At 33.7% G+C, this 276,426-nt stretch overlaps 7 protein-coding genes and 1 long non-coding RNA gene across 20 annotated transcripts; 6 read left to right on the forward strand and 2 right to left on the reverse strand.

The window, feature by feature from the left end:
* The first annotated feature begins 617 nt into the window (after nt 1-617).
* On the forward strand, nt 618-225,797 carry LOC126763101 (potassium voltage-gated channel protein Shab). Of its 11 annotated transcripts, XM_050480319.1 has the most exons (14): nt 618-1,121; nt 16,177-16,510; nt 96,614-96,631; nt 128,940-129,445; nt 130,931-132,407; nt 153,529-154,372; nt 158,671-158,757; nt 184,232-184,380; nt 184,782-185,279; nt 202,993-203,106; nt 217,918-219,148; nt 219,220-219,413; nt 219,486-219,756; nt 222,851-225,797. In XM_050480319.1, the coding sequence occupies exons 5-14, from the start codon at nt 130,941-130,943 to the stop codon at nt 223,033-223,035; spliced, it is 5,040 nt and encodes a 1,679-aa protein (XP_050336276.1). In that variant the 5' UTR covers nt 618-1,121; nt 16,177-16,510; nt 96,614-96,631; nt 128,940-129,445; nt 130,931-130,940; the 3' UTR covers nt 223,036-225,797. The 11 variants fall into 11 exon arrangements, with proteins under 11 accessions (XP_050336276.1, XP_050336268.1, XP_050336267.1 ...); XM_050480311.1 differs by lacking the exon at nt 158,671-158,757 and having other exon boundaries at nt 618-1,241; nt 184,157-184,380; nt 219,474-219,756; XM_050480310.1 differs by lacking the exon at nt 158,671-158,757 and having other exon boundaries at nt 184,157-184,380; nt 219,474-219,756.
* Nucleotides 193,869-195,349, reverse strand: LOC126763102 (uncharacterized). The gene is made up of 3 exons (XM_050480323.1): nt 195,245-195,349; nt 194,962-195,165; nt 193,869-194,893 (listed from the first exon to the last, which is right to left on the reverse strand). The coding sequence occupies exons 1-3, from the start codon at nt 195,270-195,272 to the stop codon at nt 193,953-193,955; spliced, it is 1,173 nt and encodes a 390-aa protein (XP_050336280.1). The 5' UTR covers nt 195,273-195,349; the 3' UTR covers nt 193,869-193,952.
* A 12,265-nt stretch (nt 225,798-238,062) lies between the features above and the next one.
* LOC126762415 (odorant receptor 63a-like) lies at nt 238,063-242,699 on the forward strand. 3 transcript variants are annotated; one of them, XM_050479133.1, is made up of 12 exons: nt 238,072-238,129; nt 239,489-239,629; nt 239,765-240,504; nt 240,582-240,678; nt 240,742-240,877; nt 240,932-241,123; nt 241,266-241,370; nt 241,706-241,871; nt 241,942-242,047; nt 242,159-242,260; nt 242,329-242,484; nt 242,552-242,699. In XM_050479133.1, the coding sequence occupies exons 3-12, from the start codon at nt 240,377-240,379 to the stop codon at nt 242,606-242,608; spliced, it is 1,245 nt and encodes a 414-aa protein (XP_050335090.1). In that variant the 5' UTR covers nt 238,072-238,129; nt 239,489-239,629; nt 239,765-240,376; the 3' UTR covers nt 242,609-242,699. The 3 variants fall into 3 exon arrangements, with proteins under 3 accessions (XP_050335088.1, XP_050335090.1, XP_050335089.1); XM_050479131.1 differs by lacking the exon at nt 239,765-240,504 and having other exon boundaries at nt 238,063-238,123; XM_050479132.1 differs by lacking the exons at nt 238,072-238,129; nt 239,489-239,629 and having other exon boundaries at nt 239,649-240,504.
* A 1,765-nt stretch (nt 242,700-244,464) lies between these two features.
* LOC126761471 (odorant receptor 63a-like) lies at nt 244,465-249,870 on the forward strand. The gene is made up of 10 exons (XM_050477651.1): nt 244,465-244,813; nt 244,885-244,981; nt 245,061-245,199; nt 245,256-245,447; nt 246,140-246,244; nt 248,902-249,067; nt 249,133-249,238; nt 249,422-249,523; nt 249,586-249,741; nt 249,803-249,870. Exons 1-10 carry the CDS (start codon nt 244,686-244,688, stop codon nt 249,857-249,859), a joined length of 1,248 nt encoding a protein of 415 aa, XP_050333608.1. The 5' UTR covers nt 244,465-244,685; the 3' UTR covers nt 249,860-249,870.
* A 2,738-nt stretch (nt 249,871-252,608) lies between these two features.
* LOC126761815 (odorant receptor 63a-like) lies at nt 252,609-255,978 on the forward strand. Its single transcript, XM_050478222.1, has 10 exons — nt 252,609-252,733; nt 252,825-252,921; nt 253,018-253,156; nt 253,214-253,405; nt 254,828-254,932; nt 254,989-255,154; nt 255,223-255,328; nt 255,538-255,639; nt 255,706-255,861; nt 255,922-255,978. The coding sequence occupies exons 1-10, from the start codon at nt 252,609-252,611 to the stop codon at nt 255,976-255,978; spliced, it is 1,245 nt and encodes a 414-aa protein (XP_050334179.1).
* Nucleotides 255,979-257,988: 2,010 nt separating this feature from the next.
* Nucleotides 257,989-262,046, forward strand: LOC126761816 (odorant receptor 63a-like). The gene is made up of 10 exons (XM_050478223.1): nt 257,989-258,113; nt 258,204-258,300; nt 258,396-258,534; nt 258,592-258,783; nt 260,863-260,967; nt 261,024-261,189; nt 261,258-261,363; nt 261,583-261,684; nt 261,751-261,906; nt 261,990-262,046. Exons 1-10 carry the CDS (start codon nt 257,989-257,991, stop codon nt 262,044-262,046), a joined length of 1,245 nt encoding a protein of 414 aa, XP_050334180.1.
* A 4,220-nt stretch (nt 262,047-266,266) lies between these two features.
* On the reverse strand, nt 266,267-268,447 carry LOC126762069 (uncharacterized). The gene is made up of 6 exons (XM_050478554.1): nt 268,284-268,447; nt 267,432-268,213; nt 267,127-267,365; nt 266,841-267,055; nt 266,511-266,773; nt 266,267-266,450 (listed from the first exon to the last, which is right to left on the reverse strand). Exons 1-6 carry the CDS (start codon nt 268,367-268,369, stop codon nt 266,395-266,397), a joined length of 1,641 nt encoding a protein of 546 aa, XP_050334511.1. The 5' UTR covers nt 268,370-268,447; the 3' UTR covers nt 266,267-266,394.
* Nucleotides 268,448-268,623: 176 nt separating this feature from the next.
* Nucleotides 268,624-269,156, forward strand: LOC126763117 (uncharacterized). Its single transcript, XR_007667561.1, has 3 exons — nt 268,624-268,773; nt 268,825-268,842; nt 268,959-269,156. It is a non-coding gene; the product is annotated as an uncharacterized LOC126763117 (long non-coding RNA).
* The last annotated feature ends 7,270 nt before the right edge of the window (nt 269,157-276,426 follow it).

Genomic DNA, 276,426 nt, shown 5'->3' on the forward strand with positions numbered 1-276,426 from the left:
CAGCAGGAAAAGCAGCGAAAAGGAGGATGGAAAATGAAAACAATCGGAAATTATGCGCTCCGCTTTCCCAACGCGCTATCACAACAAAAATTACGGCAAAAAGCAAAAGAAATGCACAAATTAAATAATAAACTCAAGAGCAAAACGAAATGAACAAAAATAAGCGAAAAACCGAAAAGGGAAAAATTATTACAAACACAACAAACAAACCAGCAAATGACTGTGACAATGAAAAAGCCGAAAAATGGCAAAGCTTGCAGAGAGACAAAGCGAAAATGATGGAGAGTCGCAAAACTTGAGGCAATTTAATGAGAGCGGCTACAAAATAGAGAACAGTAGTGACGAGAAGAGTGACGCAGAGAGTGCGAGCCACGCGTATGAACAGTATATATGCGAGCGGAAACAAACGCCGAGTATACAGTTATAAATGCGAGCTAAGCTAAACGCCGAGCGATTTTCCACGCAGCAAAAACTTGAGCATAGCACGCGCGAAGGTTAGTGCGAGAGCAATTCGTACAGGAAAAGTGTGCTTACACATTCGTCATTAGTTCGTCTATTGGACTCGGCGCGACGCTGCCGATGTGTGTGCTTGGAAAACTTGTGACGACCGTGCGCTGCCAAACGTTTAGTGGAGTAACGGCCACAGCTGCAAACGGACGTCGGTAGAGCTCAGCTGCGTACGAAAGTATTGGGGTGCTCCCACAATCAAGGGAAGGCAAGCAAAAAAATATTGAAAAAATACATATATATGAAAAAAAATTATAGATTCTTATTTTTTGTGTTGCGACAAGTAAATAAGCAGGAAAAGCAGTGGTGTTGCCTTGAAAAATGAAAATTGGCTGAAAAGCGCAATGCAAAAAATTGAAAAAGAAGCATTTTAGCTCGTTGAAATTTAAAGAAAAGTGCGTGCGTGTGTGTTGCACAGTGGAAAAAGTCTCTAATATATGTATATACTAAGGGCAGTGAAAATAATTTCGTGAAAAATATACATATATACTACTCTGTGAAAATACTTATACATATTGCAAGGAGTGGAGCAAAGTAATAACAACGTTTTCAAGTAAAATTTATCTAAACGCTTTTTGCCGAAGAAATTGCGTGCAAGTGTCTATGCTGAAAAGGTAAAAATAAGTCAACAACTCAACTAAAGGCAAGCAAAGTGTAAAGGCCTACTTAACGATTGGCAGTGGCAACGAAAAAAAGCTGCTGTCTGACAAAAGCAAAGGGCGACATTAGCAAATGTAATATATATACAAGTATGTGTGTGAGTGTGTGTGTGAAAATGTAACACATTTTTATTTTTCATCCTTTAGACAGACAATTTCCTATATGTTGTTAATTAAAGGGTTTTTGCCAACGTATTTAATGATTGTGTTTTAGTTAGTAAAATACACAAAAATATCAAAAACATATGTGCCAAGTTAAAATGCATGAAAAGTGCCATTTCCGTTATGATTGCGTACCAAAAAAAATATGAATTATATTTTTTCAATAAAATCACATATATTTTATTCAAAATAAATTTGCTTGCTTAACTTTTCAATACCAAAATAAAGCCAGCAGACCTCATACAAACTACCTTAGTAGCGACACTCAATAAAAAAATCCATTAAACTCCTTTAAACTCCTCATTTTATCCCCTCAACATATGCAACGCTGAAAATTTCTATACAAAACCAAAACTTGTCTGTCTGTATGTGCCTTAGTCGTGTTGGAAAATAAAGCGAATGCTTGAAAAGCGAACGCGCGATCAATCAATAAAAGCAAATTAATAATTTCCAACCCTTCGAGACACAAAACCAAAAACCAAAAACGCCAACAAACAGCAACAACAATAGCATTTGAGCATTTGACAAATACTACACGCAATGGAAAGGGCACAAGAAATGCCAGCGACAAATAACTTTAACGAAAGAGTAGCTAGTAAAACAGGAGCAGCAGATATCTAATAAAATTTGCCGAGTGCGAGTATTTGGTAAACGCAGAAAAACAAAACAAAAAAAAAACTTGAATGAATTGCTGCTCCTTTGGGAGCGCAACGCACATAAATAAATAAAATGTCGTAAAAGAAAAAGCGAGAATGAGCAAACATGTAACAGAAAAAGGATACAAACTAACTGTAATATATACAATTAGTTTTACGAGTGCTTTGGTAGACAACTTATTGTTTTGTTGTAAAATATACAAGTTTTCTTACTTGCTTCAGAGTAAATTTCTCATTTAATTCCAAATAGAACTGAAGAAAGTGTTGCCAATTAATTTGAAAATGTTTTTTAGAGCATACAAAATTTCCCGTATATAAATGCATAAGAGATATTAAAAATATTTTAAATATATTAAATGTATTTCTCCAAGTAACTCATACGCTACGTCATACCCCAAGCATAGCATGAGTTACTCATACGTCCCTACCAACATTTGCATATATTGGAGTTTGGAAATGTTTGTTTGAAAATGTTTTACGTTTTAAATACTACTTGCAGTACTCACATATCTTTTCCGAGAATATTAATTCTTAAAGTTTTTTTTTCATAAAAAAACGTAAATAAATAAATTGTGAGAAGTTCGGTGTGAACCCTCGGAAATAAAAATGGTTTCGTTAAAAGAACTTGATTATAATCTTTATAAATATTTAAAATATTTATTATTTTTGGTATGAACTTTGATAAGAAAATGGCGTGAGTTGGTATTTTAGTTTTTGTTGGTATATTCTGTACATTTCATTATGAAAATATCAGTATTTGAAGTGGGTTCCGTAATGCTTGTTAGTAGAACGAAGCAAATGCGACAAGTAATAAACAAAATTTCGTTTCAGACTCCAAGACACTACTAGGTTTTAATATTTTATTAAACCAACGAACATCATAATGTATTTGAAACTAAAATTTTAACGCTTTTAAACCCAAAAAGTTTTATGCTGAAGAGGTTATATCGATATTTTATGTAGAAAAAACATGTTTTTTGTATACTTTTTTTTGGAAAGGTATTTTATTTGAAAATAAATCTAAACAAATTTAACAGAACTTAAGGTACTTTGAAAACTTTTAATTTTAATCCAGTAGGAGATCACCAAGAAGTTCTCCAAAAATTATAGAAGGATGAATTAAAATTCGTATTTCTGACAAAATGGCAACTTCCCATAAAAAATATTTTTTTTTGTGTGAAAAAACTTAAACTTCAGAGGCTAATACCAAAATTATTATATCATTACCTGAATAATATATTTAAGGGGCTATACCAGTGTGACACTTTCAAAAAAAAATTACGTTTTTTTTTTGCTTTTTCAATAGCTTGTAATTCCAAAAATATATAAACACATCTAAATGAAACTTTGAACGCGTTTTTCTTGAAACGACAAACTACTCATTCGGCCGGAATCATGTCAGCAGTTGGGAAACTTAAAAAAAATTCACGAAAATCGCCTAATTTTTCATAGGTTACACTGGTTTAAGATGATCAGTCCACCCGTTTTCAACGTTTTAAATGCTTTTAAAATTTTGGCAGCCAATTTCAATATGTTGAACAGTTCTTATATATACGGTCACGACACCGAAACCATTTGCCTGATCGACGTAGAGTTCTCAGAGAAAATTTTCATATATTCAATGTAAATGTAAAACAATCGCATTTGTGAAATTCACAAGATATGGTATCAAGAATCAAATAGTTTTTTATTAACGTACTATTCATTAACGTACTGTCAATCTCAATATTAACTAATTTTATCTGTCGTGTAATTGAAGAATGGGCACTTCTTACGAAAACATAAACAACATTCTAGAGAGTGTCTTCTTGAAATAAAGAGTTCATATTTCTAGGCTTGGTATATATTTTGTTTAGAAGCTTCTTTAAGCTATATATTGTACAGAGCGAACCATAAGCATTTAAAAAGGGTTTTTGTTATATGGGCCACTATAGACATAATTTTCATGTATTTTTGATATTTTGTAAGGCTTTTTAAGGGGGTATTCTGGTCTAAAAGCATGAATTTCAGGTAATTTTTAAAGTGTCGTAAAAAAAAGGCAATTAATATTTTTACTATCTATTTTTTTATTAGTTATTTGTTAATTTTAGAAAAGTACAGAAAAAAATGAAAAGCTAAAAAAAGTAAAAAATTTCAAAAATTATGAGCTGGCGAGCATACTCATGATTTCAACCCTCCTAGTTATCTGAAACCAAAAAAAAAATATTATTAATCTTGAATAATATCGCAATGGCCGGAACCACGGAAAACTGGGAAAAACAATTTTTCACAAAATGGCGACTGCCTGAAAAAAAGTTTTTTTTGGATCACTTTTTCTGACTATTTCGAATTTTTTAAAAACAATAAAAATAAAAATTTGGGGATGGGGCTAGTTCCAACCATAGACAAGCCTTTAAAGAAGACTCTATAAAAATTTCAAGTAAATCGGTCTAGTAGAACCTGAGAAATCGTGAGTATCGTTCCGAAAAAGTCAGTTTTGAGAAAAACGCGTTCAAAGTTTCGCGTAAAGTCTTTTGTTCGATTAGTTCCGGCCTAACCAGTTTGGTTGCCGGGTCAGAAAAATGCCTATATCTCCGAAAATAATTTGAATTTTGAAAAATCCTCTTGTACACATATTCTTGATTAGTTAAACTTTGAAAATATTAAAGAAGCGATTTTTTTAAATTTCTAGACCCGAATACCCCCTTAACTGATAAATTCAAAAAAGTTTTCCAGATAGAAGAAGATAAAAGCCGCTTTCAAAGGGTTGCTTAAAGTCGAAAGAGATCGAGTACAACTTAGATGAATTTTTGTATAATAGTTGACATTTTCCCCCTTTTCATCATTTAAGCGTTTTTTTATCATTTAAGTAATAGTCCGTTAAGTTAGATATAGTTGGGAAATTTTCGTAAGGCTACTAATCCCACTTGGGGACCTGGAGACGCTTGTTCGGTGTGATGCTCAGAATTCCAAAGTACTCCAGCCAATTCGCGGGATCGTAAAAAGTATGGCAACCAAAATATTTCAACGTTATCCTGGCGAAATCTAGAAAATGGAGGAGAAAGTGTGTAGATGATTCCACCTGATCTTTCTCCCTGCAGCTTTGACAAGTTGCGTCCTCCTGAAACTTTTAGCCACACCACGTGTGTGCCAATGGGAGAGTACCTTGGTAGGACACCTACCATTACGGTCATATGAACCTAGCTAAAAACTAGTAGTTCGATAAACCTTTATGTTCCACTTTGTGTCAGAAGGATTTAGCAACAACGCAAGAGTTATTTGTTGACCAAAACTTTCTGAGCTCGTCCGAGATGCTTAAGAAAGAAGTTAAGGAGGTTTAATACGTCACAGCAAGTTGAGAGTTGAAGTGAAAGAAAACTTTAAATTGTATGAAAATAAATTTAAGAACAGTAAGACAGTTTTATATTTCAATGAAAAATCGTATGATGAAAAGTGTCATTAATATATTTTGAGCAAATAAATATTTTACACGAAAAACTAAGCTACTTTCCTACAACACCAATAAAACACAGCTGCCGCCTGCGCTGACACCTTCCCAGGGACCTTTTAGTTTCAATTTTCTGCCACTTTGTTAATTAGCTACGCACACATATGCATCACTCAACATCAACTATTTACATCACCTTAGTATTTAATAATTTATTTGATAAATTAAGATACGCCTCAGCATACGCGCTCATCTTTGAACGCATCTCATCTCCATTTACCCACTACTTGCCTACCTGAGTTTTGTCTAAGGTCAGCATACCCAGAGTGTGGCATGTCATGTCGTATTAGTGAGGGTGATGTCGTGGGTGTGGGAGGGGTTCAAGAGCTACTCATTTGTTTGATGGCATTTTGAACTTGATAATGAGACTTGTCATTGTAGAGGAATTATGCTGGATGGGCAGCATAATTGTGTTTACGTTAAAGGCATTGCTTTTATTTTTCAAGTCCATGTGTAAATAAATTTGTGTGTATGTGTGCGTGTCGAAATTTTACGACTTCTAAACATGATGCCATGGTTGTGATGCCATCACTTTTCTAATTCGAAATTTTTGGCAACAGCACAAAATAACAACACGCAGCGAGATTTAGTTGAATATACAATACATATATTAGGGTGGGTCAAAATTTCCCGGGAAATTTTTTTTTTAACAAAGAAATATTTAATAACTTAATTTAAAAAAAACTTTAATTTACCTGAATATATATGTACATATGTATGTATATTAGGGTGGGTCTAAATCTTTTAGAAAATAATTTTTTATTAAAAAATTAAATATTTAATAACTTAATAAAAAAAACTTCGAAATATTTTTTTACGCCATACAATTTTTAATTTTTTTTTGGGAAAATTTGATATAAAAAATTTTGAAATTTTCCTTTTTTAATTTTAATATTTTAAATATTCGACTTCAGAGTTTTGCTCTTAATTGAAATTTTTTTGCAATAACCTCAATAAATCAAATATTTTTTATATTTGATTTTGCATATTAGTGTAAATATTCAAATTTAAATTAAATTACAAAATATTAAGCTCAAATTCAGGGTTGCAAATAAAGCTTTAACAATTTATTTGAATTATTTTTTTTTATAATCCTGAAAATCGTTATTAAAAATAGTTTTCAATGACGTATAACGGTTTGGACGAAAAAATATTCACAAATACGGAAATAAAAATTTAAAAAAATTTTAGCGCCTCAAATGGGATTAAAAAATTATTTTTAATTTCAATTAGAAATATGTAAATTTTTCCTCATGCTAACCCATTCATTACAGCTTTTAGCTTGAAAAAAAATGTTTGTTATTCCCATTTTAAAAATAATTTTTTTTCGAAAATTTAAAATTTTAATTTTTTTCAAAATTTTCAAATTTTTTTTCAAAAATTTCAATTTTTTTTTGTTTCAAAAATTTCAAATTTTTATTTATGTTTCAAAAATTTTAAATTTTTGGGAAATTTTTTTTTGAAATTTCAAATTTTAATTTTTTTTTCAAAAATTTTTAAAAATATTTAATATATTATTTTTTATCTTGATAATTTCAAACTCTTGTGTTTTTAAAATTTTTTCAAAAATTTAATATTTCATTTATTTTTTTTACAATTTCAAACTTCAATTTTTTTTCAAAAATTTCAAATTTTAATTTTTTTTCAAAAATTTCAAATTTTTATCGAAATAAATATACAGATCATCCGAATTTTGGTATTAAAATTTTAAAATCTAATCGTTAATCCAAAAATTTTTAAACAAAAAATTTACGACCTTGTTCAAATTCGAATAATTAAAATTCCTTATATTAAATAAAAAAATTTTAAACTTTTACTTCAAGCCTTCCAAAAATTCCATATCATCCCACCCTCACACTCTCGCACACTTCTCTTTGTGCTCCCAACGTTCGCGACGCGTCAGCGGCAATTCCAATAAATTTTGATTTTCCTTCGTTTCACTCGTTAATGGCTTTTCCTCTATTTTCCTATTCGACAAGCACACGCACCCATACTATCACATCCCACACCACACGAGCTCGTTGCCGTCCGGCTGTTTGTTCAGGCCACCTATTAATAAAGTAAACTTGAGCTTCTTTGTGTGCATAAATATTTTTGTACGGGAAATTGCAGAAAATGTCAAATTTTATTGCAACAAACAATTCGACTTTTGTATTTATGTATTTACATTATGTACGTACATACATACGTATGTAAGTAGGAAGTTTATACTATATATCCATCGCTTGTTGTTAGGCCGCTCAGTCGTTCGGCCGATCGTGGGTGACGTTGTTTATGCGAGCGGCGTAGCGTCTGTGACCAAATGACTTTTGCTATACTTTCCGTTATAAAATAGCCTTGATGTGTAAAAATTTATTTTAATTCGACAAAGTGAGGCAGAAACTGAGTCGTAAAAATGGTATTATCTTCTACAAATGGTTATTTTTATGGTTTGTTTTTCTGTTTTTAGAAGCGCAAGCATGTAGACTATTCTAAATTTAGTAAAAAGTAAAAGACGCTCTTTTATATTTTTTAAATTAATTTTTTTTTTGTTTAATAAGCAAGCAGAAAGATTGCTCATTGGTCATTGGGTGTACTTATGAAGAAATGGCGTCAGCAGTTTTAATTTAAATACTTCATTAACAGATTTTATTGTTTTTAAGTGTCCATTTTAATGTTTTTACAATATCAGTGTTCAACTAATTCAAAATTTTTATGGTTACAATATCAACTCTATGAGTTTAACTCTAAATGCATTTTCCCAAAAATAAATGTTTCAATTTTGCTTGATCTGTACGTAGTATTACCTATAATTATGCGAGATAAATTTAGAGTTATATGTTTTTCTTCTTTACTGGCATAGGGAGCCTAATCGCGAGTGCGACGACTGTTTGTTTGATATTTCGTCATGCCCTCGTTCACTACCAGGCCCACTTGCTTCGCTTCTTTGTCCAACCTGGATAAAGCAGAACTAACGGCGTATTTATTGAGGCCAATGATATCAATACATCAGCGTACGCCAGCAGCTGCACACTCCTATAGAAGGTTGTACCTGCTCTATTCAGTTCTGGAGCTCGAATTATTTTCTCCAGCAGTACAAGTAGATTGAAGTAATCGCACAATTTGGAGTTGACTTGTCTGAAACATTTGGTATCGAACGGCTCGGAGAGGTCCTTCCTGATTCTGACGGAGCTTTTGGTATTATTCTTGTTTTGTATTGTATTAGTTTTGTGGAAAATCAAAAGGGAGGTATCTCATCGGAGGTTGTAGTCACCTTTTCATTGGTGGTGTTTTTTTAGGTGGCGGATCTCAAAACCAGCGCACAACCCTAGGAAGGGATGATTCGGCTCCTCACTTTATCTTGCTTTCAGATTAATGTTTTTTGGCTACCCAGAGGATACTTGGTCTAAGACCGAAAGTCGCGAGCTGGTTGAGCCATATTTAAAATAATCATTTCTGACGACTCCCAAGTGAATGGCGCTCAGACAACTTCCCTCACTTGCGTGAGTTTATACACATGGCTTTATACACATATTAGATCTTCTATTAATGCAAAAACAACAGCAGGCTTTTCTTTAAACTCAAGTAATTTCTCTATAAATTGAGGAGGGAACCATTTTTTATGAACGTTTCGTGAGAGACCTGATGTATAGCGATGCTTAAAAAAAGGAAACAAATACAGTTAGTTAAAGTACTTTCTTAGATACAATCATTAATATCTTTTGAGATATAATCAATAAAAACTCTAAAAAATACGAATGAGGCATTTCAGAATAAGCTAATCATTTTATAATTTTTTTTTTGGCATTTACTGTTCCAATTGACTACAGAATAAGGACTAAAAACTAACAAATATTATTTTTGTTGCCATGAAAGGAAAACAGCGACAGTTTTGATAATTCTTGCCTGATTATAAATACATAATTTGCTAAAAAAACACACTAATTGTTTTTTTTTTATTTTTATTTAAGGTGAAGTACAATCGATACAATTAAGTTTCGAATATTACATTATTCAAATGATCTCCACGACTTATTCTGCAGAAACGAATTCGATAAACCCAATTTTCGAGTACTTTTTCCACTTAATCAAGTCGTCATGAATAGGACAATCAATATTGACTGCTAAAGCTTGAAGATTGTCTGCTTTATTTTAAAAACCAATGATTTCAAATAGGTCTACAAGGTGGCAACTCCCTTCTTGTTGGAACAAGATGTTGTTAAGATCAACCTTTACCCATTGCGGCCATGAAAAGTTGGGTTACAGCTTCATTTCGAAAGAAGTACGGACCGATGATTCCACCTAAAACCACACCAAACTGTCAGTTGAGGTGAATGGAATGGTTATTCAGAAAATGTGTGGATTTTCTTTGCACCAGAATCGACAATTTTCTTTATTTGCCGCTTCACTCAGATGAGAGTAATTTACATTGGAGAAGATGATTTTCCTAAAAAAATCGTTATCGTTATCAAGTTGTTCCAATGCAAAATTAGATTCAGTTTTTGAGTGAAATCAATTTTATACGGATGCAAGCCCAAATCCTTTCTCAAATTCTGCCATGTGGTGGTTTGAGACCAATACATCTTTTGTCAAGTTGTGGCTTGAAACAGTTCTAATTCTTGAGTATGGCTTGGAATCGATAAATTGCGGTCGCCAGCAGCATTTGCCTGAACGGCAGCACTATTTTTTTTACTTTGAGTAATTCTTAGTCTTATTGGCACTTGAACAAGATTTTAAGGAAATGTATGCTCCAAATTTTCAACAATTTAGACGTATTGCCAGTACAAAGTTGCAATTGGAGAACGATTATTTGATAACAAATTTAATAAATAATAAATATTGTTCTTGTGAATATCTTACAATGATGAAATTGTAAACGTTATTGAATGCCATGAAAAAAATTACGGATCGAACATATTAGAAAGGCCGAAACGGCACTTAGAAATCATATCATCCCTATTAGAAAACACGGTATTTGTAAGTTGGATGGTATGTTAGAAGGTAATATGGTGCATGAATGGACACTTTCAAATATATTTCGATGAATAGGAATATAATAGTTTATGAATATTTTTTTTAAGCATGATATATGTATATTCTAGTACTTAAGAACTCTCTTTTCACTTCTCAAAATGTCATGGCGCGAACTGACTTGATTGAAATTGACATTTTGCTTCATTGCAATTATTAAAACAATTTGTTCACTTAATTGAAGTACAAAAACGATTTAATTTTCGTGCAAAAACTTCGACACACACAAACAAAAACCTAAAACGCAACCAAATAAGCAGTTAATGAATGTCGAATGCTTTAAAAGGGAATGCGAACTATTCGTGCGCGGAGTAACGCGCTCAAAGGAAGCAGCTCAACAGCAAAAGTGGCTGGAAATACGCTAAGTTGTCTGTGAAAAAAGCACAAAGTTTTACTACTTTAAGTAGCGACGTGCGTGCAACTCGAAAAAACCAAAAAAAAAAAAACAATAACAACAAAATAGCTATAAAGGACTTGCCCGGTTGAGGTGCACACATACACAAACAACACGGAGTTCTTTCAAGCTAACACGAGCAGCTAAGCGAAATGGTTGGAAAACGACGAAAATTTCACACTTCAAAGAGAAAGAAAGCTATGAAGAGCACGAAGAGCGTTAAAAGAGTGACGTTATTAACCGCTTACGCTACGTGGTAAGACGGAATTTTGTTGTATCCTGGTTGAGGAATTTTATCAGTTAACTGCGCTGCATAACATAACGGTATGTTTATTAATTTATGGGCGCTCTCTGTGCTCGCGCTCACGCTCACGCTCTCAATCTCTACTGCGCTCTTCACCAGCGCGTTCGGTGCGCTCGGTCATTGCCTCGTTTGCGCTCGGTTGGAGCTTTGCTTGGAAGCTATGTTTTTGGCTAAAAGAATGGTCAGTTCGCAGGAACACGTCAGTGCGTCGGGTATTGTTTGTCAGTGAAGTTTGAGACAGCGCGGTGGCCAAGTGAAACGTTGTCTTTGCTACACAAATAATTGAAAATATCTATACATACATACATATTTTGTGTATTTTGTTGCTGTGCTGAAGGGCATGTGAAAAGTGATATTTAACAGCAAGTGAAAACTTCAAAGCGTCAAAATTTATATTTTCGAGTTTGAGTTTTCTTCGCTGTTACTGCTTAACAGTTAGCCATGCAAGTGTAAAATCCTTCAAACTAACCTCAACCTATAAAACTCGTTTTCTTTTTCACATTGTTTCTTGTTGTTGCTGGTTTGTCTTGCGCCACAACGCTGTGCTGCGCAGTTGAGCTGTTTACACGAACTCCGCGTGGGGGAGTACGTACACATAACTTTCCAGGATTAACTCCAGGACACACTGCTGTGTCTGTATGTATATTATATATGTGTATGTATGTGTGCATATAGATATTTTGAATGAATCTGGAATTGTTGCTGCTGACCTTCCTCGCAGTTCACCACTCGCCAACAGCTTCCTAGCTTCCATTGCGATACAGTCTGTTTTGTGTTAACGCAGAAAGTTGGGTCTTCACTACACTACCAACAAAAAATACACAGTTTTCACATACGCACACACATATACACATACGCACAAAGCTAATCGCCTATATCACGTTTTCTTTGGAAGCAGCGCTAACGAAACTTAGGCGTGTTCCAAATAGGCTGCCCTCACCGAGGCACGAGTTGTCTGCGCTGAAGTATTTGACAAGACAAGGGCAACACATTCACACATGCATACAAACATATACATACCAACACATTAATACACAAATTCATATTCTCATATATATATGTAAACCTATATCTGTAGTCACTCACACATCGATTAATATAATTTCTTATTGTAAAAGCAAGGAAAAAGACACGAACTTGTGTATTGTAAGCGCTCAAAATTTACATAATGTAAATGTCTGGTTGAATGACAGCATTAAGTTGGGCAGGAGGTCGCCGCAATCGTGCGGTTTCGTTTTCTGTTTACAATATCTTGTAGCTGAAATAATCACGTACATACATATGTACATGTGGCTACTTTCATTGTCAAGTTTAGCAAGCGTCTCTGGAAGTGTGTGTATTTTGAAGTGAGAGACAGCGTTTCCATGTTTTGTTTTGAAAAAACTTGATTGCAAAACGTTGTTTGGAAAATGGAAAAACGTTAAATGAAATAATTATTAATGGCGTCCCACCACCTGTGAATGAATATACATATATGTATTTCTTCATATCGTGAATTTTGTAATGCTTTTACACCTACATAGGCGGCCTAAGAAAAGCCTTAAAAAGTTTGTGTTGAGAGACTGCGAGAATATTGTCAAGATTTTAAGCAAGTGTGGTTAAAATAAAAATTTTGAAAATACTGACAAATAAATTCAAATACATATATGTACCATATATACCATATATCAGTGGAGACAGTATATTATATAATATTAATAATTTACGATTTTAGAAAAAGTTTAGTCACAAAAATACGGAAGTAGTAGTCTCCTCCACTCGGTAGAACGGCAATGGATTTGAATTCAATTTGAAAAAATTTGAAAAAATATTGATAGTTTCGATAGCAAATTACATCCTTATGTATATATTTACAATAAAACACCAACTTCGGCCGAAAGCTAATAATACTTTAACAGGTGATAGCTATATCTCATAGTAGTTCGATCTGAACAATAATATGCATATATTGCGGCTTTATCTTTATTAAGAATCTGTGTCAAATTTCGTGAAGATATCTCGTCAAATGAAAATTGTGACGAAAACGTACCCGGAAACTGTAAATAAAACGCAAAATATTTTATTATTCATTAATATCTATTTTGTGGCCTTCAAAGATGTAACACACATATGTCAACGATTTTTTCAGTCTTCGAAACACTATTCATAAGCACTTCTTGAGATGGCTTTTAGCTACTTCAGTGAATTTTGTCTCTTCGATTAACTGAAATCGGGTTCCACGGCAATTTCAGTTTAAGGAACAAAAAAACTTACACGTAGCCAAGTCTCGGTGTTTGATCGATGGTTTTCATTGCGTTTTTGACTTTAAATTTGGTCCCTTCCGTATCTCGATGCAATGGTGCATTATCATCGTGTAAAATCCATGAATTGTTCTTCCACATTTCCGAACATTTTCGACGGAAGTTCTCACACAAACGCGTAACTACGGCCAAATAGAACTCTTTATTGATCGTCTGTCCCTCCTGAAAAAAATCGTATTGTACCAAACTACGAATACCGAAAATAACAATGAGCATCGCCTTAATTTTTGTACGGCCTTGACATGGGTTTGACTCCTTTTTTCCCTCCATTGTGGTAATTGCTGTTTGAATTTACATGAAAACAACTGTCAAACTTATAAGCCCGTATCTTATCGTCAGTTTTAATGCTCTTCATAAATGCGGAATCGGAATTCGCACGATCAAGCGTGTCCAAAGAGACCAGTTTATGATACTCTAGTTGAGAAAAATCTGCTTTATCGGGACGAGTTGAGAAAAAACGCGTTTTATATTCAAAATAATCTCCAAAATCATTCGAACGGACCCAAAGAACATTTCCTTGCCATCTCTCTAACATTTACCTAACGATTTTCAAGCACCATATCGTCCCTTTCTTAAATTTTCATCAGTTGAAGAGGTCGAAGGTCGTTGAGAACGGAACATGTTTTCAACGATCTCTCGAGCGTCTTTGAAGGCTTTATACTACCACGCCTAGGCTTGTGTTTTTGATAAAACCGAATCACCGTAAGCCTTTTCCAACATTCGCAACGATTCCGCAGCCGAAATTTAGTTGAAAATACAAAATTTGAGAAAAGTTCTTTGTTCGATATTTTTATCCATGCTTTATCATTTGCTTGGAGATTATACTGTTGCCTTTTGCAACAAGCCATTCCGAGTTTTGTGAAGATATTTCCTCATATAAAAAATTTTTCCTTAGAAGAACTTGAACTTTCGAACGGTCTGTTTGTATGACAGCTATAAACGTTAACGATCCAATATCGACAAATCCGACAACTAAACAGCTTTTTGCTGAGAAAATGATGTGTGCAAAATTTCAACTTGGAGAGTCTTCAATCATCCACTTATTTGATTGCTAAGTTTAAACTCTGTTGGCTATTCAAAAAATTACAAGTGAAGACAACAATATGATTTTCCAATCGAATACAATACAATATAGCATAATATAGCCTTTGAACAATTTGTCAAGAGCAGACCAATTTCTTTTTTACTCAAACTCATTTGGCACTCTGCTAAATTTATACCAATTGTTTGTTCTACGCGGCGCACTCCAAGTTTCAAGTAGCATTCTGTTGATAAAATATAGAGTTCTAGTTATCAGATGAAGAAAATTCCAAATATATTTCATTCATAATCAATTAGAAAGTATTTAAATGTGTGAATTTGTTCTTTTAAGATTTTCAAAATCTCAAATAACTTAAGGAAGTTTAAGAACTTTTATCATCGTAAGGTGTTAGATTATATTCATATTCGTAAGGGTTCCAATAAAGGAGGATTCATGGGTATTTCCCAACTTTTTGTAATGCGATTGTGTTATTTACTAGGGAATAGACTTATTGTTTTAATGAGACGAAAAATTTATAATAAATATATATTTGTGTATATGTAATTCTCTCAAGTGCCATCATGATATTTCCACACTTTTAAAAGCGGTGTTACACTTCGAGACGTTTACCATTAAAAATGAGTACATTTGAGGTACCCTACTGCAATATCAGGCATCAAGTTGGTTATTATGTTGCGATAACGGTCGCCATTGACGGTTACGACACAAAACCGTTGTTTTTTCTGAATAAAATGGCAGCTATTGAATCTATTTAGATTGCTCTTAGTCCTAAATGTGCCAATTTTGCTTGCTTACATACCCACTAACCCTGAAAAGAGCCTCATAGCTGAACAAAATTTGGCTCGAAAACGTCTGATCTTCTTAGAACTTTTCAAGAGCCCATACAGCAAAGCGATGTCGCTTCGGAAGTACGATTATGTTGAGCGAAGCGTGATTTTGGTAATAAAGTTGAACGATTTGTAAAAATTACATGACAACTTGACACGACTCACGTGTGTTCTGTCAAAAAAAGGGCTATTGAAAAAAGTACCTCTACTTGGATCACCGCTTTAGAGTAAATTGTTGAATTAAGTATTATTCCACTTATAAGTGCATACTTATGTAATGTTCTCTCTTAATTTCCCATGCCTTGTAAGTAGTCTTTGAAATTTTAAGCACTCATTCTCTCCTCAATACATTCACTTTCTTTTGGGCAGCCACTGTCGCATTGGAAATTTCTAATTTATATGCAAAACCGTTTGCCAAGTTTATTTCTGGAAATCATTATCTTGCGAATTCTTCTTACATCCTTTTGTCTTTAGCTCAACGCTATTGACTTTTATATAATATTTGTATAGCGTGTTGTACTATGTAAATTTCATCCTTTATCACCTCCAGAGCGAACCGTCGAAAGTAGATATTTAAGGCGAACACCCACACACATACACACATACACACTTCATTTCCGTCCATTCCGTTCGGTGGTTGTTGTGGCTGGCAATTGCGCCAATAATTATTATAATTTCCTCTCGTTTTTTACGCTTTTTACTTTTATTTCCTCTTTCGGTTGGGATTAAAACTTTGCAAGTGTGATTAAATTTCAAGCGTTCGCTGCATTTTTAATCGTATTAATTTATGCATATTTATGCTTTACTATTTTCCTTGTTTCGTTACAGCGATGGCGAAATAAATGTGCCGGAAATGTGGCTATGCAAATGCGAATAAGTGCGTTTTAATGTAGAAATTTTTACATAATTGAAGTGGTTGGCGTTCAGCTAATTTGCTGATTTAAATTAAAAGAGAAGAAGTGAAGAATAGTCTTAGAAAGTGTTAAGGATTAATAAAGAAAATATATATACACATATATAAAGAAATATATTCACAAATATCCTGCTTTTTCAACTACGCTATTAACCTGCTAATTCGAAACAAAAAAAATTGAAGCTTTCCGTGACGAAATACTCATTAAACAAGCTGATTTCATGTACAAGTATAATTAAGAGGCGAAAGGTGAGTAAAATTCATTTTCAAAGAAATGTGATTATAATAATTAAATCAATTTTATTAATTATACTTAAAATTTATATTTAAATTTATAATTAATTTTGAAGGATAAACAAGTTTAACAGTTTTTGTCGCATGATAAAATGGAAATTGTTTTGAAAAAGTTATTTTGTAAATTATGTCAGGTGGCAACTCCAGAAAAATTAGTTTTGAAGAAAAATCCTGCTCAACATTTCTATTATAAAATTTCATAAATTTATATTTTATTCCTAATTTTATATAATTCTTTAATAATGTGTAAATTTTCTTCGCTACCTCTCTCTTATTCCCAAGATTTATGGTAGTTCAATTAGTACAGCCATCTGCGGTCTGGGCGTCTTGCGGCTCCCTTTTCATCAACCAAGCAGATGCAGCACAGAAGTAGAATTTTTGTAAGCAGTAGAAATTTGTCCAAACAGCACGAAAAGTCGATACGAGTATGTATAACTCGTATTAATAGAAATCATAAGCTCACTCGAACGACCCAAAAGCTTTTCGAACTTCATCTTCTCTTAGAGTTCCACAAGATTTTTTCTGTATAAACAAAGGCTGCTCTGAATGTCATGTTCTGATCTCGATTTTTCGCTATTATGTATACTAGACCTTCTAGAGAAAGTTTTGCATATCAAGCATAGCTTGGCTGATGCTTCAGCGATGTCAAGAGCCGAAAATTGGTTATACTGAGAAGTTCAAAATATTTTCAGTGATTTAACTGGGTAATAGGGTAGGTTAAGTAGTTAGCGTAAGTAATGTTATGTTAAGTAATGCGCTTGATTTTCGCACTAAGGATCACTAGGAATTCTACCTGGACAGCTATGAACGCTGCTGTTCTTTGTGATGCCCAAAACTCTTAGATATGGGTGAAAACCAAAACCCACAAATCAAAAAATAAGAATAAGAAATTTGTGACAGTCTCAGAACAAATTTCTTAGGTAAGTAGGTAGGAGGGCAGCCCTATCGGGCTCAATTAGCACTTGATGTGCCATTTTGATACACTATTCGTAGAACCTCCTGTATCTGCTATTACGTTTCACCTTCTCTCTCAAACCATTTTGAGGTTTCGATGAAACTACTTATGTCCGATATGCTTTTGGTGGAAATCCATTCAAGGTTTGGTGCTTGGTGGATTCCGAGTGTTTTGTGTCGGATCTGTGCTAGAGCTGGGCATTCGCAGAGAAAGTGAAAGATTGTTTCCTTCTTACCTGCTACTCCGCAGCCTCGGCAGATGACAGACCCATTTTGGACGCATGTTCCCCAAATGGCCAGTGCCCTGTTGTGGTAGCTACTACTCTGTAGATGTTTTTTCTTGACCTATTTAATAAATCGTTGGTTCTTTTCCTGTCAAATGTTGGCCATAATTGTTTAGTTATGATGCATTTTGTAATGTTTTTCCACCTGTTGTTTGCAATTTGTTGAAATTGTCTATTGATCTCTCCTTTGATCGATCCTGGCGGGCTTGGTATTAGCTCCGCCTCGGATTCAAATTTCTTAAGTAAGCTAATATAATTTCCAGCTAATTCGAAATATTTGTTGAAGGTATGCCTATGGCCATGTTTTAATCTCTTTCTGACGAAAGCTGCCTGTGTGCTATTGTGCTTAAATGTTTTGGTTCCGAATTCATCCATACAACTTTGCCATTTAGTGTCCGATGAGATTTTCAGCTTGCGGCGAGATGAAGCAAGCTATTCAAGGGTTCTCTATCATTTCAGAAAAGCCAGCAAAACTTCACATTTGTACAACTACTGGTCGTTAACTAATACTTTTCGAGCTCTTACGAAGTTCATAGATCCAGCAGTAGAACGATAAATGACAATGGATAGAGTTGAGACAAGAGTGCTCTCTCTCTAGCAAGAACATAGACTTTAGAGTTTCTGGCGGTTCAGTTGCGAGCAAACCCCATAACAGTTGTAGGATCATTCTATTAGATCTGAAGTTCATTTGAGAGAGAGTTTTGGCACTACTTTTTATATGAAACTGGGGGATCTGGCCACGTGTTGCTGTGGTATACATTTTGTACTATTATTTATATAATAAACTATTCAAAGGCGAAAACGTTTTTGTCGCTATAAGAATCGAAGGCGTTGTACTTGAGGTTTAATTTTGAACAAGTTCATACAAATAAATTTTATTGGAAAAACAACGAATTTAAGGCTGCTCTCCCAATGTCTGCTTACCAGCGTTTCTGTCCAGTTAATAGAGTTGTCCGCTTAATAGATTGCACTCAATAAACACTAACTATGAATGGTTAATGGAGATGTCCGCTTAATAGAGCGTCCATTTAAGAGAGCTTTCAGTGTATTCCTTATTTATGAATTGTTTCAACTATCCTATCTTCTAAGTTGATTCGAACTGAACACAGTGTGCTAAATTTTACTAAAATCGGTTCAGTAGTTTAGAAGTCCATCGCGGACAAACAACGTGAAACGTACTTTTTATATACAAAGATAATGGAAATTAAAATGCGTCTCTGAGAATTCTGTCAGTTCATGATCAAAGTAACAAAATTTTGATAACAATTAAGGTCACTCTAGACAGAAGCATGGTGAAGAAAATCAAAATCTGTTGGAACGAGCTAACTGGGTGCAAAACTGCAAAAGTCATGTGCAAAACAGTAGATCGGAAGTACAAAAAATTCCTATTGGCACTCGTTATAAGAGACTGTAGGAACATGGAATTTATTTGTTCTTATACAAATTGTGTGGTTGTTAGCTTTGCGCTGATTGTAAGCAGTAAGGTCATTCTCACAGCCAGACACACTTTTTAGGAGATTGTCCTGGAGATCCGCTAGGAACAAGAAAACCAACATTTTTGAAAATAAATAACCTATTTTTGAAGTAAATTATATTTTTTAAATTTGATACATGATTTTAATTTATTTATTAAACAAAATACGAAAAGATAAGTTGTCCTTGCTCCGCTTGTTTTTAATGCAGACTTGGCGAAAATTTAAGTACAAGAGGCAAAATAATAAAAAATAGCCCATCATAAAGGCTTAAGTACAAGAAAGAGGATACCCTCAGTATTACGGTACTTTTGAATGCTCAACAAAAGCAAAGAGACATAAAACTATTTGCTTCGTTACATAGACGTATGCAAGTGTAGGGAAGCATATCACGAAAACACAATAAAACTTTCTCCATTTGGCGACTAAGTACGAGCATATATTATTTACTTTCATTTTCGCTCGCTGGCCCACTTGCTGCCGACGATGAGGTTGTTTCACAAATACTATATGTGCCTGTGGGTGTGTGTTTATAAGTGCTTGCGCTGCCTAGTCCCGTATTAATAGCAGATAATATTTGGTGTACAAGCATATTTACTTTGGTTTCTGTATTCATTTTCTGTTTACGTGGTTTGTTTGTTGGCATTGTTGTCGATTTGTGTCAGCGTTGCTGTGGCAGCCGATGCTCATTTATTAGTGTTATTGGGTTGTTTCGAACCCAACCAAGCAGCCACCTACACCGATTACAATGCGCTCCAATTGCCGCCACAATGATAGAGCGGCACCGCACACACACACACACACACAAAACACACTCGAACGACATGTCGTGGACGAGCTTGTCAAAGGATGTCATTATCTATTTTGTATTGTAGTACCCTGGCTCCACTTATCCGCTATTCTCATGCAGCCGCTTGTCAGTGCTTATCCCTTTCATAATTCTCTTTTATTTTTGTACTTTCGTATAGCTTTATTATGCCAATTGTTATTATGTTTTTCATGTGTTCACAATGAAAGCGTGAAAAAAGGCGCAAACAAAAGTTGTTCCATTGATTGAACTCAGATACTCAGATATACCTACATACATATGTGTTGATGAGAGTGTGTGTGTTCATATTTCATACATTCAAATTTAAGTTGTATGTAATTTGACCCTTTGCCGGTTTTGGGATTTCAGGATTATACAACAAGAATATCATCTTTGTGATATATTGTAACGTTGTGTAAAAAGTGGAACTGGGTGGCATCTCTTAACTTTATTTGGAATATTTGACACTGGTACTTTCATCCTTTGAGTATTAAGATAACACAAACAATTACATTTTCCTGGCATGTAAGCACTTTATAATGCTTCAGAGTCTCACTTTAAGCTGGAGAGATGATGGAGTGAAAGTGAAGTGTTTTCCACACAGCAATAAATATTCAAAACATAGATAACATCTTGACTGTCTCGAATAAAATTTTTAACGAGTTTTCTGTTGAAAACATAAAATTTCAATAAAAATTTCGAGGTTCCCTACATTTTTAAAGAAAGAAACACAGAAACTTCAAGTTTAAGGGAGAATTATATCATTCGAAAGAACGTTCGTTGGCATTTTATTGTTTGAAAATTACCTCGTTCAAATGTTGACTTTGCTACGTTTCAAATAGTCCATCCGTTGAGTTTAATTTTCGATTTTAACTGTTAACTGGCGAATGACGCGCGTGATGTTTTGCTCCAAGGCCTGTATCGAAGCGGGATTGTCTGAAGTTATCTGCGCTCCGAAGTGTTTCCTCAATAACTCCATCGATTGATGCGTTGTGTGGGAAGTTGCGCCGTCTTGTTGAAACCAAATGTCGCCGAGGTCACGTACTTCAAATCCAGGCATCCAATAGTCGGTTATCATGGCGCGATAACGATCGTCATTGAGGGTTACGTTTTAATGGGCATCATGTTTGAAGAGATATAGCCTATAATTCTATCGGCCCACAAACTACACCGAGCTGTTGTTTTTTGAGGATAAAATGGCGGCTCTTGAATTTCTTCATGTTGCTTTACATCCCAAATGCGACAATTTTGGTTGTTTACATACCCATCAAGAAACCCAAAAATTGGCCTCATCACTGAACAAAGTTTGGCTCGAAATCGACGCATCTTCTTGGAACATTTTAAGTGCGTACAGAGCGAAGCGGTATTGCTTGAGAAGGTCAAGCGGCTTCAGTTCTGGCACAACTGTATTTTGTACGCTTTCAATTTAAGATCTCGACATAAAACGTCCTATGTCGTTCCATACGTCTATCCGAGTTGCTGCGAACAACTCCGAATCGACTCTCCACGATCTTCGTGTACATTCTCAGTTTCGGTTGCTACGTGCTGGACGTGGTTATTCGGTTGAAAGTTGAATGATTTGTAAACGTTGTTCAAGTGTAAGTGATGAAATACCAAACAATACTTAACAAAAATAACATGAGTGCTTTGCAAAGCTCACGCGTGATCTGCCAAAAAATAGATATTGAGAAAGTACCTCCGCTTGGATCAGCCGTTATGTGTTTAAAATGATCAACTTCGTTTCAGCACAGTCCATATCTGCTCTGAAAACTATCTTTCAATACAAAAATTTAGTAAAAGGTTAGAACTAGAACCACCGGAGTGTAGGTACTTATTTCAATTTATTCTCTAATAAATAGAATCGGTGGAGCTTCAGTTGGTTGTACTTGAACTACGTGACTCTCCAACACACGCAGCGGTGAATGTACGACGCAGTTAGCACTTAAATCTGAACGCTCCATGGATCCACTCTATATTTACCATAACATAAGTATTAAGAAAAAAGTTAAATCATTTATCAATGTTTAAAAGTTATTGCAAATACCGAACAATTACGTCTTTTATATGTTGTAACAAAAAACTCTTATAAAAGGCATTCAAAAATAAATTTTAAATTGCATACCAGTCCTTTCATGCGTTCTACAACACGTTAAGTAATATGTTCAGACCTTATATCCAAAGCTAGGCTGTAAATAATAGGCATATGTTGATAAGAATTATTCAGTATTTACACAAATATTATCTTTTCATAGAAATATTAACGGACAAATATTGAACTGCTATAAATTTACAACAACTTAAGCTGCATTAAACAAATTGTCAGTGAGTTGATGTGAGTTATTGACATATTGACTTTGTGACGAAATGATAAGAATAATTTGTAAAAAGATAAACGTCCATGAACCATATTTGTTTGTTGTTTTCAACGAACTATAAATTCGTTTAACTTCGATTGTTGATTATTTTCTTCTGTTATTTGAAAAAAAAAAGTAGTTTAACTTTGTATTAAGACCAAAAATTCATAGAATTTTAGTTTTTTTAATGCTAGAAGGATCAGATAGCACTCTCTGACAAATGACAATATTAAGAATTTTTTAGAACTTTGACATATGGCAATGAACTTTATTTATCGACTTAGTCTGAAAATGCCTAGCATGTAATCCATACCAATCCAAAGCAAATGTTTTAAGATGCATGCATAGTTTAATACTTCAGCAAACGCAAGATCCAGAATTCATCTGAATTTCCTAGTAAAGTTCAATTTAATGAGTTATTCCTCTTCTTCATTGGCGTAAACATCGCTTACGGGGCTATAGCCGAGTTTACAACAACGCGCCCTTTGTTTTTACTTTTCGCTATTTGGCGCCAATGGGAGATTTCAAGTGTAGCCAGCTCCTTCTCCACCTGGTCTTTCGAACGGATTGGAGGTCTTTCCCTCCTCTGCTTCCTCCGGCAAGTCCTGCGTTGAATACACTTAGACCAGCGTGAGTGTTTTAATTCCTGAACTAATGACTGCGTAAAGGTCCATAAATCTTTCAGCAAAACCTTTCTATCAAAACTTGTAACGCCGCCTCATCATGATGTTGTCATCGTCCATTGCCATGCATCATATAGCAGAACGGGGATGATGAGTGACTTGTGGTCTTTGTTCGTCGAGAGAGGACTTCTTAACTATCTACGCAGTCCCAAGTAGCATCTGTTGGAAATAGTTATTCTGCATTGGATTTCGAGACTGACGTAGTTGTTGGCGTTAATACTGGTTCCAAGATAGATGAAAATATCTACAACCTCGAAGTTATGGCTGTAACATGAGAGCCAAGTCACGAGTACGACGAGTTTGATGACTAGAGATATTTCGTCTTATCCTCGTTCACTACCAGATTGATTTGCTTCGCAATTTCGCAATTTGAATGAACTCAGATTTTTAAATATCTAAATAGATGAATTATATTGTATTTATATAGGTATTTCTGTATGAAGAAGTGAGGTCTCCACAGGCATTGTTCAAAAGTAAAATTTCTCTGGATGGCTTCATCGAAGTAGCAGCACTTTACTGTAGTTGGAATATTATTATTTTAGCTGCGAAGAAATCATGCTGAAGTCCTGTCGAGTTGACAGTCCTTGGCTAGGTAAAACTCCACTACCATGCCTTTAACGTAGACCCGACTGTGGTGGTAATGGAAACACGAAACCTGCATGGTAGTAGCAAAACATTTCACTCTACCTATACCACATATTATAGACTCACCCACTCTACTACTCTGCACCACAAAGTATATATGTATGTATATAAAACTAATCACGAGATTTACAACAAATACAAGGCGCTTTGTAAATAATTATAATGAATTAGAACAATTAGACTAATTAACCTGAAAAGCTTAGCACAAATATACAATCATGAAGATAATAACAAAGCGCTTTGGGCTCACAAAACAACACCAAAAGTTCTGATTTCTCTTTCCTAATGTAACTCAAAGAACAAAATCGATTTTCTTAATGGAACTTGCTTGTTATTGTTATTGTTTTATTAAATCTTCATTTGTGTGCGATCATAGATTGCCTTCGCTTGGCTTACTGATTTAACATTCGCAGCTAATCCAACGAGACCGAAGCTAATGGGAACGCTCGAGCGGCGCAGAGTGATGCCAAAGCGATTGCTAAGACAGTAACGGTACCGCCGACATTGTTGACGCCAACGACTACTTCAACGGCACAACTTCTTCGTACTTACACACACACACAACATATACATACATGTATTAGTTTGGTTCTAAGTCGAAATAGCAGAAGACACAGTGACAACTAAATAATACTCGCCACAGTTGCAGGATCAATAGTTGGCAACGCGCCGAATGCATTTACGCTGCCAGCGCACACATTAGCATCCTCATCAACACACACACACACACACAAATGTACGAATATTTACGAGCTTTACGTGTGTGTGTGTGTGTGTGGATATGTAAGCACATTAGCGAGCATTGAAGCTTTGAGTAAACTCACTGCTGGCAAGCAAACAACAAATTGCCTAGCAAATGAGGGTAAATATCAACAACAAAACGACAAACAGACAAACAGTACCCGAAATATATCAACGAGATAACAGTAAACATTCACACTCTTTGTCTCGCATACAAAACTCGGTAATTTTAGTGAGTAATATCAAAGTGTTCATTTGCTTTGTCTCGCTGCTATCTGCAAAGTGTGTTGAATGAAGTACACTTTCCTTCATTGGCGCTCCCGCCACCCTTACCGTTTGACCTTTTTGTTTTTTTGGAACGTGAAAGTTATAAAAGTTACAATATGAACTGCTTCGTAATTTATTTAGCTATCAAAAGCTACGAGCAATTATGTTTTTGCTTCTGTTGTCACAGTTTTGCAATATACAGTTGCGGCCATTGAAAAGTGGACGGTGGAAAGAGTATTGCAAATACTAACGGGATATATGAATTCGTGGTTAAATATGTGGTTGTTTTCGATTTCGAGTAAAAAACCCGTAAATTTTGAGTTTTAGGATTTTTATATCGCAGCGCCACCTACCGCCAAAATCGGTTTTTCCTGTGTTGGTGAAAAATATACTATAGCAAAATAAGAAAAGACGTTTAGTTCGGCTACAACGAAAATATATACCCTTTAAATATGCATTTTTAGTGTATAAAGGGGTATAAAATTAACTTTATCTTAGGTTTGATAGTTCAGTTTTGAATGGCAGCTATATACAGTAGTTGTCCGATTAGAAAACTATGTTCGAAGCTTGTAGTATTGCTTTGGACAATTTTCTATGCAAAATTTCTTGAAGACGTCTTGCTTTTGATTGAACGGCTTGTATGATCCTATAAGTACAGTTCTTCAAAATTTTTGGCGATGAAGCTTCATCAAAGACCAGTGTTTATCGATGGATCGAGATCGCAGATCGCTCCAAGACGATTTTCGTAAAGGCCGTTCCAAATCAGTTGTTGTTTCGGAAACCATTGATGCTGTGCTGTTCGTCTGCCATGATAAGTTCGAAATAATGATAAAGCCACGTCCGATTATAAACTCAGTAGGTTAGACCAGTATAGCCAGATCAGTTCGCAATTGTTGCTTTCAATTCGAAACACTCTGAGAAAACGCATCATATATTCAAATGAATTTTTAGGCTAAAGCAAATTTCTTTGTATTTACTTCAAAGGGTCCAACAGACTCTTTAAGTATATTGAAAACTCAAAGATCAAGCTCACTGTCAACAACAGTTTATTGCTAAGAGTACTTTTTAGTTTTACCCTCAATTCGTTTAGAATTAAAAATTCGAAATTTCGAACAATAAATCTCTCCAAAATAAAATTTTGAAAAGTTTCGAAAAATCTATAGTTCTTCAGAATTTTTTGTTAATATCAGTTTTTTGAAATTCGAAATTTCGAACAATAAATTTTTTCCAAGCTAAAATTTCGAAATGTTTCGTAAAATCTGTAGTTCAACAGAATTTCTTGTTAATATCAGTTTTTTGGAATTAAAATTTCGAAATTTCGAACAATAAATTTCTTCCAAATTAAAATTTCGAAAATTTTTTGCAATTCATCAGAATTTCTTATCAATATCAGTTTTTAGGAATTAAAAATTCGAAATTTCGAAACATAAATTTCTTCCAAATTAAAAATTCGAAAAATTTCCCAAAATCTGTAGCTCATCTGAATTTATTGTTAATATCCGTTTTTGGAATTAAAAATTCGAAATTTCGAATAATAAATTTCTAGCAAATTAAAATTCCGAAAAATCGGTAGTTCATCATTTTAATGTGTTTATTATTTGCAAAATATATTGAACCAAATTTTATTCAAATAAATATATTTTAAAAAAATATATACCAATGTTTTTATGACACGAACTATTCTCACCTGTCCCTATTACAATGACCGCCGACTGCATTTATTTGTGCAAGTTTTTCAGCGGAGCTAAGTTCTTTTTCAAAGGATTGCCAGATTCACAGAGGTTTTGGTAGTACAGCACTCTCCGTTCTCCTTTCCATTGACCACACTTCTGAGTACTTTGTTGGCGGATTTTGGACAAAGAAGTAAGGAAAAAGCAAAAAAGTTAAAGACATGAGCATTCACCATACCACACATAGTACACACACACGGCTTACTTACCAACATATATATTTGTCATTATGTAGTCTCATTTTGGCAATTGCTATGCTACGTCGCTGAGTATTTTTTGGCGCTCTTTGGCCTTTCGCTTGTCGTGTGGGTGGAGAAACACGTGCAGATTGGAATCACGATATTGTCGTCACGCTCAAATAAGTTCTTGCATGAAAGAAAGAAATTAACTTGTGATAGTGAACCAAATTTTTAATGGAGTTATTTAAGTTGTTTTGGTGTCTGTTTGACCTCACCTTGGGTTACTTTCAACTTTTCGGTTTATTGAGATTTTGTGACAAATTTAAGAAACCTACTTTTGCTGTGGTTTACTTATACAGTTTCTGTAAGCCAAAAGGAAAGGTTTTAAAATATTTCTTATAAGGTTCAAAATATGAAAAATTTTGGCACTACCTTACATATCACAGAACAAGGCAACCCCTCAGAAGCCAAGTTTTATTGTAGGCTGAAATCAGAACTGTTGGTCATATGTTTTAGTTAGTCCGAAGTTTGGCATGGTGCTTTTACCGTTATGTAACCTACTGTTTAAGACTTAGTTGGCCCCAGCCAACTTTGATGAAAGGGGTATAGCTATACCAAGAAAGATGGTTGGTGCCTCGCCCATGGTCCAAATAATACACTGACTCCTATACAGCTTTTTTGTATCATCTCAGGTGTGAAATCTAATGCTTCTAACTTATTTAGTTACCGAGTTAGCGCATCATTTGCAGCTTTCAAGATAACGGTATAAGAGGACTGGTCATCATTGTACGAGGTCATCACTGTACGAAGCTCTACTACACAGACTTTTTCTCAGCCGAGAAACACATGTACCAAGTTTTATTAAGATATGTCAATTTTTATTGAAGTTAAGAAAGATGGATAGGCAGTAACTCGGATTTCCAACCACCCTGCCGTTCTGATCATTTGTACATCTCTATCTATATTTATATCTATATCTATATCTATATCTATATCTATCTCTCTATCTATATCTATATCTATATCTATATTCATATCTATATCTATATATTCTAAATATACATCAATATATAAACGGGTCAATTGAAAAGTCCTCGGCCTACCATAGTAAAACCCATTTTTTGTCAAAATTCGTTTTTCTTTTATTCGACATAGTTTCCCACAAGGTTGATACACTGATTATAGCAACCCTCCAACTTTTTGATTCCATTTTTATACTCTCGCAACAAAGTTGCTAGGAGAGTATTATAGTTTTGTTCACATAACGGTTGTTTGTAAGTCCTAAAACTAAAAGAGTCAGATATAGGGTTATATATACCAAAGTGATCAGGGCGACGAGTAGAGTCGAAATCCGGATGTCTGTCTGTCCGTCCGTCTGTCCGTCCGTCCGTCCGTCTGTCCGTCCGTCCGTGCAAGCTGTAACTTGAGTAAAAATTGAGATATCATGATAAAACTTGGTACACGTATTTCTTGACTCAAAAAGAAGGTTAAGTTCGAAGATGGGCAAAATCGGCTCACTGCCATGCCCACAAAATGGCGAAAACCGAAAACCTATAAAGTGTCATAACAATTTTTTTTTTTTTTTTTTTTGATTATACGTTGTTTTGCAGTGTAGGTGCTGATTTGCTTCTTTGCTTGGCCTGGCGTACACATTAGAATTAAAAATTTAAATCAGTGTTACTTTTTTTTTAATTTCCGGTCTTTAAGCTTTCTTCCATTGAAGTAAATGTAACACTTAAAAGATAGTTGGTTCTGAACTACTTCAAAAATAACCTCGAAAAAGCCAGTAGCTTCGCTCGAGTTTGTTCTTTTTCTTTTTCTTGTTTTTGTTTGTTTTTTTGAAGTAGTGTATTGTATACACATATCCATGGTATACAGAAGAATTTTCATGCAAATTGCCCAGTAAGAATTGCTTTCGCCTAGCAATTATGGGAAGCAACAAAAAAGGACAAACAAAACGGCACTTAACCAATTTATTCATGTCTGTTTAGTGTTGCGGTTCGGCTAAGTAAATATTCATCATTCATTACCGCGTTGTTGTAGTTATTGCTGTTGTTGTCCGCTCTTTGCTGCTGTCAGTCCCAAAGTGCACAACTCGAACTACAGCAAAAACAACAATGTCGACATTGACCACAACAGCGGATGCCAACACATTCATCTTCGAAAGGATATCCAGGGGCGTAACCACGCACAGCACCACACATAGTCATAAACACACACATACACACATACATACAAAGGAGTTAAGGCGGCTTATTTCGGTTTGCATTTGCTAATTTAGTGCGACGTGTAAAGTAGCTCATCATCGGTTGGTACATCTCTTAAAATTGATGACAACCGCAAAACTTTCCAGATTAATGATCTAATTTTCGTGGTAAATTATGCCGTTAGCCGAATCGTTATGCGCTGCAGTTCGTATTAATGATGTGCGCGCATTTCTGCGTTTATCATGCAGAGGTGCTAAGCTAATGGCGTGAGAATTGAGGAAGCGACTGAATTGCGCATGTGACAAAGATAATGATAAGCAATGATAATGATGTACAATTTGATTGTGTACTTTGTAACACGCATACTAAGTGTTTATAAACAGTTAGCAGCAAGAATCAGCTAATGCTAACTAGACGTATGGATATGTTCGAATTTAGATTTGGTATAAAATAGTTGGTAATTCGTGTTGAGCTTCAGTAAGCTTCACCCGCATGTCTTAGCCTCACGATAAACTTTTCCTTTTTCTTTTCACGAGTTCTGGCAAGGGTTTCGCCTATGCTAATAAAGGAATACAATAATATTACAGTTATCTCTCATCTCTTGTTCTGCCGATACTCTCAACAAAGCCGTTGCTCTAGCGAATAGTTCCGAGATCTGCTACCGACATAATGTGTTGTAAGGCAACTCTCAATAGACTATTGTTTCAGACTTCCAAAGAACTGCTGCAATCTCAAAGCAATACTCACTGGAATGAAGGTCTAATATCAACTTCTAATCTCATGTTTTGGTGCCTGACAAATTGCAAGAACTTGCAAACTGATGACCTTGCAAAGAAGGTCGGACTTGACTCAGTATCATTTTTCAGCTTTTTGCGGTTTACTATTGGATGTCTAACTCTCACAAGTGCATTTAGGAAAGTTTGTCTTTCCTTAGCTGTATGGGTTTCAACTCATCATTCGCCTTTTAGGCGATGAGACTAAAAGTTTTGCCAGATACCAAATGTAGAAATTGTTTGAAAGAACTCGAAGTGAAATTTTCGCCGCGCTTCTTTCTTGATTGTTCTGTTGAGCGACAAAGGTTAAAACATCTGGGATCTCCAACATAAACCTCCAAGTGAATTAGCTGTATTTAAAATAATTCACTTTAGCAGATTTTGTATCGACTCTAGGCCATTAGTATATATATGTATCTAACAGACTGGTCCATACTTATTAAAGAATGAACCCCATCTCAGTGAGAGGAGTTAGTATCCAACCCAAAAAGTGATATCAAAACTTCATCCCACAAATCTACATAAAATTTTTAAAATACATTTTACCGACGTATGACCTGATGTGTATTAACTCTTCGCCTTTACCAGAAAATTTAATTAATCAGCAGCTACATATCCATGTCACACCACAGAATAATAACAAAAGCAAACCTTTTTGTTCTTTGGCTGATAAATTCTCCATGAAATACTTTTGTCGACTTAATTGAACAAATATTTGCCGTTTGCTTGTTGTTAATTACTTTCTCGTATAGCGATTAACTTGATAGATGAACTAATTACTTGTTGGTGTGAAAACTTAATGAAGTGCGATTATTTGCTATGCTGTGATTTAAGCGATATTTGTTATGTATGTCCGCATACAAAGCGATGAATGTTTCCTTGAATTTTATGAACTCGCAATTTAAGCCATATTGTTGAGAAGTCAGTTAAAAGGAAATTGCGCCGCGACCTTAGGTCTATTATGCCCTCTCCTAAATCACAAAGACGCATCTAGCCCCAGAATATTGATAAATTCCTAGTCAGACGATGTGATCCTTATTTGAAAGCATTGATCCCAGGGCCTTTATCCCACGTCTGCAGATTGCTATGCAGTGAATTAGCAGGTCTTATGGAGTTTCAGGCTGCCTATCGCGGAACCGCCAATTTACCCGGGAAGCTAGGCCCATGTTATGTACGTGCTTCTTCAGCTTGCAGTGGCCAATGTAGAATGCGACAAGTAGCCTAAGTTTGTCCATAGGGAGGGTTATTACATATTTAAGCCTGCTGAGGTTATAACCCCCCATTAGCAACAAGGTATGGCACATTCCTTGGAGTTGTTGCCAATACCTCTCTCTGCCTGCTCCTTCTTTCTTGCGGAACAGTCTCTTTATGTTATGAGAACCCACCGCGATGAAGTGTTCAGATCCTACCGTTTTAGTGGATGCTGCGGAGCGTTCGAACTCATCATCCAGTTCATTCACGGCTGTGCCTTTGTGACCGGGCATCCAGACGAAGTGAACTTGGTTACGTTCCGCCAGAGATTTGATCTCATAGGTAAAAACTTCTTTAAGATTTAAGGTCCTGCGACTCTTGCACCAATTCCCTGCGAAATTTTTGAGCCGTCTGAGCAATTTTCAAGTAAGTTGTTATTAATCTCCTACAAAATGCTCGTATTAAAGAGATATTTGCATTAGCAAGTTAGAAAAAAACTTTTTTTTGTAGATTTTATTGAGGAGGCATTTTATTTAGGATATAAATAATAAAATTTGGGCACTTAGAGAATTTCGTGTACTGTACTAGTCAAAATTTTCAATAAAAAGTCGTTTTTTTTGTGAAAAAAACTACATTTCAGAGTGGCTTAAATTATTTTTAAAACTTTTATTTCTTTGATCATGAACTGAAAACTATGTCTGATTTAACCGCGTGAAAATTTCAAGTCCATCAATCTAGACGTTTCGGAATAATTTTCATCACTGACTAAAAAAACAGGTTTCGAAGCCGATTACACAAAATTTTACAAATACTAAACTGATATCTCCGGAACTTTTGCAAGATAAACTTCAAATTTTCGGAAAATATTTGAAAATATATTTGCATCCGATTTTACGAAACAAAATCGAATTTTCTAAACGTTTAAGCGGATACAATCCTTTCACTGAGAAGTTTTAGAGTAATTGACTTTTTGTTGCATTATCTGAGAGCATACACTGTAATAAACATTCTGTCAAATTTTGAAATCGAAATTCTAATTATTATGTTCGTTACAGAGTTTCTTGTAGAAAGGGAATGGAATGGGAAACGGAGCATTTTTGTACACCAAAATCATATTCCAGACGGTATTTGCGCAAAAAATTTGGTTCATCAATAACCACCATAGATCAAAATGGTCCACATAACGTATGAGTAACATGATGTACTACAGTAACTGGGTCAAAAGGGTCTACATGACGTATGATTAACATGATGTACTACTTCATTTAATATTTCAATGGAACTGCAACTGGAAACTGTTTTTAATAAATTTCCTAACTGTCTTTTAACTAAGTTAATTAAACTTAGAACAACCTTCTCGAGCTAACATAGCACCAAATCTGAAATCTGTGATATTAAGCAACTTACTCGTGTGTGCAAACAAAGCAAATGTAATTACGAGAAATGCAACGCGGCAAGCAAGCAAGCGCCGACTTGCACAGACAACACGCTCCTGCAGCTGTAAATGCAAAGTGCAATCAACAGCATCAGCCTAGTTTTGCTGCGAAATTTGAAAACAAAGAAATTTACAGCTCATAATGGCATATGAAGTGACACAAGGTAAACACTTAACAATGCCAAAGCGTAAACTTAAGCCATTCATGCGAGCGACTGCATAACTGTAGCTGCAACTGTAACCGTTTGTAAGCGAATGCATGTGCAACAAATGACAGCCGTTGGTTGTGGTTGCTGCCATAATTAGAACAGCATACATACATTAACCGACGCAGCGAGGCCTACTAGCAGCATAAATGCACTACAATGTCAGAACAACTTGTTGTTTTGTTTTTGTTGGGTGGCAATAAATAGTCTCATGAGAGATAAGCCGCCAAGTGCATGTGTGTTGTACACAAAGATAGCAGCATGTGTGGAATTTTGTATGTAGACAACACACACCGTGCTGGAAATTGAACTAGTTGCTAATTACCAAGGAAGTAGTACGAAGCCGATACTCAAGTATTTAAGCGAATATATACGTTCAAGCTTGTGTGTTTTTTCTACAAACGAGAGATTTTGGAATAAAGTAATTTTTCTGCAAAATTGTATAAATAATTTTTTTGGAACGGGTGGCAACCCCAAATTTTTGTTTATATTAAGTATTCATTTTTTGCTTAAATATTTAATACCCATATTGACATTTCTTTTAATTTTTTTTTGTCAATTCTCTTTTAAATAATATACAACAGGTGGCAACTCTTATACAAAAATATTTAGTACTTTTTTTTTGTTAACTGCAGTGCATTTTTTCAATTTATCAATTTTTTTTATTAAAACTTTTTTAACGGGTGGCAACGCTAATCAAACATTTTTTACTGTAAACTGAAACATCTTCGTTCATATTGAAAATTTTTTGACCTAACTAATAAAACTCATACGGGTGGCAACACTATTGAGAAAATAATTTTCTTCTTAGTTATTTGTAATATTTTCCGTTTGTGGCAACCCCAAATTTTTGTTTTTAATAAGTCTTCCTTTTTTGCTTGAACATTTGATACCCATATTGTAATGTATTTGTTTAGTTCGTATTTTTTTTAATAATAAATATGCAACAGGTGGCAACGCTCATATATATTTTTATAGTGTAAACTCCAACCGCTTCAGTAAAATGCTCATTTTTCAGTGTTCCTTTATATTGAAAATATTTTGACTTAACTAAAATTTTCATACAGGTGGCAACACTATTGAAACAATAATTTCCTTGTTAGTTACTTGTAATCTCCACAATTTGTAGAGTTTTTTTATATTCTTTCACTAATTTCTTAGCCTTAACATTTTTAAACAGGTGGCAACACTTTTGAAAAATATTGCAGTTGTTACCTTGTTAAATCTCCTCAATTTGCACTGTTTTCCGTATTTTGCTGCTATTAAAGATTTTCATTACAGGTGGCAACCCCATAGTAAAATATTTTCTACTGTAAATTTTTTAAACAACCTTGGTCTTAATGAAACTAAGTATTTTTTCCTCTATTTGCATTGCTTTCTTTCTTTTGTTTTTGCTATTAATCTTGAAGAATTTTCAAACAGATGGCAACCCCATATTAAAATATTTTTCAATGTAAGTTTTTAAACAATCTCTGTTTTAATAAAACTAAATATTTTTCATATTTTTGTTAATCTAAAATTTTAAAAAGGTGGCATCTCTCTGTTTATATTTTTCAAACCAACGGAGTATTGCATGTGACATCCTGTATATTTTTCCAGGTTGTCATACATTACATACACGTACACATATGTACATATGTATGTATGTGTACATTGGATGCATAAATATTTTCCATGCGCCCACTGCTTGTTGCTCAGCATTTAAGCCTTTCCTATGTGGTGTGTTTTCTTTTCATTATTGCAATTCATATTACTTTTCCGTTGTTTTTTGCTTTTGTTTTTGTTCCATTTTTATTTTTTAATCTCACGCTCGTTTTCACTTTTACATGTTTTCACACTCTTACCATCACCAGTAACGGCACTCGAGTGACTATGTGGGTTTTCCGCATTACATAACGGAATGTTAAGGAATGTTGTCACTTGTTCTTGTTCACAGTTGTTGCGTGCCCTTGCCGCAGGGCCTATCATGCGCGCGGGCTGTCACTTGTGTTGACGGCGAAGCGACAAGAAAATTGCTAAAGTGCGAATTAAGAATTTAATCAACAAAAGAATGGAATATAAGTTGCATTAGACAAATGTGTTTGTAACGTTTTAAATTAGTTTCCGAATGTACGAAGAAGAAATGTGAAAAAAATGATGGTCTATTAAAAATTTAAATTTTTTTAACTTTTTCAAAATTCCGGGTTTTCAAATGAAGTCACACCACTTCCTTAACAAATAACTATAGTTAATAAATACGGCAATTATAAATATTTAGCCGAGAAAAGAAAAACGAAAATTTTGGAAAAGTGATGTTATATCCCTCAGCGTAGTCTCATTTTATCGCAATACAAGTCAGCTGAAAATTACATTTTCTGAAGATAAACTTCTTTGTCTTCAGTGGTTCGAATGGTTCCAATAATTCGGCATAGTAGAGTACCAAGTCCATTTTTTTCTTGGATGTTGATAACAACTTGTGAATCCTAGGCTCTTTTCGGCTGATAGGACTGTGTCCATTGCTTTCATAGTGCCATGGTATCGACCTAATAATTCGGCATAGTAGATCAGTGTAAACGTTTTTTCCTTTGATGTTGCTCACATTATGTGTGGTCAAGACTCTTTCCGGTTGATACAACAGTCTTCGCTTCTTTGGGAGTAAGGAGTCTCTGATGTATACCAATTTTTTGTTTTTTTCTTTGACAAGCCATGCTGTAGTGTGGCATCCTCTGCCAAGACAGCTTGCCAAATATTTCATGCAGGGTATTTTAAGTTGCCTCAGTTATTTTTCACACATTCAATCGGCGTTCTGATAATACATGATCGTCAGTTTTTGTCACATTACCCTCTATGGTAGCAGATGAAAAACGTTAAATCAACTTTTGATCAAATCAATCAAAGGAGATTCATCGTCTGCAGCATAAGAGCTCTTTGATCAAAGAAGTGCAGTCTTTCTGACTCTTATATTTGACTTCTTACAAATTTAGTTTTATAAGCTGATATATAGCGGAAGAGAGAGTATTGTTATCAGCCATTCGGTCCACACAACAAATGCATTAAAAGGCAGATATACATAAGTTCTCTCCTTTGAAAGAGGATAAACTTTTTCTCTGTGATATAGTACTTGGGACACAATATGGATTGTTTTCGGAAACATATAAGCTCGAATGCTTTATTACGAAAATTCATCATCTATAAAGAATGTATTTCACGCGCTTCGCTCAACTTATGGTCAACATAATCGGTCTACTGAGAGTACTATTCGAAAAATCATCACCTATCTTGAGTCCCAGAATTCATTATTGAATAACATTCGACCGCATAGAGCTAGTCCATCACGCAGTGAAGAAAATATAGCAGCCATAACTGGGAGTATACACGAAGACTATAGAGAACCAATTCCTCCTCATTCGCAGCAACTCGGGCTGACGTATGGAATGACTTGGTGCTTTTTACGCCGAGAGAGAGAAATTGAAATCGTTTAAAATACAGCTTGTGCAAGAACTGAACACGCTCGACCTTCCCAAGCGACATTGCTTGCCTGCATGGGCTCTTGAAAAGTTGCAAAAAGATCCGACGTTGTCAAGCCAAATTTTGTTCAGCGATGAGGCCCATTTCTGGCTCAATGAATTATGTAACAAGCAAACTTGCCGCATTTGGGACGAAGAGCAACCTGAATAATCCAGAAAAAACAACGGTTTGTGGATATGTAAAGTCTAAGGTCTATGCAGACAAACCCGCTTCGATTCAGGTCTTGGAACAAAACATCATGCGTGTCATTCCCCAGTTAAAAGTCGAAATGCTAGAACAAGTCATCGAAAATTGGACTCAACGGATGGACCATCTGATACGTAGCAGTAGCCAACATTTAAAGGGGACAATCTTCAAAAATTAAATGCTAAAGATTGTTTTTCGAATAATAATAAACATTTCCATTAAATTTAAAGTTTCTGTGTTTTTTCTTTAAAAAGTAGGAAACCTCGAAATGGATCACCCTTTACATAGTTCTTATATATCTTTCCTTTAAAGATGATCATTAGTTAGCAACAGTTTTTCTCGCTGATATACTTGTAGTACTTGGGACCCAATATGAATTGTTCTCCAGAACATATAAGCTCTGATACTTTGCCCATGATTTTATTATATCCTGAACGTGGCCATGGCCGTCAGGCTGTCCATCTCTTTGTATATATGCGAACTAGTCCCTCAGTTTTGAGATATCAATCTGAAATTTCGAACACGTACTTTTCTCCCCAAAAAGGTGCTCATTTGTTGGAACCGGTGATATCGGCTCACTATAGCATATAGCTGTCATTAAAATTGAACACTCGGAATCAAGTTATTAAAGGAACCTTTTGTATTTGTGAATAGTATTTGTTATAGTTCCGGTGTGACCGAAGTTAATGTTTCCCATGCCTTAAGACCTTCTATCAAAATGAACTAATGTCTGTTAAATAAATTTCAAGATTCTTATCTAGACAATAAATTCCCACTGATTTCGAAAAAATATATTAATAAAAAAACTTTCCAACAGCGTTGAGAAAGGCAAGCGTATTGCTGATAAAAATTACCAAACGCACCCATAACTGCAATTATGTACATAACTAGAGTAGGAAGGCACCCAATGGTGTAGAAAAAAGTTAATAGAAGTAATATTTTACCAACTGCCGGAAATGAAGAAAAATGGAGTGGCAGCGAAGTGACACACACCATAACATAACAATGGCGGCATAACAGCGCTACAGCGACGCCAAGTGACAGTGAAAGCGTTATTACCGTTACGTGTACAATTAATTATTCGTCGAGCAAGCGAACACAGCGAACAGCAGTGCAAACGGAAAGCGAAAGGAAGGACTGTGCATATGGTCAGTCGGTCATGAGCGATAACCACCAGCAGCAGCAACAGCGCAGAGGATATCGTGTGCAAGCATAAGCGCTGAAATAAAACAGCCGAGGGATTGCGAAGGCAATAATGAAACGCACATAAATTTATACGCTCCTTAAGTTTGTCTTACTGCGCTTCTTCTTCTACTCTGCATTTGGTATTCTGCTAGCAGGGAGACTAATGGCGGCAAGGCCCTGTTACAAATGCAAGAAATCTCATATACATACCATATAGAATTTAACGTACTATATATATATGTGTGTATGGGTGAATGGGTATGTGTGTGTAGCTGTGCATTCATTAAACATTTGCACAGCTGGTGACTCAGCGGTGGTCGAACATGAACTGACCGAGACCACTTTCTCTATATTTTCTATTTGTTGAATATACATATACATTTTTATCTGTATGTACACATGCCTATACTATATAAGTATGTATATTTTTATATAAACTTCTATGTTATTTTCCAACTGCACTTGACCGTGTGTGCGCCACACGTACCTGAGTAATTATATGAATGAGTTGAACGCTGCGACAATAGTTTACATTTAGTTATTATCATTGTTAGGCATAAACTGTGTGCACCACTTTGGGAATTACTTCATTACAAAATGTTCTTTATTGTTGTTGCGATTACATATGTGCATTCAATTATTGTATTATTTCAAAGTGCTACAAGGGTCAAAAGTATGTTACCATATATTTAGTTCCGGTATTCTAAACGGAAGTTGCTACTTACTGTCCTTTTTGGAATATAATACGGGACTTAAGTACATAGAATCGGCAGAAAAGATCCCAATACTAAAGCTATCGAACTATCACTACATCAGACTATTTTTTGCTGAATTTTATTCCTGAAATCGGTCGACTCTGATACAGCATTATTTCCTAAGTAGAAACTTAAAAGTGCTCAATCTTAGCGGATGAATGCCGATCGGACATTGTCCAGTGAGAACTCCAACAACCATTGAAAAATTAACCATGCTGATAGCAAAACCCTCTTTATATCTCTTCATATTTACCCTGGGCTAACGGTAGTTAAGCAAAGCTTGCTGAGCTGATCTGAGACCCAGCAGACCACTATTAAACCATAAAAGCCAACGGAGCTCCTAATCGTTCCAATTCCGCAGTTATTGAGACTGAAATACCTGTCCATCATCAGACTTACAGTTTCCTACGGCCAAGCACCCAAATAAGTCTAATTATAAAATAAATCGGTGCTAAATTTAAGAAGTCTAGACATTTCTTCGCTACTCTTCAGCGCAGAGTCAGCGAACTCAAGGCAACTACTACTTTTATGGCTGCCACTTTCGCTTGGTAGACGCTGCAGTGGTCAGGAAGCCTAAAACTGTAGCCGATGGAAAGCTCCCGACAGTGTCCTCCAACAACAACTCGACCCGCACGCTTTGATTCATCGGCAAAAAAAGCTCATCGCCTCTTTCGTCCAGCGAGTCCTTCCCTCTCATAACGCCCTCGAAGGTACGTGAGCCTGGGCTAGGATCCGCGACCTGTTAATCCAAGTATTTTAGAATTTAATCAAAGTGTGCGAGGATTTCATAGTGCCCAGGTTGCAAGTCTTGGACACTCATCAACTTAGACTAAGTTTCAAAGAATAAAAACAAGAAAATGGCACATCCATCCATCAAAATTAGACTAGTATTTCTTGGTAAATCATACCTAGTGGAATGTACATATTTTTTAATGGTTGCATTAGACCAACATGATGTCTTGAGATCACTAATCTAAAGTACCTTCTATATAAAAACGTAACTGTCAATAGAGAAAAGAAGAGGAGCAAAAAACAGACCAAAAGAGGTTTGTTCTCTTATATTAAGGAAATGACAAGTACGAAAAAAGCTCTAACTGCATGAATTACATACTAAACTTGGTGAGTACTTAAGCCGAGAAACGACTTTTGATGTACATATTGTTTAGCAAACGCTCGATATTCTTTTTGAACAGATCTTTTAGTGTAGCTCTGGAAACGACACTCTTTAATTTAAAATAAGATTTGTAAAGGGATGGTGAGAACCAACCATTGCACCATTCAGCAGATTTTCGGGACAAATTGGCGGAAGAAAATTTGAAACACTGATATTTTTCCCTGCCGTAAGAAATCGGTTATTCGTAGGCAAGAGGTCGACGAGAAAAGACGAATCAACCATACTGCTGCGTGTTCGTATTCGTACCACTTTGATGCTACATTCGTATACAAAAGTTTCGGTTAGAAATGTGAGTTGGGCATTAAGATAGCCATAGTAACTTTATCAGCAATTTCTAGTAGCTATATTGGGTAACTAACCAGTGACTTAACCGATAGGTACTGATATTTCAAATACTAAAAATATGAATTGGATGCACACAGTAACTTTACTATAAATTTCTGGTACCAATACTGGGTAACTAACCGGTCACTTTACCGATAGGTAGCTTATTGGTAGTTAATTTTCAAATAGTAACTGTCAAATCTCATCCAAACTTTACAAAAGTGTCTAATTTGATCAGAATATAATTATCGAAATCTAGATAATAAGCTTATTATCTATTCGCTTTAATTAGATATTTGTACAATGGCAACTACTTCCATTTTGTTGCCGTTTATGACAGTGTGTTGCATTTCGACAGCAACTTTTCTTATTGTTCTCATAGTTTTCCAGCTGTCGACTCATCAACGTTATTGGAAAGCAATCTTTCCTTTAAAAAAAGTGTATAAAATTAAGCCGCAAAATCGGATGAGTAATCAAAATAAATAAATTCCGAGTATTATTTTAATCATTCGTTGAGTTTCTTCACTCAATCTGGCACTTATCAACATTCTTCTTCCTTCTGCTTTGAAATTTCCGTTGGTTTCTCGCCCGAACTATTTGCTCAATACTTATTTTTCGAATCATTCCCTAGCTATTATTGAATGAAAATATGAAACATAATTTAAAAATTCATAAACAAAAGCTAAATTTTTTTTCTCTGAATTTTCTTTACCAACTCATCAACATTTTGAGTTTATTATTCTTTTTCTGGCCGACTATTCGCTGCCAATGAAAAATAAACATATTTTTTAGACAGCGTGAAAATGTGTTCTTCGCAATACAGATTTATCCAATCAATTAGTAATAAGAAAACAAGAACTTAGACTATTTATAATAAGATTTCGAAATGACTTCAAGGTCAGAAACGTCATATTTCAAAGCTTTTAAGCCTACAGCGTAGCATTTTTCCGCATATTTTAATAGGCGCTTGACAGCGATTTCCGATTGAATCAGAAACACAAATTTTAACTTGATCCTCATATGCACCAACAGTACTGTTACAATCCAAAAAATTTTATTGTGCTTTTTTGTAATATTTCATGACATCTTAATATTTTTTCAGTGAAATTTTGACTGATGATTGGCTGTAAAACCAAACAATATTCAAAATTATTCAAACTTAAAATGTTAATTACATCAAAATAATAACATCTTTAAATATTTGTATCTGAAAACGAGTGTTCTTCTAAAATTCAAAAATCATTTTGAAACAATAAATATTATTGATTGATGAGCAGCTGCTAAGCAATAAATTCATCAAGAAATGTTGGCATGTAAGTGCATATGTATGTGCTTAATTTTTATTGCTCTATATTCGAAGCGGAAATATCATGGAGCGAATACTTGAAATCAGTCAGAACGTGCGATGTTTTCAATGAGTTTCGATCAATCTTCAAATTATCGGAATATGTTTCATGTACGCTTTCAATAATACAGCATTTTCGCGATGATTTGTACTTCGAAAATTAGACAACATTCTTGTTAATTAACCGAAAAGTGGTTTTGTTCACCTAACGCTTGTTTTTTATCAGGGGCTAGATCATTATTTGCAGAATAACTTTGCAGAATAACTCTTACCAAGAGGTGCTACTTCGGACTGAGTGAGCAGTTGAGAAGTAAAGTCACCTCTCGATGAACAAAGACCAAATTCTATAAGTCCCTTATCATCCCCGTCCTGCTATATGGTGCAGAGGCATGGACGATGACAACATCTAATAAAACTACCAAAACTGTAATCAATGAAATTATTCTACGTAACCGGAATGGACCTGGATTGTTTTCGGCCAAGAACTGTCAACTACAGATTTCTGCCGCTACAACAACAACAAGTTGCAAGCAATTCCGAATTGGAGTGGGGCCTGTTCTTCTGCAAAAATGTTTTTCTCCCAAAAATTCAAAAAATTTGTAGGAGCTATATTTCAGGACTTACCCACATTCTTATTTTATATCAAAAAAGGACCAAAAACGAACTACAGCCACACCTGCTTCATATTAGTTTGTAAAATATCTCCCTTCCGCCTTTTTTGCTCCTTATTCAATGCTTTTCTTTTAGAAGTCCGCCTCGTAGAAGCCCCCTCTCGTTATTTGCGAAGAACTCGGACACTTTTCACAAGCCTCTTTTGAGTTCAACTTTATACCAACAAGGGCGTTCGCCATGTACAGGAACAGGTGGTAATCACTTGGCGCTATGTCCGGGCTATATGGTGGATGCGATAAAACCTCCCATCCGAGTTCCCGTAGCTTCTGACGAGCCATTGACGAAGTGTGTGGTCTAGCGTTGTCCTGGTGGAACACTACACCCTTCCTGTGGGGAAATTCTGAACGTTTGTGATTGATCGCCTGCTTCAAGCGGTCCAGTTCTTCGCAGTAGATGGTAGAATAAAGCGTCTGGCCATATAGGAGCAGCTCATAGTGGATGATTTCCTTCCAGTCCCACCAAATACACAGCAAAACCTTCCTGGTCGTCAATCCTGACTTGGCGACTGTTTGGGACGATTCACCGGCCTTCGACCAGAACATTTTTCGCTTGAAATTGTCGTATGTGATCCAATTTTCGTCGCCAGTCACCACCCGCTTCAAAAAGAGGCCTACAGCCCAGATGTGGCACTCCGGACTTTTGTTTTGTTTCCTTGCCTGAAAAGGCCCATGAAAGGCAAGCATTTTGAGACGATAGCGGGCATCCAAACAGCATGCATCTCGGCTATCAAGGCTATTCTGGAGAATGCCTTCCGTGACGCTGGCAGCGCAGCATGGACACAGGAGACTATTTTTAAAGTTTTTAAAGAATAGTAACGATTGGTCCACTATTTTTTTTTTAAAGCGACTCAGACCTATTTCTTTCTGGGCAAACCCTGTACATACATATATGGTACACCGTATCATTGAAAATACTGAGAATCAACTGTTTATTATTATGATTGAAGATTAATTTTCATGGCTATTTGTTTCTCTAATCACTTTTAAGACAATATTAATATTAAGTATATTAAATATACATATATAATATTAAATATTATACTTTTTCTATAAAATCCAACGCACTCTTCACCCATCTTCACCACATCTGCATAAATAACGCACGATTGATTCTTAAGGCACAGCGAGAAACAAGGGAAGAGAGTACCTTGCAAATTACCTCATCACTCCGAGGAAGTGGCATAAAATGATGCTGTGCACACAGCCACACAGCGCAAGCAAATTGTCCACTCCACTCAGAAAGTAGAGCTGCAATAGAAATTAGCACCCCGGGCTACTATCACCCACCTCCCATCAATGTCCGGGGGGCAGCACATCCGTTTATTGATTTTCTAGCCTGCTTTCCTTCTAGTGAAAGTACTTAAGTCTGGCTGTGTGTGGGTGCTGCAATTGTGTATATGTATATACCCACGCCAGGATATGCGCATTCACATCATTACATCCTTTGAGGCATTACTGTGTGCGTGCGTGCGTGTGCGTGTGAGTGTGTGTGTGTGTGAGTTAAGTTGATGGCGTTGATAACCGGTCGACGAAGGTTGTTGAAGAGCAGCTGGTAATTGCACTTTGATGTGAAGCGTTAGTGTTGCCATCTCATTAATTGCGTAAAAAGTATGTAATGTGTCTATGTGTGTGTGTGCGTGTGGGCCACTTTGTGTGTGTGTTTGCACTCTAAATGGCAATTGATTGGAAACTTTTTCACGCTGTCAACATTTCTCCTCTCACGCGATTCTATAAAAAGCGAAATTAGACTTGATTACGCACCACCACAACCGCAAGTACTAAAATAGCTGACACACACACACACGCGCGCACACTATTATATATATATTTTCTATATAATAGTAACACAAATCGGAGAGACGGGGCAGCACTTTGTCATGCACTTTAATTAATGTCTTAATTAAGTTCGGAGTGATGGCGTGGAAAATCTTTTCAAATCGGGCATTGCCAACTCAATCACGAGCTGACTTGCGAATGCCAATCAATTGGCAACATGCAACAGCACAGTAATGCTCTGGTTGACAATGGTGATTGGCGCGGGGTCGTATTGTCAGACGAAAGTTGCGAGTTTTAATTAAAAACACGCAACGTGTCCTAATCGCTGGAATAGAAATTCACAACTCATGTTGTTTTTGTGTCTGTGTGTCGCATGTATGTTCATATATACAAAAAACTTTGGCGTAAGAGATGTACTCATGTGCATCCTCGTGTAAATCCGTGGCTATATTCTAACTTAGGTATTCTAAAAGTGATAAGGTTGAGCTATACTTGCGGTTTACCTACTAAATCCTAAAGGAGCTTAACTTAAATAAATTTCTAGCTTTCTAAGATTATTTGGCTACTCTAATGTGTTGTCTGGGAGGTTAAACCAATCTTATTAATGTTTTGAGAGCCACAGAATCACTTTCAAATAATTTCGAGGAGTGCTGTCGAGCTGAAAAGCCTGTCTGGAATAAAAGCTCTGGTCCGTTCCGGACACGTGGATGTTTAAACTTTAAACACAAAGCATGCTAGCATCACAAAAATATTCTCGCTGAATTTCAATACCAGACCCAACGGATTGACCAATATGCTCGCATAAAAATCAACTAAATATATGCACTGTGGTCCACATATTTGGTGCCTTAGACCTTGAAAACTTATAGTGTGACTTCGGCAATATTTGGAGAAAATGAAATACTTTAAAGAAAAAGTTTTATTCTCATAACTTCACTGATGTGCGATTTTTATACTGTAAAGTAAAAAAATCAGATGGAATGAGAGAGTTTGTTATATGTATGAAAAGAATCATTGGGTTTCGTAGTGTGTAATATGTAGTTATGTTTACTTATGAGGCTTCCTAATTTTTTAAAGAAAAAGCACGGAACTTGGTTTACCCGTTATTTATTCACTGAATTTTCGCACATTTAGTAGTTTTTAATATAACCGTTATTTTGTGAGCCGGTGTGGTTATTATCTGATTTTCGCAGTGTCTGGAGAAATGCTATAAAACCTCTTCTCATTAAATTTGGTTGATTTAGCCTAGACGGTGTGGAAGACATGTACTAATGGCAACTGGGTCACGCCTACTTTTCAACAAGAAAAAATACTATTTGTACATTATTCCTATAATACAATGTATACTAATTATTAATTATACAATATTTTTTTCTATATTTTACAGGTATGTAATTTTATAATCCATTTATTTGCATTGCTCGCGGTATACAGGTATGTCAAAATAAAATAATCGGTATATATCGATATAGATAAAACCAAAAAAATAGATATTTTTTTTATAAACCTGTATCAAAAATAAAAAAAAACTTATTTATATAGATTAATTTAAAAAAAACGATATATGTATATCGATACATTTTTAAATAAATTAATATCGAAAATAAATAATCGATTAATATCGATTTACTTAAAAAAGATTAGATAAAATTAAGCGCACATCGAAAACAAAATAATCGGTGTATATCGATATATTAAAAAAGAAATTAAAAACAATATTAAATTTCATTTTCAAAGAAAATATTTTTGGTCTTAGTGAATGATACTCGTATGCTACTTAATTTGAAATATTCTATCATAACATTTTTGATTTCTACTCATTTAAGAAAACCATTTAACCAAATTTGTAGTCGATTTGTATCGAGAAAATCATTTCTAAATCATACCATAAACTGTAATCGATATATTCATTATCAAAATGGCTACTTCAATTGTTGGCGATAATTTAACTGAAGAGTCGTGATTTACAATGGAACACATTTATTGGGCGTTTTAAAATAAGTTCGAGTTTGGGGACAAAAAGAGCATATTGAATAATTTTAGCTTTTAACTTTAGACTTTTTAACACTTTAAAGAGCATTGTATGTGCTTTTCTAATAGAAAGGGATAAAATAACCACCAAAGAGAAAATTACTAGAATAAAACAAGTAAGGAATACTATACATTATTATCCGTCATTTACATATTTTTCAAATACCGTATTTGTGTAAAGTTTTATTCCGTTATCATCATTGGTTCCTAATGTATGTATTATACAGAGAAGGCATCAGAAGGAATTCAAAATCTCATTATATTGGACGAAGGCGTGGTTAAAAAACCGATTTCACCCATATTTCGTACATGTCATCAGGGTGTTAAGAAAATATTATATACCGAATTTATTGAAATCGGTCTAGTAGTTCCCGAGATATGGTTTTTGGTCCATAAGTGGGCGGCGCCACGCCCATTTTCAATTTTTAAAAAATGCCTGGGTGCAGCTTCCTTCTGCCATTTCTTCCGTAAAACGTAGTGTTTGTGACGTTTTTTGTTAGTCGGTTAACGAAAACTTTTAGTGATTTTCAACATATACCTTAAAATGGAAGGTGGGCGTGGTTATTATCTCATTCTTCCATTTTTGAAAATATTTGGGAATGCCTGAAGAAAACGACTCTGTAGAGTTTGGTTGACATAGCTATAGTAGTTTCTGAGATATGTACAAAAAACTTAGTAGGGGGCGGGGCCACGCCCACTTTTCCAAAAAAATTGCGTCCAAATATGCCCCTCCCTAATGCGATCCTTTGTGCCAAATTTCACTTTAATATCCTTATTTATGGCTTAGTTATGACACTTTATAGCTTTTCGGTTTCCGCCATTTTGTATGGCAAGGCCGATTTCGCCCATCTTCGAATAACCTTTTATGGAGCCAAGGAATACGTGTACCAAGTTTCATCATGATATCTCAATTTTTACTCAAGTTACAGCTTGCACGGACGGACGGACGGACAGACGGACGGACGGACAAACAGACATCCGGATTTCGACTCTACTCGTCGCCCTGATCACTTTGGTATACATAACCCTATATTTGACTCTTTTAGTTTTAGGACTTACAAACAACCGTTATGTGAACAAAAATAACCACCAAAGAGAAATTGTTACGAGAATAAAAATATTCAAAGATATGGTCTCCAGGTTTTTCAATTTTTTCTTTTTTTTTTCTTGAAAAAATGGAAAGAAAAATCCACCATAGAATTGAGCAAAAGAAATAACCTTTTAATATTTCCTCAATTCCCCAAAACAGAGATAGAACAATAAATTATGTTGATAATCTCGTTTACAGCATCTTTCTCATCATAATGATGTGAGGAAGGAGAGAATTTCGATCCATAAAATTATCTAATAAAAACTTCAAATAATTTATAAATTATAGGATATGCAATAGTTTCCATAACAATCTATTGACTTTCTATTCCTTTAATAATAATTTTGTTTTGGAAGAAGAAGAGGTATCTACTTATATAACGATCCTTTTTTACATTTCACTATAGGTCTCACCTTCATACGAAAGCTAGAAGATCAATTTAAATAAATAAATAAAAAACTAAGTAAAAATGTATTTTTAAATACAGACATATCTAATAGAAAATAAAATTTATTTTGTAATTTCACAGTTTTTTCATCAAGAATCAATTTATATTTTTCCCTAACATTGCTTAATGTTATTTTAAATATTCTAAACTAAATTAAAAGGTGAAAAGAAAATAAGTAAACAAAGGCATTATTACACACACCTTTCAGCATGCCAGTTGCTACCGCTATTTTTTAAACAAAAAAGTCATAAAATTTTCCAAAATAATAAAAAGTATTGTATAAACAATGGAAAGGCACAGGTGTCTAACAATTTGACCCAATGACTCCCGGAGAGGCTTGGCAAGTTATTTGTTTGTAAACTAATTGCTAAGAGATAAACAATGTTATGATGCTCATTTCCTATTTTTTGTGCGATTTGTATCTGAAGTGTTTATGACAGCAGACCGCCCACGCACTGCGCTCGCTTTGTTGTACCCACACGCATAGTATTTATGTACAAATATTTGTATACGAGTACATCATATATAAACTATATTGTGTGAAATCAGCACATCTAACGGCATTTGTAGCGTGATGGACGTACAAGCACTCGTTTGTGTGTTTGAGTTTGCTTTGTTTGTGTGCGTGGTCATCACAGATTTATTTGTATGCTTTTGTTGTTGTTTGAGTTTTTAATAAAAGGTTGTTCATCATTTATTGGACAACAATGCCACTACGCCCAATGGCAATAAGCAAATAGCAAACACATGTGCCTGTGTGTGTGTGTGTGCATGCATTCTCTGCGCTGAAATATGTTTGAAGTAAAAAATCATGATTTACAGCACACAAATTGCAACAAACACATACAAACATGTGTATGCAAATATCCACCTTGTGTCGCATGTGAGGGAAATTGTTACGTTGTATGAGCGCTGCAAAGTTCCCTAATGGAAATGGAATGGAAGGAAACTCCCTGCCTGCATAACAATACGAACATATCTATGCGTTTATCAGTTTTATGGTAGAATCGTGAAGAAAAAAGCATAATTATTTTGCTACAAATTACAAGAAATATTTCCTCTTCTAAAAATACAAAACTGTTTCATACAAAAATTATGAAATTACGAAAAAGTTTCTTAAAATATCCAAATAATTATTTTTTAAATAAGTGGCAACATACAAAGTAATTTTTATATGCATTTATTTTTCGAAAATTAAACATTCCTTACATATCTTGAACTCTTTAATTTAAGTAAAATATTTATAAATTCAATAAGGGTGGCAACCCCAACTCTCAATGTTTAATAAAATCAAGCACAAAAAATAAAACGTTTCTGTTTTTGTAATTTTCTATGTATTTTTTTTTTAAACAATTTAAAAACAATGTGGTAACCCATAAAATTTTTTAGCAAAGCTTGTTAAAATGGTGTTAGCTAAATAATTTTCAAATATGTAATGGTTTTGTTTTCTAACACTTTACAACAAAAAAAAAACCAAGTGGTAAGCCCAAAAAAAAAATTTTAAAAACCTTGTTAACGTGCCGTTAACTAAATATTTTTTCAGTATCAAAAAATTTACAAGTGGCAACCCCATAAAATATTTTTTTAATAAAGCTTGGTAAAGAGCCTTTATCCAAATAACATACCTGTAATACTTTTCAAACAATTTTCAAGTGAAACAATGTGGCCACCGCATAAAATATTCTTTTAGCAAAGCTTAATAAATAAAGCGCCTTTAGAAAAAATTTTAAATTTGTTTTATTTTCAAACCAAAAAAATATTTTTAACAAAGCTTGTTAAAGTGCCGTTAGCTAATTAATTTTTCAATAATTTTTATTCTCAAACAATTTACAACAAAAAACAAGTGGCAACCCCATAGAATATTTTTTTAACGAAGCTTGTTAAAGCGTAGTTATAAAAATTATTTTTAAACAATTTACAACTAAAACCAAGTGGCAAGCCCTAAAAATATTTTTTGAATAAAGTTTCGTTAAATAGGTATCTTACAATTAATTCTTTATTTTCAAGCAATTGACAAGTAAACAATGTGGCAACCACAGAAACATTTTCTTAACAAAGCTTATTAAAAAATTGTTCAAATAATATATTTTTATTTTCAAGCAATTTACAACTAAAACCAAGTGGCAACACCAAAAAATATTTTTTTTGGTTAAGTGTCATAAGTGGCAAACCACATTAAATAATATATTTAAAAAAGCTTGGGAAAGTTTTTATTTCAAATAATTTTTTATTCTCTAATAATTTACAACAAAAACAATGTGGCAAACCCCTAAACTTTTTTTTTTTAAAAAAGGTTTTTAAAAAATTGTTAAACCAGTTTTTAAATTTCAAAACATTTACCAGTACAACCAAGTGGCCAACCCATTTTTTAACAAAGCTCGTAACAGTGTCGTTATATAAATTATTTTCAAATAATTTATTTTTATTTTCAAGCAATTTACAACTAAAACCAATTGGCAACTCCATAAAATATTTTTTTTTGTTAAGTGTCATAAGTGGCAAGCCACATTAAGTAATATATTTAAAAAAGCTTGGGAAAGTTTTTATTTCAAATATTTTTTTATTCTCTAATTATTTACATTTAATTTATTTCAAAACATTTACCAGTAAAACCAAGTGGCAACCCATTTTTTAACAAAGCTCGTAACAGTGTCGTTATATATATTATTTCAAATAATTTATTTTTATTTTCAAGCAATTTACAACTAAAACCAAGTGGCAACCCTATAAAATATTTTTTTGTTAAGTTTCGTAGTGACGTTTGATACCAATTTTACACTTTTGTGAAATTTAGATGTATTTAATTGACAAGATCTTATATTTAATGCATGTGGCAACCTACTTTAATACTCTAAAAATTTTCTCTGATTTTAAAACTGTCAAATGTAGCTTTTAATAAAAATTTGCTATACATTTTATATTTTTCAGGATTTTAAATATTTAATAGTATATACTTAAATAGACTATAAAATTATAATGCCTGTCTCCAGGCACATTATTTGTATTATAATTCTTCCGATACACTTCGATCACTTCCGTAACATTGGTTCAGTAACTCCCAATTCTTGATGAACTAAATATTAACTAAAAATATTTTCCACCTCCTTTAAAATAAATTATTATTATTTAACATTTTCCAACAGGCACAAACTGCATTTGGATGTGTTTGGTAGATAATGTACATACATACATACATTCATATAAGTATCTGTAGTTGTAAATCTGCGGGCATGCAGGCGTACAAAAACCCATTGCATATTTACAATATCACTAAAACAAACTGTCGCAACCATTTACACACACATTTGCACACCGACACTGCACAAACAATTGCTTTTATGTTCTACAAATTACGAATTCGCCCGCTGCGCTTTTACAATTTTCCTCGACGATTTTTTCCCAATGTCCACTTTCTAAGGACTTTTTTCCGTTGGAGCCAACATCCTTTTTCGCCCCTCCTGCACAAATTGTGTTGACGTTGCGTTTATGGCGCGGCCAGGAAATGCATTTTCCATCAGCTCGACATAACTCAAAGCGGATAGCTCGGCGTTTAGCTTTTGTGCTTCTCTCTTTTCCATTTCTCTCAGAGTGCTGTTTTGTTAAAAAAATTCAATGTCCTTTTTCTGCAATGTTACTAAATTGAATACGTCTCTTTTTGCTCGCTTTTTCATGCAATTTAACGACGGCGTATGCCTTGCATTTAACATTTTATTTCAGGTTTTTTTTCTCATTTAGCATTCGCTCGGTTGTCACGTATTGCGCCATTTTATAGCATCCTTTATATCAGAATTGCAGCATTTTCGTGTTTCGCTTACTTTTACTGACAAAAATTTGTATAAATCTCGCGCTTTTGTTTATGATGGAGCTTTTGCTGTGCTGCACAATGTTCCTAATTTCCACGAAATTTTTAACTGTTAGTGACAGAGATTATTTTATATCTAAATAAAAATGTTAGAGATTAATCCGCAGCTTTCCAAACAAATTAGGAACATGACAACAAAACAAAACTTTCTCTTCAAATCTTTCTATTTTAAAATAAGCCTAGATTTGTGTAAGGATCCAAAAAAGGAAAAATAAATTTAAAAAATTCAAACTTCAACAGAGAAAATATTTTTATTAAGCACTGATCTGAAGAAAAAAATCGATTTGTGACAATAATAATACAATTAAACCCATATTAAAAAATAAAATAATCGCTTTATATCGATATATTTAACAACAAAAAAAATTAATATAAAATAAGTTTTATATCGATATACTTTAAAACCCGTGTAAAAAAATAAATAATCGATATATATCGATAAATTTTAAAATGAACCTATATCGCAAATAAAATAATCGGTGTATATCACCATTAATTGATTATTGACAATAAAATAATTGCTTTATATCGATATATTTATTAACAAAATAAAATCGAATATAAAATAAGTGTTATATCGATAAATTTTCAGTCCAAGATATATACATACATATATCGATAAGTTTTTAAAAAATAAGTTTCGAATATAAAATAGGTGTTATATCGATATATTTTAAAATTCATATAAAAAATAAAATAATCGATAAATGTATATCGATATATTTTTAAATAAAGCAATTACGAAAATTAAAAACTGGATTTATATCGATATTAGTAGAATTAAGCTTAGATAAAATATATGATAATCGCTTTATAACGGTATATTTTATAATATGGGAAAATCAAATATAAAATATCGATATTTAAAACCACATATAAAAAATAAAATTATTGTTATATATCGATATTTTTAATAAATAAACCAATATAGAAAATAAAATAATCGATTTATATCGATATAGTTAAAAATAAAATTCACATTGAAAATAAAATAATCGGTGTATTGAAAAAGAAACTAAAAAAAATATAAAATCTCATTTTCAAATAAAGTATTTTTGATTTAAATAAAAGCTATGCTGCCTGATTACAAATATTCTAAAACTTTTGATTTTTACTCATTTAAGAAAACCATTTAACCAATTTTTTAGTCGATTTCTATCGAAAAGTCTCGATTCTTCTAAATCATCCGATAAACCGTGGCTTGATATAATCAATATGAAAATGGCATTTGGACAATAATTTATACTGAACAACACGTACTAGTGCAATTAACCCATATAATTAGGTATTTGTCGCTTCAAAATGAGCTCGGATTTGCATTACAAATAGCGGCAAAAAATTTTAAAAGACTTTAGCCTTATGCCTTTGTTTGTGCTTTCCTAATGGAAAGGAATAAAACAACAAAACATCAGACAATTATAAAATAAAAATATTCAATAGCTATGGTCTCCATTCTTTTTTTCCATATACGTAAAATGCAGAATCGTCATAGAGATGAGAAAAAATTAACCTTTAAATTTCCTTTTGTTCCCATAAATATTTCCTCACTTTTCCAGCACAAAAAAATAACAATAAATTATGTTCTCATTTACGGAATCTATCTTGTGACATTCTATTTTTATGCTGGCTTATCATAATAATGCAAAGAAGGAGCCAATTTCAACCTATAAAATTATCTGATAAAAACATTAAATACTTAATGCATTACAAGTATAAGAAATGAAATATATTCCATGATAATCTATTGATTTTTTTATTTTGGAAGAAGAATGCCAATTGTCAAGACATATTAAAAAAGTGTTGTTAATAAACTTCCCGATAGAGTCAAATTTTTATTTCTAACATAATGACACTATTAAAACAGTTTTCTGCCTAAATTTTTGATTTATTCATAAATATTTCTAACTACTTGTATTATTAATCTATTACACTATGCAATACTGGCCTGGGTAGACCAACAACTTTTTTCCAAAATTATATAAATGAAAAGAATATAATTTTTTAAAAAAATTTGTCCAAAATTCATCTAGATCGAGAAATTGTTTCAAAAGGAAAAATGTAATTTTTTCAAAAATTGTTTTCAAGATTCTTGAAAGAAGTGTAAAAGAGTAATGTAGATAAACTCCATATTTTTGCTTTTTTAGGAATTTATCTGCCATAAAAAATATATTTTTTTCAATGACCTCAATTTCAAAATTCAAAGACAAATATTATAAATTTGAAAAACGAGAAAATTTCTCATTTATTTGGCACTCAATTTATGAAAAAAACATTGGTTTGGTCTAATACCCAGGAACAAAAGTCGAGCTTGACGTACAGTATTATTTTACAATACTAACTCAGCTTCCACTAAATACAGGAAATATTTATCTTTTTAAACATTTCTTAAGTGAATAGAAGAGAAAAGCCTCTGATAATTTACTTTAGGAGTTTTTACTCGACATTACAGCGAATTGAACAGGGAAAAACAATTTCTTTAATATTCCACCAATTGAGGAAAGTTAGAGTGTACTTAAAGTCTTAACCATTTTTCGACTTTTTTTTTAATCCCAGATGTTAGAGTTTCAGCGCAAATCCTATTCATCCATAGTGAAGACATTTACACCAAAACTCCACAACATTATTAGCAATTGTTACAATTTTCATATTTTTTACAATTTTCATATTTTTGTTTTTTTTTTTTAATGAAATAACAACTTTTTTCATTTAGCCGCAACAACAACATCTGTTGATGACGCTACTTATCAGGTGGTTTTTCTCGACGGCATTGCTGCAGCTAAATTTAGATGTTGCACATGCTGTGACTCTTGCTGCTTACATTGCGGTTGTAACAAAGACATGCACAAATACGTATCCACTCACACTTACATACATATATGCTACATGTACATTTGTAGTTGTTTTTATTTAATTTTTTGTGCGTTTTTCAACATGCGCTATTCGCAATGCTCCCATTACATTCTCAACTAGTTGTTATTGTTGCCTTATTCAACAGCTGTGCGGCAATGTTGTTTTTGCGTTAATTTTACCAAATTTATAAATAGCTCCGCATACGCCATCGTTTCTTGCTTTTTAGCTTTTTTTGTGTTTTTGTTTACAAAATTTTTTGTTGTCTTTTCTGCCTTGAAGTTTGCTATAAACGTGCTTGAGACTACAAAAAAGTTGCAAGGAGTAAAACACTGTAACAAAAGTTGTGTGTGTGTGCACATAGTGTACGTTTTAGAGCAAAAACTTTAGTAACAATTAGGAAGAGGAGCACGGATTTTGCAGTAAAATAAAAAACACATTTTATATGCAGTCTGCATCATTTCTGGGCTGTCGATCTGAATAGCTCACGTCGCTTTTGATCCGATCGTAAAAAATCAATTTAGTATGTTGTTGTTTAGTGTGTTCGCATATATTTAGGTTCACATAACTATAAATTCTGTGTGCGATCACGTCTTAAAAAAACCAAAAATAAAATCTTACTCACTGCTACAATTAGAAAGCTTCACAATAAATGTTCAACCAAATTCCTTCAATCTTCGTGGTTGTGAACAATATGTAAGCTGCCACAAGAAGCTTTGGTAAATTTCTTTGGAATAAGACACATTGGAATTCATTTGACAGCATTAAGGGTGTTCTCATGAGCTTTCCCTTTATATTAAAACATAAATATAGACTACAGTTGGCATATTATAGTTAACACTATAGTTCACACATAATATTATTTTTAAGATATAATTAAAAGCAAATAGTTATTTGCGTATCGGAAAGAAATTATTAGAATATATAAAAGTTAAAAAACTTCCAATGTTTATAAAAAACCCAGATCAATACTAAAATAGCCGATATAAATATAAACCAAGATCGATAATAAAACAATCGATATATATATACATAAATATAAAACAAAATCGATAATAACATAATCGATTTTTATCGATATATATTAAAATAATCCACGATATTTCAACATAAACCACTAACGATAGTAAAATAATCGATTTACATCAATGTATTTAATAATAAACCAACATCGAAAATAAAATAATCGATATATATCGGTATAAAAATAGTAAATTTATATTATTATTTATTTATTTCATAAACCAAACGATGGTAAAATATTTTTAATAATCGATTTTCATCGACATATTTCAATATAGACCATATAAAGAAGAGTAAAATAATCGATTTATATTGTTATATTAAAATATAAACCAACATCGAAATTATAATAATCGATTTTAATCGATAGATTAAAAAAAATTGTTATATTTTAAAAATAATCCACTATTGAAATCAAAATAGTAAGTTTGTACTACCATATTTTGATATAAACCATTACCGATGGTCAAATAACCGATTCATATCCTTGAATTTAAAAATAAACCGCGTTGGAAGATAAAATGATCGATTTATATTGTTTTATTTGAAAACAAAACAAGGTCGAAAATAAAATAATCGACTAATGCATCTCTTTATAAATATCGATTATTTTATGTCGATATATTTAATAACAAAGCAAAAAAATATAATAAATAAAATCTAATTTTGTTACAGAGAATGTTATATTTATATGAATTAACCTTTTAAAAATATACCGATTGTGATTAACCATCCTTTTAAAAAGATGCACAAATATCGATTATAAAAATTGTATTTGCTTATTTACATATACATATGTAGTATATATTCAACCGTAGTGGGTCATTTGCTTATAAAAAACAACAAATAATTTGAAAAGTTGCAGAAAAAATAGGACATCCCTAATGTTTTTATTTTACAACCTAAAAATGTGCGTGACATTGAAAACGACAAAACAAATAAGTATATTCAGTAAAATGTATTTTCGAGGTTAGGCCTAAAGTCAATGCCCTTTTTACATCAATATCGATTAATTAGAAAAAACTAAATACTATGTACCGACAAACGCTTGTTTGTGTACTAAAATTACTAAAACATCAAAAACTAATATAATTTTTAAATGCGCAAAAATGTTGAATATTTTTTTACGCAGGGAAATGTTGCTTTTTGTTTGTGCCTATTTTTCGTTTTTTTTTTTCATTTTAATACGTAAATCAATTAATTTAGAGCTACATCTGGCATTTATATGTAAGTTGACATGGTTAATATAAATATGTATTAATTAAACATTTTACGTTCCAAATAAAACAACGGGAAGCTTGCCACCTGTTCAAATTTCCAGCTTCAAAAAATTATAATTAAAAGACACTACAAACTTTGGAATTTTAAGAAAGAATTTTTTAAGGTGAAAAATATTTTAAGGGAGTTGCCACTTGTTCATAATAAAAAATATATATATTTTAATTATATTTAATTGCAATACGTTATTTTATTGGCAATGAAACATTAAATAAAAAATATAACAAAATAATATACCTTTTAAAATATTTTTGAGTTGCCACTTACTTTAATATTAAATTTAATAGTTTGTTAAAATAAATAAAATATTTGATTATATACATCACACTAGACAGTTTAAAGCATGATTTTGAACAAAAATATTTTGACAAGGGTATGCACCTGTGAGAAGTATGTAATTATAATAAATTAATTAAATATGAGAAGGGATTTAAGGGGGTATTCTGGTCTAGAAATTTAAAAAAATCGAAATTTTTATTTTTTTTATTTTCAAAGTTTAACTATTCAAGAATATGTGTACAAGCGGATTTTTCAAAATTCAAATTATTTTCGGAGATATAGGCATTTTTCTGACCCGGCAACCAAACTGGTTCGGCCGGAACTAATCGAACAAAAGACCTTTACGCGAAACTTTAAACGCGTTTTTCTCAAAACTGACTTTTTCGGAACGATACCCACGATTTCTCAGGTTCTACTAGACCGATTTACTTGAAATTTTTATAGAGTCTTCTTTATAGGCTTGTCTATAGTTGGAACTAGCCCCATCCCCAAATTTTTAATTTTATTATTTTTAAAAAAATCGAAATAGTCAGAAAAAGTGATCCAAAAAACTTTTTTTTTCAGGCAGTCGCCATTTTGTGAAAAAAATTTTTCCCACTTTTCTGTAGTTCCGGCCATTGCGACATTATTCTAGATTAATAATCTTTTTTTTTTGTTTCAGATAACTAGGAGGGTTGAAATCATGGGTATGGTCACGTGGAAATTTTTAGAGACCCCCCACTTCGTCAGCTCATAATTTTTGAAATTTTTTACTTTTTTAGTTTTTAATTTTTTTCTGTACTCTTCTAAATTACTAATAAAAAATGGATAGTAAAAATATTAATTGCTTTTTTTTACGACAATTTAAAAAATACCTTAAATTCATGCTTCTAGACCAGGATACCCCCTTAAAGGTGTCTTTGTACTCTCGGAACATGATGTAATAGGGAGAAAGAGAATTGTCGAAATGAGCACATAACTTTTCAAGTACCCGAATATATGGGTCACATTGTCTATGGCTGATCTTTTACCGAAAATATCGCTCAATCTATGAGATCTTGTATTAAAATGTCGAGAGAATATTTTTATGTTGCCAAAAATGGGTGTGCCAAAATTGGGTAGACTCGGGTCTATAACCATATAAATTCGTTAACATACACCTTATACTATAATTTCAAATTTCCGGTTGACTTTTTCCGTCTACATCGGTTAATATGTAAGATGTCTTAGCAAAATTAAGTGAACGAATAATATTCGATGTGCTAAAGCTTAATGCCGCAGTCGTATGAAATCAGCCCAGCTCCCTTATACCACGTACAAATATTTTCGTTATTCTGGCAACTTTATATAAGTATAATATGCCAACAAAATTACGTCGATTCGAGTATACTGGAGCACTGTCAAAAGTTAATTTAAACGGTCTACACCTCGTCCTAACCTCAATATAGTTTCTACCGGTTTTCCAACATTAAATCGTTTATACATATCTGTAATATTTTAATAAATCTTATAAGCCAGTATATTAGAGTTTTTAGGTACCACAATATACCTACATTCTAAGCTGTTCAAGTCAGATCCCTCTTAAGATCGACCTCTTGATCTAACTAATTCTTGCGATAGGCCAAACTTAAGAGGTTACATGGATTTGCTCGGGTAAAAACAGCCCTTTTCAGCAATTTCTTTCTCATATGAAAAATTAAATATTTTATTAGAATTGTTTATTGTTACAAACATACATTATTAATAATGAAATTGTGAATTTTTTGGAAAAAAAAATATTCTAAACTCGGCCATTGCGACGCCATTCCCGGTGACCCCTCAAAAAAAAGATGCGCCCTCGTTGGCAAGATAACTCCTAACAGGATCATTTAAAGTGAAATATACGTGTTTTAGTTAAAAACTCAACTTATAATTCGGACGAAAGAAACGAAAACCTGAAAATTGGATTTTTGGCTGACATTTTTACAATAAAATAAAAATTTCAGTGAAAATTTCGCGACATTTTTTTTTTTTTAAATAAATGTAATAGAAAAAAACCATTCGCCCAAGTCTTTTAGAATTGTGTCTTTAAAACCTGTTTAAAAATTCATGAAGATCGGTTGAGTAGTGCTTGAGAAATCTCGCCAAACGACTTCAAAAAAACACATGAGTGACAATAAAAATGAGATACAAACGCACAAGTTCTCAAGGCATTATCTCCGAAACTATTACTCGGATCAACTTAAAAATTTGGTACAATATTCTAGAAGCGTTGTAGAAAATTTTTTGAGACCCGTAAATCCATGTAACCTCTTCACATTGCCTTACTTTTTCTTATTTGTAAATCTTACCGTGTTCGATTAATCACTCATACGCACTGTCAAACCATAAAGGCATAAACATGCAGCAGACGTCTTCAAATACCAATTTATGCAATGTTAGTGCTATATTAATTTTAATGACTTAAAGCAGCTTTATAATGTTGGTTGATAGATTTCAGGTCACCTCATTGCTTATTTGATCTCCTGAACGAACCTATTTTAACCTCCTATAAAAAAATTGGTAAATTGGTGGTAATAAATACCCTCGGACGGCAATATTTTCAAAAATTTCAATATTTGAAAATTACAATATTGTTTTTTCAATATTGAAAATTCACTTCATAAATCAATATTGCGTCGCTTGTTGTAAATAAATAGTGTTTATGTTATTAAAACCGCCACTAAATAATGTTCTCTAACGCCGTGCGACTATTTACTCGAACCATAGCTATTATAACGGCAACTTAAGTATTTTCATTAACCGTACACCCACATGCAGTACATAAATTCTGGCAATATTTTGTTTGTAAACACAAATTTCGCGATTTCCATTTAAAATTATTGAAAAATGTTAGCGGAAAACAGATTTGGCGTGCCAGCATTGCCGCACGAAGCATGAGAAGGGCGCTGGCGCTATTACAGCGGTTGCAAGTCAGCAAATACGCGAGTGCAAATAATAAAAACTACAGTTATACTTAGACACATATGTGCGTAAGTATGTGAGTGCGCATAATAAATAAATCATGCATTGTTTGAAGTGCGCTCGAAAGGTTAAGTAGCTTTATGGAATTTATTTCCATAGCCAACACTTCGGCGCATTCCATGCGTTCGCGCAACGCATCGCACGGCATGCCGCGCATTTCATTAAGAAGGTCATTGTATTTATTTTCGAAATGTATATTTTCGCCGCTGCGTACTCATAATGCGTGGGCGCTTGCAATCCGGCGACGGCGTCGACGATGCCAACGGCTGGCGAATAAAAATTGAAACTATTGCTTTGCATTTGCATGAGAGTGGCATTTATTCGTGGTCGTCTTATTTATTTGTTTGTTTATGTTGTTTGCTTTTACACATGTAAAACATTGCGTTTACAAAGCGATTTGATTCAGCGTTTTATTTCCGTTTATTATGTCACCTTTGCGTTGTTTACTCATCGCCGGACGGCAGAATAATTTCATATAAATAGAAAGCTTGGAAATAGTGGCCAAATCACATTTTCGTGTGGGTGAGGCGAGCTTATGCACAAAATGTGACAAATACTTAAATACAAACATACACATGCACATATGTACACTTGTATATTGATACATATGTATGTGTAAGCGCTGGCGTGTGTAAAACGCTCCGCAGCAATTCGAAAATGTTTTGCAAAATGCTAAATTTACGATTTGTGCGTGTGAAATAAATTTTCTGGAATAATCCTATTAGTGCTGATTGGCATTTTATACGCGCACACACACACACACGCATGCAATGCAAGCAATAAAAAAGGAAAATAGATGGTACTAATTAGAGCAGCAGTTGAACGTGGCCAATAACCACATACCGTTAAGAAACGGAAGAATTAAATAAAAAACTAAGTAAGGCAGGGCTAAGGCGGATGCAACCAATTGTTCTATACTCTTCTAAAAACACAAAATCGGAGACTATTAGATATGAAAAGCAGTCTGCGGTTGGAAATCATAAAATTGAGGCTTAGCGCTGCGATCCATGATCTACTACATCACATATGGTCACAAAGGTACAGCATCCTGAACAATTCCAGTAGTCTTCAGAGCGCGACTGAGGTGATGTGATTCCTGTCCACCTAGACGGAACCTAGAGCCTTGAGCCTGCTTCTACAAATTCCTGGACAATCCAGAATCAGGTCTTCTGGAGTTTCCAGTTCCATGTAACTGAACCGGCAGTTTGCGCAAAAACTATGCCCATGTTGTACAAGTGCTTCCTAAGCCTGATGTGCCCTGTAGCAAAGACTTCTGCTTGAAAGATGCTCGGAAAACCGTTCCATTGGTATGGATAGCTTGGTATGCGGTCCCGCAATGCCTGCTACAATTCCTTCCGGTGTTTTCGAATCTTCAGTGTACCACTGGATAGTGCTGCCACTCAGTAGTATGTCGAGCGTGGAATCGTTCCACTCCGACTTAATGCCGTAAGTAACCAGTGGAGTGTGTTCCCCTAAGGTTTTCATTTGTTGAGGCGACATTATCTTCCTTTTGCCGAAACTCTCTGCTGCCATTAGAAGCATGGCATGTTTCGCTGCCTAATTGATCACTTAATGTAGCAGTATGAACTCCAGCATGACTTCAAGTGCTGCGGTTGGGCAAGTGCGCATTGCCCCTGACGAACAGACACAGGCGAGCCTTTGCAACTTCGATAGTTGGTGGCATACTGAAGACTGCGTTGCCTTAGATGTCGAGGCAACCGCTCCATAAGTCATGGTATACAGCCATCTTTTGATACCTGACTTGCAGTCCCAGGATCTGCCGGCTAGGAGTCTTTGGGCAATGTTAAATTCACTACTATTCCCTACTCCATCTTAAAGTTGAGTCCAATGTGTTGTGAATTTGACCTCTTTAGACACCTTCAACTCCCTGCCATCGAGTGTTAGAAGCCTTAAGCCTGGAAGAGATCTTCGCTTTGTAAAAGGGACTACGGTTGTTTTTGCCAGGAAACAAAATATATGGAATTTAGACCAAGATCTACCATAAATTGATTTTAATCATTTCCACATAAGATTTAGGAAAACGTAGTCACTTAAATTATTGCAATATGAAATATTTGGACAAAATAAACGGTTTAAAGTCAACTGTTGGGGCTATGCAGAGGTCCAGACTCGTTGCAATAACTTTTAGCGTTACCCAAGTGTACGCGAGAGCATGTCTTCACGGATTTTTAGCTAGCTTACTCACGCACTGACCGACATATTCGACAGAAGGTACGCTAAAATAACGAGTTTGTGGTGTACCCTCTACCACCGATCCTGGTTTTTAGTTTTTCCCTTGTATTTCATAAGCGAAGACAATAAAATAATACATGTTCAGAGTTTTATATATACCCTGTACACTTCGGACAGTTCGAACTAATGTCATTGTGGAATCTATAAAGCTAGTTTCTAAAGCACTCATATCCACTAAGTATTTGGGTCAGATGAAAATCGAGGTCCACATGCCGTCTGTCTATATACAAGTGGATGTCCGGTATAAGTATGTGTGTCCAGCGCCCTTTGGATAAGGAATGCCACCGCTTCTGCCGCATTTTGATGCTCTGGTTTCTCTCCTCCGTCTTTGCGGATACTGTTTTAGGCGCTGATAGCTGATATAAACGCTCGAATATGCAGAAAGTCTATGCATGCAGTTTTTCATTTAACAAGCGCTTTTATATTCAGTCCCTGTATTCATATTGGTATTGAACACACATTGTTGACATTCGGGGTAGTCAGCGCACAGCACTTTTTTGTGCCACCTTTCCATCTTTTGCCACTTACTGAATATTTCGACTTCTCGTAGTACGTTAGTAGTGGCTCTCTCTTTTATAAAGCCGTATTTCTCTATTCATTTTGGGCCTTAGAAACAACCATTGGGTGAATAAAACTACTATACTCTGTTGCAACATGTGTCGAGGGTTTAAAACTACTTCTTCTAGCATCTGCAATAACTGCCAACATTACAAGAGCACTTCCTTTCACTTCAATTTCAAACCCAAACCACGTCACACGCAAGCCCTTACAAGCTTTTGAGCGCCAGAAAGTGCTCGTGCAAGAAGTGCAGCTTAGTAAACCGTTAAATTTTTAAATGCACCCACAAACACACACACTTCGCCAGCGTGGCACTTTTCATAAATAAAGTTAATGTCTCGACACGGCGCACAGCGTAAATCATGAGTTGTGGTTGGTGGACTGCGAGTGATTTATGAGCTCGCCAGCTGTAGAACGAAAGAACGCACGTGTGCTTGTGTGTGTATGCGCATAGCTGTAAACAAGTTTAAATTTACAGCGCAATTGTTGGTGGCTGCAGCTGCTGATAGCACCAGCTACTGGCTTACGGCTGACGGCGGCGCACCAACGCAAGTCCACAGCTACGCTATCGCATTGAAGTTGCAAGTTGAAAGTAATAAAATGATATGCTTGGCTAAAAGTTATCAAAGTTTGAACTCACAGACCGTTATATATATTTATTTAGATATATCAAGGAACTCATTTGAAACGTTAGTTCATGAATTTACTTTTTACAAATTTCATTTTGTTGAATCTTTCAACAAGATGGCGCTACATGACACGGATGTGTCCATTTAAACTGCGAGAACAATTCATCTGTGGAGTCTATTTGATAAATATTTTCCTTTAGATTGGTACATCAAGTCTTTGTATGTTCGTTTGCAGCTTTGAAACTCCATATGAAGAAATGGCTATTCCGGCCGAAATGCTCGTTTTTGACAGCTGCTTTCCGAATTGACGACGTAAAAAGCTTGATGATTTTTACCATAGAAAAATGCTTCGTGTTTCCAATGCGATGAGATTTTGCAAATTTTATGCGTTTTTTTTTTTTTAAAAAGTTATCAAGCTCTTAAAAAATCACCCGATATGGAATAGATATATGGAACTCTTGTAGATTTTCTGGCAAAATTTTGTAAGTCATTGAAAACTTGTCTCGGATGTTTCGTCCACACATCTCTGTTAATGATGATCATTAAAATGTTAAATAAGCAGTGCTTTGTATGTGGTCGTATTGGCAGAGAACGAGAGAGTATGCTGGTTGAGTGTTTTTGAGTCATCGAACTTGATCTCATGATCTGGAATTTTATGAAAATGATCGACTCAAGGATCTCAAGACACTCAACACATTTTGGTTAATATTTTGGATATGAAGCATGTCAACGCTAGTTTCGTGTCACAATAATGTTTTTTTTTGTCAGTCCTGGTCATATTTGATCAGATCTTAGCTGAAATATACTCTCAGATTCGTAGTAAGTCTGCTTCTCTACCAGCACATACACCTACATAAGCATATACTATATACATTTACAACTTTTATTTAACTATATTTCCGTGTTTTAGTTTTAAGCTGGGAGATAACTTAAGCCATCGGCGCAAAATCCATTAATCGCACTGTAATTGTACTTAATTACTCATACTCATACATACAAAGCGCCATCCATGTGCAAATATATTTATCAAAGAGCCAATTAAATATTGTTTAACCAGCGCGTAGCAGCAGTTAATCAGATATTTATGAGTTTGTTTGACGCCCTTGTTGTGTGTAAATAAAGATGATACGGAAATTAAGCAAACAAAGAGGCGCGCGTCTGTATGTATATTAAGGTGTTCTGGCAGTTAAATAATTTTCATTATATTTTAGTTGTATTACAAATTCGTAAAAATTATATTTTAAAGGGAATTTAATAAAAAAATTGAATAATTTTTTCCTCTCGCAACTTTTATTACTTTAGTTCACCTAAAAGGTTGCTTGAATCACCTGAAAGTACAGAAAGTTAACATGAGAGAGAGACGCTGGAACACTTTCTATATCTTTAGCCAGCACTAGCCAGAACTCGACTCAAGTATCTAAGAGCTTCGGAGTTCAAAGGACTGGACGTAGTTTCAAACGTAGACATCAAGTCGCTCTTAAGATTCGCAACAAACGTTGACGTCCTGTGTGACGAATTCACGCAAATTAAACTGAACCTCCATTTGGCATTATTAAGGTCCAGTTGGTTTGTGTATGGTATGATAGCCCGCCAGTATAACCTAACCTACCATAACATATAACTAAACGTGATTGTAATAGTGTTCTGTGCATATAAATGACCAGGATGAGACGAATCGAATTCCGAGAGACTGCAGGTCCCATCGTCCGCCTGCAAGCGTTAAATAACAGTTCAATTGAAAAGTCCCCGGCCTAAAGCAAATCATTTTTTTTGGCAAAATTCCTTTTTTTCTATCCAACATAAATCCCTTCAAGTATGATACACTGATTATAGCGACCCTCCAACTTTTCGATACCAATTTTGTATTATGATTTATCCATTGCTTCAGAGTAAACCTCAGTTTCGGCGATCACCTCCTAATTCGACGAAATTTCTTTCCAGCGTTCATTCTTTTGAGATCTGAGAACAGCAAATAGTGCCTGGAGACTAGATTTAGATAATACGGTGGATGCGGAAACAATTCGAAGCACAATTCATAGATTTTTGCAACGTTTTCACTGACTTGTGACAAGGTGCATTGTCTTAGTGAAATAACACTTTGTTTACTTCGAATGCGGTCGTTTTTTGGCCTTTTCGTCCTTCAAGCTGTCCCATCTAATAGTGGTTATTGATGGCCTTTCCTTTTCCAAGGTAGTCAATAAAAATTATTCCATTCCCATCCTAAAATACAGACCCCATATCCGTGCCAGCCCACTTTTGTTTTTTTACGCTTTCAAGCTGGTTCATCATCTGCAGTCCACTCAGATGACTGTTGATTGCACCACGAAGTGAAATAATGGAGTCATGCTTCGCTCATTGTCATTTATCGATTCGAAAATTCGGTTTTATCACGCTTGAACATCTCCACACACTGCTCCGATTCATCAACTCGTCGCTGTTTTTGCTCAAAAATGAGCTCGCGCGGCATTTACTTCGCACAGAGCCTTCTCATACCTAAATATTCCTGAATGTTACGATCTATATGTTCAACTGATATTTTGGAGTGCCTGTTATCTCGAACAACTTCACTTTACAGTCATCCAAAATATATTTTCTGAACTTTTTTATTGATATTGTCGAAGACAACCTCTTCTGGGTGTCCACTACGTTCACTATCTTCAGTGCTCATTTCACCACGTCTAAACTTAGCATACCAATCCTTGATAGTTGATTTTCTGTGGCAGTGTCCGGTAACTCTTCATCAAGCCAAGTTTTTGCTTCAACTGTATTTTTTCTCTTCAAAAATCATTATTTTATCAACACGCGGGATTTATTGTTTTCTATTTTTTTCACAATAACATTGTTGCTTCACGCAAAATGACATAATTCACAAACTAATAATCCGATATCTGTCCAATTCAAACACGAATTTTTGAAGGTTAAGTCTAACTAAAAATCGAATGATTTTCATTCTGCCAGCGCCATCTATGTGTCAGTCCGGATTAAGTAGGTATGCCTAAGATACTATGAATGCATTCATTCAGCATAAAATTACTAAAGCTACACTTTGCATTATTTGCTTTCGTCCAAAATATCTCATTTATGGTAAAAATATATAATTTATTAACATATTTCCATGTTGCTGTTAAATTTTACAATTCTCATATGTTTACATAATTCAGCGACAGCTGTTGGAAAACCACATAAATTTAATCTCCATATTATGTAAAAAGGTTCAATTTATTTCTGCTAAAATTGCATGCATGTTTTGTAATAAATTTTTAAAATGAAAGCGCTCACACACGCACACACAGGCGCCTAGTAAAGAGCTGACGTGACTGCAATTTGTTTTGCGACCAAAGAATACATACAAAAACATGTACAATGCATGTCCACACACACCCACACACACACATGCATATATAGTGAGTGCATGCATACTAACAGTAATGGTTTTGTGCCGCTGGGAGACCTGTAAAATGCAATTTTCCACGCAGCTGCTTCCAAACGCATATTGCCTTGCAGAATTGTTAGTGGCAAGCCTAAAGCGCTTTTGCCATGCGAAGCACTTATGCCCTTACTTGCATGCAGTTATAAACATATTTGTGAATATTATAAATCTATGTGTGTGTGTGTGTCTAAATAAATATGACACTTGCTGCCGTACACGTGCAGACTGGCAGAGCGCACCTAAACGCCTACACAAAAGCATCGAAACTCTTCAGGGACGTTGAGTTGACTGCAGTCGCGCGTCACTGGTGATTTTGAGAAAGCGTCAGAGCGCTGCAGCATGTTGCAACTGCATGTTGCTGGCTGTGTACCAGCGCGCACACAAACTAACTGCAACAAAAGGCCTAATTTGGCATGGTAAACGAGTCGACGTGCAGAGCAAGTGTTGAGGCGTAGGAGTTAGAAGCGACGTTGCTTGGGATAAACGGTGGCATTTACTGGAGCAAAGGTCAGGTTTTAAAAATATATAAATTTTAAATGTTAATACATACATATATGAGTGGGTTATTAAATTTCTGATTTAGTCTACATTTTTTTGTTTTAGATTTTCCAGCCGATTATCTTATAATACTGGCAATTCAAACCTATTTCGAAAAAAAAACGGGCCATAATTTGTGAAAGCAAAAAAAATCGTAGTAGGAAAGCAACTTGAAAAAATACCAAAAATAAAAAAATTAATAAAAATTAATAGAAAAATAATTTAAGAGTGATATGAGGTTGAGATGAAAAGGGAGGGTGTGATTGAATTTTTCAGAATTAAAAATAACTCATCTCGATTTTCACTTAGTACTAGTACTCCTTACACTTTTTTTCTTCATTGAGCCAAAGTACCTCATTTAGTCTTTTCAAGTGATACATATTTATATACTACTTCAGTACAACTACGAATGAAAACATTTCCTCCATATTTACATTTCTAGTATTATTATTCCAGGGTGATCCAACAATTATTTAGCCTTACCGTCCCATGGCGACGCTATCCCAAGAGAAAACTACTATTTTGCAGTATAATCTCGTAAACGACTACTCTCCGTCATAACGCAGGAGCGCGGAACTTTAATTCGCTAAACATTATCACTGCCAACTCAAAACTCTCCCACGGAACCACCTGATTAAGTATTATTTCTTGGCAAAGATAAAACATTTAAGTCACCTCTACGGTATGGACTCAAGGGCGCCTAATCTGCTCAGTTTTGCCATGCTTGAGGGTGCCGCTTCGCTCACAGCTTTCCAATTCTCAACTCCCACGAGTGGCGTCGAATTCTCAACTGTAAAACTATCACCGGATATAGTTTTGAGATTTTTCCCGTGTGCTTGAGCAGAGAGGTAAAAAAAATCGATCCGCTCTAATGTTCATACTACACATATTCATCAAAAATCAGTCGAAATCATCATTGAAATTCATGGAAATGGAATTGAACATCTCCAAAACATCGATTTATCATATTTTGACCGAACATTTGAGTTTACGAAAGGTGTGTGCGCGGTTTGTTCCGCACAAATTGACTGACGACCAAAAATTGTTCAGAATCCGTCTGATTGATCGACGCTTGTGACCAATTATTTGACCAAAAATCACATTTCAACCATTAACTACTCCCCGTATACACCTGATATGGCACCGTGCGAGTTCTTCCTTTTCGGAAAAATGCATTTGACCATGAAAGGAAAGCATTATGCAGACGTAGAGGCCATTCAAAAGGCTTGAACCGGCATACTGGCGGCCACACCGGCCAACGAGCTAAAACACTCGTTTGACATGCTTTTGGACCGTGCAAAAAGCTATATTGAAGCAGAAGGAGACTATTTTGAATAAAATAAATTTATTTTGCCGAAAAAACCATTTGGAAAGCACCTTGTACTATACTTCGACGAATGGGTTTTCTCGCTAAGAAGTCTTACTATTTTTCGCCCACAGTAGTAAATTGCCAGAAAAAACAAAGTTTCTATAATCATTTTTACACATTTGCTTTATTATTATTAAACCGTCGATAAACGTTAGGTCACATTGCTCTAAGTTATATGCTTACAAAGCTTATGCGCATAGGAATTTAATAGGAATTCAAAAAAATTATAATATTTCATTCAATTTTTAATTCATTGTATAAAATTCCACAGATGAGCACAGGGTCACAGCGATCCAGTAACATCATTCAAATAATCATTTTCGCATCACTGGCGGTCGGCTAAATCCAATTGACTAATGGAAATATTGAAATGTATTTAATTAGCTTGAATGCATGTACATTAGTGTGGGTCGATTTACAGGGGTCCAAACGATGGAAAATCGCATGTGCGGGAAATGTTTTACAAATGTTTTACGGAGCATTCTGAACAACTTTGCTCAAGAGACTAAGTGTCTAAAACCGGTTTCGAACCAACAATTTTTAAGACGAATTTTTTTGGAAACATAAAAATTTGTTCGTCAGTTTTTGAGTTAACCGAATGAAATTTAATACAAAGCTGCATTTTTATATTCTATTGAACATTTGTCGGAATTGGTCAGATCGGACGACTGTATCACATATCTCCCATACAACCGATTATTCAGATTTTTTTAAAGAAGTTTCAGGTACAACGGAACCGCGTTCTCAACTGTCCAAGTGAGGTTCCTGTTCGGGTCGACATCTTAACCTAACCTAACCTCATGAAAATTTTCCAAATATTTACGCACCATATCACAATACTCATAACCAAGCGACTTAAATATTATAAGCTTTTAAGAAGAACGAACTTCAGTATTCCTGGCCTTAAAAAACGCTGACTCGAAAATGATTTTAGATCCATGGTATCTTAGGCAAGGTTATCCAGAATGATCCGTAGCACATTTCCCACAAACACGATTTCATAAAAAAAATCGACCCGCTCTAATGTTCATACTAAATATATCATAAATAGCAAAGCGAGATGAATGACCACTAACATTTATGAGTACAGCCGCAATATTGAAAATGACACACATATAATTTATGAATGGATACAATGCAGAACAGCATAACTCCATTTTACTAAATACTATAATTAGCATATTTAATCTTTGAATTATGGCTACAGTCTTGTTAAATTAAAGTTCTGAATATGCAGACTGTCAAAACGACAACAAAATGCGATTCATAAATTCTGCAATGGAGCGCGGAGCACAAGTTTGTGGCAACAACGCAATTGCGTGCCAATTGGACTTATGCGCTTTGGGTTTGCGCCCACAAATAGGCGCATATGCTAATTCCGAAATAAATGTTATCGCATGCGCGCATATTAATAATTAAAAACACGCATATTTCGTCGATTTCGCGCTATTTTAATGACGGCGATGAGTGCGGTTTGAATAACGAGCTCGCGAAGTGAGAAAGCGCAGTGCTTGCACTCAGGCGCATTAAATGAGTACTTCAAATTGCAATTTTAATTAATAAAATTCGCATGTGTATAAACAAAACCACAAATAACCGCATAAGTTATTTATAATTTGCAATGCATGCAATGTAACTTTTATTTTTGTAAAATTCGGCTGGAATTCAGCGAAATTATAATTATTATGTAAACACTGAAGTTCAAAGCGAATTTCTCTGTGAAGTGCAGGAGATGCCTGAATTATGACTGCATTTTTAGTGAATGCATATAATAAAGCAAAAAAGATTTACAACAGTCGACTGATGTAGGCGATTGTGTTGAGTGAGCGATTGCCACTTGGTGGGCTGATAGCAACCTGGAAAGAAATACCGCAATTTCCAAAGAAGATGTGAGGTAAGAGTCATAATATGAAAGAGATTCAAAAATGATTTTATGTTGGAATTAAATTTGAATCAACTTTTCATACCTTTCACTTTTCCAAAATGTGGTGCATTTGAGGTCCGCCTTTAACGGCATCCCCGAAACTTTGGATCATTCTGTCGAAAAAGCTACACATGCTGGCTTTTTCTCTGCTCACATATCGACCAGAGATATGTAAATGAATAAAAGTCGCTAGAGAATAGTTTCAGTGAGCTTAATTACGGCTGGATCAAAACTAGGAGAGCAGGTTGGAAAAGAAGTTTTGTATAAAGAACTCTCCGACAAGCTTAGCATTAGTCTACCGATCGCCTATAGTCGTTGCTTTTATGATAGTAATAGCCGTGCTGCTCCGAAGTGCAGCAAAATTAGTCAAGACCTGCCTGTTCTCACTAGAAATAGTATCAAGCTACTTAATAACCAGTCTCAATTGCGAATTTGATCAACATCGCTCGTAACTACAAGGCCAATAAGCCAGCAAGAGGAGGTGGGAGGCACCTTGCACTGCTCACATCGGTGTTGAAAAATATTACTTAAGCCAAAGTTAATATTTAAATAATTTTTTTTCAAACTTAACAACAGATGAATGTGTTATTATTCGAGAAACAAAATATAATTACCTTTATTGTTAGTTTCCATTTTTTTCTTTTAGTTAATTTTAATTTGTTTATAAAATATTCAGTTTTGAGTTTCAGCCAAATTTCACCACTTGTATAAGCAAATATGCAAAGTTACAATTTAACTGCTGACCACATAACGGTAAACCGATTAAAGGGAAAACAAAATATGCAGTTAACTCATGCGAAGTATCAGCTTAGTGATGGTAAAAAAAACAGACGAAAAATCGGAACTTTTAAAAATCGATTTTGGCCAGAAAATGTGGTCCTAGGAACCATAGTGCGGTGTGGGGATGAGTTCGATCGCCATTGACATCTTGGATTTTGGCACTGTACCAATATACGTAGAATGTGCTTAACAGGCGTTGGTCCATGATCAGCCTCTGTGAGACTTTTGTCCTAGCGTAGGCCACAAGAGATCTATTATACCACTTTCCCCTAGCAAAGTTCATCTCGTCGTATTCGTAGGAGCTCTTACTGTACATTGTCCAAGACGCATTCATGCGATATGGCCAAAATTCTTACTGTACGCAGTGTTCAAAATTACATACATATATGGAACCATTCATGCTTTTTCTCCACTTACCGGCCATTTCAAAACTGCGATTCAAACAGTTTTACATTCGGCGAACAGCATATCCTAAACTGGCACTAGCAGTCTTAACAACAACAACAATTCAACAACTCAACAACTCTGTGTAAGGTCCAAAGCGTTTTTTCGATTTGAGAAGGTCTTATGATCATTTATATAGAAGTTTTATGTAAAACAGACCTGCGTTTCAGCTGTCCAAGTGAGATCCGTAACTATTTTCAAACAATAAAAAAAAGCGCATAGCAAAATGGCGTCGACTTAAAAAAAAAATTGGTTTTGACCCGATTTTTTCGACCTTTTCGAATTTTTTAAAAATAAAAATAAATCAAAATTTTTGGAAATCCAAAACAGACACGATAGAGCATTCTATAAAGAAGATATGTACCAAATTTTAAAGGAATCGGTTCAGTAGAACTAGAGATATCATGTCAACCACCTCAAAAAAAGTAGTTTCGAGAAAAACGCGTTTAAAGTTTAGAAGACAAATTTAGTGAACACGAACGCCACGTCGCAAAATCGGCTGTATCTTCGAAAATAAGTCGAATTTTGAAAAATCCTTCCAAGTCATATTTTTGAAAGTCTAAACTTTCAAAATATGCAAAAAAAAATCGATTTTTTCAAAATCCTAGACCAGAATACCCCCTTAAAAAATACGTACGCTAAGCCGATAGGGTATGTTCTATTTGATATTCTCTAAAGCGTAGATATACGTAGTCGTCGTCGAAAGACCCTTTTGGCTGAAAATCAAACATAAGTAATCCAGCGAGCACTTTGCCATCATTAAGACTAGCTTCTGCGTAGTTGTGAAAGTTCTAACAGGTCTTTGCCCTATCGGCATCATGCGAATACAGTAGTTATGTTTTTATGGCTTCACAAAGGACTGCATACAGTAGTTCATGTGCGATCTCTGCATCCGTCATCGAAACCTAACCTAAACTAATGCTATGATGTATAACGCTAGAATGTTCGCTGTTACTTTAGCTTCGACTGAATTGAATAGAAAGAAGAGGTGTCATACAACAACTGATGAATATATTAAAAAAGTAAAGGATATGGTGCTTGAAAATCGTGAGACAAGTGTTTAAGAAATAGCTAGAGAGCTCGAATGATTTTGGTGGATATTTTGGGCATGAAACACTTTCTATTTCTCCCGATAAAGCTGAATTTCTTTCAAAAGGACGAGATGATTGCGAGCGAATTCAAAACCCAAAGGCCATGAATACCAGCGATCAACAACCGTATTCATCATGTTTGGCGCTATTTCATTTTGTCTTGTCCTCCAAACTGAAATTGCTGCTCCGTGGCATCCGTTTTCAGTCAGCCAAAGAGACAAAACAAAATTCGCAGAAGGAGCTGAAGGTCATCCCAAAAAGTGCTGTTAAAAATGTTTCGCGGACTGGAAAAATCGTTTTAACATGGATTTTAATGCAAGGCAACAGTGCAATCTTCGAACAAATTATTCATATCGAATCACCCTGTCATATAGCTGCCATACAAGCTGACCGATATCAAGATATCGATAGTTTTATGCTCTTTTAACACTCTCAAATTATAGCGGGAAGATAGTTCGCTTATAATAGCCGGATATTTATATGTATGTATGTACTTCGGCTAACCTAAAAGTTATGAGATTTCTATTCGCTATGGAAAAACCATTCAAAAATACTCTCTTGCCATTAGATAATCCATTGCACGAGCCATTACTTGGCCCATATGTGCGCTATGCCACGAACAAATGCCAAAATTATGACACATGACGAAGCTTACTCTTTTTTTTATTTATTTCAAAGTTTTTTTCAAATTTCTTTATATTATTTTTTCCATTCTGACGTCAGCGACCAGCCTGAGCATGGCTGCTGCAACTAATTAGAAAGCGCTTTGTTTTCTACTTATGATTTGCAGGAACGTGGGGGAGAGCGCTAATGGTTGTGTTGTGCCGATATTATTGGCAACGTACAAACTCGTAAATCGTGTATTCGCGTTTAACGACAGCTAAACGATGAATTTAAAGTGCGCTGTTTAGCTGTCAGTTGATTGTCACGGCAAAACACTGCAAATAAATGCCAAACGCCAACGCGAATTTATAAATATATACACACAACAACAACAATACTCAAAATGTTCACATGTAAATATATATAGTATATTTTTATGGATTTTTGCACGTGTATGTTTAGTTATGCACGATAGATATTGTATATCGATAGATATGTGTGAGTGAAAATTTGTACAAGCCTTTTCTGCCTCTAGGCGCTGTTGTGTTAATACTTTCTTTATTATAAACAAGTTTTGTCGCTCTGCTGGCACCGGGCCCAGTCGACTTTTTTCTGGCATGCGGAACTGCCTCCCTCGCTCATGTAAAAGCAATAAATAACTATTAAAATTTGGGTAATCATAGTTTTCCATAATTTACTTTTATGTGCCCACATATTTTCATTTTGCGATTTTGGCTGAAATTGCTCTCAAAGCTCTTTACCCAAGCGCTGGGGAGTTTTGAAGGTGACGGTCCATAAAAATAACACAATTTGAGGTTATGTTATGCAAATGTTTATTCCAATAAATGTTAGTTTTTATGATATGCATTGATGTGTTATGAATATCTTCATAATAATATTTCTTAACAATAAGAAGGGAATTAGCAGCTTTATTATGGAAAGTTGTTTTAAACAGCGTTGCCAAGTGGGCGATAAAATATTTTTAGAGAATTAGAGGAACTGGTGATTTGGTCTACGATAAGATATTTTTTTAAGTCCTTATTCGGCTTATTTGATAAATATCATAAAAAAAAAATTTCGTTAAAAAAAATTGTAGAAAAACATTTTTGAGTAAAAAATTCCTGTACCAAGTAAATTCTACACTATTTTACAAGAATTAGTTAGGACCTGGAAAAAATTAATGGAAGTACTTCACAGACTTACTGAGGATGGTAAAATCGACCAATTATTTTTTTTTTGTGAGCAACAATGTGGTTCAGATGTTTTCCGAAATCTTTTAAGAATTTGATAGGTCCTGGAAAATATCAATGGAAGTGCTTCCCAGAAAAACATTTAGTTTCCCTTTTTTGAAACCAGCTTCCAAAATTGAAATTCGAAAATTTCTGATGAGAAAATCATTGAATGATACGTTTATTATTCTAAAAAATGGAAAAATATGGTAACCATTCAGACTTACATATGTTATAGTCGCTATAAAATTTCGAAATCAAACCAGTATTTATGAAATATGTGACCTGGTCTACGGAAAGGGGGCTTAGGTGTCAAAAAATCAATTTTCACTTTTTAGTTGATTCGGATGGAAGATGAGATGTTTATTTTTAACAGCTGTTTCCCAGAAAACTAGTTTTCGCACGTTAGGCTCCCTTTTCGTAGACCAGGTCACATATAATTTTTTTCGAAGATCCGACTTTGACCTCTAATTGTTTTTTCAGGCATACGAATAACGTTATTTTCAAGAAATACAATTTCGAAATTCGAAAAAAAATTAGATTATGGAGGCTAACTTGAAAAAACAGCGAAATTTCGTTTTACTCAATATTTAATGATAATATGATTTTATTTTTTGAATCATACAAATTCTAAAAAAGGAAAAAATCAGAACAGTATTTTTGTAATATTTTTTTTTCGAAAATCTGATTTTGACCTTTTATTACTTTTCCAGAAACATTCTAGCTAAAATTAATAAAAATATTTTCAGTAAACACAATTTCGAAATTCGTACAAAAAAAAAAATTCGAAACTAACTTCGAAAGGCGTTTAATCTACAAATTTTTTTTAATTGAAGCAAAAACGTAGTTTCCCTTTTTTAAATAGCCTCCAAAACCAACATATGCCTTTGAATTTCGAAATTAAATTAACCACTATCCAAGCTTATGTAATAATTGTTATAAAGTCTTGAAATAAGACCAGTATTTATGAAATATAATTTTTTTTCGAAGTACTAACTTTGACCTCTAATTGTTATTTTATTCACTTGCTAGCTGAAATTAATAACGATATTTTCAATAATCAAAATTTCGAAATTCGAAAAAACTTTTAGATTTTGGAGTCTAACTTCGAAAAAAGGAGAAATGCCATTTACTTAATCTTTCAAAAAATTGATTTAGTCCAAAACCGATAGTCATTTTATCTAGATCTTTGGTACTGTCATACAGTATTGTTGTAGCATATTAATATAATTCGGACAAAGCTGGCTTAGTAACATGACTTGCAACTCCGTACCGATCTAACAGTATCTGCTTTGTTAAAGTATTGGAACAATTTCTATAAGAAACTTATATATAGAGATATTCAAATACAAAAGTTAGGTTAGATAATTTTGGTCAGCAGTCACAACACATATAGACGTACTGCTATTTAGTAATGCAAGGTGAAGGTTTAATTTAATTTGAGTTAAAGTCTTCTTCATACAGAATGATCTTTGCGAAATTAAAAATTATTATCTAATTTTGATACTATAACTAGTTCTTTGAACTGCGATCCAGAATCTTCTTAAGGCATTCCATCTCACTCTGATTCGATTGTTTTTCCTTACTAATTCGGTAGCCAAGTGGATGGAACTCCTTTGAGGCCAGGAATCCAATATATATGCAGCCGCTCTCTGGTTGCATGTACGGCCTTCCTGCTCCCAAGTACTTCTGTTGATTTTCCTTATATTATTTCATGCGTTATAACCTATCTGAGCCGCTTTCCTGACCCCAAAGATTTCTGCCTGAAGGCTATTGCCATATTTCGGAAGCTTGAAAGGTTGCCAGCGATCCAGCTCTGAAACATAGATATGGAATCAGAATACAAAAGAACAATCCACATCTAGATTATTAACCCCAAAGAAAAAATCGAAATATGTAGTTCGCTCATAGATGACTTTGTTCTTGAAAATATTGTGTAGTCGAAGAAGCCTTTTTTGGTTAAATAAAGCTTAAAATCTCATCTTTCTAATACTATATGGTGTGACACAATGTGATTGGTAACACTGGAGATATACGACTGCAACGACATCTGTTGACAAAATACGAAAAGAATTTTTCGACTACCAATATATACGATATGTATAACAATTTGTGCTTTTAAAAATCAGAATACATGACTTCAAACAATTGGTCATCGTTCATCTCTATACAGCTCATGCAGCAAACCATTGAAGAGCACTAAAAGCTGAAGTAATATAATTCATTATTTTCTTATTCTTCTGGGAACATTTCTACAATCTCTTTATCCAGCTTTAGAGAAAATGTTTAGTTAAAAGGTATGTTTTCTTTAAAATTAATATTTTTTTTTTAGTGTATATGTACTAGAAGAAGATATTTAACCTACCATGGCGTATACGTAACGCGAACTGCATTCGAAGAGTTAAACCTGCTTTAATAATTTTTAGTATCTCCGTAACTCTAATTAAGTGTCATCTATGCAATTTTACTACAACTTCCAACATCTTATTAAATTTAGTATATTGGATCTTAATAAATGAAATTTAATTATATTTTCAGTAAATAATATTATTAATCAAGGAAACTTGAAAATAGTAATTTCATAGAATATTGGCTAAACATATTGCCCCGCTGTCTTGTACTATTTCAAATAATTTTCTTTCTGCCTCTCTATATGACATATCATATACATATGTACAAAACTCTCTTCGCACCACACTTCTCTTCTTCATTTGCACGCTTGTTCTCTTTATTTATGGCACACAAAAAGAACAAAAAAACGCGCCAAGTGCTCGCAACATCAAAGGCCTCCTAAAATAGGTCGGCCTCAAATTCGCGTCATCAAATTTGCAAAATTCAATGACGTCATTGGTTGTGCTTTGCGCTTTTCTGTGCTCATTCGCCGCAGAGCACCACTGAGAGCATTCTAAATGAAAGTACTCGTGTACTTCGAAGAATTTTTATTCAGTGCGCATGTCCGCATTGTTCGCTCTGCTCTTTTGTTTGTGGCGCTCAAAAATGCCTCGGAAATGTTTGGCATATCCCACTTCTTTTCCCTTTGCATTCTCACTGGAATATTTGTTGTTTTTTCTGCTTTGTGTTTTCCTGATTAGATTACTGTCATTGAGGAAATGCTTTGCGTTCACGGCGATTATATTTTGGAATGTGTTTTCTAGTAAGCAGCGTTAATGATGGGTGTGAGTTATCTGCTTAGGAAAATTGTGAAGGTGGTTTTATTATTCGATACAAATAATTACATATAAAGATAATTAAGAAGTTAATTTATTAGCTAAAAACTTTATTTATGGAGGCTTGTTTAATTTTAAATAAAAACGCATTTAAATATAATACAAAAACTTGCACTTTTATACCATTTTGAACCAAAGTCGATTGCTTTAAAGGGTTACATGGGTTTCCTCGGGTAAAAAGCAGCCTTTTTTCAACAAATTTTTTCTCATATAAAAATGAAATATTTTACTAGAATTTTTCACTCTTACAAACATAAACTATTAAAAATATTTTAGACTCGGCCATTGCGACACCGTCTAACATCCGGCAGCATAACTTCTTACATGAACTTCTAAAGTGAAAAAATACGAGTTTTAATTAAAACCTTATCTCAGAACCTGGACGAAGATAAAAAAAACTGAAAACTGAATTTTTGGTAGACAATTTTACAAAAAAAAAATGAAAATTTCTTTGAAAATTTCGCAACATTTTTTTTTTTTTTTTCAAATAGTTGTAATAGAAAAAAAGCTCCTTCGTCCAAGTCTTTAAGAATTGTATGTCAAAGACCTGTATAAAAATTTCATGAAAATCTATTGTGTAATTCTCGAGAAAGCTGGCAACCGACTTCAAAAACACAGTTTCGAAAAAAACGCGTTTAAAGGCAGCGCACTTAGCCTGGCTAGCCTCTAGCGCAGAAGTTCTCAAAGCTGTATCTCCGAAACTATAACTCGGATCAATTTGAAAATTTAAGACAATATTCTAGAGGTGTTGTAGAATTTAATAAAAAAACTGGATTTTTTGAAACCCGTAAACCCACGTAGCCCCTTAAAAACGGTCAAGAGTATTAAATGTCTTCATCCAGAATTAGTTCTCTGGACTTGTTTCATACCGTTCACAGAGAACACAATGTTTGTAATTGCCTGAAAGAGACGTTGGAACCTATAAAGTATGTATAATAATAACCTATAAATCTATGTAAATGACCATCGTGACGAGCCGAGTTGATTTACCGCAATCTAGTAAACGGCAACGGCACAATCTCCGAACAAATTTTTCAAATCGAACCACTAAAGCAAACAACTTCCTTACAAATATAAAAATTATAAAGATACTTTCCTTATTAAATAACCTTACTTCGACTTAAAGAATATTTTTGTCCAACAACGAGTGTAGAAAACCAGAATACGTTTTCCGTTGGATGCAAAACTCAAAAAAATCAAAAATCGAAAGAGCTAGTACTTTATACTATTTAAAAAAATTAACTTAAATTAACGTTTAATTACAAGATTTTTTCAAAATACTAGTTTTGGTTAGGTTTAGTTAGTCTGATAATGATAATGAACCGCCCATAGACCATTTTTAGTCCTTTGCCATACCAGATGGAGTTCAGTTACTAGGTCCATGAAGAGTAGTCAACCTTTATAATGCCTGCGCGAATTTCAACAGACTCTGTGGCCTCACTAACGATACTACCGCCAGTGTATCATACCGCAAGAACCCCAGATGCTTACAGCATAGTCTTGTCAATGCGGGACAAGTGCACAAGAGATGCTCCATTGTTTCCCTGGTTCCTTTCTCTACGGTATCAAGGGACTTTTTCAGCAGTCTTCTCGATCTGTCAGCCCTGTTCTGCGCGCATGTGTCGCCACAAGACACATTAGTATTCCGATCATATTCTTACAGTCTCTTATATGGAGTGCCAATAGGAATTTTGAGTGCTTCCGATCTACCGTTTTGCATATGACTTCTGAAGTTTTGCAAAAAGTCGAAAAAATCTTTTCGTATTTCTAATCAAATTTTAAATTATTTTTATTTTTATATTTATAATGATACATAACTAAATAAATATGTGCCATTTTGGTCGACCACCTTTTGCCATTTTTCCGCTAGAGACATTATTCCGTCTGTGTAAAACTTTCATTAATGTAAATCGAAATTTCGAAATTTCCAGAACGGAAGCAAGCGAACCATTATTGTCCTACACGAACTGATACAGCATTGTCTCCGTAAATTTCACAAACTTCATTGGTGGCTTGCGTGACATTCTTCCTTTTTTTATACAAAAATTTCAAAATAGAGCGAATTTCTTCATTATTTTCACTCATTTTTGAACAGCTGTAACTTTTTTTCAATTTGGCCGAATTTAATTTTGGATTAAATGAAGCTAAAATCTCACCTTTCCAAAAATATATGGTATGACACAATGTGATTGGCAGGACTGGAGATATACGACTGCAACGATCTATTGACAAAATACGAAAAGACTTTTTCGACTACGCAATATATTAGGGGAAACTAGTTCTAGCTTGTAATACAACGGCTCACATATATATGTATCTCCTAACCTCCACCTACTAACGTTCATACATATCTTGTCAAATATTTGTTACCGCCGCGAATTTCAACATAACACACTTTTTATTGTATCGACAGGCAAGTAGGGCCAGCAAAGGGACTCGCCACATTATTTATTTACTAGAATGTTATATATTTCCAAGGCACATACACACACACAGCTACAAACTCTTGCATATGGGTATGTCTTTTAACTTCATTTAAGCTTCCAGTAAGCGTAACCTTGCCTATGGTAGCTGCTTAAAAAGAGTTCACCGTTACCTGTGAATTCGCGCGTCTGCGCAGTGCATTTCGAAATATTTCTACCACATGCCAGAAATGTCAATGAGCGAGCAATGCAAATATTTTCATACACTTTTTTTTTACTTTTTTACTTTTGTTGGAATTTTTAGGAAACCAAAAAAATTTGTGAGCGCAGCGCCGCGTGTTTTTGGCCAGCCACAAAGCAAGTGTGTCCATTGTATGGACGTCCAGCAGGCTGTGCTGTCAACGCGCACTTTGCTAGCAATCGTTTTAGCTGAATTTATGGAATTTAGGCATTTTAGGTTTTTCTTCGGGCGTGTGTTTTGGAAGGATTTAATTTGCTTAAGGTGCGCAAAGAGTTAGTAGAGGGGGCGCTTGTGCAAGCTTTAGAAATAATTATGAATATTTTTTTCGCTTTTTATATGAATTCTTACATTTGCTTTTCTATTTTACAAATATGACTTTCGAACATAACTTTCTTTTGTATTTCTTTACGCTTCTATTCATTTATTATCCACCATTTACTTCCCCCAAAGTTCATCAGTATTACAAGTCGCCTTTCTACGAGTACTACCACTCAGTCACAATATAAATTTCTCTTCGCACAAGTAACGTAGTCTGTGTGCGCCTCCTTACGTTTATTTGATTTTCTTTTTTCTTACTTTCTTCACAACAACATTTTGTTTTGCTTACTTCTTTATTCCATTTTATTCACGTCATTCGCTGGCATGACCTTTTGTGTTGCTGTACTCTACTACTCGACATAGACACTAGCGTATATATGTACATATGTATATGTATGTATGCGTATTCCCCTAGCTGTGGCTAACGCACATCGCTGTCTCCATTAGGACTGTGTCATCGTCGTCGTCTATGGGCCACGGTATCCTTGCCAACGCACCCTAGGCATGCCAGCCAAGTTGTCAGCATCGTATTTTACTATGTTGCCGCCTTTGTCTGCGCTGTAAAATGGATTTATGGCGGTGTGCTTTGTCGGTGACATTTTGACATGCGTCGTCAGTCGAACCTGAAAGGATATGCATATTATACGCGCTTCGTGCGTGTATTTACATATATTTGTATGTATTTATTTAAAGTTGCGCACATGTAATTTTATTTTGTATGATATCGGTGTTTATATGTTCTTCAATTCACTTCAAAGTAATACGCTACTCGACAACGCGCTCGGGTTCAACATGAGTCTCTACAATTCGGTCTCACAACCGTGAGAGTTATTTGCATAAGACTGTTATTAGAAAAGGCAATCAGTCGCAGAAGATTTAATGTTCGTTATCTATGTAAGACGAAATGAGCAGGAAGAGCAGCTGTATTAAATTTCTCAATGGCATTTTGCGGCACTTTTTGTAAATTTAATTATCAGAAATTGTATGCTTGCATGTCGGTTTTTTAAAGGTTGTTTGTAGTATTTTTTTTTTTTTTTTTTTAGGGGGAAGGTTTGTGTGTATTTTTAAATCAATTTCAAAAATAATAATAAAATAGTTATGAAAGTATTTTAAAGTTAATTCCAACAAATAACTAGAAAACCCTTCAGCTTCGTTTCCAGCGAAACTATAATATCCATCAAAAATTTCATACGAGAAGTTGATTTTGATCGTCCAGCTTGTATGACAGCTATATGCTATAGTGACTCGATTTGATAAATTTCTTTTAAGATTACCTGTGTCGATGGAATATCCCCCATGCTAAATTTGGTGCAGATATCTCGTCAAGTCGACAAGTTCTCCATATGCACTCTAGATTCCGATCAATAAACTCGCACGGCAGTTAAATGTCATAGCACTGCTAGCAGTCCGGTTTAAACATGGCAAGTCTCGGGAGATGAAAAACTTTTCCACACAAGTATTTCATTCCGATTCATTCAGTTAGTATGGCAACTATATACTGTAGTGCTCCGATATCGGCGACTGACAACAAATGAACAGCTTCTTTATAAGAACAGACAGACAATCAGATAGACGGATATGACGAAATCAACTCAGCTCGCAACGCTGATCATTTATATACTTATATATATTTATAGTCACCTATATTTCTTTTTGGGTGTTTTGGAGCTTTATTTAGAATAATATCATTATAAAAAAATATTTTTTTTTTTGTAAAAAAAAGTAGAAGTAATGGCAATAAATAATGTTCTTTTATTTTCAGCCTTATAAAAATGAAATTTCCCAATCGTGACAAATTTTCTTGTTCATCTGTCAAATTCGCATTACAGATCTCTTCATTTGCATACATACTACTATGTATTTATTCTTTAAAATCTACGTCGTTTTCCTCAATGTAATCTCCCATGGCCTCCTTGCACTTGTGCCAAACTTTTTTCAATCCTCGAAACAGTTATTAAAGTAAATTTCAGAAATAGCCTTCAAAGCGCGTAGCAATTCACGTTTAATGTCTTTAATTGACTCAGAACGGTTTCGCCGGAGCGGTTATTTGAGTTTGCTGAATAGCCGGAAGTCCCACAAAGCTAAATCAAACGAATACGGCACGATATTAGATGAAAATTTGCACTTTATGTACCTCGGAAAGACAAGCGTATACTAAACTATAATGATTATTTTGATGTGACATTTTGCACAGATGTCACTGACAGTCTAAACAACAGTCTATAGAAAAAAAAGTCTTACTAGTTTTTGCCCATAGAAATATATATTTAACTATCTTGACAACTCTTAATATTACTCTTATTAACTATGAAGTTCAGATGAAGGACGCGTTTTTAATAACCTAAATTGAACAGTTAGCAATAGTTTCCATTGTGATTCTACCACACATTTTTGATTTAGTAGCTTTGATTGCAATTAGAGAAAACGCAGTTTCAGCCTTATTTCTCCTTTTCAAAGTATTGACTAATATGCCAAAAGCTGTTTTTAGAAGAATGTAGGTCATTATCTAAGAATATTATGTTTTATGTCGGAGGAGTCTAAACGCCGACGTGCCTATCGTTAACAGGATACTACGGTTGGGCAATAATACAGGAAAAAAATTTGTCTGTGTTTGGTTATGAGAAAATTAGAAAATCGAGCAATAAAAATGCCTTTTTTCCATTAAATAAGTATCTAGGGTAATATCCCAAACTACAGTTCTGATATCTTATCTATAACAAAATTGTAACAACGTTAATTGAATAATTATATAAAATTAAATAAAAATATCGGCCATTTTGATAACACGCAGGTTCAAATTCATATATAAAAGCTGTTTTATCTTTGTTTCTCCCCTTCTTGGGACTTCAAAGGACTGACAAATATAAGAGAAGCTGTTTTGAGTCAAGAATGTAGAGAGTTTTTTAAAAACATTATGTTTTTCTTTTAGATTTCGCTGAGGTTGAGGTGACTGGTACTATCATTCGCAAGGTAATTCATATGGGCTATGATGCTAGACGGCTGAAATCTAACAGATATTTTCATATACTTTACATATCACAATGAAAAAATAGCAAATTCTGAGAGTAGCAGCTATTTTTATCTATTAGACATATTTCTATGATAATATCTTAGACTATAATTCAGATGTTTTTTGTATGGCCAATAACTTATTTATTTTCTTACAAAGTTCACGATTTTCTGAATTAATTTTATTTTATTATTTTAAAAAGGATTTTTTTCGGCAGCATCGTATGTTTATATTAATTATATATTATTATTAATATGACAAGGGTGTTTTTGGGACTAAAATATAGTATATGTTAAGACTTAATTTAAATTGTAAGTGGATTAAAGGTCCATGACGATGCGATAAATTGATATCATGTCTGAAATCACATTCTCATTTTATGACCTTTTATCGTCATTATATTAGATATATTAGGTAAATGGGACTGGTTTCTTTAGGAGATCTTATAAATTTACAAACATTTTCACAGAAAAATATTAGATAAAAGCAATGAGGTCATAATATTTGATATATGATGGCTGGAAAAGATTTTTGGGTGAGAGTTTCCACACTTTAATTTTCTCCACTTATACTAAAATTTGTTATAATATCTTGCATGTTGTTTGGTCCACTTTTTGTAAACAGAAATAATGTGATGTTAAGTTGAGTTTACCATATCACAATCACGTTTAACAAATTCTATCTAACAGAAGTTTAACAACTTTGTCAAATTAATTATGTTAATAAAATTTAGTCTTCCCTACACAAAGAGAAAACTGGATATACGCGGCGTATAAGCAATTTCTAGTAATGAGAAAGTCGCAAAAGTAGTCACCAAACAATATTTGCGCTTAAATATTTTAGCAAGGCATTTGTTTATACACACACATCAGGTTATTAACCCTTTTGTAATACAAAACTTGATAGCAACGGAAATGGAAATAGTAAAATAATATATTTAGGATATTCGATTGCAAAGCTACTTAAACACTTTTGTATATCATTTGTCGAACTCAACCACTGGGGAAAATGTTCATTTCCACTGTTTTTTCGGCTTGCGCCCTTTACATAACCCCGAAAATAATTGACGTCATTTACATATAATCTCATGCTTAACTCTTACTCACACAAAGACATCATGCAGATTTAGCGAAAGCAAAGTGTCTGCTTGCCGTCAGCGCACGTGAAATACACCCATTTTGGCGGTGGCTCAACGCTGAACCCGATATTATACAAACAAACAAATAAATCTTGAGTGCGAGCGAGAGTTTGTAAGTCTAAAAAGCTATTTTTAGCCGCATACAAAAACGCCGCCATTCAAGCGATTAGCTTGGCAGTTCAGGCTTTTGCTGCGCCAGCTTCCCACTGTGTGTGTTTTCTTTCTGAACGGCATCTCGCTCGCCTTAAGTTGAAGGCGAATTGTGAAAATGCCTTTTCTACGTAAGCAATGTAAAAATATAACGGCTTCCATATACAAACAAACATACGAATAAATAAGCGCAAGTGGCTAGGATAAGGAAATTACTTTTTCTCCTTCACATGCGTCTTTCAAGAAAAGCAGATTTCAGCAGATTTGTCATGCAACGTGTGGCGCTCACTTTTATGCTAGTTGAGTACACTAAATAGAAATCCAGGAAATGCCGGATTCTACAGACGCAAGCATATATGTACTACATGTGTATACGTATGTATTTATGACGGCACTCTGACACTTGCGGTCTTGTATCCTCCCTTGCATGTTGACTTAGCCATTTTGGTTTATTTAGTTGTGTAAAATTGGTTTTCCTAAGGCTTGAGCGTTTATCCATATGTTGTTGTAAGTAAGTGAGCATTTGTGAATTTAATTGGCTACTGTAAGCTTTATACCGTATTAGGTTACAAATCGCTCAAGGTACTCATGCCAACATTTTCTCGGGAAAATATATATTATAAACGCGCATATACACAGGTTTGTGCTTCAGACCACTTCAATTCAGACCACTTTTGTAAAGTAGTTTAGGTTTGTTTACGTTTAAAAGCAGTTTAGGAGTTTACTCATAATCTAATACTTAATCAGTTGATATTTTGAGGTATGGGTTTTTATACATATTTCATGTAAAATTCAGTTTCACAACTTCATTTGCTATATAATTGGTCAGAACATGGGACCATCATTTTTCAATGCTAAAATAAATTCAAAATATATAAATATCAGTCCATAAGTTGAGATATTTTAAACACGTTTACATATTTTTTGTAGTATATTCTTCTTTACAGGCGTAGACACCGCGTAAGAATAGATTAAAGATGTCAAATGATAGGAAATCTCCTTGTCTGAAACCTCATTTGGTATCGAACGGCTCGAAGAAGTTCTTCCCGATCTTGCGCTTTATAACACCTCAACGTCACAGTCGTCGTACACAGCCGCATTAACTTTCCGGGGATACCTACATATGTAGCTCAGATATAGTGGCATAGAGGCAGCTGCTTTTCGTGCTATCGAAGGCGGCTTTAAAATCGACGAAAAGGTGATTTGTGTCAATTCTCTTCTTACGAATCTTTTCCAAGATTTGGCACATGGTAAATATCTGGTCAGTTGTTGATTTTCCAAGTCAAAAGCCACGCTGATAAGGTCCAATCAGTTTGTTGGCGGCTGGATTTAATATTTCTCACAATACGCTCGATAGTACCTTATATGCAATATTGAGGAGCCTTTTATCCCAAGATAGTTGGCGCAGATTGTGGGGTCTCCCTTCTTGTGGAGTCAGTTCTTCACCGCCGGTCGGCAATCCATCGGCCCCCAACGCTTTGTTGTTCTTCAGACGGGTAATTGCTATTCGAACTTATTCTTGGTCGGGCAATGGAACATCCTATATGCTCCATCGTACCACCTGTTCTTTTACGTTTTCCAAAAACGTATGGTTTCAATACGAGTGTGTTTGGCAGCTGTTCATTGACGACGCGAAAAGTTTGGCCGATAATTATTAGCATGGAAAAAATTAACCAACAAGTTTGCAAAAAATTTTGTGTTTACAATGGTATCACGGCTATGGAATCATTGAAAATATTGTAGAACTGTTTGGCAGAGTCTACTTCATCACGAACATAAATATTTAAATGGCACAAATCTTTCAGTGAAGCACGTAAAGTCATCGAAAACTTGCTTGACTCAAGCGAGTCGTCCATCACATCTCTGTTAAAGACGACAACATCCAAAAAGTTAAAAAAACAGAGCTTAAAAATCATCAAGTTGACATCAGAGTGATAGCGGAGGACATCAACATCTTTTATGCATCCAAGCAACATATTTTGGTTATTGTTTTCGTAAATTTTTTGTGTTATTTTTTGGGCATCAAGCGCATCAGTACTAGATGCTTACAAAAGGACCTGAAAGCGAAAATACGACAAACGATCACAAAATAGATGCTGGACGACGTAGCTGAAGACTTTACAATATCAAAGACAACATAACTGATGACAAGAAGTGGGTATATAAATATGACGATAAATGAGTTAAACTATCAAGCAAATAGCGCTGCAGAAATGAGCCGAAACTTAAAAAAAAACCAAAATCTCAGCCGAAGCTATAGGATGTGGTTTCATTTATTGCAAGTCCGCATGAAATTTGATCAGATGTTATAGATTCACCATTGAGTCAGTTAAGATGCTTAGTATCTTGATCTTATATTGACATGTGCACTGATATGTCGTATGACATATCTTAGTAATGACCAGTATTCAGATCTATCACAATTGCTCTACTATAGCGATATCTAATTTCTTTAATTCAATTAAAACCGTACGACGATCTGTCATTTATCGCCATTCAACGTTTCATCTAGCATTGTAGCACACTTAGTAATTTGAGTGTCCAAATAGCAAACTGCTGAAACTAATTACAAAATGTTCACACACACGTTCCATCCATCACAAAAACTTTCCTACATAATCAAGTTCGTTCGTGGAAAAAGCAGGAAAGAAAAGCGAAAATGCTTTTTCCCCAAACCTGCAAGCCGTCACTCGCGTTCGTCAGCCTCACAACTGGCCACATAGCCGTTCACATAATCTCTCTTTTACTGCTTATTTCAGTCACAGTTATCCACTGTTTTTATTACGAAACTTGATTATTTTGGAGTAATTAATGTAGCGACAACTGAGAAACTGGCACAAAGTCAGCAATTAAAATTTGTCTTCTAAAATGCAGATGTTGCAAAAAATATACATTTTATTATTATATTATCTTATATTAATTTTTGAAAAATTCCTAGTAATATTACTTGTGGCATATATGCGTTTTTCGTTTAAAACTTAAACACAATAAGTAAAGCAGTTTTTTTCAAATTTTTGTGATTGATTTTTTTGCTCAATTTCTAATTTTTTTGTTTCCTCTCTGCCTCAATTCTTGAGCTCAAAAGACTGTCACCCCATGCTGTCTTCCCGACCCACTTGGCTGGCACACGCATCCGTTTCACTGAGCATATGCTTTCTTGTAACAGCATAATGCTCCACATGTGGCCGTTTTAAGCTTTTCTTCTGCATTTTATGTTCTTTACGCTTTTTGTACTTGACTTGTTTTGACTTAGGAGCATATGCGCCAATCTAAAATTCATTTTTCACTTCGTTGACTGGAAATTGCAATATTTTTGCAGTTTGCTACATAAGTCGTATCAAGCGTGCTTATACACATATACTATACATATATACCAGTTATATATGTCATGGTACATATACCAAACTAAGAAGAATCTAAAATTATACAATAGTATATAAAAATTTAAAATTTTTTGAAAATATTGTGAAAAATACACAGGATTTGGCATAAAAACTAAGCTTGTAACTTAAGAAAAAAAAACTTCAAATTGTAATTAAAACATTATAATGTACATGTTGGTGAATCGAAGACAGAACTAGCGTAAATCAAACAAATTTGAAGTTGTCATCGATGGAGAGTAGAGATGCAAACAAACAACTAGTATAAATGAAATTAACTGGTATACTAATTAAGACGCATAATAGGAGATTGTAGACCACTTTGTTGAAAAACTCTCATACTCTTTTATAAAAAAATTGCATTTTAATTTAGCTAAGAGAGCGGAGTTCAAATGCAGCGAGCAAGACTTCTTCTCACTGGTATAAATCTTTAGAGATGGAATTTTCATATTTTATACCATTTTTTGAAGAAATTTCATACTATTTTACATGAAAGTTACATTGAAAGAGAGCAGAGTTCAAATGTAGCTAAGAAAAAAGAACAAACGGACTGGTATAAACCTTTATATTAAGAATAAAGAGATTCTTTTATTACTTTGTTGAAGAACTCTCATACCTTTTAACAAAAAAATTGTATAAGAAGAGGACGGAGTTCAAATGCTGCAAGCAAAGAAATTCAAATGAACTGGTATAAATCTTTAGAGACAGAAATAAAAGATTCTATACCAGTTTTTTTATGAACTCTCATACTATTTTACAAAACAAATTGTATTAAAAGTGGATGGAGTTCATATGTAGCTAGAAAGAAGATCAAATAAACTGGTATAAATATTTGCAGATTAAATTAATTGATTTTATACCATTTTGTTGAAGAAATTTCATACTCCTTTAAATAAAAATTGCAGTAGAAGAAGGCGGAGTTCAAATGTAGCGAGAAAAAAGTTCAAATGAACTGGAATAAGCCTTTAGAGACAGAACTAAAAAATTCTATACCCACTTTGTTGAAGATAAATAAACTCTGATACTCTTTTACAAAAAAAAAAAAATATTATAAGAGGGCGAAGTTCAAATGCAGCAAGCAAGGAAAATCAAATAAACTGGTATAAATATTTAGAGACAAAAATAAAAAATTCTATACCACTTTTTTTATGAACTCTCATACTCTTTTACGAAAATTGTAATATTAGAGGGTGGAGTTCAAAAGTAGTGAACAAAGGAGTGGCAAATCGAATACTCTACTGGCATAAACCAAGCAGAAAAAGAGTAACTACCTTCAATTTACAGTAAAAGCTCGAAGAGTAGCGAATCGAACAACAACTGGCATAAATCAAATGAACTGGTATTAATGTATAGAGATAAACTTAAGGGCTTTTATACCAATTTTATGTAGTAACCAAATCCTAGTTTACAGAAAAATTGTATTGCAGTCGAAGTGCAATGTTAAGTACAGAGAAATGATGAATCAAATCCACTGCAGACATAAAATAAGCAGACTGACATATTCAAAGACAGATTGTCTTCAATTCACAAAAACTAGCATAAATTAAATATATTGGTGTAGAAGTATAGAGATAAAACAAAGAAAGTTTATACCAACTCGTCGTAGTATCCACATGCTGTATTAAGAAGCATTCAAATATATTGATTTGTTGTTACTTTAAAATTGTGTTATAAAAGCGCGAAGTTCCGTTATAGCGAGAACAGAAGTGGTGACTCGAAGAAGGCTATTATACTATGTAAATAAGTAAGTTCTGTGTGCTTAACTCACCACTCAACTTCTTTTCAGCGAAATTTCGATTCACCAATATTTCGACACAGACTATTTACATACAACTGAGTTTAATATTAAAATCCAGTTTCGCAAACTCTTTCACACACACACAAACTTCAGTTGATTCAGTGAAATCACGCTCCGCTGACTGTCGATTGCATTTTTGCTGCTCACACGGCCAAATGCTTTGGCCGAAATCCAAACAAATAAAAGCCCAAATAAATGTGAAAATTTGCAAAAACACGGCAACAAAGCAGAACAAAAGAAGACGCTAAAAATGGAAGAGCAAAAAGGCGCTGCCCAAAGCATATTGGATCGGCGGCTGCCGCTGGCCGTTGATGATGCCAACACGTTTTGCATACACCATCATAAAGCGGCTAAAAACGCCAATTTCGCGCGCACACAAGCGTACAACGGTATTTCATGGCGATATGACGTCATTACTGGGGCATCAATAAAGCGCTTCACTTTTGTTATTACACGCCAGCTGGGCAAAGGCGGCGGCATATACCGTTTGTTTAACGCTTGGAACAGCGTGTGTGGGGCACGATTTCTTTGGGGAAAAATTATAAACACATACATTTATATAGATCGATTTAAATATATACAATCGATATTTTATGCGCGAGCCGTAAACGTTTATGAGTTCAAAGATTCACTCTACTTGCAACAATTCTTCACTAATTTATTAAGTAAGCAAATCAACAATGATGGCGTTGCACGAAAACATAAACAAGGAAACAATGTAGCGAGCTTGGGCACCCCTGCATGCTCCAAGCGATGAGCGCCAGCAGCGATCACGATAAATAATGTATAAATATATATATATATATATATATATATATATGTATATATATATATATATATATATGTATGAACATAGCAGGGATTTGAATGAAAACTCGTAAAAGTTTCTTAAAACCACAAAAGAAAAAAGAAAAAACGCCCGTGTTAATATAAACAAAGTCTAAACATTTTATATGCAAAGTCGTTGCCATTTTTAATTGGAATTTTCATTTAATTTTTTGTAAATAAATTCTAAGCAATTTGTTGCAAAAATATTTATTATGAAAATAATACGAAATGGCTTCGTAGCGCAGTAGATTGATGTATGCCTTCACCGTACGTATGTACGCCAAAGTGTTCGCATGTATGTGTGTACATTGGTGCGGCGCTTGGCGCCAAAGCACTCTCTCCAATTTGGCGGTTAAGCACATTTTCTTAAAGTGCTTGTTTTTGTTGTTGGCTGTTGATTTGAAAAATCATTTCTAAGTCGCTTTTGTAGGCTTTTAGCATTCAACACACACTTACATGCTTACAGTATTATGAAGGCTTACAAAAATATATATCATGTATTTTAATTGTATGTGCGTTAGGGTGGTGCTTAATTGTAGAAAATATTTTTCATCAGATGACTTAAATCACACGCTCTATCTCTCTCTATCTTTCTACAATGATAAAAACATCTATGCGATAGACTTTCTGTTGTGGTGAATCGAACAAGCAACTGGCATAATATACGCAAGTAACTGGTATAACAAAATAGATATAAAATAACAAGCAATTGTGCCATATTTATTAGTTATTATCGTAGTATTTTATATTGAGTTCAACCTGGTATATAACTTTGTTGTTGTTACGTAAATTGTTGTATGAAACCAAAACTGCAAAATATCGACAAATTTGGTCGAAAACACCTCATGATAAAATATGTCTCATATTTCAGATGTTTTACACGAGCCTTAAAATGTCCAAAATAATATACGGACAATTTTATGCTAGAAGATTTCATAAGGAATTTAAATTAAAGGTGAAGATAATTGGTAGGGTCGAAACACAGATTTGTGAAGGGTTAACTTTGTTCAGATTATTCACCAATTTTTATTTTGTCGTCTTTGAAGTAATCCCCACCAGATATAATTTACTTATGCCAACAATTTTTCCATTCCTCTAAACACTTTTCATAAGCACTTTTTGAGATGGTCTTTAGCTCCATTAGTGAATATTGTTTTATCTCTTAGATCGACTGAAAACGGGTTCCATGGAGCGGCAATTTCAGTTTGGGTAACCATGATATTCATTGCGTTTTTGGCTTTAAATTCGATCACAATTGGAGCTCGATGCGATGGTGCATTATCATCGAGTAAAATTCTTGAATTGTTCTTCCATAATTCCAGCCGTTTTCGACGGAGGTTTTGACGCAAATGCTTCAATACGGCCAAATAGAACTCCTTATTGACCGCCTGTCTCTCCGAAAGAAATTCATGATGCACCAAACCACGAATATCGAAAAAACGATTTTTGAGCGGCTTTGGCGTTTTTCGCTCCATTCTGATGATTATGGACTTGTTTGTATGAACTCATAAACCCATGTCTCATCGGCAGTTATGATGCTCTCCATGAATGTGGGATCGCAATTCGCACGATCAGGCATGTCCAAATAGACCGGTTTACGGCACTCTTTAAAAGAAAAATTCTGCTTTATCGGAACGAGTCGAGCAATAATGCTTTTTTTACCCAAAATATCCACAAAAGTACTTCGAATTGACTCGTGAGAGATATCAAGCTCTCTTAACATCTCTATAACACACTTCTAATTTATATAATAATAGTATATCAGTTGAAGAGGTCGAAAGTCATCCAGAACTAGGCTAAATTCCTTTTTTTTTAATATCATCAACTTAGGGAATTTAATTACAATTTTTGGGCGCTGTTTTCACAATGAATGTCCCGTCTTAACCGACTGAATGCTGAACATTCGCAAAGATAATGTTTCAGCCTCTCATCATCCTCTGAGCAAGCTCTGCATTCCACCGAATCCATTTTTCACATTTTATGAAAGTGGCATCTTAAAAGTAGGTGCCCTGTGATAACCACAACACTCCCTTTTGCTCCCTTTTGCCTAGCTGTAGGAGCTTTTTAGTCTGTCCCCCATCAAAACTACCCAAAAATAACTTTTTGGTATGACCTGTGTTTCTTATGTTCCAAGCACAAGGGTGTTCCTCCAGGATCCATTGCTTCCAATAACAATTAAAAAGCCTGGGCGATTTAGATGAAAAGTGACTCCAGTTGCCTTCTTCCACTTGATACCTTCTGTTATGCCCACAATTTCGGTCTGAAAGACTGCATTGTAGTCATTTAATTGGAAGTTACCTACTGTGTATGGATTACTACAGAAAAGGTATGCTCCTGTTCCTGCTTCACCCTTTGATCCGTCAGTGAAAATGTTGATTTCGCCTTTTGAACTCTCGATGTCACGACCATTGGTCTAATCTTTTCAACTTGGGAAAAAATACGATGTGTTAAACTTCTAGTGGGTGTTCCTTTCCTAGTTGCATTGCCAGCTTAGCCTGATGTCACTAGCCTGAGATTTTTATTGCAAATTTTGTTTATAAACCATTTACCGCTCATTTTTGGTTCAAAACTTTTACTTTTTCTTGAAAGTTCACGATTTTCTGAATATTATAAGGAAATCGTATAAATGTATATAGATGTGTGTATAGATTCAAATCTGATTCTATAATTTGTCTCGAATTCCAGGACTTGCTAAAGTCACCTTCACTTCTAGATGAACCCATGCAAAAGATAGTTCCAATAATTGTTCTACAGTCATTATTTTGTATCAAAATTTCTATACAATTTATTTTTATACTAAAATATTTGCCTTATAAAGCTTGAAATAAGAACTATGATTTATTTTTTCTTACTCACACAATAAATTGTCAAAATTATTCGACTTTTTGAGCATAAACTGGTCTAACCACTCAATGGAGGCTTTCATGTCATGCCTTAATAGTCTTAAAGGTAACCAAAATTTGTATGTGAAATCCCGCTTGAAAAGTGCAAGTGAAAAAAATTAAATTTTATTATTTTTTAATGACTACCCTAATGTTCATGAATATCCATTCAAATAAATACAAAATGAAAGCAATAAGGAAGCGTTCGCTGTAAAGCAGACTTTTGCCGCCACAACAATTTCGCACGCGCACGATTGACGAAAGTCCAAAAACAGCAACAACACGGTGTAATATTACAATAAATATATAAGGATGTGTATGAATATGATGTTGCGTGAAATATACGCCAAATGATAAAATAGCAAAGGAAAACGCACATATATTAACGTTAGAAAAAAGGCAGTTGGCAAGGATTAAAATTACAAGAAAGATAAAAATAAAATATGAGAGCAAGGAAAGCAAAACAAAATGGAGGAAAATACAAGGCACGTGCTTGAAATCACCCACCCACCGTCAGAGCGCGGCGACAAACGCCTGCACATGCTTGGTCACATTTTCGCGGTCTCCAACGTCATTCATATTTTGCCCGTCCGTGTGTGTGTGTTCGTGTGTTAACGGCAATGGTCTGCCTGATACGCAATGGCTGCTGTTGCCATCGAACCATGAATCTGCCATTGCGCCACTCACAACTGCTGACGTCGGCGCTCAAGTATTTGCGATAAAATCACGCATTAATAAGTGTTAGACACGCAATTCGATAAGCGGCGTCGTCTTGCATAAACACAAATACGACAATAATTCATTAAAAATTCGGTTTTACGCCCACAATGTAAAAAGTAACTTCCTTATGATTCTATGATTCCTTGTGGTTAAGGTTGTGGTTGTGGTTAAGTCCTCACTCCGCTTACATAACTTCGTATGTTATGAGAAACGCTAATTCTGTTTGTGAATTCCTTCCCAATCTATTGTATCGCAATTACTTATGGCACGTTTATTGCTCACATTTTTAGTTATATCAGACATAGCATCTCTGAAAAAGTCAGCAATTGCCCATTGGTTAGTTGCTCAACTTGAAGCAAGTAAGGTCTGTCGGTTATAAATATATTTCTACTTTTCCCATATTTATATTCATAATAAATAGTTTTCGTGCATCGACCGGTTAATGACCTTGTTTCAATAAATTATTCCCCCTTCTTTTACTGTTTTGGTCAATATTTAGTGCTTTTCAGCGCTTTAAACCCGCGAATTTTTCACATTTTGCCGTACCAGGGAAATGCGTTGGCACAGCCTTAACAATTTCAAATATTTTGGAATGAAGATGTTTTAAAAATAAATAAATTCATGTCATCCACCATTCCCAACTGTCAAAAGAAGAACGGGGACAAAAAGTCTGAGTAGTACCTACATTCGTCCCTAGTGACCCCGGAAACATACACACATATATTCTAGTATACATATATAAGTCCAATAATTACACTGTCAACAGTAAATTCGAAAATGTAGAAAAATAGCGATGTTCTTCTCAACTTAGTTACCTTTTAGTGCTATATATTGAGTAGTCGAAAAAGTCTTTTCGTATTTCTAATCAAACTTCAACTTATTTTTTCATATTTATAATGACTTTGAATGAAGCAAATATGGACCATTTTGGTCGACCACTCTTTGGGACTTTTCCGCTAGAGACATTATTCCATCAGTGTAAAATTTTTTTGGTTCCTCGGCGAAAAATTGCGACATGTAACTTTCACAGGCTTCTTTTGAAGCCAACTTTACTCCATTAAGGGAGTTCTGCATAGACCGAAACAAATGGTAGTCCGATGGTTCAAGATCAGGGCTATATGGTGGATGTATCAAAAATTCCCAGCCAAGCTCTCCCAGTTTTTGCCGAGTCATCAAAGATGTGTGTTGTCTGGCGTTGTCCTGATGGAGGACGAAGCCCTTTCTGTTGATCAGTTCTGGATTTAGATGCCCAATATTTCAAGCAGTGTATGAGTACGAAAAACCGACTTGGTTGGAATTTTGAAAGTTATATTTTTCGAAAATGTTCTAAGCGATAGCAAATTTCTCTTGCGATAGAGTTTTATATGCCGGTATGGCGAGGTCATTACCAAAGTGACGGCTCTCGTATTGGAAGTAAACTGCTAAACATGTTTTTAAGACTCCAGATAGTTAATGATATCTTTGACATATATGTTTATTGAGCATATTTCTTTTATTTTTTATTTCGCTGAAAATTTAAAAACACTTTAATGTACTTCTGTGACTTGAAAGCAAGGTGGAGTGATTATCGTATAATATAAATTCCGAAACCACCGTATTCTCCTGCTTTAGCTCCATTCCACTTCTGACTATTCAACACACTCAAAACGCCAATGTTTGACATGATTGAGAATCTAAAAACCGAATAGAAGACGATCTTAAAGGCTATACCGGAAAAAGACTATATCGACTGTTCCGAGAAATGGAAAAAGTCCTTGGCAAAAATGCGTTTTATCGGATTATACTGAAGAGGATGATATTGATTTGGAAGAATAAAAAAAATTTTACATTTTATAACCAAATTTTCTTTACTTTTTGATCACAATACTATGTGCTTATATTATGTACGTATATACTACACATTTTTATATACATATAAATAGCAATTCACTTTTTGCAACAGACAATCAGCCCTCGCACACCTGCTTCTACGGTTGCCCATTCATGCTTATTCCCACAATTTGATAAACAAAACAGCTAAAGAATGCACTATTGTTCACACTTTCAACGCTTACTTCAACACTTGTTTGTCTAACAGTTTTATGAAATGCTTCACGGCATCGTTGAGTGCCAAAAACAACGTTCAGTATATTTTTCTTCTCATACTTGCTGCTTATTTTACGGTGGGTTAATGGATTTTTAATAGATTTGAAAGTAAATAAACTAATTATTCTTTTGTTCCGCCTCAAGAGACTCTCCGCTAGAATTTATGGCAAAATATCTTGGTGGGCATAAACAAGCGGTTTATTTAGACATAATCCATATATATTATATTTATTATAGCTAATTTATAGTTTTGGTTATTTGTAGAAATTAATAAATAATTTTGACTAAAAGTATTTATTTTTTCTTTTTATACTTTCAGGAAAACCTCTGCTTGCCTGTAAGTTTACCAAAATAAAGGAATTTATGAAATAATATGGTTTATTAGCGATGCCAGACAGGTATTATGTGGTATAGTTATTTATTTCTGACCAAATAAACCAAACACAGTTTAATAAAAGTAAGTTTCAAATATTTTTGCATTCGAGGCACTAAACCGACAACTTCGAATTAATTCAGGACACTGTTAATATAGTAATAAGGCACAATAGAACTAAGGTCGCGGTGCAATCCTCGTCTAAATATCTAGTTTAGCAATACATTTTCGCGTGCTAAGAACATTCCAGTTATTTTATATATCTCCAAGTGGTTTTAGATATGATTACTCCGGAATACTTAAGGTCGCCATTATTCACAAACCGATAACTTCCGATATTTTTCAGAATCGAAAAATTTTCTCATGCAAAATGCAGTAAAAGTGATATTATAATCGAAAACCTGCCCATATACTTCAGGTCACACATCCAGCTCAGCATATAAAAGGATAAAACAAAAAATGTATTCGGTATCTAACTGAAAGTTCGGTTTCAGAGGCTTATCATCTGACCAAATCGTGAACCAGAATGACAAAAAGCAACATTTTGACGTATTTTTTCATAATCAATTCTAAAACAGGCTCCGCTTGCGCCAATACAAATATGCCAACGATTAATAAAAATTTTCATACATTTGTTATAAGCCTCAACAAGGCGGCACCCAGTGCTTTCAGCGAATGACTTTTAGTGATATCAGTTCCCGGACTTTTTAGTCTCGAAAACAGCACAGGAAGCCAAATATGGCGAATACGTTAGCTAAGGTATGGCTATCGTTTAGTTTTTGTCCAAAAAGTCAGGCCCAATCATGCTAGAACGTGATGGCGTATTATCATGGTGAAAATTTAAGAATATGCTGCCAACTTATCTGGTCGTTTTGAAGCAAGCAAATAGTATTCAAAATTTATCGGTCGATCTTGTGGAATGTAGTCATGAAACCACACTTAGTTAATCAATGCATACGATGAGCATCTTTTTGGCTTTTACCGACTTTTACATAACTTTTTTTTTGGTTTTCACTCATTGTTGGCGAACCATTCGCTAGATTTTTGAACAACTTTAACTTCATATTCATAAAAACCAATGTCGACACTGGTAATGATGCGTTTGTTGAACATAGAGTCCTCAGCTATGCAGTAGAGCATCTCTTTTGCGACTGCTTCTCGGCGACTTTGGTTGCAAAAGATTCAGGCATTTTTGTACGAGACTGGCATTGACACGCTTTATACCCTAAACTTTAATTTTAATGTGTTGAGTCATTCTAACGGGAGTTCTATTTCGTGGTTCCATAGTTTTTAAAGAAAAAAACACGGAAACTTCACATTTAATGCAGAATGTTTATTATCAATTATTAAAGAATATTCTTTGGCATTTACTTTTTGAAGATTATCTCTTTCCAATGTTGGTCCCAGATGGTCCATCCGTTGAGTTCAATTTTCAATGACTCGTTTGAGCAATTCGATTGGTAACTGACAAATGACATGCGTGATGTTTTGATCCAGAGCCTGAATCAATGCGGGATTATCCGCAAAGATTTTAGACTTTACATATCTCCACAGAAAAAAGTTTAACGATGTGACAAAATCTTGGTGGCCAATCGACCGGCCCAAAACGTGAAATTATGTGCTTTTGAAGTATTCTCTCAATAAATCCATTGATTGATGCGAAATGTGAGAGTCTTGTTGAAACCAAATCTCATCGTTAAACAAAATTTGTAAACGTTGTTCAGGTATTTAAGTACATTCCATAATGAAATGTCAAACCATATACTGGACAAAAATAACATGACAGCTTGACACGACTCACGCGTGATCTGTCAAAAAAAGGCTAATGAAAAAAATACCTCTAACTGTATCACCTGTTATAAGAGATACACTAGCTCTCTGATGCTCACAAAACGATTTTCAAGCACTTTTTCTTTAACTTATTCGATTTTATTTTAATTAACAGCGGTGAATACGCAACTCACATGACACAAGTTTTGGCTGCCTTCTCGACTTTACTGGATTTTTTGTGTTCGTGATAAAGTAAGCTCTCCAAAAAATTTCTGAAACATTTTCAATGATTACGTAGCTTTGCTTCTCAGAAATAAAAATATTCAAACAAAGCATTCCAATGCAAAAATTGCCCGAAACACATGTCGCGTCGTAAAAACCAGCTGTCAATTATACTATAAACTAATTGACATATAGGAATTCAAAATTCGCATGAGCACTAAAAATGGTTTTAACAAAAAATCAAATTTATCGATTCGGTTTGCCAGCGCAGTACAATTGGATCAGTCTGAGTCAAATTTGATCATGTTATATTAACCATTTTTGTTTTATATTAGAGACGTTGGTGACTAACTTTTATACGATTATTTTAACAGTAAAGTTAAAAACAGTTTATTTCAAAAGTAAGCGCTTCCACAGCAGTAAGAAAAATTATTCAACCAACAAATTAAAAAGTTATTTTACTTCATTTAGTTTTCCACTTAATGTCAAAAACTAAATTTGTCAGTCACTCCACTCATTTTGACAGAGACTTTCATTGAATTTGGCTTAAGTGAAAGCTACTTATAATAATTATAAGCTTATAAGTTTTACAATTTGAAGTAAAAATGTGTCATAATAAGTTTTGTATGAGGTTTGGCGACAATAATGACCTTTACCTTTCGCATGGCATAAATAGTATGTATATAACACCCTCATCGCAAAAGGCTTAAGAATATATAATACCCGAATTTTTATATAAAAAATGCTTTCTCATTTAAAATTCTTATATGTTAAAGAGAAAATAATTTCTCTTTTTGAACGGTGACTTCACATATGAAAGGAAAATTTCTTTCCGAATCTATAATTTGTGTCAGTCTAAATTGTCACTTCAGCAATTGTCGGTCGTGCAAACACAAAAGCAGCTAACAAATGTGATTGACAAGTTTTCGTTATACAGTGACGCGACTGACTTGTGGCTTGATTGGTAAGTCATTCGGCATTGTTTTCGTTGCCACAATTCTGTCACTCGCCAACAGCTTTTCAACAAGCAAATGTGCAGATAAGGCTGTGCACATGGCATAAATAAATGTTGATATTCAAGAATACAATAACAAAAGCTCGAGGCATAGTCGTATGAGTGCAGAGCACACGCTGCAGGTGGCATGACAGTTAAAAATATTTTAAAAAATTTTAAAAAATAATAATTTTTTGTTTGGTTAAATTGGTCATTCGCAAACACTCATCGTTTATTTTTTACAATTTTTGTGGAAATTTCGAATGTTACAAAGGGTGTGGTGGAAAGCTAATGAATAACTCAATGGAAGTGCAACTTATATCATAAGTTAGATGAGGTTAAATGAACAGACACATATTTATGAGGCCACGAGTAATGCCACTTGGACAGCTAAAGTCGCCTGTTCAGTGTGATGCTCAGAACTACTAAGCATGGATTAATAAGATAGTCTAATATCGCCTTATGGGCACTCAGGCGATATTAGACGACCTTTGCGACGACCGTGTCCAGTTAAAACCTCCCTCCTTGTGGCGATATAAATCTTGTTAAGAGCTATAAGCTTTCCGTCCTCTTATGATTGATATATGACTATATGTATTGTCTTCAACACGGCGTATGAGTAACATTATTTTCGGTATATTCTCTAACAAATCAAGATAGGATGAAAACCATTGGAAATGAAAGATAAAATAACAAAAATAAAACGAAAAATCCCTCAATTAGAAATGGGCGATATTAAGATTTTCGCAAGAAATTTGGTTTCTTTTCCACAATTAACTTCTTTAAAAGTTTGCAAATAGTTAACATTTCACATAATATCTAATTTTTATTCAGAATAATAATATTTATAATAAAATTATAAATTAATATTTCGCACATAGTTTATAATATTTTCCCAACATTTACAGTAGTTGGCAACTCTAAGCCAGAATGTATCTCTTTCAGGAAGTCTCTATTAAAGGCCTTATGTATGGCACCTCTTTCGTAAAATTTTTTCAGATCTAAATTTTTATGATAGTTGGCAACTGTATAACAAAATACCTTTAAATTGAAGATTTTCCCAGTATTCACCGAAAGCAGCTTTTTAAAGGTGATCACTTAATGGGTTTTCAATATGCGTTTTCTAACAGGTGGCAACTACTCAAATTCAAATAAAATAATTAAAATATTTTCAGAATATCTTGCCGTTTATGACATGTCATGACATGACCACAACGTGCTTATAACCTTCAGCTACAATTTCTTTGCACTATTAACGTTACTCATACGCCATGTGGCGCCTTAAAATTATTTAATTCAAAATCTTTCAATTTGAAATGGATATTAAGGTTTTCGCAAGAAATTTGATTTCTTTTCTACAAGTTACTGCTTTTAAAGTTTCCAAATAATTAACATTTCGCACATAATTTGTAATATTTTCATCAAGTTTACAGTAGTTGGCAACACTGGGCCAAAATGTAATATTTTCTGGAAACATCTAAAAAGCGGTTTATGTATGGCACATATTTTCGAATATTTTCCGAATTATAATTTTTTATGATAGCTGGCAACTCTAAAACAAATTAATTTTTTTTTTTTTAATTAACAATTTTCCCAGTATTCATTCCCGAAAGCAGTTTTTTAGAGGCGCTCATTTAATGATTTTTCGATATGCATTTTCTAATAGGTGGCAACTACTCAAACTCACATAAAATAATGAAAATATTTTCAACATATCTTGCCGTTTATGACGTGACCACAATGTGCTATAAACTTCAGCTACAATTTCTTTGCACTAATAATGTTACTCATACGCCATGTGGTCGCCTCATGGTATTAAATTTGTTTATTATGTACACTTACCACATAAAAACTATAAAAATGTTATAACTTGGTATATACAAAATAATCTCAAAAATATTTAAAATTTAATAGTGATAGTTCATAAATTCAAATGCCTCAAAGCCACGAAGACTAAACAAAATCAATTAGGAAAACATAACAATAGTAAGGGCAGCGTTTTCAACATACCATTCTTGCACCTACATGCACCAAATTGACCTTAGACATATGTTTAATAGTAAATAGTCTACCTGCAACTTTAACAAAGGTTCTCGCTCAGTATTGTTGCTAACCTATAACAACAACAAGCCACAATAATACAAAACATTTAACGCTAATTGCAAAATGGACGAGCGCATCGCATTTCGCTGTCACACAAATTCAGGTCAGTTCACCTTGCTTGCACATACATATATACATCTGTAAATATGTATACCCTTACCTATGTGACGGCATATGAATGAGTTGTCTTTGCTCAATTGCAAAACAACAACAACCAATAGCCACAACAAAATGTCGTGTGCAAAGCAATGTCTTGCTTTCATTCAATCTATTTTTTTAGGTCACAAAACTTAATATGCATTAAATGAGTAATAATTGAAAATCGATTGATGATTGCACAAACAAATTCAGCAGCAAGCCAATTCGTGGAAGCAAGAACAATGATTTCGAATTAATAATACAAAGCCCATACTAAATGCACTGTCTGGCCACAAATATGCAAGAGTGTATGTAAACAACCCTGCAACTGTTTAAATTTTTAAATTTTAGAATTTTTGCTTTAAAAAATTATATATAATTTCATAAAATTGTACAAATATGCATTTGAAATTACAAAAACATTTTTAGAAATTACAACAACATTTATTGAAATTACAACAACAATTTAATTAAGTATCTCTGGCTTCACAATCACTTTAAAATTGTGCGCACCACGCCTTGTGTTAAATGCAACCCTGCTCAAATTGCAAATAGCTGGCACTGTGTCTCTGTAAATTTACTTGATATAGTTACTATCTGCTTAGCCAGTATTTAGTTGCATGTCCTTCACAGCGAGCAGCATGAAAGCGGAGACAAGCGCCAACGATAAGTGTATATAATTTTCGACTTACGCCAAGCATATCTAATGTTCATGGGAACGGCTTTCGCGGAATTCTGTTAAAACAGCAAAAGTACACTCATAAATATGCTAGGGTGTACGTAATTTCCGCTGTTCAGTGTTTTGCCGAAGTCTCAGTTTTTGTTCTAAGAAAATTATTCAACATATCAAAGCTATTTATTTTCAAATTGTGCTGCTTTTCTCAATAAGGTGGAATTTTTTAATATTTTTTATTTAAGTAATAAACCTTATTCTTTTTCTTTATTGGCATAGACAACGCTTACACGGTTATAGCCGAGTCTAGATATTTGAAAGAAGCATATTCTAGTACAACACCTTCTGCTCTACAAAAAAATTGTTCCTTAATTTTATCGCCAAAAATATTCGTTTAAAAGTTATACGCAGTTGAAGTTATACACCAACTTTACTAAGCATTCATGCTGTACAACATGTCGTATGAGCAACACAAAACTTATAAGGCCCTTACTCAAACAAACTAATCTTGGGACATCATGGACACCTTAATATTCTCATACAGTGTGTACATATGCATATCCTTGACATTAGGTCGTCACTTTTATTACTTTTAAAATTTTTATTTTAATTTTCGAAAGAAAAATTTTATTAAAATTAATATTAATTGAATTCAAGAACTTTAAGAATTAACGATAATATAGGCTTTTGAATAAAAATTTGATTATTTTTTATATTAATTTAATATTTTCATTTAATTTTCAGTTAAAAACTGAATAATTTTTTTTTAACACTAAGTCGAGATTTTCAAAACTGTTGATAATAATCTTTAAAAAATCTAATTTAGCATGTCACAGTTTCATTATAAATGTAGATAAAACTCTCAGCTCTTGGAAAACGATCACCAAGTTACACACAAAACTACTTAATAATCAAAATAGTCGAATGCGCCTAATTGTATGCTTCATTTTTTCAATTTCCAATTTAAAATATTTTCCTTTTTGATAAAATAAAATAAGTAACCTTTATTATAAACCAAAAATTTAAAATATGGCATAATGACTTAAAAACTTACTAGAATAAAATGTTAATTCTATCTAATATTTTTTTTACGAATAAATTTTTGAACTGAAGTTAATAACATCGGCACTAAAAATTCTAAACTTTTTGACACCCTATTTAATATTCCTATTTTGCCCACTCCTGTATCCTTATTTTTATATATATGTTTACACAATTCCCCAGGGACCAGCTTTTACTGTCATGTCGCCATGAGGTTAATGACTTTTGCTGGTAATTGTGTTGTCATTCAATTAGTTAATTATTTAAATTGAAATTGCCAGTATTCAGCTGTTGGAAAGCAATAAACTATTAGAAATATAAAAGTACGACACTGCAGGGTAATTGTATATCCAAACACTTGCATACTTACTAACACACATACTTACTAACGCTAATTGACAATTACATGTCTGCGTGCCTTGTCTACAATTTCTTTCAAAGCAGCAGTAAGATATGTACATATACATTGAAATGGTGGATCATTTCACATACTAGCTTTTAGTATCTGTCGGCAATGAACTTTATATGTTTTAAGTGCTTGCTCGAAATACAAGTTTAGAAAGGTAGAAATGAATTGCTTACCGACCTAATTTTAAATTTTGACAACAACCGTTGAAATCTAAGTACAGTTATATAGGCTTTAGAGGCTAGAAAAGTGTGGCAACACCTTACAATATAAGGCTATATAAAATATGGTTGATGACAAGTACAGCGCAGGTAAACGTTTAAGAAAAGTGAGTAGAGGTGATCCTCAGCGTATGAGTTACCTCTATGAAGCAAATTATTTTATTATATTGTGAATGCCAGTGAAATCATTGAAAATTCTTTAAAGCATTAAAATTTAATTAATAGAAATGAAAGACACAAAAATAAATATTAGTTTTAGCAGGCAATTTTTATTTACATATTTTATATTCTTTTTATCGTAGACCGAATGATCCAACGTGAAAAAATATATGAAATTAACTTTTCAATAAACTGTTCAGTATTTATATATCTCCCATTTCTTTCGTAATTACAAGATTCGCTGTTATCTACGCAGTTATATAACGAAAATATGAATGCAAAAAATCTAAAGTAACTTAATTTTATTGGCATTACTTTGTGCTAGCGTCTCAAATGCAATTTAAAGTAAATATTTATTTTCTACATAATGACGGTTCATCCTCAATGCATGACTTCACTGCCTATAATATATAGCAGATTTCCTAGTTTTCGAGTTAAGCACTGAGTTGAAACTCCAAACAAAACAAAAAAAGGTACTGAAGCGATTATATTATAAGTTCAATACCTTTTTTGTTTATTGCTATAAAAAAAATTGCAAAAAAAGAAAAACTTTATTTTATGTATTTTGAGATCAAATTCAATTGTTTGAACCCTAATTAGGCATTATATGTAAGCAAATAATTGTATGTAAAAATTGTCTTAATTGAATTATGGAAACAAGTAAGGAATGGCTAAGTTCGTGTAACCGACCATTTAATACTCTTGCAATATGCAAGGATCAAAGCCAGCTTGTCAAAAAACGAAAATTATGAATCATATAATATAATTTCAGGTATTTTCGGGATTAAACTATAGTAGACCCAGTATTATACGTTCAGTTAATTTTATTAAGATATTTTATATATCAACCAATATGGACTGGAATTCGAAAATCTTATATTAGATATATGGAAGATAGAAGTAGTATTGTTTCAATTTATTTCTTTTGCATTTCTATTAGAAATATATTAGATTCTATTAGATTATATTAGAGATATTATTATCACATAAGGATTCTCTCTGAATTTCTAAAATATATCCCACAGAGTAACAGATATTTGCGACAAAATGTTTGCAATTGGAGCTATGGATCTAAGGTATTCGGTACCTAGGGACTTGAAGAGTTTTGATTCGATTTGAATAATTTTTGGTCATAAACTGGCACACATGAAAGGCATTATTCGCACAATTTTTTATCCCAATACAACCATTGGTGCTTAACTTGTATGCCGTAAGTAGATAGTAGGCGTAGTTATAGTCCGATTTCACCCATATTCGCACTGCAACATAGAAATATCAAGTTAACATCATGTAGCAGCAAGTTACAAGAGTAAAACTAGTAAAATTAAATTATTTTACAATCAGTATCCCATGTTGCATAAGCGCGACTGCGTTACGGAATATGGCTTTAGAAGTTTTCGTATTAACGGGTCAGTAGGGTAATCTGGCCTGTTTTTTGACATTTTTTTTCATAGAAATTTCTATTCTACAATAGAAATTTTTTTCACATATGATGAGGTATATCGTGGAATGTATAAACAAATTTTTTCGGAATTTTTTGATGACATCTGAACGTTCGGAGCGTTCGGAATGCACACCTCAAACTTTAAACACGGTTTTCTCAAAACACACCATTTTAAACTGGCTGACTGCTTATTTTTTATTATTATTTTTGGGCCTTTTTCGAAACCTTCCAATGGTGAAGTGGGTTTCTGCATTAATTCTAAGGGTATAAGGGAACAAAAATGCAAAAAAATTTAAAAAAAAAAATTACCCTACTGACCCCTTAAAGAACTTATTGGAAATGTAGATAGTGTTCTGATACTGTAGAAGTCGTTATGTGCAATTTTAGTTTCGTCGATTTCATACAGGGAATTGTGATGCCAAATATGTAACATGCTCTGGAAGACTGATTGTCGAAAATATCGTTATAATAATGGAAATTGTCGAGTGCGACAGTGAAGTAAGCACTTTTCCGATTTTCCAGGAGCATATCAAACACCATTTTTAACTATTAAACAGAAGCCCGATGTAAGGATGCACAATTCACGAGTTAACGGACAAAACTTCATTGACCAAAAACACATCTGCTAATCGCTGCAGAATCGCAATAAAATCGTGCGATATCTGAAACATGAGTGATTACTAATTTTTCCCATCTAACTTACGACAACGGCATATGCGAACGGTAATTTTTAAGGGGATACTCTCATTTGAACGTATACAATTTACCACTTTTTAGGAAAATGTTTTTTATGCGACAACAAAATTCAATCATTTTAATTTTTTAATATATTTTTATTTGTATTTTGAAATGTACAAACAAATTTTTTTTTCGTTTTTCACATTTTTAATATATTTTTCTTTTTAAATCAAAGTAGTCCCCAACAAAAAAAAATAGTTCACTGGTCATGGTGATAGCGGCTGTTCATGTTGTCTGAAATATAAAAATCGAAAGGATTATTATTCAGTAGTTCTGCGGCTATCGTCCCTACCAAATATAATCAATTTCATCAAAAAAAAATGTCGAACTTCAAAAAAAAGTCACGAAAATCTTGTTTTTTCGTTAAAAATCGTTTAAAAAAAATATGAAAATATTTTCGAAAATAAACAATTCTGGTAGAAGAACATATGTAAATTTTAAAGCAATCGGTTGAATACTTTTTTGTTAGGAACTTGACAGTTTCCGAAACTGATGATTCGAGAAAAATGCGTTTAGAAACGTAGCAGTCGCTTACGACACGTCGGCGACTATGAGCTGTAACTTATCAAATACTATGAACTTCGGTCTGAATTTTTCACAGCATGTTTTCAATAGATTTTACTGTCAAAATATAAAAAAAAATCGAGTTTTCGAAGTGATTACATGAGAATACCCCCTTAAATAGCGGTTAGCAGACGCAAATAGTGACAAAGCTAGAGTTGATAGAAAGTCTTGCTATGTGTTTGGTGGATTTGGCAGGAAACCACCTGCTATGAGCTGCTCCTGTAAACCCAAACTCTTAATTCGGATCCACAGTCATTGTACCGCCTGAGGAAAGCAAAAGCCTTGAAGTGGCCAGCTTTGACCAATGGGGGTGGAATTGTGTTACATCAAGGCAACGTCTTGATAAACATAAAAGCACGACGAACATGGTTGGGAAGTTCTTATCCACTGTTCCAATATTTCGCAATAGAACAAGGATATCTAACAGAATGGCATTGTGAAATTATTTTCAAAATGGCAATGAGATATCGAACAAAAGAATGTATATTTCACCTAATCCAGCCATTTTAGCAATGTCAAATAAAATCTTAAATTTAATGCAAAAATGAGGAATTCTTTTTACTAGACCTTATATAGCAATATGTACATCTGTAGCCGAGCTCTTCTTAAATGTTTGCTGACATTTCAACTTCCAGGTACAAACTTTATAATTTAGTTATCAAAGGACCTCTCAAAATGTTAATATTCTGCTAATATTTTTAGACTTAATAATTTAACGAAAGTTTTCAACTGAAAAAATGTTTTTCTTTCTATCAGAAAAAATAGATAGTAATATATAATAATTACAATTAAGAGCTCATACTTGGAGACGCTTGCTTAGAGGTGTCTACCAACCAACTTTTCTGGGTACCAAGCAAAAAAACACCTTTTTGTGACCCACCCTAATAATACTAGGTACTTTCGTCTTCATATCTATTTCATTATATAAACAGATTTAATCACGGCATATTTTGAAACCCGAAATTTGTAATGAATATACTCTTTCCTTTGTTGTAAGCTACAAATGCAAACTTAACCGTTTTAGTACCTAATATATTATTTTGTCGGAAACAGAAAAAGTCTTGTCGCCTTAAATTATCAAAAGCTAAGAAATCGTGGCAATAAACTAGCAGAAGGGCAAATAAATCTACTGAGTGGGTGACGTTAATTTTTTTTTACATTTGTTTTATTAAGTAACTAACACGTAATGGCTGCCCACCCACGCAAGCGTTAGCCAGCGCATTGTAATTGTACTTTAAGTGCAAATTGTCGAAATTTTTCACTACAAAAACGCGCTGGTACAACAAATAAATTAGAGTTTAAATCTTGACCAAGGCCAGCTGTCAGCGGACAACGCCAACGACATTGGCCCAAAATTAGCGTGCCAAAGTCCAATAAACTTGCGAATTCCTCAAATCGGCATACTGACACAAACACACACACCTAGCACTTAAATATTCTTGGATAACACTTGGCCTATCAATCCTCTGCCCACCAAAACGAGAAAACAAGAACAGCAAAAAAAAAAAAAATCAAAAACTGTGATTACAAATGCTTGACGCTGGCGTTAGTTTGGGAGTATGCATGTGCGTATGTACATATTTATGTGTTTGTATGTGTGTATGTGTATTTCGATCAAATGGCCAAAAGCGTGCGAAACGCAATCAAGGCCTTTAGTGCAGCGGGTCAAGTAAACGAAAGCCAACAAAGGCGCGTATGAATATTTTTATATGCATATATGTATATATTCAATAGGGTGAGCCTTAAAGAAGCTTTTGAAACAAATTTTAAATAGCTCAAGTCCTACTTTATAACTCTGCTAAGAATATTTAAATGAAGAGGTCTTTGCCATACAACACTCTGCAGGGTTGCCACTTTCATATACCTTATAAACAAATTTTGTTCCGATTGATGAGTATTAGAGCAATATACATCTAACATTCATAAAAGTAAACAATTTGATTAAAATTCATACCTTGTACCTATAAATGTAATAATAAAATACGGACCAAAAATAAGTCTTTCATTTTATTACTTCAAAGCACCACCCTAATACACACATATTCCCCTATAAATAGGCATAAAAGCAGCGCGGCCAGAGGCAACGCTTTGTGAATGATTACGCTATCGAACGCCGACCGCGTTAGCCGCGGTTACAAATGCGTTTCGAGAAGTTTTGCTGTCAGTGCCTTGCATTTCACTCTTTGCATTTCAATTACATAAGTACCAGCACTTATTTACGTACTCTGTCCGTCTGAATGGCGGCAAGCGTCAATAAAGTACGCATCGCGCTGACAATAAATTTCACAAATGCACCACAAACACACACACACATACCTCACAACCCCTTACCACTTGTGCATAACTGTGTATATACTCGTGTGTGCGGGCAACTTCAAAGGCTTTCACATTTGCGAGAGTGCATATTGAGTTTCTAAAGTAATGTCCTAAAAATAAAAGCTCATTTGTCCTTGTGATGTATTCAAATATACTCATAGATACATATGTACATATAGGTATATATAATATATTATATACAGTTTTGGAAAGGGTTTTGAGTTTTGGCTAGGCAGTTTATTTCGATCACAAATGGACATACTTTGGTGGTTTAGCGATTTTTTATAATGCTTAGTGTGGCTATAGATTCCTTTGCGACATTTCCAAACAACCAGAGAATAATAAATTAATTACATATCGAAAGCCATCAACACACTGGTTAGTCTGACCCATTTGAAATGCTATTACAAGGCACATTGGAGCAACATTAATTATTAAATTATTCCTCAAGCCACTCAAAGGACGTTGGAACATAATTTTTATGATGGCACAAAACGTTCCATAGAGCCACAGAGAGGCTTCTTTAGACTTTTTCCATATCTTTTCATTTCTTATATGAAAAAAGTATTGGTTTAAAATGAAAAATATAATTTAACCACTAAGTCTATTCATGAGACAATAGTTCAACCGAACAAAATTAGTAAATATTCATATTTATTTGGTTAGGTTACGTTTTTTTTTTTTTTTTTTTTTTTTTTTTTTAACGGCAGATAACAACCCTGAAGTAATTTGAAGGAATGCTGCCGAATTGACAGTTCTTGGCCCGATAAAAACCCAGTTCCTTTCCAGTTACCTAAGCCCATTGTTGTGTGACATAGTCCAGGTCCTTTTTAATTCAGATGGAAGTTCATTATTAATACAAACTAAAGCTTATCTCGTGCAATATGTCAACGATTTTTGCAATGTTGAATAGGGACTTGATAATTCTGATACTTTCTCCAGTACCTTGAACTGCGAAGCCCCTAGTATATAAACAGAGTTCTATATATACATATAAGAGGTTCCATCGTCACTATCATGCCTTTTTCGTTGCTTTTTCTATATGTTTCATCACTAATATTTAATTGCCGTCGGGCTCGCATGTGATGCCAGTAAGTTGTGATTTTTGATAATGCCAATACCCGTCCTGCAACCTTTTCGAGACCGGTCCACTGCACGCATATTTATTATTTATTTATATTTATACTAACTCTTACCTACTGTACCCATGAATATTACATAGAGTCCACTGCGGACTGCCCTAGAAACGGTCAATAATCTTTAAGTATTTTTTTTTTCTTTTATACAAGCCAACATTTATTTTAAGCCCGTTAAAATTTACCATATAATAAGCAAACTCACTGCAATACTTAATATCTGTGCATAAAATACGTAATTACTTGTAAGTACAGTTAATTTATAGGAACCTTCTGCATCGATAGGAGAACAATTATGCTTTGCTTTTGAACCCGAGCTGGGTGTTGAATCAAACTAATTTATAGTATTCTTGAAATTGAGCCTTAAGTAAATAAAACAATTTTTTTTTTTTTCGAAATCCAAAATCGAAGTATATGCCTTTAAATTTCGAACGCCAAGTAGCTAATGGGTGGTTACAACCTTAAAAGGTTTAAATTTTCTAATCAACCTGAACAAACTCAGCCTACTTGTCGCTTTCTATACTGCCGGTTCTGCGACAGGGAGCATAAAACTCTAGAACACCTGATGTTTAACCGCACAGCAGGATAAAGGGCCTTGGATCCATGTTTCCAAATAGAGATCACATCGCCTCAATATCACTTAGCTGTATATTGGAATTTCAATAAATATACTGGTGGTTAAATATGTTGTTGTGACTTAGGAGAGGACACATAGACCTTAGATCGCACTGCAATCCTCACTTATTTATTTAATCTGTTCGATCCTGATTAAAATCGATTTTTCCATGTAGTGGAAATTAGCAGTTATTGCCTCCCATTTTACCGGTTTCATATCCGAATTTTGCAGTCTTCATACAAAGTTTTAGTATTAGGGGGGTATTCTGATCTAGACGCATGAATTTTAGGCATTTTTTAAACTAAGATAAAAAAATGAAAAGCCTTTTTACTATCCATTTTTTATATGCTTTTTATTGACATTTTAATAATATAAAAAAAATTGCAAAAAAAAAACCAAAATTCGTCGAGATACGGGCCGGTGGAGCGGGGGCTTCAAAAAAAAAAAAACGGTGCGTCCTGGTTGACGTGATTTCAACCCTTGTAGAGATCAAAAACACAAAAAACAAGAAGATTCTTCATTAGTAAGGATGTCGTTATCGGGTTGACCATTTTCAAAAAAAAAAAAAAAAAAATAACAAAATGGCGTCGACTTGAAAAAAAAAATTTTTTTTACCCGATTTTTCGACCTTTTCGAATTTTTTAAAAATACTTTAAATCAAAATTTTTGGAAATCCAAGGCAGACACAACAGAGCATTTTATAAAGAAGATATAAACCAAATTTCAAAGGAATCAGTTCAGTAGAACTTGAGATACCATGTCAACCCCCTCAAAAAAAGTAGTTTCGAGAAAAACGCGTTTAAAGTTTAGGAGACAATTCTAGTGAACACGGACGCCCCTCACAAAATCGGCTGTATCTCCGAAAATAAGGTGAATTTTGAAAAATCCTTCCAAGGTCATATTTTTGAAAGTCCAAGCTTTCAAAATATGCAAAACAAAATCAATTTTTTCAAAATCCGAGACGAGAATACCGCTTTAGCCATTCAAGTTAGTACAGCCACATAGGGACATAGGACCGTTAATTAAAAAACATCAACTACATAATTTTATTTCAGCAACTCGTCCTTATTTTCGCTGACCAGAGCTTATGCTCAATTTGGTTTGACTGAATATGTTCCATAAAAATAAAATCAAGAATGAAAAAAAGTTGATCTAAGAAGCCTTTAGAACTCATAATTCGAAATAATTGACTCATCGTCAACAAATTGATTGATTTTCATAGTTAATTGAGCAATCAATGGCAATTGCTAGAACAATCTTCCAAAATACCGATATCTTTCCAGGAAAAGTATTAAACGGACGCCGCGAAGGCAAACGGTAAATTACTTTAAACGCAAGTTAGTAGATCAAATATTTAAAAGGCAGACAAAGTGGCATGATGGATCCAACTAGGAGAAGCAAGTTCAGTAGTGCGATACTTGGTCGATATATATTGCTTGCGCTGACTATTTAAACGTGACAAAATTTCTAAGTTAGTTCAACTATATTAAATTCCTATTATGCCTTAAATGTGTCAATGTATGTTTATTATATATTTAAATATATATATATTTATGCTCTTTTTTGGTCGTTTCGTCCATTCACTCTTTAAATCCATTACACATTTCACTCAATTCAATTTATTTAACCATTACCAGGCGCACACTTTGCATTTTATCGTTTTATTTAGACTGTGTTACTCGAGTTGTTGTTAGCAAAATGGACATAGACTGCGGCTACAACAATAAACGTGTGAAATATTTAAATTACGAAGGATGTGAGCAATAAATTTTGTGCCCGTTCCTGCTGCTGCTCGCCATTGCTGAAGAAGTTTGGTGACTCGCACACGCCGCGACTTTCCTGTGCTTGGTGTGCTAGGCAATAGTAACCACGATTCTTTCTATTTTTTATATTGTGCCGACTTTTGTACTACTTTCCGTTTTCACGACACCACGTTAACACATTTATCCTGAACCAGATATATATAGCTGTTACTATGTGTTCCGTTTGTACTCGTGAATTTTAAATTTCCACAGTCAAACAGCACAGCCAACGTTAATTTCTACACTGTGCAACTCTGCATGTATTATAGGTATGTATGTGTAACTTTACATGTTGGTTTTGTGAGTCATGACAATTCGTGTTTGGTATATTTTTGGGTTGCATGGTTAAGTTTAGAATGTCATTCAATCAAATATTTAAAATACGAGTATCCAAGAATAGCATTCCATTTTCGACTACTGTGCCTCTGTTACATTTCGTAGTACATATGCTGCTTATCCTTAATGCTGAAACAAAATAATTACGGGTGAGAACGAAATGACATACGACTGAAAATAAGAAAATCATAAACAGCTTCATCGAAGTATACTCGATTGTTCAGACAACACATTTAAGTGAAAGTAACGATTTCCTTTCGGTGTGACTTAACACGAACTTTTGTCACGTTTCAGGTTTTTTATTTTCATCTGTAGTCACTGACCTTGTGAATTAGATTTTTTAATCATATTTTATATACTTTATTTCGGCGTGAAGCTCAGATAGTGTTTTGGGTCTCCAGTGATCCATTTCGATGTTACCTACTATATTTAAGAAAAAACACAGAAACTTCAAATTTAGTGGAGAAATTTCATTAAAAGAATATTTTTTTGAATTTATTTTTTGAAGGTTATCTCTTTCGAATGTTGGCCGCGGCTACGACTCAAATAGATTATTCGTTAAGTCCAATTTTCGTCTCGATCGAGCATTTCGACTGGTAACTAGCTAAAGACACGAATCATGTTTTGTTCAAAGGCCTGAATAGAAGCGGGATTGACCGCATAGACTTTAGAGTTTACATATCCTCACAGAAAAAAGTCTAACGGTGTGATATCATATGATCTTGGTGGCCAATCCACCGGCCCAAAACGTGTAATTTTCTGATCACCGAAGTGTACTCTCAATAAATAAATTGATTGATGCGATGTATGAGAAGTAGCTCCGTCTTTTTGAAATCAAATGTCTCCGAGTTCACAAGCTTCAATTTCAGGCATCAAATGGTCGGTTTTCATGACGCGATAAAGGTCGCCATTGACGATTACATTCTCACCGGCATCATTTTTGAAGAAATATGGACCGATGATTCCACCGGCCCACAAACCTAGCCAAACCGTTGTTTTTTCGGTATGAAATGGCAGCTCGTGAATCTCTTCGTGTTGCTCTTCGTCCAAAATGCGGCTATTTTGCTTGTTTGTTGCCTCAACACTGAACAAAATCTAGCTTGAAAACGTCGGATCTTCTTGGAACCTTTCAAGAGCCTCAAGAGCGAAGCGATGTCGCTTAAGAAGCTTCAGTTCTTGCACAAGCTGTATTTTGTACGCTTTCAATTTAAGATATCGACTTAAAATACGTGAAGTCGTTCCACACGTCAGTCCGAGTTGCTACGAACGACGCCGAATCGACTCTCTACGGCTTTCGTGTACACTCCCACCTATGGCTGCTACCACATATTGATGCCATAGGCAGGAAGGGGTAATAGTCACCAGATGCAAGCTCCGAATCATACTAAATAGGTTGCATAAGAATCAACCAACCAAGCTCCTGCAGGTTCTGAAGAGTCAATACGGATGTGTGTGACCTGACGTTGTTCTGATGGAACACAATTCCTGTCCTATTGACCGTCCATTGGCGATTATTTTAGCGATATACCGGTTTGTATTACGTCAAATTTACTAATAAAATACAATAGTGAAATGCTTATGTGTATATACCTATTTGCACTACATCAAGAAAGTAATTTAATGGAAGAAAGTGAGGTTTAACCTTTCATCACTAAGTTGCCTGTTTCTATCATTAGATGTTATCAAAAATTTCAATGAAATGAAATCAAATCCTTTCTCAATGGTTTGGCCCTAGAATGTCCTTAAATTTGACGTAATGAAAACACAAAAACTGCAAATTAAAAAAAAAAAAAAAAAAATTTGAGCGGAATGTAATAATTTGTATAAAATTTTGTTAAAATTATCAAAAGTGTCACGCAAAAGATTAAATGCTCCTTTGAACAAAGAAAAACTACCAAATCGCGCGTGCATGTCCACAGGTGACAAAACATCATAATTTCATAAAGGCACACATTTAATTACAATTAATTGAAGGCAATATTCCCGCACATCTAAGTATGTACATATGTATAGAAATATACTTTCAAAAAGGTCACTTCCCAAAAGTTATGCCCATATAACCTTTGTGTGTATTGTGGCAATAATGAGTTGCATGTTAATGCTGCAACGCGCACTTAAACGGAGTAAACCAATTAAAATAGTATTTTTAAATATAGCGAAAGTGAAATTAAAACAATTTGCAACATGCAAGCTGTTCGAAAGTTGTTAACAAGCAAATGCAAATATGCTTAAATATATATACTTGCGTATATATGGTGGCATATTTATTAACATGCATATATATATACTTGCAATAATTATACAATGCCTTTGAAAATACTGACTGCTCTGTATTGACAGCAACAAGCGGTATTAGCCACGGTGCTCGTATAAAAGGTGATGCAATTTGTGGTTGGTGTAAAACATACTAATTTAATTTCCAAAAAAAAAATTACGAGTTAGAATTGTTTTAAGGAGTCGTGGATATGTACAAAATCTAACGATGGTTGATATTTAAAAATTATGATTATTGTCAAATACAAGGTGCGTTCCAAAGTAAACAGGACTATTTGAATCTAGTGTTCCCTGATGGCGCCATCTATATGTCGACTAGTGCGTTAGAATCTGCTATCTTTATCGATTGTCCAGTGAGAATTTCATGACATTTCATCGATTGGAAGTGAAGTTATTGCGTTTTGAGTGTCAGATTGTTTGTGTTATCGATGCGAAAATGAGCTTCGAACAAAGAGCCAACATTAAATTTTGTTTTAAAATTGGTAAAACTTTTACGAAACATGATTGCCTATCCGGTACCAGAGTGTACAAGTGGTTTCAACGTTTTCAAAGTGATCGTGAGGACATAAATGACGATCAACATGTGGGCCAATCAAAATCCGTGATCATCGGAAATTCCATCGAAACTGTGCGTGAATTCATCAAAAATAAGTCGAAGTCATCATTGAAATTCATGGAAATGGAATTAAACATCTCCAAAGCATCGATTTATCGAATTTTTACCGAACATTTGGACTTACAAGAGGTGTGTGCACGGTTTGTTTCGCACACATTGACTGACGACAAAAATTGCTCAGAATCCAACATTCGAAGGACGATTATTTGACCAAAAGTCACATTTTAAACATTAAACAATCCCCGTATTCACCTGATATGGCACCGTGCGACTTCTACCTTTTCGAAAAATGCATTTGCCCATGAAAGGAAAGCGTTATGCAGACGTATAGGCCATTCAAAATGCTTGCACTGGCCAACGAGCTAAAACTCTCGTTCGACATGCCTTTTTACCGTGCAAACAGCTGTACTGAAGCAGAAGGAGACTATTTTGAATAAAATAAATTGATTTTGCCGAAAAAACCATTTGTTCTGTTTTTGTTAAAGTACTGTTTACTTTGGAACGCACCTTGTAGTTAACGACCTGCCAAGAACTTTACTTTTAAGCTCAAGGGAAAAAATTTCATTCTTCGGACTACAGTTTTTATACCCTGAACGATGTATATTAAGAATGCCAAAAAATTTGTAATACCCGGAAGGAAATGTAGGAAGGGCAATAAAGTATATAAATAAGTTGTCAGTATATAATTACAAGAGTTTCGCGGCACTTACCTCACAGTATAAAAACAAGAAGCGCAACGAAATTAAAAAAGACACGGAGGAAGGTATGATGAGTGTTCGAGTTCGTGGTCGAAATCAAAAAGAGGCTAGTGCCTTGTCCGTCGGTCCCTTTTGTTCCTTTTTTGTATGGTGTCCTCATGTATGTTGAATTCGTGATGTTGTGGTATTGTGTGCGTGTGATGTGGAATGTGATGATGATGTGGTGTGAAAAGAAGATGTGGTGTGAAAGTGTAATATTGAGAGGGGGTCTGAGACTCATTTAGCCTGTCAACGTGACGAGTTATGTCGATCTGCCCAGGTCCATCCGTCTGTATATACGCGAACTAGTCCCACATATGTAACTTGAGATATTGCTCTGAAATTGTTTACACGTCCTTTTCTCCCGCAAAAAAAATTTTAGTGGTCATAGCCTTTGATGTTGGATCACTAAAAGATATAGCTGATCGATTAAAATTAAGTCCTTGAATCAACAGCTTTTTAGCTTAACGTGATTTCTTCACAAAATTCGGTCTGGATTACTGTCTGATTGTTCGAGGCAACTCTGTAATATCCATACGTTCCGCCATATCATTATAGCATAAAGCTGTCATGTAAACTAACCGATCAAAATCAAGATAAAGATCTTTACTGATGGTATTTTTTCATTATCAAGTAATACTAACTCGATTTGAATGCAAATAATATCAAACAATGTGGCTATAAAAAACTAGAAAAACATTACCGTTCAACGCAACCCCTTGGCCGGTTGCGATTTCAGACTTAGTTATACTAAACATAGTTGCTATAAGAAAAACACCGAAATTTCCAGAGAAAAAAAATAACTTTTACCTTGTTACCTTTCTTCAGCCGACATACTGTAATCAACAACAAAGCAAACTATTTAGAACAACCAACCAACCAACCTTCTTGGTAACAAAAGACAGCATTTAAGAGCCCTCATCCCCCTCACAATCTCTATTTACCAATGGCTAAAGTTCAATTCATTGCCATACACTAGACCGAAAGGTGCACCCATTATGCACATGCAAGTATGCTAACAAGCTTATATAGCCTCAGCAGCTGTAATAGGAGCAGCAAATACAATTACACGTAACAACTTTTTATCACACGATCGCTAAAGGGATACACCAGAGGTGTCATTTTCATGCCACATTTACTAATGTTGCTGGCGTGGGCACTGTCAATGCCGCCATGCCGTACATGCTTGTGGCCACTTATTGCCACACACACACACATATATATTTGCAGCTTATATGCAGCTGGTGGCAAGTGGCGTTGCATATATAACGGTTGTTGGCCGTGGCGACAAAGATGGCTATGCGATGTGGCATGCTAACGGTTATGCGGCTCTTAAAGTTTGCATGTTTGTGTGTGTGCGAAAGTGAAAGAGCGTTGTCGTGGCATAGGAGATTTGTGGCATGCTTTGTTTGCAACAATGGGTGCAACATAAACGCACACACCGACACACAAGCGCCTTACGCGCCACTGAAAGCTTTCACTTTGTGCACTCAAGTGCATTTTGCCGCTTTTTTTCTCCTTTGTTTCTATACTTAATAGTTGTTGCACACGCGCGCGTACGTGCTGTGGCATGAAATTCTATTGCAAAAGCAACAACAATCAAAATTATTATTTTTCGCTCTATTGTTTTTGTGCGCGTCACACACCTTTAATGCCGCCAAGTGCCCGAGCAGCATGGTCGCTTTCAATAATTTTGTGACACGCTTAGTTGTTGTTGTTGTTTTAATAGTTTTTTGTATGAAACAGGTGTGTAATTTTATACCCTAAACAAGGTGTGTTAAAACTGCGACGAAGTTTTCAGCAGGAAATGTTGAGACCACATGAAATATGTATATACATAGATGATCAGCGGTACGAGCTGAGTCGATTTAGCCATGTCCTTCTCTCTGTATATACGCGAACTAGTCCCTCAGTTTTTGAGATACTGGTCTGAAATTTCGCATACACCATTTCCTTCTCAAGGAACTGCTCATTGCCTTGACACGCTGATTTCAGACCACTATAACATATAGCTGCCATACAAACTGAACGATCAAATACATGCCCTTGTATGGAAAACTTTTTCATGTGACAAGATATCGTCACGAATTTTGGCACAGTTTATTCTCAGAGCTAACGCTATATTTTTTCAAAGAATTGTTCAGATTGGCATACTATAGCATATAGCTACCATACAAACTGACTGATCAAACTCAAGTCCTTGTATGTACAACTTTTCTATTTGTCACCATATCCTTACGAAATTTGCCACGGATTATTTTCAATATCAATGCTATAATCTTCCAAGGAATTGTTTAGATCGGTGCGCTATAGCATGTAGCTGCCATACAAACTGAACCATCAAAAATAGGTCCTTGTAAGGACAACTTTTTCATTTGACAAGATATCGTCACGAAATTCGGCACAGATTACCGCCAAAGATAACTGCACAATACTCGGATATATTGCTCAAATCGGACTACTATAGCATATAGCATCCATACAAACTGAACCATAAAAGTAAAATTCTTATATGGAAAACTTTTTATTTGAGGAGATATCCGCACGAAATTTAGCAGTAATAATTTTTCAAGGCAAAGCTACAGTTTCTGAACAAATTGTACAGATCGGTGCACTTAGACATATAGCCACCATACAAAATTTCGTATTTGTGAAGGGTAGTTGGTATAGTAAACAACATATTTTTTAGTTTTCCTTTGTTTTTGTAATTTCTAAACAATTTTTGTTGCAGTTGTTTGACAATTTATTGAATTGTTCAATTTACTTTCGCACGCTGCACCTTTATTCAATCACTTTCGCTGCCTCACTTACCGTGCCCCCTTACCACTGTGAACCTGTGGCATGTGCGACTGTATGTACATATGTGTGTGTTGGTAAGCATTTACCCACCTTTAACTTCGAGGTCTCGGCACTAGCTGGTCTAAGGCGCGCTCTGGCAATAAGAGTGTGTGTATTCCACATTTTTAAATGCCAAATGAACACGCGCCCCAAGCGCAGGTGTGTGTGTGTGTGTCTTGAAGTGAGTATACTCGCATTTGCTGGCGCAGAAAATGGAGCGAGGTCATCGAGGTTGTTAGAAAATGCACAAGAAAGCGCACACACATGCACAGGCAGGTATATTAGTGTTTGCATGGCCGTAAGTGGACTTGAGGAAAGTGCAAACACATACACACATATACATATATATAAATACATAAATAGTATGCGTGTGTTTGTGTGCCGCAAACAACTTCCCAACTCAACAAGTAGTCTCTCATGCAATATGCATATATCCAGTGGCAAGCACTTGCCTACACACTTGAGCAGCACTAAGAAGTACTTGGCAGTAATCATTTTTCACCGCTTTTTATTAGAATATATATACCGTTACGTATGTAGATGCGCGGCAACTAATAGCATTTGCATTGTCTTCGAAGGTGCTTAAAGGTATGCGAAGACAATAAACTATGGCTATGCAACACTGGCATTGCCCGCAATATCTATGGTCAACAATTTACTGTGTTTCCGTTTCTCCTAAAATCGTTTGCTCGTGTGTGTGTGCGTGTGTGTTAAAGCTTGCTGTAGACAACAGCTATCAGCTGAAGGTCAAGCCTTCGCTTTGTTCTTTGTTACTTCTTAGGCAAAACCATGTTCCACTACTTCACAACAAAGCATGTGCGCACTCAACCAGAAAACGCAGAGATATGCACGACGATGACGTCATACATGTGTGGCGCTTCAAGTGGCTGGGCTTTGTTTGTGGATAAACTTTGAATAACAATAAAAAACAAAAAAATTGAAAAGCTGATAAAACAATTTCAATAAACTTAGGAAAGTCAAATTTTATTGTTGAGAATTTTCATAAAATTTTATTGACCTTGTGGCAAAGCCGCTGGATCATTTGTACTTTCTTCATAGTTTACTTTTTATGTCATAAAAATGAAGAGACGATATCCTCTTTACAAAATGTAATCGATTTTCTAATCTTATTATTCTACGCAGTGCTCCATCAATCGCTTTCTAAGGCCTTTGAATTTTTGATAATTTCACTATTATAATCTATTTCACTATTATAATTTATTTCAGCAAATTTTTGAATAAAGCTGTATTGGTCAATCTTCATGGTTAGGTTAAGTTAATCTGGTAAATCAATAAGGCACGCCTAAACCAATTTTGGTTGTTAGCGATACCAGATGGAGTTCAGTTGCTAGGTCCAAGAGGAGTAGTCATCATTTAGAATGTCGGCGCTTGGCGCGAATTTTAATAGCTGGAACGAAAATTTTCTTAACTATATATGGCTTGAGCTCATCAAAAGCCCGGGGAGGTGCTGGCTCAACTCATCTATTGAAATAATCAACAAGAATAACTCAGTTGAAGCTTAGTTTTGAGATCTGGGTTATTCGGTGCAAATGTCAATATTTTTAGCCAGCCGAATATCCTTATCAATCCCGTAACTATCAAGGTCTTTTGTACACATTTTTGAAATAAAATTGTTCAACTATACTTTTTCGCTAAGACTATCACTTTTTGTTGCTGCAATGACCTGCCATGAATCACGAATATAATTTCTGTTCCCAAAACACAACAATTCTGAGTGTGCTAAGTATTCTTTCTACATAGCAGGTCTCAGAACACGTAAAAGACGCTGAGAGCCAATTCTGGAGTTTAAGATGTTCATACATATTATTAATGTCAGCAATTTTGCATTCCGTCATGTGGTCTTGACGATATTTAGCACTTAATTCAAAATGATATGTCTCTCAAACCAATTCTCTTTTAAAAGAAAGGCCTAACTATAAACTGAAAGACACAGTTGTAGTGGGACTTTCTCATATAAACGATAAATAGTTACCATAACCATACCCTACAGAATCTTTATGATTTTTCATCTTAGTCTTACAGCACTATAAACTTTGAAAAATATTATTTGTAGCAAACATATTAGAGGAACTATTATTACCGTTTTTATTATAAAAGCTCATTATATCTTTTTATAATCCAAATTCATAATATCTATATTTGTCTAAAATTATCTAAAATTGTTATCATCAAAATTTTGCTTTTTGAAACAAAATCGTAACAGCAAATCAAAGCCTGTGATTAATTCTAACGATTATAATGTATAGGGTGCATGCAAAAGAGAATGAAAAAGAAAACTGTAGAAACACATAAAGTTAATTGTAAACAAAAAGCCTGTATCATGGCAAAGAGTCAACTTATGGAAAAAGTTCCATTCTTATCCAATTCGGCTTCAGTATTAAATATATTTCCAATGGAAAGATTAATTGACTCTACTGATATTACCATATTTTTTACCTAATTGTTGTGACAATGTCGAATTTTATTGCGAAAAATGCTACTTAATTCAAGTTTTTTGTTTAATCATATACAAGTATACTCGTCTGCATCTAAATTTGTCAATACCATATAATGGGTTGTCAAAAAGGTCTTGGTATTTTTATTGATTTTTTTTAATTGATTTTGATGACTGAGCTCTTGACCATTGTCTCTTTACCAATTCAGCGAATTTTCGACGACAGGCCTTCCGGAGCAGTACACCAGAGCGAAAACGTTGAAACCATCGTTGTGCGGTGGAAATGGAAATGTATCGGGTCCATATTTTATTTGTTTTTTGTTTCGTAGTAGTCTGTAAAATATACTTTATTTTGCTCCATGTTTGCGACGCTATAAACCACGAACTACTTAAAAGAAACGACAATCAATCAAACACGTGTTAGCGCGTGAAATGAGCTTTCCAAAAAGGTATCTACGCGCTTTCAGCGCCAACTATATAAGATTTTTTTTTGACAATCTATTATAAGATTTTTTGTCTTTTTGTTAAAATTTTTCATCTCCAAATCACATGAATTTACAACTTTGAAGTAGTGATATACTAATGCAAAATTTCCACTCTAAAAACGCGTTTAATTACTTTTTTCGTTAAAACTTTCCTTCAAAAGTTATACGTAGTTAAAACTATGCATCAAATGTACAATATTTATATAGTACACCATGTCGTATGAGCAACACAAAATGCATAAATCACTTGTATGAATGCTTAGATCATTTGATGTACATATTTAATATTTGTGTATATTTGTACAACTATTAAAGGATTATATTTTTTACTTGCTCCGTGTATATTATCAAAACAGCCCATATTATCCACATGGGAAAATAAATATAATTTAAATTGAAAATAAAGAGCTACGTTACTTCCTTGTTTTTAAGGTAATAAGTGAAACTTAAAAAAAAAAAAAAATAAATAAAAAATAAAAAAAAAACAAAAAATATAAAAATAACTCACAACAAACTTATTAACTTCGATTACACTTAAGCTAGCATATCCTTCTATACAAGAAATAGGTTGTGTTCGGTCGGTTTGTATAGCAGCTATGCGTTGTTGTGACCCTAGTTGAACAATTTTTCCCACATATTATTACATATCTTTTGGAAATACTCTGTGCTAAATTTCGTGACGATACCTTTTCAAATAAAAAAGCTTTCCATACAAGGACATGTTTTTGATCTATCAGTTTGTATGGCAACTATATGCTATGGTAGACCGATCCGAGCAATATAAGCGGAGATTGTGGCGTTTCATTAGAAAATAATCAGTGCTAAATTTTGTGACGATACTTTGTTAAATAAAAAAGTGTTCCATACAACATTTTAAGTCTGATCGTTTAGTTTAGTTGCCATTTAAAACTATACACAATAGTGGTCCGAATTTCTTCGGAGCTTCTGCAATTGCTTAGGATAAAAAACCTTATCCAATGCTGATCATTTATATATATACTTTATAAAGGTACCTTCTGGGTGTTACAAACTTCATGGCAAATTTAATATACCCTGTTCAGGGCATAAAAAGCAATCAATTTGAGAAATAAAGGATACCCTAATAAACCTCGCCATATGGAATAACAAATGGAATATATTCGTAAATTTGGATATTTTCTGATGATGGAAAAAATATTATATGACTTTGGCAATGAACTTTTTCAATAACTAGCTTCACGGTCTTGTTTTGGTCAAATTCTATACATATACTATATATGATTACAGTAGAAAAATTCATCAAACACAATACTCTGATGTATTTCTTATAGAAAGTATGTATATGTGTTTCTAAACATAACTTTAAAATGAAAAAAAAAAACTCTTTCAAAAGTTCTCTTCCAAATGTCGCGGGTAAAATTGTGGATTAGTAATTAACATGACCTGATTACGAAAACGATTTTCTAAATAATAATTCACCAAAGAAACTGGCAGTTGCAAACAATTGTATGCAACATTTTCTAATTAAAATACCACAGAAATTAATCAATTATTTTAACCGTCAGAACAAATAATACCATTACGACCACTCCAGTACGTATCCATATACTAAAGCAATATTAATGTTGCCATGAACTAACTAAAAACTAACTGAAACCAAACTTGGGCCATTAAAGACAAGCAAATCTAAGAGCCATGACAAGAGTGCTTTACTGACGCTTATGCCGATTTACCAATAACACGTGGGCCAGCAAACACAACACATCGAATTTCTCAAATTTTCTCTACTTGAAAAAGCCAAGCTGCAATAACTATGAAAATTCAAATGAAATTGCTTATTGTACAACGGAAATCTAACTGTGCTTTTGCTATTATTGTTGTTACGTTTATTACTGTTATTCTTTAATAGGTAATACAAACTGTCTAGGTGCTTTCAGCCTGATTGACGTTGGCACTGCCAGTCAAGTAGGTTGATTGGCTGCCTACTATGGCTTCAGCGAAGAACATTCAAAATTATTGACCAAAAGCTTAAAATATTTATGTACAAGTGTTGCTGGTATATACATACATACATATATGTATAATATACACGTGTACATAATACCAGTACACACTTGAGACTGTAGATAAGAGTGAAGGTCGCCTGTGGTTAATCGCAGCTATAATTTGCCAAAGCCATAACAATCACAGCTTGAAAAGTGCTTGAGAGATTGTTCGATAATAATAATAAGAATAGACACTGAAGAGGGGTGGAGTGTTTGGAGAGTCTGTCAGTGGTTTGAGGCATTACACAAACAATAATAATAATGAAAAGAACAATGTTACAGCGAAAACTTGGACGCTACTGAGCTTAAATTACCAGCATATATTTGTTGTTGCACTAAACTGTGGTGATTTTTAGTTATTAAAGTGGGAAATAGAGTTAGGACAGCGTTTTTATACCCTGAGTAAGTTTGAACTACGAAGTCTGTCTGTATATACACAAACTACTCACTCAGTTTTCGAGATATGAGTCTGCAACTTTGCACACGACCTTTTCTCTCTAATCGGATCATTGTAGGATATAGCTGCCATACAAACTGATCGTTCAAAATCAAGTCTTTGTATGGAAAACTTTTTTATTTAACAAGATATCTTCACGAAATTTTCCATGGATTATTTCTAAAGGCAGCGCTATAATATTCGAGGAATTTGTTTAGATCGAAACACTATATCATATAGCTGTCATACAAGCGGAGCTATCATATTCAAGTCCTTGTATGGAAAACTTTTTTATTTAAAAAGATATCTTCATGAAATTTGAAACAAATTATGGCAAAGACCAACTCTATAATCTGTGAAGAAATTTTTGTGATCGAAGCACTATATCATATAGCTGCCATACAAGCGGAACAATCAAATTGAAGTCCTTGCATGAAAAACTCTTTCAGTTGTCAAGATATCTGCAGGAAATTGCTCACAAATAATTTTCTTAAGTTCACGCTATAATCTCCGAATATAATGTTCAAATCCCACCACTATATCATATCGCTGTCATACAAATTGACCAATTAAAATCATGTCCTTCTATGAAAAACTTTTTTATTTGAAAAGCTATCTTCACAAAATTTTCGATGAATTATTTTCTAAGACAGCGCTATAATATTTGCGGAATTTGTTAAAATCGGAGCACTCTAGCATATAGCTTTCATACAAACTGGCCGATCAAAATCATGTCCTTGTATGGACAACTTTTTTATTTGGCAAGATAACTTCACGAAAGTCGACACAAAGCATTACCCAAGACTGCTCTACAATCTCGGAATATATTGTTCGGATCGGCCAAATATAACATATAGCTGCAATACAAACTGACTGATCAAAATCATATCCTTGTATGAAAAACTTTTTTATTTGAAAATATATCTCGAATTTTTAAAACGTCTAACCCTAAACCCCCCTTAGAGGTTAATCTATTTATGACCGTTGGTTCGTGACCAAGTACTTTGTAGTTTTGTAAAGGAATTTTCGCGCTTCAATGAGCTTAAATTTTTGTGTACATATGTACAACAACAGACTGTATATGTTAGCGCTGGCAAGAATTATTGTTTGCAGTTATGTTAACCTTGTGAATTTGTAAATGAGTAGCCGTAAATACGAATAGCTTTGCTCCATTTTGTAACGGAAGTGCAACGCCCAATTGTTAGTTTCGTGTTGTTTCCGTTCATTGTCGGTACTCACCACCAGGCCACCGCCAGGCTTGGCGAGCAAAACATTGTTATTACTTAACTGCCATTGTACACAGTTATAAATGAGCGTCCAGCCCAAATCGCACCTAAGCTGTCAGTTTATCACACACGTACAGGCGCATACTTGTACACAATATTTGCATATACATATGTATGTATTTATGTGTGTGTGTGTGTCAAATCATGTCTATTCGCTCATGGTTTCGTGTACAGGTTGTGCATTTAGCTTACATTTTAGCTTGATTACCAACATATTTTAGCAGTTTACAGTTTTCCTTAACCTTTGACGGACTTCGTTGGCTTATCATTTTGCGACTGACAATGTTTCTGAGAAGCTTAGCACAATTGCGCTGCAACATTTTACCTTAAAAGCATTTGCATATGCTATTTTATTAAGCGCACTCATGGCATCAGCTATTCTGTTGAGCTAAGCAATCTGGCTGCATATAATGTATTATTTGAGCATGTCAGTAGGAAAAATTAAAAACAAGTTTTTGTGATTTAAAAACATATATTTATTTTTTTGTTTAAGTAAATAGTTATTTACACTCATTTTTTGTTATTTAGAGCAAGTTTGGCAAATTTTATAACATAAAAATATTTTAAAAAAATTCAAAAATTTCCTACATGGCACTTGAGAAAGCGCACTGGTCAGTTACTTCCACTAAAAGATTGCATAAAATCGTACGCTGCACTCACACTTGCATACTTAGGAAGTGAATTTTTTATTTGAGCGCACGTATGCAAATGCATTTGCTTATAAATATTTAAGAAGTCAGCAGTTTTTTGCTTATTTCACAAATTTGTCGGAAAGTCACATATACCTTCGAGAATTATATAAATATATATACTATATAGCATTTGGCGAATTCAGACTAACTTTGCAATCGCAGATGTGCCTAAACTTATGTGTATGTGTGGTTTCAACTCGTATGATGAATTATTCAAATAAAATATTGCTGATACGCAGTGGTGTCCATTCAGTTGCATTTCTAATATAGTGATGATTGACTACCGGTTCTAAAATCTAAATAGAAAATTAAATTTGTATGCAAATATTAATGGTATTAGATCAATATAAGAGACCTCTTCTTTTCTTCCTCCCCTTTCATAACCTCCAACCTTTCTAAATGCCATAACTTTCTGCAATGTAGCTGCCAGATGAATGACCCGGCCACGTGAGAGTACCCAGAAAATGTATTTTCAAGCAAAAATCAATTTGAAAAGTTACTATAACAAGTGCTGCAATCTGATGGACTACTTCGGCTTACGAATGGCCACACTTCAATATATTGATAATAATAATGAGCCTCTTTTATTTTGGGGTTGCGTAGAAATTCAGACAAGTGAGGAACGTTTTTGACTAACATTCAGCCGGGTGTGGTCAGAAACAATTCTTTAACATATGGTTCAAGCAGCTCACGACTTTCGATCCTAGATCAAGAATCCTCTGGGTAGCCAAAAACTGTCTGTTTGAAGGCGAGCCAAAGTGAAAAGGCGAACCATCCCAGAAAATAAACATGTGATCAGATATTCACCATGCGCCAAATCTTAGAATTTGGTGTACTTTCTGCAGACTGGATAAGGAAGTGAAGTGAACGAAAGCAAGACGAAATATCTCCTGATATCAAACAAACAGTTATCGAACTCGCGACTTGGCTCCCACGTCGCTGTTGGCAGTCGTAACTTTGAAGTCGTAGATAATTCCGTCTATCTTGGAAACAGTATTAACACTCTGAGTAGGCAATTGAGAAGTAAGGTCCTCTGTCGACGAACAAAGACCAAACTCTATAAGTCAGTCCATATTCCCGTCCTGCTTTATGGCGCAGAGTCATGGACGATGACAACATCTGATCAGTCGACGATACGATTTTTCGAAAGAAAGGTTGTACGGAAGTTTTATGTTCCTTTGCGCATTATCGACGGCGAATATCGTGGATGAAAATATATTAGCTCTGAGAGTAAACGACACAGCACCCGCCGGGAGAAGCAAAGGAAGAGGAAGACCTGCACTCCGTTGGAAAGAGCAGGTCGAGGAAGACCTGGCTACACTTGGAATCTCCATTTGACGCCAAATAGTGAAAAGGAAGAACGACTGCCGTGCTGTTGTAAACTTGGATATAATCACGTGTTTTTCGTTGATTTTTAAAATTTATATACATTATTTTATTTCAATTCGAAGCAAAAAATTGCCAAACCGAGAGTAGTTTTCTTCGAAATAAATGCCATTTGTTATTAAAATCAATAAGATTATCTCGCATTCAAATAAATGTCACCGTTGACATAAATATAATATATATTTGGCATTCTAATCAAGCACTATAAAAGTGGCATAAAATCATCATAAAACTCGAAAAACATATAAATAAGTACATACAAAAAATATGTAATTATTAATATATACCAACAATAAGCACAACATTTCATTAAAAAACGTGACCCAATATTTATCTATACAATTTATTCTCCTCTTTCTTTCAGATACACCTACATATAAAACCGCTAGCATACATACACCCCGATATATGTATATATCTACTGATTTGAATGTCATCATTAAGTGCTATCCACATTGATAAGCTGCCAAAAATTATAATACGCTCCTCCGTTGTGATAGTTAAATGCGAGAAGCGCGAAGGCGATTTAGTATGAATAGTTGACTGACAGCGCATTCAACGGACAGACGTCTACATACACATACATAGATACGAGTACGAGTAGAAGTTAGAGGAACTCAATAAGCTGTGATTAAAGGAACAAAAGACATGAGGAGTGGCCGCTGCTCAACACAAATAAGTAGTTGCAAAGTCGATAATACCGTTATTACACCTGTGTATTTGGGTGTTGGAAACGCATTTGAATTGGGATCCTAAACAGTTGCAAATATATAATTTGCATCAATTTTGAAGCAGTAACCGTAAAGAAGTGAAAAAATTCATTCATTTGAAATTGTGAGACTATAATAACAAAATTGATGCAATGTAGCGGTAAGTTTACTTTGCGTGAATTTATTATTGATTTCTTGAATGCGTATATTACCGATGTGAGAAAGTATTATCTATATATAATTCTACTTTCAAGCTTAATCTTTATACTAAGATATGTGCTTTATTTAAATTGGTAACAAGTATAAAGTTATATTGAAAGATCATAATGTCACTTCTCCTCTCAACAAAAATATTAATATATAGCACTTAAGCTATAATACCTTTCAGTGGAGCATTTTCTATATCATTAAGGGGTATAAAAGATCTGTATTTTGATTTTTAAGGCAGATATATGATATAAGGCTCTATCTGAACAATTTGTTCGCAGAATATAATTGCATTATACAAGAGATTCCATGATAAATTTTGTGAAGATATCTTGTTCTTTATTCCCGTCGGGGCGAGTGCGCAAATCAGCGATATGTTGAAGAACTTCGCTTTTATGGGGATTGTGGCTAGACGAACCACGAATCCCACATCGAATTTGCGCTCCTTTATATGGCCACTGTAGTAAATGCCACAAGAATCTACTCGCCTCATTCCTTGTCCCATCCATCGCATTTCTTGGACGGCGGTTTTCTTCTTTTCATTGGAAGGATTTTTTACGTGTCGAGTTCCAAACCCAGTGTACAACCCTCAGTAGGGGATGTGTCGCCTTTTCACTTTAGCTCGCCTTCAAACGGATATTTTTCGACTACCCAGAGAATACTTGGTCTAAAACGGGAAGTAGTGAGCTTGAGCCATATGTAAAATAATCTTTTCTGGTCACTCCCAAGTGAATGGCAATCAGAGAACTTTCCTCACTTGTGTAAACTTCTACACATGGCTCCATCCTCCTCCATTAGTAAAGATATCTTCTGAAATAAAAAAGTTTTACATACAAGGATTGATCAGTTTGTATGGCAGCTATATCAAATACTGATCCTATGTCGTCCGTTCGGACAAATATGCAGTTTCTTGGGTAGAAAAGGCAATGTGCAAAATTCAGATCGATATCTGGAAAACTGAGAGACTAGTTCGCATATAAACAGGCAAACGGATGGCTAAGTCGACTCAGAATCTTGTTCATTTATATATACTTTATAAGATCTTCGACGTTTCTTTCTGGGAGTTACAAGTCTCATACACTCTCAAGTATGTCTCTTCAGAGTTAAATGAGTTAACGAGAGTATCGAATTCCCAACACGTCTTTTCTCAAACTCCGTAACAGGGGTTAAAGCTAAAAATTATTTTGAAAGCCAGTGGTATGAAATATTAATACATAAAGACCTGAAATCTCGGTCAAAGACACTTCTAACAATAATCCGTGCTTTCTATAAATATAAAACAAATGCGGTAGAAGAAATTCTTGCATTACTTCAGACAATCGCTTTCGTATTAACCCGTTTCGAGAAGAGCCCAGATATTCACTCCTAAATACTAAATATATTCCATACATAAACATCAAAGGGAACTTTATGAGAATTTTTTCAATATTTGTTACAGTGGCGGACTTATGGTCGGCGAACGCGATAGAGACCGTGATACGGTACGCTGGGAAACGGGTGATGCAACACCGCCCCAATTTAATAATGGAGGTATGCAAATGGTCGGACAATTGCATGGTGGACAGGCTGCTAGCCAACAACAACAACAGCAACAGCAAAAATCGCAACAGTCTCAACGTGATCTACAGCTACAACAACAACAACAATTGCAATTGCAGCAACAGCAGCAACAACAACAATTATTGCAACAGCAACAACAACAGCAGACCAGCAACTGGATTGAAGCCGAAACGCTTGGGCGCAACCCGGCAACTGGATCGACCGGTGCCATTGGCAACATCGGTCACATCCAAGCGCAAGGTTACGGCATCGGTATCGGCATCGGAATCGACGTCACACACGAACCGAGCGACAACAACGATAATCAAGCCTACTACGATCCAAGCGGTAATGTCGATTGGGGCCGAGCGATGGGAACCGGTGGAGCTAGTTCATTTGGTTGCGGCACTGGAGCTGTCCCAACAACTGGCAATCTTGCTTATAACAATGACACAGCTGCTGCTGCGGCAGCCGGCATCAATATCAGTCAACGCAATCTCAACAATATCGCCGGCGGCGGCGGAGGTGGCGGCAGCATTGGAAACCTGGACTATGCTGATGGCGGCAGCATTACTGGCGCATCCGCCACAACCACGCACACTGCCGGCGGTCCTATGGGCAATGGCGGTATCGGCGGTGTCGGCGGCATGGTCGGCGCTGGTAGTCAAAATATCGTCGGCATTAGCGGTGCCAGCACCGGTGCTGGCAGTACCGGCGCTGTTGGCAAAGAAGTACGATATGCACCATTCCCGATACCATCACCGACACATTCGAATCCGACAACTTCCCATCTGCACGGCAGCATGGGTGCGGGCGCATTGCAACGCGCACATTCCAGATCCATGTCCTCCATACCGCCACCCGAACCCTTTATGATAGCGCAATCGAAACAAATGAATAGTCGCGTCTCCATCAATGTTGGCGGCGTTAAGCATGAGGTGCTCTGGCGTACGCTCGAACGACTGCCGCACACACGTTTAGGACGTCTACGTGAATGTACCACACACGAAGCGATCATTGAGCTATGCGATGATTATTCAATCGTCGACAACGAGTACTTCTTCGATCGGCATCCGAAAAGTTTTAGTTCCATATTAAATTTCTATCGCACTGGCAAATTGCACATCGTCGACGAGATGTGCGTACTGGCATTTAGTGATGATCTCGAGTACTGGGGAGTTGATGAGCTGTATCTGGAGTCCTGCTGTCAGCACAAGTACCATCAGCGCAAAGAGAACGTACACGAGGAAATGCGCAAAGAGGCTGAGTCGTTGCGTCAACGCGACGAGGAGGAGTTCGGCGAAGGCAAATGCGCCGAATATCAAAAGTACTTGTGGGAGCTACTCGAGAAACCGAACACCAGCTTCGCTGCGCGGGTAAGTTAAAGAGCTCTGGTAACTTGCGCCAATTTTTTCAATCTACTATATACTATATTTACATATATATATTTTGAAACCTACGTATGTATACCTCTTCTGGCCAAAGAATAACCGAATAATATTTAACTACAACTTTAGTAAGTCCCTTTTGGAAGCGAAAATGTTTTTGTTGTTGTCAGTAATTTTTTATATTCTATTATTTGTATTTATTATTGCTATTTTCTCAATATTATATTAAGTTTGTTTCTTATTTAATTGTGTTTTGTTCGTTAAGTTTCTCATTCTTTGAATTCTCTTGGGTTTCACATAAATTTTAAGCAAAGTCATCGCATTAATTTTTTTAAGTACTTAACATTAACTATATATTCACATATATACATATTCATAAGTCACACTCTTAAGCGATAAATTTATTTGAGGTTTAACGAAAAATCTTGACCGATATATTAAATTGGTTTATTTAAGCGTCTAAGTGGTATTACAAATAAATTCATATGGGGAGTTTAATCTCCCAAAGCATAAAGTCCAAATTAAATATTTAGGACAACTTTGAACGTATAAAAATCGGGTTTTAAAACTTTAAGGTTAAAGTTCTGTGCCCAAGAGAAGAAGCTACAGTAGAGAAAATACGCCAGTGACTAAAACTGATTGATGATAATTCACCTCGAATTAAACTGAGCCTCCAACTGGCATTACTAAAGACTATTAGGTGTCTATGTATGGCGTGACAGCCCGCCAGTATAACCTAACATAAGTTAATCAATTGGCATACTCTTAAGTGCGAGTCTTAAATAGACGAAAACTACACCGCGATCTTAGGTCTATTGTAATCTTTACTAAATCGCAAATACTCACCTAGCTCCAGCGTTTAGATAAAGATAAAGTATATGAGGAGATGTAATCTCTATTTGAAAGCTTTATTTGGAAGCCAAGCGCCTTTATCCTGCTTCTACGAACTGCTATGCAGTCAGTTAGCAGTTGTTCTGAGGTTTCAGGCTCCCTGTGGCAGAACCGGCAATAACCCTCATTAGCAATTTGTCCTTCTTCCTTACGGAGCAGCTTCTTTATACTAAGAGGACCAACCCCGATAAAGGGTTCAAGTCCTAAAATTTTAGTGGATGCTGCGGAGAGAGCTCATCAGCCAGTTCATTCGGCTGTACCTTTCAGCATGTAAGGAGATTAAATACATTTCAAAGCTCCAATAAATCCCTTGTTTCATCAAGTTTTCCTTAGTTTTAGGGTTCCTAACTGATCACTGTATACTACTTATCTATGAAGCGTGGCTGCTGTTGCTTCCAAAGGCAGAAAGGTGAATATAACTGCAAGAAAGCCAAGCTTTTCGGCCTTTTTCTTCATAAATGTCCCACTTTGGCGAAATTTAAATTAAAAGCATTGAGTTTCATACTCTCAGTCATCCATAGGAACTTTTTTATGTCAGAAACCACCACCTCAGCAGATTTTTTGATGTGCTGAAGACGCCTCTTCCCATTGCGAATAATAAGATTCCGTGATGTTGCTTCGGCTAGGTTTCTCTAATCTTGGCGTTTCTCATTAATGCGACTACTAATCATTCATATATATCAAAAAATATATTTGAAAGAAGACGAGTTATTTTGACACTTCCCTCTTGACTGCACCGCTTTCCTGAAGCTAATTTTGAGACACCATTGGTATCATGCCTTTTGAAATCAAAATCAATTGCCTACACAGGTTTTTTAACTTTTAGGAATCTAAACGATCTTGTTAGCGAATTTCTTTGTCAAATCTAGTTTTGAGGTTCAGCCTTAACACCTAAAATAACCAAAAATTTGAACCACTGTTGTAGGTTTTGGTATTGCTTTTTCCTTCTTCTTCTTTCAAGTGATTAAGTGGCAATACTTACGATACTTAAAGCCCATTTTCATAAAGCTCCACATGCTGTTAGGTTAACTATAGAAAACTCTCTTATAGCTGATCAAAGAACTCGTTTATTGTGGAAAATTTTCAAATAAAAGAGAAAGATAGATAGACGAAGATTGCACAGCTACCTTAGGTCTATTCTGCCCTCCAAAATAAGAGATAATATTATCGAAATATTACGAATAATAATTAAGCTTTATATTAAAGCAAAAAGCTCGTTAAAAATACCTAAATCTCTATACTCAAAAGCTTATCTCCTTGTTGTAAAGAGGCTGACTTTCTGAGCCTCATAAAAGAAAAGTAAGAGATAAGAAGGTCAAACAAATAAACTTCAAACTTATAAAATCTAAACTCTATATTACTACAAAAAGTTCAGCAACCTAAGCTTTGTATTTTCTATTAAAGTTTATACCAATCTTTTAAACAGAGAGACTTTCTGAGCCTCATACAACAAAAGTTATAGCTAATAATGACAAAAATTTTTCGAAAGGTCAAAAAGCTCTATATTATTATAAAAAGCTCACAAAACACAACTTAAGCTTGTTTTTTCTATTAAAGCTTATGCCACTATTTTAAAAAGAGTTACTTTCTGAGCAACATATAATAGAGATCAGTTATTTTAATGAAAACAAGAAACTTTCGTACCAAATAATACAACTTAGCGCTTTAATAAACCTTAAATAGCTTAAAAATCGATAATTTTACTTCATTAAAACCGAAACAAAATAATCAAAAACCAACAAATTAATCTTATCGCTTAAGACATTAAAATCCACAATGAACGCTGTAAATTACTGCCTCAGTCATCACAGTCAAATAGTCAATCACTTTTATCACTTATTTTACTATTATACGCTGCTTTATGACTACAAAAACAACAAAAAAAAAAGTAGTGCAAACAACTACAAATAAGTATTCCATGTTTAAGAACGCATTGGACAAGATATACATACATACATACAATACATGCCTACATGTTGAAATTGATGTTTCTCGGCTTTGTTGTGTTTGTTGTGCGATAAATATGGCAAAACCATTATATTACTTTTACTTAAAAAAAAACAACTAAACTATCGATTTGTTAACTTCTTATTGTCATACTTTCTTCTAACTATCCATGCTGCAAGAAAATTGCCACCATTTTGAAAATTGGCAAAACTCGCAAAAAAATGCGCGCTGTAAATAAATGCAAAATGTTTTTATCAAATATTTAACTATATGAATATACATATACTATATACTTGCAAGTACCGTTTTAATGGCCGCTTACATTTCCATTACGAATTTTCAACGTTTAATGTTAGTGACGTAAGAGTTGTAGGGTGTCAAGCATACATACATACATGCGTACGTTAGCATATGCGTTGCCATATCTTTTTGAAATGATGTTCGATATGTGTGTTTCGTTGTTGCTGTGTTTTTACAACGCCAGCCATTTTTTAAATACATATATACCGTATATATACATATATATCTAAGAGTGTCGTTTACGCGTTGCTTCTGAACTGCTGCTTCATTTGCATTACCGGCTGGAGCGTTTTGCGAAATGGCCATGAGAACGTAATAAATATCTACTTATATATAAATATATATGTATGTGTTGTTTTGAAGTCCTCTTTTGATACATATATAAAGTTTCTAACTGTTTGAATATACAAACCTTGCGTTATTTTTAATGTGCTTCAAGTTTTCCCACACACACATTTCTAAATAATTTGCATATTCTTACTTTTGAACCGCCGCAGTGAGGTATTCTCTGCAAAACATTACCGTTGGAGCGTGAAATGTTATTTTAACGATCGGTATTTGCATATAAGGAATTATATACGAACTTTTCTTACTTAATTGCTGCAATAAATGTTGCTTTTGAGGCAAACACCTAAGATCCATTTGTTCTAAACAAATGGCAGCTAACAAGCCTGGAAACCCGCCGCTTAAGAAATTCTCAGTTCTGAACCTACAACTGTACATATGATTTTTCATCATCGTAATTTTGCGTATTTTCTGTGTTTTATTTTATTTCTCTCAATAAATGTTGTCAATTAATTTTAAATTTATTTTTATTTATTTTAAGTTTTATTATTTCAGAGAAACGTATTTCTCGACAAAGGTCTATTTAAAAAAAAAAAAAATTTTTCAAAATCCAATTTTTTTTCTTACAAAAATTTTAAAAACCATTATTATAAATTTTTCAATAAAAAAATAATAATTTCAAAAATCTATAAAAGTTTGTTTTACAAATATACATAAAACAAATTTTCTTATACACTTTTCTAAAAAAAAAATTAAAATAAATATTTAAAAATATTACCAAAATTCTTAAAATTAAATTAAATTTATTATAAACTGTAAAAAAAATTGTGGACAAATCGTGGAAAAGTTTCTTTTCGAAAATTAATGAGAAAATTAAATAATCAATTTTCCAAAAAAAATATTACAAATATTTATAAAAATCATTTTTTTTACAAAAATCTATTATAAAACTTCTAAGCATTTTTGCAATAAGAAAAATAATTAAAATGTAAAAAAAATTTCAAAAAATGTATTATTCACAATCAAAAAAAAAATTAATAAATAATGTTTGGAAAAAATATTAATAAATATTTTTTAATTTTTAATACATAATTTAATAAATAATTTTTTTAATAAATAATAACTTCTTTTAATAATTATTTTTTTTTCAAAAACTTACAAGAGTTTTTTAAAAAAATTACAATTAAAAAAATATTTGCTGTCTTTCTAACAAAAGTACAATTTTATGTAAAAATATTTTTAAAAAGTGATAATTTTTTAAATTTTTCAAAAATGTAACAAATTTATTTTTACCAAAATCTATAAAAAAAATATTATTCTCTTTTCGAAAAAAAAAAAAAATTCTCTTTTCAAAAGTCTAGATGAACTCTTTTTACGGAATTCTGTAATTAAAAAACATATACTCCACTTTCCAGCAAAAATAAATGTAAAATTTTGTATAAAAATCTTTGTAACAATATTAAAAAATTTTTTCTTAATATTAAAAAAAACTTAACTTTGTTTAACAAAATCTATTAAAAAAATTATTATTAACTTTTCGAAAAAAAAATAAATTAACTAAATTTCTTTACACAAATCTATAAACATTTTTTTACAAAAGTTCACAATTTAAACAAAATATCATCCACTTTTCGAAAAATTGTAAATTTTTTTTAAAAACTTCTGTAATCAAAAAAATATTATTCACTTTTCCAAAAACAAACAAATTTGAAATATTTTATAAAAATATTTGTACATATGTATATTACAAATTTTATTTTAATATTTAAAAAAAATCAAAACAAAAATTAACAAAAAAAAATTATTATCCACTTTTCGAAAAAAAATAAAAGAAATTCTTTCCAAATATGTATAAGATTTTTTTTTATAAAAGTCCACAGTTTAAACAAAACATCATTCACTTTTCGAAAAAATTTAAATTTAAATTTTATATAAAAATATTTTTTTAAATGTAAAAATTGTTTTAAAAACTCTTAAAAAATTTCTTTAAAAAAATTTCTAAGCAATTGCAAAACAAAAATTTTGAAAAAAAAAGCTCTTTTCAAAAATGTATAAGAAATTTTGTTAGAAAAATTCATATAAAAATTAACCAATTTAAAAAAAATATATATTTTTTTTCATTTTTAAAGTATTCAAAGTTTTTACAAAATATTTTATGTAAATTTTTTCTTATTAAAATCTATAAAAATTATGTTGTTAACCACTTTTCCAAAACAAAAATATTTTTCAAATTGTTATTATAATTTATGTGTCTTAAAAGTACTTCTTTTTCGTAAACTGTGTATTAATTTTTGTTTTTCACTAGTCAGCCAAGAGATGCAATGTGGAACAATATCGAAATATTGTCAATGTTGAACTAATAGCTAGAAATTGAACAACTAATATATATATATATTGAATTTATACTAATTACTTTTCTATTAATCCAATTGTACACACAGCACGTGCGATAAACGTTCAAGTGTTGATGCTTTGCAAAAACATAAAAGCTAATAAAATATCTTACTAAAAAATATATATGAAATAAAAATGAAAAACGAACCAATAACCATGTTTGGGAATGGGCAATAAGCGATATGACCAGGCGGCAGGTGTGCTGTAGAAATCCTCGAAATAAATTTTTACACACAAGAACTCTGGGGAGAAGTGGCCAAATACGTGTTGTAATACATTTCCGCTTTATATTTATATTTATGATAATGCTAGCCAAACAAGCCAATAAACCAACCAATCAACCAACCACCAACCAACCATGCTTTGCTTGAGTCCACCCGACCATCCAACGACCATTTGTATATAGAAAAACAGTTAATATATTACATATGTACGCCTATAGGTTCTCCATCCATTTTTAGGTATATCTTCTCAACCATGCGCTCTCAATACATATGTAAATAACTGTCTCCTCTCGCTTCGTCAAACATTTTACTCAAGCGCTTCAAGCAAACCACCGTCTGCAGCCAGAGCTTAGTATTTTAATTTTTACTTTGATTTTCATTTAATTTGCAAAAAGCGGAAATAATTACAACACATTTGGGGACATCTCCGACAATTTTTCACACTTTCTATACATTTTTATTTGATTTTTATGTTTTTACTAAATAAATGTTTTTATTTGCTTTAATTTTTCTATGTATTTAGTTAAATGTTTTTTTAATTTTCTTAAAAAAAATTTGAGTACTTTCGAAGTAAATGGTGTTTAATTTGGTGTAGATCGTGGTAGTCGTAAAAGATAAGTAAATAAATGTTTCGTACATTATATACTTGATATATGTGTTACATAAGTGTGTCATATGACTGCTCAAATGTAGAGAAATTGTTAGTTTTTGACTTATAAAGAACTTTATTATACATTTATCATATATGAGCAATAAATATAACTGTTTAAGCTTTCAACGAAGTTGCTCGAGGCTTTAAGACTACAAAAAACGGTGTTTCGTTAGTAGTGTACTTTATGAAAAAAGTTTAGAAGCTTCAAGTTATGCATAGAAAATATACGGTTTTTAGCAAATCTCTATTTTCGACCGATTTTAAGTGCTACTAAGACGCAACATATCGAAAAAAAAAACAATTTTATATGGAACGAGGTCACAATTCAGACTGTTTAGTCGAAAACGCAAGCTTCACTTTTATTCTCTATTAAAGTAATTTTCCTATATTGAAAATTTTATCATGAAATAGGTCTTTGGATAAGTTCTCAAGAAACAGTTCTTGAATCATCAAATAACTCTTGAGAACTTACATAGTCGATCACACAAGCTTCAATTCTATCCTTTACTTAAATAATTTTCGAATATACAAAAACACATGTTGTGAAATAGCTTCTTGTATAAGCTCTGCAGAAATAGTTCTTGGATAATATCAATCCATTAATAGTCTCTAATATCAAAAGTAGCGTTTGATATTTAGAAAACTCTATTCTCGAAAATAAATTAATAGAAAACCTGGAGGCATTTTGTAGAAAACTGTACAGATACAAGTTCAAGATAGCGTGGATTGGTTTTACAAGGCCAAAACAAACGTTTCATACTTTCTCTTTGAAACAATACGGTGAGTCGAAGCCTCTAAATGAACCAATCTTTAGATCGCACAAAGTATTGTTGTAAACAATGAAACAAAAGAACTTAAAGCTCTAATAAAGCTACCGAACCGAATTTCTAAACGAGGCAATCATTAGATCGCACAAAGTTTCGTTGGCTCAATTTATGGAATATTAAGGGAAAATTGGCGCTAGAACGACATTGTTGTAAAAGATGAAACAAACGAGCATAAAGCTCTAATAAAGTTACCGAACACACGGCCGAAAGCTCTGTAAGAGTTTTTTTCTTATAAATGTGTTCGACATTGTTGTAAAAGATGAAACAAACAAGCTTAAAACTCTAATAAAGCTACCGAACACTCGGCCAAAAGCTCTGCAACAGTTTTTTTCTTGGAACTATTCTCAGAGTTCGGCTTAAAACTAATGCAGCACATTATTCTTTATATTTTACAGACTGCTATGATCAACCATTTTAATACCACGAAAAAGTGCTTTCTTTGTATAAAAAAAATAATAATAATAATTTCTATTCCTAATTTCCTAACTTTCAACTTACCTTTTACTAATAATTTCCCAGTCTCTTTTACTTTCACCGAAAAATTTCCGGAGTTCTTCGTCAGTTGTGCTGTTTTTTCGAAATTTATTCACTTTCCAAAATTAACTACAAAATGATATTTGATTATAATTTTCTTTTTCCGATATACCGCCCGAAACCACATCCTTTTTTGAACGATAAATAAGAATAATATGAGAACCAACAAAATATATATATATAAACATATATTTTATTATTATTTTTATGATTTTGATTTTCAATTATCACGTTAGTACATATTTATTACTTCAAACATTTTACCCTTATATAACAAAAACTACAGTAGCCCCGAAAACCGAAAGATAATCTAAAACAATGAAAAGTAGAAAAAAATACAACGAGCAAAAAATACAACAAAAATATAGTAAAATTTTCCATATAAAAGAAATACATATTTGAAATTAATTTTCACTACAAAAACAAAAAAAAAATAATAAAAATTTCTGTTTACAAAAACTCACTACGCAGGCAAGCTCTTCTGGTAGCACTCACTTCAAGACTCGTACAAAAACAAAACTTCCACAAACATTAAAAAAATTCTTGAATTCTTACAATAACTTTCTTGCGAATTTGTACGTACGCAATGCGTAAACAAAAACAAAAATTAAAACAAAACTTTCAAAATCCTCTCGTTGTTGTTGTTCTTTCATCTAACTACTTGAAGCTGTCTATTTCTTATTACAAAAAAAAAAAATACACAAAAACACTTGTAAACGTTTTCACATTGTTTTCGGTTGAAAAGTTATACTGTCTTGTCTTAATTCTTTGTTTTTTTTTGTAAAATTGGTGGCGTAACTCTCAACTCCAACGAACTTATAGTTATATAACTAGTAACTAGTACATACAAATCTATACTTCCTCGTATTGATAGCGATAATCGATTGATTGCTTGACGTCTAATCTATTGTTGATACTTATGTGAGCATCAGTCGCTAAATGAACCGTTATAGTATATATACTTACATAATTTTTTTTCTTGTACTACATTTGTTGTGATGTTGTAGTGGCTTTTGCGAAAGCTTGTAACTCAAAAGTCGTATACTCGTAACTGTATCCCGTAAGCGAATTTGTAGTAGACTTTACTCAATTACGATTCTATTAACTGCTCTGTTTGTCCTTAATTTATTATTTAGCAGCAAAGTGAAACTTTGTTTAGTCCTTATAATACTTACTATTAGCTAATACTTATTTACCAAAAAAAGTAAAATATTTAATTTTTTCATTTGTTTTTAATTTTGTTCTCGTTTGTTTTAAACCCGTTTTTCTTCAATTTTGGTGTTTCCACGGTGTTTCTCCTTTGTTGTAGTATTGTTGTAATAATAATCTCCCGCCAAATGATAATGGTGATTCATATACATAAACGTATTGCCTAACAAGCAATAAAAAAAAAAAAAAAAAAAAAATATGTAAAAAACGTTTATCAAACAACAACAATTTCCATGCCATTCCGTTGTTTGTTTCGAATTTTGTTTGTTTTCTTTGGTAAAGCCAAGAAAAGGATGTGAACCACATGCACTCCACAACCCCATAAGTACTCCAGTTTCTTCATATATTCTAAATATATATATATTGATATATATATCTACATATATTTGTTTTCCTCAATATACTGTTATGTATAACAATTAGTATGATAATAGCAAGTTTTTTAGTATACTCATAACACCAGATTGCTCGATGCTTACATAATACAGAACAGCCACTCTTACGAAGAAAAAGTAACAAGAAATGGAAAAAAAATAAAAATTTTAAATATATCAAAAACGTTGCATTGAAAAAAAAAATTAATTTAAAATTAATTTTAATTTTCAAACAAAAAAAGATGATATAATTTTTTCAAAAAAATTAAATTAAAAAAAAAATTATATTTGAAAAAAATATTGCAATTGAAAATGAAATTTAATTGTATTTATTTTCGAATTAAAAAATTATTTTAATCAAAGTAACAATTATTATTAATTAATTTAAAATAATTAATTTTTTTTTTAATAAAAAATAACATTTAATAAATTTTTACATTAAAAAAAATTATAAAAAATAAAATTTTTAATGAAAATTGAATTAAATAAAATTAATTTTCGAATAAAAAAATGTTATAATAAAATATTAATTAAATTTGTTATGAAATTAAAAATTATAATTAAAACAATTAAATTCGAAAATTTGTAATAATAAAAAATAAAATTTTTAATTTTTAATGATTTAATTAATTAAAATTTAATTAAATTAAATTAATTTTCGAATAAAAAATGCTAATGAAAATATTAATTAAATTTGTTATAAAATTAAAAAATATAATTAAAACAATTAAATTAGAAAATTTATTTCAATTTAAAAAGAAAAGGAATTAAATTTATTTAAAAAATAAACATTTTAAATTTTAGTTCACAAATTCAAATAATTAATGAAAAAAATATTAAATTTGTTATGAAATGAAAAAAGTTATTAAAAAAATAAATTTGAAATTTTGTTTACATTCGAAAAAAAATATTTTAAATTTATTTTCAAATGAACAAGTTTAAAATTTAATTCACAAATTCAATTAATTTCAATTACTGTAATTAAGTAAAAAACAAAAAAACAAATTAAAAAATTTTAATTTAATTAAATTTATATTCAAATAATTAATTTAATTGATTAAATAAAAAAAATATTAAAAAAATTAAATGATAAAATTTGTTTTCATTTGGACTAAAGGAAATTAAATTTATTTTCAAAATAAACAAATTTAAAATTTAATTCACAAATTAATTTAATTTTAATTATTTAAATTAAAAATAATAATTAATTAAATTAAATTTATATTCAAATTAAAGAAATTAAAATTTGAATTTATTTTCCAAATGAGATAACAATAATTTAATAATTTTCTTAAAATGAAAATAAATTTACATAAATTAATTAAAACTACTTCAATATGTACAGTAATTAAATTCTTTTTAAATAAATATAAAAATAAATTTTATACAATTTAATACTGAAAAAAAAAATTACTAAATTTATTTTCAAATTAAAATTAAACTTTTTTATTTTAATATCATTATTTTACTTTTAATTTTATTATTTTTAATTTGAAAATAAATTAATATAATTTTTTTTCAAATGTGAAATTTTTTTCAAAAAACAGTATTAATCAAATTTAAACAGAAAAGTTTGTTAAATTGAAAAAGAATTTTATTTACTAATTTTTCAATTGTAATTTTTTTCAAATATATTTTTCTTTTCAAATTAAATTTTTTGAAAAAAAATTATTGTCATCGCTTTTTGCTTCAAATTTAAATTTTTGTTTGATAATATTATTCGAATTTTAATAATATTAATCGAAGTTCAACTAAAGTAAAATATTCGAAATATTGAAATTTGAGAAATCGAAACGCTCGAGACAAGTGTGTGCGTCTTTGTACTCATTTTTGTTCTGACATGGAATGGAGTTATTTTTACCCTACGTTCTTTTATTTGAGTTTGCTTCCCTGTGATGTACAAAAAAAAAACAACAATATCCGTATTGTGTAGTTGTATGTATGTAAAAAATATTGCAACATTTATGTAAATATTGTGAAATCAGGCTTAAGTATTTATTTTAAACAAATTATTTCCGATTCTTTTACGTAATTTATATTTTTTGGTATTTATTTATTATGTGTATTTGTATGTATGTAAAAATTATTTATTTAAATTTTAGTTTAGTAGCTAGCACTATGTACATAATAGTCTAAATATAAATGTAAATAAATTAGTTTTGTAAATAAGCGTATAAATGCATTGCTTCAATGTGTATATAAGTATGTAGTATATACATGTATGTGCTCCAGTATTTTTGATAACTTTTTGCAAAAATTAGTTTCGATTTGCCACAGAAATATTGAAAAGATTCTTTGCATGTTTTTTGAGTTGAGTTCTTCGAAATTGGTTATGCTTAATATGAACTCTGCAGCATGTTGGAATGTTACACATACACACGTGACACATAACGGTAGTGCTAAGTGGTGGTTTAAAACAAATACACTTTCTGGGTGCTGAAATTTTTAAGTTTAGATTGTCGAGATTGGTATATAGTCAGATCCTAATAAAATCACAAAACTCCCTCATATAAAAATATTTTAATTGAAGTCTCAACATTACGGTTCAATATTTTATAGATAGTTAAGCGAGTAGATATAGCTGACTTTTTAGGGAATAAAAGAACTACATGATTCAATAAGGAGTATCATTAAATAAAAAACAGTATTTTAGAAACTAAGTAATAGATAAGATTGTTATTAGAGGAACTAGATGACAGCCATTCTCTAATACGTGTGTCAAACATGAAAGAACTCTCAAAACTATTCGCGCTACTAACATTTGCAAGTATATGACCTGAAAATCGTACGTACGGAGTAGATTCAACAAATGGGTATGAATTCAGTTACCAGAGAAAAGGATTGACAAATGTTTTGGAAAAATCCAATTACCAGACCAAAAATATAGGAAAAAAAACAATTACAAATAATCTCATATAGATGTATGTAGTTTAAAATAAAACTACACTCAACTAGTTGTCTTCCTTACCATTCGCTGTCAGCTCTCCGACTTCCGAACCCATCTCAAGTAAAATAATATATTTTAACCGAATTCGGCGTCTTTATTTTAGTTTAAGTATTAAACGTGCCGATCACATGATAAACGTAAATATTATATAAGATCTATTAATAACAAATCCATTATTTTTGCATTTTATTTATCAAAGAATGACCAAATTTAGATCCAATATGTACTGTTTTGTTCGTTAACTTGTTACGATTTTGAAAGTAATTCCATAATGCTATTCGCAACTCTCGCCCCTAATGTAATTATCCGCTCCGCAAGCTTCTCTTGTGACGAAATTACTATCTCTGTCTAGCTCATAGTAGACAATTGCCTTCCAAACACACATCAAACCCTTCCTGGCCGTCAATCCTGGCTTGGCCTCCATTTGCGTCGGCTAATGGTTATCGACCACTACCGGTTTCGCTTGTTGCAAGTGAGCAATTTTTCGTCACCAGCACGATTGAGTAGCAAATTGCATATGGAAAAACTGTTCATTGGTTTATTTTGTTAACTTGTATTCACCCTTGTTTCAAAATCACGGTTCAATGTTCTATATATTAACTGATATGAGCAATATTTAGGTTCTCTGTAATAGAAACCGGGCTTAAATTCGACTCGATGATTTGCATTATTTTATCGATATTTTCGACAATTGGCCTTCTCTCTGTTGCACCTTTGATCTAAAGCTACTGATATGATACGAAGTATTATGTTTATAATCCCATATAGCGTAAACAGATCGCTCTTATACAAAATTTAAACGACATAAAGCTACCTATTGGATAAATAATTTATTTCTTGCCGGTCACATGCTTCTTCAAAAGGATGCTTAGAGGAGATTACTCTACTACGAGTAGTACTAGCGAGTCCGCCTTACCTTTTGTTTCTGTCGGTAGATTCCTACCGTCTCCCACTAATCACTCAGTTTTTTTGTCACGCTTTTCGTGGGACGGTTTCGTCGCCCTGAATAATGCCGTACCACGTGAGAGAAGTTGGTTTCAATCATCCCTCTCCTTTTACCTTGTCCTTTCCCACTCAGACCGGCTATTCACCTTCCGGACAGGTAGTTGTCTTATATGGTCCCAAGGTGGTGTCTGTTACGAGGCCAAGGCGAGGGTTGACAAATGCATTTATAAGACAGTGCCAAGCAGCGCAAAGAGCGAGTCATCTCAACCTACCACACCTAGTGAATGATGACGAAAGGGGCACTTACTCTAAAGCCTGCCAGGGTTTTAGCGGAAGGCAGCCTTTCAATAAGCGATTTCTACATAGTGTTACTCCTGCATACTCAGGTGACAGAATACCTTGACCACCAGTCCGAGGTCCATGTCGAAGAAGCGTGGAATATGGGTTTTATTTTATAAGAATTGTTTATTGTTACGAACATACACTATTAACAAAGAAATTCTGAAATTTTTGGAAAAACATATTTAAACTCGGCTATTGCGACGCCATTTCCGGTGACCTCTCGGAAAAACTATGCACCCGCGTTGGTAGGATAACTCTTTGCAGGATCATCTAAAGAGAAAAAATAAGCATTTTAGTTAAAACCTTAACTTAAAACTTAGACGAAGGACGCCTCGAGCGCACAAGTTCTCAAAGCTGTATCTCCGAAACTATTATACGGATCAACTTGAAAATTTGGGACAATATTCTAGAGGTGTTGTAGAATTTAAAAAGGCAATAAAAAAAATTTATTTTTTGAAACCCGTAAACCCATGTAACCCCTTATAGTCAACAAAATTCTCTATCCTCTGTATTTAATTCTGCTCTAAGGAGGGAAAAACATAAAGACGTGAATTACTTTAAATACGGTCATAAGCCCGAACAATCAATATATGTCCGGAGTTATAGGTATTGAGCAGTACTCACTGAAAGGAAATAAATACCGCTAAAACTTAGGCAGAATTATTGTTAATAAAAATTTGTTCATTCATTTGAGGACATTTGTATATAACGCTACAAGCTCAGAAACCCATTTAACGGCTTCAGAAGCACTTTTCCATATTATTTTTTTTATAATTATCATCATTTCCTCTCCCGGTTTGCGGTTTTGAAACTACTTTTATTCAATCCTCAAAGCTTTTGTATACAAAAAAAGAAATTTAATAAACATTTCTATTAATTTAATAAGTTTTTCTCTAATGTAAGACCACTTTATTGCTACACCACAAAGAATGCTGTGATTGGAACCGAAAGCCAAATTCAAGTCGTGTTTTCTCACGTTCAATTTATTATTGAGCTCTGTATGCTTTATCCCCTCTAGTAAATTTACCCCCTCCAACTTTTTATATAGCAAAAATTTAATACTTTTCTAGTTATTTACTAACTCTTCTACACTTTGAAGGCAAACATGCTTGTGTATGTATGTGTATACCTATAGTTTATAGACCCTCTCCTGCCAATTTGCAATGTGTTCTTTTAGTAAAACCAAAAAACAAAAAAAAACAAAAAATGTCTCTCTAACCCAGTTGACACCTAACTTTTAATTTTATTGTATGCATTTACCAAATCGAAATCAAAAATGTCACCTTCAACATTGAAAATGATTATTAATGCGTTGTTGCGTACAGTGTTCGCCATGGTAGATGTGGACATATTCACATATACAAAATACAAATACAAAATACAATATTACATAACTCAACTCTATACTCGTATATCATATTTCTCCCTGTTAAACGCCTAACTACTAACTACACAAGAAGCGAGAATTGTTATTTAATGCCTGATTTTGGCAATCCTACCCAAATTAATTACCATAATTACAACAACAACAAAAGTAAAGAGAAATCGAAAACAATTGCTAAGCTTTGCTACTGCATCAAAGACAAAGAGAAATGTGTCACATCGAAGGGCAATATATGTCAGCCACCAACAGCAACAACAATCGATATGCTGTGGCATGTGAGCTGTGAAAGTGAATCGTATATTAACTATATCTATTATACTATATATACTGGTATGTAGGTACAAAAGTGCACAGCGCGTCAGCGCAAGAGAAATTGCAAGTAGTGAGCTATGGGTCTACACGCTCATGGCTCGTAGTGGCGCTGCGTCGCGATGTGCATACTCGTATTACAATATTTCAGTACCCCCACCCAACCAGCTACAGTACCATCCCAATACAGTTGTTGTGATATGCAGGTTGTTTTTTTTTTAATTGTTGCTAATATATACATATAAGACTCAAGTAAAAAATTAAAGCGCGTTCAGTAATAAAGTTGACTGTTAACTTTGCTGTGCTAATTTCAGGCAGTGTTCGTTTTAATTTTTTTTTTTTGTATTTTTGGTTTATCAGAAAAAAATATTTTGTTATTTTTCGAAGCATTTTTGGACGCTTTTTAATGCTAACCGTTTATTTACTGGTTCCAAAAGTTCATTAATTGAATATTTGCCGTTTTTTCATAGTATTATAAAATATTTCGAAAAAGTTTACTTGCATTGTTTGTAGTTGTAATTGTTTGAATTGGTTGCGAGCGCTTAGAGTTTGTAAAATTTTTACATCCATATTGTGTTAGTTTTGAGAAAAAATATATATGATTGCAAACGCCACATATTTTTGTGATATTCGAAAATTTTTTTAGTAATTTAAATTTTGATTTTTCTTCAAATAACTCGAAAAAAAATTCCAACTTGGATTTTAGGCGCCACATTTGCGTTGCTCTTATTCTTACGTTTTTATAATGTCAATATGTTTTCAAAAAATATATAATTTTTTTTGTCAAACAATACAGAACAAAAACAGTACAAACAAGTGTTTTACCAAATAAGCAAACATTTGCAAAATAACTGCCGAAATTGTGGGCATTTTATTAAATTTTATCCTATTTTCTCAAAGAAAATAGTAAATTTTTTGCTCAACTTAGAAACAAAAATCGACTGCAGACCCGATTGTTAGTATTGTGTACGTCCTTACTCACTTTAGCCGTGTTTGATTAGCTTGGTTTAGCGATAAAATGTAGTCTTAAGTAGTGATTTTGACCTTTTATTTTTCCTAATGCAAGCTTTGTGTCTTTGGTTGGGGAAAAGTGAGCTCTTATATTCGAAAAATTAAGAAAATTAAATTTTTATTATTATTAAAAAAATAAATACTATAAAAAAAGTATTTGAAATTGGAAAAAAACTAATAACTTAAACTAAAAATTACAAAAAAGACAAATTATTGTTGTGAAAGCTTATTTGTGCTTCAAAAGCTTCTAAATACTCTATAGATTAAGGCGTTCACGAAGAACTGAGACGTGTTCTTCAAAATATTTTACTCAACCATTCACCTTAAGCAGTTCTCATAATTTTATGCGTTCGAACTTTCGCGAGCTTTCATAGTCGAAATCGAAACTATTTAAATCTCTGTTTAAATATATTTATTTTACTCAAACATTTGCCTTGAGCATCTTGAATTTATGCGTCCGAACTTTCGCGAGCTTTCATAGTTGAAATCGAAATTATTTCAAATCTCTAAAATTATAACATACCTTATATTATTCTAATAGCACACACTTAAAAAAACACTTTTTTAATAAAATTTGGAAATAACCAGAATGCGGGCAGCCACTTTCTTAACAGTTTTGTAAGATTTGTAAGATGAAAGCTCACTTTAGCATTATCTCTACCAACATTTTATAAATGATTCGAAAAATTTCTTCAAGCGTGTTTCTGAGTCAATAAGTGGTAGATTTATGCACTCGAACTTTCGTGAGCTTCCGAAGACGAAATCTAAAATGTTAATTAAGGCTGATAGTCACTATTATATGTCTCCATAAGCGCAAACTTTGAACAATTGTCTCACTTAACTGAAACTTTTAAAATACAAATATATTCGTGGCGAAGCTTTCCTAAGTGTGGCATTGAAAATTTTTTAAAAAATAGTTGTGATGAAAGCTTTCATTAGCTTTTTCTATATCTAAAATAATAAAAGTATTTATCGTTCCTAGCAAAAATGGTTTTAAAACACTTCGTTTCCGTGAACTTTGGTTTACTAACTTTTCAGAAATAGTTCCGTTGAAAGCTTTCATTAGTGTTGTTATCATCTAACTTTATAACGATTTGAATCGTTTCTAAAAAAGTTTAATGAAAGCTCTTTCCAGTATTACCTTGATGAAAGCTAATTTAAGCATTGGTTAGAAAACGCTTTTTAAAACATGGTTGCGATGAAAGCTTTCATTAGCTTTTGTTTTTAAAACTTTTCAGAAATAGTTCACGGAAGCTTTCATTAACGTTTGTAATCGTTTCTAAAATAGCTTGAAGAAAGTTCTCTTAAGTTTTACCTTCAAAGCTTTCATTAGCTTTCATTTTTAGAACTTTTGAGAAATATTTCCGTTGAAAGCTTTCATTAACCTTTGTCACAACGATTGTAATCGTTTCCAAAAGGGTTTGATGAAAGCTCTCTTAAATTTTACTTTGATAAAAGCTATTTTTAGCTTTGGTTTAAAAAACACTTTTCAGAAATAGTTTCGATATAAATTCGCTTAAATTTTACACTGAAAGCAATATTTGTTAAGAAATTTGTATTATTTTATACAATTTTCCTAGAAAATAAATTTTCATACTTTTAGTGTTTTCAAAGAAAAATAATTTCGAAAATATTAAAAACAATATAAATGTGTCTTTATATTACTAAAAACTGGTAACAGACTGAATGATTTCAATATATAAAAGTAATAAAATGTTTAAATTTAAGAAGCAAATATTTCAATCCACAGTGGAAGAGAATTCAAGGGAACCTTTGAAAAATTTAGAAAATTTTGAGCGCCGCAGTTTAAAACTTTATTAAACTGCAAAATTAATTCACAGTTCTTCGGAAGCAATCTTCAGATAATTTAGTCTAAAAATTCAACTCGAATAAAAAGACATTAAAAACTCACTCTAACCACAAAAGACGCAAAGTTATGCATAAATTTATAATTTGTTTATTTCTCATTACCACCACGCCAACCAACAACAACATTGTTTCATAGCCGTAGTGTGCAACGCGCCTCACAAACCCACTCTATAGTACCGCTAGCTAGATGAATAAGTAGTTAGTGCTGCGATCGCATTCCAATATAAATATGTGCCCCTAAAACTATGCTATCAATAAATAAAAATAAACCAACTAGCTGCAGCAGCAAGTTCAGATTAGCCTAACGAATTTTTAAAATAATTAATAATTTTTCTAAATAATTATTTTTGAATTTTTGTTTCTGTGTAAGCTATTATTATGTATATATAATAAATATTTTCGTAATTTTATTTAATTATAAATATTTATTTTTTGTTTTTATAATATAAATGTTTTTACCACCACCAATTGCGTACAAGCAAACTGTGTTTAACCCTTCTATACTTTCTGTTATCTGTTTCTTATGTCCACCTGAAAACTTGCAAATATATAACGGTATATGTTTTGTGTCTTTTGTTGTGTTGTGTGAATTTGTCACGTCAATATTATTATTTCTTGCTTTTGAGTATTAGAAAAATTAATAATTTTATTTTTTCCTTAAACTAACTCTAAGTAAAAATATTTATTTTAAATTGTTAGTAAATTTTAGTTTAGTTTTTACTTATTCGTATGTTTTTTGTCTTTGTCTCACAACCGTTAGAATGCATACATATTAGTAGCAAAGCTCGTGTGTTTCGTGTCTTCCCCACCCCCTGATCCAAGTAATTATGTCCAATAGTGTTAGCACTAAATACCGAATTCCATTCGGAAGTCAAGGCTCCGTTACTTTGTGTACATAATTCGCATATCTGCCAGATAATCAAATAAAGCATCACGACTTTTAGGACGCAATATAGCTTTAGAGCTTAAATCGTAGGTATTATTTTATTTTTAATTTATGTATTACTTTTTATTATATTATTTACAAATATAACTAAAGTCTATAATATAGCTTATAAGACCTCAGTATAGTCTCGTCAAAATCTTCCAAGCCCCTTGCACCTTGTCTTTTGACACAACCCTTACTCCCAACAGCTAGTCCGTAGCGAAACTCAATACACTTCCATCAAAATTCACATTTTTCTATTGCGTTACTTCAAAATGTATAAAGACATACTTATTTCTTTACATAAATATTAGACAGCAGATAAGCTGAAATGAATTCTTTGGAACTGGTTTGATGCAGACAAGCAGAAAGTGCTTGCGTTTTTGTGTGTGTGACTTGCAACAAAGTAACCAACAACAATTTTCAGCGCCTTGACTAAGTTCTCCAATTACCTTCAATACTTTTAAGTCATTAAGATCCCTGAAGCTTTCTGCCAAAAAAGCTTTGCTTTCTGTGTTTCGTAGACGAAAAACAAGCTTTCATTAGTTTTAAAAGTGAAATAATGATTTTGCAACCAGAGCTTTTAAGCTTGTTGAAGCATTCCCCAGAAAAAGCTTTGTATTTCTGTGTTCCAGAGACAGAGGACAAGCTTTCATGATTTACTTTAAAGTATAAGATTATTTTTACACCAAATGTATTAAGCTTTTAAGCTTCCTGATACTTTTTCCCAAAAAAGCTTTGCGTTTCTGTGTTGCAGAGGCAGGAAACAAGCCTTCACGATTTACTTAACAGTAAAACATTACTTTTACACCAAATATATTTAAGCTCCCTGAAGCTTTCAGCTTTGTTAAAGCTTAAAGCTTACACAGAAAATAAACTTTCACGATTTACTTAAAAGTAAAACATAATTTTTACATCAAATGTATTTAAACTCCTTGAAACTTTCTTTCAAAAAAGCTTTGTTTTTCTGTGTTTCATAGACAGAAAACAAACTTTTACCATTTTTTAGGAGTGAAAAAATATTTTTACAACAGTTAGATATATATAAGCCTCTAAGCTCCCAAAAGCTTCTTTCCTAAAAAGCTTAATTTTTTAATTTCTTATTGAAGACTGAGCATGCATATTTTTCTTACAACTGAAACTCTTCCTGGCTCTTAAGCTTTTAAGCTCCCTAAAGCTTTCAGCCCTAAAAGCTTTGTTTTTCTAAGTTTCTGACAGAAACAACAAAGCTATACGAGTTTTAAACTTTTAAGCTTCCCAAAGCTTTCTGCCTAAAAACTTTGTTTATCTAAGTTTCAGACAGAAACAACTAAGTTACACGAGTTTTGTAGATTTCTGCTTCTTACATGTTAGGAGGCGAGCATAAACTTTCCGAATATTCGACCACTGAGACACTACCGCCTTTTACTTTTAAAATTCCCCAAACTTTTTAGCTCCTTAAAGCTATCTACCTTACTTCTTACTTCGTTAAGCTTATCATTTAGTATATTTAAATATAATTTTTGTTAGAGCAATCTTAAGTAATAAGCAAAAGCAAAGTAACTCCCATAACGTTTTGGCGCATAAATACAAAAAAAATACAATAAAAACATAATGCGATTTTCAAGGCAGAAACAAAAACAATTTTTTTTGCAACAAAGTTTATGCTAAAACCAGAAAACTCTAAAACCAAAACAAAAAAAATGAAAATGAAAGAAACAAGCGTCTGAATTGAATCGAATTGAATATTCTTCTCAACAGGTTATCGCAGTGATATCCATACTATTTATAGTCCTGTCTACCATAGCCCTGACGTTGAACACCCTACCACAACTACAACACAGTGAGAATGGTACACCATCTGATAATCCGCAATTGGCTATGGTTGAAGCCGTTTGCATATCGTGGTTCACCTTAGAATATATACTTAGGTTTAGCGCGTCACCGGATAAATGGAAATTCTTTAAGGGTGGCCTTAATATAATCGATCTATTGGCAATACTCCCATATTTTGTTTCCCTATTCTTATTGGAGACGAATAAGAATGCAACGGACCAGTTCCAGGATGTGCGCCGGGTGGTGCAAGTATTTCGCATCATGCGCATCCTGCGAATCCTTAAGCTGGCCCGTCACTCAACGGGCCTGCAGTCGTTAGGCTTTACGCTACGTAATTCATATAAGGAACTCGGTCTACTAATGCTGTTCCTGGCAATGGGCGTTCTCATATTTTCTTCGCTGGCATATTTTGCCGAAAAGGATGAAAAGGATACAAAATTCGTTTCAATACCGGAAACATTTTGGTGGGCGGGTATTACAATGACAACTGTTGGCTACGGGGACATCTATCCCACTACTGCACTGGGAAAGGTTATTGGTACTGTGTGTTGCATATGCGGTGTTCTGGTAATCGCTTTGCCTATTCCCATCATCGTTAACAATTTTGCTGAATTTTATAAGAATCAGATGCGACGCGAGAAGGCGCTCAAGCGGCGCGAAGCGCTCGATCGGGCCAAACGTGAGGGCAGTATTGTGTCATTTCATCATATCAATTTGAAAGATGCCTTCGCCAAATCGATGGATCTCATTGATGTCATTGTGGATACAGGTGCGTAAATAACTATATATCTATATACATATTCATAAATACTTTATATATTTATAATAATAAATTTAAAAAAATACACGAAAATAATAATCATTAGCAAAACAACTTTTTTTTTTTTTTTGAAAAAAGAATATTTAATTATGCTTTCAACAACATACTTATGCTATGACGTCATGCCCATACTTTTTTGTCATACATTTTCATAGCATAAAATATTTATTTGTACTACTGTGCCATATATACCACTAATATTACACACACATTTTTAAAAATTACAAATTTATTTACAACAAAGCATAAATTATAAAAAAATGTTTTTGTATTGTAACGTAAAAATATAGGTATTTGTTGTTATTAAAAATATAACTAAACCCTAACATTCATTTACACAAAAAAAATTCAAAAAATAATAATATTTGTTTAGTTAAGTCTACAAATTGTAGTTGTAGCTGCCTTGCGGTATATTGCTTACAATAATTTGCTTACTTTCATTACTCCTGAGTTCGTGCGCTTTTCCTACATACTTTCACGCACACTTAATTCAATTTCTGGTTGGCTTTATAGCAGCTTGCTTTTCCAAATTCCATATACTTAACCGTTTTGTTCCATTTTTTCTCCAAAACAACTATTATTAACTAAAAATTAATAAAAATTGGCATTCGGCATGCATTTTTTCAATATTTTTATTAATTTCATATTTTCACAAATTTTACATTTTCACAAATATTTTTGTATATTTTTTAACACGGAAATTAAGTTGCAGCGAAATTTCAATAAAAAACTTACTGTTCTGTAAATATTTAAATAAATCTCTGATGATAGAAATTTTCAAAATAATTAGTTGTAGCTTAAAATGAACGATTAAGTAGCTTAAATAGAGTACACATTTTATAAAAAGTAAATTAAAAATTAAAAAAATATATACATACACAAAAAGTATTTATAAACTTGTACTAATATTATATGCAAACATGTATTTTCCACTTAATGATAAGTACATAGTATTTTAGAATTAGTAACTATTAGTATCTTCGATTTGCCACTTTCCTGCGCATTAGTCTTAAGCTCAGCACACTTATCGAAATATAAAAACCAAAGCAACGACTAAGTTGATAACTGAATTAGAGCAACAGAGAATGAAGGGAATGTGGATGCTTCATTGAAGTCTTCTATTTTATTGTTCTGCATATGAAATATTGAATTATGCCAATGTATAAAGCTTATACCAGTTACTTCGATTGGAAAATACCGCTATACCAGTTCTGAGGTGTGCACCACCCACTTATACCACTGATTTCGATACACTACTCTTCAAGGCTTGACGAATCGAAGAAAACTTTTAATAATTAGTCTGTTTATATATATGCAATACCTATATAAATACTGTTTAAATAACAAGTGCACAGTAAAATTTTTCTATAATTTAGCAATAAGTTTTGTATAAGAAATTCTTAGAAAAAGTTATTATTTAGCTAAAAAAGATTTCATACTTATTACCACTTCAGTTCGAACAATACATTAAGCAGCAGCCAGAACTTTCAAACACACTTTTATGGCATGTTAAGTTATATAATCAATACGCCCTTTAACTCGATTTGTCTATATCTTCAAACCTTTTAAATAATGGTGATCTATTTCGAGGTTCCCCATTTTCTTAAAGAAATTCTTAGGCATTTATTTTTTGAAGTTTATCTCGTTCAAATGTTGGCCGAGGCTACGTCTCAGCTGATTCATCCGTTAAGTCCTATTTTCGATTACTCGTCCGAGCATTTCGACTGGTAATTGGTGAATGGCACGCGTGATGTTTTTCTCTAAGGCTTGAATCGAAGCAGGATTGTCTGCATAGACTTTAGACTTTACATATCCCCACAGGAAAAAGTCGAATGGTGTGACATCACACGATCTAGGTGGCCAATTGACCGGCCCAAAACATGAAAATATCTGCTCACCGAAGCATTCTCTCAATTTATCCATTGTTTGATGCGATGTGTGGGAAGTGGCGCCGACTTGTTGAAACCAAATGTCGCCGAGATCACAATCTTCAATTTCAAGCATCAAATTGTCGGTTATCATGGCACGATAACGGTCACCATTGACTGATACGTTCTCACCGTCATCATTTTTGTAGAAGTATGGACCGATGAATTCACCGTCCCACAAACCACACTAAACCGTAATTTTTTCTAGATGAAATGGCAGCTTTCGAATCTTTTCAGGTTGCTCATCGTCCCAAATGGGGCAATTTTGCTTAATGGGCCTCACCGACTCACGCGTGATCTGTCCAAAAAAGACTATTGAAAAAAGGATCACCCATTAACATCAAAAGAACCTAATCGCATGCCAACCTAATTTGAAACTACATCCATTTATCTAATTATTTTGAAAAAAAAACCAATGTCATCCTTAGCGAACACCTTTACAATTTCAAAACATGCGTACTACTTCTGAATAAAATATTTACCTGAAAAATTAATCGCGGAGTTTTTAGCTCTCGGATGCATCATACAGCCCCCTTTGTTCCTAACCATATAAGTAAAGCTATCTCTAAGCTATCTTATAAGATCTGATCAAATTTGCCGGACCGATAAAAATTAACTACATTTTTATGTTTTCTAATATAATTTTTTATCATTGCTGTCAAAATAAGCTCTTGAGCCAATAAAAGATTGCCAACAGTCAAACCAATTTTCCACAAATTTGTCATAAGACTTCAAAGAGTCTGGGTTTGTTTAATGTAGGCTCCTCAGCTACACTGTCAAACATCTATTTTACGACCTCAACACGATGTCGTTTTTGCAAAGAGAAAAGTATTTTGGTACGATTCCAACATTGATACTGTGGGCACTCACATATGGCAACCCTGTTTGTCAATTATTCTGTGGGTACACAGACAAGAGGTATCAGATCTGGCAACACGGTTTTGTCAGTTATTATTTCTAGAAGCGTCACTCTTTTGATAGACGCCATCAAGGATAGAAGTGCTTTTAAATAAATATTTTGTAACGTTTTAATAAATGTGGTGTTTCATTCGCCACAATACGTCTCATACCCAAAAAATTAACCTAAATTCACCGAATGTCTTGTGCCACTCAAATATTTATATGCATACGTGATAGAGTGGACTTCCCGAAACCCGTGTGCAACATTTTTAACAATTCCTTAGCCAAGATACCATTCGAACCAAAAAACTTTCAAACAAGCTACTTGTTCAATTTTTATTCTCGATTAGATTTGCACGCGGTCAGTCCGGGTCAAATTTGATCACATGATATAAAGCTTACCATCGTTTGGAAAATGTTTGACAATGCAGAGGTCTTTATTGCAATAGTTCAAGTGTGTTTTACTGAACGGCAATCAACAAATACCTTTCTAGTGGTTTTTAGTTATATTTTCGAAAGATTTAGGATTCAATTTATTATACTTAGTATTTCTACTGCAGCACCACATTTAAGCATTATCTAGAAGTATGTATATTCGGAAAAATAAATTTTTATTGTTAGGCTTAATAACTGATTTTTTATCTACATGCTCAAAGTATTAGCATTTCCACTATCAACACTCATATATAGTATACCCATATTTTCCCATAGTGCTTTGGTGCAACATAGGGCCTCAAAATCATCAACACTCACAGTTGACTGAGAATACTCAATTGGAATTGCGCCTGCCTAGCAATCACTTTAAGTAGATTAATTAAGTAAAAGTCTTTGTGTTTTAAGCAGCGCATTTACATGACATTAAGTTGGTGTTATGTGACCACAAGCCAACGTTAAGCGTCTAACTATTAGGCCAACACCAACACCAAACAAAAAAGCAATAAAAATGAAATGCAAAAAAAAACACACAAACAACAACCGACAGACAAATACACAAACACAAATATCAATACATACACAAATGTCTGCATAAAAAGTAACTAAAACAGCAACAACCGGAAAAACGCCGGCAAAAAGTAGCTTAGCAAAAACAAAATGGCTTCAAGCAGCGTTGCAGTCGATTGCCTAAGTTTCAAGTGCAAAACGCTTTTTCTTCTTCTTTCGTTTTTGTTTCTTTTTTCCCTACATATGTATCTTTTTTTCGCCATCCCTATCAACGGGAACTTAGTTAAAGTGCAAATGACATCACTCAGGGCAATTAAGTGTGCCCCCAAAGTGTCGGCGCTTACTGCATAAGTATTTATACCTACTCGTAACGTATACGTAAAGACTTACGTACTTAATTGCATATGTGTAGTATTAGTGTGACTACTTACTTTCATGTGATATCTTTTATCGTATATGTGTATGTGTATCTTGTAGGCAAGCAGACAAATGTCGTACATCCGAAAGGTAAAAATCAGAAAGCGCCAAATATAGGAAAACAACCATTGAGCGCTGTAATCGCAGGTGAATACACACTTACATACGTAATTAGCGTAATTAGCGTAATTTTTCTTCTCCACCTCCTTTAATGTTGAGCTTTGTATAGCAAAGGCAAATGCAAAAGCAAAAGCAAAAGCAACAATAAATCACATTTGCTTCCACACCGTTTCAACTACAAAATTCGCAAATCTACTCATACTTACTTAGATAGTTTTCATAGTTAGGAAATATACTAACATATGTACATACATACAAACAAAATGTTTTTTAGAAATGAAATAATCGTTATAGTGACACTTACGAATATAACTGTGCACTGTAAACTTGCCACATTTTATAATTTTGAGGTATTTACATAGAGAAATTTTATTTTTGCGTAGGTACACTTGCAGTAAAGAGATTGTAATGAAAGCAAACCGTTTTGAATTTTGTAAACTATTTTGTTCACAATGTAAAAAATTTACACACTTTCAAAGGATTTAATCAATAATTATGAAATAATGTTTATAAAAGATACTATTAGAACTTAGCTAATAAACCGAATAATAAATTAAGAATAATTGTCCAAAGTTTTACCGAAATAGTTTGAACGAAGATATTTTATAAAAGCGTCAAATCTTCCTTTTTTCTATCACTATTCAAATTCTTCTTCTTTATTGGCATAGACACCGCGGTTAAAGACGAATTTACATCAGCGCGCCGGTCGTTCTTCCTTTTCGCTGTTTTTTGCCAATTGGAGATTCCAAGTGCAGCTAGGTCCTACTCCACATGGTCTTTCCAATGCAGCAGAGGTCTTCCTCTTCCTCTGCTTCCTGTGGCGGGTACTGCGCGAATACTCGAAAAGCTACAGTGTTTTCATCCATTCGTCCCTTCGGACGATATAACCTAGCCAACGTAGCCGCTGTCTCTTAATTTGCTGAACTATATCAAGGTCGTCGTATATCTCATACAGCTCAGGCCAATGTCCAAAGGTCCATAAATCTTCCGCAGAACGTCCGCTTTATCTTCATCGATTGGGGATTTGGGTTCACCATCTCCTGGTGTTAAGCCTTCGCTGCCATTCAACAGGTTGAAGAAGTATTCCCTCCAAAATTTCAGAATGTTCTGGACGTCAGTCACTAGATCACCTCTGAGGGTTCTACAAGAGTATGATCCGGTCTTGAAACCTTTGTTAGTTGCCACATCTTTTCATAGAATTATCGCGCATTTCCCCTGTCAGCCAGCTTGTCAATGTTTTCGTACTCACGCATTTCGGCCTCTCTCTTTTTATCTGCAAATGCGTCTCGCTTCCATCTTCAGTTCTCGGTATCTATCCCATCTCGCACGTGTTTTGGTCGCTTGTAATGTTGCGAGGTAAGCAGTCTGTTTTCTCACCACTGCGACGCGGCACTCTCCATCGTACTAGTTGTTATTTTGCCTTTTCCGCAAACTAATGGTTCCACTTGCAGCTATACGTAAGGAGCTTGAAATGGCGTCCCATAGTTCCTTTATGCCGAGTTGCTGATGAGTGCTCTCCGAGAGCTTGAGTGAAAGCCGAGTAGAAAATCGATCGACTGCCTCTTGTGATTGCAGCTTCTCGATGTCGAACCTTCCACAGAGGCGGGTGCGAATCTTGGCTGCAACAAGATGGTGGTCCGAATCGATGTAAGGACCTCGGAGCATCTAAAACACTGTCTTCCGTCTATCACAACATGATCGATCTGTTTGGTGACTTTTCGATCCGGAGACAGCCAGATACCTTTATGAATTTTTCTACGCTGGAATCTAGTACTACCGATGACCATATTTCGGCCCTCGGCGAAGTCGATCAGCCTCAACCCATTTGAGGATCTTTCCTCGTGGAGGCTGAATTTACCGACTGTTGCGCCAAAGATACCTTCTTTGCCTACCCTGGCGTTAAAGTCGCCAACCACGATTTTGACATCTTTGGTCGCATCGTCCTTCTCTTCCGTCAGGGCGTGAGCGCAAATCAGCGATATGTTGAAGAACTTTGCTTTGATGTGGTTTGTGGCTAGACGTTCATCCACCGGGGTGAATGACAGTACTCGGCGACGGAATCTGTCTCCCACCACCAATCCCACACCGAATTTGTGCTCCTTTATATGGCCACTGTAGTAAATCCATCCATCACATTTCTTAGACGGCGGTGATGTCAGCCTTCACTCTAACGGAAGGACATCAACCAGCTGAGCGGCGGCACCTCCCCAATTAAGGGACCGGATATTCCATGTACATGCCCTTAAATCGTTATCCTTAATTCGTTTGCCATGGTCGTCATCAAAAGGAGGGTCTCTCATCCGAGGCTGTTGGAAATTTTTCATTGGGAGCATTTTTACATGGCTGATACCAAACCCAGTGCACAATGGATGGAGAGGATTTTTCGGCATTTCACTTTAGCTCGCCTTCAAACGATTGTTCTTTGGCTACCCAGAGGATACTTGGTCTAGGACCGGAAGTCGTGAGCTGCTTGAGCCATATGTAAAAGAATCGTTTCTGGCCACTCCCAAGTGAATGACAATCAGAGAACTTTCCTCACTTGCGTGAACTTCCCCACATGACTCCATCGTCCGAGATCACGAGCTTCAATATCAGGCAACAAATAGTAGGTTATCATGGCGCGATAACCATCGCCATTGACGGTTACGTTGTCACCGGTATCATTTTTGAAGAAATATAGACCTATGATTCCACCAGCCCACAAATCACACCAAAGGATTGTTTTTTCTGGATGAAATGGCAGCTCTTGAACCTCTTCAGGTTGTTCTTCGTCCCAAATACGGAAATTTTGCTGGTTTACATACCCATTAAGCCAGAAATGGGCCTCATCGCTGAACAAAAATTGGTTAGAAAACGTCGAATCTTCTTGGAACTTTTCAAGATCCCTAAGAGCGAAGCGATTTCTTGTGGGAAGGCACGCTATATTTTGTAGGTTCCGAAAAAAGTATTTATACTTGGATCACTATGTTAAGAAAAAATAATAAAATAGTTATCATATACAGGACATTTAACAGAATTACTCACATTGTTTTTTATACACAACTTCACTCATTCAACTATTGAGATGGCAATTTTTAATATACATATGTATATATATATATGCAAAGTCAATCAAAGCGCAAATACACACAAGCTCATTATAAATATAATATTATTGATAAATTAGCTGTATTTACTATATGTTTTATAATTAAGGCCGAATCTGTATACAGATTTCGTTGTATAATAAAAAAGTGCTCGGAGACGATTGCTTTGCTATGAACACCTTTCTTGGATCCATGTTTGTACACGCTGGCAAAAAAACATAAATATATTTCATGCAGTTACCTGAGTATATAATTAAGTGTAAATATATTTAAATAAAAGATATCATATAATATTTGATAAGGAACACCACTGAATTGGACATAACCATTAGTATGCTATGAGACACCTGGGATCCAGTTGCTGCTGTAAATAACAAACAAATCCACGAAAGCGCACGCAGTAATTAATAGTACAATATTTATATGTATATTTCAATATAGAGTTACCATGAATACAAAAAAAAATAAAAAAAAAACTTGTGCTTAAATCAGCAAAAAGTTGAAAAAAGTTAGAATATCGTACCATAAATTTATTTTTTTTTTAATTCCATATTTTACGCAACATTATTGGTGACTTTATGCTTAAATTTTGCTATTTCGATATGGTTTTCAAACGTTTATTGGGTTGCGTTGCCTGTCTGCATATTTAAGTTTAGTTTGCAGGCAGATTTTAAATTTTAGAAAAATTTATTTAAAAAAAAATTAGTTTTATAAGTATGGCAGCATTAATTTTTTTCTTTTTTAGTATAATTTATGAACTTTTTTTGTACAAACTTATGATTTATAAATAGAAATAGCAACAACTACCTTTTATTTCCCCAACATACACCAACAACAATAACTCCTGAAACATTTCGTATTGTCGAATTGAAAGTATGCTATTTTCAAGTGCTGAAATTTGTTATATAAACTTTAATTACAAAAAAAAATATTTTTTATAAGTATGTCATGAGCATCTGGCTGAAATTGGTTTTAAATTTACTCAAAATTGATTTTCAAAAATAGTAAAAAATTTTAGAAGTTTCAAAAATGTTATATTTTTGAAAAATTATTTTTCATAGCGTATTTCCTAAAAATTTTAGAAAACTCATTTTTGCATGAATATAATAGATTTGCAGTTTCAAAACAAAAGGTAAACGATTCTAGCGAACATTTTAAGCATTTTACAGTAGATTTTAAACAATTTTTTATAGAAAAATTTTTACAGACATTCTAATAAAACTGCTGCAACCGATGTTGTTAATGTTACTATAGTTTTTTTTTCAAAAAAAAAATTTCAATAAAATATATTTTTTTTCAACAAAAAAAAAGTTTTTTCAGCAAAAAAAACTTTTTTTCAACAACAAAAAAATTTTTTCAAAACAAAAATTTGAACTGACTATATTTCAAAATTTTTACTTAAACTGCAAAATTTAAGGGAAATAATACCGTTATATATAAATGTATAATAATTATTATTAAATTTTTTCCAACTATTAATTTTTTACCGATTATTAAATTTAAAAACCAATCTGTTTTCGAAAATCCAAAAATATGCAATTCGTCCAAAAATTAATATTTCTGCTCCATTGCGTGCCTTCCTAACTACCAAAACCAGCTGCAGCAGTTTAATTGAAGTTTAATAGGATTTTTAGAACCCCCCTAATAGCGAGTATTGCAGTTATGTATATACATCTAATAATAATAGTTCTTTAAATTAGTGTGAAATTGCTTAATATCAACACAATACACCATCACTTCGCTTCAACTGCTCCTCTCTTAGCTTCGTACTATTGCCGAAAAAGCTCTCTGAGCAAAAACAAGTAATTTATAAATAAATAAACAATTACATATAAGTAGTTAGTTATATATACAAACATACTTATATAATTAGTGAAACAAGGTTTTAAATGTTTATGCTAATAAAAGCTAACATTTCACTTAAAAAAACTGTAAAATCTTCTCTCTTTTCTCTTTCCTCTCTCTCACTCTACGCCAAATCGTTCATATTTGTCCACCGTTTGCGGTACAAATCATCATCATCATAACGTTCATTTGTATTAAACAAAAACCATGTATATTACATAATCACAACAACAATTGACACAATCACCGCTAACAACAACAACATGCCAACCAATCGACACTTTCACCAAAAAAATAAAAATCAAAAAATATAAAAATACAAAAAACAATCCCACAAACATCATAAACGCTAACCACGCCCACCTGTATACCACGCACACATCACCAACACATATGCAAAATGAAAACACAAAATTAAAAAAAAAACTTTAAACACATATTTGTCATCCAACATGCTGGCGCCTCATCAACCACCAATTCAAACAATAAAAAATAAAAATTTATTGCAACAATAACAAAACTGTAATCAAATTCAAATTTTATGAACCGAAAAAAATCGCATTACCGTGAAAATGGCCGTCGCTCATGCAAACATTGCGGCACTTTCACGCTTGGCGCCTAAAACACACACCACCTACTACCACTACGGCACCCACTCACACACACACACATGCAATTTCGTCACATTTATCACCCGCTGGCGGCCACAATTCGCCGGAAACCGCTTAATTGCACCACCTGCTGGCGTCGTCGTCGTCGTTGAAGCAGGTGAAAAGAACACACTAATCGAACAACCGCCACCGCCAACTTTCAGCACGCCACGCCGTCGTGCGCTCTCGGCGCGTATACAGGAATTGAATCGCAGCTTGTTGGAGGAGCGTGAAGCCCAAAACCAGAACAGTTCCAGTGATAATGAGGATAGTAGATAATTTTTAATGCAAACGAAATGCAAATGGCTGTTCCACGTGATAACGGCAAAATTACAGCAACAACAGGAAGCGCTACTGGACCAATGGCTGGCGCAGAGAATAAGTTTGATAATATACCTGAACAAGGGCACACATAAATACGAGTAGAGCATTGGAGTGTATAAAAGATTAAGGTTTTTTTTTTTGAACGATCGTTTAAGTTTGAGGGATTATATAATGCGTTAGATATACACAACTATATACGAACTTATAATATGATCACACACATACGAATTCGCATACAAACATAAACATTGAAAACATGAAACAACCATACGCATACACAGACATTTATGTATATAAAAATACCCTGCAGCGAAATGTGTGGTATGCATTTACCATATCTTAAGACTAGTACGAACCCAACTAGTCCGTAAGCTATAATTTTTTCTTGAAATTTAAATCCTATGCTAACTAAACTTCCGAAATACCTTTAATTTGATATCAAAACTATGTTATTGTATTAATTTAATCATTTTACTAGTAACAAAATTTTCAAACAGGCGGCAACCCTTTAGAAAAAATATTTGTCTGACAGTCATCTTTATACTTGTTTGGGTTTTTTACCCATAATCTAAGAATTTATTAATTCTTTTTCCAATTTATCCAAAAACAAATAGGTGGCAACTCTCTTCAAAAGTAATCTAAACTTTTATTAAAACCTATTAAAGTTTCATAATTTTTTTTCCAATTTATACCAAAAATAAATAGATGGCAACTCTCCTCAAAAATAATCACAGCTGTGATCTCCCTGGAACTTCTTTTAAAAAATAATTAGTTTATTTTTACAATTTTGTTGAGTAAAATTTTTAATTTTCAAACGGGTGGCAACATTTTAAAAATAAAACACCTTACTATAAACTTACTCAAACCGCTTCAATAATTATAATAACCAGTTAACCTCAACACTTTTCTACTTCAATTCAAATGTTAAACATGTGGCAACCCTCGTAAAATATTATTTTGATTAGTTTTTAAACCGATTTAGTTTAAGGTAATTTAATATTAGCGGCTTTAATCATATTTAAGCCGTGTTATTTTAAAAATTTCGATGACGAAATATCTTACGACTAGTACGAGCCGAAATAGTCCGCTAACAAATAGATACACAATGAAACGAAACTTCTCTGAGCGACCACTGCTCCGAAATTTAACTTTATTAGAAGGAAAGTGAATATTTGTCAGTTTATTTGAACGAGTATTTTCAACCAGGTGGCAACCTATTCCAAAAGTATATGTCTGACTGACTAATTCTTCTTTATTTGCGTTGACACCGCTTACGTGGCAATACATCCGAGGCTTTTGTGTCGTTTTCATTGTGAGTATTTTTTTATCTGGCATGCCCCAAACCGAGCGCACAACCCTGGGAAGGGATGCCTTTTCACTTTAGCCCGCCTTCAAACGGGTGCTTTTTGGCTACTTGGTTTAAGACCGGAAGTGGTGAGCTGCTTGAGCCACATGTAAAAGATACTTCTTTCTTAAACTTAATTAAAACCTTACATTTATTTTCAAGAAAATTTTAAATAGATGGCAACTCTACTCAAAAATATTTACGCCTACAATCTTTCTGAAAACACTTTACTTCGAGTTCTTACTATATTTATTAGTTTTTTTACAATTTTATTGAAAATTTTTTTTAAACAGGTGGCAAGACTCTGCAAACTTATTTCCAATCACAAGCTGTACTTCAGTTTGACGCTGATATTGTGTTATTTTGACACCCATATTGAAATACAGGATAGTTTGTTGATTCTTATAATTATAGTGAATTAAAGTTTGTAAACAGGTGGCAACACTGCAAAAATAATAGATCCGATTATGAGATTGCTTATGCCTTTTGAATTTCACTCCAAAAATATTATTATATTTTCAAAAAACTATTCATATTGAAATTTTTAACATATGGCAACCCTCGAAAAATATTTTTTTAACCCAACATCTTTTAAACCGGTTTAGTTTAACATCTCTGTTTAGTACTTCCAGAAAACTTTTTTACAAAAGAAATTACAAATAGTTGGCAACCCTTAATCCTTTTTCAATAAACTGAATATTAGAACCAATACATTAAGCCGATTTAACTTAATATCCGTATTTAGTATTTCCAGAAAAATGTTTTTACAAACAAAATTACACAGGTGGCAACTTTCAGTTTTTTTCAATAATCTGAATATTAGAACCACCAGTCCTCTAATGTGATATACTTTTGTCCACCACAAAATTTCGTTGTTTCACTGCAGGGTATATATTATGCATACAAAACACGCACACATTCAATTGTAAGTGACTATATACCATTATATACATGAAAAGCTTATTGTTGCAGAAACCTAGACCTGTTGAATTAAATGCTTAGCTCTTTATATGCATACAAACTAATGTGCAACAAATCCTACATTCTATAATTAAGTCTTAGCAGTTGCGAGCGTTGCCATACCAATGAACTTGTGCACTTATGTTCAGCAAAATTATCCTACATATATACAAACCTACTTTTCATGGCAGAAAATAGCATAAATACATAGTACATACATAGCCAAGCAAAAGCGCAGCGTAGAAGTTGACGTTATAAAAAACTTAAGGTTAAAAATCATAAAACCGTTATACGCCATAAAAGTTGTTTATACAAGACATATTATGCTTGAGTGCATTTTTTATACACATAACTGTGCAATATGCAGACCAACAATATAAAGCGAAAAGTACATAAAAACAAAAGCTTCCAATAGAGAATATTCAAACTTCCAGCAAAATGCTTACCACTAAAATAAATATAAAGTTAAAAAAACAACAATAAAAATGAGAACCTTCGAGTTGTAGATATGTTTGGCATTTTTATTAAATTTTTTATTTAAATTTTTTTCTATAATTTTTTTTATTTTTAAAACTTTTTTTAATTTTTAAATCCAAATGATTGCTGTGTTCTAGTAAATATTCAAAAAAAATTGTATATACATACATATAAACGCGAAATTGTTGTAAAAATATTTATAGATGTCATTCCATTTACAAAACCAAAAGCAAAATGCAAAAAAGAAACGTAAAACAAAACAAATATTGTAGTATATTCAAATATATGTATGTAAGATTAACGAATTCCAAGGCTTGAAATATTTTATACACCAAACAAGATTAGGTTGCAAGTATATAATACTTGTTGTTGTTACTAGTAATACATAAATACAATTATATATATGTAGTATATTAAATTTTGCATACAATTGTATAGATTTACATACAGACATACATATGTACGTAGTTTTTAACGAAAGGCGAATGTTAGTTATACACAATCCATAGGCATACATATATACTACACTAGGTTGTAAGGTAGAGTACAGTTAATGTGAAGAGCGTGTGAGTAACGTGAGTGGATCATTACTAACTTCGACAAATCAATTATCTTCATTATCATTTCGAGAAAAGTCTATCTTGATCCTTAAGATTTTAAGCTATTGATTTACAGAAATATTTGAAATATTGAGCTGTTTCCACTTCATCTTCTTCCATACAGTTTCTGCAGATGGCGCCTAGTAGGATTCCCAGCCATTCTGCGTTGACGGCAATAGGGAGTGGCTAGCCTTACTGAGGGCAGATCACTAGATCTTTTGTGATCGATCTTGGACCCAAAGATTTTTGCACAGCGCTTGTACCTATGGTGGTCCAGCGCCAGCCAAGCTTCCTTGAATCCCAGTTGTCTAATAGTAGAACACAAGAGGATAAGGAAACCGCGACCCACTCCCATCCTAATGATAGCAGTTCTAGGTTGCCTTTTCTTGATAGCTCATCAGCTTAACAGTTTCCCGCAATTCCGCTGTAGCCTGGACCTCATACCAGTCTTATAACAAAGGCACTCCAAGCTATTGATAGCGAGGTTAGGTTTGACCAGCCACGATGTTATCTGAGTGGATAGTCACTTTTCTGAAGGAGGGTGCACTCCAAAGCAGTAAATCTACTGCTACCTTAATGGCTGCAACCCCGGCCCGGAAGACACCGCAATAGTCAGGAAGTCTAAAACTGGAGTTGAAAACTCCAACAACCTTCCCCCCCAAGGCTTTGTCTCATCTGTGAAGAAGCTCGCGACCCCTCTTCTCCAACGGCTTCTTCCCACCCATAACTTCCTCGCCGGTATATGGTTAGAGAAGAAGCTACCAGAGTTCGATTTGGCGACTCCATGATCCAAGTAATCTGGTATAAAGTCAAAGTGTTTGAGGGTTTCCGAAACGCTTGTTCTTTTAGAAACCCAGATTCTCTGAGTCTGATGGCAACTTTCTCAACCATACACCTTTGGGTGAGAGCCCCCAACTTTTGCCAATGGCTCCTCTAAAGAAGTACAAGGCAATCGAAGCCTTTTTTGCTCTCTTTTCGATATTCGGCTTCCATGAAAGCCTCCAAACCAGGATGAACCCGAGATATTTCACTTTGTCCGCTGGTTTCAGACGGATGTCTCCCTTTTGGGGCAGCGGCAGTGGAATCGCCGGAATCTTGTATCTTCTAGTGAATAACGCCATCTCGGTTTTATTTGGATTGGTGGTGAGACCGTTTACAACTGCTTAGTTTGTTACGATGCTCAGATACCATACGTAATTTTAGGCGTTTGAATGTAAAAAAAAATTTACTTAAAAAATTCTTGGTTAAAATAATTAAATGTTAGTTTTTCGGGATACAGGAAATTAACGGAACGTCGGAAGCCAGTTGTCTAGCCAGCAGCCATTTTCGCTTCGAAACCCTTACCACTACTCCTGATTTATGACATTTATATTCGAAAATCTTGGATCGCAATGAATTCTTTGCTTTGGCCTATATATTAGACCGTTCATATCTTCAATAACGGGCCTTTTGTTGTTACATTAGTTACCTGAATCGGCCGAACATTTGGTTACTTTGCTCCCCTTCACCACCTTCAATTAAGGCCCCTATAAGAGCATTATATTCCGTATCTTCACATAACTGCTTCTTGTAAAAGAGATTGAACAACGCTATATTAGGATATTAATATAAGACTGACATATCTGAGTAACTCCAGTCTACTATCTAATGTGTGGGAAGCTTGGTAAAAATCATCTGGACACCTAGTAATATAGCGAAGGAAAAAACAGAAGTGTAGTTGACGCGCTCTGGGTCAGCCAGAATTACAATTCCCCTAAGCTGTTCTATACCATTCAGCACCATCATGCTTGAAGCAATGGACTCTACAGGAACATCTAGGTCTTAAGACACTAGCAAGATACTTTGAGGTTTTGTTGATGATATACAGACCAAGAAGCTTCTACTTTTAAACAAGAGGGAACTTAGTAACCTTGCAGAGATCACCACAGGACACCTTCCTCTAAGATCGCACATTAAGAAAATTGAACGATGAGACGCGAGAATATTACCTTTCTGCGTACCTAGCTATTAACCAAATGAGGCAGAATATCTTTCGTGGCTGACAATGCTCTAACTGACATGTTGGCCAGCATTTGCTGAATACAATTTTTTTAACAAAAAAATAATCATCCAAATCATTTACAATACTTTGGTACAGACTCGAAAGTTGTAAAAGTTTATATTTGTGTTTGCTGACCATATATTTTAAGTAGTCTCTAACTGTTTAACAGTCAAAAAATTACTTTCAAAAAAAAATATCACAATCTTTTTTTATAAAATATCCCTTAATCCACTCACGCAGCAGACGGATAAGCTCCACTATGATAAAAGACAACCCTGCAAGAAAAAATTAGGTAAATTTATCACAAAATATCAAAATATTAAATGTGATTAAAACGTTCGTGAATGAGTCCTAGTAATCTATAAAATAAAACCACAAATATATATATATATATATATACAATACATATATGTAATAACGAAGTTGTAGTGCATTCGATGCCACACATACCAATACACCAACACCGACGAAATCAATGCTTCCTCGTTTCATAGAAAGTTACACCGCACACCTACGACCACATACATACTATAACATGCAACATATTCACATACATACATATATTCACACACACACACATCCACATAAAGTATACACACATAACTAATTAACTCGCGTTTAGGGATAATGCTTTTAACTACATACAAGTACGCTCAAATCTTATTTAGCCGACTTACCATAACTAGATTATTGAAGCCGTGCTACAAACTTATAGTATATTATATAACTTATAGTACTGTACTCACATTTGTTTTCAAAGTCTGCATTGAAAATGAATTTAAAAACTTTATTTTGTTTTTGCTAATATTAAAAGTTTCGCAATCAAAAACGCAAAAGGTTGCCTTATCATAATTTATATTGAATTACTGAAGAACCCATTGGAGACGCGACAAAGTCAGCACTTGAAAATTTCATGCTCACATTACAGCTTTGTTTTTACATAAACGGCTTTTTTATATATTCAAATACAAATACAATCAAATATTTATAATTTTATTTTAGTAAGTTTTTCTTAAAAGGTTTTCCTTATAAATTAAGTGTCTAAATTAAGCGTTCGGTGTGGAAATTGTTTTTCTTTTATTTATTTATTTCATTTTTTTTGTTTTTGTGAACCGCTATAGCTTTATTTTTACGACCGCTTCTTTTATTGATGTTAAATTTGTAACGAAGAGCTTTATACTCCAAGTTCGTTCCCGCGTATAAGCTCAGCGAAGTTCAAACTAGTGTCTAGAACTACGTAGAACACCAAAAGTTTTGTCATGAAATCACTGAAACTTACTCTCTACAGAATGAAATGTATTTATAGGAGTAATCTTTGGAGCTTGGAGCTTTCTCAGCGCAGCACTATCACCGGTGCTTGCGTTTCCAGTAGATCAATTTTTCCCAATATTGAACGTAGTTTCTCCAATGAGCATTTGCTCTCAGTACGGCTAGCCATTCCGTAGTTCTTGAGCGCGAACACGCTGTAAGATTGAGAATCTTACCAAATGCCAGCTGTAGAAGTTTTATGGAAGTATATGAGGTGAAAAAAGCTCAAAAGTTCCTGCTTGATTCACAAGGCTTTTCGAAATCAAGTCTTAAACACTTGGAAGTTCACACTTTCAGATATCCCACTGAGCTGGCAGTAATAGTTGGATATTAAACGACGAAGCAGAATGGCTTTAAGGAGCTTTGTCGACTCGAATAAATAATACTAGATCGAATACAGTAGCTCTATTCTACTATAGATTGAACAATCAGTGAACTTTTTATATACTTAGATATGAAATGCGACAATGTGCTTTAAAAAACTCAACTTGTGAATTAAAAAAATGAGGAAAACATAGAATGAATCCTTCACATTTTATCAGAAAACTCATATACCATAAACATAAACGTGAAACTAAACAATCATTGGTCCGCTTGCGCTCTAAAGAGTGCTCCAAAAACTCCTTCAAAGAGCGTAATAGGGGACTTAGATCTTTTCGTAAGTCCAAATCCGTTAAAATACACCAAAGATTTGGATACAGTCAAAGGACCTCTTAAAGCGATTGTACTATCTTCACAATTTAATCGGTATTTAATGCAAATTCAACTGAACCTCCATCTGGCATTACTAACAACCAATAGATCTAATTAAAGCGTGACATCCAACCAGCACAACCTAATTTAACCCAATAGAAATATGAGCGGTAGATGAGAAGAACATCTAATTTGAATTTGTAGTCTACAGTGTATTGTGGTCTCTTGTCAAAACTCAGACTAAAATTTCATACTGGAAAAAATCGGCCAAACAAATTGTGCGAATGGCTTTAATTCCAGCAATATTAAGAATGTTAGGAATATTAAAGCCAGAAAACCCTTTTGGCAGTAAACATTTTAGACAAAAATCTATTATTTTATGATATAGTATATTATTATCTATCATAGAGTTGGTTTATCATCGCTATTCTATATACTTGAAGAATTCAATAACTTGTTAAATTGACAACATTGAGAAATTTTTCAAAATTTTTCTACTCTGTGTCGTAACTTAAAAGATCTCTTTTGATAAGTGGTCAAGATAAAAATGAACTTAAAAGTGAATTTTCTAATTACAACAACTTTCTGAGCATAATTCTGAAACTCAATTTGCTAGAATGGAAGAAATTTTGCTTTTATTATATTCGTGGACGAAGAGGAAACTCAGTCTCATGCATTACGTAAGAAATTTACACCCCAAACCGTTGCTTTTTCTGAATGAAATGGCAGCTCTTGAATTTTTTCTAGTTATTCTTCGTTCCAAATGCGGCAGTTTTGCTTGTTTACATACTCATTGAGCCAGAAAGAAGCTCATCAAAATTTGGCTCGAAATCGTCGAATCTTCTTAAAACTATTCAAGAGCCCGTAGACCAAAGGAAGCGTCATTTGAAAAGGTCGAGTGGCTTCAGTTCTTGCACAATCTGTATTTTGTATGGTTTCAATTTAAGATCGCCACATAAAATGCGTCAAAACGATCCATACGTCAGTCCGAGTTGCTGTGTACGGCGCTGGACTTGATCTATTCGAAGGATCAAGATGGCTGATGTTACGAATAGTACGCTCATACGCTACCATAAGTTGAACCCAGCGCACGAAACACATTCTTTACAGAACGTGAATTTTCGTTGTAAAGTTGAACGATTTGTAAACGGTGTTCAGGTGTAAGTCTTTTCGTGATGAAATGCTAAACAATACTGAACAAAAATAACGTGACAGCTTGACACGACTCACGCGTGATCTGTCAAAAAAAGGCTATTGAAAAAAGTACTTTTACTTCGATCACCCGTTATAAAGCTTCTGGCTATAAACTTCTTTGAGCGCTTTATATTTTATCTAGATGCCGTTACTCTGTGTCAAAAACACTTCACTTGATAAAAGTCTGGTTAAATTGTCAATATTTTGCTAGTTTGTCAAGTGGACAGCATAAAGAGGTATACATATAGAGGTAGTATATCCATATTCCTCTATAAAAAAGCTTGATCTGTTTTGAGCGGTCTTTTATGATTTGAGGAAATATTTGATGACTTATTTTATTACATTTTCTTAAAAATTCCATTCCTGTACTCACACATTTATGTTATTCATTTAGTGAGGTTTAACAAATTTGGAGTTTTTTCTTAAAAATATCGGCCAAAGTTTGTTTCCTTGCTACGTAAGTTATAAATATACGAGCTTAATCATTTTACTATGCTTAAAAAAAATTTTTTTTTGGATTTAATAATTTTTTTAAGCTTTAAAATTTTCCTTTTGCTTAAGTTTTTGCTTGAATTTTTGTTTTTGAATTAAAATCAAAAAAAAACTATTTTACGCAAATTGACAATTCATAGTTCCGCAAGAATTTTGAAATTAATTAAATTAAGCGAAATGTGTAAAACGGAAGCCTTAAAACCTAATTTAGCTTATATAAACATTTAGAAAATATACATTATATATTTATATTGAAACGACAATTTATTACAGTTTGTATGTATATATTGCAATATTTACACACACATACACATATATAAACGCATACATATAAAAGTGTATATACGGATATATGTGTGTGCATATAAAAATGCCTTATTTAATGATATTAATTTTAGCCAATGCAGTTTTTGATATTTTAATGTAGCTAAGCGATTTGAAAACGATAATCAGTAAACAACAAAAACACTGCGATTACGTAACAAAAAATTAAAAAATGAAATATATTTATATGAAAAAATACAAAAAAAACAACAAAAACAAAAATATATTCGTATAGAAAACTCGAAACGCATTAGTCACATAGCAGTCGGTTCTTACGATATAACGGAACTATAGGTAGTTATCGTAAATAGTATGCGCATAGTACATATGTACATAGCTTTGTATATATTTACTATGTGTTTGTAGTGAAACTATGATATACACCAATACAAAAAAACAAAAACAAAAACAAAAAACACAGTTATTAAATATTATAAACATACACATACATGTGCTATATATGTATATACATATGTAAAAACTTTATGTACTTGTATGTGTATGTAAAAACACTGAACGGATGTTGTTGTTATGCGTTGTAGAATATAAGTGAAAAAATATGTTATGTTTTGTACAAAATTCGCTAGGTTCAAGAAAATTTACTAAAAAAATTTGAAAAAAAAAATTTGAAAAAAATTGAAAATTTAAAATAAAGCAAATAAAGTGAACACAACATGAATGTTTAGCATGTAAGTATGTTCAGTGTATATGTAATGTATGTCAGCGTTGTAGTGTGCTAAATTTCTCCAAAACCGAAATATATTGGATTTGTTTAAAACAATTGAAAAACAGTAGTTTTCTTAGGTTTTTTGAAAGAAAAGCTGCATTTTTTTAATTTTTTGAAAGCTCTTTTAAAGCTTTATTCGTTGTTTTATTTATAAAAAAATTACTTATGTTAGATTTTGTAAATTTCTATCATCGAGGTAAGGTATGTAATTATTTGATGTCAGAAAATTAAGGAAAAATTAGAGAAATTGAAGAAAATTAAAGAAAATTAAGAAAATTAAGAAAAAAATTAAATAATTTTTTTAATATTAGAATATTTTCAAACCAATATTTAAGAATTTTTATTTTCAAATTAAAATTTTTTTTATTTATAACTCTTAACAATATGTGTTTATAAGTGAACATTTCTATTTTTTTTTATTCATACCTTTTAACAATTGGGGTACTCACAACCCGTCGCAAAGCATCGTAAAATCGTAAAATTATAAATTTTTACATTTGTTTAAAAAAATTGTTGTTGGATTTCATACAAAAATTAGTTTACACATTTACAATTCTCAATAACTTATAACTTTGTGAGACTTGTAAAAACCCTAAAAATGTGTTTCTAAGTCAAAACTATACTTTTTTAGATTTATTTCGACTCAATATACACATGACTATAAATATCACTTGAATGACTTATAATGTATTTTTTGCAAGTCAATGCTGTCTGGTTCAAGATTATGAATTCACTAACATGATGACATGATTTAAAAAGTTCTGCAAGAACCTATTTTCAGCATTTTTTTACTAAAAAAGCTGTTCTTGAAGAATTTTCCTATTCTACTCTGTACTGATTTCAGAATTATCCACTAAACTTTATAGCGATTCCAAAACATTTCCCATAAATAAGACGCCGTAGTTTTAAGGCAACGATAAATTACTTATTTCTCCTCTTTATAAGCCCCGCATTATTAACCCACCGCAAGTGCCCTCGGGTCGTTGTGACACGAGTAGCTGAATGCTCCATTTCTACGACTTCCAGCATCCTAGAATCAAGAAATGTGCGACTCAATTATTATAATTTCTGCAATCCATACAATAGTACTGTAACCTTAAACTTTTTCTTCCTTACTGGCGTAGAGACCGCTCCTGAAACTGAAACCATAATATTTCAACAGATTTTTCTACTCCTCTATTCGTATCCATATCTCCGCTCTGTCCGCTAGTCCCTTAGTTTTTGAGCTGTCGGTCTAAAATTTTACACACATCCTTTTCTCCCCAAGAAGCTGCTTAATTCTCAAAATCGCCGATTTCGGGCCATTACAGCATATATCTGTCATACAAACTGATCGATCAAAATCCAATATCTGTTTGAAAAACTTTTGTATTTGAAGAGATATCTTTACTAAATTTGGCACAGTGATAAAATATCCACAGAAATTATTCAGATCAAATGACTATAGCGCATAGCTGTCTTACAAACTGATCGATCAAAAGCAAGTCCTTGTTTGGAAAACTTTTGTATTTTACAGATATCTCTAGCAAATTTTACGCGGATTATAGGCAATTTATGAAAAAAATAAATTCTTTATATTCATTTCACCATATATTTCGTTAAAAACCACTACCTCTTCAAAAAGAACTAATAATTTCTTTTGTTACATTTTTTATGTTTTTAGTTTCGAAAAACTCTCTAATGTTAATATACATCTTAAACTGATAAAATATGTAATTTATACATTTTTAATTAAATTTTATTTTTTTAATATCTTACATTAGTTTTATTAATTTCTTTTAATTAAAAATTCTTATCTAAACATGAAATTGAGCAGCAATTTAATTTCTGCAGTGCTCTTCTACTCGTAAATCTGCACACTTTAATCTCTATAAACTGCTAATTTGAAATTCTAACCTAAAATAATAATTATTCTTCATAAAAGTGCAATATGTATGTGTGTCTACTGCAAACTGAATGCGAAATTTTCTCTTCTTCGTAATATTCGTTCGTGCATGCGTCACTAAAACAAATGCAAAGTGCTAAAAGCACTTATAACTAAATAAAATATAACTATTATATATAATTAAAAGCCGATGCTAACTTTCACTCTCTGCATACATAATTATTTATAAAAAATTTAAACTAAAACTACACATAATTTCACTGTGTTATGTAATTTGTAATTTGTGCTCTTATTTGTCTATTAATCGTAACTACATATGTATTCGTAAGCTGTCGCTATGTGCAGGCGTATAAAATAGTAGCAATCTAAATGGTAGTAAATGTGTGTTTCATAAAGTGCTAAAACTGGATTTGTTATTATTGTCAGACCTTATGCCGCTATAACAAGTGTACCGCATTGTGTGATTTTAAGATTTAATATTCGCCATATTGGTTAGTATGTTTATGTGTAGAGCGCTCATAATCTTTTATATTGTATGCAAACCGTCATCTGAAATGCAAAACAACGTATCATCGAAAATTCGAAATTGAGTTTTTATGCTATATATGTAATATTGTAAAATTTCAAGCTTCCGCCCTCAGATATAACCAATATGTAACCAATATATAACCAGTATATAACAAATACATAACTAGTATATAACCATTTTATAACCAAAACTCAAATTTTGTTTCAATATGCGTGGTTTCTATTATATCGCTTTTCCTTCGCCCGTAAACTTAGGATAAGTTATGTTACGTTATTTTGCATTTTAAGTGACGATACATTAATTAAAAAGTGTTTTGAAGTGCTCAAAAGACAGTGGTTGAAACATTTCTCATTTTTTACGCTTAGTATCATTGTTTCTTTAAATAAAGTAGTTATTTAATGTAATCCGGTATTTTTTGCCCACATGCTACAAAAACCTTCGTAGTTACACAAAAAGCTCTCAAACCTAAAACACATCCAGATCGCTTTAAAATATTTGGCATTCATTTGTAGTCGAAAAATTAATGTCAGCATTCGCTAATTACTTCATTTATTGTATTTGTTTCATATATATAGTTATCATTCGATATTTCTAAGCGATCTTCGGCTTAAAAATCCATCAAGCTAATTCTGATATATATAAAACATTTAATTTAAAAATATAAATAATATTGAAGTCCATTTTCATCTGTCAGCCAAAAGAGCTATAGATTTCGTTCCGCATATATCATCTGCAATACCCATTTTCGAATCCATACATTAAATTTAGAACATTTCATTCCAAACCATTTAAATTTGTAATATTTTAGAGATAATATTGAGAGCTTATATTTTACATATGTAAAAGAATCATTCTCTTTCAAATATTGGCCGCGGCAACGTCTCAGATGGTTTATCCTTTGAGTCTAATTTTCGATGACTCGTTTGAGCCTTTCGACTGGTAATTGGTGGCCAATCGACCGACCCAAAACATGAAATTATCTGCACACCGAAGTGTTCTCTGAATAAATCCATTGATTGAAGCGATGTGTGGGAAGTGGCTCCGTCTTGTTAAAACCAAATGTCGCCAAGATCATGAGCTTCAATTTCAGGCTTCAAATAGTCGATTATGGCGCGTTAACGGTCGCCATTGATGGTAACGTTCTCACCGGCAACATTTTTGAAGAAATATGGAGTGATAATTCCACCGGCTCACAATCCACACCAAATTGTTGTTTTTTCTGGATGACATTGCAGCTCTTGAATCTCCTCAGGTTGCTTTTCGTCCCAAATGCGGCAATTTTGCTTGTTTACATCCCCATTAAGTCAGAAAAGGGCCTCATCTCTGAAGATGTGTTATGGTGTTGCGTACCTAAGGTCTCATTATATTTCCAAACCCAAACCATTTCTGAGAAAATTCGTTTGTGTTGAAAAAGGCAGTTCCTCAAACTTCATATTGCCTTGACATCAATATTTGACTCTTAGCTTAAACTTCAGTACATAAGTAAATATAAGCTCTCGGTTTATTCATTTGGTATCTCTATGATGATCGTTTGTCGGTTCGCTATTTACCATGAAGCTAATATTTTGGTTTACAAAATCATTATTCTGATATTTCATTTACCTTAATTCTACCGATTTGTATGAGTAAGCAACTTTATTCTCAGTCTCTTTCTAAAGAAATCGTTAACATTATATAAATAATGGCTGACTGTAACAAAATTATACATAAAATTGATTAAAGCACCAGTAGTCATTTGTAAATTCAGTTCTATTAGAATTATTGATTATACTCTTGTCGTTATTATTGCTCACATGGCACATTCCAATTTTTTCAGAATATTAAACCAAACAGATTTTCGAGGGGTTACATGGGTTCCTAGCGTAAAAAACGGTTTTTTTTCAACAATATTTTTCTCATATAAAAAATTAAACAAACATACAGTATTAACAAAAAAAGGATAACTCCGTACAGGATCATTTAAAGTGAAAAAATACGTGTTTTAGTTAAAAGCTTTACCTGGACGAAAAATAAAAACTGAAAATTAGATTTTTTGCAGACATTTTTACAAAAAAATTAAAATTTCAGTGAAAATTTCGCGTTATTATGTTTTCAAATAGCTGTAATCGAAAAAAATCCTTCGTCCACGTCTTTAAGAAGACGTTTGAGTAGTTCTCGAGAAATCTTACCAACCGACTTGAACACCACAGTTTCGAAAGGAACGTGTTTAAAGACGGCGCACTTAGCCTAGCTAGCCTCGAGCGCACAAGTTCTCAAGGCTGTATCTTCGAAACTATTACTCGGATCAACTTAAAAATTTAGGACAATATTCTAGAGGTATTGTAGAATTTAATAAGACAATAAAATTTTTTTTTGAAACCCATAAACCCATGTAACCACTTAAGTAAAAAAATAATATCATCGTTTTTCAAAATTAGCCTCGAAGTCGAAATATTTGATTTCGAAATTGAGCTTGAGTTAGTCAGATGCCCAGGTTTTATAGAATTTACTATTCTTACATATTTCGTATTTCGCGAATTTTAACAGAATAACAAAAATGAGTGGAAAAAATATGTTTTTATTTTTTTCGAATAGATTCAAAAGTCTCGATACATACATATGTAAACATACATATACATATTTCTAATGCTTCGAAAGAGTGATCTGGCGTCAGAAATTGTTAACTATGGCCCTTGTTGTATGGGGGAACCATTCAAAATTATCATAAAATCATCTAGTAACGATTCATCTCTTATAATAATCCAACTCCTTTTGTTATTTAATGAACTTCATCAACCGCTTGTGCAGCACATATTAATTTGCGCGATTCAGATTTGTAATCTTTACATAATCGGATGCCATTATGACCACAAAACTTAAAAACTTAAACGAACCCAACAGTTCATTGCTTTCAGTTTCAAGTTCATCTAAGTAAATTATTATTTTATTTTGAATAATATTCAGACTTTAGATTTCCACATAAATTTGGAAGTATTCAAGACAGAAATCAGTAATACATTCATACTGGAAGCATCGGCCAATAAACCTCCACATTATTCGGGTTCCCTTAAACTTCGAAAGCATCTATGTACTTCACTCCATCCTACCATGATTTTATTCTATATTGATAAAATGATATATAATGATTCAAAACCAAACCCATTTTTTTCCATCAGTAAAGTTAGACACCCAGCACTTCGGTATACTCATAATTATCGCACAACTCAAACTTACCGTAATTACAAAATTCTTTACCGTAAATATTGAAGAGTAAAATAAATGTGTTTAGGAGTAGTTAGTGGACTAAATTCACGGTAGAAGTAAAAATAATATTTAAGCATGGTAACTGCTAATGAAGATTAGCATAAAACATCTCCGTAGATTTATACTAATTTATTATGTAGTTAGTTTCTACTTATTGACGGTATTTTGATATTAGGTAGTTTATAACAATGGATTACCTTAAAGCTATTATCTTAATATATAAAACTAAATATTCTCTCTCTCAATATAACGCAGACTAAACACAAAAATTAGAATTTTACAAACGAAGCAATAACTAAAAGCAGTGTAGAGTACCATCTGATCAAATTTAGCGCGGACTGGCAAAAAAAAAAACTCAAAACAACAACAACATTTTCATGTACAATTCTTTATTATCGCCTTCAAAATAAGGCTCTTTTTGGGCCAATAGAATCACGACAATTAAGCGTTCACTTGTTATAAGCGCCAACCGAGATGCTTAGCGATTTCAGCGACTGACTTTTAGTAGCTTCAATAGACAAATAGCGCGATCCCCGAAGATGAGTTTTCAGTTTCGTAAATACGAATACTGCGAATACAGTAGCTGAACAATGACTCTTATTTAGTGTTTAACCAAAAAGTCAGTCCCACTTATGCTAAAATGTGAAACGCACAAGTAGTATTTCTGCTTAACAGTTTCATCCATTCATGGTGAACTCCGTCTTGATTTTGACGGACTTTGACTTGGGTTTTTTCAGTTTCGGCACATTTTTGGAGCGTCATTCGCCAAATTGCTTTACAGTTTCGACGTCATATTTATAAACCCACGTCTCGAGACCTGCTTTGTTGTCAAGTAGCTCTTTTGTGAGCTGCACTCATCCTCATGTTTGCAAAAGATGCAGGTCTTTTGGCACGAGTCCGGCATTAACACGCCTCATATCCAAAAAATTAACCAAAATGAGTCACAAAAGGTGTCGAGATCTTCTCCTATCTCTCTTTAACTTGTTCGATGTTATCGTCAAATCACATTAGACAAATTGCAGTGAAATTGGTAACACTAAAAGCCCTGCCTGAGCCGTCATTCCATTGGACAAAAAAAGATTCAGGTCTTTTGATACGAGTCTAGCATTAACACGCCTCATACACAAAAAATTAACCAAAACTATATCAATATACTCTGCTAACTCTCAGGTGCCAACACAAAAATTTTGAAGCACAATTTCCTTAACTTTTTCGATATTATTGTCAAATCGCATGACTTCACTACTTTCACTGAAGGCCCTGCCTAAGCCGTCATTCCATTGGACGTATGAAGTTTGATCTTCATAGGAAAAAGATTGTTGCAATGTAGGGAAAATCGTCGGTTTGGTTTGTGAACTCAGTTTAGATAGTCCGGGTCAAATTTGATCAGATAGTAGATATCGACACTATTCAAAATAGCATAATTTAAGTCTTACTATAGCTGATAAAAATTGTATTTTGAAAAAAAAAAATTATTGAAAATTTTTGAATTACATCATTTTTGAGTATAGTATGCGTAATATTCATTGTAATATGTGTCAACACCTAAAATGAGGAGTTTAAAAAATAATTTTTTATTCATTCTTTGTATTAAATATTACTAGTAAATGTGCTAAATAAAATGTGTGGCTAACAAACAAAATGTATTTCGAAAATCTAAGCGACTTTTTTTCACTACTAACAAAAAAGCAGCGAAAAAAATATACATATTTACCTTAAAAAATATTAAATGTTCAAATATATATAAAAAATATATATAAATATATATACTACATGTATTACATATCACCGGCTACGCACAAATTAAATATGTTTCTAAGTATTTGTGTCTATATAATATAAATATATGATATTTTCGTACTATTGTTGTACTACTACAAAAGTAATAACAAATAATAAGTACTATAGCCAGTATTTTATGTCGTCTCATCAACGCTCGATGTTGTTGTAAGTTGTTGCACTGTCTCAATACTATGTAGAGACGCTCACAGAAACGCTCTAACGCAAAAATAATTAACTGGAACCATTCTCTTCAATACTTTCTTCTCGTTTCCGCTCGCCAAATTAATGACAAATTAATGAAAATGAATGAACAAATGCTGCGTTAAAATTGAAAATTCTCATAATGGCGCTTGTAACAATGCAAAACGGTAAAATAAATGGAAAAAATTGCATTAAATGAATTTGGAAACCAAACAAATTTTCTAACTGGAATTTGCTAAATGGCATTCATGGCTGATTGCGTGCCGCAAACGACGACAATAAAATATTTATTTAATAAATTATTGCAACGAAATCAAACGATCAACCAATTCGCATACCATCATCAAAAAAATCATCAAAAAATGTTCGTTCATCAATAAACAATAATAAACTGAATAATCGAAATACTCAATGAAAATGCAACTCTGTATAAATTCCACTCGATCATGGCATACAATTTCACATGCGCTTGACTGAATGCACGCAAAAACAAATATCGTTATATGTTTATGGTCGCTCACCAACAACAACATCACACATTATCACACTTGTGCACGAAAAAAATAATATATGAAAAACTTAAAAAAATTAAAATTAATTAACATAAAATTTTATTGAAAAATAAAATAAATAAATAATAAAAATAAATTTAAAAAAATTATAAACAACAAAAAAATTAATATATATTTTTTTTAATTTAAACTACCATAAATTATTTTTTGATAACATTCTTTTAATTATAACTACAACAAATATTTTGTTTATATAAAAAATACAAATAACATTTAAACATTAAAAAAAATAAAAATTAAAATTAAATTAAATAAAAAATTGAATTTATAAAAATTATAAAAAAAAATAAATATAAAAATTAAAAATAATATAAACAAATTATTAAAAAATTAAAAAAATAAATATAATTAATTCACTTTTTTTAATTAAAACAACGACAAATATTTTTCTAATAAAAAATAAAAATAAAAATTAAAACATTAAACCATTACAAAATTTATAAAAAAAAAAATAATTAAATATAAACTGAAATTAAAAAAAAAAAAAAAAAAATTAAAAAAAAATTAAAATTACAAAACTTTAATAAATATAAAAATTTAAAACATTAAAAAATTAATAAAAAATAAATTAAATACAATAATGTTTAATAAATTAAAATTAAAAACATATATTGTTTTATAAATATAATATAAACAAAATAAAATTGTAAAACGTGAAAACTATCTAAAAAAATTAATTAAATAAAACATATCATTAAAAAAATTAAAAAAAATAAAAAAAATAATAAAAAAATGTTTTTAATTAAAAAAACTAAAAATATAAAAATTATTATTTTTTATAAAAATTATGAAATAAATATACAATTAATATTTAAAAAAAATATAACATTAAAAAATAAAATAATAAAACAAAATAAAATAAAAATTAATTCAAATAAAATTAAAAATAAAAAAAAACTTAACAAAAAAACGTAATTTAAAATGTTTTAAAATTTCAAAATCTCCAAAATGCCTTAAATCTCAAAATGCCACAAAAAACGAATGTCTGCACGCATGCGCAACATATTTGCACGCACACTCACGCACCCATACACATGATCATGCATATTTTCGCAATTTATATATATATATATACCTATACATATATATGTACTCGTATATATGAAAACATGTAAAATTGAAAAAAAAAAAAAAACAAAAAAACATTAGAAAAGCGCGAAAGTCGCAATAGATCAATAAACAATTGGCATCGTTTAACCCACGCGCTACGACGGTCCTCCACAGGGCACAATCTCTCGCAGACCGATGGGAACAGCACCGAAGATGGCGAGTCGACCAGCGGCGGCGGTCGCAATCCGGCCACCACCGGCGCCGGCTGTTACCGCAACTATGATCATATGGCCAATTTGAGGAATTCGAATATGACGCATCACGTAAGTTCCAACAGACGCGCCTCTGTACACTCTACACACATACATATATGTACAATTTCATACATACATATGTATACGCGATATATACACGGTATATACATAGGTATATGTTGGTGCGTACGTGCGTATGTATGTCTGTATGTATATGTATATGGCCAGAGCAATTGTTGTGAGTAAATTATGTGTGTTTGTTTGTTTTTTCCCCCCAAAACTAACTTTTTCGTATCTTTTAATCTTCAAGCATAGCATAATAATATCAAGTATAGAGCTAGTACTGAATGTGTTCAAGTCATCTGTGTACTACATATGTATATAATGTATATATTAAGGCACAACATGTACCAACCAACTAATAATGTTTCTTTCCTTTTCGCAAATTCGGCGACCACGCTCATGCATAGTTTCGTCCATCTGTACCTGACCAGGAATCAGTTCCTCCATATAGTTATGTCGATACGCCGAATGCCCACCTAACATCCATGACGGCCATGGAGAGCTATAAGCGCGAACAGCAGCAGCGTCAATTGCAGCAGCAGCTGTTGCGCGAACAACGCGAGAAGCTGGAGCTGGCAGCGCGACAGGAAGCGGATGCCGCGCTGCTGACAACAACTGCCGCCACACTTTTGAACGTCGCCAAACCGTTGAGCACCACAACGCCAGCCAGCGCCAATGTCGTCGGCGGTGCAGCCACTGCGAATGGCGGTGCGAATGTTGTGTCCGGCAGCGGCGGCAATACGGCTGGTTCGGGGTCCACCACAGCGGCCGGCGCAGCGGCAGCAGCATCAGCGTCAGCATCGGCGGCGGATCAGGATACGGCCGCCAATTCGTCGCAGGCGGGCGATAGTGTGTCGCTGGTGCCATCCGGTCCACGGCCATTGCAAATGATGATCGCACCCGGGGTAAGTGGAGTTTAGTTCGCTCTATTAACACACACACACACGCACATATACATAGACACTAATATAAACAAGCACTTATGCCCACAAACCCATACATAAATTATGGTAATCATATGGTTCTAGGTGATTTTCTCGATAACCTTGTAGAGAATATCAAATTATTTTGTTATGAGGAAACCATAGAAAACAGAAAGCATTTCTTTCAGGGAGTTTAGAGAAACCGAAATAAAGTAACTCTAAAAGTCTATCTAGCTTCCGCTAGGCTTAATTTCCAAATATATCTTTCCCGACCCCTTTTAAGTAAAATAAGTTCAAGGCCAGTATCGCCACTATGCTTTCTGAGAGGATGGTCGCATGTCTGAAGGAGGCTGCACTCTGGAGCAGTAAATCTACTGCTATCTTGATGGCAGTAATCTCGGCTTGGAAGACACTGCAATAGTCAGAAAGTGAAGCTGCAGTTGATAGATAGCTCCTGACAGTAAAACCCTCCATCAGCCTTCCCCCCCAAGCTTTGACCCATCCGTAAAGAAGCTCACTGCCCTTCTCCTCCAACGGCTTCTTTCCACCCAAAGCTCCCTCATCGGTTTATGGGCAGAGAAGGAGCCGCCAGTCGGTTTGGCAGCTCCATGATCCAATTGATCCGGTATGAAGTCAAAGTACATGAGCATATCCAAGTGTTCAGATACGTATTCTGTTAATAACCGAGATTTTGATAGCCACTTTCACAGCCGTACACCTTCCGACGATGTCTACGGGTACTATGTGCAAAATTGCGTCAAGTGACATGGTAGTAGTAGACTTTAGAAGACCACCTTTTTCCAATGGCTCCTCTACAGAAGTTTAACGTAATCGATATCTTTTTTTCTTTTCTTCTTCTCTTTTCTTCTCTTCGATAATCGGCTGCCATGAAAGCTTCCTTCCAGGATAAGCCCTAAATATTTCACTGTATCCACCAGTTGCAGACGGATGTCTCTCATTTCTGGGAGCGGTGCCACCGGGATCTTATATAACCTAGTAAATAAAGCCATCTCGGTTTTACTTGGGTTGTTGGCAAGACCACTTCCGACCGCCGAATTTGTTACGACGCTGAGATACCCTTGCGTCAGCTCGTACACGGTACTTCATTGAAAAAGTATCAAAATATGGATATTTATAGCCGTGGTTATCGTCCGCTAATAGAAAGCAAATCCTCCTTCCGTAAAATATCATTTATGTAGGGAAGAATATAAAAATACACGGCTGTGAATAAATGTCGAACACACCTCTAATATGACGATCGACATAGCCGGGAAAGTTCATTGAGAAAGTATCAAAATTTTTGGAATTATTTTCTATTTTCTAAACTTTGCATGAAAAGACATCAGTTGTACGATATAAAGAGAGAAGATCATCAAAAACAAAGTGGTCCTCCGCGGGGGTTTTCATAATGAAGTATCATCGAAAAGAAGTGTGGTTAGCCCAAGCTTCCTATTCTATAGGAGGACGCGACCTAGGTCCACAAACAATCGCTAAAAATATGCGTTTATAGTAAAACTCGAGACGTTTGCTCCCAGACAAGCTACCGCTGTAGTCGTCACTGTCATGTGAAACAGCTGTTACGTCCTCCCACAGATATGGATTGTGTTATTTGAATTGCTTTTGCTTCAGTACTCATCTTCGACTTTGTCGGCTTGGGAGACCCTACAAGTTGCTAAGCAACCACCGACATCGCTCTCAGAATCATTACTGAGCGTCCCATCTCGACAAGATAATAAACCTCTGTTTACCAGTATACCTGTAGGTTTTGACCCGAGGGTATCTGTTTTTGTAATTCTCTTGATAAAGTACCAAAATTGTTTTTCACATACCAACTACTTGACCGATCAAAAAAATTAGTTTCATTAAAATAACGATTTCCTGTAATGTTTAGCTTGATATATCATCTTGCTGTATCAAAAGTCGCGAAAAGTCTACTCATCTATAGTTATTCAATAAGAAAGAGACTAGAAAGACGACTGAGAAAATAAGAAAAAAACGTCTTACACGGTTATCGAGATTTCGCCTTGAACAATACACACACACATTTATATAGATCCACATGCAAAATTTTGTAGTCACATATAGTTTCTAACATCCGCCCACCTCCTTTATTGGTACTTTATAATCGTTTTAGTAAATGTATTTGTTTCAAGTTGAATTATCGAATATGTTTCTATTACTAAATCACTGTGTTTCCCTAATTGTTTTCAGCTAAATTACAATTAATTATGTGTCATTAAAGTTAACTCATACAAATTTATATAATCACTCTTCCATAATAATTTATAACATAATATAAATAACTTAAACTTATTATTTGCAATTATAAACTATTAATTATAATTTTATCTATTAATTTTAAACACAGTAACACATCCGTTCTGTGAAAAAGTTTTCAATACACGCGTTGCCTAGTCCGACTCTTCGCTGTGCACTCACTGCAATTATGGCATGCTTGTTGAGTCTTTCGCTCTCTTCTCGTGCAACAATTGGTTGCCATGCGAAACTTGTGCATGCATAGATGAACTTCTATATGTCTGAATGGGTGTTCATTCACGCCCAGTCAATTTTGCACTTGCCTGATGTCTTCGGCTACGCTTCAATTGTATCTTTATTCGTTCGCGTGATAATCACATGATTAGCTGGCACGCAAACTCGCCTTCATGTCAGTTGCCATTGAACTTTTATTATGTGCTTTTAACGGCATTTTAATTGTGGTTCCCTTTTGTTAACTTGTTGAATGGCATGTAATGAGATGTCATTCACCATAATCATTGGTAGAAGTACTTATTTTAAATTTTTGGCTCATTTAATAATACCAAAATTTGGTAAAAAAAAATCGGTGTATACATAAATCAATGAAAGCTTTCCATTCTTTAAGCTCTTTTCAATTTTAATGCCCTCCATTTATTGTATAGATCCAATATCTCATCAGAATAAACTTTTTCCAAATGGACAATCAGCGACCCCGACAAACAATGATCGAGACTTGAGAATCTCATTAAGTACAGAAGAAGAAAGCTGTATATGAGCCGAATGTATCTTAGAAACTCCACTGAGCATTCTTCCTCTCAGTCGATACACTTGACTCAGCATTGGTCCAACTCTTTTAATTCGACAGAGAAATACGTGTTTTCTGCATTTCCGCACAAATTTTCAAAATAAACCGACCTGCAGAGCCCGGTTTAGTAAATACATGTTTCTTGACAATCTCGAAACGACACATAAACTGCTTCTCATTGTGCTAAAACAGCCTCAAACAATACTGAGAAGTGGTTTCACGATTGCGCTTGATGTCGGGTGAGAGCAGGAATGGCATCCAACCGGCAGACAGCTTTATGAAACTCAATTATTAATGCAGGACCCTGGCCGTATCTTGAGATTTCTAATATCTCAACTATATTGCACACCTTTAATCGACGGTCCAATAATATCGAAATATTGACCGTTTGTTTACCTCTTAAGAGTCCTTTGAATTGTGGGCAAAAAATAGTAAGACTTTTTAATTTATTTTCGGAAATATTCTTTTCTGAAGTTGGTATGACTGTCAATTAAACCTGTGCCGAATGTCACATCAAACTAATCATTAGTGTTTAGTATACGCTTGCCTTTCTGAAGTACATAAAGTACTTTCAGCGATTTTTTCGACAAAAAAGTTTCATTAAATTTTGTGTGCCGAACCAAATTTCTGGTGCCGAAACTGTCAACATGTTGAAAAAGACTTTCGGAGATAATTGTTTGTCGCGAGCAAGTGTTTTTGATTTGTGCAAATTATTTAGAGGGAGTCAAAAACGCGTTGATGACGAACCAGGTCCAGGACGGCCAACTGCATCAACTGATGATCAACACGTCAATAAAATAAAGGAACTGGCGCTTGAGAATCGACTAATTAATAGTCAGAGATCTTACTGGCATCTTTGGAATATCGAAAGGATCAGTGAAAACTATTTTGTAAGATCATGAAAAGTGAAAGAAAGTGAAAGTACGATTTTTTCCAAAATCACTTAACGTCACTACAGACATCGTTAACGTCTGTAAAACAACGTTTTCCGACTACCAGAATATCATGAAACATATTATTCCTCGCCTTGAGTCTTGGATCTATGCTTACGACTCAAAAACAGACGATCAATCGGCCGAATATCGTGGCAAAGCTGAGCCGAAGCCAAAAAATGCACGTCAAAGCTGGTCAGAAATCAAGGTTATGTTGAAAGTTTACTTCGATTATCGAAGTGTATCGGAATTTTTTCCGACCGGCCGAACTGTCAACAGAGAATACTTTTGATTATGCACCTTTTGCGCGAAGCTATTCGTAAAAAGAGGTCAAAATTATGGGTCGAAAACTCCTCGTTTTTGCACCACGATAATGCAGCGTCACATACTGCATTGATTCTTCGCAAGTTTTACGACAATTTTTGAAAAAATATTATACCGCAACCACCGTATTCTCTTGACTTGGCTCCGTGTGACTTCTGGCAATTCAGCAAACTCAAAAGATCGCTCCGGGGTAACCTTTTCGCGTTAATTAAAGACATTAAACGTGAATCGCTAAGCGCATTAAAAGCTTTTTCGGAAATTGACATTGACAACTGTTTTGAGTATTGGAAAAAACATTGGCATAAGTGTATTGTGGCGAAAGGGGAACACTTTGAGCGGGACGACACAGATTTTGCAGAATAAATTAAGATTTTTAAAATTATGAACATAGTCTTACTATTTTTTGCTCATAGTAGTAAGTCTGCTCCTCGAAGACACCTCACTGTGGAGTTGAGTTCCAAGTCTGGAAAAATTAAAAAATTATTTAACTATTTTTTCTTTTTATATAATTTATAAGAAATCTCATAACTGTTTTTTTTTTTGGTTTTTCAAGCTTTTTATCGTACAAATTATACATACGTACACTTTATCAACTAATCCAAATAATTAGATGTTTTTGTAGATATTTAGTAAACTCTGTAATAATGTGTTTCATTTCACTGATGTTTTTCAATTATATATATAAATTAGTAATACATCTCTACATCTATAACAATACACCACTTTACAAGAACAAATATTAATAACCACTTTAATTACAAATACAATACAACTACAACTACAATTAACAAATACTGCAAACAACTATAACATAACATAACATTTCTTAACCCATACCAGACCTTACGGGGAAAGAGTAAGGAGGTACAAAAAAGATTATCAAACATTTCACTTATTAATTTGCGTACTTAATTTTTTATATTCTTTCATATACCGTTTCTTAAACAGTGAATGGGTTTTGCAAATTTGTCTTGACTCTTTAGTGGCTGCAGCATTCCTTTAGCTACATAAATGCTCATGTTCTTACGAAAATCGTGATTTGCAACAGCAAGAATGAAAATGCAGCTAATTAATGCATAATTATCAATTTCATTTCACTCAAATTGCGCGTGAATCAATTAAAAAAAAAATAGCATATTCTATGTAAAGATAAGTTTTGCATTTGAAATAATTGACGAAGTAAATATTTTGTAAACAATTTAAATATAAACATTTAGAAGCATTTTTGTCATTCTAAATAATAAAGTAAATTATTTCATTTTAACACTATAATTAATAAATAATTTATTCTTTACTTGAAAAATCAATTAAAAATCATTTAGAATCGAAGTAGTGTAAGTAGCAAAAACTATGGTGCTTAATAATTATTATTTATAAATAAATTTATAAATAAGGTTGTACTATACAGAATCATCTAATCCAACTAACACACAAATATTTTTAAAATTTATTTCAATTTTCTTATTACTTTCGATTAATTTTCTGAAATGAAAAAAAAAATAGAAAAAGCATGCTGTCTACTTTTAGGCTCTCTTTTATTTTTCATTGCAATTCGATATTTTCGGAAAATGATGTCAGCATAGACAGTGATTTAAACTTAAGAAACTAAATGCCCATGGATTAATATATACGAATCTTTATCATAACGCCTCAATAGAGAATAGAAGGTTCCGGGAATTTATCAAAGAGCTGGGCCTTTGTGAGTACGTGTGATATGGGGTAGAACCAAATAGATATGTAGTTTCAAGTCTCAATTCATTTCTAAACTATTATAATCATAGAAAATAACGTTATTTGGAAAATAGTCCATGATCCATTAATAAAGGGTGATCCATTTCAAGGTTCCCACTTTTTTAATGAAAAAACTTCAAATTTAATGTGGAATGTTTATTATCATTCGAAAGACATTATTTGGCATTTATTTTTTGGAGATTATCTCTTTCAAATGTTGGCCGCGGCTATGTCTCAGATGCTCTATCTGTTGAGTCTAAATTTCGATGGCTTGTTCAAGCATTTCGATTGGTAAATGACGAATGACACGCGAGATCTTTTTGTCCAAAGCCTGAAACGCAGCGGGATTGTCTGCGTAGACCTTAGACGTTACAAGTCCCCACAGGAAAAAGTCTAACCAGGTGATATTACACGATCTTGGTGGCCAGTCGAGAAATTACCTACTCACCGAAATGTTCTCTCAATAAATGCATTGATTGATGTGATGTTTGGGAAGTGGCGCCGTCTCGTTGAAACATTTGGTTTGGCCGAGATCACGAACTTCAATTTCAGCCAACAAAATGTCGATTATCATGAAAAGTACCCCTTCAATGAAATCGAGATAAACAAATTGATAAGTAGAGTATAGATTTCATAAGAAAAATATCCACCTTGGATGCATTCCAATCCAAACAAAGTTAAAGAAGTGAGATGTAAAAGTTAAGAGAGATATATAGATTGACCCTTTATTAAAAAAATTATCTAACACTCTTATTAATCATTTAAAACTACGGCGTTTTTAACAATATGTAATATTATGGATATATTTTTTAATAAATAATTCAACTAATTGGTTTGGCTCCTTTTCAAATATAATATGACAAAAATTCTGATGTTACCACATTTGCCAGAAGGTTGGTAGGCTGTTAATGACCATATCACAATAGTGATTTGCAGTTGTGCTGTGTTCAGCTGGGCACCCTCTGTTTGAGTTTTTTGGGTATTTGTAGTTCCAAAGTTTCGTTGTGGGAGCGCTTCCACTTCCGGGAGCTGCTTAATTATCCGATTTCCGCGATAGCTTCCGATTCAGAAGGTTCCTTTCAGAAAACCTTCGTATTCCTCCACTATCTGTGTTTGTCGCTTAATCCCCTCTATATCAGCTGAAGTACCAGGAGCCATAACTTTGGCTATATAATTCTGAATACAATGACTGTTCTCTGATGCCGGCTTTTCCCCACTTCTTCTTTCTAACCTCTCATTTGGCTTCTTTCCTACCTCTCCCTTGGTTACAATACCGGTTGGTACTCTTGGCTGCTTAGGAGGTGTTTTTACTGCTGTCACTACCGGCGTAATATGGCTGGAACACCCGGTTTATCGTCTCCTGACTAGAGGCGAGGAGATTAATCTTATCGTATTCCATTATGTCGTAATATTTGCCATTTTCCCTTTACTGGAAGCGTTAATCGTCAAAGTGTCAGTTCTCGTTATTTTTTTGATATTGTTTAGTTCCATGTTTGGCCCCCAAAGTTAGTCGGAAAAGGTTGGCCTCTCGTCCACAGAGCCGACATGCATACGCATTTACTACCTCCGAGCACGTCCGGGCATCGAAGGGGATCCTTCGGATACCTCGGCATTTTAGATTAATTCATTTTGGATTAAGGTGATGTTGATGCAGGTGAGCTCACACTTCTAACAATAGGCGACAGGCCTCTCTACTCATATAGCACCATATTGTGTGAACCATGATGTATTGCTCTTAGCTCTTTGAGATTCTTCTATTACTGTTAATTAAGCCTACAAGGAATCACAATAAGGTAACTAACGCTCAAACAGACCCACAGATGAAAAGGTTATTTAAGTTCAATAGCTCAGTGTTAATGACTCAATAAATTTAGTGAGTGCAATAAATTTAAATATACAATAAATAAAGTTAGATCATTTTTACTACTTCAATGCATCTTACAAGATACATAAAAGCCGAAATGTGATAAAGGTGAGAGAGCTTTCACCGAGTGCTTCATGTTATTTTTTTAAACCAAGTTCAGATTCAGGGGCAAGACATATGAGTAGGATGGCATAGTATTAGATGAGCTTTAAATTTGTAAAACTAGTTGGGATTTTAATACAAATATGATAAATCAAGAGCAGAGGACGTGTAAGGGTTAGAAAACCTTGCTCTCTGGAGAGCACGCCAAATATTTAAAGAGCTATGATAACGAAGAGAAAAGAGAATCAGGATTATTTTATGGGTCGGACCTAACATTAGAAGTTGTCGAACACCACATCAAGATATACAATAGAACAACAACTCGCAGGTTGTTTCTAAAGAGCGTATGAAACAGCGAACATCAAAAAAAGATAAAGACCTCCAAAAGACCCGCCTCTAATTTATAAATAGTCATTTATTGTGGTTAATGAGTGTGAGTAGACATGGGAATTAAATAAAATAATCGAAAATACAAGAAACACTCTTCATTTATGAAGTGAAGTGCACAAAACAACACAAATCGTTTCAGAAATACAGTTTAAAAAAATATACAGGCGTACACATATATATGAGGGACTAAAGATATATAGATAGATAGAGGTATATATATACGTAGAGGGAGTAAAAAGCATATTTGAAACTTAATCGTAATCATAGTCAGCATAAAGTGGCGCCGGTTCGGGAGGTGCCTGCTCTTGCATTGATAACACCGGCGGCACCGCTGTCGGCCGCTCCGCAGCTGCCAACGGTTGCTTCAACTTATCCAACAAGCTACCGATATCGAACTTCACCGTCGGCACGGCAATACCTTCCGCCGCCTGCAAACCGACCATTTGCGAGGAGAGCGCGTCCACATCTTGACGCGCCGCAAAGAGCAGTTGATCGTGCGCGGCTAACTGCAATTGTGCCGTTTGGGCGCGTATGGCCGCCGAGGCGACCTCTTGCTGAGCATTCTGCAGCGCCGCTGTCACGCTGCGCACATGATTGGCGGCCTCCTCCAGCTGCTGCTGCGCCGAATTGGCGACCGCTTGGGCCTTCTTGATTTCAATGGCTTCAAGTTGGACGCGCGCCTGCGCCACATACAGATGTTGCACAAGTGAGTGCAGCGCACGAGTTTTACCCTCCTGCTCAGTCAGCGAGACGGGTGGAAAAACCTCAGACGGTGGCATTAGTATGCCGTCATAGGAACCGTTACCAGCGCCACCCACCAGACTCTTCAGCGACATGCAGGTGGTCGCCTCGACGGGACGCAAGCCGCCTTTTTTTCCCGATGACTCTTCCTCCGGTATGCACGTTGTCGTCTCGACTTCGGGCGTACATGTCGTCGTATGCGTGGCTGGAGTTGTCGTGGTTTGTGGAGCAACGGTGGTGGTTACTGCAGCTGGCGCTGCTGTGGTTGGTTGTAGAATCGTTGCGGCCGGTTGAGGCGCCGTCGTTATACTTTGCGGTGCTGTTTGTTGCTTTTCGGTAGCGTGCAGTTCGTGTTTTGCCGATTGTCCCGGTATAATAGCCACACAGGTAGTTGCCACTACACCATGCGTGCTGGGTGTGTGTGTTTCTACATGCTTGGGCGGTTCAGTTTCTAAAGAAGATATAAAATGTTGAAAAAGTATAGCTTTAATAGGTTCAACAGTTCTTCTCTACACACACCACATTCTGTCGTCGTCTCCGCTGAGCGCGGAAACATAACATAGTCCGATTCAGAATCGTTTGGTTGATAGTCGTCGTCAGCTAAATTGGCACTCTGCATATAGTCCATGTCATCATCCATGTCGGGTTCCAAATAAAAATAATCGTCACTACGAAACGGTACTGGAGTTGTACTTGTAATGTGCAAAATCACCACCAGAAGTACTGCAACGAAGTGAAACGAAGAAAAGCCTTCCGTATGCCGCATGTATGATTTATAACTCATTGAACTCATCGAACTCACCAGTCCATATGCAGCGCCTCAGTTGCATTGAAATGACATTTAGGGTTCTTTGTTATTTCGTTTTCACTCGTATTCCGAATGCAATTTGTCAAAATTGGTCTGGCTAGAAATAAATAATAAATAAACAAATCTGACGTACATTAAATTTCTGTTTTCACTCAAAAAAGTAACAATGACAGGCTTTTACATTTGTCAAGAACACGCATAAGAAAAACAAAATGAAAATTTGAGTTTTCGTACGTTTCTTGATTTTGACACAAGGAATCAGAATGTGAGGGAATGAATGTAGATATAATGTTACGGCAAATGTTAATTACAGAGTTATGTGTTAACAATTTCATTTACAGAGCTTGAGCTTGAAATTATGCAGTTAGGGTTAATTGAAATTATTGCCGTATATGTTTGAAGGCCTTAGTTGCTAAAATTTCTTAGTCACAATTTCTTAGTCATTGTTAGCCATCGTGGACTAATTTATTAAAAAACCAGTAAGGAAGGACTAAATTAGGGTGGGGGGAGTAAAAAGCATAGGTTAGGACATTCAGCTGTTTGCAACGCTTTTTTTAAAAATGTTGCGAAAAATTCAACATTCACTTTTCGACGAAGTCAAAGTCACATGGAGTATAGGCAAGCTTTCTCCCGATTTCATCCATTTCAAAGCACAAAGCACAAAACATTTTTATTAAAATAAGTCTCATATTTGCCGATATATGCGGTATAAAGTCGACTAGAAGTTCGAAAATTTTCTTTTAGGTATATGGAGGATAAAGACATTATTATTCCGATTCAACCTTTTTTTGACTCACAGGCATAATATTATAATTAAAACCACGGATTATCCTCAAACTTCAATATTAAATTTTACAGAGTGACCCATATTTTCGACAAAAAGTGGTCGTCATAATAGGATTTATGGTCAGTATTTAAGGGCTTGAATAGGTTTGGTCGGATTTGGGCAATCTTTGGTCACAAGGTTGCACACTTTAGAGGCGCTTTTATCCCATTATATAAATTGGTGCTAGACGGAATTTAAAATTATTTTATATGTTAAGTAGTTGAGTTTGTAGTCCTATTTATCTCGTTTTCACACCGTAATATAGAATGCCTTTCGTATCATACAGACAATGGTAAGTGTCACTTGCAGTTAACTAAATATCTCCGCTCTAAAGAAACGACGCCCACCCTGGAATCTCATTTGCCTTACTTCAGGATGGCGTTCAATTTATCTCATTGAGAGTTTTATATCTGTTCACTTGCGCCTAGGTTCTGCTTATTGCTGCGTTGCAGAATTGCTGCGAATTTCTGGATAATCCTCCAGTTTGCTTCACTCTCCACCAGGAGGCTGATTAAATTGTTCGCGGTTATTGGGCCAACCAGGTCTTCTACGGCGGTGCGTTCTCGGGTCGGATAACAGCTGGGTTGGGTAAAAGTCGACTCTCTAAATTTACGACTTGTTAATAAGTTTGAGTTTTATTAGTATGGCCGTCCACCTGTCGCGACTTTCGTTTTCCCATCTTAGTTGCCTTGTTTTTCTGGTATCTTTCTTTATTTTGCTATTGTTATTGGACTTTCCTATGCCAGAAAGTTAGTTGGGGCATTACCGCTTATAACTAGTATTGCGTCGCCTGACACTGCTCGGTAGGCTGATGCAACTCTGAGGGCTGCAGTGCGTTACACTTTGGCCACTACCTTACGCCGGTTTTCCTTTTTTAACCATAAACTCGTATGCCCAAATCTCAGTTCCGCATAATAGGACGCTGATTGTCGGCGATATTAGGAGTTTTCTCTTTTCTTGCCTGGGATTCCCTATGTTCTTCATTAGTCTGCTAAGTTGAGAAGTGATTTTCGCTGCCTTTCCTGCGGCGTGCTGGATTTGTACCCAGAAGGTTAGACTGGGGTCCAGCTAGCCTGGAATATCCGTAATTGTTAAATTTAATAAATATGAAGTAATCCAAACATAGCTCAATAAATGTACCAATTTCTTAAGAAAAACTTTTATCCGCCATTTATACACTAATTGAGTTTCATATCTCCCTTACTTTTTGGATGAAAATGCTTGCCAGAATTCCCAGACGAAAGAGTTAGGCATTGAGGGAGGGGATGAGGCACAGACAATAATTAATAATAGAACTATCTTTTATGTTAACATAGGTAAGCTTATTTTGAAATATGGTTATATTTTATTTATTTATTTATATTTGGATTATTAAACAGAAAATGTTGTTAACTAATAATAGCAACTCTATAGTTTAGCATTATTTCAACCAAGGTTTTCATAATCAACAACGTTCTTTTATTATTACATGTCATTATAAAAATATACAGCCTCTGCAAATTTCACTTGATAAATGAAATAAAATTTCTGCGATTATTAAATTTTATTAGTTAGTGGCATAAAACGCCACTAGTCGCTTAAGAGCTATTAATATAAAATTTTAAGCGCTTAAATGACGTAAACGGACGCTTAAAAGACATGTCTAAGCATTTCACCGTCAAAGCCTTAAGATCCCACAAATTGTTGCACGCGGCCGAAAGGATTTGTCATACTACATATACTAGTACATAAATATATTAGGGTGTCCATTATTTCAATGGAAGTTTCAGCTTTTGTCCTGAAATAAAGATCCAGCGTAAACGAGCTCTTTATTTTCAGCTCAATCCGTAACTAAGTCATTTTACTTTTCCGAAATATTTAACATGGAATTTTTGATATTTTGCATTAATCGTCTTCGAAGAAGTCATATTCTAACACAAAATTATCCGCTCTACAAAAAAGGTATAGTGCCCCATTCTGTAACTCAATTCAAGAAAAAGTCTCGAATTTGGATTTTTGTATTCGGTAACTCGATTTTCGCATTTTCAATACTATTTTCGAATAAAATATTCGTTTGCTTTTGAGTTATAGAATACAAAAGCGAAAAATATAAGTATTCCGGCACAGGGCGGTACAACTTTCGCATAATTATAAGATAGATCCGAAATTCGAATTGAATACATTTACGAATCGATATACAGCATAGGACCCCTAAATAAGATTTTTATAAAAATATTTCGTAAAAGTTATATGCCGTTAAAGTTATGCATCAAATGACCTGAGCATTGATGCAAGTGCCTCATAAATTCTATGTTGCTCATACGTCATGTTGTACTGTATGAACATAATACATTTGATGCATATTTTCAACTGGGTATAATTAGTAAATGAATGTTTTTCCTAAAAAAATCATTAAAATCTTATTCGTAGAGCAAAACTTTTTGTTTCGAATACTACTTTTTCAAAGTTGTAGATTTTTCAATAAAATTTATAAGAAAAAAAATTGCCTTAAATAATCAAACCTCAATCGTTAGTAACTTTTAAAGTTTAGGTTTGCAAGAAAATCGTTAAGGCTTTTTATAGAGCATAATATTTTCTACAAAATCCAGGAAATGAGATATTTTTTAATATAGTTGTAATCGCAATTTGAATACTCTGTCTGAATATAAAACAAAACACTAACTGTAAGGCGAAGGATATTTCCGTTACAATTAAGTGTTCATACTTGGAGAGACTTTACAAGTATTAAAGGTGTCTAAAAATTTATTTTTCAACCACCCTAATACATATGTTAGTGTGTTTTATGTGTGGGCTACATAAAGCTTGAGCACAAGGATGTAAAATTTTTCAAGCAAAAGTGCTGAGCAATGTGCTCACACAGATGCACGCAATTGCAATCATGCAATGAAAATGTTGCACAAAGCAACAAACGAAACAATTGCAGATGCTGCGCCTTGGGTGATTTTCCGTGCCGCGTTCGTGTATATAAATACCTACATAAGCACTTATATGTAACTTATATGAGTTGCTAAAGCGCAGTAGAGATTTGGTGGTTCAGACTGGCATATTTTCAAGAAACATAAAGACTAGTTCGTAATGGAAAAAAATTATTATTGTAAAACCCGGAAGTTTGAGAAATGGCTAGGTAAAAATCAACCTCTAACAGATCAGATAAAAAGAATAGTAACAATATATAATATTTGCTAACCCTTTAAATCGATCAGTATCTCTATCTACAAAAAGAAATTTCTGTTGAACATTTGAAGTCTAATTTAAAACTTAATTTTTTATTCCCAAATAGGCTCCATAACTTTCTCTTACGCCCGCATTTCTCATAATCATAATTCCGAGATATTCGCACTACTGGTCCAAGAATACAATTAATATTTGCAAGATTTGCTACCAGGTCAATTAGAGTTACCATTTTGCGTCTGCAAAAACACATGACTACATTATTATACGCCTATGTTATACATATGTAGGTATGTATATATATACTATATGTATATATAGTACAAGCACGTATATCTACAGTAACATAGGCGTATAAATAATGGCTTAACAGGCGGATGTGGAAAGCGCTTTAATCGTCTCAGTTTCGTGGCCTGCAATATGAGCCAAATCCACTAACGGAAAAGATAAACGAAAAACTTGACTTAAATTAGACTTGTTGAAATAAATTGTTTAAGTTAGCGTTATTTATTGTTTCCTTTCCTCTTCGTATATTTGCTTGAAGATTAAGTCAAGAGCAATGGCAAGAACGTTTAGTCGAAAAAAGTCCCTAAAAATGCAATTTTTATTATTTGTAGCTTATTTCACTTACTTTGTAAAATAGAAGTATATTTCAAATATTAAAAGGGATATCTTGTTCTTCTTTTTCAACGTAAACAGAACTTACGCTGATACAGTCGCGTTAACAACAATACGCCAGTCGTTTCTTTTTTTCGCTATTTGGCGCCAATTGGAAATTCCAAGTGCAGCCAGTTTCTTCTTCACCTGATCTCTCCAACGGAAAGGAGGTGTTCCTATTCCTCTGCTTCCACCGGCTAATATTGAAGCGAAAACCTTCTAAGCTGCCGCTGTCTCTTGATTCGCTGAACTATGTCAATGTCGACATCTAATTCGTACAGCTCATCGCTCCATCGACTGAGGTACTCGCCGTTGCCAATGCGCATAGGACCATAAATTCGCAAAATTTTCTTTCGAACACTCCTTTAACCGACTGATCAGAGGTTGTCAATGTCCATGCCTCCGCACCATATAGCAGGACGGGAATGATTAGGAACTTGTAGAGTTTGGTCTTTGTTCGCCGAGAGAGGACTTTACTTTTCAATAGCCTACTCAGTCAAAAGTGGCACACTTGATTTCAAGGCAGGTATTGTTGTTGGTGTTGATGCTGGTTTCAAAGGCGCCTTAAAATCGACAGAGAGGAGAAATCGATCTTTTTTTCACGAGTCTCTTTCAAGATTTGGCCCATGATGAAAATCTGGTCGACGTAGATTTTCCAGATCTAAAGCCGCAAGGACAAGGTCCAATCAATTTGTTGATAAAACCTTATATGCGATGTTGAGAAGGCCGTGGGATACCACGGTAGTTGGCGCAGATTGTGGAGTCCGCCTTTTTATGGATTGGGCATAGCACACTTAAATTCCAATCGTTTGGCATGCTTTCGTCCGACCATATTTTAGAAAGAAGCTGATGCATGTTCCTTATCCATTCTTTGCCGCCGTGTTTGAATAGCTCGGCCGGCAATGCGTCGGCCCTTGCCGCTTTGTTGTTCTTCAGGCGGGCAATTGCTATTCGAACTTCTTCATGGTCGGACAATGGAACGTCTGCTCCATCGCCATCGATTGGGAAATCACGTTCACCACCTCATGGTATCATGCTTTCGCTGCAATTCAGCAGGCTGGAGAAGTCTTCCCTTCATAATTTCAATATGTTCTGGGCATCAGTCACTAGATCACCTCTGGAGATTCTACAAGAGAATGCTCCGGTCTTGAAATCTTCTGTTATCGCCGCTTATTTTCGTAGAATTTTCGAGCATTACCCCTATCGGACAGCTTATCAAGCTCTTCGTACTCACGCATTTCGGCCTTTCTTATTTTTGTCTGCAAATACGTCTTGCTTCCCTCTTCAGCTCTCAGTATCTATCCCATCCCGCACGTGTAGTGGTCTATTGTAACGTTGCGAGATAGGCAGTATGTTTTCTCTCAACTCCGACACGGCGTTCCTCATCGTACCAGGTGTTCTTTTACTTTCTCCGAAAACTAATCGGGTTAAAATTCCGTCCCGCAGTTCCCTTATATCGAGTTATTAATGAGAGCTCTCAGAGAGTAGGAGTGCAAGTCTAGCAGAAAATCGTTCGGCTGTCAGTTGTGTTTGCAGCTTCTCTAGGTCGAACCTTGGTAGTGTTTGTTGATAGGCGTTTTTTGCTGCAGACGCGGATGCGTATCTTGGCTGCAACAAGATAGTGGTCCAAGTCAGTGCTAGGACCTCGGAACGTACGCACGTCTAAAACACTGGAGACATGTCTTCCGTCTATCACAACTTCATTTGGGGATGTTTTATCATGGAGGCTGAATTTACCGACCGTTGTACCACCCTGGCGTTAAAGTCGTCAAGCACGATTTTGATATCATGGCGGGGGCAGCCTCTGATAGGTACGATCCAAGCGCTCAGAGAAGACATCTTTGGTCACATCTTCCTTCTTTTCCGTCGGGGCGTGGGCGCAAATCAGCGATATGTTGAATCAAAACATCCATCGCTCAAATAGAAATGTATGCACTTCTTGTTGAGGTTATATCTAAAAACAAAGCAGTTAGGTTCTATTCTAAGGTCACACTGTCATAGAAACTAGAGGAACTTTTCTCTTATCTTCATAGTTTTCAACGTTTGGGTAACGAAAATTAACTGATTTTGCAAATTAAGCACTAAATCTGTTCGAATAACATAGTCATACATATATAATTGTAAAATTTTTCTTCTTCTTCTTTATCTATACTAAATGTTATACACATTAATAATATATGTAAGCCTACACATGCATTTTAAGACTATCTTATAACTCTTATAAGACATGCTAACTTTGCTCACACATTCGCTAATACATGCAAATATATAGCACTCACACAAAGCTAATATTTACCGTTAATTATTATATATGTTAATTAACAATTTTCATAATCTACTCATTATAATATGTATGTATGTATTTGCACCGCCGCTTTAAACTAATATGTTTGTACTCTCTTAACATAAACTCTTCAACCGCTTCACTACGCACGCCTTAACGCACAAGCACTGTCACAATTTATTAAACACGTGTGTTCATGCACAGCCAGTAGTAAGTATGTATGTATATAAGTCGCGTTGCCACTACTCAGCCACTTTCTAGTCACCACTTGCCGTCGGCATGCTGCTAAAAACTGATTAAAATGCCTCGAATGTGATAGCACCGCACGCAGCGCTAACACTTTTCTTAATATATTTACTCATACTTACTCTAAATATATTTGTAAATATTCCTGCACGCACCATATCTCTCTCTCTAGCACCATCTTATGCATTTAAGTTTACTCTTTAAATATTTGAGCTGCTGCTTGGCATGCGAATAGCTGACTACTTTAGCGTTTCTGTTTTCTTCAACACTTGAGATTTGTAATTTTCCACTCTAACCCCAAATCCCATCACCCACAAATACCACCTTAATCCTTAACCACAACAATAACGTCCAAAGCCCGTCCAACATTCCACATCCAATGCCAAATAAAAAAAGACTAGCCATCAACTGTTATCCCACCACTTGTGTAATTGCGTCCAACTATTCCAACAAAATAACCCAAACAAAAAACAACAAACATAAAATATTAGCAAAAAACTATAATTAAGTGCAATGAAAGCGAAAAACAAAAACAAATCGTTATTCACAATTTTATAGGAAGTGGCCGAGCTGCGACGTCAGGTGGCACTCGAGAATTTACAAAACCAAAGAATGGATAATCTGGAGCAGGATGTACCTGTGGAATTTGAATGCTGTTTTTGCACAACGAAGGTATTTTCTTTTTATTCACTTATTATTATTATTAATCAACAAATCATATTAAAATTACTTTGTAAATACACTCACCAACATAAGCCAGTAATCTAATTTGAAGCAGAAGCTTAAGCTGAAATAAAGCTGTACTTAAATTAATTGGAAATGCATGCTTGTTTATTAATATTTTTTTTTTGTAATTTTTAAAAAGTAATCATTAGTCATTATATTATTATTTTATTGCCAATTATGCATTTGTGGTAAGCACTTTTTACTCGTATTCTGACATTTCGCCGTTGTTTGCATCGTGTTTTACTGCTATTTTTTGTTTATATATAATAAAAAAAAATCTGTTTTGCACTGTTTCAAAATTAAAGCCACTAAATCCATAATTCAAACATCATTTTACTATATGCTGGTCAAATATGTTAACCCATAATGAGACGCGTGGGGATAGAAATAATTTAGTTTAAAAATATAGTTGCATATTTCTTTGTTTACGGCGATGTTCTAGTCTGGCGGTCCAAATTTCGAGCGGTTTTTGACAAAGTACTAATGGAAGCAAAAAATAGTAAGACTTTGTTCATACTTAATTTTCTTCATTTATTCATCAAAGTCTATATCGTCCTCCTCAAAGTAATCCCACTTCTGCCAAGGTTTATTCCTAATCTCGAAACAGTTGTTAAAGTCAATTTCCGGAGCTACATCAAGCGAATAGAGATTTAATTTTAAAATTTTTAATTTATTTTTCAAATTGCCAACGTTTTTTCCAATCCTCGAAACACTTCTTAAAGTAAATTTCCAGAATAGCCTTCAATGCGCGAAACGATTCACGTTTAATGCCTTCAATTGACTCAAAACGGTTTCCCCGAAACGATCGCCTGAGATTGCTGAAAAGTCAGAAGTAACAAGGAGCTAAATAGAGCACTATATTGGTTGAAAATTGGCGAAAAACTCACGAAGAATCAATGCAGTGTGCGACGGTGCGTTATCGTGGTGCAAATACCAAGAGTGTTCGACCCATAATTTCGGTCTCTTTTTACGAATAACTTCGCGCAAACGACGCATAACACTCAAATCGTATTCCTTGTTGACAGTTTGACCAGTCGGAAGATATCGGAGTGCACCTCAACTCCATAAGCGAAAAAAAACTGTCAACACGACCTTTATTTTTGACCTGCTTTCACATGATGTTTTCCGCTTCGGCTCACCTTTGCCACGATATTTGGCCGATTGCTCACCTGTCCAGGTCGTAAGTATAGATCAAAGACTCATCGCCAGTAATAATACGTTTCATGACATCCTGGTTGACGAAAAGCACTGTTTCATAGACGTTAATGCGACGCTGTTTTTGGAAAATATTTTTTGATTTTGCTTTCACTTATTTTAGGCCCAATGATCTTTCAAAATGAATTTCACTGATCCAACGATGCCAGTATGATCTCTGACTGTTAATCGTCAATATTCAAACACAAACTCCTTTATTTTGTTGACGCGTTGATCATCAATTGATGTTGATGGATGTTCTGGCGTGGTTTAACGTCAACGCGTTTTTGACCCACTTTGAATAATTTGTAGCAATCAAAAACACTTGCTCGCAACAAACAACTATCACCGAAGGAACTTCTTTGTTGAATAATTTCACTCAACGTAAAAGTCGACGAATGCACTTTTCGTACTTCAGAAATGCAAGCGTATACTTAACATTAATGATTATTTTGATGTCACATTTGGCACAGATCTCACTGACAGTCATACAACCTAAAAAAAATATTTCTACTAATGTGTAATCGCGTGATATTTAAATTTAAAAGTCTTACTATTTTTTGCCCACAGTAGTAGATAGTAATGTTTCTATCCGTTTTTCTAACATTATCGCAAGAAACTGCAAAATTAAAGAAACAGTTTCATAAAATGGCAGCTACGGATACTCACAAATTGATATAAAATATTGCAACTTCGAAATTGTCAGTATTCATTGGTTTATGAAATAGAAAGATATTCATATAGGATTTCATTCAGATATAATGGCGACCGCTTCCCAAAAATTTGTTTCAAGAAAAACGACACTAAAACGACCACAATTTCAAAAATTTTAAAATTGGTTTTTTTACGATTTTTTTCTAGCTTCAAATATCAATATACAAATACTAAAATAAATATTTTTGGATTGTATTACTTTCTTGCAAACGCTTCTTATCCGGGCTTTGGATTCTTTAAGACTCCATTCGTCAAAAATAGAGTTAACATATTCGACCAGCTCCGCTATCAGCATCATTAACTTTTTTTTTAATTTATCAGTATAATTTTAATTCATTACATTGATTGGATTACTTTGATTGGCGCACCACAGCACTTGAATTTACTCCTAACTTTGGTTGGTAATCAATTGGCTGTACACGTTTTTGACGTTTGAAAACAAAATATCATTTTGATTTTTTTAAACTTCGGAAATGAAAGCCATTGTAGCGTAATTTCAAAAAGTTGTCTCGTAGTTTTAGCAGTTATATAGCTTAATATAGTTTTACCAAATATTTAATTAACGGTTGGTGTACACAAAATTTTCACTATTTATTAAAAAAAATTTAACTTGATTTTTAATAATATAAATTTCAGATTTTTTTATTTATAATAATAGAAGCATAAACTAAAGCAGATCATAACTTCAGAATTTTTTGTTTACAAGCATAATACTTGAGACATAAAACTTAAGTAAACCATTAAATTTCTAACATATTTGTTTTTGAATTTTTTCATTATACAAATAATAGTAAAAATATATAGCCATATATCTGCGTCATTAGAAAAAAAGTTTTATTTAAATTAAAATTAAAATAATAAATTCTGACTACATAAAAATGTTTTTAAGATAAGTACGAAAAAAACTTATAAGTTTCAAATACAATCTTATAATTTTTTTAAAGATTGTCTTTATTATTTTTCAGTATAATATACATATAGTAAATACGTTTACTTAAGACTGCCAAAAAAAAGCTTTATGAGCATTATTAGTAGTTGGTGATTTTAATGAACTATTTTTTTTTACAAAATTTGTTATATGAGAATAAATACTGTACATAATTTTTAAAATTTGCCAGACGTTAGCCCAACTATAAAATTTCCAAAGCACTTAGTCCAGAAAACAGAGTGAACTCTTGAAAATTTGCACTATTTAAAGAAAAATTTTTTTAAGTGTTTAATAATCTGGCTTTTAAAAAATTCATTTCGAGTTATAAACACACTACACTTACTTCGTTGTAGCGAACATGAAATGTTACTTATACGCCCTGAAGTATATTTCATTATAATATTTCAGTTAGATATTAATGGGGTAAAATTCGAATAATTTTAAACCAGTTGATGGTAATCTTCCTTATGCAAAATGAATTTTAAAGATACTTCGTTTCTCATTTTACATTGTGACAAAAAAGTACTCGGAAATTGTAAATACAAAAATTATCAATTATTCATCAATATTTACTTTGTCGCCTTCAAATTAATCCTCGCCAGATGTAATATTTTTATGCCAACGATTTTCCAGTCCTCGAAACAATTTTCATAAACACTTTTTGGGATGGCCTTCAAATCAGCTCCTTCAGCGAATTTTGTTTTGCTATTGTGATCAAATTGAAAAGTGATTTTTTAATTTATACTTCGCGTGTTCTTCGAATCGGTAAATTTTTTTTTCTGTAAGTTGGTAGTACTGTTAGTGACATCTATGCTAAATGAAATGAATTTATTATTATTGTGCTATTATTTATTATGACTAGAAAATTCGTTGGCATAAGTGTATTGCAGAGGGAGGGAATTACTTTGAAGAGAATGAAATGGACAAAATTCACCTTTCAATTTGATCACAGTAGGATTGACTGAAAACGAGTTCCACGGAGCGGCAATTTCAGTTTGGAGAAAAAGAAAAAATTACACGGTGCCAAGTCTGGTGAATACGCTGGTTGATCGATAGTATTTAATGCGTTTTTGGCTTTAAATTCGGTCACAATCGTGGCTCGATGGGAAAAATTTCATCTTTATCGGAACGAGTCGAGCAAGAACGCGTTTCATACCCAAAATATTCACCAAAATCATTCGAACGGACCCGCGAAAGATGTCGAGTTCACTTGCTTTCCCTCTTCCACTTTCCAGATGATTTTCAAGCACCATATCCTTCACTTTTTTAACATTTTCATCATTTGAGAGGTCGTCCAGAAGGAGGCGTGTCTTCAACGACGATCTTTGAAGGCTTTGTATCACTCGTAGGTTTGTGTTTTTGATAAAGCTAAATCACCGTAAGCTTTTTCAAACATTTGAATGATTCAAGATACTTAATTTGGTTAGAAATAGAAAATTTGAGACAAATTCTCTGTTCGATATTTTTATCTATTGTAAAAATCGCAACGCACTACTGATGTGTGCCGACTTAAGCAGCTGCTGTAAACAAACTGGTTGCCAGATCGCGCTCATATTTGCCATAGTAATTAAGGACTGTCCTACCAATTTAGCAAAGTATATACATATTTTTTGAAATTTAATTACAATTTCCATGTGCTTTTTTGTCACAAAGTATATTCGATCCACTTTGCTTTAGCAAAAGTATACTTGTAGTTCTACCATAATCACAGTCATGCTTTTATACCACAGTTGCTAATGTTGAATTTTAGCTCGATTTTGTTGCGTTGAGCAATTACTGAAAATCCAGAATCTGGCATATTTTAGTCAAATTGTGGTCATGATCGATTGGTAATTCTATCATCGTAATTCGAATATATGTACATTTTCTATCATAATCCTGCTCTTCCTAAACAGCGAAGTTCTTCAAATTTCGCAAAAATCAGACATTTTATTATTAATTTTAAAATATTGGATTTACATTTTCGACTTTTAACAAATTGAACAAGAAACTACTGATGTATGAAATTTGTGCCATGAAAATTCAAGATGCAAACTCTTCAAAATTTGGGAAATGGACAAAATTAAATCAAAAACTACGCTCTCACACCATGATTTCGCTCCTTATAACGCTTTTTGTGAAGGAGAACAGAAAAGACAACCGAAAATATCACCTTCCAAAAGTGGTATTTATTCGTTACTCTCAATACGGAGCTCTACACCGTATAAATCATAAAAGTAAACTACCAAAACTATGATAAATTCCTAGTCTGGTGAACAAGTCTTCGTGGAATTACTTCGTATTGCATTGACTCTTCTTCTTTATGGCCGTCCCACAGTTCTCTTATATGAAAAGTATTGCATTGACTACTGTAAATATATAAATATCATATAAATAGTTAGTAAAACATAAGAACATGCCACTTATAAATACCGCCATCAAGTAATTCGCTGTACAGTGTTCGATGTAATGCCGCCTGAATTATTCATCGTTTATTAATTCTTGAATATTTCTGAATATGCCTATATGATTTGCAGACTATCGATACAAGCTTACCCCAAAATCTGCGTACATTTGTATTGAGCGATACACTTAAGGATCGTACACATGAGTTTTGCATTGAATAAGTACCGGCTCGCAAGCAAAGTAAAGTACAGAAAGTCATAGTAACTCATTGGTAAAGTTTGAAATGTAGTTAATATTTGGTTATGTCATTAAAAGTATTGTGTGCAAATCACATACATGTATGTATGTACATAGATATTTTGTAAAAAAAAAAACTGTTCGAAAATGTTTTAAAAATAAATTTGATTGTAAACTTGCAGAACCGCGTTTGTGTATTTCACGGCCGAGGCTACACGATGCAAAGGTTAGCGAGACCACCGCCTTCGCCAAAGAATTTTTACGCGCTCAAGCGTATGATTGAAACAGGCGAGGTCAATCTCTACTACATTTAGGCGAAGTTATGGTAAAATGCAATAATTCTCGCTTTGGAATAAAAAAGTTTTTCGAAATTGTAGATTTGTCAAGTTTTTATTTATTTTTTGATTTGTATTGTATGTAGTATTTTCCTGAGTAGATATTTTTTAGTAAGCTCAAAGCTCGAAAAATGTAAATTTTGCTTTTTGTGCTCACAGGATTTCTTGAAGTAAAGCCATAATATTGTAGAGGGTCGAACAAATTTTTCAAAATTAAGGTTTACACGAAGCCTTTTTTCTTAGCATCTATGTTGTACATAATTACAACAAAATAATTCTGAGGCCATGGAAACAATGACAAAAAAATTGCTAATCTTTTCTTAGTGTACCAAGCTTATACGGGAAATTTCTATTCTACACAGCAAGTATTCGCCAAAGTCAGTTTACTGAAAAAAAGGAAAACATTTCACTCAATCGATAATGTCGAGTTGGAAGCAAGCATCTGTTTTGAAGATCTCGAAGATTCACACTATCGAACTGGTATTAAAATTTGGAAAATTCCAGTATATTACACAAGTTGGAGCAAAATTTTCATTCGGAAATATGTTTTTAAGCCACTGACTTTTCAGGCACGTAGTATTTCGCTTATGGTCCAACTCGCGATCCGTAAATATCTCCACAAAACAGCAACGACTATTTGTTTCAAAGTGGGCCGACCATAGATAATAACCAATAATATAACTCTGTCATCAGAAATCTCTACTAATGAAGTGATTCAAATGTCAAACAGTTGTCAAAATTTGAGAGCTGGTTTAACAGTTATCCCTCTAGGGGCTTCTAGGCCTCTAAAAAACAACTCTTTTTTGATAGTTATGCAGCCAGTTTCAAACAAACGTTACAAAAACCACATGTGTTTCATTTCAGTGGTGGTATTTCTAATTTGAGCTTTGCATTATTCAAAGTATTGTCCATTTGAAGCTATAACATTTTCACGTATTTCTGGTAATTTGTAGATTCCATACCAAAAGAACTGTGCCGGCATTGCGGCCAAGAATCAAGCCAATTTTTGATACCCTATTCTGTTATGAACCGCAACCTAGTGATGGCGTTCTGCATGGACCGGAACAATTAGAAGTTAGAATGGGCAAAGTCTGGGCTCGAAGTCAGCGTTTTCGCAGTAGTTTTTTAACCGAACTTACAACATGAGGCCGAGCGTTATAATAATAGAAAATTATTGCTCGTGTTTAGTAGTCGCAAATTCCGGGTATTTTGCGAAAGTGGCTCGCTCTAATTTGATGAGTTATTGTCAGTAGCGTTTCCCATTAATGCTTTCACTTGGTTTTAGAATCTTATAATTTAGTACAGTAAGCTCTTTTGATGCCACCAAATAAGAAGCATTACCTTGGCGTCAAAGTTTCGGCTGTGCCATTGATTTGGCACATTGGCCAAACTTCACATAGCATTTTTTGCATGTAGGTTTGTTGTAATGAACCATTTGTGTTAACCAGTAACAATCCGAAAGCAAAAACAACTTATTTTGTAGTGTTCAAGTTTCTGACACACAAAATTGTCTTTCAACGTCGTTTGGACTCAATTCACCAAATCTTCTTACTTTTTTATGTATCCGGGAGCCTTTAAACGTTTTGAAATTATCACTTATGGGACTAAGAAAGATTCTTCGAGCTCTGGCAACAATCTTCATGGATAACGCTACCAGTTCCTCATCTAAAAATTTGTTTTACCGCCTAGGAAGTTCTTCCAAACCAAACTTACAATTTTTAAATCATACAAACCACTTTTGGCACGTTCGTTCTGATAGCGCATGTTCACTATAAGATTCCACCGAAATATGATAACTTTCAGCTGAGGTTTTCTTCACATTAAGGGGTTATATACAGTTAGAAGGCCGAAAAAAGCGAATTTTCCAGAATTTTTCCTTACTAAACTTTTAGATTTATTACTACAAAATTTTGTACAAGTATAACAGTACTTTTTAACTGTATTTTAAGCCTTAGTATTAGTAAAAATATTTCTTTAGAAAGGAACTACAGCTGATCTCCGGCAGCTCCTCCACTATATCTCTCAACTGGATCCTCTGATATTAAAAATCCGAACAGATTTCGTTAAAGTAATGTTAAATCTAGGAAAGCAAATCGAAGGAATAAATAAAATAATAAAATAATTTTGACAAAATGGCGGTTTCTAAAAAAATCGATTTTTGACCGAAATTTCGGCCTTAAATTTTTAAATTTTATCAAAAAAATTACTAAAAAATATATTTAAAAAGCTCGTGTTAAATTTTGAGACTAATCGGTATAGCCGTTTTCAAGTAAATTTGGTCACCGAAAAAATGTTTGAGAAAAAAAAATTGGAATGCACTTTGAAAGCACTCTGAAACGCCTTTACAAATTCGCGTGTAACTTCGAAAATATTCAATGGAACGTTATGAAATTTTCTATGTGTATTCTTAAATATATGCACATTAAGAAAATAAAATACAATAAATCGATTTTTTGAAAATTCAAACTGCATATAACACCTTAAAGCAATGAACAAGAACTCTTCGAAGAAAACACTTCTTCACACAAAGTACGACTGATTTGCATAAAGAAAAAGTTGTTTTAAAAGTTTGACATATACTGAAAAAGACACACGTAGACAGTTGCTTTCCTACACATGTTCGGAATATTGGTAGACGAATATAGTTATAGACTCAATCGATTTCACTTAGGCTCAGATAATAATTTGCATTCAGACAGAAAAACGCGCAAGTCACTATCAAATCACTGATCAATAGGATTTGATAAATTTTAAGTCTATATTTACTCTTCATTATTAGGCATACCACTTTATCCTTAAGAAATCTATAAAAAGAGGTTTATTTATGTTACTCGATTTCGAATTAGTTTCGAGTGACTTCTTAAAAGATTCGCTACATAATTTCATACTACGTTTATAACTAAATATTATATACATATATACGTTATCCCATCTTCATCTGAATTGTTTTCTTTTTTCAAACACGCTTCCATTGCAACTTCTATATACAGTTACTTTTCTCGTTTCAAAGCCATTTTCTCATTCATGTGTCTACTCTAATACGCAATATGTGCCCATCTCTCATCTATGATATAAAAATATTTGTTTTTTGTTTTTGTTTTTAATTTTGATTTGCTTGAAAATTATTTCTAAAAAATAAACTGTTGTTTGTTCTATTCGTAATATAAATAATCGGTTTGATTTTCTACATTATTTCAATAATTATTTCAATTTTAATTTATTATATTTTTTTTTCATTTAAAGGGCTATCCACGATGTCAAGGCGAATGTATACCATTACGTGCGAATAGCGTTTAAAATTTCACAAGAACAATAAATAATAAACACACACAGTCAATAATTAGAAAAAAAATTACATACACATGCAAGTATATTTACTTAGAAGCAACCAGACTAAGAGAAACAATTAAGTACAGTTAAATGGCCTTGAGAATTTTTCAAATAAACTGAACTCATACTCGATTTGTGTGGTTTTATGAAACACACATACAGACACATACATAAAAATATATACTTTAGAACCGCAGCGCATTTTTTATGTTTGTGTGTATGTTTTACCCAAATGCGAAAGAGAAAAAGAATTTTGACAACGAAAAATTGAAAAATTGAAAATTTTAAGAAAATAAGCGAACACGTTAGAAGCAAATTGTTTGTATGTTGAAACTTGAGGGCGTACCACACGATATAAATGCAACCTAAAAGACATAGAAAACATTAAGAATTTGTTTTATTGAAAATTGTGAAAATTTGTGTGACAAAAATTACAACTAATTACTAACGAGTGAAATACAGTTAATGGAACAAAACGCTTTAAAAATAAGTTAATTTAGTTAAACTAAATGGAAATTAACTAATTCATAATTTTTATATTATTTAGTGTTAAATGTAGCCATTGCATGCATGCATACAAGTACAGTATCGGTTGAAATATTGGCATTTTATGATTTTGTTTACAATTTTTTAGTACTATTTCGAGTATGTTATGAAAAAAATGGAATAAATTGTGTTCGAATTTTTAATTAAAAAATTGTTGATTTGCTTTGAAGTTAATTATTTTTTTTATAAATTCTCCTTTTTATGAATTTTTCAGTGTATAGAAATCCGAATTTCGAGTTTCTACGTAAAATCTTATTTATTTAATTTTACGGTTTGTGATCCAAAGGTTAGTCCGTAAAATACCATTTTGAGCCAAACTGACATCAAAAAAACACATTTTTTACCCATTTTAATACAAATCGTGAATATTTATTTTTAAATAAATAGATAGCTGAGGATAAATATAAACCAATACATGTTGGTGGCACTTGATCCAATTTTCCTTTCATTTCGTAAAAGCCTTGGTTGGGATGGCCTTCAGCGCTTTCAGCAAATCACAAAACAATTTTCAAGCGGAATTTCAGTTTCGGGTAACCAAATGACACAAAGATGGCCTGCTAGAATGCCGCATTGCATCTTCGTGGTGAAAATCCAGACACACTGCTCACAAATCGGGTCATTTACGACGAATTGCTTCTCATAGACTGCCTCAAAATGGCCAAGTAGAACTCCTTATTGATCGTTTTGCTCTGTGGAACGAGTTTACGGTAAACCACACCACAATAGTAAACGATAGTCCCCACCTTGATTTTGTATCGATTCTAACGGAGTTTTTCGATTTCGACCATTTTTAGAGCCCCGGTATTGAAGTAGTATTCGTAAACCCAGTTCTAATCACTAGTAATGATGCATTTGAGAGAGCTATGTTTTGAGTCGATCCATAAGAGTTGTAGAGATCTTCTGCTATTTCATTGATGTCACGATTTTCAAGCACTGTTTCTTTAACTTTAACAGCGATAGATGGATTACCATTGATGATGATGGATAGATAGATGACCATTGCTGAATACTTTACGCCACTCAAACACTTATGTTCGTAATAAGGTAGACTTCACAAATCATTTCTGCAACATTCTCAACGATTCCATTGCCGTGATTCCATTGGAAACATAAAATTTCGAAGAAACGAATTTGCTTCAAATCTGGTGAATACGTTTTTGGCTTTAAATTCGGTCACAATCGTGGATCGTTGCGATGGTGCATTATCATCGAGTAAAATCCATGAATTGTTCTTTTACGATTACGGTCGTTTTCGACGGATGTTCTTAGATTAGAACCCCTTATTGACCGTTTGTCCCTTCAGAACACTTTCGTGAGCGCCAAATCTCGAATATCGAAAAAAACGAAAACGGCTCGACTCGTTTTTTTCGCCCCATTCCGATTATTTTTTGCGTTGTTTGGATGTCATACTCATAAACCCATATCTATTCGGCAGTTATTAAGTTCCCCTTGAATTAGTAATGGGTTGTTGTACGATCAGGCATGTCCAAAGAGATCTGTTTACGATACTCCTTGTGAAAAAAAATTGACCTTATCCGAACGAGTCGAGCAAAAACACATTTCATACCCAAAATCATTCGAACTAACTCACGAGAAATGTCTAGTTCTCTTGTCATCTCTCTAACATTTGCCTGTCGATTTTCAAGCACCATATGCTTCACTTTTTGAATATTTTCAACAGTTGAAGCGATCGAAGGTCGTCCAAAACGAGCCATATCTTTAACGATCTCTTGAACTTGAAGGCTTTGTACCACTCGTGGGCTTGTGTTTTTGATAAAACTCAATCATCGTAAGCCTTATTCAACATTCGCAACAAAATTTGATTAGAACTTGAGACAAATTCTTTGCTCGACCGTATGAAATTGAAGCCATGCAGAAATTTGATCAAAAATATAAACTCAAATTCGGATAGTTTCATAAAATCATAACCTCAGAGAGCCCATATCTAAATCAAATATCTAGTGATCTCTGAGCCTATTAATAGCACGAAAAGTAGGAAAACAATATTAAATTAGGCCAGCGTTGCTGAATAGTTAGTTTAATAATTTTATAAAACTTCAAATTACTTTAATATTTCGGTATATACAGTTAAGCTGCTTCTTACCAAGCTCTGATTGGAACAAATCTCATAATGAATCAATAATATTTGATTATTTATTTAGAGGAGAAATGTCTCAATAATATTGTATATTTCATATAAGCATATTGTGACATATACAGTTCCTTAAGCAAAAACCGCTACTTAATCGATAATTAAAAACTTTTCTAACGCATTAGTTTTCAAAAAATTTCTATATTTTTTCACATTATATGTATATAAATATATTCCGATACAACATGTATGTATGTATGCATGCTTATTATAAAAATAATATTAAGGCGATGATGTGTCCAAAATATCATAACGGTATACGGTACTCTCGCTTAGCATAGAAGTTTAACATAACAAACACCTCAACACGCTTTTAAATATAATTTTTAAGTAACGGCAATTTATTTTATTTAGTTTAATACTTTAAATGAATTGTAAATTAATATAAATTAAATATAATCAATACATGAAATCACGAAATAAATTATATATATTTTTTGTCAATTTACTTTTGAAAAAAAAAAATTATGTTTACCATGCAACTCTGCACTGAAACAATATAAAATGGATTTTTGTTTAAAATTGTTTTATTTTTTTTTTTACTTTCATCAAATGTTGGGAACGTCTGTAGTGTTTTATATGATTTTTCACTTTATTGAAAACTTTCAGTTCGAATGTTTCTGTTATCAGTTTGAATTCCAATTTATAGATTTATAGCGTTGCAGCAGTAGTTGTTTGTATTGAATTGTAGTTGTAGTGGCAGTTGTAATAGTTTTTTTTTAATCAAAACTTCTACTAAACCCAATTGGATGCGATGGACAAAATTTCAAATTGTCACATAAACAAAAACAAACATCAAATGATTTTACACATAAGCCATCTCAAAATTGACCACTGTTGAACGTACACCAATTCAATTAAATACAAAACTCATTTATAAAGCGGTAAGTACTAAACACGAATAAGTGAATTCTTTCTTTAATTTGCACTTTTTCATGTTTTTTGTTAATTTTTTTTTATGCTGAGATATTTTTTGAAAATTTTTTTTTAATAAAAATTTATTACTTTTTATTTATTTTTGTTGTTTTTAGGGCCATAAAATATAAAAAATATAATGTAAGCAGTATGAGTATAAAGGCTGATCCATTTCTAGGTTCCCTCATTTTTAAAGAAAAAACACAGAAACTTCAAATTTAATAGGGAATAATTATTGTCATTCGAAAGCACATTCTCTAACATTTATTTTTTGAAGTTTATCTCTTTCAAATGTTGGACGCGGCTACGTCTCAGATGGTTCATCCGTTAAGGCCAATTTTCGATGACTCGTTCGAGTATTTCGACTGGTAACTGGCGAATAACACGCCTGATGTTTTTTTTTGCAAGGTCTGAATCGAAGCGGGATTGTCCGCATAGACTTTAGACTGTACATATCCCTACAGGAAAAAGTATGACGGTGTTATATCATACGATCTTGGTGCAAATCGACCGGCAAAAAGACGTGAAATGATCTGCTCACCGAAGTGTCCTCTCTATAAATACATTGATAAATGCGATGTGTGGAAAGTCGCGCCGTCATGTTGAAACCAAATGTCGCTGAGATCACAAGCTTCAATTTCAGATATCAAATAGTCGTTTATCATAGTTTTGTCCCCAGGGAGGTTGATTACTTATTTAAACCTACTGGGATTGTAACCCCCCCTCATTAGGAACTCGGCATGGAACATGTCTTGGAGTTGTTTCCAATATCTCTCTCTGCCTACTCCTTATCCCTTACGCAGCATTTCCTTAATGAGACCCTACCGCGATGAAGGGTTCGGGTCTTATCATGTTAGTGGATGCCGCGGAGCGGGCGAGCTCATCAACTAGATAACGGCTACGTTCTCACCGGCATAATTTTTGAAAAAATATAGGCCGATGATTCCACCGGCTCACAAACCACACCAAACTGTTCTTTTTTCTGGATGAAATGGGACCTCCTAAATCTCTCTATCGAGCGGCTTCAGTTCTTGCACGCTTCCGTCAGTCCGAGTTGCAGCGAACTACGCCGCATCGACTCTCCACAGTCTTCGTGAACCCTCTCATGGTATTTTCTTCAGTGCGTGCTGGACGTGGTCTATTTAACAAAAATTAATTTGTACCGAATCCTCAATTCCTAAAATGTACTAAATGAGCCTAATAGACTATATTTTTTCATTTCTTAAGCCTTGCCTTGGAGGCACGGTTAGTCAACTCAAGTCTAGTGCTGCCTTCTTACTATCAGAATAGATAGTCACTTCTGGCTGCACTCTGGAGCAGTAAATCTAGCGTTTTCTTAACAACAACCTGTGAAATAGTCTGTCGTCAGGAAATCTGAAACTGAAGTTGATACAAAAGTCCTGACAATTTAAGAAAATAAGCTGCTTCATGATGATAAAAAGACGTCAGAAAAGCTTCGGAACGATATCTTTAAAACTAAGGAACACATTTAACACTATTCTTAATAATTTTATTTTTTGTTGGGCTAGTTAATACTTTCCCCTTGATAAATTCTTCAGCATTATTTTGTTTGTTTTAAGCAATTAATTTTGTCAATTCATTCAAAAAATGTTGGCGTAAATGCAAATTAATGTTTTCTTTAATCAAAAGTGAGCAACGCTGACACACACATCACTGTTTACGTTCCACAAGCACTAACATCCAAACAGCACCTCACTAGTGGCGCACTAACACACGCACAGCATCTGAACATCATGAAAAAGTTTTCTAATCTGCATATGTAAATAGATTTGCAGTAATTATGCAGCACACACACAAAACATCCACCCACAAGCGCATGCCACATGCCACATGCCACTACTTAATGCCACCATCAACAAGTTGTTGTTGTTGCCATTGTTGTCCAGCAACGCTTCGACACATACTTACATACATACCCTATGTAGCGCCATTGTGTCGAATGTGTCAAATTAACTCAACATTTCCTTTGCTTTCTTTGTCAATTTGATTTGCCATTGCAGGACTTCAAGGAGTTCACCGATGCCGAGGGTGTAATTTCGCTTCCAACGTCGGACTTCCACAAACCCGTTTGCCTGGAGATGCGTATGGCCGCCAATCAGGCGAACCGACAACTGCGCGCCAATCAATATGGTTTGCTGGCCCCACCTACGCACATGGCCGGTCAATTGATGCCCACGTCACAGCCACAGCTGGTCGGCGGGCTAGCTGCCACGACTGGCGACGCGCATGCCGAAGTCATTTTCTCGATTGGCGGTGGTGGTGGTGGCGTCGGCGTTCTGCGTACACCACGCCATCTGCCCCACCACACTGCCACTGGCCTTGCGCCAATTGCATCGCAATCATCATCCACCTCGTCATCGTATGGCACCACTACGTCCACGACGATTGCGCTGCCACTGGACACACCATTTCGTTACCCACCTTTCATCACCAGCTGCAGCAATAATAATTTCAATTATAACTTTAATAATAATTTCAATACAACATCGGTGGGTGCGTGTCCGGGTCTATCAATGGCCACCGGTAATGTTGCGCTGACATTGGGTAGCAATTTGAATAACAACTTCAATGTCAATATAAACAATAATAACAATGCCGATTTGGCGAGCGTCGATAGTTCGGACACGTATGCCAGCTGCCAAACACATCCATTTCATTCACAAGGTGATCTCACTGCCGATTTGGCCGACGAAGCGTGCGCGCTGGACATTGACATGGATAATTTGTATATAAATCCATTGGAGAAGGAGACGACAACCTCGACCGGCACAACCGGCTACATCGTTGGACTGCCACCGACCGGGGCTAGCGGCTTGACAGCGTTGGGACTGGCGCGTTCGCAGGTTAAGAAGAGCGCATCTGGCGATACGGCACTGCGTAATTTGGCCGCTGGCGGTCTGAGTCCTATGGATGAGATATATCAAAATTTCGAAGTGCAAGAGCGTGGTAGTCGCGTCAGTCTCAATGAGAATCCAGTGCCAAAACATCGTAAGACGCGTTTCCAAAGCTTCACTTCGATGCCAAGCGGCGCCGGTGCAACGAATAAGCCGCGTGCGCGTTTCGAAGAGGTCAAAATCATACAGGACGGTGTGAGCGGTAGCCACGAAAGTAGTCCGGCCAGCAGCGGGAGTAAAAAGAAACGTTCCTCTTTTATGCCCGGTAAAAGTTTAGCCACTGCCACCAAGCTGATCAATCAGCATCTGTTCGGTATACAGAATGTTGGACAAAAAGGTATGACGAAGCACCCAATACTTCAAATATTTATCTAGATTCTATAATACTTTGTCACATTATCGTTGCAGCGAAATTCGAAAGTAAACATTCCTCCTCGATAGACTCTATCGATGCCTCACCAAATCTCGAACAACATCGCCGCTCCAAATCGATACTCAAAAACAAGTCGGATATCTCGCGCGTACTTGCCGACCCGGAGAGTGAGCGTCTACTCGCCGACAATATGTCGGGTTCGGGTGTTTCCGACAACGGCACTGTCATGGTATTTATTAAAATTACTAAGTGAATATGTATATCTACGGTACAACTAATCGAAATTCAGTTTTGCTTGCAGGGCGAATCTGGCAGCGATTACTCACCGAATAAATTACCTCACTCAATTTTAGCCAAGTCTATTTCCCCACCACCATTACGGCATCGCATGTTGATACAGCAACGTTCCGGACCGGCGACCCTACAATCGCGTCCAACCAAATTTCAAACACCACGTTATCCCGAGGAGCAAGCGCTACGTCAAGTCAAACCGATGCTGGCGCGTGCTTCGGCCACGTCGCATATGTCCGGCGACAGTCGTTACGATTCGACTAATAGAGATAGCAGTTTAGGTAAATAAACGTCCGAAGTTTACCAATACGAACACTGGTAAAGTTACAGCGCAAAATTTACCGTTATTTGTGTTCTTTTAAAAAGAAAAAAATCACATTTGTGTATTTACTTGTTACCATTAACCAGTCATTTTCGAAGCCGCATTATAAATCCTTATAAAACTCATCAATATACATTCATCATGTCGAGTCTCCATTGTGCACAAGGGGCAACACCGCATGTTAGCCATTGTTAGCCGTATTCGCATTCCGAATTGAAGTCGTTCGTCGGTATGAAAAATTCCAAATTCTACCGCTTTTAGTACAACGCTAAACTAAGAGTTGTAGTCTTTTTTTTTTTTTTGCAAATCACTTCAATACACAAAGCTTCGGTACGATTTGGCTTAAAAAGTATATGTTTCAAGTTCAAAAGCACCAATTCGCACTTAAAGCTTAAAAGCACGAAGAGCATCTTTTATTTTTGAATTATTTTATGTAAATATATATAGCTAATGAAAATATGAAATATAAGTATGTATATTCTTGAGATAAATAACAGATTGGTTAGACAATAATTAACCTCAAAATTTAATGTGGAAGAATTAAAAAAAAAGACATATACAAAACTCTATACTTATTCAAATACTCGAGGTAAAAATTGGACATCAGGATATATTTAATATGTTGTAATAATTTATAAGAATCACAAAATTGTTGTTCTCCACTACAAGCTTTGATCTATTAATCTACTCTATTTCTAATTCTCTTCTTCTCTGATCCGAATCTTGGTAATATTACTAATTCTCAAGCAATGAGGTCCAAAAGTATAAGTATGATCCAACAGTTAGAGAATGTATAATTCGCTGATTACTATTCATCAAAAGATATCGATAATACTCGTACCATAGAGTCAAGTAAAACGGAATGAATGCTCAGAGCCTTTACTTTCACTAAACAACTACGCCTTTCTTATCCAATTCAAGGGGTTACATGGGAGTTACAGCCTTCTTAAACAATTTTTTCAATATAATAAATTAAATATTTTATTAGAATTTTTTATTGTTACAAATTTCATGAAGATCGGTTGAGTAGTTCTCGAGAAATCTTATCAACCGACTTCCAAAACAAACTTTCGAGAAAACGCGTTTAAAGACGGCGCTCCTAACCTAGCTAGCCTCGAGCACACAAGTTCTCGGATCAATTTAGGACAATATTCTAGAGATGTTGTAGAATTTAATAAGACAATAAAAAAATCGATTTTTTGAAACCCCTAAACCCATGTAACCCCTGTAAGGCTGGTATGGTCTTCAGTACCTTCAGTGAATTTTCATTTTTTCCAATAAATAATATTGATATCCTCTGCTATCTCTCTGACGCCCATACGACGATTTTCAAGTACTACTTCTTTAACTTTTTCGGAGTCCTCGTTATTAACAGAAGTGAATGGACGACATAAGCAAATTGTTGATGACTTCACGACCTTCACTGAATGCTTTGTGCCACTCAAGTACTTAAATTCGCGATAATGTAGACTCCCCAAAATACTTTTACAATATTTTCAATGATAACGTAGCCACAAAATGTCAAGCAAACTCGGTGTTCAATGGTTTTCGTTGGTGAAAATCGCCAGTCCAACGTTTCCCGTCGTTTAAAAAAGCTTTACCAATTGATACACTTCAGATGAACATAAAAAAGAAGGTTGTACCGAGATAGGAAAGAAATTTTTTACCGATTCGGTTTGCACGCGTATTTTAAATGAATAGGATGCCATGTTTTGAAGAATGTGTTTAATATCTTTATATATTTTTATAAGCACTTTTTGGGATGCCCTTCAGCTTCTTCAGGGAATTTTGTTTTATCTCTTCGATCGACTGAAAACGACTTCCATCCCGAGGATTGTTAACTTTTTTGCATGTCAAACTCATAAACCCATGTCTCATCGGCAATTATAATGCTCTCCATGAATGTGAGATCGGAATTCGCTTCATCTAGCGTGTCCAAAGAGACCTGTTACGGTAATATTTTTGGAAAAAAAAGTCAGCTTTATCAGGACGAGTCGAGCAAGAAGACGTTTCATACCCATTTTGGTGGATAAATCATTCAAACGGACTTGCGAGAGATGTCGAGCTCCCTTGCCATTTCTCTAACATTTGCCTGACGTTTTTCAAGCACCATATCCTTCACTTTTGTCATATTTTCATCAGTTGAAGAAGTCGAAGGTCGTCCAGAACGAGGCAAGTCTTCGACGATCTCTCGACCATTTTAGAATGCTTTATACCACTCGTAGATTTGTGGTTTTGATATAACCGAAACGCCTTTTCCAACATACGCAATGATTCTGCCAATGAAACTTTGTTAGAAATACAACATTTGAGTTATATTAAATTACAAAAATTAAAGTAAAAATAATTTGATAATTGAATTTCAAAAATTTTAAGGTTTCTCATCTTCCTCCTTCCGACCTCAGATCACCCGTAAATTAGTTTTCCATTTTTGTTACCACAACAGGCCAAATAGGCGTATTTGAGACCGGTGGCGCAGTTTATTGACGGGTCGGTAGACTCCGGTTCAAATTCTATTTTGGACCCAAGAGTTTAGGACAGAAATTATAGTATGTAATAGAATAGATAGTTCAAAATAAGAACGAGGAAATTTCTTATTCATATACTGATCGACTACTTACCACGGTTTGAACCACGTGTATACTAATGTACATACTTTCACTATTATATAGAAGTATTCACAATTCACATTACACAAATATATACTTGTATATGTATATTGTCCTCTAAACTGAAAAATAACGTATCATCAGCCTTCATAACTTTACAAGCGAAGGAAAAACTATACAACAGAAACCACTCATATTGAAACAAAATTTTAGTTTTGGTTATAAAATGGTTACATATTGTTTATATATGACAGTGGAAGCTTAAAATTTTATGCTGCGTGTATATATGTAACAATGAATGTGATTCACTTGACAATAGAAAACTCAATTTCGAATTTTTTGATGATACGTTATTTTGCATTTTAGGTGACGATATGTATATTACATTAAATTTATTGACCAGGCTTAAAATAATATTTTTATGATTCTTTATCCGCGCTTTAGACTCGGAGACCACTTTCACATCCAACGTGAATATACGCAGCGATCTCGGTGATGGTGGTGCGACAGTAAGCAACGGCGAAGCAGGCGGTTCAAGCGATGAAAATCGTTCGCTACTACAACGTGGCAACTCTGATGAGCAGAATGAGCGAGATGACGGTGCTGGCGGTGATGCTGGCGCCACGTAGCAATTACTGAAAAAGCCAAAGAGCGAATAATAACGCCTACTTTCCGCTCCCTCCGACAGTGACAGTGATAGTGAATAAAACGCTTAGCAGCCAGCGATTATGCATGCAAAACAAAAGTAAAAACAAAAACAAACAAACAAAAAGTAAAACTTATATTACATTTTATATTATAATTAAAATTCATATACACACAAGTATATACACATAGAAACATACAAACATTTACTTATACATACATACATGCATATGTACATATGTAAGAGTAATGTTTGAAACGGCATGTGAAATGAAAAGCAATGAACTCTAACTCTAGCATTTAAGTGGAGTAAAAGTTATTTAGAACGTACATACATACTTACATACATACATTAAACTAAGCAGATTCACCTACAAGGAGGCACAACGCTGTATATAAAAATGCTAAAGGCAAAATCCAAAATATATATATTATATTAGCTAATATTCGCAGCAGTGAGCGAGTGCTTTGCAGCAATTGAAGATTAAATGCATTAAAATTTCGAATTATTTTACATACATACAAACATATGACTCATGTATAAAAAATTCCCTTGGTCGGCTCACAAGAAAGCAAAAATTCAAAAAATATATTATTCAAAAAAAAATAGCTCCATTTTTATACAATAACTTCAGAATAGAACAATATTTACCAAAAATCGCTTTTTACCTGCATACATACATACATATAAATATATATACATATATACCTATATACTCAGATTCGAAATTCATATATGTACATACATGCATAATATGTGTACATAGTATGTTATATTAGCGCAAATGCATATTTATGTATATACATTCACCAATATACACGCATACATATTTACATAGATTAGCAATAAAAAGTGCTTAAATAATTTTTGATCGAAATTTTGAAAAAAAATCTGTATAAAAAATCTCCTGCCTCATGCACATTTGTACAACTATGACACACACATACACAACTTAGCTTACTAAAGCCGTGTTAAATAATCTTTAAGGGAATAGTAACGCAAACAATCCAAATTCACATTCGCGAGCATAAAAAATGCACTACATTAAAATTTTATGTTCAAGTATTTATATAAAAAACTTAAAGTATGTATGTTTTTATTAATTTCTGTTCAATTAAGCTATAATATACATATGTAGTATGCAGCTTTTACTGGACTATTTGATTGTGGGAATTTTAAGCTTTTTAATTTTATTGAATCATCCATCTGATCAAATTTGACCCGGACTGACAATTTCCAGCTATTTCGATATATTTGTTATAGACACGGCTGAAAGCTACCTTGAGTGCTTTTAACGAATTTATTAAATAATCCATCTGATCAAATTTGACCCGGACTGACAATTTCCAACAATTTCGATATACTTCTTATAGACACTGCTGGAAGTTATCTTGACTGCTTTCAACGAATTTAGTATATAATCCATCTGATCTTATTTGACCCGGACTGACAATTTTCAACAATTTCGATATAAAAGTATTTGTTATAAGCCACAGCCGGAAGCTGCCTTGATTGCCTTCAACAAGTGAAATTTATTAACTTTAATGGACTCATTGCGCGCTTCAAGAAGCATATTTTTCAGTTTCGGAAAAAAATCTCAGGAAGCTTAATCGGGCGAGCACGTTGGCAGAGCGATCACTCTTGTTTCATATTTGGCTAAAAAGTCAGTTACAATCATGCAATAGAACGGCGTATTGTCATGGTGAAAAATCCATGAATTTTCTGCCCACAAGTCCGGTCGTTTATGATGAATTGCTTCACGTAGGCCCCTCAAAACGGTCAAGTAGTATTTCACAATTTAACCCTGTGAAACGCATTCATAGTAAACCATACCACGGCAATAAAACAAAACGATAAGTATCAACTTGCTTTTTATACCGACTTTTATGTTATATTTCGGTTTCGACTAATTTTTGGAGCGACATTGGCTTGGACAGTTTCGACGACATATAAAAATCCATAAACCCACGTTTCGTCAGCAATAGTGATGCATTTGACAAAGGTAGGGTTCTCAACTACGACGTCATATCTTTTGCGACTTCTCCACAAAGTCGTTTTTGCCAAAACTTCAGTTCTTTTGTTATGAGTATAGAATTAACGCGGTTCATACACAAAACATTAACCAAAATGTGTTAAGTCGATTCATGACAGATGTGAAGATCCTGTAAAATGAGTTTCAAGCACTGTTTCTGTAACTTATTTTTGACGTTAACGTCATTAACAGAAGTGGATGGACGACTCGTATGAGGCAAGATTTCGGTGTCTTTTAGACCTTCACTTCTGCTACTCGCATAGTTGTGTTCGAATTAAAGTAATCTTCTCGAAACAGTTCTCCAAAATTTTCAACGTTTCTGTAGACGCGATTTTTTCAGGAATACAAAATATTAAGCAAACTCGCTGTTTAATTTTTTCGCCATGGTCAAATTCTATTATATTATACGCGCAGTCTAAACGCGAAAGTCCAGATCACATTTGCTCAGAAGGTATATCATAAATGGATTAAGAATTCGGTTTTCTCAAATATTCTTCAATTAAGATTTTTTAAAATTTTTTGGGGTCAAGAAGTCTTCATAGGATAAGAGCAGTTATTATGAGCACCGCTTTCCGTACAAAATGAAGCACATAACCATTAAATTATGATTTCGTCTAAAAATGCTAACGACTCCACCGTCTTTGATTAGAGAATTCTGTATTAAAATAATGTTCAGCATTTCAAATTTCTAAGAACATATTAAAGTTATATGCTAGGGTACAGTCAACCAAATATACAGTATTATTACATTTATTATTTTTAGGGTTCCAAAATAGATTTCAGATAAATACAAATGTACCGAAACCGATCTTCTATGCTTTTTTCAATCCACACACTCGTATGTACATATATCTCTATATTCGGGGATATTCGATGTGAGTGAGTTAGTTCTACAATAACACTACTCAACAAATGTGAAGGAAAAATGTTCGACTATTGTGCTAAGAGGTCTGTTGGGTATTTTAGGTGTTCTGATTACGAATTTGTGTGAAAAAATTCCCCACCACGTACAACTATTTTTGTCATTTTAATAAATGGTGGTGGTTTGACCAGCACACCCCTTGACTACAACACACAAAATTTTAAGGGTTAAGAATTTATGTTTTAGTCACACAGTTAAACAGCCTCTAACATCTTCTTTATTGACGTAGACACCGCCTAGGTGGTTACAGGTGTGCCTCAAATATCACAGTCGCTAAATGACTGTAAACTAGAGTAATTAATCTTTGAAAAAACGATCTCTACTAACTTGATTAACATGTTTCATACAATATTTTCATAACATTTGACTTCTTAGATTTAAAAGAGTGTTTCACTTTAGCCTAAACAACATTTCCTTCGAAATAAACTTTTGTTAAGGCTCTCTTCTACGATATTTCCTCCCTAAATGCGAACATTTCTTACCACAGTATCTCTTACGAAAGTGATCTCAAGCTTGGATCCAATTTTTTTTGTAGCTTATATTCTTTCTATTTTCCAACAAATATTATTTTTTTGAAAAAGTTAGGTTATATTAATGATATTATAAGCTTCCCAGCACTACAGCTAGCGTCTAAGGTATAGTATATGTATTTTCCTTTATTTACACCTCTTACGCGGTTATAGCCGAGTTATACTTGTATGTATTAGTTCCAAGTACTTATGTTATGTGTATGAATGGAGGCATAAATATAAAGTTGGTTCTGAAAGAGCAAAGAAGTTACGGCATCTTTTTTTAATAATGACAGAGGGACCCGAATAAAGCATTAACAAAAATTGAACCTGAGAATATAAGTTTAAAAACCGGTTATATATCTGTTTGTAACCAGAGTGAAACTGGTAAATTTTTAACACAAATCTGACAAAGGCCTTCTATTAGATGGATCAATATATGTATAAAAGCCGCAATTTCTTGTATAGAAAAAATGCAGTTGGCTGCCTCGTTCGGATTCAGTTGCATGCTAAGTAGTATTAGAATAAACGATAGCTTGTTAATTTCACTGAAAGAAAAACCTACGCGCTATAACATAAGCTTCAATTACTGCTCGATTGAGAAGAAAACCAAATTAATTTCGAGTCAAAGTATTATAACCTCTATATACATTATTTAAGTTAAAAAAGTATAAAGAAGTCTTGAAGGGAAAGATGCCACTTTTTAAAGTATATGTATGTAATATATATGCATACATAAATATGTATAAAAACATATAAAAATACACACGAAAGCAATACAAAATACATATGGATTATAAAAATAATGAATGTTCTAGTAAAAGGTTAGAGAAAGGCGTGAGCAAAGCATTGAAAATACTCGAACTGTATGCAAATTTCTGTTGTATATAAGCGCTTATACATTTACAAACATATATATATTTAACCTGCTGAACATTGTTAAAATCAAAATTTAATATTTGCATACAGTTTTTGCAACAAAAAAATTATTTTTATTTCACTTTTTCTTAAAAGAGTATAAAAACTCTTTGCGGTCTGATTATGTTAAAAAAAGCTTACGAATTTCTGTATTAACCTTAATGCCGCATATGATATTACTTAGTTATAAATATATGTATTTGTATACTATTACATACACACAATTATATGTACAATTTTTGGTAGATTTTAATGGCGACGTTATTATAGTTAGTTAAGAATGTAGAGAAATTGTTGGATGGCTTTTATCTGTGATTCATTATTTACAAATATTACCGTTATACACACAAATATGAGTACACTTACAACCCGAGGCTGCTACATAAGTAAACGGGCGAGAGTAAGAGCAAATTTATAGAGTTTTCTATTATTTATTACGGTTACAAAAAATATGTTTGCTGTGAACATATGATTTTTTATGAGAAATTGATGAGCTGCTTTTGCTGTGTTACTATGTGTATTTATGAAGGAGCTCACAATCTAGTAAAAAAAAATTAAAAAAATAAATTTAATTGTTTTTTATTTACAAATTTATTAGAAATTTATATTTGCATGTTTTATTAACGATTTTTATTTTTTACATTTAAATATATGTATTTTCATAATAAAAACCAAGTAACTCAGAAGTGCTTAATACAGAGATTATGGGGTCATACATAATTCGAATAAGCTAAAAAAAATGTTTTGGTTATTATGATGATTAATATAATGTTTCTTGCACGCAAAAATTTCTGGCAAAAATTTTTATTGTTTTTTTTCAACAAAAAGGTGAAAATTGGAAAAAATATTGAACAATTAAAAAAAAATCAATAAATAGACGAAATAAATTTAAAATGAAATTTAAATAATTCAATACCCCATGATATGGTTTTCAATAAAAAAAAGTTGAAAAAAAGTTTTTCAAAAAAAAATTAAAATATATACCATATTTTATTTTTCAAGCAAAATACTGTTTTCGCATTCAAATAATTCTTTTGGCGAGTTTTTAATACTATAATTTTCAAAGTTTTACAGACTTTTTAAACAAAAAAAATTAAATTTTGACAAAATTAAACTAATAATTTGCAATAAATTAACTAATGAAATTAGAAAAATCCATGACATGTACTGGTTTTTATTAAAATGTTTTTGAAAAAAAATAATTTTTCAAAAAAATTATATTTTATTTTTTTAATTTAATTTTATTGTATTTATACATTTTTCTAAATTTTACAAACATATTTGGTTTTATTTTCAAGAAAAAGTACTCTTTTTACCTTTAAATAATTCTTTTGGCGGAATTTTTTTTAACAAACAAGTGAACATTTTTCAAAATATTGAATCAAATTTGAAAGTAAATTTTCAATAAATATTTTAAAAAAATTCAAAATGAAATTTAAAAAATGCAATATCCCATGGTCCGGTTTTTATTTTAAAGAAATTTTAAATTATTATAAATTAAAATCAAAAAATTAATATTGGGAAATGGCAGTTGTTTGTCAAATAAATCCAATACTATCCGTCTTATCATAAATTTAAAAATATTTTAACTTTTTAAGCCATGCAAACTTTAAATTACTGATTGTGAATTTAAAGTGTGTATGACTTAAAATATTTTGCTTTAAGCATTTAAAGTTAGGCGGGTTCAAAAAAAATATAATTTTTTATTTAATTTTATTTTTAATTATTATATTTATAATTTATTTTTTTTTTATTTATTATATTATTTTTTTAGTAAATTTAAGTTTATTTTACTTTCGATTATTTAATTTTTTTAACTTAATTAATTTAATTTTTTTATTTTATTTCACTTTACTTGTATATTTATTTTGTTTTATTTTATTTTTATTAATTCATTGTATTTTATTTATATTGCATTTTTTAGACTATTGTTTTTAATGTATTTTTACATTTTTTTCAATTCAATTTAATTTTTCTCTTTTCATTTTGTTTAATTTAATTTGGATTCATTTTATTTAATTTTATTTCTTATTTTAAGTTATTATATTTCCTATTTTATTTATATATTATACTAGGAGTGATAACCGAAGCTGATTTTAGCCGCCTCAAGAAATTTTTATTTTTTTGTTATTTTTATCTTTTTTTTTAACTCATTATATTTTTTATTTTAATTTATATTTTTCTTATTTATTTTTACCTAACTTTATTACACATTACTTTTATTTTTTATTCATTACATCTTAAATTTTTATTTTGTTTTCTTTCTTTTCAATTTATTTAATTCAGATTTATTTTATGTATTTTCTTTAATTTTATTTTTTTAATTTAATTTTATTGTATTTATATATTTTTCTAAATTTTACAAACATATTTGAATTTTTATCCATTATATTTAATTTTTATATTTAGTTTTCTAACTTTTCTTTTTATTTTATTTTATTTTATTTATTTTTTTATTTACTTTATTTTTTATAATTTTTTTCTATTTATTAATTTTTTGTTATATATTTTGTTTATATAAAAATTTTTTGGCACAAAACACCTATACAGTACCTTGAAAATGTGACAAATATGCAAAAAGCTTACATACCTACATACATACATACATACATCTCTAGCTGTATATAAATAGAATAATCGCTAGCACCTCTCATATTTACACAGCCGCTTACATAAAAAGCTACGATTAGATAAATCAGCATAAGCAGAAAATAAATCAATGAAAAAATGCAAAAAAAAAAATTTATTGAGGAAAATATTTACCAAAATTTGTAAGCTTATTTACATAAAGAATATATATAAATATACATACATAGGCAAATTTACAAAAAAATTCGTATGGATTCTAAAACACTACAACAATTGCAGCCACAACGCAGTTTTTTGCTTTCGAACTATTGCAACTAGAAGCAAATAAATGAGATTAAAAAACAAAAAAAAAAAACAAAATGCACAACAACAACTGAAACAGATTGACAGGCAGACATACAAACAAGCAGACAGACGAAATTTAATACAAATTAAACGCATTTATTACTAAAATATTGTCCAATAAACCGAAATAAAGCAAAAACAAAAACATTAACTTTGGGAAAAAGCTAAAAACAAAGCGAAATAAGATGAAACACTAGAAATTTATATAAAGTTGTTAAAGTTTTCAAGATTAATTGAATATAAAACACACACACACATACACAAACACACTACAAAATTAATATAAATATATAATTCTTAAGCTCTTGTGTAATAAATTTATTAACTGCAATAAACCTGCATACATCAAAGACGAAACTACGGAAAATATTTAAAACAAAAAAAGAAACTTAAAATTGAAAGTAATATATACATATATATGAAAAAATAAAATTATTGAGTGTACAGTAAAAAGCCATTGAAAGCATGCGTTATTTAGCCTCTTAGAAACATATCAATGAAGTGAACGAATACAATTTATAAATATGTTGTTTAAATAATTGTGTGTCAAGCATAGAAAAACCGGAACCTAACGCTACACGGAAACACCCTTCATGTTAACTTGAATACATACATACATACATACACATATGTACATAAATTTGCTTAAACACAAACCTGTAGGTAAATTCTGAAGTAGATCCTGCACTTCTTTGATTTTGAGCGCTGGTTTTCATAGGAAAATTCTTATGGGACTACAAACCTTTCAAATTAACTTTTGATTTCATTGATCAATTAGAATTGAATTTTGCCAAATATTTTTGAATTCAAAAAATTTCTTAAAAATTCACACTTACGAGATTTCGGAAACCAATTATGCTTGAAAACTTATTAATTGTACCATTAGAGCTTAAAGTGTCTAATTTTACATAAGTGCTTTTAGGAGTAAAATACATTTTTTTGGGACTTTGTGGTTGCTATATATATTTTTTGAATTGTCAATTGTTTTCCAAATTTTAAAAAATTTTAAGAAAAGAAATCGTTTTCCAAAATTATACTAGCAACTCTCCAATGTAAAAAATAATTAAGGAAAAATTATTTAATTTCTTCAAAAGAAGAGAAGAGAGAGAGAGATAATTCCCTCTCATCTTCATCTCTAAAGTTGCAAACTGTTTTTTCACAACGCAAACGTGATAAAAAGAACAATAATTCTTACAAATTATTTACATTTTCAAAAGTATTCGAAGTATTGTTCTATTCGATATTTTGCGCTTTGATTAATTAATTTGCTCAAATTTCGCATAATCGACGAATAATTTTGAATAGTTTTGGATGCCCTTGATCACATATTTGAAATCCAGAATGCACATAATGATCGAAAAAGTAGTAAAAATTTTCGATTTTTGACAAAACATGGCTTACCACAAAAAGAAAGTCGAGTTTATAAACAAATTTTCTCTTCAAAATGTTTCAAAAAAGTTTGCATTTTTATCGAAAATATTATTTCTGCGATCATTATCTAATAAATATATCTATGATCTAAGGACGTGAGAAAATTTGAAGTCGGTCCAGCCTTTTTGGAAAACAATCTTGCCCAACAACTCTGAAATAGCCTTTCAAGAAAACGCTCTTGAAGTTTTGGGGCCGATTAAATTTAGTCCAAAAAAATTTTAGAAATACGCTCATATCTCCGAAACTAATTGCCGGATCAACATTCAATTTTCGGAGAATTTTGGATTTTTTGAAATTCAAAAGTGGATATATCCCCGTGACAGGGCAACTTGTCGAGTTGGAAATAAAACCTTTATAATTTAACACATTTACCGATATATTATCGAACAGACAAAAATTAATCGAGTCACTTCTGAAGTTCCAAATGACGAAACTTCCAATTTTCGGAGAATATTTAAAAATATATATTGTGAATATATCGCTCCGAAAATTATCGATATATTATCGATCAGATAAAAATCAATCGAGTCACTTCTGAAGTTCCAAACGATGTAAACGTCAAACTTACGAAGAATATTTGCAAATATAAGCACATTCGATATAAATATACGCAAAAACAAAAATCTTTTTTTTTTCAATTCAAAAGTGGATATATCGCAAAGACATAACATTGTGTTTTTGAAACAAAACTTTATGACTTACCACATTTATCGATATATTCTCGATTAAACAAAATTAATCGTGTCACTTCTGAATTTCCAAACGACTTAAGCATCAAATTTTCGGACATGCAATGCAAAAATCAGTCTTTTTCAAAATATATGCATTCGATAATTATGCAAAAACCAAAATCGATTTTTTTTTAATTCAAAAATGGATTTATCACTCCGACAAGGCAACTAAAACGTTGCGTTTTCGAAATGAAGCCTCTAAAATGTATCACAATTATCGATATATATTATCGATAAGACAAATTTTAATCGATTCACATCTGAAGAATAAATATTTTTTTTTTTTTAATTATTAAAATTTCTTGTAATAATTAGTTGAGTATAAAGTTTCTAATAAATTATAATATTTCCAGAAAATATTTTCATATAAATACGGCAACATTCCAGAAATATTTTTTAAGCATTGAAATTCAACATATTTATATGTAAATAAGGCACCGTGTTGAATATGAAAAATGGTACTAAATATATTTTTTACCTATCTATAACTTTTAGAACTCAAATAGACACCAAAATATAGCAATAACTCAAATTACATATATACATACATACATTTACATATACATATGTACAAAATTAATAAGCCGTTCATTCATATTTTTCGAAAACTCAAAAATTTTTCAGATTTCATTCACATAATACAAATTTATAATTGCAAACGATTTTGCTCAGGATCACATAAATTAAACTATTTACATAATACATGCACAAACACACACACACCACATCCACATTCGTATACTAGCAGTTAGGATATTTGTATGTATATGTACTTTTAGAATATAGTCAAATTAACGCTTATTATGTTTCATTCAAGCTGAAAATGTTAAAGCAAAATCGTTCAACTGTAATTGCATTCAATTCGTGGTATAGTAACAAAATAATAAAAAAGTAACAACAAAAACAAAAACATTAAAACATTCAATTGTACGTATGTAGTTTGTATATTATTGTCCTTATAAGCCATGTGCGAACCGTTAGTTTATAAGTAACAAATGATATGTTATTAATTAAACAATTAATATAAAATTGATAAAGAGACATGTGAACAAATTATCATAAGCAAAAACAAAAACAAAAATAACAAAACTTGAAAAAATTAAAAGAAAACGAAATTGAATTGAAAGAAATAAAAAAATATAAATCGAAATCATTTGTTGTTTTACTGGAAAAGTTAAAGGCCTTAGAGCGAATGCCATGGGTGTAAGAATAATTTAAGGATGTAGCGAAAAGCCTGGTTGTGAGTTCATGGGTCTATAATTATAAAAGATGCGTTCCAAACTAAACAGGAATCTAGCGCCAACTGGTGGCGCCATCTATATGTCGACTGGTGCGTTAAAATCTGCAATCTTTATCGATTGTCCATGAGTGATTTCATGATATCTCACTAACAAGTTTATGGCGATGTTTGTCTATCCCATAACAAAGTGCACAAGTGGTTTCAAAATTTTCAAAGTGGTCGAAAGGGGCCGTGAGGACATAAATGACGAACAACATGTGGGCCAATCAAAAGCCGTGACCACCGGAAATGCTATCGAAACTGTGTGTGAATTCATCAAAAATCAGTCGAAATCATCATTGAAATTCATGGAAATGGAATTGAACATCTCCAAAACATCGATTTATCGCGTTTTGACCGAACATTTGGGCTTACGAAAGGTGTGTACACGGTTTGTTCCGCACAAAATGACTGATGACCAAAAATTGCTCAGAATCCAACGTTCGAAGAACGATTATTTGAGCAAAAATCACATTTTAACCATTAACCAATCCCCATATTCACCTGATATGGCACCGTGCGACTTCTTTCTTTTCGGAAAAATGCATTTGCCATGAAAGGAAAGCGTTATGCAGACATAGAGGCCATTCAAAGGGCTTGCATCGGCCAACGAGCTAAAACACTCGTTCGACATGCCTTTGGACCGTGCATAAAGCTGTATTGAAGCAGAAGGAGACTATTTTGAATAAAATAAATTGATTTTGCCGAAAAAACCATTTGTTCTGTTTTTTTTTTTAAGTCCTGTTTACTTTGGAACCCACCTTGTATTGGTGCACTTTGCCAAGACTTTGGCATATCTGGATTATTATGAAATTATCTGCTCACCGAAGTGTTCTCCCTATAAATTCATTGATTGATACGATGTGTGGGAAGTGGTACCGCGTTGTTGAAACTAAGTATTAAATATTAAATTACGAGCCTCAATTTCAGACATCAAATAGTCGGTTATAATGGCGCAGTACCCGTCGCCATTGACGGTTAAGTTCTCACCGACATCATGTTTGAAGAAATATGAAACGATGACACCACCGGCCCTCAAACCATAACAAACCGTTGTTGTTTCCGGATGAAATGGCAACTCTTGAATCTCTTCGTCCTAAATGCAGCAATTTTGCTTGTTTACATACCCTTTGAGCCAGGAATGCGTCTCATCGTTGAACAAATTTGGATCAAAAATGTCGGATCTTCTTGTAACTTTTCAAGAGCCCATAGAGCGAAGCTATGTCGCTTGGCAAGATTAAGCGGCTACAGTTCTTTCACAAGCTGTATTTTGTAAGCTTTCAATTTAAGATTTCGTCGTAAAATAGGCAAGTCGTTTCATACGTCAGTCCAAGTAGCTGTGAACGTCGCCAAATCGGCTCTCTATGGTCTTTTCTCAGCTACGGCTACTATATTTTCTGCGAGCTGGACGTGGCCTATTCGGTCCAATATTATCAAATAATGAGTGCAGGGTCTCATAATGGGTGATAGTCTTGCGAATAGTACGCTCAGTAGTGCGACTATATTGACCACAAGTTGAGCGAAGTGCGCGACACATGTTCTTTACTGAACGTGAATTTTCAAATTAAAGTTGAACGACTTGTAAACGTTGTTCAGGCATAAGTCTTTTCAAGATGAAATGCCAAGCAATACCGAACAAAAATATTATGACAGCTTGATTCGACTAACGCGTTATATGAAAAAAGTACCTCTTCTTGGCTCACCCGTTGTTTGAATTTCGCACAATCGATATAATTTCTCATTTGACCTCGCATTATTATACCCTGAACAGGGTATATTAAGTTTGTCACGAAGTTTGTAACACCCAGAAGGAATCGTCGGAGACCCTATAAAGTATATATATAAATGATCAGTATGTCGAGCTGAGTCGATTTACCCATGTCCGTCTGTCCGTCTGTCTGTATATATACGAACTAGTCTCTCAGTTTTTCAGATATCGTTTTGAAATTTTGCAAACATCATTTTCTCTTCAAGAAGCTGCTCATTTGTCGGAACGGCCGATATCGGACCACTATAACATATAGCTGCCATACAAACTGAACGATCGGAATCAAGTTCTTGTATGGAAAACTTTCACATTTGACAAGATATATTCACGAAATTTGGTATATGTTATTTTCTAAAGCAACAATGTAATCTCCAAAGAAATTGTTCCGATCGGTTAACTATAGCATATAGCTTCCATACAAACTGAACGATCGGAATCAAGTTCTTGTGTGGACAACTTTCACATTTGACAAGATATATTCACGAAATTTGATATATGTTATTTTCTATGGCAACAATGTAATCTCTAAAAAACTTGTTTAGAACGGATTACTATAGCATATAGCTTCCATACAAACTGAACACATAGTTACTAACAGAAATGCACCTGTGAAGGGTATTTAGCTTCGGTGTAACCGAAGTTAACGTTTTTTCTTGTTTTAATAATACTTTCTTGCCAATACTTGTATTACTCATACGATAATAATATTTATTAGTGTATCAGTATCGCATTTATAATTTGTTGTAATATAATTTAATAGTAGGTCTCAATATATTTACGAACATTTGGTTTTGACATAAAAATTTCTCGGATAGAATATGCAAATTTAATTGCACAAAAGTATTCGCAACTGACTTTAACCGGCTTTAACAATAGGAAGCTGATGCAGGTACTTGTAATCCCTTCGCTTAACATTGGGTTTCCAAGGTCGAAGCAAACATGTTCCAAGAATTCACCATAATAATATTACTAGTACAGGGTGTTCTTTTTATACATTTCAAATAAAGGTAGGAAAAAAATAGTGGCCAATATGGTCCAATATATATACCCTACAAAAACGAACTTGACCTGACACATAGCTACAAGAATTAAATCCATATGAATTTTAGTTAGCTCTAACCTTCAAAAGGAGACAGTTGTCGGATCATTAGTTTGTGAATTACATATATCACTATGAATGAAGCAACTTGTTATTGTGAAAAAATGGATAAAAAGGAATTTCGCTGTTTGATAAAATATTACTTTTTGAAGAGAAAAAATACAGTTGAAGCAAAAAATTCGGCTTGATGACTAGGTTCCTGACACAGCTCTAGGAATATCAAGCATCAAGGATTGGTATGCTAAGTTTAGACGTTTTCAAATGAGCACCGAAGACAGTGAGATCAATACTGGACGTCCAAATGAGTTTGTTATCGGCGAAAACATTAAAAAAAATCCACCAAATAATTTTGGATGACCTTAAAGTCAAGTTGTTCGATATATAACTCACCCTAAAGATATCAACTAAATGCATACATCATATCATTCACACTTCTGACCAAAAGCAATGACAAGCGTAATAAGCCCGATTTTTGCATTGATATGGGGCAATAGTTGAAACAAGACTGCATCGTTTCACTTCGAAGTACAGTCGCCAGCCATCCGCGTGCAGTCTGCCAACGATGAACCTGCTCCAAAGCGTGTAAAAACGCAACAGTTGGCTGGAAAGATTACGGCGTCTGTATTTTGAGATGCAAATGGAATAGTTTTTATTGACTACCTTGAAAAATAAAGGACCATCAACAGCGAATATTACATAGCATTATGGGACATTTAAAAAGAATAAATCGCCGAAAAACGGCAACATTTGAAGCAAAAGAAAATGCTGTTTCATCAAGGCAATGCAGCGTGTCAGAAGTCAGTGAAAACGATGACAAATTTGGCTTCGAATCGAAAGAGGTGATCGCCGAAACCGAGACCTATTTCGAAGCAAAGGGGAAATCGTACTACAAAAATGGGATCGAAAAGTTGAAGTGTCCCTATAATCCGTGTATCACTCTTTAAGGGAACTACTATATGTGGAATATAAAAAAAAAAAAAACAAATGTTGCCCAAAAAAGTGTTTCACTATAGTCAAAGGCTTAGACTTTGACCTGTTATATGTATACGAAAAATGTGAAAAAATATTATACTATATGGTAATATGCGTAATAAAAGTTTCGAGATTTGGTTAAAATTTTAGGCACTTTCATATTTTTCATGATACCCTTGGTAATAGTCCGTTTCCGTACATCACTGACTTTCCATGTATATCAAGGAACACAACTTGTCATTTTATTTCATTTTAATTTTTAATTCATTATAAATTCGTTATGCACACAAAAACATAAACAGCATGTTAATAATATGTAATAAGTTAACAAATTATGATAATTGAAAAGTAAACCTATAATCATAACAAAGGACAGGAAACTGTATAAAAAGCGCAAGCAAGCAGTGTAAAGACTCTGAAAGTGAATTCAATAGACGTGCCTGCACACAAAATTAATTTACGACTTTCGAATTACGGTAAATGTGTGTTCTCAAAATTTTTAAAATAATAAGTTCTTTTAATAAAAATCTCAACTTTTCAATCATTTAGCAAAAATTTTAAAAAGTTTGTGAAACAAGCATATTTATTAAGAAACACGAAAGGCGTAGTATTATTTGCTTGAAGGCGAAAATTGTCGAGTGCGTTTGAAGATCATTATGTAATTCATGAAAATGAAGCCTTTAATATTCAAAAATACACACATTAATGGATTATGGATTAATTAACCTTAGTATTTCACTATTATAGAATTATTTGGTTATTATGCAGTTAGAAGACCGAAAAAAGCGATTTTTCCACAATTTTTTATGAGAAACTTTTAAATTTATTAATCCAAAAATTTGTACACATATTATGGTATCTTTTAACTGTATTTTAAGATATAGAACTAGTAGAAATATTTATTTGGAAAAGAACTACAGCTGATCTCCTAGAGCTCCTCTCAAAAAAGACGTTTTGCGGTGATCACTATATCTCTAAACTGGATGTCGGAAATTAAAAAACCAAACAGATTTGTATAAACTTATAACAGATCTTGAAAGGAAAAATAAAGTTTTTTTTTTTGACAAAATGGAGGTTACTCAAAAAAATCGATTTTTGTCCAAAATTTCGGCCTTAAATTGTTTATAAAAAAATATTTATCGGTGAGAATATATTTTTTTATGGGTGAGAAAAAATCTTCGATTAATTACTAAAAAATATATATTTAAGAATCTCGTGTCAAAAATTTGAAACTTATCGGCTTAGCCGTTTTTGAGTAATGTTGGCTACCGACTTTGAAAACACCTTCTTGAGAAAAACGTGTTTAAAGTTTGGCCTTGTACTTCCAAGACCTCTAAAACGCCTATTCAAATTTGCGTGTAACTTCGAAAATATTAGCCGCAACGATATGAAATTTTTTATGTGTATTCTTAAATATATGTACATTAAGATAAAAAACCACGATTTTCAAATATATTGTACACTTTAGTGGATAAGCATATGGTTAACTGTTATTCCGTTATTATAGAATTAAATCACATCAAATCGCACTAAAATCATTGCTGTATTAATCAAAAAATATAGAAAATTTGACACGAAACTCGATTAGACTGCACTAAATGTAAGCGATTTTTTGTTAAAGGCTATGTGATCTCAGTCAGAAGTTCCCAGACCATGTATTATGACGTAACAGTTCTGTACATAACACACCATTTGAATAAAACCGAGAAAGAGCTGTGTTCAAATGCTAAATGATGTCATCCCATTTCAATTACGCATTCAAAGAACAATAAATACTATTTAAATGCCAATTTTCGAAAGCATTAATTAATATTATAAATTATAAATTTATATTTTTGTAGTTAATTGCTCACAATGATTCTGGAAAATAAGGAAGAACTATACAAACGCAACTACAACTCCATCAAAGTCTTGTTTCGGGTATCTTACACGTTGGGTGTAAATTTAACCGCGCCTGATAAATTCAAGGATTCGTTAAAAATGTAAGAACAGTCATTATAAAGAAGTAAAGAAGTGTTAAGTTCGAGTGTAACCCGAAACTAAACTTCATATTAAGCAAGAAATAACGTTAACTTCGGTTGTACCGAAGAATAATGCTAAAGCGGGTTGATTTACAGGGAGTCAAAAAAACGGAAAAATCGCGTATGCGGAAATGTTCTACGTTTCATTCTGACCAACTTTGCCTAAGAGAGTAGTCCGATTTCGAGCCAGCGATTTTTAAGGCAAGCACTATAATGGTCGGATCTAAACAATTTGTTCGGAGATTGGACCATTGTCGTACCCGTACCTTTTGGTGAATATACTACCTACATTTCTTCAAATAAAGTAGTTTTCCACCCAAGCGCTTGATTCCGATCGTTTAGTTTATATGGGAGCTAGTACATGCTATAGTAGTCCGATATTGACCGTTACGACAAATGAGCTGCTTCTTTGATACTGAGGTGCAATGTATACAGGCTCGGGTAATTCATCGACCGATTCCACCCATTTCGCTACCAAACTAAATACATACATATATGAATCTTAATCCGATTTCATCCATTTTCTCATACAAACAGATTCGGTTTATATCTTTTCAGGGTGCGAGACCACGCCTATTTTTTTAAAAACTTTTAAATAAAAATACCCACTTTACCCATCCTTACTAGCACCAAATAGCAGTTTTCTGCCTTACTTAACTATATATACAAGTACACCTTTTCGGCTACCGGTATTTTGTCGGGGTGGCAATGATCCAATTCATATCTCATCCTGATCATTTCGAACAGGAATCTTCTCGTATGTCGGTTATTTTTGGCGTTACAAACAACAGTTTGGTGAACAACATTAGAACAGTTGAGAACAACATGTTTTGGGAGTATAAAATCACCAATAAATTAACTAAAACTCTCGCTGATCACTGACATATATATATTTCCTTTTATTTTTCGCAAGTATCCAAATTATTTTGATAGCAAGCAGCCTTCTCTCGCTCCTTGCCCACTGGTGGTATCTCAAGCGACATATTGACAGCATACCACTTATAGCTGAGGTTTGTGATATTATAAAACATATGTATATTTATTATATTCTAAATTTTTTATTAAACTCGCAGACCGTTTTCACTGCTTTGCAAATTGGCATGGCCGCCATTAAAATGATATATTTCTTCTTCACTCATCGTACCTTCTACCGTCTGCTGGATCAGACTTTAACACATGAAATAATACGCAAAATAGAAATACTTACTGGTTAGTTACCCATTAAAGTTATCTTGAGCCAACATAACAAAAATCTCTTTCCAGATTTTCCAATAGATCGGCAGTTGAGGCAAGAAATCGATGACATAATGACTCGAGTTTGGCGCAACACTCGACGTCTATTTTTATTTTATTTTTGTTGTTGTGTTGGTATTATTGCCAATTACTTTTTTACCGCCTTCTTCGTGAATCTCTACCATCAGCTGAAGCAAACACCCGATTATGAGTTCTTTCTGCGTAAGTATTGTAAACTTATGATTGACTTAATTCATTTATCGTAGGACTCAAATGCTATAATCCTTAAATCAAACTCTTTTATGTCCTTCATAGTACTTGATATTTGAATACTTTATAGATATTTATTTTCTCTATAAATCAGCTGTTCCGGCACTCTACCCATTTTGGGAAAAGAAGGGCATGGCATTTCCCTACTATCCTATACAAATGTATATGACCGGTGCTGCGCTCTATGTTTCAGGCCTAGGTGAGTATATAAAGACACAAGTAGTACTTCCGAAGGGTAAAATAATAAAACATAGTAAGGAGTGTGAAGAAAATGGTGGTGAGTCGAATATTCTATATTAATGAGAAGACTAGACGATATCACAAGAACAGCATTAGACAGAAATCCGCAAGGGAGCCGCAGGGAGACCAACCAATACGTGCAGGCGACAGGTTGAAGCTGAGTGAGGTTGTTCTTAGAGCCAAAAAAAAATTTCTAGCGTGATATAAATTGAATTATAATATATATTTAAAATTCAAAGACATAAAAATTAACAAAAATTAAAAAAATTAACATTAAAATTATACCTATCACAGGTGCGGTGAGCTTCGAAGGCGTCTTTATGGTGCTATGTCAGCATGCAGTTGCTTTAGTGAAGGTCCACAATTTGTTGGTGCAACACGCCACTTCGCCACAGATACCGGCTGAGAGGCGGCTAGAGTACCTGCGATATCTCATAATTACATATCGGCGCGTAAGCAAGTAATACACATTTATTTATATTAAAAACTATAAGCACTTTTAAGAGAAAAATTCATTTTCCGCCCCGCAGGTATTTGCAAGAAATCAAAACAATTTTCAGGCACATCAGTTTGGTACAGTTCTTGCTTAGCTTGATTGTAATGGGCTTTGTGTTATTCGAGATTAGTTATGGGTTGGTACGTACAATAAACTCTATACGCTCGTATATATATTTAAATCCTTTTACATACATATATCAGTTCCGGAGTATATTAATTTTCAAACACAAATCTCTTTAAATTTTTAAGGAAGCCAGCATAGTTATCCTCATACGTATGATCATGTATATATCGGCTTCAATATCTCAAATCACTATATACTGCTATCATGGTCAGGCACTAACTAGCGCGGTAATAGATTATAATTAAAAATATCTATTTTTTCTACTATAAAACTAACAATTTTTTTGTTTAATAAGTGCGAAGAAATCCCACTGGCTTATTACAATTGCGATTGGTATGGCGAGAACAAATCCTTCAAAAACCTCATACTAATGATGATTATGCGAACAAATAAAGAGTTTAATATGGAAGTATCATGGTTTACTCTAATGAACTTGACCACCTTGATTTCTGTAAATGAATTACGACTCTATAAATAATATCAAAATTTATTTGCTTAAAGAATTTTTATTTTTACAGTTGCTAAGAGCGAGTGGATCCTACTTTTTACTATTGCAAAATCTTCAAGAAGATTAATATTATTACATTATACATTATACATTATAAATAAAATTGTATTGAATATTTCAATAAAGAAATTAGGAAATGAACTAGAAAACACAAGAGGCTTAAACAAGTAGCGAAATGCTGAGAAAAGCATCAATCAAAAGATCGAAAATCGTTATATAAGGGATATGAGGTTTAAAGTAAAGTCTAGACCAACTTCATTCATATTCAACTCTAAGCCACTTTAGCTAGATTAGATTGTTGATCAAAGATCGCACGTGGACTGCTATATGAAGTCCTTTGTGAGGTCATAGAAAAGAATAACTTCTTTGTTCCAACTTATAAATTAGCAAAACGCTTAGTAGCCAAGACAAATTTTGACAGGCGTTTAATTTCCCCTCCCGAGAGTTCGGTGGGATGTCTGAAGGTGTGTACTCCCACCCTTGCCTTGAGCTCTCAAACATCGGACAGTGATGAATTATATTTTGATATTGGCGGTTGGTATTGGCTTACATCTAATAGTAAAACACAAGAGGATACGGAACCACTGACCCGCAGCCATTCTAACCATATCGATTCTAGGTTGTCTCGATGCTGTTAATAGCAAAGTTAGGCACTCCTAATGCACTGTTAATCAGCTCAAAGCTAGTATCGCCGCTACTCTACTGCTACCTTAATGTCTCCAACATCGGCTTGAAAGACACTGCAAAAGTCAGGAAGTCTGAAACTTGAGTTGATAGAGAGTTCCTGACAATAAACCACTTCACCAACCTTTCCTCCCAAGCTTTGACCCGTCCGTAAAGAAAATCACTGCCCCTCTCCTCCAACGGCTTCTTCCCAACCACAACTCCCTCGCCGGTATATGGGCAAAGAAGGAGCCGCCAGAGTCCAGTTTTTCGAATCCATGATCCAAGTGATCCGGTATGAAATCAAAGTGTGTTAGGATATCTCAATGTTCAGATACGTGTTCTTTTAAGAACCCAGATACTCTGAGTCTGATAGCAACTTTCGCAGACATACACCTTCCGACGATGTCTACGGGCACTATGTGCAAGATGGCGTTAAGTGCCATGGTTGGAAAGGACGTTAATGTGCAACACATGCTAATGAGCGCCGCCCATTGAACCACACATTGCAAGTGTGGTCCTTTCTAGAGCCCTCCACCACATAAAAAATCCATAGAACATAATGGGTTTTGACTAGAGGACCACTTTCGGTAAAAGACCCCAACCTTTGCCAAAGCTCCTGACAGCAGTATAAGGCCATCGATGCCTTTTTTGCTCTCCCTTCGATAATCGATTTCAGTGAAAGATCCCTATCCAGGACATTTCACTGTATCCACCGGTTGCAGACGGATATCTCCCACTTTTGGCAACGGTGCCACCGGGATCTTATATAATCTAGTAAACAAACCCATCTCGGTTTTACTTGGGCTGATAGTGAGACCACTTCCGGCTGTCCAATTTGTTATGGCCCTGAGATACCCGTGCGTCAACTCATACACGGTGCTCAGCAACATTCCTTTGACCATAAGTACTACATTTGATAGGCAATCCGGCAGCCACGATCCTCAAGTTTTTTAAGCAGCTCGTTAACGACCAGGATCCATAGAAGAGGAGAGAGAACTACACCTTGTGGGGTTCCCCTACTCATATTTCGTCAAGCGCGTGCGTTGCTCCATTCCGTTTCAATCACACTGTCGCACAAAAGACTGAAAATGAGGTGCTTAACTAAGTACTTTCACATTCTCAAAGCAATTATTTGACTCATAAAATAAGTGATTTCAGCTTGCGTCTGGGCAATTAAAAATTAAGTGGTGGATTCACGCCCCACAAAGGGTTGGTTAAGGCACACAAAAAAATCAATAAAATCGTCATATCAAATTCAACTGGTCATAATCGGTTTGGGTGTGAACATTAATGAAATTTTAAGTGCCAGTTTCACGCCCATTCGCGAAGGCAATAATTAGACAACAATAATTTTTAACAGTGGCGAGCTTTGGTTGACCCATTATGCATATGAAAGCGTAGTATTTAAGATGCTATAGCCAACAATTAAGTAATCACATAGTAATCAGTTGCATAGTTAAGAGGATATCATAGTCAAGATGAAGTCAGAAAGTGTGGAAGAAATATTTAAACGTAATTACAACTCAATTAAAGTGCTTTTCGGAGTATCCTTCAGTTTGGGTGTGAACTTGACAGCGCCTAGTAAAGTGAAAGATGCCTTGAAACTGTAAGTTTGACTATGCAAAGATAAATTTAAATTAAACTATACTTACACATTTTTATTAATTTCTACGCCAGCTTCAATGTGATTTGGGTAGTGACCAGTCTTCTATCCTTATATGCCCACTGGAGTTATTTCATTCGTCATATTGACAACATACCACTTTTAGCTGAGGTTTGTGGTATCTCTAAACATTTTTATATATTCATGTTTTATATTTATCAAATTCTACTTCTTTTTAACGAATTCGCAGACCGTTTGCACCGCCTTGCAAACTCTCATTTCCGCTGTAAAAATGGTGTATTACCTCTTCACTCAACGTACTTTCTATCGCCTTCTGGATCAGACTTTGACACATGAAATAATACGCAAAATAGAAATATTTGAACATGGTTTGTTATTGGTTGGGTTTAACATGAAGTAAATATTTTTTTTCATTTCCCAATAGACTTCCCTATAAATCGCCAGTTGAAGCAGGAGATCGATGGTATAATGAATGGAGTCTGGCGTAGTGCAAGGCGCCAAATATTATTTTATTTCTGTTGTTGTGTGGGTATTGTTTGTAATTACTTTTTTGGCGCCTTCTTCGTGAACCTCTATCACCAGCTGAAGCAAACACCCGATTATGAGCATATATTACGTAAGTACCACACTTAAAAGAAAAAAAAGCCAATAATATACTTCTTCATAACCTTAAAATGCTTTCATTAATATCAAAGTTGAAGAACTTACAGCTACCATGATATAAATTCTAGTGATAAATCAAGCAAAAGCACGGCCCTCAGTCAAGTGATTAAAGTTACTTCGAATATCCCAAGAGCCGTCTAATCGAATAATCATACATAGTCCACTTCTCCTCATCACGGAGCGACTTCTTCTTGGCCTTTTCAACGGAGTGGAGGTTTTCCTCTTCCTCTGCTTGCCCGGGCGTGTACTCCGTCGACTACTCTCAGCGCTGGACTGTTTTCATCCATTCGCATGACATGATCTAGCCAGAGTAGTCGCAGTCTCTTAATCCGCTGAACTATGTCAATATAGTCATATATCTTGTAAAGCTCATCGTTTCATCAACGGTGGTATTCGCCGTTGCCAATGCGCAAAGGACCATAAATCTTCTACAAAATCTTTCTCTCGAAAACTCGTAAAGACGACTCATCAGCTGTAGTCATCGTCCATGCCTCTGCACCACATAACAGGACGGAGATGATGAGTGACTTGTGAAGGTTCAAAAACCTTTTTTTTTTTTAAATGCGTTGTAACGACAAACAATTAGTTCATCCATAAAAAAAAGACATTTTACAAAGTTTTTAATTATTTTCTGTGTAATTTCAGCATTTCCTGCTCTGTATCCAATTTGGGAAGATAAAGGCATGACATTCCCCTATTATCCATTGCAAATGTATATGTCTGGCAGTGCTGTCTATATCGCTGGCATGTGTGAGTATAAACGAGTTATCTATGTAGTAATTGCAAACGAAACCAACTTAGTAAGGAAGAGCTTAGTTTGAAACACCTCAATATTCTGTACTAATGTGAGTCTTCTTCTACAGCTTCGACACTAGTTGCCTCTAACCTTTGCAAGGCCCGCCAATTTTACATCCCAAGTGGAAATATGTCTCTGTGCACTTCGTACTTTCATTGGATGCTTAGTCGGCCTTGCTTCCGTTGTCCTCCCATGGTTTTCGCATCGAAGGAGCTTTTCGCTGGGGCATGGCGTTCCATGCGTACGACTTGGCCTAACCAGCACATTCATTAGATTTGTATGCGCTTATCTATATCTATTCCATCGTAGAGCTCATACAGTCCGTGATATCATCTTGTTCGGTACACATCGCATACGCAGACGGCTCCAAAGATCTTGCGGAAAACAGTTCTATCGAATTTTAAGTGCTTTCTGATCTCAGTTCGCCATCATTTATTTTTTTGCTTCATACAATCGTAGGACGGGAATGATAAAAGACTTATAGATCGTAGTTTTTGTTGTTCGAAAGAATTCATATTCGGTATCTTACTGACAATAGTTCTTCTGCGCTTCATATCCTGACTTAGGTTGTTGGTGGTGATAATGCTGGTTCCGAGATATACAAAATCCTTCAACTTTTCAAATTTATAGCTGCCAACAATAACGCACTTCCCAAGATGCGAGGAATTTTTGTGTGTAGTCTTCAGTTGTTTTATCTTGCCCTCGCTCGCAACAAGACCCACCTCTTCCACTTCCAGATGTAATACACTTATGCCAACGATTTTTCCAGTTCTCGATACACTTTTCATAAGCACTTTTTGAGATGGCTTTAAGCTCCTTCAGCGAATTTTGTTTCATCTCGTCGATCGACTGTAAACAACTCTGTTCCATTCCGATGACTGTTGTCTTCTCTACATTTCAAACTCATAAACCCATGTCTCGTCGTCATAAACCCATGCTCTCCATGAATATGCGGTCGGAATTCGCACGATCAAGTGACTTTTTTACGGTATTTTTGAAAAAAATTCAGCGTCATCGGGACGAGCCGAGCAAGAACGCGCTTTATACTCAAAGTATTCAACGAAATCATTCGAACGGACTCTCGACAGATGTCGAGCTTTCTTGCTATATCTCTAATACTTGCCGGATAAATTTCAAGCGCCGTATCTTTCACTTTTTTAATATTTTCATTAGTTGAAGAGATCGAAGGTCGTCCAAAACGAAGCATGTCTTCAACGATCTTTCGACCGTCTTTGACGGCTTGTACCACTCGTAGGCTTGTTATACTCTCGCAACAAAGTTGCTAAGGAGAGTATTATAGTTTTGTTCACATATCGGTTGTTTGTAAGTCCTAAAACTAAAAGAGTCAGATATAGGGTTATGTATACCAAAGTGATCAGGGTGATGAGTAGAGTTGAAATCCGGATGTCTGTCTGTCCATCCGTCCGTCCGTCCGCCTGTCCGTCCGTCCGTGCAAGCTGTAACTTGAGTAAAAATTGAGATATCATGATGAAACTGTACACGTATTTCTTGGCTCCATAAGAAGGTTAAGTTCGAAGATGGGCGAAATCGGCCCACTGCCACGCCCACAAAATGGCGGAAACCGAAAGCCTATAAAGTGTCATAACTAAGCCATAAATAAAGATATTAAAATGAAATTTGGCACAAAGGATCGCATTAGGGAGGGGCATATTTGGACGCAATTTTTTTGGAAAAGTGGGCGTGGCCCCGCTCCCTACTAAGTTTTTTGTACATATCCCGGAAACTACTATAGCTATGTCAACCAAACTCTACAGAGTCGTTTTCTTCAGGCATTTCCATATACAGTTCAAAAATGGAAGAAATCGGATAATAACCACGCCCACCTCCCATACAAAGGTTATGGTGAAAATCACTAAAAGTGCGTTAACCGACTAACAAAAAACGTCGGAAACACTAAATTTTACGGAAGAAATTGCAGAAGGAAGCTGCACCCAGGTTTTTTTTTAAATTGAAAATGGGCGTGGCCTCGCCCACTTATGGACCAAAAACCATATCTCAGGAACTACTAGACCGATTTCAATGAAATTCGGTATATAATATTTTCTTAACACCCTGATGACATGTACGAAATATGAGTGAAATCGGTTTACAAGCACGACTTCTTCCAATATAACGCTATTTTGAATTCCATCTGATGCCTTCTCTGTATAATATATATATTAGGAACCAATGATGATAGCGGAATAAAACTTTACAAAAATACGGTATTTGAAAAATATTTATTTTTATTTCGGTGACACCCGAACTTAGCCTTCCTTACTTGTTAACATTGGTATTGATTCCACAAACGAAATTTGGTTAGAAAAACAAAATTTGAGACGATTCTTTGTTCGATAACTTTATCCATTGTAAAAATCACAACGCACTACTGAGGTATACCGACTTAAGCAGCTGCTGTAAACAAACTGGTTGACAGATCGCGCTCATATTTGGCATAGTAATTAAGGACAGTTATACCAAGTTAGCAACTATATTTTTTTAAATATCATTTCCGGATGCTTTTTTGTCATAACATATTACAAATTCAGAAAAAAAGGGATCATTAAATTAATTAATAGAAAAAATTAACATTAAGTTTTATGAATCTCAGGTGCGGTGAGTTTCGAAGGCGTCTTCATCGTGCTATGTCAACATGCTGTAGGCTTGGTGAAGGTCCACAATTTGTTGGTGCTCCGATCCGCCTCACCATTGATACCGGCTGAGAGGCGGATTGAATATCTGCGTTATACCATAATTACTTATCAGCGAATAAATGTGTAATAGAATTATATATTGAGTATAAAACAATTTCAATTCAAAAATTTTTAAAATTTCAAAACAGTTTTGCGCAGCAGATCCAAACAATTTTCAAGCACGTCAGCTTGTCACAATTCGTACTGAGCTTGATTGTATTTGGTTTTGTACTGTTTGAAATGAGTTTCGGTTTAGTAAGTAAATGCAAACAAATTTATTTTAAAGCAAAAAAAAAAAACACTCTAACAATTTTTTTGTTAATAATTTATTATAATTTTTTTTTTTTAATTTTTAATATTTTATTTTAATTCTTAATATTTTTTTAACAAAAATTTTCATAATTTCTTTTAATAAAAATTTGTTTCTAAAATCTTTAGGAGTCCAGCATAGTTATCGTTATTCGTATGATAATGTATTTTGCGGCAGGAGGAACTCAAATTATTCTCTATTGTTATAATGGTCAGCAGCTAACAAGCGTGGTAATTATTAAAAATAATATTTTTATATAAAAAATAAAAGACACAAATTGTTACTCTAACAGAGCGAAGAGATTCCGTTAGCATTTTATAACTGTAATTGGTATGAGGAAAGCGGCAAATTCAAACAACTGTTACGCATGATGATTATGAGGACTAATCGACCCTTTAACTTGGAGGTATCTTCGTTTACTCTCATGAATTTGGCCACCTTGATTGCGGTAAGCAAATAATGAACTACTATAAATGATCTAAAATACCACATTTATTTATTTTTCACAGTTATTCAGAATGAGTGGTTCGTACTTTTTGTTATTGCGCAACATTCAAGAAAAATAAACACCAAATAAATTGTAAATTTGGCATAAATAAAAAAAGAACAACGCTATTATAAACTCTACAATGTACCAGTTTTTTTTTAATTTCATATAAAATATAAATTTTTACAGGAATGTAGGAAAATGTCGAGCGGCGAGCGTTACTCTAGCGATTGCTCGACAATGATGCTTTGTCAATACAGCTTCGATGAGAGCGAAATCCAAATTGTTTCGTATCAGCCTGTGAGCCTATTTTATATTAGCGTAGCTTTTATTTTGTAGATAGTGTTATCACTCCTCAGTTTCCGCATTTCTACAGGCCACCCCAAAACCCAAATTACCCAAATTCAGCGGGGCAAAAGTTAAATAGAAAATATTTGTAGGTCTGCAAGTAATTGCACTGGGAGAGACTGTTCACATAGACTTTAGACTTTATCTACATATCCGTCTTGTCGAAGCCAAATGTTACTGTAGACAGTCAAACGGTGTGTTATCACACGTTTTTGGTGGCCAATCGACTGGCCGTAAATGAAATTTTCTGCTAAAATGTTGCCGATATCACGAGCTTTAATTTCAGGTATCAAATAGTCGGTCCGATGATTCTACCGGCCCAAAAACCACAGCAAACCGTGGTTTTCTCTGGATGAAATGACAGCTCTTGAATATCTTCAGGTTGCTCTTCGTACCAAATACGGCAATTGCATCGGATCTTCTTGAAAGTTTTCAAGAGCCCGTAAAGCGAAGCGATGTCCCTAGGGAAGGTAGAGCGGCTTCAGTTCTTGCACAAGATGTATTTCGTACGCTTCAAATATAAGACCTCACCTAGTCGTTCCTTACATCTGTTTGACTTTCCACGGTCTTCGTTCACACTCTCAACTACGGCCGATATATTTTATTCACTGCGTGCTGAACGTAGTCTTATTCTTCTTCTTTACTGACGTAAACACCGCTTACGCGGTAATAGCCGAGTCAACAACAGCGCGCCAGTCATTTCTTCTTTTCGCCTTTTGGCGCCATTGGAGATTCCAAGCGTAACTAGGTCCTCCTGGTCTTTCCAACGGAGTGGAGGTCTTCCTCTTCCTCTGCTTACCCCGGCGGGTACTGCGTCGAAAACTTTCAGAACTGGAGTGTTTTCGTCCATTCGGACGACATGACCTAGCCAGTGTAGCCGCTGTCTTTTAATTTGCTGAACTATGTCAACAACGTCGTATATCTCGTACAGCTTATCGTTTCATCGTCCCTAAATCTTCTGCAAAACCTTTCTCTCGAAAACTCGTAACGACGACTCATTAGCTGTAGTCATCGTCCAGGCCTCTGCACCATATACCAGGACGGCGATAATGAGTGACTTGTACAGTTTGGTCTTTGTTCGTCGAGGCATGACCCACTCAGTCCGACGTAGCACCTGATGGCAAGAGTTATTCTGCGTCGGATTTCGAGGCTGAACTTTGCGGTGATTTCGTTTCACAATACGCCCGATAGAACCTTATATGAGATGTTGAGGAGGCTTATCCCACGGTAATTGGCGCAAATTATGAGGTCTCTCTTCTTGTAAATTGGGGCAGAGCACACTTAAATTCCTATCGTCGGACATGCTTTCATCCGACCTTATCCCACAAAGAAGCTGATGCATGCTCCTTATCAGTTCCTCGCCGCCGTATTTGAATAGCTCGACCGGCAATCCATCGGCCCTGCCACTTTGTTGTTCTTCAGACGGGTAGTTGCTATTCGAATTTCTTCATATTCGAGCAATAAAACTTCTGCTCCATCGTCATCGATTGGGTAATCGAGTTCACCATCTCCTGGTGTTATGCGTTCACTGCCATTCAGCAGGCTGGGAAGTGTTCCTTTCAAAATTTTAGTATGCTCTGGGCATCAGTTATAAGATCACCTCTGTGGGTTCTACACGAATATGTATATGATATTGATCCGTATTTCGTAGAATTTTCGAGCATTACCCCTGTCGGCCAGCTTGTCAAGCTCTTCGTACACACACATTTCGTCATCTCTCTTTTTTTGTATGCAAATGCGTCTCGTTTCCCCCTTCAACTCTCGGTATCTATCCCATCCCGCACGTGTTGTGGTCGATTGTAACGTTGCGAGGTAGGCAGTCTGTTTTCTTGCCACTGTGTGCACTCCTCATCTTACCAGCATTTTCCGAAAACCAATGGTTTCGGTTGCAGCTGTACGTAAGGAGCTTGAAATGCCGTTCCCTTATATAGATCCTCTGATGAGTGCTCTCAGAGAGCAGGAGTTCAAGTCGAGCAGAAAATCGTTTGACTGTCTATTGTGATAACAGCTTTTCGACGTCGAATCCTACTTTTGTACTTTTTAAGAAAAAACATTTTTTGGTGTCAAAATTTGTCATATACAATTTTAGACATATGGCAAACCAGTTAAAATTTGGTCAATCAGTGTTATCAACCGACGAAAAAGTAACAAAAGAAAGTACAGCAAAAATCGCGTTTTCCTCAATTTTTTTATTGCAATCTGTCCACATTACAGAACTAATTATTTTTATTTCCGAAAGCAGTTATTTAACTCTTATAAAGCCTACCCCAGAGCAATTAAAAATTTAGTGTATTCACGCCCTAAAATGAATTACATAATGCACGCACACAATAAAAACCCGGAAATAAAAATTTAAATGCTAGTTATACGCCCATTCGTGAGTGCCTTAAATAGACAGCAAGGACGAGAAAGCGCAGCATTTAAGATATCAGAGCCAACAATTAAGTAATCACAAAGTAATCAGTTGAATAGTCGAGAAGATGTTCGAAAGTGTGGAAGAAATATATAAACGTAATTACAATTCTATTAAAGTGCTTTTTGGCGTATCCTTCAGTTTGGGTGTGAACTTGACAGCGCCTAGTAAAATAAAAGATGCCTTGAAATTGTAAGGGTGGATATACAGAATTAATTGAAACAAAAAATAATAATAAATAAACCATACTATAATCATATATTTATTTTTGTATCCACACCAGTTTCAATGTGATTTTAGTGGTGACCAGTCTTCTATGCTTATATGGGCAGTGGTGTTATTTCAACAGACATATTGACAATATACCACTGTCAGCAGAGGTTTGTGTTATCATAAATAATAATAACAAAATACGTATACTCACATATTAATTTTGTATATTTATCAAATTCTACTTCTTCGCAACAAATTCGCAGACCGTTTGCATTGGTCTGCAAATTGTTATGGCCGTTGTAAAAATGGTGTATTACCTCTTCACCCAACGTACTTTCTATCGCCTTCTGGATCAGACTTTAACACATGAAATAATACGCAAAATAGAAATATTTGAACATGGTTAGATATTAGTTATGTTTAACTTTTAGTAAGCACTGTAATTTCCCTTTCCAACAGATTTTCCAATAAATCGCCAGTTGAAGCAGGAGATCGATGATATAATGGGTGGAGCTTGGCAAAACGCCCGTCGCCAAATATTATTTTATTTCTGTTGTTGTGTGGGTATTACTTCCACTTACTTTTTTGGCGCTGTCTTTGTCAATCTCTATCATCAACTGAGGCAAACACCCGATTATGAGCTTAGATTAGGTAAGTACTGCATGTTAAAAGGAGCCTCTAAAATACTTTTGCATAACCTTAAACGATTTACTGTGAAGGTCTTTGTATTCGGGCTGTCTTAATATTTAACAAAATTATATATTAGATTGGAAAATATCTCCCTTTCGCCTTTTTGCTCTTATACATAAGTATTTTTAACGAAAAGGAAGCATCGAACGCTTGAATACCTAGTCTGTGAAGACGTTTAACCCAAGCTAGACAAACACCTGCATGCCGTCGGAAAGAGGGTTCAGCAATGCTCCGCCTCGTTCAATGTTTGTCGTCAAATTCTTTCCAAATATTCTAGTCATTTTCATTTGCGGTTTTTTGCATGTACCCTAGAAGCCCGTTTATAAGTTCTTTTCTTCGCTGCTGTTCTCTGGCTCTTTATGATTTTATAATTCTTGTGACCGAACCACATTCTTCTAGTGATTCCCCCATTTGATTTACTAAGTTTTCAGAGATTGAGTCTATACCAAATGTATTTTTCTAATACCGCCTTTCTTCCTCTTATTTCGGGTAGTGGAACAACGTATGCTCTACATCCTCGAATAATCGTGAGAATTTGGCTTAAATAGAAATCTATCACCGTGATTTATTTAGCCAAAGGTCAATTTTAGGGATTAATCGGAATGTTCATGACATTATTGAATTCTATCTTTTCCCACTAATAGACCTTTCGCCAGTGTCTCTATTAGAATCACCGCCTCGATTGTGGATTTGGCTGGATAGGCCGCCAGCATTATGAATTGTCTTAGGATTTTTTATTTTTGGCTTAATTATTTTTGGCAGTAATATAAGATTTTCCATACTTTAGCGAAGCAGCCTTCTTTACATTGCGTGTGTTATGCATTGTTCGGGTATCTGTTCGCAACAACCACTATTTTCGGCGCTTTTCGAATTCCATCTGGTCCCGGAACTTCAGATGGGCTTAACCGATCACATACTTCTCGAATCTCTTCATTCGTAACAATCGGTAAATCTTGGATTTGTTGTACATCCATAATATCGCGACAAAGTCGGGTTAGAGAGAGTACCGTGACTCCGTATCGTCTATTGAAAGTTAGAGTTACAATGTCCCTGATGACTCTTGATTTATTTTTATATTAGCTTTTTTTGTTTGCAGTGGACTTCAGTTACTGGTAGGTCTGATCACTCCTGAAATTACTGAAAAATTTGCGAAATATAAGCAGCTGATACGAGTATGCTTAATCTGAAACTGAAGCTTGACCACCAAGCTATAGTTAAGTTCTGATGAAAACATGCGAGGATTGCAGTCATGGTTATAGAAACTGGACAACATTGAGTACTTTTACCATATCTACCGGTTACCTTATCTTTATGACTTGGGTTGAAATGATAAATAATTAGTTCACTTTACTAAATTTATAATAATTTTCTGCATAATTTCAGCACTTCCCGCATTGTATCCATTTTGGGAAGATAAGGGCATGACATTCCCCTACTATCCATTGCAAATGTATATCACTGGCTGTGCTAACTATATCGCTGGCATGTGTGGGTATATATTAATTAAATGAGTTGAACCCATAGTTAATACCGTATTCTGGCAGCTGCGATGAGTTTCGACGGCGTCTTCATCGTGCTATGTCAGCATGCGGTTGGCTTGGTAAAGGTCCACAATTTGTTGGTGCTACGATCCACCTCACCATTGATACCGGTTGAGAGGCGGGTTGAATATCTGCGTTATACCATCATTACTTATCAGCGAATATATAAGTAATTGCATTATATATTGAGTACGAAGAACCTTTTTTAATTCGCAAATTTATAAACTTTCAAAATAGTTATGTGCAGCAGATCCAAAAAATCTTCAAACAAGTGAGCTTGTCCCAATTCGTGCTGAGCTTGATTATACTTGGTATCGTACTGTTCGAAATGAATTTCGGTTTAGTAAGTAAACGTAAGCAATTTATTTCAAAGTAATATGTATAAAAAATGAATTAGAAATAAAAGAATTTTTATATAATTTTTTTTCTAAAATTTTTTTTATATATATTTTTTTTTAAATAATTTTTTTTTGGAAATTTTTTTTTAATTTTTTTTCTACATTTTTTTTTCTAAAATTTTTTGTATAACATTTGTTTTTCTAAAATCTTTAGAAATCCAGCATATTTGTCGTTATTCGTATGATGTTTTATATTTTGGCGTCAGGAACTCAAATTAGTTTATACTGTATTAATGGGCAGCAACTAACAACCGTGGTAATTATTAATTATTATGAAATTTTGATTTAAAAAATACAATGGATACATTTTTTACTCAAAAAGAGCGAAGAGATTCCGTTAGCGTTATACAGTTGCAATTGGTATGAAGAAAGCGGTAAATTCAAACAACTGCTACGCATGATGATTATGAGGACTAATCGACATTTTAACTTGGAAGTATCTTCGTTTACTCTCATGAATTTGGCCACCTTGATTGCGGTAAGCAAATAATGAACTACTATAAATGATTTAAAATACCACTTTTTTTATTTTTTACAGTTATTCAGAATGAGTGGTTCGTACTTTTTGTTGTTGCGCAACCTTCAAGAAAAATAATCTCCAAATAAATTGTGAATTTGGTGTAAATAAATAAATAAAGAACAACGCTTTAACCGTAATATTTTTTTATTTTCATATATAAATTTTTAGAGGAATCTAGGCAAATGTTGAGTGGCGAGCGCTAACTTAGCGATTGCTCGACTGTAATGCGAATCGTGTTTGCTTCGATGGGAGCGAAATCCAGACTGTTTCGTATCAGCCTCAGAACCTGCTCGACACATGTGAGCCTTTTTTATATTAGCGACTATATTGTAGCTGATGTTGTCGCTCCCTGGTTGCCGCATTTCTAAAGGTTACCCTTCTTCTGCAGCTTCACAATGATGCTTTCACCATAATGGAGGTCGCGAGATAGATTTCTGTATCTGAAAGAGGGAGTACCCAAACTCCGCGAGACAAAAATTAAATAGAACATTCTTGTAGGTCTGATAAGAACTTTGAAGAAATATTTAATGCTCAGGAAAAATTCACCTGGTAATGTTTTGTGAACGTTATTAAAAATTTTCTAGGCAACCATAAATCGGAAAATTATAAATCCTTCGAATGAACTTATAAAAATGAATGGTGATCCATTTCGAGGTTCACCGGCATCATTTTTGAAGAAATATGGACCGATTATTCCACCGACCCACAAACCACACCAAAGCATTGTTTTTTTCCTAAATGAAATGGTAGGTCTTGAATCTCTTCAGGTGGCTCTTCGTCCCAAATACGGCAATTTTTCTTGTTTACATTCCCATTGAGCCAGAAATGGGTCTCATCGCTGAACAAAATATTATTCGAAAACGTCGGAGCTTTTTAAGAGCCCATAGAATGAAGATATGACCATTGGGAGAGCCGAGCGGCTTCAGTTTTTGCAAAAACTGTATTTTATACGCTTTCAATTTAAGATCTCGACCAATAATGCATGCTGGATTTCAAGATGGGTGATGGTAGGCCGATTATGTTGACCATAAGATGAGCGAAACGCGCGACACTCTTTCTTTACGTGAATTTTTGTAATAAAGTTAAACGATTTGTTAAGGTTGTTCAGGAGTAAGCCTTTGCATGGTGAAATGTCAAACCAAACAATACTGAACAAAAACAACATGACAGCTTGACACCACTCACGTGTGATCTGCCAAAAAAATGCTATTGAAAAAGTACCTCTGCTTGGATCACCAATTATCAAGATTGGGGATATAATATATTTATGTTCTTAAAAATACATATGATGTACTCTCATCTGGATTTCTTTCCGGCAAAATTGGGTTATGCGAGGGACGCCTTCAGCCTCTATCAGGACATTTCCTTATTGGAGAAGCGTTATCAAGCGAAGTGGAGCGCTGGATTGCTAACGAATTTCTGTAGGAGTCTAAAAAAATATGCACGAAAACCGTAAGTATTTTTTCTATATTAAGCAATAATGCCTCAAAATGTAACTAAAGTTTGTACTTTTTAAGAAAAAAAATTGTTTTGGTGCCAAAAGAAAACCTGACGTGTCAATTTTTATCTTTCAATCACAGATTATTGTTTTGTGTCCCTAGACATTCAAAATTGTATATGAGTTTTCGTATGACAAAAAAGTTGAAATTTTGTTGCCCAGTGTTATCAACAGACTAAAAAGTAACAAAAGAAAGCACAGCAAAAATAGCGCCTTTCTCAATTTTTTTTTTGTATTGCAACTCATCTTAAAATCATTACAGAATTAATTCATATCCGATAGCAATTATTTAACTCATTAAAGACCTACCCCAGAGCAATTAAAAATTTAGTGTATTCACGCCTCAAAAGGGCTGGCATAATGCACGAACACAAGCGGTATGAAATGGTCATATCATGTTCAATTGGAAAAACCGGAAATAGAAATGGAAATACTAGTTCTACGCCCATTCGTTGTTAATTAGACAAGAATAATTTAGAGCAGGGGCGAGCTTTGGTTAACCCATTGCGTCTTAGAAAGCGTAGCACTTAAGATGCTAGAGCCAACAATTAAGTAATCACAAAGTAATCAGTTGTTTAGTCGAGAAGATGTTCGAAAGTGTGGAAGAAATCTATAAACGTAATTACAATTCCATTAAAGTGCTTTTTGGAGTATCCTTCGGGATGGGTGTGAACTTGACAGCGCCTAGTAAAATAAAAGATGCCTTGAAACTGTAAGTGTGGATATACAGAATTTATTGAAACAAAAAAAATAATAAATAAACCATACTATAATTACATATTTATATTTATATCCACACCAGTTTCAATGTAAAATTGGTATTGACCAGCCTTCTATGCTTATATGGGCAGTGGTGTTATTTCAACCGACATATTGACAATATACCACTTTCAGCCGAGGTTTGTGTATCATAAATAATAATAACAAAATACTTATACTCGCATATTAATTTTGTATATTTATCAAATTCTACTTCTTCGCAACAAATTCGCAGACCGTTTGCACTGCTCTGCATATTGTTATGGCCGTTGTAAAAATAGTGTATTACCTCTTCACCCAACGTACTTTCTATCGCCTTCTGGATCAGACTTTAACACATGAAATAATACGGAAAATAGAAATATTTGAACATGGTTAGTTTTTAGTTATGTTTAACTTTTATTAAGCACTGTAATTTCCCTTTCCAACAGATTTTCCAATAAATCGCCAGTTGAAGCAGGAGATCGATGATATAATGAGTGGAGCTTGGCAAAACGCCCGTCGCCAAATATTATTTTTTTTCTGTTGTTGTGTGAGTATTACGTCCACTTACTTTTTTGGCGCCGTCTTCGTCAATCTCTATCATCAACTGAAGCAAACACCCGATTATGAGCTTAGATTCGGTAAGTACTGCATGTTAAAAAGAGCCTCTAAAATACTTTTGCATAACAATTTACTGTGAAGGTCTTTGTATTCGGGTTGTCTTAATATTTAACAAAATTATATATTAGATTGGAAAATATCTCCCTTTCGCCTTTTTGCTCTTATACATATTTTTAACGAAAAGGAAGCATCGAACACTTAAATACCTCGTCTGTGAAGACGTTTAACCCAAGCTAGACAAACACCTGTATGCCGTCGGAAAGAGGGTTGAGCAATGCTCATGCATATGCATTGATCCAGGGCCGGATCCAGAAACAGTTTTTGGAGGAGAAAATAAACATTTACTTGAAATATGAGGATTATTAGTATGTATTAAATGTAGTAATCTTTATACAGTTTAATATCATGGTAGAAAAATTTCAAGTCGACCTCCTAATATCGAATCCGAAAATAGAAAAATACATTATAAATCGTAGACGTGCGAGTGCTATACCCTCTTGCAATGTACTATATAATATTGTAGTCAGTTCGTGTATTGAATAGAAAAATTTCACAAAACAAGACGATGTGGGCGAAGTTATGAGAATATTTCGACAACTTCTCCTGCAGTGATCTTGATCAGCCGATCTTGAAGCAGAGCTCGCATTCCTCACAGGAAGTGTGCGGAATATACGAAGAAAACTATGCAATGCCAGTGTTCAAGTTCACCTTTGAGCTTCAATCGTCGCATGACGTTTTCATTATCCTTTGAATCTATCTAACAAGAAATCAACAACATTTTCCATTTCTTTGGTTTTCAAAGCACATACTTTTTCTGGAAGCAACAAACTCAGTTGAAATCCATCCATATATTTCTCTAGAAAATCGCGTCTTCAAATCTTCGCCGATTGTATCCAACAGAGGAATGTACATTGAGACCCTGTAGTATTCTTCGCAAGCTCTCACGCAGAAATTTTCGCGTATCGTTATTACATAGGCAAAAAATCCCAATTATAAATTCAAATTAGCACACGGATGCGATGAGAGTCGTTGCTTTTCTTGTTACTTTACGAGTATATTTTTTCAGAGTAGTACAATTATGAATATACCATTTAGCCCTTAGGGGACATTTCCCCCCTCTGAATCCGCCATTGATTGATCATAATGCATTCAATAGCAAGTTGCATTTACTTAACCCTCCTCTGTTGGTATACAACTCTGCCTCGTTCAATGTTTGTCGTCAAACTCTTCCCAAATATTTTAGTCATTCTCATTGGCGTTTGTTATGCATATACCCTAGGAGTCCGTTTCATTTAGTAGTTCTCTTCTCCGCTGCTGTTCTCTGGCTCTTTAAGATTTTTTTAATTTTGTGTGACTATTTTTTTGCATACTACTCCACATTCCTCGTGTGATTCCCCATTTGATTTACCAAGTTTTCATAGGTATGCTCTAAATCCTAGTTTAATCGTGAGAATTTGGCTTAAACTAAAATCTATCTCTATCATCTATTTGGCCAAAGGGCAATGTTATGGGTCAAACGGAATGTTCATGACATTATTGAATTCTATCTATTCCCACTAATAGACCTTTCAGCCAGAGTCTCTATTAGAGTCTCCGCCTCGATTGTGGATTTGGCTGGCTAGGCCGCCAGTATCATGAATTGGCATAATTACGCTCGTGGATTTTTTCAGCAAGGAATTTGCAGACTGGACGAGTATGTCAAATATTAGGTTCTAATATAATATTTTCCATAACTTAGCGAACGCTGGTTCTTTATATTGCGTATATTCATTGTTCGGAGTTATGTTCATAACAACCATATTTTCGGCGCTATTCGAATTCCATCTGGTCCCGAAACTTCAGATGGGTTTAACCGATCACATTCTTCTCGTATCTCTTCATTCGTAACAGTCGGTATATCTTCGATTTGTTGTACATCCATAATATCCCGACAAGATTGCTCCAGAAATGACTAGAAAATTTGCAAAATAAAAATAGCTGAAATGCTTAATCTGAAACTGAAGCTTGACCACCAAAGCCAAATTTCTGGCCAAAAAAATTAAATGATAAATAATAAGTTCACTTTACTAAATTTGTAATAATTTTTTGCACAATTTCAGCACTCCCCGTATTGTTTACATTTTGGGAAGCTAAAGGCATAACATTCCCCTACTATCCATTGCAAATGTATATCACTGGCTGCGCTAACTATGTCTCTGGCATGTGTGAGTATACATTAATTAAATGAGTACAGTCCATAGTTAATACAGAATCACGGTAGCTGCGGTGAGTTTCGAAGGCGTCTTCATCGTGCTATGTCAGCATGCGGTTGGCTTGGTAAAGGTCCACAATTTGTTGGTGCTACGATCCACCTCACCATTGATACCGGCTGAGAGGCGGGTTGAATATCTGCGTTATACCATCATTACTTATCAGCGAATATATAAGTAATAGCATTATATATTGAGTACGAAGAACCTTTTTTAATTCGCAAATTTATAAATTTTCAAAATAGTTATGTGCAGCAGATCCAAAAAATCTTCAAACAAGTGAGCTTGTCCCAATTCGTACTGAGCTTGATTATATTTGGTATCGTACTGTTCGAAATGAGTTTCGGTTTAGTAAGTAAACGCAAGCAATTTATTTGAAGTTAAAAAAAATTGAATAAGAAATAAAAGAATTTTTATATAATTTTTTTTTCTAAAATTTTTTTATATTTTTTTTAAATTTTTTTAACTAAATTTTTTTCGAAAATTTTTTTAAAATTTTTTTAAATTTAATTTTCTACATTTTTTTTTCTAAAATTTTTTGTATAACATTTGTTTTTCTAAAATCTTTAGAAATCCAGCGTATTTGTCGTTATTCGTATGATGTTTTATATTTTGGCGTCAGGAACTCAAATTAGTTTATACTGTATTAATGGGCAGCAACTAACAACCGTGGTAATTATTAATTATTATGAAATTTTGATTTAAAAAATACAATGGATACATTTTTTACTCAAAAAGAGCGAAGAGATTCCGTTAGCGTTATACAGTTGCAATTGGTATGAAGAAAGCGGTAGATTCAAACAACTGCTGCGTATGATGATTATGAGAACTAATCGACATTTTAACTTGGAGGTATCTTGGTTTACTCTCATGAATTTGGCCACCTTGATTGCGGTAAGCAAATAATGAACTTTTCTATGTAAAGTAACATTATAATAACATAAAAATAAATTTATTAATTTCTTTAATTTTACCAGCTTTTCAGAATGAGTGGTTCCTACTTCTTGTTACTGCGCAACCTTCAAGAAAAATAAATTCTTAATAAATTGTGAATTTCACATAAAAAAAAGAAATAAATAATAGTTTAAAATTAATTTACTATAATATAGACAAATGATAAGCCTGTTGCACATTACATGTCGTCTTCAAAGTAATCCCCACCAGATGTAACACACTTATGCCAACGACTTTTACAGTCCTCGAAACACTTATCACACGCACTTTTTTGAAATGACCTTCAGCTCCTTTAGCGAACTTTGTTTTATCTCTTCGATCGACTTCCACGGAACAATTTCAGTTTGGGGTACAAGAAAAAATCATATCATTCACGAATATTTGGATAATAGAAAGCTCTGGGCAAAGTGGTTGCCGCGTGAGCTCACTTTTTGCCGGAAACAACGACGAGTGCCCAACATTTGAAATATGTAGAAGACAGTGCTGTTTCACCGTAGCCCGATGAGATTTTGCAAATTTTACGTTTTTTTTTAAAAAAAAAGTTATCAAGCTCTTAAAAAATCTAAAGGCGTCACCGTATGACAAGTCAATTAAAACGATGACAGCAATCCATGAATTGGGCTTCGAATTGCTTCTGCTTCTACCGTATAATACTGCTCACTGGGAAGAAATTTTCGTCGGATGAAGGGGTGATCGCCGATACTGAGGCATATTTTGAAACAAAAGGTAAATATAAAATGGTATCGAACAGTTAAAGGGTCGCTATACTAAAACTTACCGATCTAAGCGGGGTTAGATCTCCGAAGGAGCTATTTAACTAATGTGCGCGATACCTTACAACATGCCGATCCCTGTGGTACCCGAATAAGGAATCTCAATTTGGAGATTCGGCAAATGGTAAATCAAAACAGCGGGCAAAATGGTTAGAGCACCTGCAACCTCTCCACCGGTGCGAGTAAGCTTTGGACTACTGTCAAGGCTTTGTTTAACCGAAGAGACATAATGACCGAGTTGAAATTCAATTTAATGGCCATGACCTTTCGGACCCGTAGAATTATTATCCGACGGCAAAATGCCAAAAGACTGCACACCACTTACTTTCACCGATGAGAAGATTCAGAGTGTCATCAATAAGGCAAAATCGTCCAAATCCCTTGGCCCTGAAGGAAGTAGCATGCTGCTGCTAAAGCACATAGCCTTGATGGGAGTAAGCTACCTCACCAAGGTCTTTAAATACCCGATATGTAGAAATCGGGCCCACTACTGAAACCTTGGAAATTTGCCAACAAAGGGAAAGTCTATCGTCTGATAACTCTCCTCTCCTCATGTGCTCAAACGTAAACGGCTATATCTCCGACCTTTCTCGCTCCTCGCTGCACGAGCGACCATACTCACAAACTGGACGAAAGAGTACAAACTTGACCTTAGCATTGCAGTCAATAGTATCGGTCGGCCGGTCCTTAACCACGCCGGGGTCGCCTGTATGCAGTAAAACGCAGACCAGGAAGCTGAAAATATGTCAGAACACTGCACTCTGGACTGGACAGGATAACTCTTGATGTGTCCCATTGATCACTTGCACAGTGAGGCCCATATGCTCTCAGTTAAGGACCATAATGAACTCCTCTCCAAGCAGTTTCTGCTAGGGTGCTTTCGCAGAAATCATCCTTACAGTCACCTGCTTAGAACCGAATCGCCTCCTAGGAGCATCAAGAGGTCTTTTCCTCAACTACGTCGACAACATAAAACAATACGCCGACCAGACTTCGAACGCAACAAACTTCAAACATGCACTGACCCCATTCACAGTGGAGCCATTAACACCTTCACCGACTCCCCCTCAGTGAATGGCGTACTTGGAGTCAAACCAGCACCCATTGCAGACGTAGAGCTCGAGTTGACGCGAGAATCGAAAGTGGCCCTTGCGCACATTCGTTCTGGATACTGTAATAGGTTAAACTCTTATTTATCCACAATAGACCCTGACATATCAGACATATGTCCAGCGTGCAATGAGTCCCTGCATGACACTAACCATCTCTTTGCATGCCCTGCTAACCCCACACATGTGAGACCCTTCTCTCTATGACCTGACCCCGTCGAAACATCACGTTTCCTGGGCCTACCGTTGGACGTCAGTTGACCACTTACATATGTATGTATATAATCTATATCGGCAATTAGGTACCCGTTACAACAACAACAACAGGGTCGCTATAATCAACTTGAAATGAACTACATATTTGGAATAAAGAAAAACATATTTTGCCAAAAAAATGTATTTTACTCGGGTTGGGGACTTTTTAATTGGCCTGTTATATATTATTAAAAAAATTTATTTATTTTTTGGTTAAAATAGCTATTGTACCACGAGCCGATTAACTTCATTTATCTTGTGAATATCAAGCGTATGCTAATACAAAAAGTTAGCTATCGATTTTATGCAGTCAGTGATTGCATTAGTCAGGTTACGAATTAACCGGCATATTTTTTGGATTAATCCGATAACCAAAAAAATATCCCAATAAATTACATTAAAAATACAAAGAACATAAAATAAATGTAATAAAAAAATTACATCAATGAAAAAAGTAGCAAAAAGATTGTGGTCTGACCATATTGACCAGGCTGGTAGTGGCATTTCACTCCGGTACGCTATCCCACTACTGCCTACCACGGGAACTCTTGGCTGCTGGTTTTCACCCCTGGCCCGGTTCATCCCTCCTTAGCCAACCTGAATGTCGAGGACTCCTCCTTGACACCCATATTGATGGCAAGCTTAGTGCGGACGTTCCGTCAACATGATCTGGTCCACCACACAGGACTCCCGGCCTCAGGCCATCCCACAATCCGACCTCACAGAAGCGTGATTACAGAAGATGCCAACCTTCCAGTCGAAAATGTATGCTCACATTCACCTACTTGTGCGTACTTCTTCTTCTTATTCGTCGACTGCAAGCACATTTTTACAGCAAACCAGTTTGCTTTCACTGTTTCTAATTTTAGAAACGACAGCTGCGCTAACAGTGCATACGTGTATAGGTAAGTAAGCAAAAAATGCGCATGACAGCAAATCATATTATTTTAGAAAAAATAAATATTGATATTGGGTAAAAATTGCTAATTTTATTTCAGACTAAAACGTAAAAAAAACCAAACAAACAATTAAATTAATTTTTTTTTCACGAGAAAAAAAAAATTTAAATTTAAATTCATTTTTCATTTAAATTTTTTTTTCAAGAAAAAGAAAATTTAAATAAAAAAAGTTATAAAAAAATAATTAAAAAATATGTAATTTAATAAAAAAAATTAAAAAAATTTCTACCGTGACGTGGTATTCGAACCTGCGACCCAACAAATCGTGAATCATACTAAAATATGAGTTTTGTATGGAAAAATTTTAGTATTTGAATTATTTAGTTTTACTTTGATAAATTATAAATATTGGTTTGATATTAATTGAGTAAAAATTGGCAAAACTGTTAAATAATTTAAAAAATTAAAAAAATTACAATTAAAATTTTACTCACCTGTGATGGTATTCGAACCTGCGACCTATGAATGGTGGAACTATAAGTTTGTACATGTGAAAATGTACACGCATATCATTACTTCATAGCATTTTTATACAAATTTATACTCAATTCCTTTATTTCATATACAAAACAAGAAAAAACGTTAACTTCGGTTGCACCGAAGGTAAATACCCTTCACAGGTGCATTTCTGTTAGTAACTATGTGTTCAGTTTGTATGGAAGCTATAAGCTATAGTTAACCGATCTGATCAATTTCTTCGGAGATTACATTGTTGCTTTAGAAAATAATATATACTAAATTTCGTTAATATATCTTGTCAAATGTGAAAGTTTTCCATACAAGCATTTGATTCCGATCGTTCAGTTTGTATGGCAGCTATATGTTATAGTGGTCCGATATCGGCCGTTCCGACAAATGAGCAGCTTATTGAAGAGAAAATGACGTTTGCAAAATTTTAAAACGATATCTTAAAAACTGAGGGTCTAGTTCGTATATATATAGACGGACGGACAGACAGACGGACCTGGCTAAATCGACTCAGCTCGACATACTGATCATTTATATATATATACTTTATAGGGTCTCCGACGATTCCTTCTGGGTGTTACAAACTTCGTGACAAACTTAATATACCCTGTTCAGGGTATATTGAAAGAGAAATACATTGAATTAACTTTAGGTGAAAAATTGTCAGCACCATTTGACTAAATACAAAAACAAAACATTTATTATTAAGCCAAAAATAAAACAATTAAACAATGAATACGCGGTTATCAATTAAACATTGATATTTAAAATATAACATTAATATATTTCATTGATATTTATCTATACACATATCTATGGTGCAGGGGAAAGTAGTGCTAAACTTCATTACAGTCAATCATTTGATTACTCCCATGGTAAACGCCCCAAAGGACACACCGACCAATTGATTAATTCATCATCTGCAAATATTTTAATAATAATTAGTTGTAGATATTATAACGACATAATGAAATGCCCACTTTTTTCTATCGTCCAAATGCCATACTGTTCTTTATCATTTACCACTGGTTCTGAAACTTCGCAATCCATTTTTTCATGAGTGCTGTTCTGCTTTTCAAGCGCTTGCAATAGTTCACTTGCGGTGTGTATGGTTTCGTCTTCATTTGTTTGTTTAGCAGCATTCTTTTTAAGGCCAACTCGCTTGCCAAAGTAGGCATCAATAAGCAGCGAAATGCCTCGAATTTCCGAAGTAGTTAGCGGCGGCTCCACCAGCGGTAGTATGCTAAATAAATATTTATGTATTTGTTTATAGTGAGTTAAATTAATCACGAAATTATAAACTAACATACCTTTTAATAATTGGTGCATTATACTGATTGATATCGCGCAATTTTTGTTCAACAAAACTTCTTTCAACCACCCAGACCCAAGGTCGACGCATAGAGTCCCCAAAAATTGGTGTACATTTAAGATCGACACCTGCATAAATTAAGTGCCGTCTCATTTTCTTCGAAATATTTTCTTGGTTCAAACAGGTGAAATCAAAATCTGTGGTGTTGGGATTCTATAAACAGTAAAACAGAAATGTATTTAGTTCAAACGTAGTAACAAGATTACTTGTATATTGCAAATTACCTCATCCAATTCAGCTTTATACATTTGCTTGCATTTTCTAAACGCCACAAAGCCGGCGGCTATTCGTACTGCCCAAAAACTAGCCCCAGTTCGGCGTTGTTCCAATGCGTTTGTATTCTCTGCCAATTCTATGAAACTATAAAATACATCCTCAATAAAGCCATAAACTGCCAACATGCGGAAAAAACTGTGCGTCGCAGCAATTATGAATTCAAGTGGCTCACCAGAGCTATGAGACTCTTAAAATGCAAAATACATAAAAAGTTATAATTCATCCAACAAAGTTTTAGTAATATCATTTTTACCTCCAATATTGAAAAAATATTTCATCTTGAATAGAGCTTCTATGAAAATTTCAGACATATCTTTGATTCCGATCTCTCGTTTGACCAATGCAATTATTTCCTTTACAACGAATTCGAGCGTATCTTTTAAAGAAGTTAATTTACTTTCAGCATAATATACACGCAATTGTGCCAGCCGCTTGCCGCTAATATGTCGCTTTCCACTTTTCATATTATGCGCACCTTTACAATAGCATTCCAATGCTGCATCGTAAATTACAAATAATTTTGTTATATTCTCTTCGAAAAGCGTTTTATCCATGCGACGTATTTTACTCGCTTCCACATCACACATTGACTCTAACTGTGGAAACCAGTAGTAATTTCGTAACCAATTCAAACAATAGCTTACGGAGGTCCGTAGTATGTCAATGGGTGGTAGAACTTGTCCGTGCGCACAAATGTGTCGCAAATCTACAACAAACGACGGTAGTCCCAGCATACGTGCTGTGTCGTACATTGTACGCATATTATGTGTTTGCATCGTCGATGACATGAAATTAAAGAAACGTGTGAAGGCGCTCGCATACAACGTTTGCACAACACTCTCAGAAGATGCTTGTAGGCCTTCAGCCTTATCTAAGTGCTGCACTTCTAAAAGCGCTTTAGTTGCGAGCACACCTGCTGGACATTGTGTACTACGGCGCAGACTCCAAACATTAATTTGACTTAGTCCACGTTTTTGTTGATCCACATCGGTATCTTCATCGAATAATAATTCATAGACGTTGCGAAATTCCCTACTGCAATAAAATGTACCAATTATTATCAATACTTAAGCACTGTTTTGTAAAAAAAAAAATACTAGCGTACACATCTTTCCATGGACCAACAACTGTTCGCCTCTTTGCTCCCGGCACTTGCTCCATGGGTTCACACAGCTGCGCGCTGTTATTCATTTTAATTTCCTAAAAACCCTTCCAAATATTCAACTAGCACCGACTATCAGTCGGTAAATGTTTTAAATGTCATTTTAGAAATTGTAAACAAATAATACACGTGCTTATTTGGTCATTCACAATAGTGTACAATGTTGATAGCAATTGAACACGATTATAGCTATCGATAACAACGATTACTTTTTTAGAATACTGTGCTTTTTAATAAAATTCAAAATTGATTAGCAGCAGTATTTAAAAAATTTGAAATTTGTTAATAACTGCTTGCGCAGAAATAAGCAATTTTTTAATGACAAAGGCAGCCACTGAAGAAATGTTTTTTCAGCAGCATCCCACAAATAAATTAGTGTACTTTAAAATTCGGTTACAACAGTTAACACGTACAGGTTCGATCATCTTTTCAAGTAAGCAAGGGTCAAAAGTCAAACAATAAATATAACTATCTTATCTTCCAGATTCCATCATCTCTCAAAGTAAACAAGGGATTAGTTCAAGAATCAAACATTAAATGTAACTATCTTCTCCTTATCAAACGAGGTTGTAGTCCTATGAACACAGTTTTAATAGCATTCTGTACTTATTTTTGCAGTTTCATCAAGCTATCTTACATTCCCCTATGGCATCAACCATAAAGACAATCAGGAAGGCGGAAGCCAGTAAATCTGGCTGGGAAAAACAATGGACCGACTACCGGGTTGACATTCCTTGGAAAGATTAATCCGGGGCCGTTACGGTTTCTTAGATCCGACTGCCGTGGGAACGGAACAATATTCACAAACAATAATTCAGCTCGGTATGCTGATCATTTTGATCATTTGTATATTTACAATTGTTACTGGTGTTCTAAACACGGCACTGCCTTTTTTCTATTTTTTCAGCAAAAAATTATATAAATAATAAATATTGTAAATTTCATACATTACCGGTGTGAACAATTCAAATTGTATTTTCTTAAATAAACAACAACAGCAATAAGTATTTTATATTGAAAAATTGTATTTGCTTTCAAAAATGCCTAACTTAAACGCTAACTTACCATATAGTTACAATCATAATATATATTCATTTAAACTGCACTTAATTGTAATTAAACTACAACTTATATTAAGTGTTATGGTATGTTTTGTCAATACACCACAAAGCATATCATTGCTCTTATGCCTTGATGCATGTACATATGTAAGTATGTATATAATTGTGGTTATTTAGTTTATACTAATTTTTCGCTAAATATTATTATATGCTTGTAGATATATATGCATCAATTTATATGTGTAAGTAATGCAGTTGCTCTTCGGTGCATTTGCCGCATTAACAAGATTTCCATCGACGTACATACATATGTACGTATGTATATATGTATGTAATTGTATGCATGTTATTTTCAGACATACATTCATGTATTTTATAGAAAGCGGCAATTCTATGAAATATTTCAGTTTTTACACAAGGACTTTAAAAATAATTTGGCCTACTAGTTTTACTTGTAAATATTTTTAATATATTTATATGTATGTGAAGATGTGTATAAGTATGAGCGTAGTTACACTTTTTCTGTTGCACATAACTGTGCATATTTGTATTACATACATTTGTGTCTCAGTACGCATTTTTTTATAAATTTAACTTTTTATATTAAGTAATTACAAAATTAACATACATATTTACAAACCATTTCAACTGAAAATTGTACATAGCTAGTAACTATTTAACAGAGTCATTTATGTACAAATATAAAACTTTCGCTAGTATATATGTATGTGTGTAAGTGTAAAAATAAAAATCTAAAATGTACAAGTAATTACAATTAAATATATACAAACGTATTTTGAGACAAAAATATTTATAAATTAACATCATCATTATAGTATATGTATATGTATGTACATACATATTTATATATGTATAACTGCTAGTGTGGGCATGATATTAAATTTCTTTTATTTTTGTTTAAAAATTTTACGAACACTGCTCAACAAATAAAAAATAAATTTTTTATATATTAATTACATATGCATATGTACAAATATACCTACATATGTAATATATGTACAGCCCTGCTCTATACATTCTATGTCCGCATACTCTTCTTCGTAAAAAAGAAATTCTTGTTACGCACACATTTACATATGGATGTATGTATGTATGTATGTTTACATATAGGTATTTTTACTTAAATTTAACTTATGCGTAATTTTTATATACATACATATGTACATTTATGTGTACATTGTTTATATAGCCACTCAATGTAAATTTTACTAGCACTAGAAAGTCCTGCAATTTAACCTAAGCTTATACATATCTATATGTATGTACATAGCTATACATATATACAAACTTATGTATCTACATATGTACATTGTAACCCTCTTCATACACACATACTATATTGAAGTTTGGAAGCAAAATTTGTTTTACAATTAATGCTACTCAATACTTTTGCTTATAAATTATTACCAAGCTTGTTTGACTATTGCGAAATTGAAACCACTTATTAAACACACATAAAATTTCAATCCATTATAAAGCAGAAAAAAATCATTACTATTTTGAATATTGTATCGAATATTAACAGACCCTATAAAATAAAAAAATTGGTTTGAAACATTGCATTTCGAAAGACACTAGATTTATATTGCTCAAGTCGGAATTAAAAAAAAAAAAAAAACAAAAATCGTCTCATTAAGCTTTGCAAGAATTGAGATTAGAAATAGTTAATTTATATTTTGTAATACGTTTACTTATGCTTTTTTGATATCTGTTGTAAAAACCAAACAGAACAACTTAACTCGACTTACTATTCTTATACTCTTAAGCTGTAAACTGAAATATTTTTTTACAATAATAATGATGTTATACAGTTTTTATCAAAAAAGGATTTCGAATATTTAATTTTTCTATATGAGTGACACAAATTTTTTTTTTTAAAGGACAGGAAAATAAAAAATATATATATTTAATAAAAATAAATTTTTTTTATGATATCAGATTTATTATAGAAATAATAAAAATAATAAAAAATGTGCATACATATAGAAACAAATTTAAAAAATGTAAAATATTAAATAATAAATTAATATTAGACACAAAAATCCCAAAACCTAAAATAATATTAACTAAATGGAAAACAAAGTTTCAAAAAGTAAAAATAATGTAATGAATATAAAAATTTACAGAGATTAAAAAATAAATAAAAACAAATATTTTAAAAAGAAATATTAAAAAATAAATAAAATAAATATATATTAAAAAAAAAATATTAAAAAATAAATAAACAAAAAATAAAAATGTTAAGAAATTAAAAACATAAAAAACAAAAAATTAAAAAAATTAATAAATAGATAACTTTTATTGAAAAGAAAGAAAATAAAATCATTTTTCGTTTCAAATTTGGGAATAAATTGATCACATATTTAAAATTAAATAAAAATTTCATAAAAAACTAATACGTAAAAATATAAAGAATAAAAAAATATATATAATGAAAAAATATATGTATATAATGAAAATAAAAAAAATAATAATAATAATAAACAAGTAAAAAAAGGCTAAGTTGGCGGGCAACCGAATATTTTATACTTTTGCTACTTGCAGGAATCAAAGCCAGAGAAATACCTTAAGGTGTAAAACGTCCAGCAGAGGATCAGAATCCCAGCAATATAACTCATACACTGACCGACATATTCCGCATAAAGTTTGTAAGGTTGTAAAAAAATCTGTATATGTGGTATATGGGAGCTGCGATAGTATCGATCCGATTTTATTTTCAGTAAGGTACCTCATAAACAATCACCAATCATATGGAGTAAATCCTGGTAATAGTTATATCGGGGCTAGGTTAAGTTTTTCGCCCAATTTTATCTATTTTAGGCAGAAAAATACACTGTTATGAGTAAAAAAAATAAAAAAATACAAAAAAAAATACAAAAAAAAAAAAAAAAAAAAAAAAAATTAAAAAAAAAAAAAAAAAAAAAAAAAAAAAAAAAAAAAAAAAATAAAAAAAGTAAAAATAAAAAATATATATACATATATAAAAGTATACAAAGAAAAAAATAAAAATAAATATGTACATACATATGTATGTATGTATATATATAAAATATAATAAAAATCTTTTAAAAATATAAATTAAAAATATATGTGTGTAAAAATACATATATGTATGTAAAATGTAAAAAATAAATTTTAAAAAATTAGATTAAATAATTTTATTCAAAATCAGCACTATTTTTCTATTTTCACTAACAGAATTGCACTTAAATAAACATATTTTGAAGTGAGTATGTACATACTTACATATACTAAAAAGTGAAAGATGAAACATAATTCTAACCTCAAAAAACAGGATAAAGCATTAAACGCTACTAGTGTTTTCCACATAGAAAGTAGAATAGACGTTAAAGTTTTTGGTTTTCAAGAAAGTTTTGTATTAATAATCAAGAAAGTTGCGATTTCAAGTTTATGACTTTTTTCATACATTTTCGTCCCTTTTTTTGCAAAATCCTGCTCGGTTTGTAAACACAAACATATGTATGTATATGTATAATATATTATTTATACTAATGTATAAACACTCTTCACTATAATTTATTTTTATCTAAAATGAAACCAATGAAAATCATCCACAAATTTATGTGTGTTTAAAAATATATGTTGTATTTTTCGTTTTATAAATTTGTCCATGTTTAAAATACAAGTAATTTACATATAAAACAAAAAGTTTACAATCCATAGCTATTATCTTAATGTTTTTTTATAACAAACTTAGGTAATTGTGTAATTAAAAAATAAACTAAATTAAATTAACTAAAACGAGATGTTTGGACCCAAATTATGATATTCAAATAATATTACAAAACATATGCGCATTTTAAGATTTAAGATTTAGTAGCTAAATACAATATAAAAATTCTTATGCAGAAATATATGTGTATGTATGTATGGTATATAAAGTTAAGCAATACGTCTTTAAATGATACTTGTGTATATGCATGAAGGCTTGCATAAATTGCTGTTAATTATAATAGTTGTAAAATAAAATTTACTTATACGTAAATTAACCGTTATATTGCTGAACACTGCAAGTTAACAGTATCAGGCATTTGCATTCCAATTATATTAAATAATTTCATTACATATTTGTTTAGTATAAGTATATATATTTGTATATAGTACTTCCAGCACTATACATGTATGAATTGCTATTTAAATTATATGCTTTTTTCGCCACTAGCACGCTGCTATTGCAGCTGTAACTGATATTTACAAAATATAAATATAATGCGTTATATTGCCGGACCGTTGCAACAATAATGCAATAATGCTAGTAATTGTTTATAACCTTTATTTAAACTACACTTTGTACATTTTCATAATTCACACCACACACACGCACGCACACATACAGTTAAATGTATAAAAAGTTTGAAGAGTTACATTTTGTAAATGAAATGCAGCAAAGCTGCGAAATAGCCTAAGAACTACAAGTACTTTCGTTTGTTCGTTTACAAATACCACGTTGCTTATTTACAAATAGCTGAAGAGAAAAGGATTCCGAATTAGTGAGAGTGATTGTGGCAGGATTAACGAGAAGTGTGCTACATTTGATAAAAAATTTATGAACACTGCACAATTTAGTGCAACAAACAACAAAAAAAAAAAATATATAAAAAAAATATATAAAAAAATATATAAAAAAAATATATAAAAAAATATATAAAAAAAATATATAAAAAAAATATATAAAAAAAAAAAAAAAAAATAAAAATAAATAAAAAAATAAATTAAATAAAAAAAAATAAATATAAGAAAATAAACTATATATAAAACAATAAAAATAAATTAAATATAAAAAATTTAAAATAAAAATAAAAAAACAAAAATATAAAAAAAATATAAAAAATTTAAAATAAAAAAACAAAAATATAAAAAAAAATTTAAAAAAATTACAAAAGAATAATAAAAAATTAAAAAACTATAACAAAAAAAGAAATACAAAAATTTGAGAAAAAAATAAGAAATTAAATAAAAAGGAAAAAAGAAGAATGTTAAAAAAATTAAGGTAGCCAAAAAAAATTAAAGAAAAACGACAAAAAACAATTAAGAATAAAAAATAATCTTACGCACAGTGAACTGCAATTAAATTTTCTTAACTTTTAATAAAAAAAAAATTTATAATTTTCAGAATTTTTGATTAAAAATTTTAATTTTCTGTTTTTTTTAATATCTGTATTTTTTTAAATTAAAAAAAAACTTTACTGTAAAAAGTTTAAATTGCAGGCACAAACTAAAACCTTGTTGAAAATGCACACACATTATTTAGGTATATTAGCGTGCAGTTAATGGAGTTTTGTGCATTAGCAGAATACATAATGTTGTCTATTAACAATAATTTATATATACAAATATTTGAATAAATAAATGTGTTAACTAATTGTGAATTATTGAAATCTTTTCGCTTGCATTTTCATTTTTTGTGTGTTTTTACAAAATGATAGTTTAGTATTTTCGCATTTTTACAACTCCTACACATACTCCACTTATTTATTTAATTTACACACACACATGCATACATAATTTGTTTAATATTTTCCACTAAAATTACATAGACTATGCTAACAATGTTTTCACCGCAAAGGCGCTCATGCATACATACATATGTATGTGTATTTGATAACCGAAACGGCAATAATTTCACACGTGTGATACGACAGTGAAATTTAGTTAGTAAATATTAAAGTTCTATTTTACATATGCAGACGTTTGTATATTTAGAAATATATATTTCCATATATATATTTTGTTTTTATATAGTTACAACTCGTCCATACATTAAATATGCTTAATTTAAAATGCTTAATACTAATTATCAACTACATACATACAATGTGTATTAAATTTGCTTATTAAAGTTCAGCATTTACAACATTTTGCTGTGCATTCTGCTCATCCTTTTAGGTTTTCAAACTTCATTTAGGTATAAAATTATAATTTTATTATATCTACACTTAAATGAAATTGTCTTACAAAATATTCCTCGTTACAACTAACTCTATATATATATATATATGTATGTATATATGTATCTTATAAGTTGTTAATTCGATTTTAATCATTGTGTGTAACTACTTATGATAAATGTGTTAGTTTTACTTAAAATTATGCAATTGTTTGTTACGCCTTGCTTCGAGACGTTCAAATTGGTGGCACTGCGGCCAGCCGCCTCTCAACTTTAATAAAATGCTTATATGAATTTGCGCATAATCGGTTAGTTTAGTTTTGTTCATTGAGTTTTTCTTTTTATAATTTTAATGGTTGGTTTCGTTAAATTCTACCTGCTGTTCAACTTACAATTATATGTATTTACAAAAGTGGTAAAATTATAGTTAATTTATATAGTATATGACAATAATGCTTAGTCATTATTGAAAAGTGTTGTGTCATTGCTTTTACATATTTCCGTTTTATCATTAACTTGTTTTAATATTACTTTTTATTTAATCTAAAATTTTGTGTGAAATATAAGGCAATTCATGTTTTTGCATTGAAATGGTAAAACATAGTTGAATGGAAACTTTTTTATTCGAATGCAAAGTCATTCCTAGTTTTTTTTACTAAAATGCGCCATGCTTCTGAACATGAAAAAAATAAAAAATATTAATAAAACAAAATAATAATATGAAAAAAAAATATATATAAATAAAAAAAAAAATCACTAAACCAAATTTAAACAATAAAATTTAAACAAAAATTAAATTAAAAAAAAATTATATTAAAAAAAAATTAAATTAAAAAAAATTAAATTAAAAAAAATAAAATTTAAAAAAAATTTAAAAAAAATTATAAAAATAAAATAACAAAAACTAATAAAACAAAGGGATAATAAAATAACAATAATTAAATAAATAATAATTTAAAAAATTAAATTTATAAAAAAAACTAAGCAAATTAATTAATAAATTTAAATTTATTTAAATTATTTATTATTTTATTAAAAATTAAATATAAATTTATTAATTAATTTTTTTAGGTTTTTAAATTCTTAATAAATTTAA

This window comes from Bactrocera neohumeralis, chromosome 6 (genome assembly GCF_024586455.1).
Source record: "Bactrocera neohumeralis isolate Rockhampton chromosome 6, APGP_CSIRO_Bneo_wtdbg2-racon-allhic-juicebox.fasta_v2, whole genome shotgun sequence".
Taxonomy (NCBI): domain Eukaryota; kingdom Metazoa; phylum Arthropoda; class Insecta; order Diptera; family Tephritidae; genus Bactrocera; species Bactrocera neohumeralis.

Bases quoted from the DNA above. Each gene is read 5' to 3' on its own strand.
- LOC126763101 (XM_050480311.1), top strand. From the start codon at position 130,941: ATGGTCGGCGAACGCGATAGAGACCGTGATACGGTACGCTGGGAAACG. The intron at 203,107-217,917 runs GTATTTTCTTTT...TTGCCATTGCAG, and splicing joins GCTGTTTTTGCACAACGAAG to GACTTCAAGGAGTTCACCGA. The intron at 219,757-222,850 runs GTAAATAAACGT...TCCGCGCTTTAG, and splicing joins TAATAGAGATAGCAGTTTAG to ACTCGGAGACCACTTTCACA.
- LOC126763102 (XM_050480323.1), bottom strand. From the start codon at position 195,272: ATGCAACTGAGGCGCTGCATATGGACTG. The intron at 195,166-195,244 runs GTGAGTTCGATG...ACTTCGTTGCAG, and splicing joins GAGGCGCTGCATATGGACTG to TACTTCTGGTGGTGATTTTG. The intron at 194,894-194,961 runs GTGTGTGTAGAG...TATCTTCTTTAG, and splicing joins GGAGACGACGACAGAATGTG to AAACTGAACCGCCCAAGCAT.
- LOC126762415 (XM_050479131.1), top strand. From the start codon at position 239,502: ATGATTCTGGAAAATAAGGAAGAACTATACAAACGCAACTACAACTCC. The intron at 241,124-241,265 runs GTAAGTATTGTA...TCTATAAATCAG, and splicing joins CGATTATGAGTTCTTTCTGC to CTGTTCCGGCACTCTACCCA. The intron at 241,872-241,941 runs GTAATACACATT...TCCGCCCCGCAG, and splicing joins ACATATCGGCGCGTAAGCAA to GTATTTGCAAGAAATCAAAA.
- LOC126761471 (XM_050477651.1), top strand. From the start codon at position 244,686: ATGAAGTCAGAAAGTGTGGAAGAAATATTTAAACGTAATTACAACTCA. The intron at 245,200-245,255 runs GTTTGTTATTGG...ATTTCCCAATAG, and splicing joins AATAGAAATATTTGAACATG to ACTTCCCTATAAATCGCCAG. The intron at 249,068-249,132 runs GTAATAGAATTA...ATTTCAAAACAG, and splicing joins ACTTATCAGCGAATAAATGT to TTTTGCGCAGCAGATCCAAA.
- LOC126761815 (XM_050478222.1), top strand. From the start codon at position 252,609: ATGTTCGAAAGTGTGGAAGAAATATATAAACGTAATTACAATTCTATT. The intron at 253,157-253,213 runs GTTAGATATTAG...CCTTTCCAACAG, and splicing joins AATAGAAATATTTGAACATG to ATTTTCCAATAAATCGCCAG. The intron at 255,155-255,222 runs GTAATTGCATTA...CTTTCAAAATAG, and splicing joins ACTTATCAGCGAATATATAA to TTATGTGCAGCAGATCCAAA.
- LOC126761816 (XM_050478223.1), top strand. From the start codon at position 257,989: ATGTTCGAAAGTGTGGAAGAAATCTATAAACGTAATTACAATTCCATT. The intron at 258,535-258,591 runs GTTAGTTTTTAG...CCTTTCCAACAG, and splicing joins AATAGAAATATTTGAACATG to ATTTTCCAATAAATCGCCAG. The intron at 261,685-261,750 runs GTAATTATTAAT...TTACTCAAAAAG, and splicing joins GGCAGCAACTAACAACCGTG to AGCGAAGAGATTCCGTTAGC.
- LOC126762069 (XM_050478554.1), bottom strand. From the start codon at position 268,369: ATGAATAACAGCGCGCAGCTGTGTGAACCCATGGAGCAAGTGCCGGGA. The intron at 266,774-266,840 runs GTATGTTAGTTT...ATATTTATTTAG, and splicing joins AATGCACCAATTATTAAAAG to CATACTACCGCTGGTGGAGC. The intron at 266,451-266,510 runs GTGGGCATTTCA...AAATATTTGCAG, and splicing joins CATTTGGACGATAGAAAAAA to ATGATGAATTAATCAATTGG.